The sequence below is a fragment of the Rhinatrema bivittatum genome, chromosome 6 (assembly GCF_901001135.1).
Source record: "Rhinatrema bivittatum chromosome 6, aRhiBiv1.1, whole genome shotgun sequence".
In the NCBI taxonomy this organism is placed as follows: domain Eukaryota; kingdom Metazoa; phylum Chordata; class Amphibia; order Gymnophiona; family Rhinatrematidae; genus Rhinatrema; species Rhinatrema bivittatum.
The window spans coordinates 274709943-274998300 of NC_042620.1; the positions used below are offsets into that span (position 1 = coordinate 274709943).

Consider the following 288358-nt stretch of genomic DNA (forward strand, 5'->3'; position numbering starts at 1 on the left):
CTATTTGCAAATTGAGGGAGTGGTAATGCTTTCCAATCTGTTATGCTATCTCTCTTCCATGGGGAGGGGTGAGAGCCACCTGGATACAGTTGATAGCTCCCATCACATTAGGCATACCGCCTTTGTCAAAAAACACTCTATTCATTTGTTGCCATTCTCCAAGCTACTGTGGGTATTTGATGTACTGCTTGCCCCTCTTCAACATGACCCTCAGTACCTGCATGAAGTGATGGGAGAATGTGGATTGCTCCATAGCAGCCAGCACAGCCACTGTGTTATAGAAAGATCCGCTGCTCAGAAAATGAAGGGCTCTGGCAGCTTCATCACGTCTGGGCTGGCATGTCCATGATCGATCAGGGGCTTAGTGTCTTCTCTGAGCTCGTCATACAGGCCCATGATAGCCAAGAGCTCAGTCTGTAAGTCCTCACTACATTTGACTCCGGCATCCCCAGCAGCAGGGTCCTGAGGTGAAATATCAGCTCCCTTCCCATCCTCTCTCTCCTGCCATGACCTCTGTCACTTGCCAAACCTTTTGCTGCTGTCATCCTTTGGTGAATCTGCAGGAATAGCTGGCCACAATCCGAAATCTCCATCTCATAAATCACACCAGAGCCTCACGGACACACAACCTCACCACACCAAAGCAAGCAATAGAAAAAAATGTCCTCTGAGTCGGTGCTGTCACTTAACTTGTGTTCTGACTGTGCTATTAAAAAACACGTACTGGCACTAGCGTGACTCCCTACATAACCCATGATTAGGTAATAGCCTCCTTCACATGCCATTAGCATGCAGTCGGGCAGAAAAAACTGCGGATCTGTAAACACGTTCATATGTGCTTTTTTCTTGTGCGCAAAGCCCTATATTACAGCTCCCTATAGGGCTTTGCATGGGAAACCACACGCACAAACGCGTGGCAGCCTCAGCGCACCTTATTACATCAGCCCCAACACGGGTGCCTATTTTACCTTGCCTCATGTTGCATCTGCCTGATACAGTGGGAGTTATATAGTGCCTCCTCTGACCGTTCACCTTCCCTCCCCCGTGCCGGCTCTCACACCTCCTTGGGCATTTCGAACACGGCGCTCTCGCGTACATTGACCACTTACAGCGCCGGCCCCGATCGGTGCATGGGCCGTCTGCTCTCTCTCTCTCTCTCCCCCCCCCGCCAGCGTCGAGGAAGAGCAGTGCGACGCTTCCTTTGCAGCTGACTGTGCTTGAGTGCCGCTGTTCTGGATGCTGGGGCTTTTGCACCCGGGATGAGCCACCTCGATGCGTGTGGAGTGCTCCTGTCGGGGTTTAACACTGGCTGCCCAGGAATGGGGGAATGGGACCGGATCTCTCTCCGAGGCGGGCTGGGGGTTCCCTCAGTCGCAGAATCCCATTTACTTAACCAGAAACGACCGCGTTCCTGACGTCACGGAGCTTCTGAAACTGACGCCGGTGTGACGTAACTCCATGTGGAGCGTGTAGAAGTTTGGCCCCGCCCCTCTATAAAATATGCGCGCTCTGGGCGGCTCGAGGCAGAGCGGGAAGAAGCTGATCGTGAGAGAGGAGCTAACGGCGGAGACAGGGTGAGCGCATGGAGGGGAAGAGAGAGTGGGTAGCGAGGAGAGGAGAATGGTCAAAAAAGAAAAAAGCTCGGCGGGGAGGGGTCAAGGAAGGAGGGAGACTGTAGAGCGAGGAGATGGGAGAGAAAAATGTAGGTGGAGGGTGAGTTAAAGGGGGAGCAGAAGGGAAGAGAGATTCTGGGGAGTTGAGGAGAGGGGCAGAAAGGGATTGGTGGGGAGGAGGAAGTAGGTGGGGAAGAGGGGATGTGGGGAATTAGTTGAGCTAGTAGAGCGATGATGGGAAGAAGCTGAGGAATGGAGAGGGGATGGTTGGGAAGGGTGAGAGAAAGGGGAGGAGAGAGTTTAGATGCTTGGTTCCATGCTCTGTAATGAAATCAGGTGAGAAGGGGTAGTGGGGACCCGACTGCTTCCTTTCACCTCTGTACATTCACATAGGATACTAAAGTAATCCAAGGGAAGGAAACCTGTAGCCACATGCTGGTCCCTATCCCTGCACCTTGTGGGCTGTCACATCCTTCTAAGAAGAGGTTTATCACATGGGTCTGAGCAGATCCAGCTCCTGGAGGATTTTAAAAAAATGATTGAGCTATCTTAGTTACAGCAACCAGTCATCTGTTTGCTGTTAGCAGTGCTTTATTAAATCAGATCGGATCTTCTGCTCAGGAAAAACGTGTCTTAATTAATGTAACAGATAATGATAAAAAAAAAAAAACCAAACAAAATGATTTGCAGTGATATGGGTAGTTTTTTCTCTTCTCTGGATTTTGATTATGAATTCACATGCTTCTTAGAACACAGCAAATATGCAGAGGTTTCAGGCTCAATGTGCCAAAAAAATCTTATAAGAGCAGGTGGCTGAAGCTTTAATTGGTGCTGTTGGTATAATTAGTCAAGAAACATTTAACTTCACTTTACTGAGTTTTGGTCCCCAGTTGCTGACTAACTTTGATTGGCCATTTCATTCGAGTTTGCTAACAGCAGCCCCTAAAATAGTGACCTTTTTTGTACCTTTTCTTTGGTTCCTTACTGTTAGCACTAGAGCCACTTTTTCTCATTTCCTTTTTGTTAATGCTGACTGAGCTTAGAAGCAGCCACTTTGCCAATGGAACAATACATCCAAAAGATACAAGAAATGTGTAGAACTTTGGCAAGTCTTTGCTTCCTTGAGAATTACTACTACTAGTTTCTGTAGTGCCAGACCAGATGTGTACTGGATGGGGCTGTATGATCTTTATTTGCTCTCATGTTCTGATTCTGTGCACAGTGCTGTGCATATACCCCATACGAGACAGACCTTATCCTGTGCAGCTTGCAATCAGCTCAAGAGAGACAAATAAGAGGCTTCAGGATATGTTAAAACATGGTTAAAAATAACAAGGCTGTAATCAGGGAGAGTCCGAGTTTGTTTTAAAAGCAGCTTCAAAACAGGGCACAATTTGAATACTGCCGAAGAGGTAGAATGATGCTTCAATTTAGGAAGTCTATTCCAGGCATATGGCATTGCAAAGTAGATAGTGTGGTGTAATTTTAAATAAGTGATCTGTTATAGAAGGAACATTTTTTTTCTGCTGTATGAAAATCTCAATTTGCCTTAAGCATTCAAGGAAAGAAGAATATTTTCCAGTCATTAAAGCAGAGCTGTGGGTAAAACTGTATGTGCTTGTGATTGACAACTGTTCTGTCTGCTTTAATGATTGGTGGCCTGATGTTACCTGCAGACAGGAGCAAAATGGTTTGTATCCTTCAGAGCAATAACTTATTGCATTAAGGGGCATTTCATACACAACAGCAGAGAGAGAGACAGAGAGACCGACCGACCGACCTGCTATAATGTCTACTCCCTAGACAGGTATTTGTATCCCTATGGGAGGCCCACCTAGTAACTCGAGGTGGGGATTAGGTATTAGTGTAGGGGGTTGGGGCCACTTTCACATTCAACATGAGACATACGAACAGAACAGTGGTCTCTTGTGAAGATTTGATGGCCTTCGGAGGAAGGAAACTCACTCCAAGATGAGATTTGGCCAATGTTCTCTCAACCTAGCTTGTTGTTGCCCAGGTAGAGTGTCCATCAAGCTAGGTTGAGAGAACATTGGCCAAATCTCATCTTGGAGTGAGTTTCCTTACTCCGAAGGCCATCAAATCTTCACAAGAGACCACTGTTTTGTTCGTATGCCTCATGTTGAATGTGAAAGTGGCCCCAACCCCCTACACTAATACCTAATCCCCACCTCGAGTTACTAGGTGGGCCTCCCATAGGGATACAAATACCTGTCTAGGGAGTAGACATTATAGCAAGTCTCTCTCTCTCTCTCTCTCCTTCCTTGTAAATAGCTATGTAATTGGTAGCAGACTTCCTCTGTCTATCCTTCCATCTAAATTAACAGCCTTTTCCATGCTGTCCATTACATCAGAGCCAGTGTATCTTGGAGAATCCAAAAACATTTTGGCTAATTCCGGAGTCTTTTTTTTTTTCCCCCCTATCCTCCACAAAACATCTCATAGAAAAGTAATCTGAGACATAGTAGATGTAGTAGCTAAGGGCCATTTGGCCTGCCAAAAGAATATTGCCTAGCTGTTAGAGAAAGGGTCCCTACCTAGGGGGAGAGATCAGTTGTTGCCTGCTGGGAGAAAAGAAGTGGAGAGGTTGGGGAGAGGAATGGGCAGAGAGTATGAGGAGGTGGAGAAGGGAAAATAAAAGCAGTTAATAAATAAGCAAATAAAAATATGAGAACATAAAAAAGATGAGCAAACTAAGAAAAAATACAAAAATAGAAAGATAGGAAAAAATTAGTGAAAAGAAAAGTTGGGCCGGATGGGATGGAGATTTTTTCAGCTTCTAATAAATGTGGCTGGCACCCAGGGCCAGTGGAAGAACTTGGTGGACTAGGCGGCCACCTAGGGTGCCATCGGTCTGGGGGCGGTGATAGCATGACTTCGCCTTCTTCCTGTCCATGTGGCCCGGAAGAGGAAGTGAGTGCAGGCGGGAAGAAGAGGCCATGCAGATGGGAAAAGAGCGCATTCCCTGGGCCTTTGCAGGAAGAGGCAGCATTGGCCCCAAGTTTGCGTGGCGTCCGAGAAGCAACAGCCACAGTGCTTCTGCCTCCACCTCCATGCAGGTCCATCCCCTGGGCCATCGCAGGAAGAGGCGTCAAGAGTAAGAGGAAAAGCAACAGCGCCCCCCTCAGGCACCTGGATATCAAACGTTCCCAGGTATGCAGAGCAAAAAATATTTTGTATCCTTTTTTCATTCCTGGGTCTTTTTGTCTATTTTGAAATATTTTATTGGTATCTAGAAATTTTGATAGGAGTTTTTAATTATTGGATATTCCATTCATCCGCTGTTTTGAAATAATCTGTTCTTTTTGTTAGTATGGTTTTACTGCTACTGATTTAATATTTCTTGATTTGTTTTATAAGGACTGGTGATGTTTCTCTTTTTCCTGTGTTACACTGCATACAGAGACTGTAGCTTGTTGCGGTTTTCAGTTCAGTTTTTGTCTGCATGCTTCTAGTTATGCGTTTTGGTCTCTTTATTCTTTGTTAGGTGAGGGTCAGCACATGTGATTCAGGTGAGGTTTTCTGCTGTAGGGCTCTACAGCAGCCTGACTTGGTCTGTTTCCTAATAGGAGATGTATTGGTGTCTTAAGGCCTGGTGTAATATTTTCAGTGTTGCCTTTTCTTAGGTAAGGTGGTTACTGTTTAAGTGCTGGAAATTGGTGGTGTTTTGTTGTGGGATTTTTACTATTTATGCAATTTCTGTTCAGACAGAATAAGTATCTTTTCCTTGTGTCATTCTTAACAATAAAAATAATACTGGACCTTTATTTTTTATTTCTGCCGTGAATTGTAATTAGCAGTGTGTCACATGTAAGTGTGGTCTGTCAGGTGTGTCATGATGGGCAAAAGGTTGAGAACCACTGTTCTGGGGTATATACATACTTAAGCACATACACGCAGGTATGTGGAGACATAAGAAATATGTGCATAGTTCAGTGGGGTGTGTGTATGCAGTCACCACCAAAGAAAAAGATCTAGGCATAGTCGTGAATAATAGGTTGAAATTGTCTACTGCTCAGTGTGCAGAGGCAGCCAAGAAAGCAAATACAATGCTAGGAATTATTAGGAAAGGAATGGATAATAAAATAAAATATTGTAATGCTCTGTATCACTCCTTGGTGCAACTTCAGTTCCAGTCACCATATCTCAAAAAAGATATAGCAGAATTAGAAAAGGTACAGAGAAGGATGACAAAAATGATAAAGGGGATGGAACAATTCTTCTATGAGGAAAGGCTAAAGAGGTTAGGACTCTTCAGCTTGGAGAAGAGATGTTTGAAGGGAGAGATGTTATAGGTGTGGAATAGGTAAATGCAAATCAGTTGCTTACTCTTTTTTAAAAAGTACGAAGAGTAGGGGACACACAATCAAGTTACTAGGTGATTATATTTAAGACAAATATGAGAAAATGTTTTACTCAACTCATAATTAAACTTTGGAATTCATTGCCGGAGAATGTGGTAAAAGCTGTGAGCATACCTGGGTTTAAAAAAGATTTGGGCACGTTCCTGGAGGAAGAGTCCATAAACCATTATTAACTTGGACTTCGGCATATTTACTGCTTATTCCTAGGATAAGCAGCTTGGAATCTATCTACCCCTTTGGATCCTGCCAGGGATTTTTGACCTGGATTGGCCACTGTTGGAAACAGGATACTGGGCTTGATGGACCCTTCGGTCTTTCCCAGTATGGAAAATCTTATGTTAGGGACAGGTGGCAGGCACAATGATTCCTGGGGTGTGGAACTGGAGAGAGGCAGAGGAACTCCCAAAAATGCATGGGTAGGAAGAGCAAAACTCAACGAACAGTTGGGCAGGATTGGGGGGAGAGACGAGAGTCCTCCATCCTGTCTCTGTCCCTTTTGAGATATGGTCTCCAGAACTGAACACAATACTCCAGCTGAGGTCTCACCAAGGACCTGTACAAGGGAACTATCACTTCCTTTTTCTTACTGGTAATTCCTCTCTCTATGCAGCCCAGCATTCTTCTGGATTTAGCTATCGCCTTGTCACACTGCTTTACCATCTTCAGATCGCTAGACACTATCATCCCAAGATCCCTCTCTTGCTCCGTGCACAACAACCCTTCACCCCCCCCAAGACATACAGCTCTTTTGGATTACCATACCTCAGATGCATGACTCTGCACTTCTTGGCATTGAATCCCAGCTGCCATATCTTCAACCACCGTTCAAACTTTCTTAAATCACATCTCACTCTCTCTACTCCTTCGGTGGGTCCACTCTATTGCAGATCTTAGTATCATCCTCAAAAAGACAAACTTTACCTTCTATCCCTTCCGCAATGTCGCTCACAAAGATATTGAACAGGACCGGTCCCAACACCGATCCTTGCGGCACTCCACTTAACACCGTTTTCTCTACAGAGCAGGTTCCATTTACCATCACACGCTGGCTTCTATCAGTCAACCAGTTTGTAAACCAGGCCAATACCTTGGTGCTCATTCCCAAGCCTCCTATGTGGGGCCATATCAAAAGCTTTGCTGAAATCCAAGTAGATGACATTGAGCACTCTTCCTCGATCCAGTTCCTTTCACCCAATCAAAAAAGTCAATCAGATTTGTCTGAGAGGACCTTCCTCTGGAGAATCCATGCTGCATCTGGCCAGCAATTCTTCTGACTGTAGAGAATTCCCCAGTCTTTCCTTCAGCAGCATCTCTATTACTTTTCCCATCATCGAGGTGAGGTTAACCGGCCTGTAGTTTCCAGCCTCCTCTCTGCTCCCACTCTTGTGAAGTGGGACCACCACCGCCGCTCTTCTCCAATCCCGCAGCACCACTCCTGTTTCCAGGGATCTGTTGAACAGGTCACGCAGCAGACCCGCCAGCACATCTCTGAGCTCCCTCAGTATCCTGGGATGAACCTCATCAGGCCAATGGCCTTGCCCACTTTGTTTTCCTAGCTCTTCCCATACATTCTCTTCTGTAAACAGAGTTTTGTCTACTACCCCCCCTCCATTTTCTTGCTAACTAGCAATGGTCGTCCTCCAGGGTTGTCTTTAGTGAACACTGAACTGAAGTATTTGTTTAATATTTCTGCCATTTCTTCGTCTCTCTCCACACATTGATCCTTTTCACCTTTCAGTTTCATTATACGACTTTGGACCTTTGTATTTGAAAAATGTTTTGTCACCTCACTTTACCTCTTTGGCAATCCTTTCTTCCACTTGACTTTTTGCTTTCTTGATTACTTTCTTCATCTCCCACAGTTTCACCAGATATGCTTCCTTGTGATGCTCCCTTTGGGATCCTTTATATTTCTTGAGCGCTGTTCTTTTTGCTTTTATTTTATCAGCCACTTCCTTTGAGAACCAGATAGGTTTCTTATTTCTCTTGATTTTGTTTACTTTTCTAATATAGATTAATTACCTTTGTAATTATTCCTTTTATCTGGTCCACTGTTGTTCGACCTCTCTCATTTTTTTCCAGTCTTTTAGTTCTCCCTCTAGGTATGTCCCCATTTGAACAAAGTCTGTATTTTTGAAATGCAAAACTGGGTTTTCGTGACTTCTGCCTATCCTATTTGCGGTATCATACCATACTGTTTGATGATCGCTGGTGCTGAGGTGGGACATTAGAGACATTATCTCCGTTAGTGAGCATTAAATCGAGTATAGCTCCCTCCCTCGTGAGTTCCATTACCATTTGTTTGAACAGAGCCTCTTGCGGGCATCCACTAATCTCTTTACTTCTGTTAGATTCTGCGGAAGGGATTCTCCAGTCCATGTCTGTTCTTATTCTTATTAGATCAAGAACATGTCTGTTCTTATTCTTATTAGATCAAGTTCTGATTTGTTCCATGTAAACTGCCACACGGCAGTAGTTATTACCGTTTAACTGTGAACCGGAGCGATATGTATTGTATACAGGAACTCCCGGTATATAAAAATCCATAAATAAATAAATAAATGTCTGGCAGATTAAAATCTCCAACAATCACCACTTCTCTCTTCTTTCCCACCTTTTGGATGTCTTCAACCAGATCTCTGTCTAGTTCTTCCGTTTGATTAGGAGGCCTGTAAACCACTCCAGTAAAAATGGATGCATCATCTTTTTTTTTTTTTTTAGGATGGCCCATAATGCTGCTGCTTTACCCCATCTTCCTTGCAGCTCAGTTGCTTGGATATTGTTTTTGACACAAAGAGCTACTCCTTCCCCCTTTCCTGTCCTCTGTCCTTCACTAACAAGTTATAGCTCAGTATGTTTGTATCCCAGTCATGAGATTCCATGAACCACATCTCTGTGACAGCAATAATGTCCAAGTCCACCTCCACCATTAGGGCTTGCAGATCTGGGATTCTATTGCCCAGACTAAGAGCATTTGTGCTCATACTTTTCCAGCTTTTCTCATTTAGGTTACTGCTTTTCTTGGTAAAGGTAAGTAGTAATTTTCTTGGAAAAGTTAAGTAGTAATTTTTCCTTGTCTCGCTCTAGTTCTTCATTTTTTCTTTTCCTAACTCATCTTGCTGTGCTTTTAGTTCGTGAAAGGGAATTTATCCTGGGGAATTTTTAAAATTACCTCTTCCTTGCCCTCTTCAGGGTCCATGTCCTCTCTTCCCTCTGTTTCTGCCATGTGGTACTGGGATGGACTTTCATCCTGCCATTTCCTAGCCTCAGATACTGCTATTTTCTGTGATGGCTGACGCTTCCAAACAGACCCTATCCAAAGCATTAAAATATCAAAGGGCCTTTCTTTTGGGTCCTCTGAAAACAGTAATAGATATTTACCGTACTTACGTCTGGGCAGAGTAATTCTAAAAAAAGTCCCTTATGTTGTCTCTGACCATAAGTTTCTATTGTGGGCCAGTGTTCTTCCTCATGTAAAACTGCTTCCAGAATCCAGACTCTGTAAGCAAACTCTTCTACAGAATCATTTGGCAGGGTTGTAATGCTTCTAAGCACTTGGACAGGGTTCCAGTGAAACAATTTTTCAAGCCCCCTTTTTAACCAATTGGTGTAGGTTCTTAAGGGAACCAAATTTTATAGCAGTGTGGTCTTAGAACCAGGTGCATGAGTTTATCTAAATCTGAATTTTTCTGTTTATACTTTCCTAGAGCCCAGTTGGTCAGTATATCTGTAGCCCATTTACATCATTCATTTGCGTTAAAAAGCATAGGCCAGCCTTCTCTGCTAACCTTTCAATATCACCTTCCTTCAGTGAATCATGTAACAGCACTTTTACAGGTGCAGAATCTGAGGAATTTAAATTTTGACTTACTACTCGGTGGGTTTTTTTATTTTTTAACCTAGGCTTTCAGATATTGCCGCTATCTGATCAGCTTCTCCTGTAGTTTTCCACTTCTTAGCTGTGCCAAGCATACTTTCTGTTTTACCCTTTGTTTCAAAACGCTGTGTAGTTGGCATGCAGTGGGGGTCTTGGTATGTGGGAAGGGCAGAAGGAGAGATAGAGAGAGAGAGAAACTGTTGGCCAGGATATTGACTTGTTAACTTGTCCCTAGGTCAATTGACTTTTTAAATGCTGAACTTGATTCTTAAGTTCTAATTTTTCACTGACAGCTAAAAAAGAATTTCTGGCTTGTATTACTTAGGTTATTTGCATGTTATTGCTGATTTGAGCCTCCTTTAACTCTTTGGAAAGCTGCATACATTGGCTGGAAAGTCTTATCATTCTAGTTTTGTTTTTTAAAGCACAGATAGACCTCTGCAGATTCCTTTTATAAATAGACATTTCTTCTTTTTCTTGATTTCCTGATTATATCTTATTTACTGTTGTATTCCATTCCATGACAAATGTGACTTAAAAATGGACCACCTTTTCTCTTAAAATAGGAGAATACTACCTCATAACTCTTTGAAATCAAATTGTTCTGTGTTTAAGACTGCTTAGTAAGATCTATATAAGGCACATGTCTTTTTATTTATTTTTTATGTGGATGTGCAGCCTTAGCCTTGGATGTACTCTTTTATGAAGAAGAGATTTGAGGGATAGCTGGAAGTAAGAAAAACTTTTTGTTTTGTGGAGAGAAGTAAAGTGATTATAAACAGGAGGAAAGAATTACTAGATGTTAGTTCTAGTATAGGCAAGCTACACATTCACTAAGACAGGCTAGCATGAAAAGAAGTCATAAAGAAAAGGTAGAACGTAAATCACAGGGATAGATATGTAGTGTATGAGGGACTGTTAACTGTGTACCAATTCTGAAACAAGTCAGAATATCTGCAAGCCTCCCTAAGCAGTTTGTACAGTGGAAAAGATTATGGCAGTTTAAACAAAGCAGAACAAATGTATCAGTGTAATATACTAATTTAAACAAAATAAATATCTTGTTATGTAATATCACCAGGTTTGGTTACAGGGACTATTGATCATAAACCTTTACCCTGTCTAGACCCACAATTTTGAAAAGTTTCAAATGTACTACAGAGACTTGGATATGTCTCACCCTGCCTATAAACCAGATTCCTGGAATATACAATTACAAATAACTATTCTACATATCTAACTGGGGAGACCTCCAGGCTATATAGTCTCAGTTCCACCTCAGGATAGCGATATGTATTCAATTTATTTCATGGTCCGAAAGAAGGATGGTTTCTTCCGTCCTGTTTTGGACTTGAAAGGGGTCAACAGATGACTCTGTATAACCCACTTCCCCAAACCTTCCACTTAGTTATGGCAGCAGTAAGAAAAGGAGAGTATCTGGCTTCTCTGGATCTGGCAGACGCATATGTTCATATTCCCATTCAAATTTCTAATTAGAGCCTGCTACAGCTTTGTGTAATTGGTCAAAATTTTCTATTCCAGGCACCACCTTTTGGGTTGCCGACAGCCCCCAGAACCGTTAAGAAGGTCATGGTGGGTAATATCAGTGGCCCTTTGCACTTAAGGTATAATGGTACATCTCTATCTGGCTGATTGGCTGATAAGGGCCAAATCTACCCAGGAAAACAATCATTCTCTGAGTCTGTGGGCCTTCACTTTCAGCAGTTGGGCTGGATAAAAAACTATGTAAAGAGCAGTCTGGTATCTTCCCAGACCCTAGAGTTTTTGGGTTCCCTGTTTAACACAAGAGAAGGTAAGGTCATCCTGTCTCCAAGCAACCTCTCCAAACTGATTGATCAGGTTCTAAGTTGCTACCTTCAACTGCTGGGACTTATGTCAGCATCACTGGACCTGGTCCTATGGTCTAGGGCATACATACTCCCTCTGTAGCAAACCCTGCTGTTTCGCTGGTCCCCTGCATCTGCAACTAATCTTCCTGCCCACTGTAAGAAGCCTGGATTGGTGGCTAAAAGCTTCCAGTCTACAGAAGGGAGTAAGCCTAGAGTCTCCCAGCTAGATTGTGATAAACTTGGAGATCATTACCAGGACCTGATAATACAGGGGCACTGGACAATGGAAGAAGCTTCATGGTCAATGAATAAGAGAGAAGGACCATCAGGCTGACACTGTGACATTTCATCTCCCTGATAAAGGGGAAGGCAGTCATGTTAGATAATACCACAGGAGTGACACTCATGAACAGTCCCACGCTGTCTCTCAAAGTGGCCCAGCTGTGCAAATGTTGCATCTGTTGGTCGAAGATGGCTGCAACTGCTCTGCCTTAACTCTCTTCTACCCTTTTCCTCCTCCCTTGGAAAGATGGCTGTCTCCGCTGCTGTTTGCTGAAACCCTTGGCGTCTCCGAGCCAGCATGGGCGTCCCCGTCCACCATGCTTCTCCCTGAGGCCTCCTAGGGCACGTGCGTGCACGCTGCCTATGTTTTACGTGATGTCAGGAACCTTGGGGGCGGCCCCACCGCATAACATCAGTACCTCCGGGTATTTAAACCTCAGCTCCGCTCCAATTCAACGAGTTAGCAATGACTTCGGTTTTGCTACTCTGACTGCTTCTAAGCTGCTCGCTTGGATTCCTCACTACCCTCCGGGGTATCTCGCTCCTATGGAAGCTCTGGGTACCTGCTCCTCGGGGGGTCTGTTGCTTCTACTCGCCCTCTGGGGTTAATCTGCCTAACCTTAAGGGCACCCGCTCTTCGGGGGTTCTGTCTGCTTTCCTTCAGGAACCCTTGGCGCTCCTAGGTACTCGCTCCTTGAGGGCCTATTCTATCCAGGGGTATTCTTCACCTTGGACCACGGGTCCCTCTCTTCATTCAACTACCGAAAGAAGTTATCAGCACTGCTACTCTGTGAGTATCACTACGCTCCAGCTCTCCTCATTCCACCCTTCAGGTTCACGGCCTATCCTGTGCTGCGGAACACTACTGGACCTTACTACATCTGGGTGAGACCATCACTACCGAGACTGTCTGAGCTACTGTGTTATCACTGGATTACAGTACTGTCCATTCCTTGGGCAAGATTCAACGTATCAACAGCAGTATAATAAAGCTTTCTTTCCTCAGTGACTGCTTACTAGAGTCTAGCCTATCGTTGTGGTTCCCCACGGGGCCCCTCCCTGTAGGAGGAGTCATCGCCACTTTGACTAAGAGTCCACAGTATGCCACAAACCCAATAGCAAATGGGCAGAAAACTTACTCCTATCAGCAGCTTACATAGCAGAGAAGGAGAATCTCCAGGCTGATTTCTTCAGCAGAAACAAACTAAATCTCGGAGAATGGGAGTTAAACCCAGAGGCATTCAAAATGATAGGGTCACCTGAAACTAAATCTCGGAGAATGGGAGTTAAACCCAGAGGCATTCAAAATGATAGGGTCACCTGGGAATAGATCTGATGGTGAATGTCAAAGCTTTCACATTCCTGCTCTGTCTTTCCACTCTGGCTCCTTGTAGGCAGAGTGATAGAGGACCATCCATCATTGGTCATTCTGATTGCCCAGATTGGCTCAGGAGGCCTTGGTATGCAGACTAGTAAGGATATTGAGCAGGCGATCCTCAATATTGCCCAAGGAACGCAGCCTGCTGCGGCAAGGGTCAGCTCCAATGGAGGACCCATCTCCATTATCTCTACCTCTTCAGCATACATCAGAATCTGGCGCATCTTCGAAGGATTCTTTCATGACAGTCGAGTATCTTTATGAAGATCAGATATCTAAACTTTTTGCAGATTGGCCTGGACAGATGCTTAGCACTTAATTCCCTTGAAGTGAAGGTAGCATCTATATCTTGCTATAGGAGCCGGATCAAGGGCATCCACATGGCAGCTCATCCAAATGCAGTATGGTTGCTGAAAGGCAACCGCCACCATCTTCTAGGAGTGATGGTATGCAAATAAAAAATGTAATCTTTTGATGTTTGGTGTTGCTCCCAAATCTTTAAATTGGTGACCCGCTACTCTTTACAACTGTACATATAAATGGCTTGGGTCTGTCCGTGGCCACCAGGTGGCGCCCTGAGCAGTGGAAAGTGCACTGTGCAAAGACAATATGCTCTGTCTGCAAAGTCCTGTCACACCCACATGCACATGCAGACACACAGGCTGTTATAGACCAGTCAACCTGAGCAGCATCTGGCAATTTTCTCTTGTCTTTCTAGAAGACTTGATTTGAAGAACTTTTCTTATTCCAGGAGCAGCCTAACTGAAGAAGTCCAAGAATATGGCTTCTGGTGGCTCTTAGGAATGGGTGGAGGTGAGCTTTGATGCAGCTGTTGATATTGCAAGGGGGGGAAATGAGAGCATCTCTCAGGTCTAATTCAAGGCTTGATTCCATTTAACCAACTGCATTTAATTAAACTTTCAGTTATTTTAGAGGAAAAAGGGCTGTAAATTGCTATGCTCTTTAGCAAATCTACCTCATACAACCTCAGAATTGCAGTTAATTCCTTTTACCACACGAACAGTCACTGTCCTGACAAGAAGCTGCTAAAAGCCTGCCTTTACAGACTTCTCTCGCCTGCCTCTCTCGCATCCCTCTTTCCTTTTGGGTAGGCTGCTGTTTTTGCTTTAAATATAAATCACCTCCCTCTTTTCACACAGCTTTTTCATGAGAAAGTTGATGTTTAGGATAGCTCACTACCATGCGACACCAACCACTGCTTAGCTCCTGCTGACTCTCTATGTGACTCCAGCTTACCACCATAAAACCACAAATCCTTCTCTGTTAATTCCCCTGCACTTTTCCAGGAATCTCTACGGATCTAACCAGTAACTGGCTTTTGCAGTATAGTATCTTTCATTATCTAAAAATATCAGAGTGGGAGGTGAGGACCATAGGAAGTAAGTGGCTATGTTGTTCCCTGGCTCACTAATGTCCCACCACAGTCATCATTAGAGTATTGTAGTAATGAAGTCCTCTGCTCAGTGTGTGGTGGTGTCCAGGAAAGCAAATAGAATGTTGGGAATTGTTTGGATAATAAAACAGAATATCATAATGCCTCTGTATCAGTCCAAGCTGCAACCACACTTTTAATATTGTGTGCAGTTCTGGTCACCACATCTCAAAAAGACAGCAAAATTAGAAAAGGAACAGAGAAGGGCGACTAAAATGATAAAGGGGATGGAACAATTCTCCTATGAGGAAAGGCTAAAGAGGTTAGGCCTCTTCAGTTTGGAAAAGAGACGGCTGAAGGGAGATATGATAGATGTCTATAAAATGAGTGGACTGGAACAGGTAAATGTGAATCAGTTGTTTACTCTTTCAGAAAGTACAGACTAGGGGACATTCAATAAAGTTACAAGGCAATACTTTTCCGACAAATCTGGAATACATTGCCAGAGGATATGGTGAAAGCTATTAGTTTTGGACAAGTTCCTGGAGGAAAAGTCCATTAATCATTAAGGTGGTATTCAGAAATCCACTTCTTATCCCTGGAATTTGTCTACCCCTTGGGATCCTGCAGGTACTTGTGACTTGGATTGGCCACTCTTGGAAACAGGATACTGGGCTTGATGGACCCTTGGTCTGACTCAGTATGGCAAATCTTATGTTTTATGACTGCATCTGCAGAATAATGTATTCCTGTATTGAGGATTTTTTTTTACATGTTACTAGCGTTTTTAATGTATTGTGTTGGTGGTTTTTACCACTTGTCTTTACTTTGTATGCATTCTTTGTATTGTATTTTGTGTCTTATATTTTGTAACATGCTATGAACACTGATAATGGATTAACAGGAATTACATTCACAAAAAAAAAAAGTTTTGCATTTTCAAAACTGTGTAAATTTGGCTGGAAAAAATAACCCCAGAAAAGGATGTGCACGTTGCTATAGGTATTTTTTTTTTCCTGGGGCAATTTTCATGTTAAAATTCCATGGTTAGTTTTCCTTTGCAAATTGGTGCAAAGTCCATGGGTCAAAAGTAGCTGCGGACTTTGCAGCAAATCAGGCACTTTGAAAATGCCTCATAATTAGGATTATTTTTCCCTGTGTGTATCACTTTGTACTTCTTTACACCCAAATTTCATCAGCCATTTAGATTCCTAGTTTCCTGGTCTAGCAAGGTCCTTCTGCAGTTCCTTGTAGTCTGCTCCTGTTTTAAATAATTGGAATAGTGTCATCTGTCTATTTGATTACCACACTCATTGCTTCCTTTTCCAGATCATTAGGTTAATCTCTGTTCCAGTACAGATCCTTGGTGCAGCTGGAAACAACTCCATCCTCTCTCTCTCTCTCTCTCTCTCTGCCCCCCCCCCCCCCCCCTCTTTCTCCATAGGAAATAGCAACTAGTGGAGCAGGGCTGTAGGGAGCACTCCCCTCTCCCTACAGGAAATAGCACACAGTGAAGCAAGTTTGTAGGGAACACCCTCCTTCCCCTCTATCCCTAGAGGGAGAGGACCTGCAAGAAGTGGCTTGGGGCTGTAGACACAGCAGGGAAGGGAGGCAGAATTGAGGAGTTGTGGGTGGGAGCGGTGGGGGTTACACCTGAGGGAAATGAAGACTGCATCTGAGCTGGGAGAGGTTGTGGGGAAAGGACGGCATGAGATTGGGATGGGGGCAATTTTGCACTGTTGAGAGAAAAAAAAATACTTGCTATGTAATCTGGGCTTCCCCCCCCAAAAAAAGCAAATGATTGGGGGGAGGGAGCATGGGAACACATGGCAAATGCATTCTGTAAGCCTTCATTTTCAGTTACTGCTGTTCCCTCACTCTCATTTATTACAGCAACAGTGCAGAAACCTCCTTGGAACCTAATGGGTCAATTTTCAAAGGTCCGGGCGGGTGTCCGTGTGCATGCGGTTCCCGGCGCGCACACGTGGATGCCCTGATTTTATATAATGTGTGCACGTTATAAGATATGGTTCCCACGCGCATATGCACGCTGGATTTTAATATCCACGTGTGTATTTGTGGGCGACTCGTGTGCGGGGGGGGGGAGATTTTAGAAAACATGCAGTGACGCGAGTAGGCCTACTCCCAGTTCCCTCTCCCTAACCTTCTTCCTTTTTCCCCTTTCTGACCCCAAACCCCTACCTAGTTAGCCCAATTTTTTAATTTGTTTTCATATTTACTGCTCCTTCACGGCGGAAGTAACTTTGGCGTCCTGGCCGGCTACCGAACCTAGCTTCCCTGAGACAGGGCTAATGCTGCTGTCCCGGTTGGCCCTGCTCCCCGGCCTGCCTCTTTTCACTGGCCCAGCACCTCTGCGCGTACCGGGCCGTCTCTAATATGTGCTTGGCACTTGCACAGCCTGGTCACGCGCATATCCCGTGGATTTTATGCACCGGGCATCGAAAGTTTGGGCTTAAATCTGGCCAAAAGGTATCTCCATTGAGCAGTGCCTGAGAATTCCTTCTCTTAGGGACTGTGAACACTGGATGTATGTTGCAGGTTTTAAGTGGCTCAAATTTCTTGTATTAAATAGAAAGCTAAAGATTGGTTTTGAAAAAAGAAACTCTTGAAGCAGTAGGTGTGTGTGGGGGGGGTGAGTTGGTTTTTGCCTACAGGAAATAAAAGAAACTAAGAGGCTATATTTGCACGTTTTACTGTTCCTACATGTTTTCCTTGCTATGTTGCTTTTTCTGTTTAATTTATGATCTTACCCTTCCTTCCTCTCACCCACCCCAGATGCAGGTTCTCAGTTACTTCCAGTCAAGAGGTGGGACGTCTGCTAATATTTTCTCAAAGGGAGAAATGATTTGTAGCTTTTGAACTACTGTATTTCTTAGGAGCTCTCAAGGGTCACAACAAAGAAAATGTTTGAAAAGCCTAAAATTTAACACATTCTACTGATATAATTGTTTTGAATATCATGGGCGTTATACAGCGTAATAACTGGGGCTTTAATCTTTAGATAGACCTTCTGGAGGCTTCACTATTGTCCTTTCTGTGTCCAGCTCTTTGGACTGAGAAGGGAGTTGGCTCAACTTAAGGAAGAACTGGCTAGAATTACCGTATTTTTTGCTCCATAAGACGCACTTGACCATAAGACCACCTAGGATTCAGAGGGGGAAAATTTAAAAAAATAAAAATAAAAAATTGTGTGCTAAACAGCTCTGTCCCCGGGCATCTGTGCATTTTATGGAGCAAATTAGGGGAGTGCATAACATTTTTTTTTTTGTCCCCATTTTGTTTTCGGGTCTGGGGAGGGCCATTTTGGTCCACTCCCCAGATCAGAAAACTTATTTCTCTTTCTGTGGGCCCCCCCCCCCCCAGACCTGCCAAAAGTCCCTGGTGGTCCAGCGGGGGTCCGGGAGCGATCTCCTGCACTTGGGCCGTCGGCTGCCAGTAATCAAAATGGCACCGACGGCCCTTTGCCCTTACTGTGTCACAGGGGCTACCGGTGCCATTGGTCGGCCCCAGTGACACAGTAAGGGCAAAGGGCCGTCGGTGCCATTTTGATTACTGGCAGCCGACGGCCCAAGTGCAGGAGATTGCTCCCGGACCGCTCCTGCACCCCCACTGGACCACCAGGAACTTTTGGCAGGTCTTGGGGGTGGGGGGGTCAGAAGTGTCGGGGGTTGTAGTCAGATTTTTAGTTGTTGGGTTTTTTTTTTTTTTATATTCGCTCCATAAGACGCACAGACATTTTCCCCCCACTTTGGGGGGGGGGGGGGAAGTGCGTCTTATGGAGCGAAAAATACAGTAATGTCTATTCCCATATCCAGACTGCAGCAAATCTGCTCCTACTCTGGCAGAAGATCTATAGGACTAGTAATAGATGGGTTTGAGTGGTGTCTGGTAAGACCAAACCTGTGAGTTAGAAAAATGTCCCTCATTTGATACCGCTACCGCATGCCTTTGGGACCTTAGCAGTAGAAGATCTCACAAGATATGACTTGTAAAAGTCTTCACACCCTTGTACTTCTTTCACATCCTTCTGTCTAAAATATACAAATAAAAATGAATTTTAAAGTAGCAGTTTCTTTCACTGATCTATGCAACACTGATCTATGCAACACAGCCAGTTGGGTTTTCAGGATATCCATGATCAATATATATGAGATAAATTTGCATATGTGGAGGCTCAATGGTATGCACATTTATCTATGCATATTCATTGTGGATATCCTGACAACCTGACTGGCTATGAGGTCCCCAGGCAAGGTTTGAGAATCCCTATTCACTACATTTTCATCATGAAAAAACAATTATAGAAATACTAGCGAAAAGTGCTCGTCATTGCTCTGGATACCTACTTTGTAATAGCCTGTGGGTATGGGGGTGTGTGGGCCTGGGCCTGGTTGTGCGAGACAGAGCATATTGTCTTTGCACAGTGCACCTTTCACTGTTCAGGGTACCGCCTGGTGGTCACAGTCACGACAGTGAGACGAATCAGCAGATACAAGCCTTTTATATAAAGATTCCAAACATCATCATACAAAAACCTTCTTATCTGCATAGATCTTTACTTCCCTGGACTCAGTATTTGGTGGAAGCCCCTTTGCAGCAATGACAGCCATGAGCCATTTAGGATAAGCATCTACCAACTTTGCACAGCCGGATGGTGCAGTCTTTACTCATTCTTCCTGGCAGAATATCTTAGGCTCATTGGTTGGGGATTGTCTGTGGATTATAGTCTTGCCACAGATTTTCTCTTGGATTCAGGTCTGCGTATTCACTAGCCCATTTAACATAAACTTTATTCTTGCTGAGCCACTCCGTTGCTGCTGTTGCTTTCACTTTGTGCTTAAGATCATTGTCCTGCTGAAAGGTGAATATTTTCTCCAGTCCCAGGTTTTCTTCCAGATTCTGTCTGTACTTTTGCACCATCCATTTCTATCTTCACAAGCCTCCCTGTTCCTGCTGCTGTGCTACCATCATCTGTTATTGTAAGGATGGCATTTTTATATCACACACATCGCTGTAGCTTATATACTAACACCGACTTGAGTAACTTTACTCCCAAGTCTGATCAGGAATTACATTTCTAGTGTCAAGCCAAGCTTTCAGCCTAGGTGCCTGTCTGCATTGGAGAGTAATGGTTAATGCCCTCATTGACAAATGGGACACTACTACGTGCACATAATTTAACACAGGTTTTTGTGTATGTTTTTTTGCGTACATGACTTGCTGCATCTGGAAAAGTCTGCACCAAAAAGTATATTTATTTAAGAAATTGAATCCCACTCCTTCCAAAATGAATGCACTTTCATGGTAAAACTGGCCACAGCCCACTGCATCTTATTACATTAGGCCCTAAGTAGGAAGTGCACTCCAAACTTTTAAAGAGTAATATCTCCTTAAGAGTACACAACAAAATGCAATTTTGGTTACATGGCAGAAAGGAATTAAAGTGAACTCTATAATATCATATACGTATAGTGTGAAGGGATTTGTTAGATTTTGGAGGTGTATTACTCAAATGTAAATTCAGAGTTAGAAAGTCCAAGAGTAGTGAACATTATAAAAATAAATAGAATCTTTATGGGAGGAATTGTTTACTGTGATGGCAGGGGCTTAGGTATATGGAAATGTTCTACGTAACTTCTCATGCATTGATAAATAGTTTCTTGACTGATTGTTTTTATACGTTCTCAAATGTCAAGCTCTGAGTACAAAAGCACCCCTGCTTTGTTCTTGTCAATTTTTCTCAGACATGCTGGGGGTGGGAGAAGTGGTCATTGCTCTGGTCTGTCAAAATTTGACACTGTCAGTCATCCGGAAGTCTTATCTGACAACGTGTGACCCAGGGCAGATGGCGGTGGCAGCACTTTGTTTCCTGTCTTACGGTTTTTCAACTTTGTTTATTGAAACCAGCAGATTAAACACAAATCATAAGAATACAAAAGCAATGGTTATGTACAGGCAAAAGTACATAACAGGAGTGTCCTAAAGGATACAGAGTCCAATTAAGAGCAAATCAGTATCAAAATTCCAGTCTTATGTTGTGCACCCCTCCCTCCAATCCTTTGTTTGAAAATTTTTCTTTGTATATCTATGCTGTTTGTTTAGATCAGAGCAGAAGTCATCTATTACACAGGATTCAACTGGAGAACTGCACTTCACATATGTCCCTGGTACATCCAGAGACAGATCATTAAGCGGTGTCTGCTGCTCCACTAACTTCTGCAGCATCAGCTAAGTGGAATTCCAGCAGGCTCCAACATCTTGAATCAGCCACTTATGATGCATCCACAATTTTTCCTGCTTATCATGGAGAAGCTACCCATTCTTCATGCTATAATGAAAATGCCTTGCTATTTTCCTGCATATCTCTATTGGGTCCTTCAAGGCTGGAATCCTGTTTTCCTTGGGCCTCCACCTTAGGGTATCTCTCACTGTCAGATGAAACAGATCCCCTGAGAGCCGCATCTTCGGCTGCCCTTATTGTATTTGCACTTCTGTCTTTCACAAAACAATACCTGCATGAACACTCCTGCCTCTGGGATAGCTGCCAGCCTTCCAGCATCTTTCTTATGGCTGAAAGGACATTACATGAGGTATGGATTGGTATCTATGTGCTGCACAGCCAGCCTACATACAGATGCCTTGGTCCCCTCTAGAGCTGCTGCCAGTCTTTGCTTGGCTAGCTCCCATCAGTGTGCCATTAGGGAGAGATAGGCATGCATAGCATTTGCACTGGTTCAAATGTTGCTGGTGAAATCCATGCTGCTTCCCCTTTGGCTTGGCCAGCTGCACTTGCATTCACTATAGCAATGATTGCAGAGGGTAGGGATAACCTGCCTGCTGAATGTACTGTAGTCTTGGGAGGCACTTTGTATTTGGATGCTAAGAGGTGCAGCAGATGCTTAGACGAAGTTCTCAACTATCTGCATGGGCTGGTCATCCAGGGCAATCATATTCCCAATAATAGGACTAGGGGGCATTCCATGAAGTTAGCAAGTAGCACATTTAAGACTAATCGGAGAAAATTCTTTTTCACTCAACGCACAATAGAGCTCTGGAATTTGTTGCCAGAGGATGTGGTTAGTGCAGTTAGTGTAGCTGGGTTCAAAAAAGGTTTGGACAAGTTCTTGGAGGAGAAGTCCATTAACTGCTATTAATCAAGTTTACTTAGGGAATAGCCACTGCTATTAATTGCATCAGTAGCATGGGATCTTCTTGGTGTTTGGGTAATTGCCAGGTTCTTGTGGCCTGGTTTGGCTTCTGTTGGAAACAGGATGCTGGGCTTGATGGACCCTTGGTCTGACCCAGCATGGCAATTTCTTATGTTCTTAATGCACCTCAACGCTATAAATTTTATTTATTTATTTAACTTATTTAGATTCCACCTTTTGGCACTTCAAAGTGGATTACATTCAGCTACTGTAGGTATTTCCCTATCACTAGAGGCTTACAATCTAACCCCTAGATTCATCAAATTGCTATAAATAAAGCAGAAATATGGTGCAATAGCATGTGTGATAAAAACAAATGGGCATAGTTAGGGAAATTTCAGATAGACTGCATTACGTAGGTAAGTTGTGTACTCATGATAGTGCGTCATGTGACATGATAAATTATCACGCATTATTTTCTATGTTTATGCATACCACCTTCCTGCAGCTGCCTTTTTCAGGGTGTGTCAGGGCATGGGAGAGAGTGGAGAGGAGGTGAGTTCTTGGAATTTAGTGATTGTAGTAGGAGTTGTTTAGCAATTTCTGAGTCAGTTGTCCCATTTAGTGTTTTCATTTGTTAACCTTTACTATTGTCTCTTGTCTTCATCCATGTGTGGAAGTTTTTGTGTTTGTCAAATGTGTCTGTTTGCCTTTGTTTGATGGAGTGGAGGTGGAGGAGAGGATGGGGTGTGGAAGGCATGGAGGGAGGAGAGGAGGAGGGCAGGAGTGGAAGGAGAGGAATAGGAGATGGGATAGGGAGGAGGCGCGGGAGGGAGAAGGGGATAGGCAGGTGAGTGTGGCAAGAGGAAAATGGCAGGGTAAGGCTGGGCAGAGGGGCAAGTAGTTGCCGGGGCAGGTGCAGGAGTTGGGGGAGGAAGGAAGTGGAAACGAAAGTGAGGAAAGTGACACCTCTTCGGAAGCGGAAGTGGCACCCCATTCATCTGGCAGCAAGGCAGAAGGGCGGACTCGTTTTTGTGTGTACAAGTTCACCATCGTGGAAGACAAGATGCCCATCGCTGGGGCTCTTGAAAACTACAGCATGCTGTTTGGAAACTGTGCTGAGAAGACATTCAGGACAGCCAAGGGTTAGATCTGGCACACTATCACCCAGGCCATATCCCAGTGCAGTAGGATGATGAAGATCGGGAAGCAGGTGGCCCATCACCACCTTGACATCAAGGTCCAGTTGAAGACTAGGGTGGCTAGCCGTAATAAGTATATGCGCCAGTCGAGGGGAGGAGCCTCTTGCCCCATGCTGCTGTGCTTGATTGAATGCTGGGACCAGACATTTTTGAGGAGATTGAGCATCTGAATACCACACGAGCCAGGGCCAGTAAGTTCATCTCACTTGTATATGTCTTGTCTGCTATAGATTTCCACATACTTTGGCATAAGATGCTCAACTGGATTGATGCAAAATGTGCATCGTATGCCAAACAATACATGTGTATTTCTTAGCATTCATACTTATTCTTTGTTTCCACAGCTCTCGCCCAGGAAACCTCCCGTCCCAGTAGCACAGCCTCACCTTTTACAGCAACTTTACAACTTGATGCACAGACCTTGTGAAGCAAGGAAGAAGAGGAGGAGCAATATTAGCTGCCAGCAGAACAGCACCAAATACTGGCCCTCCTTATATCACACCTACCTCTCAACATGAGCTTTACACTCTTATGCTTCATGGAGGGGCCATCTCTGCACTGGGAGCAAGCTGGCCAGTCCCACCTGCCTCCAGCACACCACATCGCCAGCAGCATGCAGCAGACATCGACACATCCTACCTGCCCAGGCAGTTTTTGCTATGATAGATAGCACCTCAAGCACCAGGAACCACACTAACAGCAGAGCCAGAGCAGGCAATTCAAGACATGCTTGACTGTGTTGAAAGGAGGCAGAGCCTGTGTGGTTGAGGAGGGTACTGATCCTCCATACCTAAGCTCTGCAGGCACAGACAGCAGCCCTGACTTCCATAAAGTCTGACAACTGCAGTGACACAAATGCTTGAAAGATGGCCAGAGCCTTCACCTGTGCCATCCCCATCCTCCCAAGAGGAGGAAGATTCAGAACCAATGTCAGGAAGTATTTCTTCACAGAATGCCCTTCCGGAGGAAGTGGTGAAGACCCAAAACTGTGAAGGATTTCAAAGGGGCGTGGGATAAACATTGTAGATCCATAAAGTCTAGAGGATGTGAATGAAGAGAAGAGGCTTGGGGGTGGCTTGCGGGAATGACGGCTACTACCTGGAGATTAATATCCTTATTCAATAAACATTCACACGGTTAATGCGACTCCAACAATGCTCTATGCTACAACGGCAAGAGGAAATGTGGAAAAAAGGATTTGCATCCACAAAAAAGCAGGGGAGTAGCTTGCTTGTTACGGCGGTTACTACCCCAAATCAAGCCTGATACTTCACTTCGAATACATATCCAGCGCAGCTCACTGCTTCAACGGCAGGGAGAATGAAGTAAAGAGGATTTATATTCAAACAACCAACAAGGACTGAATTGCACAGGCTGGGTAAATAAGCATGGGAGTAGTTTGCTTATTATGGCGGTTACTACCCCATACCAATTAGCTAGATACTTCACTTAGATGTAGCTCCAGCACTGCTATCTATATCGATGGCGGGGGTGGAAGGGAAATAGAACCAAAAAGTTACTTATAAGAGACAAGAGTAACAGGTAAGTATGAAAAAAATAAGTGTGAAAGCTTACTGGGCAGACTGGATGGACCATTTGGTCTTCTGCCGTCATTTCTATGTTTCTATGTTAGTCCCTGGATAGCAGGACAGGCCAGGGGTAGGCCCCCCAAAGAGATGTCACCCCCAACCAACAAGCCCACAGAGGAAAAGGCCCATGAGGCCCCAGTTGTAAAAGGAAAAAAATGCTATCAAAGATGACTTGTCCAAACAAGCCTGGCCAGTTCTCTGTACAAAGTTTCTCTTCTGGCTAGATGGAAGAACACTGCTGGGCCCATCCTCATTACAGAGTTCCTGTGCTAGCTTTCTGATGGGGATGGTCTATACTCTGCTTGTGTTGTCCTGCTGCTTGCTTGTTAAGCCCTCCTCTATGCTCTGCCCATAGTCCTGCCTCCTAGATGCGGTTTCCAGTCATGATCCTGCTGCTGTCTCTTATCCACTCATCTCCTGGTCCTCCTGCTGGTGTCTTCTCTTCTCATCCTGCTGCTGCTTCCATGCTGTGCTCTTCGATCTTGGTCCTGGTCCTGCTACCTCCATGCTGTGCTCTCCGGTCCTAGTCCTGCTGCATGCTACTTGAACATTAATGCCGTGGCCCTTAAACTTTTCCCCTTTGAGTGCACTCCTTCAACATGGACTCTGGGCCTTCTCTTGCATCACATAGTTGTGCTGGGATCAGCTCTAACTTTAGAGCTGTAATGTAGCTATTGGGTTGCCACTTCCACTTTCTAGGTTATTTGCAGTAATCATGATTTTGCTAAAGAATAAGATACTTTAGAAAGGCCAACAGCTAGCCTGTCCCCAGCATGCTCTGGCCACTGAGTCTGTGCGGCTCTCCCGGCTGCTAGCTCTAGCCTCCATCTTTACTCCAAGCTTGAACAGTCCTAACCTCTTTACTTTCCTCATAGGGGAGCTGTTCCATCCCCTTTATCATTTTGGTCGCCCTTCTCTGTACCGTCTCCATCGCAACAATATCTTTTTGGAGATGCGGTGACCAGAATTGTACACAGTACTCAAGATGTGGTCTCACCATGGAGCGATACAGAGCATTGATCTTTCCTGTTTTGTTCACCATTCCCTTGCTAATAATTCCCAGCATTCTGTTTGCTTTTCTGACTGCTGCAGCACACTGAGCTGACAATTTCAATGTATTAAACACTGACGCCTAGATATTTTTTCTGGATGGTAGCTCCTAATGTGCAACTTAACATTGTGTAACTATAGCATGGATTATTTTTCCCTATATACATCACCTTGCACTCATCAACATTAAATTTCATCTACCATTTGGATGCCCAATCATCCAGTCTTGCAAGGTCCTCCTACAATTTATCACAATCAGCTTGTGATTTAACTACTCTGAATAATTTTGTATCATCTGAAATTCGATTACCTCACTCGTCTTGCCCCTTTTCAGATAATTTATAAATATATTGAAACGCACCGGTCCAAGTACAGATCCCTGAGGCACTCCACTGTTTACCTTTTTCCATGGAGAAAATTGATCATTTAATCCTACTCGCTGTTTCCTGTCTTTCAACCAGTTTGTAATCCACGAAAGGACACTGCCTCCTATCCCATGACTTTTTAGTTTCCTTAGAAGCCTCTCATGAGGGACTTTGTCAAACATCTTCTGAAAATCCAAATACACTACATCTACTGGCTCACCTATATCCATATGTTTATTAACCCCTTCAAAAAAATGAAGCAGATTTGTGAGACAAGACTTGCCTTGGGTAAATCCAAGCTGACTGTGTTCCATTGAACCATGTCTTTCTATATGTTCCATGATTTTGAACTTCTGAATAGTTTCCACTATTTTTCCCGGCACTGAAGTCAGGCTCATTGGTCTGTAGTTTTCTGGGTCGTCCCGGAGCCCTTTCTAAATATTGGAGTTACATTGGCCACCCTCCAGTCTTCAGGTACAATGGATGATTTTAATGATAGTTTACAAATTTTAACTAATAGATCTGAAATTTCATTTTTGAGTTCCTTCAGAACCCTGGGGTGCATACCATCCGGTCCAGGTGATTTGCTACTCTTTAGCTTGTCAATCTGGCCTACTATATCTTCCAGGTTCACAGTGATCTGGTTCAGTTCATCTGAATCATCACCGTTGAAAACCATCTTTGGAACCTGTATCTCTCCAACATCTTCGTTAGTAAACACAGAAGCAAAGAATTCATTTAGTCTTTGTGCAATGGCCTTATCTGCCCTAAGAGCCCCTTTAACCTCTTGGTCATCTAACTGTCCAACCGACTCCCTTACAGGTTTCTTGCTTCGGATATATTTTAAAAAGTTTTTATTATGAGTTTTTGCCTCTCCGGCCAACTTCATTTCAAATTCTGGCTTAGCCTGCCTTATCAATGTTTTATACTGTTGAGCAGCCTGAAGTAGCCACTAACCCACTACTAGTACACTTCCTCCTAACATTGTAGCTTTAGGTAGACAGGGCAGTTAACAAAAGCTGTTTTTATTGGGCCAATAGGGCTGTATAGCTCTGTCTGAGAGAAGGTCTTTTTTATTGTACACGATAATTGCTGCGATCCATGATAACAACCGTTATGGTGTGATAAAAATGTTTTTCCTCTTCTATTAATTTGAAATGCTATTAAGCTTTTTAATCATATAATACATATGATACAAAAAATTAGAAAATCAGAAAATAATTATATCAAACACAAACAAAATTCCTTTTTCTTAATTAAGCCCCCATTATTTGTAGCTGCTAGTTACAAAACAATATCTTAGTAGACAAAATAAAATTAAAAAAAAAACCCCCAAATTCTTATCATCCCTCAAAATACACAATAATCCCATTAACCAAGGAAGAGATGTTTTATCTGTAATGAAGATTTTCAGGTGCATTGCATTAAGATGAACTTGTTACGTTGATAGGTAACTATACATTTGCACAGAAACTTCAAAAAGAACTTGACACCCAGGGCCAGTAGCCTAAGTTTCAATTGGAAAAACAATTTTCTCTTCATTTGTGTTTCCTTCGATACCTCAGGAACACCAAAATCTTATGATCACAAAAACAAAGCATCCTTAAATTTAAAATATTGTTTAAGAAAGAACTCTTTATCACTATCCAACAAAAAGGTAACTATCAAGTAGATCGAGTAATCACATCATTAGAAGTTTGAAGAAAAAAGAGTAAGGTCTGTACTAGAGAGGAGCCAACTCTTCATTAGCTCCCTCCTCAGAAGCCAGAACCCTCAATTTATCAGGCATATAAAAACAATTTGACAGCAAGAAAACTTTTATGAGGAAGAAATTGGAAGACTTCAGCTGCATATTTCTTAAACTCATTTCCAGATAACAAATGAGTATATGGGAAATTTAACAAGCTAAAATTTTTAGCTCTTAATCTGTTTTCTAACATTTCATATTTAAAATGAAGAGAGAGATTGTGTTTAATTCCTGCTTATATTGTTGAATGCGAATTGATAGTTACTCCTTGTTTACCAATTTGGGTTTCCACCAAATTCAGCCTCATTCAAATCAGAAACTTTTTTAGAGGCATGTACTGTATAATTACTTAACTGGGTGACTGCAGAGGATGATTTATCTATACTGGTAACTATCCCTCTATATGTTTCTAAGGGAAATGTCTCCAGAATCATCTACACCATCAGTGCCACTTCCTTAAACAAGCTGGAGTGGTGGCACTGGAAGGGGAATCATTGCTGAAGAACTGCCATCATGCATTGGTAAATTAAGATTTAAAAGTTCCTCTGATAAAGGATCTTGCAGGAACACAATAGATGGTTTCAGGAGCTTTTACCTTCTGAAGTGCTTGTGTGTTTGGAGAAGAGAGACTTGCCCGGTACTTCAAGAAATGTCCATTTTGTTACTCATATTAGTCTGCAGTGATGAACTTGGATGATTAGCATGAAGATCCTTAGGCCCTCCTGTGGAGGGAGAACAACTCTCCTGTTTCTTTTCCTGCCCATTCTCATGCAGGCAAAAAATGGCATAAGGGGCGTGCCTCTGTGGCGTGTGATTTAATTGCGTCGGCAGGATGCTGCTCTTTAAGGCACTTGGCGTTTGATGACATTGGTGTTGGGTAGTCGCGATGGTCCTGGTGTGTTCTCCAGTCACCATGGTCTCAGATTGGGTGGTCAGGTAGGAAGCAGCTCGCATCCTGCTACAGGATGCCTCTCTTTAAGGTCCTCTGCACTTGATGACATCAGCACCAGATAACTGTGATGGTTCTGGCATGTTCTCTTTGTAAGGACTCAGATTTGGTGGTCAGATAGAAAGCAGCAACTTTTTTTCCTCCTCTACCACAAAAAAAGGTATTTCCCACATTAAATCCTGTGTTATTTTACCACAGAATGCAGTAGGAGTCCCTCATTTGCGTAATTTTCCTAGTTTTGCGTATTCATTAACATATTTGTATGCTTACACGCGATGTGATAAAGATTGTGCATTTATCATGCGATATACCCTTTATCATGCAGTAGGGCCCTAACGCTATTTGATGATTGACACTGCAAGTTTGTACTTTGTATGCTGACTCCCTCTTTCTTCCAGGACAGTGATGCACAACATCATTCCATTTCCTCTATTCTGGTTTGCCTCTGCAGATGCATGGTAGGGTGCTGCTGGCCTGCCAACGAACTGGTGGAAGGGGCCATGAGATCAATATTGGGAAAAGTCTTCCCTTTTTCAAACCTTTTGCTACAGCTTCTGGTTTGAGTGGCAGAGCAGTTCTCCAGGTTAGTACTGTCACCCTCCCCTGATGCCAGTGCTAGCAGGTGGTGGTTTTGTAGGTGAGCATTCGTTAAAATACCTCATCACTTTCTCTTGATTGATAGTCTTACTATAGTGAATATGCTAAGCAAAACATGGGTCATCCCCCTATTTTAAAGTACCTCCATACAATGGATACCTTTTGCAGTCTCTTCTCTGCACCCTTGGGGCTGCTGCTGACACTGGAGTTAGTTGAGGGTGGACCAAGGCCAGGGGCATTGTTCACACAACTAACTGCAATGCCTGCTTTTCATTGGGGGAGGGTTAATCATCTGCCTCCCCTACCTCCTCATTGGAGGCTAAGACACTACTAGCTAGAGCTCCCATATTCGCTTTGTCTACCAGTTCTTCAATATCTTCTGATTCCAGGAATCCAAGTCACAATTTTTTCTTGGAATCAGTTTTTGAAAAGACCTCCATTATCTCAGAAGCAGTAATCATGGAGGAGCACACTGGTAGTTTTGGGTTTTGTACTTCTGCTGTCCCTGACCTTGTTCCTGTCCTACTAACACCAGCTTCAGATGGTTCTCTCACCTTTTGCCACTGTTTCAAAGCAAGTGAGAGAGAGGAACAGGCAGCAGAGGCACATGCTCTCTGAATTTTAATTTCTTATTGCTTGAGCAGGAGTGCACACAAAAATCTGTCAGAAGAAATTGAGAAGCCTAGCAAGGCTGCGCTTCTCTTCATTGCAGTCTGTCAATGTGCAGTGAGGTACACTATGCAGACTCAAGAGACAAAAAAAATCAGTGTTCACTGCCTCTGTATTTCCAGTCCAGTACCCAGCCTCAGTGAACAGATGCGCACATTTCAACGCAACTTCCTGAAATGCCCATGCCCCGCATGTTCTCTTCCCAGACCATGCCCTGTCCCTTTTTAAACTTTTTGATTTGTGCGCATACTTGCGTGCTTCTTAAAAATCCATGTGGCGTGTGCCGGCCGAAGATACTCTATCTCCCGGCTTTGACGTGCATAGGGCTTTTAAAATTCCCCTTTTAGAGAACTAATCTGTTCAAGGTGTAGTAATATTGTATTTTTTAGTTTGTTCCTCCTAGTTTCGTATTCTATAAAGTAGAAACATTCTTGTCCTCTATTTTAGGTGCTTGGGTATTTTGGTAATTTGTTGCTGTTGCATTTCACAAGAAGTTTCACATTTAAAGCATGGTCACTGGTCCAGCTCAATGGTTCAGTGCTGGTGTTGCATGCTGCCATGTAATTCCCTGGTTCAGTTCCCTGATATCTCCTTCTCATTTTGCCTGGGGATGCTGTAGAGACCTGGTTTGATGGGCCAGTGGCAGCACTGTATACTACCATGTAGGGGAGACACTTGTGTCAGACACAACATGCTTATTGGCACATTGGGATCTCAGGTATAGAATAGAATGAGGCAGGGCAATAAAGACAGAATTATAATTCCATGTGGCATGGGGATTGATAAAATTGCAAATTTCCTAGCGTGTAGCAGATGGACTCAAAACAAATGGGTATTGTGTACTCGTGCTAGCAGTTGGAGACGGATCTGACGTCAGCACAGGTACATATACCCCCACAGGAAGTGTAGCTATTCAGTAACTTCCGTCTCCAAAGCAGTTTGGAGCTACCCCACGCTCGCTGAGCGTGTTTCAAAATTCTAACGACTATATTCATAGAAGAAACCTACTGAAGACGAGCCCCGCACTCCTGTTGTGATACCAGGCGGTCACTCACCCAGTTGAGTTTCCCGAGCTGACTTCCATGGTCCCTCGGAGGTAAGAGCCTCGGTCCGGTGGCCGGTTCGCGGCAGGGACCCAGCCCCCGAGTGAGAAGGGCTCGGGCGCGGCTTGGCCCCCGAGCGAGACGAGTTCGGGCACGGCCTAGAGGCAGCCTCTGTCCCGGCGTGGACTTGGCCCCCGAGCGAGACGAGTTCGGGCGCAGCCTAGAGGCAGCGGGTGCGCTTCCTTAAGAGCGGCGGTGAAGGTACTCACCCTCTCCCCCCGCAGCCGGAGACCGCCCGGGTCGCAGCCGGGAAGCGCCAAAGACAAGGTAAGGCGTACATCTTTACTTGGTCTCTGAGGAAGTGTGGACTAACTGGGCCTGCCTACGAGGCCGCCCGCCTGGGAGGTTGCCATTTTGCCTGCCTACTCATCTTTTCCAATTAAGCGCACTTTGCTTACTAAGCGCTCGCGATAGGCGCACGTTGTTCGCGCACGCGATAGGCGCACATTGTTCGTGCACGCGATAGGTGCACGTTGTTAGCGCACGCTACTAGGATACGCGCACTTTCTAAGACGCCCGTTTATAGGCGCACATTTATAAGACGCACGTTTATAGGCGCACGTTCTAAGACGCCCGTTCTAGGCGCATGCTGTTAAGCGCACGTATTAGGCGCACATCGTTGGGAGACACCGCATTTCAGGCGAACCCCTCGGGTCGGACGTCCCGACCCGAGGGGTTCGCAGGCCTGCGCAATCGGCGCAAGGGACCCACCGGGGTAAGGCCTGACTTTAATCCTTTTACCCCAGCGGGTCCACTCGGCCGACCACGAGGCTCCCTCCGTTTTTCTTCGGGCCTCTTCCGTCCGGCTGCAGCACTTACATCACCGACGATCCGGCCAATCAGGGACCTTCTTCCTCGCTGCAGACAGCCAATCAGGCTGTCCCTTCGGCGCTTCAAAATCCAGCTCCTGACGGCGCCGCGCGCCGAAGGAGCGCGACAAAGGGGCTGGCCCCTTTGTGCGCCCCTTAGTGCGGACCCTAAGAGCGGAACCTAAGAACGGAACCTAAGAACGGAGCGGAACTTCACAGCGGTAATCAAAATCAAACTAGTTCATCCTCAAACACCCACCAGCGTCCTTCCTTTCGACTTCTATGTGGCACACACAGTGCAGCCTCACCAAACATTAACCATACAAACCACCAGTCATCCTATCCTTCTTCAGACGTCTGCAGACAAACAGACAATACAAACAGATAATCAGACAATACAGCACAGACAACTAGACATTCAAACTAACGAAACGAGACTTCCAGACGCCACAACTTAAACAACTACTACTCAGACAACTCACCTTCTACTCACAAACACCAACATTACTCCTAACAATGCAAACAATGTGCCACGGTCTCCCAATTCCGATTCTCCATCATAGAACGCTACTCACAGGAAAATCAACCATACTCTACAATCAACGCACCTACAAATCCCTTATCCCTATCATGATTGCTCCAATCACCCAACTTCTAGGATTTACTCTTTTTTCACTGATACTATTTAATGCACAATCTCTTTCCAAGAAATCACTGATCTTAAATGACCTTCTCCTAGACGCGAACCCAGACCTCTGTGCTATAACAGAAACGTGGCTAAAATCTACAGATACAGCTTTAATTAATCAGCTACCAACTCAGACCTATGACTTCTTCTCCATCCCTCGACAGAAGAAAAGGGGTGGGGGTATTCTCCTAGCAGCTAAAAAATATCTCAGATTCTCACACCACCCAATTAAAACAAACTCAAAACTAGAAACAGGCTTGTTCAAATCTGACACTCTCCAAATCCTTCTAGTATACGCCCCACCTGGCCTCCTAGAAGCAGATGCATCACCTATCCTAGAAATCATAGCATCTTTTCTTAAACCAGACTCTCCAACGATAATCCTAGGAGATTTTAATTTACACGTCGACAACCCCACACTCTCAACCAGCTGCGAAACATTCCTTACCGCTAGGTCCGCAATGGGATTCAAACAAATAATCAATGAACCTACGCACAAGGCAGGTCACACACTGGACCTTATCTTTATGAACTCAGGTATAAGACATTCTACACACCCTACATGCAAACCAGTTCCCTGGTCAGACCATTCACTAATCTCCACCACCTTTTCGACGACCCAAATGAGCAACAACCACCCCCCTCAACACTCATTTCTCTATAGAAAAGTATGCTCATCTGACGATCTCAGCAATCATCTAATCACGGATCTCTCACTCATAGATGTCACGACACCTAATACAGCCATAAACTCCTGGTCAACAATAACAGAAAATGTGGCAAACAAACTATGTCCACTGATAACAAAAAAAGTCAAACAAGGTGCGTCAAAAAGGCAGCCTTGGTTTACTAACGAACTTAAAAACCTCAAACTCAATTTACGTCAGAAAGAAAGTAAATGGCGTAAAACCCCTTCCCCTACTACACTTTCTTCTTACAAACTCGCCCTCCACTCATACAAGAGTTCCACCTTAAAAACAAAAAGAGACTACTACGCACATAAGATTCATGACATTATCTTTGACCCCAAAGCGCTTTTCACTTTTGTCTCCAATTTAACTCAGGCCAATACACCGGACATACCATCCAACCAAGCTCAATCAAAAGCTGATGAGCTGGCACTCTTCTTCAGTAATAAAATTACAAACCTCCTAACACAACTTAAGCCCAATACAGGCACTCCAGACAGCACTTACGTATTCCACAACAAGGAAATATACCTACAATCTTTTGAACTCACCACCTCCGCAGAGATCCAAACACTTCTGAAGAAAATGAAACCTTCTTCTCACCCCTTCGACCACAACCCCATCTAAATTACTACTTCTAATCCCAGACACCATAAACAAATCTCTAGCGGACATCATAAACTGCTCATTCACCCAGGGTTACTATCCAGATGACCTTAAACTAGCATCCATCAAACCGCTTCTCAAGAAACCTAATTTGGACCCCAAAGATCCTAACAGCTACCGTCCAATTTCCAATCTTCCTTTCATTGCCAAGGTGATGGAGAAACTAGTAAACACGCAATTATCGGATTACATAGAAGAACACAAAATTCTATTCCCTACTCAATTCGGTTTCAGAAAAGCCTCAAGTACCGAATCACTACTCATTTCACTTACGGACTACCTGACTTTAGGCCTCGACAAAGGACAGGCCTTCCTATTGATCCTATTAGATCTATCGGCGGCTTTCGACACTGTAAACCACGCCATATTACTAAACCAGCTGGCGAACATCGGTATTGCAGGATCAGCGCTGTCTTGGTTCAAGACTTTCTTAGAGAACAGAGGTTTCAAAGTTAAAATCCACAACAAAGAATCCCATAGATACCCATCTTCACAAGGAGTTCCTCAGGGTTCCTCCCTCTCACCTACACTCTTCAACTTATATCTTCTTCCGCTTGGCCAACTTCTAAACAAATTGAACCTAATACACTTTATTTATGCCGACGACGTCCAGATTGTGATCCCCCCCTTAAAGAATCCATCAACAAAACTCTAGAAATGTGGGAAAACTGTTTTCAAGAAATTAATGACCTTCTATCCAGCTTAAACCTAATTCTTAACCAATCAAAAAGTGAATTCCTGCTAATCTCTCTAGATAACTGCAAAATCACCACGAACCCGCCAGCCAACTTACAAATCTCAAAAGTAAGAGATCTAGGAGTTTCGATAGACAACCGGCTAAACCTAAAATCATTTATTAATCAAACTAAAGACTGCTTCCACAAACTTCATACATTAAAAAGAATAAAACCCCTATTTCATTTCCATGATTACAGAACAGTGCTCCAAGCAATAATCTTTGCGAAAATAGATTACTGCAACGCTATTCTACTAGGCCTCCCATCATCCCATACTAAACCTCTCCAAATGATTCAGAACACGGCAGCAAGAATCCTTACGAACAAGAGGAGAAGAGATCACATTACGCCAGTACTCAAAGACCTTCACTGGCTGCCAATCCACTTCAGAATAATCCATAAATCCCTCACCACAATCTTCAAAAATATTCATGGACTAGCTCCTCTCAATCTACAAATAGCTCTCAAAAAACACTCCTCCAACAGACCCATAAGAGAAGCTTACAGAGAATATCTACAGGTACCACACGCCAATACCACCCAACATATAACACTGAGAGACAGGGCCTTCTCCACAGCAGGTCCCCCACTATGGAACTCAATACCCTTAGAATTACGACAGGAACCATGTCTTCCAACCTTCAGAAAGAGACTTAAGACATGGCTGTTCAAGAAAGCCTTTCCGGACCCTGACTGATGCTCGACCGCCAAATACAGCAAGACTGATTATCACCCAATAAACTGATACAGACTTACCAACCACTGCACGTTCTACTTCTTGTTAAACTTCTTGTTAAACTTCTATCATCCTCTTCTTCTACTCCCAGTTAGAACCATCCCTGTTTTATTGTAACTGCTTTTTCTGCGCACTTGTTATAATTTGTTATATTTTGTAAATGTATACTCATGTTATAGTTATGTACGTTCATAATTTATTGATCACCCCTTGTTTTATGTAAACCGACATGATACGAACTCCGTGAATGCCGGTATAGAAAAAACTCAAATAAATAAAATAAATAAATAAGAGAGCCCATGCGTCCGCAGAGCCGGCACCTCCAGAATCAGGCATGAACGCTCTAAGCCTCTGCTCAGCATGCAGCCTCGGAGCCACACAGAGCGAGGAAGCAGACTCCCTATGTGCCCAATGTGAGGAAGCTATGGGAGTTCCAGGACAAGACCGGTCCCAGCCCAGCGGTTCCTCAGGGACCACACCGGACTTCGCAGGCTGCGGCGAGCAGCCAGGGAACCCGAGAGACCTGGTGCCCCTGCGGCCAGATCTGGCTTCGCTTTCCTGGGTGGAATTATTTAAGGGGATTCACGCCTTTGTCCAGATGCAGTCTGCTCCTCGAATGGGTCCTCCCATTCCGGCTGATCCGGTCCCTGGACCCTCGAGATCTAGGCGCAGCCACTCACCACCCAACAGCCCCGCTTATGGGGATTTGGATTATTCCCAGGTAAGTGAGGAGCCCCCCGAGGAGGGTGAACTTCCCTCTGAGATAGAACCATATCGGACCATGAGACGCTTCTTTCGGAAAGATCTGCCAGGCCTGGTCTCACAATGCTTATCGGAGCTGGCCATTCTGGGCCAGGACCCCCCAGGGGACCCTATAAAGAACCCCCTGCTAGAGGGCCTGCGCCAAACGGCTCACCATTTTTTCCTACTACTAGCAGCACAGCAGCTAATCGAGCTGGAATGGAAGGCACCGGAGGCCTCATTCAAAGGGGGTCGGGCCTTGTCGGGCATGTACCCTCTGGATCCGGCGTCCAAGGAGCTGCTGGCGTGCCCCAGGGTAGACGCCATAGTTAGCGCAATTGTGAAGCGCACCACCATTCCGGTGGAGGGGGGAGCGGCCCTCAAGGATACGCATGACCGACTCATGGACGCCATTCTGAAACAAGCTTTTGAGGTAGCAGCCATGTCCCTTCGAATCGCGACTTGCTGCACCGTGGTGACGCGATCCTGTTTATCACAGGCAAGAAACAACACCCCAGGAGAAGACATGGAATCAGCTCTCGCATTTCTCACTGACGCAGCCTCCGACCTCATCCGTACGGCAGCCAAGGGAGTGTCCTCCTCAGTGGCAGCCAGGAGACAGCTTTGGCTACGCAATTGGGCGGCCGACGCATCCTCCAAAACACGACTCACAAGAATGCCCTTTAAGGGTTCCCTACTGTTCGGCAGCGACCTCGAGAACTGGGCTACTAAATGGGGTGCCTCTCCATTACCCCGTCTACCAGAAGGCAGGTCGAGGAGGAGCCAGCGTTCTGTTTCTAGACCAGCCAGAGGTAGAACCTCGCAGCGCTTCCACCCCTACAGGTTTCGCTATCAAGCACCTCGTTCTCAGGCCAGGAACCAGCCCTTTTGGGCTAAGCACACCAAGAAGAGAACCGGCCCCGGTTCTGGCCCCGGCCGTAACCCACAATGACAATCAGCCGACCCATCTGAGGGTAGCAGCCATAGGGGGCAGGCTAACCCTCTTCTACCGCAGGTGGGTCGAGATCACTTCGGACCAGTGGGTCCTCGCCATCATCCGGGAAGGTTATTACCTGGATTTCTTTCGGCTTCCGCCAAACAAGTTTGTGGAATCTCCTTGTTCGCCGCTCAAGGCAGTGGCACTAGAAGTGACCTTACAGAGGCTCCTGGCCCTAAAAGCCATAATCCCAGTACCTGCGGAAGAGGTAACTTCTGGGCATTATTCCATTTCTTTCATAGTACCCAAGAAGGAGGGCACCTTCAGGCCCGTCCTGGACCTCAAGTGAGTCAATCGACACCTACGGGTCCCCAGCTGTCGCATGGAAACTCTACGGTCTGTCAAGAATTCAGTACAGCCAGGGGAGTTTCTCACCTCCCTAGATCTGTCAGAAGCCTACCTGCATATCCCAATCCATCGGGATCACCAGCGCTATTTACGCTTCAAAGTCCAGAATCAGCACTTCCAGTTCCGGGCTTTACCCTTCGGGTTAGCCAGTGCGCCGCGGATCTTTACCAAGGTAATAGTAGTAGTGGCGGCGGCACTCAGGAAGGAAGGAATCCTCGTCCATCCCTACCTGGACGATTGGCTGATCAGGGCAAAGTCACCGGAGGAGAGTCACCGGGCAACCAACAGAGCTGTAGCTCTTCTGGAAAGCCTAGGATGGGTAGTCAACATAAAGAAGAGTTCCCTACAGCCGTCCCAGTTGCTGGAATACCTAGGGGTCCAATTCGACACCCAAGACGACAAGGTCAGTCTGACCTCCAAGAGACAGTCAAAACTCCGGAATCATCTGCAGGTCCTGCTAAGCGCCAGCCGGCCCACAGCTCGGGATTTCCTACAAGTCCTCGGCCTCATGGCATCCACTCTGGAAGTGGTGCCTTGGGCGCGGGCTCATATGAGACCATTGCAACGCGCTCTTCTATCTCGATGGAGTCCACGATCGCGGAACTACACCATACGCCTACCTCTGCCGGCCAGAGTGCGGAATCAGCTACGGTGGTGGCTACGATCCGGCCACATAAGCCGGGGGTCAAGAATGTCCTCCCCAACCTGGATTCTGCTCACCACAGATGCCAGCCTGAACGGATGGGGAGCACACTGCGAGGAACTCACCGCCCAAGGGCGGTGGACCAGAGAAGAGTCAAGGTGGAACATCAACCGACTAGAGGCACGGGCAGTCAGGCTAGCGTGCCTGCGATTTGCCCACAGACTTCGCGACAGAGCGGTCAGAGTGATGTCAGACAATGCCACCACGGTGGCATACATCAATCGTCAGGGCGGAACCAGAAGCCAACAAATGTCCCTAGAAATTGCTCCCCTGATGATTTGGGCGGAAGCAAATCTCCAGGACATCTCCGCCGTCCACATTGCCGGGAAGGACAACACGACGGCAGACTTCCTCAGCAGAGAAAGCCTAAACCCGGGGGAGTGGCAGCTGTCACCCACAGTTTTTCAGATAATTGTGGATCGATGGGGGACGCCAGCCATGGACCTATTAGCTGACAGGTCCAACGCTCAAGTTCCCAGATATTTCAGCCGCAGGCGGGATCCTCGGGCTCAGGGGATCGATGCCCTGGTACAACCGTGGCCTCAGGGGATCCTGCTATACACCTTTCCTCCATGGCCCCTGCTGGGCGCCATTGTTCACAGGATTCAGAGACACAGAGGCCTAGTTCTTCTAGTGGCCCCGGACTGGCCAAGAAGACCCTGGTACGCAGACATGAGAAGACTACTGGCAGGGAACCCTCTATCCCTGCCTCCACACAGGGACCTGCTGCGGCAAGGTCCCATCCTCCACGAGGATCCGACTCAATTCTCTCTTACGGTCTGGCCATTGAGAGGGCTCGACTGAAGAAACGGGGCTACTCGGAGCCGGTTATAGATACACTCCTCCGAGCACGCAAATTCTCCACATTACTAACATATATCAGGATCTGGAGAGTTTTTGAAGCTTGGTGCGACTCTCATGGCACCAATTCACATACCGCGAAGATTCCTATCATTTTGGACTTCCTACAAGATGGACTTCAGAAGGGTCTGTCCCTCAGCTCCATCAAGGTTCAGGTAGCAGGGCTGTCTTGCTACGGTCCCAAGAGTGACGGCAACTCCATTGCCAAACACCCAGACGTTTCACGCTTCCTGAAAGGAGTTAAACACATTCGCCCGCCACTGAAGTGGCCAGTGCCCTTGTGGAACCTTAACCTAGTATTGGAATTTCTAGCGGGATCCGCCTTCAGGCCCCTTCGAAGCCTGTCCCTCCGTTTGCTAACCTTGAAGATGGTGTTCTTGCTGGCTGTGTGTTCAGCACGCCGCATCTCAGAGCTACAAGCACTATCCTGTCGTGATCCATTTCTCAGAATCACTCCAGAGGCCATCCATCTTCGTACAGTTCCCTCCTTTTTACCCAAAGTGGTCTCACACTTTCACCTCAACCAAACCATATCCTTGCCTACCACGGAAGGTTTGAAGAAGTCGGAGGAAGGTCGAATGCTACGCCATCTCGATATCGGCAGACTGCTGTCCAGATACCTGGAAATGTCTGAAGCAGTACGAAAGATGGGACCACCTGTTCGTCCTGCACAGCGGGAAGAAGCAAGGGGAAGCAGCCTCACAGCCAACCATCGCCCGCTGGATTAAAGAAGTTATCAAGGCAGCCTACGTAGAGGCAGGAAAACCACCACCTCTACAGGTCGAGGCTCATTCTACCAGAGCACAATCAGCCTCTTGGGCAGAAGCTAAGCTGCTGTCGCCTGCAGAGATATGCAAAGTGGCGACGTGGTCCTCCCTCCATACCTTCTCCAGATTCTACCATCTGGACGTCCAGGCCAGGGAGGACACAGCATTTGCGAGGGCGATCCTACACGGTCCTCGGGCAGCCTCCCGCCCAGACCGGGAGTAGCTTTTGTACATCCCATTTGTTTTGAGTCCATCTGCTACACGCTAGGAAATGTTGAGATTACTTACCTGATAATCTCCTTTTCCTTAGTGTATGCAGATGGACTCAGCATCCCGCCCGGCTGCTGGTATACATGGGGATTCGCCGACTCACGGTAAGCCATGTTTTGCTTATAATAGGGCTTCCACCCTTCCGGGTGTCGACGCCTTCCGGTTGAGAACACTGGCGGTCTCCAGCTACCATCAATTGGTCAGGGTAATCCTGTTGATTAATCGATCGGTCAGTCACACATATATCCATAAAGCTTTTGCTAGGAAGATTACTGAATAGCTACACTTCCTGTGGGGGTATATGTACCCGTGCTGACGTCAGATCAGTCTCCAACTGCTAGCACGAGCACACAATACCCATTTGTTTTGAGTCCATCTGCATTCACTAAGGAAAAGGAGATTATCAGGTAAGTAATCCCAACATTCCTTAAGCATCTTGATCTCATCCAAGTGAGTTCTTTGTCACCAATGCTCAGGAACACAGTATCTCACCCTAAAATGGGAACAAGATCTTAGGAGGTAATGAAGTAAATAAAACAGCAAAATTGGAGACACTTTAGTTTAGATGCTACACTTTATTAAATTATTAGCCCTTTAAAAGAGAGCCTCATCATTTGTGTATTTGCTGCAATGTTATTTTTAATTCCATACCCCTGATCTGCTGCTCAGGGTAGTGTTGGATTACCATACACATGGTTGGAAAAATATTTGAAAAAGATAAGTGCCAGCCAAAATCTTTAGGAGCCAAGAAAATTATAAAGGAGAGAAAAATCCTTTTTTCCATCCTCAAGCAGGCCTGAATTAACCATGACATATAGATGATGTCAGGTATTAAGCAGACCCTTCTCTCTAAGCTCATAGAGTTTTTGCTTTACTGAGCATGTGCAGGATTTCTCATCCAGGCATTGCCTCATGAGCCCCTCAGTCTTTTTTTCATTCAAGCATCAGCATGGACTTGTACCCTATCTCTTTTTTTTCCTTGATAAATATTTTAGTATCTTCATTTGTTTAACATTTTCCGGTTATTACATTGCCTCGCTGACTCAGCAGCCCCCCCAAACAGCACTTTTCAATGCTATTTTACAAAAAATGTTTTTCTTCACAGAAATAAATGTCTGGCACCAAGAAGCCAACAATTAGTGGTTTCAAGGACCTAAGAATGCAGCAAAAGCAGAAAATATTTAAGAGATGTGAAAACCTGGCTATTTTGCAAAGCCTATGATGAGAGGAACCAGATGACATAGCAAGCATAATTTTAATTGTAATATTTTGATGTATTTTAGACTACTGAATAAGGTATTAGCCTTTCCCTGTACATATCAGGATCATTCTAGACGGTGGGTTATGTTCCATGTCCAGCAGATGGAGTCAGAACACAAAATTCCCAGGGGAGGAACCATATAACCACGCCTCCCCTGAAACAGCTCTCAGTAACGTTCTGACTCGAGCAGGGAACTTGTGGTCCCCAGCTTGTTAGCTTAGGGCTACCTCCTCAGGGGGATCAAGTTTTAAAAAAAAGGAAGTTTTAAATTTACAGTTTAGGTCACTTTGCTAAGGCTCCCCTTACATCAGGGGGAGAGCTCTCCGCTGGTGCTGGCTCATCGCTCTCTAGCCTGGTGACTTGCTGACAGGCTGTTGCCTGTTTTTCTTTCTTTCTTTCTTTTCTCATTTTCCTCACTGTGGACTCTGTTGGGGTAAGTGTATTTTTGTTTCATCTTCTTTTTCAGCAGAAGACTGCAATTTTTTGGACTCCGTTCGGCTCTCTGAGGTGAAAGTCGGTAGCACCGGCCTCTCCCTCCTGACCCAGGTTTTCCCCCCTCCCTTTTGGGGAGCGACCGACGTCCCGACCTGCGGCCCCGCGAAGCACCATTCTCTGGGGCCGCCTGCTGTCGGGAGGTTAATTCCCCGTCAGTTCTTCTTCAGGTCGGTAGGGGACCACGGCAAGCGTCCGTTGCCGGGTTGGCGCTCATTTTAGGTGCGAGCCACCTGTAGAGCTTCCCCCCCCCCCCTCTCTCTCCCTGCGGCGATGCAGTCCGCAGCGCCTTGTGAGAGCTCCGACAGGGCCGGATTATTTTCTGAAGAGGGTCTGTGCTCAGGCGGTTTCCCTGAGGGGGAATGTGCGCCAGCTACTAACAAGGACGTTCGAGCTGCAGACCGCATGGGAAGGAAGCGCCAGGCCCCGTTCCCTCTCAACGCGGGAACGGCGGACATTTTGTTGCAAGATTCTGATGCCGCGCTTTGAGGAGGACACGGATAATCCGTTCCCCACTTCTAGGCCCATTTTAGACCCTTACTCCGAGTCTAATCCTGGTAGGCAGAGGGGGGATCCCCCGGAGGGTGACCCCTCAGGATGCCAGGTCTTTTCCCCTGAATTCATAGTCCTGATGCACAGGGCTTTTCTTCAGAGCAGAGACACGACCTTCGGGACCTGGGGACCCTCTCCCCCCAAGATACCATATCCTACCCCCCTCCTGGGTGGGACCCTCCCTCAGGCTCACCCCCCTTTAGTAGGCGGGGGAGCAGGGACTTCTCATGGCCCTACCGGGACACCATCGATAATACAGACTTCGCCGGGGGAAGGACAATCCCAGGACCCTGACGTGGACGACCTCACCTTGGCGGCCCAGGTGGAGGGCGACGACCCTAGGGACCTCCGCATCTTCCAAGCGGCAGAGTTAGATGACCTCATTCCCTACATCCTCCAGGAAATGGATATTGATCCCCCTCCGGAACCGGTGGGGCCTGACCCAGCTCTCAAGAACGGGGACCCACTCCTAGCAGGACTGCGGCCTCTAGCCAAGTCTTTTCCCACTCATCACAGGATCTTGCAGTTGATCACTCGGGAATGGGATTTCCCGGAGGCCAACCTTAGGGTCGGTAGAGCCATGGAATAATTGTATCCTCTGCCGGCCGATTTTTTGGAAATTCTCAAAGTTCCCGCCGTAGATTCTGCAGTATCAGCGGTCACAAAACATACCACTATTCCTGTCACTGGAGGGACGGAGTTGAAGGATATGCAGGATTGGAAGCTGGAGGTTTACCTCAAGCGTATCTTTGAGGTCTCGGCGTTAGGGATGCAGGCGGCTATCTGCAGTTCCCTCGCACAGCGAGCGGGTCTTCGGTGGGTGCAGCAGCTTCTCACCGCCCAGTCCTTACCAGACGCTGAGGCTCACCAGGAGGACAGACTGGAAGCCGTTGTTGCCTATGGAGCGGATGCCTTATATGATCTTTTAAGGGTCCTAGCCCGAACCATGGTGGCGGTGGTCTCAGTGCGTCGGCTCCTTTGGCTTCGCAATTGGTCGGCTGATGCCTCTTCCAAGACACGTTTGGGGTCCCTTCCTTTTAAGGGTAGGTATCTTTTTGGTGAAGATTTGGATCAGATCATCAAGTCCCTTAATGAGAACGCGGTGCACAAGTTGCCCGAAGATCGACCCCGTTCGTCAAGATCATATAATTACTCCAGAAACAGTTATCGTAACCAGCGGAGAGCGCATCCTCAGAGGCAACAGCCACCTCGGGCTCCCTCTTCTCGTTCGCACTCCTGGAACCGGCCCTTTCATGGGCGCCGCCAGGGTAAGGAAGCGCAGGGTGCTGGTGCATCTGCTAAATCTACCCAATGATGCCAGACGGACCCGCGAGGTGGTCCCTCGACTGGGGGGTCGCCTTGCTCTCTTCTACGAAGAGTGGGTCCAAATCACGTCGGATCAATGGGTTCTGGATATTCTAAGACACGGTTACGCTTTGGATTTTGTTTTCCCCTTGCGGGTCCTTAATCAAACAGGGAGCCGTGCGGCAGACCCTCGATCGTCTCCTTCAATTGGGGGCCATAGTGCCGGTGCCAGCCGCCGATCTGGGCCGGGGGCATTATTCAATCTACTTTGTGGTTCCCAAGAAGGAAGGTACTTTTCGTCCTATCCTGGACCTCAAGCAGGTCAACCGGTCCCTCAGAGTTCCTCATTTCCGCATGGAGACACTCCGTTCAGTGTTAGCGGCAGTTCATCCGGGAGAATTCTTGGCTTCGTTGGATCTCACGGAGGCGTATCTCCACATACCAATTTGTCAAGCTCATCAGCATTACCTACGCTTCAAAATTTTGGGTCAACACTTCCAATTTTGCGCTTTTCCCTTTGGCCTGGCCACAGCTCCACGGGTAGGACCAGCGCGTCCACACCAAGGGCATGGACGCGCTGGTCCTACCCTGGCCGCGCCACTGTCTCCTATATGTTTTCCCACTGTGGACCCTCGTGGGCAAGGTCATCCGCAGGATAGAGGCACACCAAGGGCCAGTGATCCTTGTGGCGCTAGAGTGGCCCCGATGACCGTGGTTCGCGGATCTGCGCAATTTGACGGTGGAGGGTCCCCTTCGTCTCGGTCAGCTGCCACGTCTTCTACACCAGGGACCAATATTTTTCAAGGAGGCAGATCGCTTCTGTCTTGCGGCCTGGCTTTTGAGAGGCGTCAGTTGAGAAGGCGCGGTTATCCGGAGCCGGTTATTTCAACGCTACTGAAAGCACGTAAGATGTCCACCTGTGTTACCTATGTTCGAGTCTGGAAGGTCTTTGAGGATTGGTGTGGAGCGAATGACATTCTTCCCATGCAGGCCTCAGTGCCACAAGTCCTTTCCTTCTTGCAGGCAGGTTTGGATTTGGGTCTTGCTTACAATTCTCTTCGGGTTCAGGTGGCGGCCTTGGGGGCTTTTCTTCGCAGTGGAAATAAGGAGTTTCTGTCCTCGCATCTGGATGTCTCCCGTTTCCTTAAAGGAGTTAAACACTTGAAGCCTCCGATTCGCCCACCTTGTCCGTCGTGGAATCTGAATCTGGTTCTCCGAGTCCTCTGTGGTTCGCCGTTCGAACCTCTAAGCTCGGCTACCATCAAGGACGTCACTCTCAAGACCATTTTTCTCGTGGCAATCAGTTCAGCAAGACGTATTTCTGAGCTGCAGGCCCTATCCTGTCGTGAACCATACCTTCGTTTCACGCCTGAAGGGGTTTCGCTGAGGACGGTTCCTTCTTTTCTCCCTAAAGTGGTTTCGGCATTCCACCTCAACCAATCGGTTGAGTCTGGAGACCTGCGTAGACTGGATGTACGGCAGTCTCTGATACGCTATCTGGAGGTGACTAATGATTTTTGGCTCTCCGATCATCTCTTTATTCTCTGGTCCGGACCCCGGAAGGGTTGCATGGCCTCCAAACAATCTATAGCGCAGTGGTTGAAGGGAGCGATCATAGTGGCATACCTTGGCGTAGGTAAGTCCCATCCGCTGGTTGTCAAGTCTGATTCTCTTCGAACCCAGTCGACATCTTGGGCGGAGAGCTCCTCCGTCTCCACTCAGGAGATCTGTAGGGCGGCCACCTGGAAGTCGATCCATACTTTTGCGAGACATTATCGCCTGGACGTCGGTGCTCCGTCGGGCGGTCAGCTTGGAGACAAGGTAATACGAGCAGGGCTGTCTGCTGCCCACCCGTGATGGGAAAGCTTTGGTACATCCCACCGTCTGGAATGATCCTGGTATGTACGTACAGGGAAAAGAAAATTATTCCTTACCTGCTAATTTTCGTTCCTGTAATACCATGGATCATTCCAGACACCCTCCCTTGGTTTGGGGGTTTTGCTGGTGGGACATCCCTGCCTACCTGTCTTAACAATCTTTTACTCTGTATTTCGAATACTGCGCGTCTTTTTTTGTTCACGCACTGCTGTTTGCAAGTTCACTGTTCAGAATTTAGTTGCTGTTTATTTGGACAGCGGTTATTTCAATTCCTTCTTTGATTACTTGATCCTTCTGTTTTTTAGTCTCTCTCTTTTGGGCTTTGTTAGTCTAGTTACTGAGAGCTGTTACAGGGGAGGCGTGGTTATATGGTTCCTCCCCTGGGAATTTTGTGTTCTGACTCCATCTGCTGGACATGGAACATAACCCACAGTCTGGAATGATCCATGGTATTACAGGAACGAAAATTAGCAGGTAAGGAATAATTTTCTTATTGTTTTTATGGATTTTATTTGTATTACTGATTTTATGTGTATTATCTTGGATTTATGTAAACCATTGTGATGGAACCTTCTAAACGACTGTATATAAAATAAAAATTCAGAGAGCATGTGCCTCTGCTGCCTTATAAATAAATGTGGTAGGAAGATGTCCATTATAGATGGTCATGACCTCATCTACTGGTGCCTATGACAAAAACATAACCAGGCCGGATGTCTCTGCTAGAGGTTCAGGGCCTGGAAGATGAAGGAATTGTGTAAGTCTCTGAAGAGCCACAGTTAGTCCTCCTCCTGGAGCAGAGCCTTGTCGAACTCACTGGGAGCTGAGTTGGGAAGGCCTTGGGTCCTTCCATTTCCTTGGACCTGAGCAAACAAAGTGCAAACAAAGTGAGACATCAACAAGCCCTTTTCGATCTGCGCAACGGTTGAGGCCTAGTAAATATAAGTAGCACCACTCTTTAGAGCCAGCAACGCAACTGGCATGGAGGATGCAGCTGATGCTTTAAGCATCGAACCCCAGTGCCATTGATTAATTGAGCCTCAACACATATTGTTGCCTCCACCTTTGATGCCTTGATCGTTGGAGCAAGCTTCTGTATCATTGACATACCAAGCTGCGGTGCTACCAATGTAACTCTACAAAATCACCTTCTGTGCAATTATGGAAGTTATCAGGTGCAGGAGGATTGTTCGTGAAATTGGCTTTGCTTACCTGTGCCAATTTCAAGAACAGTGTCTCCATCAAGGTTGCTTGAGCAAGCCTTATATCTGGACACACAGATTGCATTTGAACTGTGGTACCTTTTAGTTTCTAACAGGCTATCAGGATAGATTTTACAGAATCCAGAGGATATGCAGAAAGATTCTATACTAGTCTCTGTAGAGGATGTTTCACTTCCTATGCTCAGTCAAGGGACACGTCGGCCCTTGGACCAAGTGGCAGAGCTGGTGAAGACTTTCTTTACTTCCCTAGTGACTAAAGAAAAAGAGGTCACTGTTCAATCTCTTCTTTCCAGGATATCATTGTATCACTGTTCATTGTAAGACATTTACTTGTAAATGTGATTGTTCTGTTATAATGTAAACCGAGTTGATCAGTAATTCTGTTATTGGAAAGTCGGTATATAAAAATGCTAAATAAATAAAATAAATATCAAAGTTACACCTACCTCTGACTCCAGGCGTAATTCATCAAAACTCCTGAGAATTGGTTCTAGTCCTTGCCACTCTCTTGCAGTGGAGTCCAGCCAGTCAGGGGATATACCTTTCTGAGGTAACCAAGGATCACTATCCCCAGTGATCTGCTTTATCATTGGGGTTCTAGGTCAATGTTCCTTCTCCCCTAGGATCAGAGGGGAGATTGTGATGTCCATGACAAGTTAGCAGATGTTTCGTGCCTTGGAGATAATCTATTCAAGGGCAAGCTCAGAGAAACAATTGTTCAGATCAAGCAGCATGTAGCAGTTCAGGCACTCTTGATTGGCTCAGAACAAAAGTCTACTTCAAGGCGTCCCTACTATGCTTTTAAATGGTTGTACTTTCAGAGACACCTCTTCTGGAAATTCCAGAGATACCAAGCCTTACCTCTGCTTACGCAGCAGAAACAACTTCTAGCAAGAGGCTACTAGCACAAAAGACGCCAACCTAAAGTGACACTACAGGTCCAGCCTAAACTTGAACCAAGTGTATGACCAATCTCCAGACCCAACAGTCATACTTTTCTTTTTTTTTTTTTATTCTTTATTACCAATTCCTCCAATTAAATGCCTCTAGCTGTCACAGTCCAGAAGCTTTTTTTTCTCCTCCCCTAGTTTCCCCATACCAACATCACTGACCAGGCTGGGGTGTGCATCATTTATTTGTATTCACGCTTTTCCACCAATAGGTGTTACAGAGAACAAGATCTGAAATTATATAGAACATTGCTGATTTACAAAGAGCTGGGATTGCAAAGCTTAACAGTAGGTTATAATATATAGTTCAGTAACAGACTTCTGGGTGCAGTCAATTTAGAATTTGAGATCTTCTGATGAAGCAGATTGGGAGATCTAATGGCTTTCGAGAATTAAAAAGACTGGGGGAGGGGACAGAGGTCTGTGCCCAGGCTTGATGGAGAGGATGCAGGCCGTAGGCTTTTACAAACATCCATGTCTTCAGGGATTTCCTGAATATGAGCAGGTTAGGGGCAAATCTGTCACCTTGGTGAATTCCAGAGAGTGAGGGCTGCTTCTATGAATGTTCTTTTTCTGGTAGTTAAGTGTTTTAGTACTCTGGGGCCTGGTACAACAAAGCATGCTTGGGAAAGTGAGCATAGAGAAGGGTGAGTGAGTGTGTAGGGGGAGATGTGGTTTAGATAGGCAGGTGCTAGGCCTATGAGGGCTTTGAATGTAAGAACCAAAGTTTTGAACGCTGCCTGGTAGTGTGCAGGGAACCAATTAAGGAATCTGAGGAGAGATGTGATGTGGCAATATCTCCAGGCCTTAAGTTTAGCTTGAGCTGCTGCATTTGAGTGCGTTGTAGGCGGTGGTCCATTTTCTTGGGGAGACCGATGTATAGTGCATTGCAATAGTCCAGGCAGGAGCTAACACAGACTTGGATTACTGTTGCAAATGCATGGTCGTTGAGGAGAGGAACCTGTATAGTTGCACAAAGCACCAAGAATTGGGGGTGCCAGCACCCCCTCCTGATGCTGCTGGGCCAAAGAAGAGCCTCTAGATAGGACCCATGGGATAGAAGAAGGGTTGCTGCTGAGTACTGACATTTCCCCTGTGACCTTCAAGGCCAGAATGTTGCTGCTGCAAACTTCACCCACAGGAGAGCAATGCTAGGGTCCCAGCACTTCTGTCTTCCTTGTGTGGTACATTGTTGGAACTGCACAAGAAAGAGACAGACTCTGGCAACAGGAAGCAGTATTTAGATATGCCAAGCCTCTGTGCTGCAGTTGTGTCTGTGGGACCATGTTAGGGCAGGAATGGAAACTAAGAGCAAGGAGGAGAGTATGGAAAGTAAGAGTGAGGCTGCAGGGCATGGCATGAGCAAAACTGGTATTTTTCACTGGAGGTGGGAGGTGTAGATGCTAATTTTTTTGTCCTGGGTGCTGGTTAGCCTAGAGCTGTCCCTGCTCACTGTTGCCTCCCCAGGACCATGCTGGCATCTTTAAGCCCCACCAATATCGCTCACTCTGGGGCCCTACTAACCTATCTATCCTCTCGCCTGTCTGGAACCTCTCACTATCACTGTCGTCCTCTCCAGACTCCGACATTGCACTCTTCTCTCTTCTACAGGCTCAATCAGAACTTGCTGACATCTTCTTCCAGGAGTATGGCTGGAACTGCAGCAATATTTCCTCCTCTGGCAGCCCCTGCAGGCAGTAGTAATGACATTTTAGTCTCCTGGGCAATCAGGCACTCAGAATTTTTCCGCCCCTGATAATATATGGTATGATCTTTAATTGATTCCTGTGCTCTGCATGTGATTTCATAGGTAATGTAAAATAATTTGACTCTTACTAATGTGACTGCTACTGAGGTGTAGAAATTGTTGAAATGGACATGACATTAACATTTTTAAATGATACAGGGTGAATATGGCTATTTTCTGTGAAATATTACATGGCGCTCAGAAGGTACAGTTTTGTTGTAATTGTATTTTGGATGAATATTTCATCTTGTCATGGAATGAAATGATTGTCTTGCTTCTGTGCTAAGAAATCAATGTACATCCTGTATTTTGATCTTATTGTTCAGGCACTTTCAGAGTGAGTGGTGGCAGCACCTGGAATAGTGCCCTTCACACCCTGGAATGTACCTTTTTTTAAGCATATCCTTCTGATGATTAATTCTTTTAAAAATATATTAGACTGGAATGGTAAATTCCCAGGTGCTTAAAACTGTCTGTTGCCAGCTCAGTAACAATCACTGCATTGGGTCCAGGCCTGTTTCCTTCCTGCACGGAAAAGACATGGACAATGGGGGAGACCTTTTTAAAATAAAGATTTTCAAGCAAACAAAATTCTCCCCATTATTCTCCCCCCCCTACCATAAAAAAAAATCTAAACATTTTCTTGCCCTGACTCCTAGAATATTTTGCTGGCATCCAAGTTTTCTAAAGCAGAAAGCCTGAGAGAACTGGCTGAGAATTTCACAGGTTTCAGACTAGTAGTCATTACATTTATAAAAGGAAGTAAATGGTGACATGACAGTGCTTGTAGTGGATACAAAATTATTTCTGATAATCAAAACCAAAGCTGATATTAAAGAGCTAAGAAGAGATCATGTGATGCCGTAGTAGGAACAGGATGTATACTAGCTCTGCTTCTGGGGTCTACCCACCATCCGCCCTGATCCATTACCATTCGGCTTCGGCTTACATTGATTTTCACCTTGCTATTTTGGTAGATGATCCTCTGAGTTCAGCAATTTGGGTGCCAGAATGACCACCAAAACTACTTGTAAAGATAAAGACAAGGTGAGGCTGTTGACTCAAAGATGGCAGAGCGAGATGATGAACAAATGGCAGGAGACCCTATACACAATGCTGACCTGATTGAGGCGGTGACTGCTGTGGTGGAAAAAACCTTATATATTAAATTTGAACAAGCTTTTGCAAAATTTGATGAAATTGCAGATTCCATGCATGTTGTAACGTGACGGGTGAGTGCGGCGAACAGCATATGTCTGACGTGGAAGATGGTGTGCATAAGAAGGAGGCAGTTGTAAAAGATCTGAAAGCTAAGGTGGCGTGACTGGATGATAGAGTCGAGGATCTTGAGATCAAATCCCGCCGAAATACCGGTAATTTGAGGCTGGTTGGTGTCCCAGAATCGATTGCAGAAGCAGAGCTGAGGGGCTTTCTTGAAACCTGGCTGGTGAAAGAGCTGCATCTGGACCCTTCTCTAGGGCCAGTATTGAGAGGGTGCATCATTTGGGACTGCAGCTGGAAAACCAAGGAAGGCCCCATTCTTGCCTGATTTTTAAACTTAATACATACATAAAATGGCTATTTTTCAAGCTGTACATTGGGACTCACAGCTAACAATAGGAGATTGCAAGGTCTTAATTTTTCAAGACTATTCGGTGAAACAGATGTGCCTGCACAGAGCCTTTTCCCATATGTGTACCTCACTGTATGAGCATAAAGTGTGATTTGCCTTGCAATATCCGGCCAAGCTCCGAGTGACCTATGAAGGAGCCACACCTTTTATGCCACACTGGGTGAAGCTCATATGGTTTTGAATTCTCTGAATGGGAGTGAGAGAAATGGCTCTGCTGAATCTGACAATTGTGGCTGATATCATTAATGTTAGAGTGACTTTTTATTTTTTATTTCTCCCTTCAGATAATTGTTGAGCCAGTTTTGCGGCAATGTTTCATCATTATGCTTTCGTTATCGCTGAGAGACACGCTCCTGTTTGAGTTCAATGTTTAGATACTGTTGTGATGAAATGGGCATGTAGGGAAGGAGCTCTGTATCTTTCCTGTCTCTGTGTAGTACCAGTACTGCAATGTGTTCTGACTATGTAATGGAAACTGGTATTCTTGCTTTTGAACTGTCTATTTTATTTGGATGTGGATTGTTTACAGATACTTTTTTTTTTCCCCCTTTGGATATGATGCCAGTGATCAAGGGTGCTGGGTCTCTCTTGGAGCAGACATTGGACAGACTTTTTAACACATACACTTTTTCTGTTTTTGTTTTATGAGTGTTTTCCTGTTGTTTTAGTATAAATCTGTTTATTCAGAAAGAACATGAAACAGCAAAGCATCCAGTTTTATTGTAGCTTTATATTTGAGGTGGGTGGACCCTATGGCATTTATCCCTCCCCACCCCCTAGATGGGGTGGGGAGGGAGGTTGGGGAGTGGAGAGGAGGAGGTGGGAATTAATTAAGGCAAAGTGATGAAATAGGTCCTCCTTAAAGGTGTTGGGTTTCTGGGAGTAGCTCTGTCCTTTTTAATATTGGTTGCAAATGGGGGTTGTTCTTGGCTGGGGGGGAGGGACCCATATTAATGAAGATTTACCTGCTATGCTGGAATTGTTTTCCTGCAGATGAATGCCTCAGGAAGGTTTTAGAGTGATATCTTGGAATATAGTGGGTATGAGTTCCCCGGTTAAGAGTCACAACGTTTTGAAATCTTTGATAAAACACCAGGCAGATATTGTTATGATTCAAGAAATGCACTTGAGCGATAAAGAGCATGGTAAATTGGTCTGATGGTGGGTGGGGGATGCCTGTTGGGCTTCCCCTGGCTCAAAGGAGGCTAGGGTGGCTATCCTGATCCACAAGGCACTGACGTTTCAAGTCCAGAATAAAATTAAAGACCCGGGAGGCAGGTATTTGATTTTTCAGGATTCTTTGAATGGGGAATCTCTCACATTATGCAATATATATGTGCCAAATGATCATGCTTTTTTTTTTAAGGATATCCTTCAAATGTTTTAGGCTTTGGGTGGAGGTCCTGTACTATTGGGGGAAGATTTGAATACAGTTTTTGATCCACTCTCGAAAAATCTCATTGCCCTACAAGTGAGAAGATGGCAAAACATAAAGGGGTTCCATGGATCTTTCGAATGCATGGAGAATTTTACATCCCACAGAACGAGATTACATGCATGTTTCTCAGGTGCATGCCACGCAATCCTGGATTGATTACTTGCTGGCCTCTGTCAATGTTTTCTTGGATCACTCAGGTGGTTATTGGGCCACTTGATATTTCTGACCATGCTATCATCTGGGTTGATATCCATTGGGACGAACAGATGACAAATAAGAGGAAGTGGCAGTTTTCTGCCCACTTATATAAAATTTCAGACTTTTTTGCAACAAAAGTGGAAAGATTTTCTTGATAATATTAAAGAGCATGTTAATTACCCTGCTCTCTATTGGGAGACAGCAAATGCTGTTCTCTGGGTTGATATCACTTTTATGAGCTGGAGGTGGAAAATGATAGACAAAAGAATTCTTGTATTAGAGAAGCAGATGAAGTGTGATAGGTTACTATTTGTCAATTCTCCCGGGACAAGCAGGATGGTAGTCCTCACATATGGGTGACATCATCAGCATCGAGGCCTATCACGGAATATTTTTGTCAAAGTTTCTAGAATTTTGACTGGCACACTGAGCATGCCACTAACCCTGTTTCCAGCAGGGGTCCCTCTTCAGTCTCTTTTTTTTTTTTTTTTTCCACGTAGCAGTTGCCTCGCAGTTCTCAGGAGCTCTGTGAGAATTCCTCAACTTTTTTTCCTCATGGAACTTTTCAAAACTTTTTTCTCCGTCCCGGGGTCCTCCGTCGACTTCGCTAGTGCTGGTAAGTTTTTTACCTCATTCTTTGCGGTCGGTTCGCGACGGTGCTTTCATCGGTGCCCCATGACCGCGCGCTACGTTTATTTTGCAAAAAATGACCGGTTTTCGGAAGTGCCCAGAGTGTCCGATGACTATGTCCATTATGGACCCGCATGATGTCTGTGTTTTATGCTTGGGACCTTCCCACGACGTCCAACTGTGTACCAGTTGCGCCCAAATGACACCGAAAGGCCCCTGGGCCCGCTTAGAAAAAATGGAACGCCTTTTCAAATCTAAGCGTTTGTCTACGCCGGCCAAGAGTGCACCGAGTTGAAAACAGTCTTAATCATCGACTCCTTCCCCATTGATGTCTCAGCATTGGAACGTTGGGGAATGGCCTTCACCGGCATCATCATGTTCGAAGGCCTTGGCGCCGGAGAAGGACCTCGAGCACCGAGAAAAGCACTGGCATCGACACCAATGAGAACCTTTCTCTGGTGCCGGCACCAACAAGACATCAACACCGTTGGAACCACCGTCCAAAAAGTCTCGAAGAGGAGCCCCATCCTCCTCTGGACCCGGGAAACCGAGGCGTTCCCTAGCTGCAACGGTGCCAGGAGCCGAGACTCCACAAATTCCAGTGGACCCTCCAGCAATGCCCATGGAGCCTCCAACCCCAGTAGCTGTGTTACCAACACCATACTTCCAGGAGGAATTGGACCGGATGGTCCAAGAGGCAGTCCTCCAAGCACTTCGAGGATTTCAGTCGCCACTGGCACAGACTCCCGTGCTGAGGTCTGACCCGGTGCCTACGATGTTGGCTCCACTATTCGAAAGGCTAGACACCTTTATCGGTGCACTTCCATTGGTGCTATCGCCTTCCGGTCTGTCGATGCCTCTGAGACCATCTATTCTACCACCGGCATCAACCCCGATTCCTCTGTCATCGGACGATGAAGTGTGATCAGTCGATGCCAGACTCTGTTCCGATGACTCCTCTCAAATTTAAAGCATACCATTCAGGAACACGATTTTAGACTGTTTTTTCACAGCTAGTCATGGACCAGTCAGCACGGCGCTGAATAAGAGTCCCTAATGAGACACACGATAATAGGTAGCAAGTGTAGTATCATCAAAACATGTCGCTGCCAACTTCCATCACATCAAAATATACATAAATATTTTTCATTTAGTTTATTAAAGTTTTTAATATGCTTACTCTCTTGATATTAGGTACCATTATGTGAACGGAATCTACAAGATTTTGTGTGTAATCATATACAACTTAAGGTTGGTTGAATATTATTTTTCCTACAAATTGAAGAAGTACATGCTTTTCTAAACTAATGTTAGCAAGAATTCACTTCTGTTTACAAATCTCAAGTTTACACCAGTCACACACATTCATAATTTTTTATTTTTAATTTATTCCATTTTTTGTCATTTTTACTTTAATTTGATTAAGATAATCATAGATATTTTCATATAATTAAGGTTCAGTTTTTAATGCATTTAAATATCTTCACAGATATGTTCTGAGTGTAGATGTCTTTTAGATAATATTGCATCATTTAGCTTGGATTTTTTTGAATGGCTTTTAGTCCAAACAAGTATTTGAGGTAATAACCTTTTATTTTTGACAATTATACAGAGAAGGGCAACCAAAATGATAAAGGAGATGGAACAGCTCCCCTATGAGGAAAGACTAAAGAGGTTAGGGCTGTTCTGCTCGGAGAAGAGATGGCTGAGGGGGGATATGATAGTTGTTTAAAATCATGAGAGGTTTAGAACGGGTAATTGTGAATCGATTATTTACTCTTTCGAATAATAGAAGGACTAGAGAGCACTCCATGAAGTTAGCATGTAGCACATTTAAAACTAATTGGAGAAAATTCTTTTTCACTCAATGCACAGTTTAACTCTGGAATTTGTTGCTAGGGGATGTGATTAGTGCAGTTAATGTAGCTGGGTTTAAAAACGGTTTGGATAAGTTCTTGGAGAAGTCTATTAACTGCTATTAATCAAGTTGTCATAGGGATTAGCCACTGCTATTACTGGCATCAGTAGCATGGGATCTACTTAGTGTTTGGGTACTTGCCAGGTACTTGTAGCCTGAATTGGCCACTGTTGGAATCAGGATACTGGGCTTAATGGACCCTTGGCCTGACCCAGTATGGCAATTTCTTATGTTCATATGGAAGCTGTTATTTCTGCTTAAGGAAGTGTAATAAGGTATTGACTGAAAGGGTGCACAGACTTTTTTGCATGTGCTACTTATTCTTATTTTAAATCTGGAAAAAAAATAAAAAAAAACTACAAGTAATTATGCATTAAAGTTTACATAAATTTTAATTTGTACCATGTAAAGGTTGTCAGCTTCCGGCCATTTAGAGCAGTGGTTCTCAACCTTTTTTTGTCTGGGACCAATGTTCCCTCTAAGCTGTGCCGTCTGCGCGCGCACACAGCCCGTGAAGGCCGTGCACATGGTACAAAGTTTAGTGCACAGAGTTTTTAATAATAGTTTTTCCAAAAACTAGGCAAATTATTAGGTATCAAATCATAATTGCACAGCAATGATGGGAGACACCTAACATGCGCTATATAATGTCTGTTACTTAGAACTGACTGCTAGCCTGCTAGGTCATTAATGGGATGAGGTCAGGGAGAGTTCATACTCCCAACCTCCAAGGCCATGGCATAGCTGCAGCGGTTCAGGGTACAGCGACACAGTGTGGATGGGATGCTAGCATTGCTAGGCTACACAATACACACGCATACCCTGTCCGGTCCCACTCCGTAGCCCGACCTGTCCAGCGTAAGCACGTAAACCCGGCGCCGATCCGTTCTCTCGGGCGTACGCACGCATGAATCCCCACCCCCGGCTCATCCCTTTCCATCCCCCAGATATTCTCCTCTGCCCACAATGATCCCCTGCAGCCCCTGCCGATCTCTACCCGCTCTGCGAACAGGACGCAATAAATGGCCGTAGCGGGTCAGACTGTGAGAGTCCATCGAGCCTGGTGGCATCCGATACAGGCCGTAAGCGCCCGGCGAGCACCCAAAAACTAAGTCTGTCTTGTGCCGCCGACGCTAGTGACACGTACAAGAATCTATGCTCTGCGTCAGCAGCTAGATGACTGAGTGTATATGACATATAGTATAAAACAACACTATCAAACACTGATAGAACACTGAAAAATGTTCCAAATCAATTTTTTGGTTATATTTTTTGGAGTGTACATGATGCCATGTGGTAATATAAATCATTTATAAAGAACATTAGAAAAAGATAGTGTCAACTGGTTAAGTTTAAATAAGTTGATGATATTTAAGTAATTACAATTAAGATAATAAGATTTGAACGCATAAAAACCGAAATGAGTAAAGGTGTTAAACGCAAGAGAACAGCTACATCATTTAAATCCGAATGGCTAGATGAGACTGTTGAAACTAATACTGCGAAGTCGCACGGCCTAACTCGTGTAGCCCTTCGCAAAATGTTTTCGTATGATGAAGATAAAGGAATCATTTGTCTGATCTGCGCTGAAGCGAAAGCTGTAGGAGTTTTCTACGGGTAAAAGTTGGAACAAGGTCTGGAAACTGGATTTCCTCAAAAGACATCTAGTAAGTAAATCTCACACTGACAGTGTAACAAAACTGAAAAGTATAAATCCACTATTTTGCGGTGGGTTGAAGAACCTGTTACTAGAGACTCCAGAAGAAAAGCAAAGGAGGCAAACCCAAGTTTGACTTCCTTGTTTAATGTAATGCCTTGTTTGCGCAGGTTTTATGGTTTAATGTAAACCGAATTGATTTGTAACTTGTTACAAGAATATCGGTATATAAGATCCCCTAAATAAATAAATTGTTGTAGAACGGAAGCGTTCAAATCCAGGTGAGATAAAGGTCCTGATTGACAGCGTCTTGTTAGCCATCAAATTGAACTCCTCTATGCTGGCTGTTACAGATATAAATGAACACATGGCCAAATTTGTAAAGCTGCCAGATAGTTGAAGTAAAAATTACGCATTTGAATTTCTTGAAGTCATCAACAGCATTGTTCAAAATGATATAATGCAAGAAATTTTTTCTGCATTGTTCCACATTTTAACCGTTGATGAAAGCACTGACATATCTTTGACCAAATGCTTAATACTTTACTTTAAGTATTTGGATATGATCATGCGAGTGAAGAACTATAAACTAGATGGCGGAAATATAGATCTTGACAGAATCTATAACGAATGGACAAAAGTCAAAGACCGCAGGGAAAAAATGTAAATATTATGGACTGTGAAGTTGTGAACTGAGTTACAAGGCACAGTCGCCCAGTATATATGGTATAAAACAAATAAACTGCTACTTGCTATACCTTAGCCCAGGGGTCGGGAACCTTTTTGGCTGAGAGAGCCATGAACGCCACATATTTTAAAATGTAATTCCGTGAGAGCCATACTAACTACAACCCCCCACCCTCCTGACTCCCCCAAGACCTACCAAATTAATTTACTACAACCCCCTACTCTCCTGACGCCCCCAAGACCTGCCAAATTAATTTACTACAACCCCCCATCCTCCTAACCCCCCCCAAGACCTGCCAAAAGTCCCTGGTGATCCAGCGGGGGTCCAGGGCTCACAGACAAATCTTTAATAAAAAAGTAAAAATCTAACAAAACCCCCCACCCTCCTGACGCCCCCCAAGACCTCCAAAATTAATTTACTACAACCCCCCACCCTCCTGACGCCCCCCAAGATCTCCAAAATTAACTTACTACAACCCCCACCCTCCTGACCCCCCAAGATCTGCCAAAAGTCCCTGGTGGTCCAGCGGGGGTCCGGGAGCGATCTCCTGGACTTGGGCTGTCGGCTGCCAGTAGTCAAAATGGTGCCAACAACCCTTTGCCCTCACTATGTCACTGGGGTCGACCAATGGCGGCGGTAGCCCCTGTGACATAGTAAGGGCAAAGGGCCGTCGGCTGCCAGTAATCAAAATGGCGTCGACAGCCCTTTGCCCTTACTATGTCACAGGGGCTACCGCTGCCATTGGTCGACCCCAGTGACATAGTGAGGGCAAAGGGCTGTTGGCACCATTTTGACTACTGGCAGCCGACAGCCCAAGTCCAGGAGATCGCTCCTGGACCCCCGCTGGACCACCAGGGACTTTTGGCAGGTCTTGGGGGGGGGGGGGGGTCAGGAGGGTGGGAGTTGTAGTAAATTAATTTTGGAGGTCTTGGGAGGCGTCAGGAGGGTGGGGGATTTTGTTAGATTTTTACTTTTTTTATTAAAGATTTGTCTGCGAGCCAGATGCAGCCATCAAAAGAGCCATATCTGGATCCCGAGCCATAGGTTCCTGACCCCTGCCTTAGCCTCTTTAGTTAAGTATATAAACATGTTAACATTTCACTTGATCTTCACTTCTTTTTTAACTCCAGTAGGCTGAGTTGTAAGCTTGGATGCACAACATTAAGTTAAGTTTCAGAAAAGTTGCACCCAACAAAATTTTTGCGCACATGGCATGTCAGAAATTAGAGGGAACATTGGCCAGGACACACTGAACATGTGACCATCTCGGGGCTAAATGTAAATATGCACTTTGCATCCACAGGAATCCCCTCAACCCCCAGCAGTGAGTGCAGAGCAGATCTAGGGCATTACCCTGTACATCTCGCCATACAAAAAAGATATTCTGGTTCTGATGACAATCAGTAAAAGTAAAACAAATTATCCCAGGACAGCAGGATGTAGCCCTCACGTATGGGTGACGTCATCGAACGGAGCCCAGGCGGGAAAGCTTTCTGTCAAAGTTTCTAGAAACTTTTGACTGGCCCTGTGAGGCCACTGAGCATGCCCAGCATGCCATGATATTCTCTGCCACAGGTGTCTCTCTTCAGTCTTCACTTTTCCGCGCTGCTGTTCGCACCGCGGACCGATAGCCTAGCGTTTGGGAATCTCTCTCTCTCTTTGACTAAAAGTCAGTTATTGATATTCTCTGTCATAGGAAATCTCTACCTATATAGAGTTGATATGCAGAGATTTTTGTGCTCAGCATGGAACTCTGGTAAATCTTCTTACCCATTGTGTCCAGGAACCTGTGCTCTCTGCCTGGTGGGATGGAGGAATGTGGGCGCACACGTTTAGATTTTTTCTGTGCTGATTCCACAACGACAGACTGGTGTGGCAATTGTTGTTTGTGGTACCCTGGAGCTGGTTGAACCAGGTAGGTAGTTTCTACTCTTTTGTTTACTGCAGGAGTAGAAGCTGGGTGTTCCCAAATTCTTTTCTGAAGGTCCAGTAAAACTTCATGTACAGGTACTGCTAATACCTGTTTGGGTGGATCCACAAACTGTAATACTTCAAGAGTTTGTGCTCTTGTGTCTTCCTCTGCTGTCAATTTAAATGGAATGGAGTCAGACATAGTTTGTATAAAGGATGAGAAGGAAAGATCTTCTGGGGGTGACTTCTTTCTTCTGTTAGGAGAAGAAGGATTTGACATGAATTCCTCTGAGGAAAATTGAGAGGGTTCATCATCCCAGGAGTCTTCTGAATCTTCTCTGTAAGGTGTTTGAGTTGCTGGTGCTGATGGGACATGAAGTCTTGAAGGGCCCAGGCTGTGGGTCATCGATGAAAATATCAGTAGATGTTGATATTGCTGTAACAGGTGACAAGTTGTTGATGACATTCTGGTACCTTTGTAAGAGGCGCCGGTAAAAAGCCTCATCCTGTACTTCTTGTGGTTGATCAGGTGGTGGTAGGGTTGCTGTCGTTGGGATCATCGATGTAATATGGGATAACATCGATGTAGATTGTGTTTGTAGTCTCGGTGTGGTTGTTATGAAACCAGTCGAGGGTTTTGGAAGCAAAGATGGTGTTGTCATCGGTGTTATCACCGGCATCGATGTTGGAGGAAAAAACATCGGCATCGATACTGATGGCATCAATATTGACGGTGGAGGCATCGGCATCGATGCTGGAGGCATCGGCATCCACCCGGAGGTCGACATCGACAAGCTTGTCGGAACTTGCTGCTCCTGTAGAGCTTGTAAAACAGCTTGTCCAATAAGTGTAGACAATTCTGGCTGTGGTATAGGTGAAGACACCGATGGTGTATTCGGTGGCGGTGCTGCGATGTCTATCGATGACGTCGTAGGTATTGGTAACGGCAAAGGCCCAGCCATCGGTGTTTCGTGATTTTTAGGCCGCTTCGGCATCGATTCGTCCTGGGACACCGATGCGGACGATGAGGGACATCTATGGCGATGTTTAGTTTTTAAACGCTCTGCCGACTTCGTGGAGATCAGACGATGGCGAGGACGGACGATCACTGGACCCATCCGAATGCGGTTTTTTGAGTAAGACCCTTTTTGTTGCTCCAGCCGGAGACGACCTCGGTGCTTTCGAGGGAGAAGGGATTAGCTGAAGAGAAAATAGGTGTTCCATCTTCTCTTGCCTGGCCTTTCGACCTTTTACCGTCATTTCTGCACATTTGGCGCATGTACTGACATCGTGTTTTTCCCCGAGGCACGGTACACACTCCAAATGGGGATCGGTAATAGACATATTTCGGTTGCAGACTGGGCATTTTTTGAAGCCTGTCGCCATTTTTGAATCGACGGCCGTCAATGAACGAGTGTGTGTGTGTGAGAGAAAATTTTCATCCGAAAATTTTATAAAGTACGGTACTCACCATCTCCTTCCAGAGAAATCTCTGGAAGGAGATGGAACAATTCATCACTTCCTTACCCACTCAATTCCAAGAGCCTGCTCAAGCAATTATATCAAAAGGTCTGGAAGCAGGAAAACACGAAGTGAGAGCAGTTTGACAACTTCGAAACTGCCTCCAGAACAGCAGCAGCAGGAATCACTGCTTGCAGGTGGGCCTGGCTCAAGGCATCTGACCTCAGGATTGAGGTACAAGATAAACTGGTTGACCTTCCCTGTCTTGGTGACAATCTCTTCGGGGATAAAATTCAAGAGGCTGTACAACAACTGAAAGATCACACTGAGACACTAAAACAACTGTCTCAAACCCCTCAAGAACCTGCTAATCAACCTTCTCGACGTCCTCCACGTAGGGATGTACGACGGTCTTACTACAGGCCACGCAGATACTACCAACCAACAACTAGGGGTAGATCTAGCAGGCCAACACAGCGGTCTCAAGCCAGACAATCCAGACCTGCTCGTCCACAACCTCCTGCACAGACAGGGCCTGCAACAGGTTTTTGAGGACTACACCAGAGGACAGATTCAACCTTGCAATCCCAAGCCAAATCTTCCAGTGGGAGGAAGAATATCCCATTTTCACACCAATTGGCAAAACATAACATCAGATCAATGGGTTCTTTCCATAGTCGCTCGAGGTTACAAACTAAATTTCACTTCAATTCCTCCAGAATTTCCACCAACATACTGCCAACAACAAAACTCTCAACTTCATCAATTACAAACAGAATTATCCACCCTTCTGAGATCCAAGGCCATTCAACCAGTGCCCTGGACACAGAAGGGCAGAGGATTCTACTCCCGATAATTCCTCATTCCAAAGAAAACCAGAGGCCTAAATCCCATCCTAGACCTCAGAAATCTCAACAAATTTCTAAAGAAAGAAAAGTTCAGAATGGTTTCTCTAGGCACCATGCTTCCACTTCTTCAAGCAAAGGATTGGCTTTGTTCTCTGGATCTTCAAGATGCTTATGCTCATATTCCAATATACCCTCCTCATCGCAAATACCTGCGCTTCACGGTAGGCCATCAACATTTCCAATACAGAGTTCTACCATTTGGACTGGCGTCTGCTCCCAGAGTCTTCACCAAATGTCTAGCAGTAATAGCAGGACACTTGCACAAGGAAGGTGTCCATGTTTTTCCGTATCTAGACGACTGGCTCTTAAAGAGTCCATCTCAAACAGGAGCAATAACTTCTCTTAACCGGACAATTGCTCTACTTCACTCCATAGGGTTTCTCATCAATTATCAAAAATCCCATCTCACTCCAACTCATCTACTTCAATTCATAGGAGCAGAGTTGAACACAAATCTAGCAAAGGCCATTCTACCTATAGAACGAGCAGAGGCCCTCATTCTACTAGCAAAGTCCATTTCCTTACGGACACAAAACACAGCTCATCAGTTTCTGATACTGCTAGGCCACATGGCCTCCACAGTTCATGTTACTCCTATGGCAAGGCTAGCCATGCGAGTTACCCAATGGACTTTAAGGTCACAATGGATCCAAGCCATTCAACCACTCCACTATCCAATTCAAGTGACCCACCAACTAAGATCATCTCTACTTTGGTGGACCAACAAGGACAACCTGTGCAAAGGCCTACCTTTCCAACAACCAGTCCCAGAGGTTACTTTAACTACAGATGCATCCACCTTAGGATAGGGAGCTCATGTGGACAATCTCCACACACAAGGGACTTGGACAAAACTCGAAGCAACATATCAAATAAATTTTCTGGAGCTTCGAGCGATACGTTATGCACTGCATGCGTTCCAAGACTGTCTTTCACACAAGACTGTTCTCATCCAAACAGACAACACAGTTGCCATGTGGTACATCAACAAACAGGGAGGTACGGGCTCGTATCTCCTTTGCCAAGAAGCTGCACAGATTTGGGGCTGGGCCTTGAACCACTCAATGTCCCTACGAGCCACTTATCTGGCAGGCATACACAATGTAGTAGCGGATCGACTCAGTCGTCAATTCCAACCACACGAATGGTCCCTGGATCCTGCAGTAGCAACCAGGATATTTCAACGTTGCGGTCAACCAACAATAGACCTCTTTGCGTCATATCTGAATCACAAAGTGGACAAGTTCTGTTCTCTGCACAAACAGAACAATTAGCCAGACAAGGACGCCTTTGCTCGCCCTTGGAACTCAGGCCTACTATACGCGTATCCTCCAATACCGCTCATAACCAAAACTCTAGTGAAGCTACAACAGGACAAGGGCTCCATGATTCTCATAGCCCCGTATTGGCCTCGACAAGTATGGTTCCCCACACTATTAGATCTCTCAGTCAGGGACCCCATTCACCTGGGAGTAGCTCCCACTCTCATAACTCAGGATCAGGGCCGGTTACGACATCCCAACCTTCAGCCCCTATCTCTGCCAGCATGGATGTTGAAAGCTTGATATTACAACCACTCAATCTTTCATCTCATATATCTCAAGTGCTTATAGCTTCACGTAAACCTTCCACACGAAAAAACTATTCTTCTAAATGGAAGAGATTCACTTTGTGGTGTTCAGCAAAGGATATAAATCCTTTCACTTGCCCCACAACTTCTCTACTGGACTACTTATACCATCTTTCGGAATCTGGTCTCCAGACTTCATCTGTAAGAGTCCATTTAAGTGCAATCTCTGCTTACCATAACAAGATAGGAGATGCACCTATATCCACACAACCTCTCGTAAGCAGATTTATGAGAGGTTTAACTCACCTTAAACCACCAATTCGAAAACCCGTCCCAAGCTGGGACCTGAATTTGGTACTAACAAGACTCATGAGCTCTCCTTTCGAACCCATCGACTCTTGTAATCGTAAATTTCTCACATGGAAGACTATCTTCCTCATAGCCATTACTTCAGCTAGAAGGGTTAGTGAGTTACAAGCACTTGTCACATACGAACCTTATACAAAGTTCTTACATGACAAGGTGGTTCTCCGTACACATCCAAAATTCCTTCCCAAGATAGTTACGGAATTCCACTTGAACCAATCCATCAATTTACCCACATTTTTTCCAAGGCCTCATTCCCATCCAGGAGAAACAGCCTTACACACCCTGGACTGTAAGCGTACACTTGCTTTCTATTTGAACCGTACTGCAGTCCATAGGAAATCCACTCAGCTTTTTGTTTCTTATGATCCAAACAAACCGGGTAAACCAGTGGGTAAACATACCCCATCCAATTTGATAGCAGATTGTATAGAGTTCTGCTATGAACAAGCGGGCCTTCCTCTTCAAGGGCGAGTAAAGGCACATTTAGTCAGAGCAATGTCAACTTCAGTAGCACATTTTCGCTCAGTGCCAATCCTCGACATATGCAAAGCAGCAACATAGAGTTCTCTTCACACTTTTGCAGCCCACTACTGCTTAGACAAGGAAGGAAGGCAAGATTCAGCCTATGGACAATCTGTCTTAAAGAACTTGTTTCCAGTTTAATCCCAACTCCTTCTGCAACCAACCTGCTGTGATCTTCGGCTGACTCATTTCAACAGTAATACTCCACTGTTGTCTCAATACAAAATGACTCAGCCTCTAGCTTGCTATTCACCCATATGTGAGGACTAGCATCCTGCTTGTCCTGGGATAAAGCAAAATTACTTACCTTGTAATAGGTGTTATCCCAGGACAGCAGGATGTAGTCCTCACGGAACCCACCCGCCACCCCGCGGAGTTGGGCCTCAGACCTTTATTAATTTATTTTTTTGCTAACACTTTATGCTATATACCAGACTGAAGAGAGACACCTGTGGCAGAGAATATCATGGCATGCTGGGCATGCTCAGTGGCCTCACAGGGCCAGTCAAAAGTTTCTAGAAACTTTGACAGAAAGCTTTCCCGCCCGGGCTCCGTTCGGTGATGTCACCCATATGTGAGGACTACATCCTGCTGTCCTGGGATAACACCTATTATAAGGTAAGCAATTTTGCTTTCCCTTTACTACCAGGCACAATAGCTTTCCTTATGAAAAGACAGTAATTTACCACTAATGCATATCCTATTGAGAAAACACAATAAATAAGATTGATACAAATGCCTACATGCTAGTAAAATACCTCACCTCAGTCACACACCCAGAACTGACCTTCACCAAGTACAGAAAACCCATAAATTATAAATATGGAGACAAACTGGAATGGAAAAACCAAAAAAGCCACTCTGCAGAGCGAAACTGGAGAAATGGAAAGAGAAATATAGCACCTAACAGACTCTCAGGATTTGCAATAATGCACACAAACTAACCCACACAAAGTTACACCTGTATTATGGAACACACTCAAACAGTAACAACCCTGTCTAAGAAATACAACTATTAAACCAGGCCCTAAACACTAATACATTTCCTATTGGGAAAACAGAATAAGCCAAGCTGCTATAGAGCCCCACACAGAAATAATTGTAAAGCTATACTAAAAATGTTACAAAACAGCTGATGAACAGAATAATATCCAACAATTAAAAACTCATAAAAATTATTAAAACATGTCCAAATATCAATAAAATATTTCAAAACAGCAGACATCGCATAATACCCAATAATTAAAATGGCAGTCAAGAAAAATAAATTTAAAAGCCACCTTTACTTACCCTATCCAGCAATTCTCCTACTCCTTACCCTTCCAGGCCAATAGCACTCACCAGAAGCAGCAAGGGCTGCTGAAGCTCTGTCCTCACAGTCCACTTCCTTGGCGCCCACAACCAGTCACTCACACACACACACCCCACGACCAGTCTCTTGTCTCTCTCACACCAATCATCTTCCTAACCAGTTTCTCTCCTTCTCTCTCACACACATGCTCTTATATACAAGCTCTCAATCACACACAAATGCTCACACCCACAAGCTCTCACCCATGTGTCCATTCACACCCACAGACACAAGCTCACACCCACACACACAAACTCTTACCAAAAACTTCTTCTTCCTTCACTGCAGGTATGAGCTCCACTTCCGCCGCAGCTTTACTCCGGCAGGCCTTCTTTATTAGCCGCCACGGGGACGGCTCCCTTGGTGGCCTCGGTCGGAGTCAGGTTTCCTCTTCAGCGCCACGGGGATGGGCTCCCTTGCCATTCCTCCCACCCCTGGGCTATGCGCTGCCTGCCTCACTGGCCAATCAAAGGCTTCCTCCTTTCTTCCTACTCCCTCTGGCATGTAGAAGGGAGGAGGTTTCCGATTGGCCTGCGCGGGGGCAGCAGAATGAAGGAGGCTTCCCATTGGGCAGTGGGGGGTAGGAAGCAAGGAGGCTTCCAATTGGCTCACGGGGGCTGGAAAAAGGGAGAAGGAAAGTACAATGGGGCAGTGGGACACCGGGAGACGCGACAGACCTGCAGGTGTTTGGCGACACACTGGTTGAGAAGTGCTGATTTAGAGATTCATTGAAGCATAGAATTTGAGCAAAGTGCCTACATTTTTGAATGCACCTGTATAACGGTTACTCTGGCTTTTACACTGCAGGCTTCAGTTACATCACTTTGGGGTAAGGCTATTAATCAATTTGTAAATCCGGTCCTCACGGCTTTTACTGGGTCCACAGTTATCTGGCATTTGAGTCCTTGAATTGCTGGGAACACTGGAATGTAGCAGAGTTCCTTCGACTAATCTGGTTTTGCAGGGGCAGGAGCACTATGCAAAGGCTGCTCGAACCACTCTGGCTTTTCATGTAGAAGAGCAGCCTCTGATAAAGTGGACCCTGGTTCAGTGCCGGTCAAGAGTACTTTTTGCCCTAACAGGTGTGTTCATTCTGTTGTAGATCATAGTGTTATCTGCAAAAAGACAAATTTTTATGACTAATATACCCCTTGGTGATATCGCTCTACTTTAATTTTGGTGTAAATAATCCTTCCTGGGAAGGTAGTTTTGCTCATGGAAGTAGCTAATAGTGGGTTAAATGTTTGTGAGAGAAGTTTTTGCATTTCCGCATGAAGTATAACACAAAGTGAAAGGAAACAACCATACAGCTCATGCAGTTTAACCACATCTAATCTTAAAGTACTAGCAATTTGTAAATATGATTGAGTAAAAGCAGACATTCTGAATTGAATGCTGGAGTAAGCATTTGAGCAACAGAAGGGCTCGGGTGTAGAAATAGTATCGCTGAGGTTTAGAAGCAGAGATCTTGGGATAAACTCCTTGCTTTTGTGGAAGCACTGTGAGATGTTCAATCTTTTAGTTGAATGTTCTCCAGACTGCCAAGTGTTCGTTCCCTGTTTTGTTTTTCAGCTGTGCCATTTCCATGTGCTTAGCAGCCGACTTGTATCAGGATGATTGATATTTTTGGATTGAAATGATTTGCTTCCTGTCAGCAGATTGTCATCACTGTGCTATGATGCATGTCTGCCCGGTTGCAGGAGCTGAGGCTTCATGTAAAAGGAATGCTTGGGAGATGATTCATTTTAAATCTGTCAATTCAGTAAATGTAGCATTGACTGTCTCCTCACTATAAAGATTATGGGTTATGATCTCTAGAGAACTGAGCAAAAGAATTAGGAAGAACTTTTCCTTTTCGGAAAATAAGACTGAGCTACAGTGACCTGCAGTGCTCCTTGCAGGTGTGAGGCATGAGGACTGCTCCCACTTATATTTACAGATTTGTTTTTTTTCCCTGGACTTTAAGCATCATCCAGCATGAGGGACTGAAATACTTCCCTGCCCCCTGCACCATTGATGCTGCAGATAATTGCTTTGCTCCGTCACCATCCAAAGCTAGGTTTAGCTGAGCTGATTTTGCACCTGCACCTGTTGAGATATTGCATTGCAGAGTCTGATAATGTGCAGGAGCTCAGGCCTTATGCTGTGAACGATACAAATGGAAGAGGATGTGGCTGTTGACACTTCATTTATCCTTTTCTTCACTACATCAATATATTGATCCCAGGTGGTGGGCTCTGCTTATGGCTCTGCTTTGAGACATTTTCCCTTCCTTTTATTTTCTAAAGTTTTTAATTAGCAGAAAGGGTTTGAAATGTTTCATGATGGAATAAGCAGTGAAGTTGCTGCTCAGAATATGGAACCGTGAGAGAAAATGAACATTGAAGTTAATGGGCCATTAACTGCTGCTCTGCTTGTGTTCTGAGTAGGACTGATTATTTATTTAAATTCTTTTAATATACCAATGCTCAAGATAAGTCTTATCGTACCGGTTTACAGGAGAACTAGGGGAAACCATTTAACTAAATGAGAGAAAGTTACAATGAACAGGGAGTACAATTCGGGATATTTAAGCGAGAGAGAAAAAATTTAACAAAACGTAACTAATAGTAATGCAGGATAGTACAAAATCAATTGATTAGCATGGAGAGCTAAATTAACATTTAATATAAATAAATAGTTCGAACATAACAGGTTCTTTTAGGTACTTGGCTGTAGAGGCATCATACCGGGGTGATGACCTGGGCCAGGAATGGGGGAGTGGAGGGGAAGAGGTTATAGGAGAGGAGGAAAGGTAATGGGACTGGAGTAGGCTACATTGCTAGTTGAGAAGTGTCTCATCTGGGGAATGCTTGTGAGAACAGCCAAGTTTTCAGTTTCTTTCTAAAGGAGAGATGGCTTTGTTCCTGGCATATATCTGGGGGTAATGAGTTCCATTGATGAGGTCCCGCGGAGGACAGTGCTCGTTTTTGAATGGAGTTGTGAATGATGGCTTTGTTTGGGGGAGCCTGGAGAGATCCTTTTTATGTGGATCTGATCGGTCTGGTGGAGGTATGGAGTTCGAGAGGGATTGTGAGTTGGAGTGAGGAATGATGATAGATGGTTTTGTGGATGATGGTCAATGTCTTGAACAGTATTCTATAGTGGATGGGAAGCCAGTGTAGGTGCTTAAGTATCGGTGTGATGTGGTCATTGCGTCGAGAATTCGTGAGGATCCTGGCTGTGGCATTTTGCAGTATCTGTAGAGGTTTAGTTGTGGAGGAGGGGAGGCCGAGCAGCAGCGCGTTGCAGTAGTAAATCTTTGAAAACAGTATGGCTTGGAGGACTGAACTGTAATCATGAAAGTGCAGGAGAGGTCTTAGCTGTTTTAAAACGTGTAACTTATAAAAGCATTCCTTTGTAGTGTTGTAATTAACTTTTTGAAGTTCATTCTGTTGTCCAGAATAGCACCGAGGTCTCTCACCTGGCTTACTGAAGGAAAGATTGGGTTGCAGGCGAGGGGGTTATTATTATTGGGAGTGATGACGAGGAGTTCAGTTTTGGACGTATTGAGAACCAGATTGAGACTGGAAAGTATGCGGTTGATGGAAAGAAGGCAGCTGTTCCAGAGGTTTAGGCTGTTGGAGAGGGGATCCGTGATGGGGGTTAAGATCTGCACGTTGTCAGCATAAATGAAGTGGGTAAGGTTGAGACTTTCTAGAAGCTGGCAAAGGGGTCGCAGGTAGATATTAAACAGGGTAGGGGATAATGAGGAACCCTGGGGTACTCCTTGATTGGAAGGGACGGGGTGGGATTCTTTATAATTTATTCTAACTTTGTAGTGCCTGTTGTTGCGGAATGATTTGAACCAGGTGAGCGCGGTGCCAGTGATGCTGATTTCTGCCAGACGGTTTATGAGGATTGAATGATTTACTGTGTCGAACGCTGCTGAGATGTCGAGGAGAGCTAGAAGGTAGGATTGGCCTTTGTCGAGACCCATCAGGATGTTGTCCGTTAACCGAGAGTAAGAGTGATTCAGTGCTTAGACGTTTCCGGAAACCGAATTGAGATGGGTAAAGAAAGTTGTGAGAGTCAAGGTAATCTATGAGTCGGTTGTTAACCAGCTTTTCCATTAGCTTGGCGATGAAAGGTAAGTTGGCGATGGGGCGGAAGTTTCCCGGATTGGCTGGGTCCAGGTTAGGTTTTTTTAGTAGGGGTTTTAGAGAAGCTGTTTTTAATGAATCCGGGACAAATCCTTGAGTGAGGGAGCAATTTATAATGTCTGCCAGAGGTTTGGCTATGGTGTTAGGGTTGGTGAGTAAGAGTTTGGTAGGTATTTGGTCTATTGGATGTGACGAAGGCTTCATTTTCTTGATTAAAGATTCGATCTCCAGGGAAGAAGTGAGTTCCAGTGATTCTAGTATCAGTTTATGGATGGCTGGGGAGGTGTTTAGGTCAGGAGGAGGCTGGGAGTTTGAAGTGGTCAGAGGTGTGAGTAAATTTTTTATTTTGTTATCGAAGAATATGGCCAATTCCGTGGATTTGTTTTGGGCTTCTTCAGGGATGATTGGAGGGACAGGAGTCGTGAGGGCTGCAACATAAGAAAATAAAGTCTTTGGGTCATACAGAAAGCTATGAATTTTTTTTTGGCGTAAAAATCTCTCTTGGTGCGTAGAATGGTGATCCTGTAGAGGTTCATAGCGGTTTTATAAGTGGCCTGGGAGGTAGGAGAGGGGTCCTTGTACCAGCGTTGTTCTTTAAGTTGCAGGTCTTGTTTGAGCTTCTTCAACTCTGTTGAAAACCAGGGTTTTTTGTTAGGATGGGCAGGATTCATTTCTTTGGAAGCCATGGGGCAGATTTTATTTGCTACAGCTTGTGTGATGTTAAGCCATGAGGTGGTAGCAGTGTCGGCGTTGGAGAGGTCCAGTTTAGTTAGGTCCTTGGCCAGGCTGGAGCTGAGGTCGTCCAAGGAACATGGTTTTCTGAATTGGATGGTAGATTTAGGGATGCTGGGAGACGGTTTTTTTCTTATTGCTAATTCCGTGGAAATCAGTGAGTGATCGGACCAGGGGATGGGTGTACATGTGGGGGGGGGAGGTGGGCGAGAAGGATTCATTTATGAATATAAGGCCCAGAATGTGGCCTGCTTTGTGAGTGGGTTTGTTAATGATTTGATTGAATCCCATGGCCTGGAAAGAAGATAGGAGGGCTTCACAGTTCGAGGAACGAGAAGGGGAGTCCACATGTATGTTGAAGTCACCTAAAATGATAGCAGGGGAGTCCATATTGATGTGTTTGGCTATGATTTCGATGAGAGGAGATGGGTCAGATTCTAGCAGCCCAGGGGGGGGGGGGGCGTATATTAAACATATTTGTAGCTGATTGGATTTGAATAATCCAATTTCAAGTTTAGTCGTCGATTTAAAGGCTTGGTGGGATAGTCTCAGTTCTTTTTTTGCAGCTAGCAATATTCCTCCCCCTCTTTTTTAAGTCTGGGTAGAGAGAATATGTCGTAGAGTTGTAAAGGTAATTGGTTGATTAGGGCTGTATCTGTGTTTGGCAACCAAGTTTCGGTTATAGCGCAGATGTCAGGTTGGGTGTCCGAGAGGTGGTCATTGAGCAGGTGTGATTTTTTTTTTAGAGGGATTAGGAGTTTAGAAGTTAGGGTGATTAATGAGAGACCCAGGAATTGGGTTAGAGGAGAGATGATGGGGATCAGTGATCTCTTTGTGCGTTGAAAATTGCGCGTGAGTATTTTGTTTCTGTAGAGGAATGGGAGTGAGATAAAGGGGGATGGGGTGTGTTTGTATCATGGTGCCTTTAGGAGTAAATTGGATGCTTTCTGGAATCGAGGAGAGTTTCACCGTGCTGGATGATTGAGTGCTGGATGATTGCTGGAAGTGATGGGAGCTGGATGATTACTAGATGAGAAGAGTGCTGGATATTTGTTGGAAGAGATGAGTGATGGATGATTGCTGGAAGAGATGGTTACTGGATGATTGCTGGAATAGATGAGATGATTGCTGGACTAGATGTGAGCAGGAAATTGCTGGAAGAGATGAGTTCTGGGGGGTTGCTTGAGGAGATGGAGTGCTCAGTGATTGCTTGTGGAGAAGACTTAGCGTCCAGTCAGATGAAGCCAGAGCAAGTGGGTTTATGCTTCCCTACCAGCAGATGGAGATGGAGTAAACTGAGGTCACAGTATATAACCCCAGCCAGCCAACCAGTATTCTCCGCCTCCAGCAGATGGTGGACGTGCTTTTCCCCACTGAGGATTGTTTTGATTTGAGAAAAGTAATTCACCCACTCTCCTGCGGTGATTCCATAAGGTCCCCTCAGTTGAGAATTCCTGAGGTGATTTCTGTGGTCCCTAAGAGGTGTGCCTTGGTCTAGTAGCTGGTTTTTCAACCGGCGTGGACTTAGCTGCTTAAGCAGCTGAAAGGCAGCAGTTGCAGGAAGCCGAGCGCAGCGGTGACAGCAAATACCCTCTCTCGCCCTGCAGCCGGAGACCGTTTCTGTGCTCAGCCAGGTAAGGCTGAGCTCTGGTAAGTGTTTTTAATATTTAAAAAAACAAAATTATTGCAGACAGTGCAGGAGAGTTCTGCTAGGGCTTCCTTCCTCCTGGTCTCCATGCTTGGCACGCTGTTCCAATGTTTGTCCCGCTCCGTGGGAGGCTGAAGGATGTGGACAGCCTGGTGGGTTGAGCAGTCTTCATTGGCTAGACCCACTCTGAGGTTTCTTGGTTGCATGCTACGAGGTAGACCTCAACAGCTTTTTGCATGCTTCTTAGGCTGCCCTTTACAGGATTGTCGGTTCAGCTTGTGTGTCTAGCTGTGTGTCCAGGTGTGTCCAGTTTTTTTGGATGTCTAGTCGGGCTTTATTGTGCATCTAGGCTCACGCTTCTTGTGCGTCCAAGTTAAGCATTTTTGTGTGCCTGTCCTTTGAGCAGCACTTAGGGATAGGCGCCTAGCTTTGTGACGCCCAAGTGTCGGATGCCCAAGTGTAGGGTGTCCATGTGTCTGATGCCCAAGTGTTGAGTGCCTAGAAATTTTGGACATTTAAAAAAAACAAAAAATTCCCAGCTAGATGCACATCTCCAGCTGCCGCTCAGCTCGCTGTCAGCCATAATGGCACCTATTCCTAAGCAGCCTAAGCCTTTTTCCTGTTGCGCTGCCTGTCATATTATGCTACGGTTCTTTCATAAGCATGAACTGCCAGCACTGATCTCCCAATTCTTGGACATGCTTATGGTCCCTGGGACCATAAGCATGTCCAAGAATTGGGAGATCAGAGCCGAAGAGAAATCCCATTTTGGTGACCTTGCATAAAGCCTGTACCCTCTGGATCTAGTGATAAGAGGGCGCTTATGTTTCCGAAGGTAGATGCACTTGTGTGTTCAGTCTCCAAGTGGACCACTATTCCTGTGGAAGGAAGAGCGGCCTTGAAGGATGCTCATGATAGAAAGATTGAGACCGTCCTTAGGCATTTGAAGCAGTGGCAATGTCCTTGCAGTTTGCTTCTTGTTCCCTCATGGCTCGCTCTTGTTTGCTTCTCTTTCAGGAGGTTGATGATTTTGGGGTGAATTTCAGGGCAGTTATAGAACCAGCCGCGGCCTTGAATGATTTGGTCTGCACCTCCGCCAGAGGGATAGCTTCGATAGTAGTGGCCAGGCACCAGTTATGGTTGAAAAATTGGTTGGCCGATGCAACCTCCAAGGCTAATCTCACCAAGTTGCCCTCTAATGGCTCGCTTGTATTTTGGAGTGAGTAGGAGAAATAGGCCAGTAAGTGGGGCGGATCTCTGGTTCGCTTGCCGGAAGATAAGTAGACGCAGTACCCCTTTAACATGAGGGGTCGTGCTAGAGAATCCAGGCATTTTCGACTTTGAGGAATGACCTTTCAGAGGATTCAGCAGGTGTCAGCCCTTTCGTCCCAGACAACCCAGAAGAGGTGCAGGTTCTGCTAGTGGTACCTCTCAAGCCTCCCAATGAAGGTTTGCCGACCCACCCCCGGGAACAGGAGATAGGAGGATGCCTCTCTCTCTTTTTTTTATCAGAGGTGGGTTGAAATCACATCGTATCAGTGGGACCTGGAAGTGATGTGAGACGGATGTGATGGAATTTTGCAGTGTACCTCGGGAGTTATTCATGGAGCCGCTGTGCCATTCCCTGCAGAAGAGGCAGGCGGTGGAGAGTACATTGTCAAGGTTCCTCAGTCTGAGGGCTGTGGTCCCAGTGTCCACATCCCACGAAGATACGGGATGAGAGCTCCTTTCATCCCATACTGGATCTCAAATGTGTGAGCAGTCATCTGCATGTGAACCATTTCCGCATGGAAACATTGCGCTCAGTGCTATTGGCTGTGCAGTCGAGGAGTATTTGACTTCCCTGGATCTGTCAGAAGCGTACCTTAACATTCCCATCTGACTGGAACATCATTGCTTTCTCCGGTTTGCAGTGCTGGAGCATCATTTTCAGTTTCGGTGCTGCCCTTTGGTTTGGCCACCACTCCCAGAATCTTCTCCAATGTAATGGTAGTATTTGCAGCAGAAATACTCCTGTATTTGGACGACTGGCTGTTCTGAGCCAAGTCGCCAGAAGAGAGCCACCTGGTGACTCACAAGGTGATTTCCCTGCTGCCGGAACTCGGCTGGGTGGTGAACATAAGAAAATGCCATACTGGGTCAGACCAAGGGTCCATCAAGCCCAGCATCCTGTTTCCAACAGTGGCCAATCCAGGCCATAAGAACCTGGCAAGTACCCAAAAACTAAGTCTATTCCATGTTACCATTGCTAATGGCAGTGGCTATTCTCTAAGTTTTCAGCCTTCTCAGTTGCTGGAATACTTCGGGGTTCGTTTCGACTCTAAGCAGGGCAAGGTGTTCCTGCTGACAGTTCAATTTCAGAATTTGGTAGTCCAGTTCTCTGTTGATGACCACTCTATGCCCAACTGTATGGTCTTGTCTGCAGGTACTTGGCTTGATGGCAGTAACCCTAGAAGTGGTACCGAGGGCGAGGGCATATATGCATCCTCTTCAGTGCTCCCTGCTGCTCGGTGGAATCTGCAGTCTCAAAACTATTTGATTTAGCTTTTCCTGCCGATGGAGGAGTCCTCCCAACTGCAGTGGTGACTACAGACAGAACATCTGAGGAAGGGAGTTCCTCTAATCCCTCTGGACTGGCCGGTGCTGATGATGGATGCGAGTCTCCCTGGTTGGGGAACTCAGTCAGGAGCTGACAGCGCAAGGCCGCTGGAATGCAGAGAAGTCTCTCTGGAACATCAATCGCCTGGAAGCCAGAGCAGTCCGGTTGGTGTGTTTACAGTTCAGTGACAGGCTGTAGGGTTGATTTGGTCCGAATAATGTCTGACAATGCTACGACGGTGGCTTACATCAATTGGCAGGGTGGAACCAAGAGCCAACAGGTGTCACAGTATATAGATCAACTTATGGAATGGGCAGAAGTATATCTCCAGATGATCTCGGCCTTGTACATCGCAGGGAAAGACAACGTAAGAGCAGACTTTCTCTGCAGGGAGAGCCTGGACCCAGGGAGTGGGCTTTGTCAGACGAGACATTTCAACCATAAACTGCTATTATGGTAATTAATAAGCAGTAGTAGATTGTGATCTATCTAATGTTTGGGTACTTGTCAGGTACTTGTGACTTGGATTGGCCACTGTTGGAAACAGGATACTGGGCTTGATGGACCCTTGGTCTGACCAAGTATGGCATTTCTTATGTTTTGACTGATTCGGGTTCTCTGGGGTCTTCCATTCTTAGACCTGTTGCAATGCGAAGGTTCTGCGCTTCCATTCTTAGACCTGTGCAATGCGAATGTTCTGCACTTTAGTTGCAGAAGAAATCCGAAGTCCTTGAGGATCGATGCCCTAGTGCAGGAGTGGCTGCATGCCTTTCCTCCATGGCCCATGTTGTGCAGATTGATTTGAAGGTTCCCGTGCTACGGAAGGATGGTGTTCTTGGTCGCTGTGGTTTGGCCCAGGAGACAGTGGTATGCAGATCTACAGAGGCTTTTCGTGGACTCACCTCTTTGACTTCTAGCGCACAGGAACGTTCTTCACAAAGATCCAAATCGATTTTGTCTTACGGTTTGGCCCTTGAAAGGACTTGCTTGCTGAAACTTGGCTATTCTGCTGCAGTGATTTCCACCTTACTAGCAACAAGAAGGTTCTTTACTTCTTTGGTTTATGTACGGGTTTGGAGAGTGTTTGAGGCCTGGTGTGAGGATTGTGGTACTCTTCCTACCTTGGTCAAGATTCTGCTCATTTTGTAATTTTTGCAGGAGGCTCTCAATTCCTTAAAGGTACAGGCACCTGCTTTAGGGGTCAGGTGAATGGTGGATCCTTGTTGGCTCATCCTGATGTGGTCCATTTTCTGAGAGGCATAAAACATCTTCGTACTTTCTTTGGTTTCCAGTGGCCTTGTGGAGTCTTAATTTGGTATTGGACTTCTTGGCAAGCCCTACATTTAGATCGTTACGTACTCTCTTCTTGCGGTTAGTTATCCTTGAAGTAATTATTCTGGCAATTCTGAACCACAGGTCCTGTCTAGCCGGGAACCGAAAATCCAGGAGCAGTACAGCTGCATACTGTTTCTTCCTTTTTAATGAAGGTGGTCACAGAGTTTCTCTTGAATCAGTCTCTCTCCCTGCCATCCTTAGAGAGTGAGATGTAGAGGATTATCGTTTGTTTCGACCCTTGGATGTCACGTGACATTGTCAGATATCTCAAGATTACAGAACCCTTGCGGAAGTTGGCCCATCTATTGTCCTTCACGGTGGTACTAGAAGGAAGAGCCAGCCTTGCGGGCTACATTAGCTCACTGGATTAAGGAGGTAATCACGGCTGCTGGGGAGCAGTTACCTAGTCGGGTTAGGGCTCATTCCACTAGGGCTCAGGCAGTGTCATGGGCAGAAGTTAGATTGTTGTCCCCATCGACATTTGCTGTGCTGAGACATGGTCCTACTTATGTACCTTTTCCAGGTATTATCGTCTGGATGTGCAGGCCCAGGAGGATGCAGCCTTTGCATGGGCGGTTTTGTCTGGACCACTGGCAGCCTCTCGCCCTATGAGGGAGTAGTTTGGGTATGTCCCACTTCTTCTGGATTCATCTGAATGGATGCTAAGAAATGAGAACTTACTACTTACCTGATAATTTCCTTTTCTTTAGGACAGTCAGATGAATCCAGCTTCCCTTCCTTGGCTGCCAAATGATTGTACTAAAATCGTCCTGTGTGGCTACATGTTTATTTATTTATTTAGAAGTTTTTATATACCGATGAACGTTGGGAACATCTCATCGGTTCACAATAAACAGAATGCAGCTAAAAGAGCTTTACAGTGAAACAGAGAACAATATGCATAAAATTACATAAAATTAAAATAAAGCACATAATGACAATATAATGGTACGATTGATACTACTAACAGTATAAGTATTTACAAGAATAAAGTCAGAAAGTCATATGAGTTAGAATGAGGTGTTAGGTGTATGCCTGCTTGAAGAGGTGAGTTTTCAAGTTTTGTTTAAATTTTTTGGAGCAAGATTCTTGCCGTAGGGAGGATGGTAGGTTGTTCCATAGCGTGGGCCCCGCTAATGATAGGGCCCGAGCTTTGGTGGAGCATAGTTTAAATTGTTTAGGTGATGGAGTGAGTAGTGTTGCTTTATGTTGTTGTCTTGTGGGTCTACTTGTGTTGTGAAAGCTCAGGTGTTCTGTGAACCATTGCATATTTTGGTTGTTTAGAGCTTTGTGGATTAGCGTAAGAGTTTTGTATGTTATTCTCGCAGTGACTGGTAACCAATGTAGGTGTCTCAGTACTGGAGTTATTGTGGTCGTTCCTTTGAGCGTTTGTAAGGATCCATGCAGCTGCATTTTGTAGCAATTGCAGCGGTTGCAGTGTGCTTTTGGGTAAGCCTATGAGTAAGGCGTTACAGTAGTCTATTTTCGATAGAATGAAAGCTTGAAGAATGGTGCGAAAGTCGCTGAGGTGAAGAAGGGGTTTAAGTTTCTTAAGGCAGTGTAGTTTGAAGTAACAATCTTTGAGAGTATTGTTAATAAATTTTTTGAATGTAAGGTGATTGTCAATAGTAATGCCAAGGCTGCGCACCGGTTGGTTGGAGGCAGTGAGGGTGTGAGAAGTGCTGCCTAGCTGCAGGGGTGAAGGGATGTTTTGCGGTGTGATATGGAGCAACTCAGTTTTGGCAGTGTTCAGTGCGAGGTAGTTGCTTTTCAGTAATGCATTAATGAGGGCTAAGGTGGAATGCAAAGTCTCGGTGGCTTTGAGAAATGTGTCATTTACAGGTATAAGGATTTGCACGTCGGCATAGATGAAGTGCGGGAGGCCTAGAGAGGATAGAAGGTTGCATAGGGGGAGGAGGTAGATGTTGAATAATGTGGAAGATAGTGAGGAGCCTTGGGGAACACCATGAGTGAGGGGGATGGGTTTGGAAGTACAATTGCCTATTTGGACACTGTATTGCCTGTCCTGAAGGTATGATTGGAACCACTGGAGGGCTGTTCCTGTAATGCCAATATCATTGTTACAGGGATTACTGGTAAGTGTTAGTCCAGTCCTTAGACTAGCATTATTACATTCTTGTCTGAGCTCAGTGTTGCCTGTTGGCTGAGTATTGAAATGTTTATCTGTTTCTAATCAAGTTTTTTGCTAGTCTGTCCACAGTTGCTTTTGAAGAGAATACTGGCTGGCTGATGTCACTAGAGGGGTTATATACTGTGACATCAGTTAACTCCTCTATCTGCTGGTAAGGGAGCATAAACCTACTTGTTCTGGATTCATCTGACTGTCCTAAAGAAAAGGAAATTATCAGGTAAGAAGTAATTTTTCATTCTTAGCTGGGCTTACATCAATATTGGCACTACTAGAGAGAGATTAACTGTACATTTTAAGTCTTTAGCTATGTGTTGAAATACATGGAAAGAGAGGGAACAATGAATTGGTTGTTCTTGATGATTTTTGGAACACCTGCATGGATTATAAATCATAAGTACTGGGTAGATGCAGCCTAGCAATTTCTTGTTTAAAAATTATTAATGACATCTGTCTGTAGGTGTTGGGGATTTTTTTTATACTCTTTTTATTGTTAAAGTAAATAAGCATAATGATCTGACATATCAGAGCTCGGAGTTCCTATCTCATGCTGGTTCTGGCTTAAGTGAAGTCTCAGTGATTTAGCACTAGGTTGGTAATATTGCCTTGATACCTCTGTTTTTAAGAAATTAAAATCCTTGCTTTTTTTCTTCATTCAGCAGACTAAAAATAACTTGAACACTATCAGAAAATGGACATGATTGCCCGGTTTGGGAAGAAGCTGATTCGCACAAGAGTTGTGGACCTCAACACAGAGCGCAATCTGTTTGCTCGCTGCCTCACTACATTGGACCTCATTGCTCTGGGGGTTGGTAGCACCCTAGGAGCTGGAGTCTATGTCTTAGCAGGGGAAGTGGCCAAGGATAAGGCAGGACCATCCATTGTTCTTTGTTTTTTCATTGCTGCTCTCTCCTCTGTGCTGGCTGGACTCTGCTATGCAGAGTTTGGTGCCAGAGTCCCCAAGACTGGCTCTGCTTACTTGTACTGCTATGTCACTGTGGGAGAAATCTGGGCCTTCACCACAGGCTGGAACCTTATACTCTCTTATGTTTTAGGTAAGTGATCTTTTGGCTTGGGGGTTCTACAGTACTTAATGATGGCAGGAATGTGCTGCAGTTCTGACAAAGCATTCAGTTGTTGATTTGGCTACAATATCAACACAGTGCTTAGGGATGCGCATTGGTTTCTAGTTGACACAGGAGTGAAATTTTAAAGCTGGTACACTAGCTCTAAGATATTGCAGGGGTATGTGCCTGTGTATGCTTTGCAGCCAGAAGTTGAAGGGCTTTTATGTGCTCTTACTGTTAAAATAGCCAGGTTGTCCAAGGCTAGGTATCAGTCATTTTCAGTAGTGGCTCCTTGTCTTTGGAATTCTCTATCTTGGAACCTGTATATTTGTTCTGGATTGATGAATTTTAAAAGATTATTGCAGAAACTTTTATTCTTGTTTAAGAAGTTTTAGTTCAGGTTCCTTGTTGGTATTAGTATAACATAACTGACTGTTAGGACCAATTATATCTATATATCTATATATATATATATATTTTTTTTTTTTTTACAAAACTTTTTCTTTGCAATTAAAAAAAACAAGATTCATCCAGATAAGTACTCATAAACGTCCAGGATATCTACTGTGGCGTTGTCATGTTCAGCTCAGACTTTCTCAGTTTGCTCAAAGCTATATTACCTGCCTTAAGCCAATGCCGTCCCCTTTTGTAAATACTGTGTAAAAGAATTTTAAGTTCCTGTACATACTCAGATCATTCCAGACCAGTGGGTTGGGTGTTCCTACCAGCAAATGGAGTCGGAGAACAAATACTTTGGACTCTGCTACATGCCACCTGCAGTCCCCCAGTATCTCTGTGACTCCAGCAGATGGTAGAGATGCAAACCTGCAGTCTAGGGTTTAGTTATATAAAAAAAAAAAAAGTGTAGTTTAGATTAGCTGAGCTGAAATTTTTCTCCTTGAGGTGTTAAGTACCGTTGCGGGCCATCCCTCCAGTGGAGCCGGGTGTCCGGGGGGGGGGGGGGGGTGTTTAGATACCCCTGATTGTGTTTTGCCAGCACCCTGCCGGAGGACCTGATAACCAGAGGCTTCTGGTTCCCTCGGCCTCCAAAGCTGTTCCCGGTTTCCTCTGGTCCTGCTGAGATTGTCTAAAGTTTTTATTAAAGAAAAAAGAAAAGTGATTTCATCAGAACCTAAGAAGTTCCTCAGGAAGGCCTTTGGTCTTAGTCAGGGCCCGGCTGGGTCAGTGGGTACTGCAGCCCGAGGAGGAGACTGTCAGTGTCTGGGGCATGAGGGTCGGCAGCTAGAGGCTCCGGACGGATGTGACATCAGATGCGATTGCTTGCTGAAGGGAGGGGGCTCTAACTCTTTCGGGGAGCGTGCTGGTTCTTTCTCACGTCCTGTGATGTGAGTGATGCTTTTGGGTTAGGCAGCTGCGGGCCCTGGTGTCTTGGTCCCCAGGTGCTTTTGTCCACCAGCGGGTGGCCGAGTACGGTTCCTTTTCGGCGGGTGCCGTTTTTATTGGAGCGCTCCTGTGATTTGCCGCATGGCGCCGAAATCCAAGATGGCCGCCTGCAGCGTGTGTGACACGGCAGGGGGGCAGGTTGGATTCACACTCTCTCTGCGAGAGCTGTGAGTCGGGAGAGGAGGGCCCCTCGGGGGGGGGGCGGGGGCCACTCAGTTAGGCTAGGCCTCCGTTCAACCAGGCCTTCTGCCTTTGCCTCGGAAATAGAGGATTCTGACCTTGTGGTGCCGGGGAGGGGGGATTCTCCTCCACCCTTTCCCCTATGGAGTTGGTTTGTGCGCCTCTGGATGACTCTGTACAGCCTGAGCCCCCACAGGGGGTGGAGGAGCAGCCTGTGGATTTCTCTCCTGAATTTGTGCTGCTTCATCAGGCCTTTCTGGCCAATCAAAGATCTGGAATTAAAAGGACAGCGGAGTGGTCGGCAGACCCGTTAAGCGGGGGATCAAAACGTTCTCAGGATCCCCTGCGGCCCCTGGGTCTCCATCAAGCGCGAGGTTATCGGGCCTCTAGTGGGGACGCTTTGGGGGCACTGCAAAGTGACCCTGCCGGACACTCAGGGGACAGTTCAGGATCTGATCCCTCCCCAGACCTGAGAGATCCTGACACAGATGACCCAGCCTTGGATGGATCCCCAATCCTGGAGGGGGATGACCCTCGAGTTGTCCGGCTATTCAAATTGGAGGAACTACCCTCATTGATTCCCCAAGTTTTAGAAGAGTTGGGGGTTAAGGTCTCCCAGGAAGAGTCGGATAGTGAGGTGGTCAATCTGGTGTTCGATGGTCTGCGAGGACCGACAACCGCATTTCCTCTGCCCAAGAAGATCAGGAAGTTGGTGACAAGGAAGTGGGACTCTTCTGATTCCGGCTTGAAAGTGGGCTGAGCGATGGCAAAAATTTACCCCCTCTCTTTGGAGACCTTTTACCTTCTGAAAGTGTCGCCGGTTGATGCGGCTATTTCGGCAATCACCAAGAAGACAATCCCGGTGGCTGGGGTGGCTGCTGTGAAAGACATGCAGGACCACAAACTGGAAATTCAGCTGAAGCATTTGTTTGAGGTCTCCGCGTTCGGCCTGCACGTGGCAGTGTGTGTCAGCATGATGCAGTGTGCCTGTCTGTGTTGTGTCCGGAAGGTTGCGGAGGTGGTAGCAGCGGGCGACTTTTAGCCCTTGCAAGCGGCCTGCCTTGAGGCGGGAGTGGCTTATGTGGCTGATGCTCTCTATGATTTGGTTCGCACCTCTGCGCGTAGTATGGTTTCCTCTGTGGCGGCTCGCAGGCTTTTATGGTTACGGAACTGGTCTGCGGACTTGTCCTCTAAGGCGCAGTTCTGTAATCTCCCCTTCAAGGGAAAACTCCTGTTTGGGGAGGATTTGGACCAGTTGGTGAAGCTATTGGGGGAGACTAAGGGCAATAGGTTGCCGGAAGATAGGAAGCAGAGTAAGAAGGCTTTTCCTTCACGAGCTCGTTTTAGGGATTCTCAGCATTTTTGTTCTGGTAAACCTGTTCCTTTCCCTAGGTCCAGGCAAGGCTCTGCTTGTCTGCAGTCCTTTACTGGAGGTTGTTGGACTCCCAAAGATGGTACAGGTCAGGGCTCAGGAGGTGGTAAGCCTCCCCAGTGAGGCCAGGGGCCTCCACTCCCACGTAGAAGCTGTAGGAGGCAGATTATCCAGCTTCTACGAGGAGTGGGAGAAGATTACCTCAGACAGGTAGGTCTTGGAGGTAGTCTGGCACAGTTACACTCTAGATTTCCTGTTTCCAGTTCAGGACGCTTTTGTAGTCTCGTGTGATTTCTCATGGCAGGCGAGAGGCCATGTGGGTGACTCTCCAGAGGTTACTCGATCTCAATGCCATTTGCCCAGTCCTTTCTGCAGAGCAGGGCCAGGGTCAGTGTACTTCATGGTTCCCAAGAAGGAAGGGTCCCTTTGTCCTATCCTCGGCTTGCAGAAGGTGAACCAGTGCCTATGAGTTCCCAAGTTCCGCATGGAAACGTTCCGAACAGTGCTTGCGGTGGTGCGCAAAGGGGAGTTCCTTACATCCTTAGATCTAACGGAGGCTTATCTGCACATTCTGCGAACCAGGGCCATCAAAGATTCCTGAGGTTCAAGGTGCTGGATCAGCATTTTCAGTTTCAGGCTCTTCCCTTTGGGCTGGCCATGGCTCCTCGCACGTTTACCGAGGTGATGGTAGTAGAAGCAGCAGCTCTGCGCAAAGAAGGGATCTTGCTGCATCCATATTTGGACGATTGGCTCATCCGGGCGAAGTCTCAGGAGGACTGCAAGAGATCTCTCCAGAGAGTGATGACCACCCTATGATCTCTTGGTTGGGTCATCAACCTGCGGAAGAGCCAGCTGGTGCCCACTCAATGCCTGGTGTACCTAGGTGCGCGGTTCGACACGCAAAAGGGCAAGGTCTTCCTGGAGACAAAGTGCAGAAGTTATAAACTCAAGTGAAAGGCCTTCTTCGCTTGACGGTGCCAACAGCCTGGGATTATCTCCACATCCTGAGCTCCATGGTGTCCACATTAGAGCTGGTGCCTTGGGCTTTTGCGCACTTGAGACCTTTACAGCCTGCGCTGTTGTCCAGGTGGAGCCCTATGTCAGAGCAGTTCCATATTCCATTGCCTCTTCAGGAACCCAGATGCAGTCTCTCTTGGTAGCTGTTGTCGCAACCTGGAGAAAGGGGTGGGGTTGGACCCTCTGGCTTGGATGGTCGTCTCTATGGATGCCAGCCTCTCCGGATGGGTAGTGGTGTGTGAAGACAAGACCGCTTAAGGCCTTTGGCGAATGTTGGAGAAATCTTGGTCCATCAGCAGACTCGAAACCTGGGCGGTTCACCGGGCCCTTTAGGTGTTCCTTCCCTTAGTCAGGGGTCGGATGGTGCACATCTTGTCTGACAACGTGACCACAATGGCATATATCAGCAGGCAGGGGGGAACTAGGAGCCCTGCGATGGCGTTAGAAGTGCAACATTTGTTCACCTGGGCAGAGATTCATCTCGGGAGCATCACCGCATCGCATGTCACGGGAGTGGACTTCCTCAGCCGACAGCGCTTGGACTCCAGAGAGTGGAAGTTGTCCTCCAAGGCGTGAAATCACATTTGCGCCAGATGGGGCGCTCCGCAGTTGGACCTGATGGCGACTTGAGCCAACTCGAAACGGTTCAGTTTTTCAGTCGAAGGAGGGAACACGGATCAGTGGGACTCGATGCTCTGATGTGTCCATGGCCCACAGGATTTCTTTTCTGTCTTCCCACCGTGGCCTCTCAGCTGTGTTCTCATGTGGATAGAGTCGCATTGCGGATCTGCTGTGCTCATGGCTCTGGAGTGGCCCAGGCATCCCTGGTTCGCGGATCTGGTAAGACTGGCGGAGGACGGTCCTCTTCGTCTAGCTCATCTTCTGCGTCAGGAGCCTATATTCTCTGATCGAGTCTATCACTTCTGTCTCGCGGCTTGGCTTTTGAGAGGCAGAGGTCACGTCTGAAAGGGTATTCTGAGTCTGTAATTTCCACTCTTCTTCAGGTTAGGAGATCTGTTACATCGATGGCATATGCCAGGGTTTGGCAGGAGTTTGAAGGTTGGTGCTTGCAGAGGAATCTGAGTTCTGTGGCTGTGGGGGTGTCCCAGATTTTGGATTTCCTGCAGCAGGGGTTAGCTAAGGGCTTAGCCTTTAACTCTCTTCGAGTTCAGGTAGCTGCTTTGGGAGCCCTCCGAGATTTTGCTCAGGGTCAGAAGCTGCTGATGCATCTGGATATCATCAGGTTTCTTAGAGGAGCGAAGCATTTGCGCCTGCCAGTGCGCAAAGTATGCCTAGAGTGGAGCTTAAATTTTGTACTCCGCGCTCTATGCGAAGCACCATTTGAACTGTTGAAGAGGGCGTCATTGAAGGATTTGACTCTGAGACAGTGTTCCTGGTGACTGTCTGTTCGGCACGGAGGATTTCGGAGCTGCAAGCCTTATCCTGTACAGACCCTTTCCTGAGAATTTTTTTTTCTCATTTAAAGTTTTTATTGAAACTTTCACAATATCAGAAGCACAAGGCAACTAGCATAATAACAGGGATATAACACAGCAGTGAAAAACAGCGTATACAGCTCTATAAAAAGGAAAGGTATATCCAAGCGCAACACATAACAAAGCATGCCCTGTGATACAGAACATAAATCCTCCATTTTTTTTTTCTCCCTCCCTTACCCCCCTCCCCCCATCTCCACACATACTGCCAAAATGAGGTCAAATAAATGAAATTAAGAACAACCACCCTAGCCTCCCCAAAGAACAGGGAATCACTCTATACATGAGGTGGTGTATTGGAACAGGACTGATCAGTAGCCTGGGTGAGTTTCCAACTGATATATGGTTGCCATATCTTGTCAAATTTAAATGTGCATTTGTGCTTGAAGGCTGTTATCTTAGACAATAAATAAATCTTGTCCACTTTCTGTTGTATGAGTGCTTTTGTGGGTACCCTGGGGTCCTTCCAAGTCCGTGCAATCTCCAGACGGGTGGCTAACAGAACATGGTGAGCCATCTTATTAAAATCCTCTGGCAAGCCCACAAACTTTCGCCCAAGCAACGCCTGCGCCGGTACCTTTCCTGAGAATTTACCGGGACAGGGTATCCTTGCAAACAGTTCCTTCCTTCGTGCCCAAAGTGGTCTCATCTTTCCATGTCAGACGGTGGAACTTCCAGCTTTTCCGGACTGGTCCCGTGATTCCTCCCGGGAGAGGGAGCTGCATTTGTTGGACATGCGGCATATCCTTCTCCGCTATCTGGAGGTTTCTAATGCTTTTCGACAGTCAGACAATCTCTTTATCTTATTTGCTGGGGCCAAGAAGGGAGACAAAGCATTGAAAGCTACCATTTCTAGATGGATTCGGGAAGTTATCACTTCCACTTACATTTCTAAAGGAAAGCAGGCTCCTGTGGGGTTGAGAGCCCACGCCACAAGGGCACAAGTGGCCTCCTGGGCAGAGTGTCAATTTCTTTCTCCACAGCAGATTTGTAGGGCGGCTGTCTGGTCTTCCCTTTACACTTTCAACAAGTTTTATTGTTTGGATGTCAGGGCGCAGGAGGAGACGTCCTTCGGTGAGAGTGTTCTGCGAGCGGGTCTTTCAGAGGCCTGCCTAGTATAAGGTGGCTTGGGTACATCCAACTGGTCTGGAATGATCTGAATATGTACAAGAAAGGAAAATTGGTTCTTAGCTGCTAATTTTCGTTCCTGTAATACAGCAGATCATTCCAGAGGCACACGCCGTTCTGACTCCGAAAGACAGTCTGTGGAGCTTTTAGTATTCTGAAGGAATTATTAGATTTCTATTAAACAGCAGGGCCGGTGGCTTACCAGTGTATGTTTCGTTGGTTTCGGATGACCTAGATCTCTGGTTAGTTAGGAGGGATCGGTCGCCCTTGGTTGAAGTTTAGTTTCAAGGGCTTGGGTATAGGCAGAGACTGAGGGACTGCAAGTGGCACTCTCTCTTATGTAGCAGTGTCCAAAGTTTTTGTTCTCTAACTCATCTGCTGGTAGCGATACACCACCCACTGGTCTGGAATGATATGCTGTATTGCAGGTAAGAACCAATTTTCCTATATCTGCTGCCTTCTGATTCTTCTCTTTGGAAATCGCATTTTCTCACTTATATGTATTGTCTAATATTTTTACCTATCTTTGTATATTTTCTGTATACCTATCTTTGTATATTGAAAAAGAAAAGCATACACCATATCCAATGATCCCTTTATGACTGCACTTCGTCTCCCAATTACATCCCAATATCTAGTAGCATTATAGAAAAGATTAGTATCTTTAGGATGAATCTGGATTTAGCATGCCAGGGGATTTCAGAATGCAAGCATGCGTTAGACACAAAAGGATCTCAGTAGCAGAGAGGAGGCATGCACCAAAGATTGCATAAGACTTGTGATAGCATAGTAAGCAGGTACATATGGGAAGAATAGGGGAGGCCAAGATGTCCTTATCTTCTTTATTTCAGGTGGTGGAAGTGATCTGATCTTTGACACTCTGTAGGCTACTAGTTGCATTCACTATTTTCTGTTTCTCTTGCACTTTAGGTACAGCCAGTGTAGCACGAGCCTGGAGTTCTACATTTGACAACCTAATTGAAAACAGAATTTCTAACTATTTTGGAGATCATGTTTCCATCAGCATGGAGAATGTTTTTGCTAAATATCCAGATTTCTTTGCTGTACTGATTATTGTTCTGCTTACAGGTGAGAGAGCGAGAGCTCTGAGAGTACTTGAGGCCAGGATGGGCAAGAAGGCCAGAGGCCAGCAAGAGGGACTACATAGAAATGTGATGGCAGAAAAAAATGCACAGCCTATCTTGTGTGCCCTGATCCAGCTCTGGTCAGCCATTCAAAGAAATTGATCAGATAAATCTAATAAAACCTATCCCTAGTAAATGCTTCGTTGGCTCTTGTAATGCATTAGGTTCCATAAACTCTACTACTCTCTTTTAGAAATTTTGACAAGGGCATCTCTCAAGTTACATGGAAAAAGCATAGTGATAGCAATATTTTTTAATGAAAGTGTTGTAGGAAATATTCCGCACTATGCAGCCTGATAGCATGATGATACCATCTTTTATCTTTTCATTTTGTCAGCACTGCTAACCTTTGGTGTGAGCGAGTCTGCATTGATAAACAAAATATTCACTGCTGTGAACCTGCTGGTCTTATGTTTTGTCATCCTGACTGGTTTTGTAAAAGGAGACATCAAGAACTGGCGCCAAACAAAGGAGGATTATGCAAATGCCATTGCTACTGCAAATGTCTCAAGCAGGTATGACTGCCATCAGTCTGTGTTTAGGGTTTGGGCAATATGGCATCTTTGACTGTAAAGATGGAGTTGGGCTTGGCACGTCATTGTGTTTCTGACTCTTCTTGAAAATAGGCAATTGCTGACTGTGATGGGCAGCAGAGCACATAGCATAATCTTTCTGCAAATCTAATTTTACTAGGCAGGGCAGGGGACACAGGATGGCATCTGTGTGGGGTTTGATCTTTGGGAGGTGGGACAGAGGCCACAAAATGTTGTCTTGGTCATGATGCTTCTTGCTGTCCCTGCATATAATGCAATGCTATCATGGATAGAGATGGGTCGTGTTAGCTTAATTCTAACATTTTGTGACCTGATCAGTCTTAAATTATTCATTTGAAGGAGCAATTAAGATACCTACCCTCCTTGCACTTGTAATGAGAGGTTGATTGTGAAGCACAAACTACATGCTGCTGCTCTCCTCCCATCCCATTCACTTCCAAAGTGGTGGAGGTCATGGAGGAAAACATACTGGAAACTAAGCATGTCCGTTCTCATGACTACAGGACAGAAGGATTAAGATTTGAAAATGAGGCACACCAACTTCCTGCTCTAAAGACTCCAAACTGACTAGAACCTTTTGCGCACACATTGAGGTCATTAGATCTAATCTTGTATATGCTTTTGGTGCAGACTCCACACCACTTTGGTTGCCTTTTTCTGGACAGCCTGTAACTTACTGTATTTCATCAGAGATATGTTTCCAGGACTAAGCACTGTAATGCAAGTTTTCCTGGGGAGAAGGTAGCAGGTTTCTTGAGGAGGAGGTAGCAGGTACCCAAGGACCAATGGCACCAACCCAAGGTGTGGCTCCTACCAAGCAGATCCCAGATTCAGGAATACTCCAGTAAAGGGAGTCCAATAGATCCCTTTCAATAGATAACTCTTGGTGATCAAGACAAGGCAGGAAATTTATTTATTTGAACATTGTATGGATGCTGAGAAATATAGATTGGAATAATAGTTGCTAAACCATTCAGCCATTTACTTTTTTTTTTTTTAATTCTTTATTCAATTTTTCTTTTACAAATTAGAAACATTAATTGACAATATTGGAAATTTAAGCAATTATACTGTAGAAACTTTAACATAAATCATTCAAAATGAAACCATTTCCATCAAATATAATTATTCAATTTGTATTTAAACAAGAGCCATTTTTATAAAGAAACTTGGAAACCTGGAGGCAAGTGAAATTCTTTAAGGAGATTTTACCAAGAAACAAAATTTTGCTATCAAAAGGGCTCTAACATAGATTTATCTCCAGCTTTCTTAATTTTTAAACCCTCTCCCCATTAGGAGTAATTGGGGAAGAAGTAGTGGGCTGACGGGACTCCACAAATTTATGAAATTGCTCAAACTGAAAAAATATAAATACCTCTGCGCCTCTTTTCAAAATACATTTACACAGGTAACATAATACAAAAGAAAAACCTAAAGCAATTACATTCTGCTGCAAAGTAAGAAATTCTTTTCTCCTGATTTGGGTAGCCTGTACCAGATCAGGAAATAACTTTACAGGCTGGCCATAGAACATTAAGGGAAATTTCCTAAAGTAGAATTTCATAACATTATTCACATCCTGTTTATTAATAAATGATACCAAGAGAGTATTCCTCTCTAAAACATCTGTATTGGAATTCTCCAGAAAGCTGGTTAAATTCGCTGGTATATTTACTAAATTTGTTCCTTTCGACGAGGCTCTCTTATTCAGAAAGTAACAACAATTAACTGAGGGAATATCAGAAGGAAAAGAGAGCTTCTATAAGAAATCTTTTCAATGTGATGTAGTAAATTTCTCCAGCAATTTTAGGAAAATTTAAAATCCTTATATTGAGATGTTTAGTGCTGTTTCCAATAGCTTCCAAACGTCTTAAACAGGAAATCTGATCTCTAAGAATAGTTCCATTTAAATCCTGTATAGCTTTTATCTTATTCTCTGCCATGCCAACTTTATTTGAAATTTCTTGTACTTGTTCTTGAATTTCATCTGTTTTCTGTTGAAAGGGCAACAGAGTCCATTTTTTTCTCCAGCCTATTTAGTGAGGCCCTGAGCCCTGCCACCAACTCCCAAATAGTCTCCAGGGTGATAGCCTTCGGTCTGGGTTGTACTAACGTTAACTCACCCCCAGGGCTCGATGTCATCTGGCCACGATATTCCTCTGGAGACACCCCATCTCTCACACTCCTCACGGGGTTCTCCAGCAGACCAGCCGCCTCTCCTCTATTGCCATGGTCAATTTCTTCCACGGCATCCGGGGTATTCTCGGCGTTCAGCACTGCAGTCGAGACTGCCCCCTTCTGGTCCATTGCCTTCACCGCATCATCGGTAGGTGCCTGGGATGCGTCTCTACCGGGGTCACGTTGAGCCGGAGGCTGACGCTGATCAGGGCTCAGGGATGCTTCCTTCAAGGGAACTCCCTGCTCTCCTTCGTGGGGATTCCCAGCGGGTTCATCAGTTCCCTCTTCATCCAGAGTGGACAACAAACGCTCAATATCGAGCTGTGTTAACGGCGGTAAGGATTCGGTAGGGTAAATCCTTACTTTGCCTTTTCTCTTTGTTGGCATGGTGCAATATTTCAGGAAAAAGGAGAACTTCAGCTCGTGCGTTCCGTGCACCTTCTATGCCGCCATCTTGCCTCCAGGTTCTCACAGCCATTTACTTAAACATTGCAAGGGTGCTTTCTGATCTGATGTCTGTATATGCCATTACAGGCTCAATAATGGGATGAGGGGTATGGGGGAAAGTTGATTGTGGTGACAGATAAAACTTTACAGTTCCAGAGAGCCAGTATCTGATCAAATGTGAAAATCAATGTCCTTATTAAGTCAGTTTGCATTTGTTTCAACCACAGTTTGCTTATAGAAACATAGAAATGATGGCAGAAGAAGACCATACGGCCCATCGAGTCTGCCCAGCAAGCTTTCACACTTTTTTTTTTTCTCAACTTATGTTTCTCTTGGCTCTTAGTAACCTTTTTAATTCTATTTCCCTTTCACCTCCACCATTAATGTAGAGAGCAGTGTTGGAACTGCATCTAAGTGAAATAGCTTAATTAGTTAGGGGTATTAACCACCGCAATAAGCAAGCTACACCCATGCTTATCTGTTCATCCAGACTATGTAATTCAGTCATTGTTGATTGTTGCCTGAATATAGATCCACCTTTATTCATTCCCCCCTGCCATTGAAGCAGAGAGCCATGCTGGCTATTTTATTTATTTATTTGTTTACTGTCATTCGGTAGAGCCATCATAACGGTTTACAAAAGTATACATTTTTCTTAGCAGTTGTGTAACAGAAAAAACAATGTGAAAGTTATACATTTTCTTAGCGGTTAGCTATGCATTGAAAATGAACTATCAGTCTTGCTCCCCTGCCGTTGAAGCAGAGAGCTATGCTGGATATGCATTGAAAGTGAAGTATCAGCTTATTTGGTTTGGGGTAGCAACCGCCGTAACAAGCAAGCTACTCCCTGCTTTTTTGTGAATGCAAATCCTTTTTTCCACATTTCCTCATTGCTGCTGAAGCTTAGAGCAATGTTGGAGTCGCATTAACCGTGTGTATGTTTATTGAATAAGGGTATTATCACCAGGTAGTAGCCATCGTTCCCGTGAGTCACCTACTCTTCATTCACATCCTTTAGACTTTATGGATCCTCAGAGTTTATACCACGCCCCTTTGAAGTCCTTTACAGTTTTAGTCTTCACCACTTCCTCCGGAAGGTCATTCCAGGCATCCACTACCCTCTTCGTGAAGAAATACTTTCTGACATTGGTTCTGAGTCTTCCTCCCTGGAGTTTTAAATCGTGACCCTGGTTCTGCTGATTTTTTTTCCAACGGAAAAGGTTTGTCGTTAACTTTGGATCATTAAAACCTTTCAAGTATCTGAAAGTCTATATCATATCACCTCTGCTCCTCCTTTCCTCAAGGGTGTACATATTTAGATTCTTCAATCTCTCTTCATAAGTCATTCGATGAAGACCCTCCACCTTTTTGGTCGCCCTTCTCTGGACCGCCTCCATCCTGTCTGTCTCTTCGGAGATACGGTCTCCAGAACTGAGCGCAATACTCCAGGTGAGGCCTCATCAAGGACCTGTACAAGGGGGTCATCACTTCCCTTTTCTTACTCGATATTCCTTTCTATGCAGCCCATCATTCTTCTGGCTTTAGCTATCGCCTTGTCACATTGTTTCGCCGACTTCAGATCATTAGACACTATCACCCCAAGTGATAGTGCTTAAGATGGATATTTTGTGAATTTTTACAGGCTTGTCACCATTCATTTAATTATTGTTTTATCCTGTTACGATTTTAATGTATTTTATGTTCATTTTAATTTTATTTTGATAATTTGTTTTATGTTGTCACTGATTCTTAATGTTTACTGTTATCAGCATTGAATAATTTTATTAGATTATGCTGGATACAAGAACAAATAAATCATGTTAGGGTAATGGAATCTCATTCTTCTTACAGGTTGGGCCAGTTTGGATCAGGTGGCTTTGCACCTTTTGGATTTGAGGGCATTGTTACTGGAGCAGCTACCTGCTTTTATGCCTTTGTAGGATTTGATTGTATTGCTACAACAGGTAAGTATGAGGATGCATATGTAGCTCAACTTTTTTTTTCCCCCTTATGTAGAAATTAGGGCAGACAGACCTCAAAGCACATCCATTTACCTACTGTAGAACCCCTATGTGATCTCTGCTTTTATTCTTTGGCTCCCCACCACTTCATTGTTTCTTGTATCCACCATCCTATTTGTGAAGAAATACTTCCTTACATTATCCTGGATGGTCCTATTCTAGCCTCATATCATGGCCATTTGTTCTAGAGTTTCCTTTCCTCTGCAAAATGTTTCTTGTATGTACTAATAGCTTCTGAGCCTTCTTAATGTGCTGTTGTATTCACCTTCTCTCTCCTGTTCTCCAAGGCATATAGGTATAAGCATACATAGGATTTAAGCATGAAGGCACTGAACAGTCATTTCCTAAATATTGTACTCTTCTTGCTCTGCCTCTTCTGTGTTGTCACTCAGCTGGTATTCTGATTCTATATGCACAAGCATAACTAAACTAGTCGCATATGTTGGTGATCCATCTGTTGGCCCTAAGAATGGAATATAACTAGCTTAAATTAGAAAAGCCTAGAAAGATTTTCTTTTTTTTTAAATTTATTTATATTTTATTGCATTTTCACAATTTTTAACAGCATTAACATGCTAGAGAAAACAGAACAAATGGTATCTTGATTTATAAAAAAAAGACAGGAAACTATCCATTATCCTTAAATAGAGGAAAATCTGGAGATTCAAGATTCAACAGAGTGCAAGATATACATAACACATTCAAAAAAGAAAAAGGGGAATTTAGATACTCATACCTTATATAAACTGCTTAAGTCTGACTAATACCCTCAGGAGATTGAAGGGAATCGAAAAAGGTAATTGAGAAAGTTCAAAGAAAACATGTTATGCATTATTAACATTTATAACACACTTACATGGAAATCAGACTATAATTTGTGTAGCCATCTGTCTCGCACGAGAACATTGGGCCAAAAATGTTTTTCGTCTTAATTGTGTCACCCTTGAAATATCTAGATAAACCCAAATTTTCTGGCCTAAATATAGAATATCTCGACTATGTAGAAATAATCTAAGAATTGTATCTTGATCTGATGCAAACACAAAATTTACTAACAAAGTTCCACGGCACTCTACTTGGTTATTCTCCTGAAGACTAATATTTCAGTCAGATTCATTGTTGAAACTTAAGGTTGAAGCAAAACTTTTCCATTTTTCTCGGGATTCACATAATAAATCCTTGAAATAGATGGGAGTGCTTCTGATGGTAGATGTAATACTTCTTGCATATAATCTTTAAATTGATCTCTAGGAGAGATCAGTTTTAACTCTTGGAAAGTTTATAACTCTCAGGTTCAAATATCTTACGGAGTTTTCCAGATTTTCCACTCCTTTAGATGTGGAGAATTCACCTTGAATTAAACCATTTTGTATTAATTGCATTTGTGTTACTTTTGAGTCAAGATGTTCAATCTTCGAAGATTGTGTTGTAATGACAGGCTCCAAAGAATAGACATGACCCTGAGTCCCTTTCAAGACACCAGTAAGTGCAGTGTTATAGAGTGCTCCAAAGAAGTTAATGCACATCAAACTGTATCCAAAGTTATCACCAGAGGTTTAACCGGCAATATCTGAACCAAAGAGCCTTCCCCAGAAGGAACATTTTTACTCACTGTGCGGGTTCCACAACAAATCTCCCGATAGGAGTAGAAGTTAACACAGAGTGATTCAATTTCCCTTCCTCCAACCCCAATGCTTCTGAAGGATTTCCCATCGGATTAACTCACTTTTTTCACCCCACTCAATGTTCGCTGCCGTGTCCACCTCGTGGGCAGCTGTTCCTGTGAACGCCATCCGTTCAGGCAGCATGTCTGACTGCGTCGGAACATCCTGGGGGGGAGGGGGTAGTAGGAGCTTCAGAGCTTAAGGTTATCTCGTCCCGTAATGCCGGTTTGCACTCCATGCCGGCATTCCCAGCGGACCGCTCATCTGGAGAAACTGTATCCAATGTAGTACAAAAGCCCTCGATGCATGTCTGGATCAGGGTAAGTTGGGGAGAAGCCAAGGCTGCCTCTTTCCCTTTTCTCTTCGTATGCGGCATCTTCTCGAGGAAATAAATAGCAGCGACAGCAAACAGGAGTTCTCAACACTGTGTCCACCCCTCAGGATGCCATCTTCAATCTCAGAAGGATTTTCTACTCCTGCATAGCTATCCCCAAAGAGCTGTGTACTGTAAGGTCCCTGCAGTGCCTTTCTGTGGAATAAGTCTGGTGATCCTGCACTGGAAAGCTTTTTTTTTTTTTTTTTTTGTCAATTTGATTGCAAGTCTCCCTCAGCATTTGCATCTTTTGCCTCAGATTTCTCTCTTCAGGTACTCCAGCCTCAGGATCTTTTCTTCGTATTTTGGAAATGATTTTTCTCCCAGGACAAGCAGGATGGTAGTCCTCACATATGGGTGACATCACAGGATGGAGCCCTGTACGGAAAACTTTTCTGTCAAAGTTTCTATAAAGCTTTGACTGACACTGGCACACTGAGTGCACTGAGCATGCTCAGCCTGCATAAGAACATGCCATACTGGGTCAGACCAAGGGTCCATCAAGCCCAGCATCCTGTTTCCAACAGTGGCCAATCCAGGCCATAAGAACCTGGCAAGTACCCAAACACTGTCTATTCCATGTTACTGTTCCTAGTAATAGCAATGGCTATTTTCTAAGTCAACTTAATAGCAGGTAATGGACTTCTCCTCCAAGAACGTATCCAATCCTTTTTTAAACACAGCTATACTAACTGCACTAACCACATCCTCTGGCAACAAATTCCAGAGTTTAATTGTGCGTTGAGTAAAAAAACTTTCTCCGATTACTTTTAAATGTGCCACATGCTAACTTCATGGAGTGCCCCCTAGTCTTTCTATTATCCGAAAGAGTAAATAACCAATTCACATTGACCCGTTCTATACCTCTCATGATTTTAAACACCTCTATCATATCCCCCCTCAGCCATCTCTTCTCCAAGCTGAAAAGTCCTAACCTCTTTAGTCTTTCCTCATAGAGGAGCTGTTCCATTCCCCTTATCATTTTGGTAGCCCTTCTCTGTACCTTCTCCATCACAATTATATCTTTTTTGAGATGCGGCGACCAGAATTGTACACAGTATTCAAGGTGCGGTCTCACCATGGAGCGATACAGAGGTGTTATGACATTTTCCATTTTATTCACCATTCCCTTTCTAATAATTCCCAACATTCTGTTTGCTTTTTTGACTGCCGCAGCACACTGTACCGACGATTTCAATGTGTTATCCACTATGACACCTAGATCTCTTTCTTGGGTTGTAGCACCTAATATGGAGCCCAACATTGTGTAATTATAGCATGGGTTATTTTTCCCTATATGCATCACCTTGCACTTATCCACATTAAATTTCATCTGCCATTTTTAAGCCCAATTTTCCAGTCTCACAAGGTCTTCTTGCAATTTATCACAATCTGCTTGTGATTTAACTACTCTGAACAATTTTGTATCATCTGCAAATTTGATTATCTCACTCGTCGTATTTCTTTCCAGATCATTTATAAATATATTGAAAAGTAAGGGTCCCAACTCAGATCCCTGAGGCACTCCACTGCCCACTCCCTTCCACTGAGAAAATTGTCCATTTAATCCTACTCTGTTTCCTGTCTTTTAGCCAGTTTGCAATCCACGAAAGGACATCGCCACCTATCCCATGACTTTTTACTTTTACTAGAATCCTCTCATGAGGAACTTTGTCAAACGCCTTCTGAAAATCCAAGTATACTACATCTACCGGTTCACCTTTATCCACATGTTTATTAACTCCTTCAAAAAAGTGAAGCAGATTTGTGAGGCAAGACTTGCCTTGGGTAAAGCCATGCTGACTTTGTTCCATTAAACCATGTCTTTCTATATGTTCTGTGATTTTGATGTTTAGAACACTTTCCACTATTCTTCCCGGCACTGAAGTCAGGCTAACTGGTCTGTAGTTTCCCGGATCGCCCCTGCAGCCCTTTTTAAATATTGGGGATACATTTGCTATCCTCCAGTCTTCAGGTACAATGGATGATTTTAATGATAGGTTACAATTTTTACTAATAGGTCTGAAATTTCATTTTTTTAGTTCCTTCAGAACTCTGGGGTGTATACCATCCGGTCCAGGTTATGTACTACTCTTCAGTTTGTCAGTCAGGTCTACCACATCTTCTAGGTTCACCGTGATTTGATTCAGTCCATCTGAATCATTACCCATGAAAACCTTCTCCAGTACGGGTACCTCCCCAACATCCTCTTCAGTAAACACCGAAGCAAAGAAATTGTTTAATCTTTCCGCGATGGCCTTATCTTCTCTAAGTGCTCCTTTAACCCCTTGATCATCTGACGGTCAAACTGACTCCCTCACAGGCTTTCTGCTTCAGATATATTAAAAAAAAGTTTTTACTGTGAGTTTTTGCCTCTGCGGCCAACTTCTTTTCAAATTCTCTCTTAGCCTGTCTTATCAATGTTTTACATTTAACTTGCCAATGTTTATGCATTATCCTATTTTCTTCTGTTGGATCCTTCTTCCAATTTTTGAATGAAGATCTTTTGGCTAAAATAGCTTCTTTCACCTCCCCTTTTAACTATGCCAGTAATCGTTTTGCCTTCTTTCCACCTTTCTTAATGTGTGGAATACATCTGGACTTTGCTTCTAGAATGGTATTTTTTAACAATGACCACGCCTCTTGCACATTTTTTACTTTTGTAGCTGCTCCTTTCAGTTTTTTTCTAACAATTTTTCTCATTTTATCAAAGTTTCCGTTTTGGAAGTTTAGCATGAGAGCCGTGGATTTGCATACTTTTCCTCTTCCAGTCATTAATTCAAATGTGTTCATATTATGATCACTATTGCCAAGTGGCCCCACCACAGTTACCTCTCTCACCAAGTCCTGTGCTCCACTGAGAATTAGATCTAAAATTGCTCCCTCTCTTGTCTGTTCCTGAACCAATTGCTCCATAAAGCTATCATTTATTCCATCCAGGAACGTTATCTCTCTAGCGGGTCCCGATGATACATTTACCCAGTCAATATTGGGGTAATTGAAGTCTCCCATTATTACCGCACTACCAATTTGGTTCGCTTCCCTAATTTCTCTTAGCATTTCACTGTCCATCTCACCATCTTGACCAGGTGGACGGTAGTATACTCCTATCACTATAATCTTCCTCGACACACAAGAGATTTCTACCCATAAAGATTCAATTTTGCATTTAGCCTCATGCAAGATGTTTATCCTGTTAGACTCTATGCCATCCCGGACATAAAGCGCCACACCGCCTCCCGGGTGCTCCTCTCTGTCATTGCGATATTATTTGTACCCCGGTATAGCACTGTCCCATTGGTTATCCTCCTTCCACCATGTCTCTGAGATGCCAATTAAGTCTGTCATCATTCACTGCTATACATTCTAATTCTCCCATCTTACTTTTTAGACTTCTGGCATTAGCATACAAACATTTCAAAGTTTGTTTTTGTTTGTATTTTCATTCTGCTTTTTAATTGATAGGGATAAGTTAGAATTTTTTTAGCTTAGGTGAGTTTTTAAGTACAGGCACTTGGACTACTTTTCTTATTATTGGAACCTCACTGTCGGGATGCCCTAATTCTAATGCATCATTAGCATCCTTTGAAGATATCTCTCTCCGAACCATGCACTGCTGAGCGACTGTCGGCTTTCCCCTTTGTTCTAGTTTAAAAGCTGCTCTATCTCCTTTTTAAAGGTTAGTGCCAGCAGTCTGGTTCCACCCTGGTTAAGGTGGAGTCCATCCCTTCAGAAGAGACTCTCCCTTCCCCAAAAGGTTCCCCAGTTCCAAACAAAACTGAATCCCTCTTCCTTGCACCATCATCTCATCCATGCATTGAGACTCCGGAGCTCTGCCTGCCTCTGGTGACCGGCGCGTGGAACAGGGAGCATTTCAGAGAATGCTACCCTGGAGGTTCTGGATTTAAACTTTCTACCTAAGAGGCTAAATTTGGCTTCCAGAACCTCCCTCCCACATTTTCCTATGTTGTTGGTGCCCACATGTACCACGACAGCCGGCTCCTCCCCAGCACTGTCTAAAATCCTATCTAGGTGACGTGTGAGGTCCGCCACCTTCGCACCAGGTAGGCATGTTACCAGGCGATCCTCACGCCCACCAGCCACCCAGCTATCTACATTCCTAATAATCGAATCACCAACTATGACAGCTGAACTAACCCTTCCCTCCTGGGCAGTAGGCCTTGGGGAGATATCTTCAGTGCTAAAGGACAATGCATCACCTGGAGAGCAGGTCCTTGCTACAGGATCCTTTCCTGCTGCACCCGGTTGATGCTTTCCAATCATGAGACCTTCTTCCTCCAAGGCAGCACCAGGGCTGCCAGTCTGAAGTTGGGACTTGGCTACTATGTCCCTGAAGGTCTCATCTATATACCTCTCTGTCTGCCTCAGCTCCTCCAGGTCTGCCACTCTAGCTTCTAGAGATCGGACTTGTTCTCTGAGAGCCAGGAGCTTTTTGCATCGCATGCACATGTACGACTTCTCACCGGTGGGTAAAAAATCATACAAAATCGATGCAAAAGACTGGGAAGCCCCCCTCTTGCTGCTGGACTGCTGCCTTCATCTCAGTTTTGATCAGTTCCTAGTTAAGGTTTAGGTTGCTATGGGAGTAGGAATGTGTCTAACGTCCTTTAAATGTGTTAGTGACTTCACTAATGTCTGGTAGTGGCCTACCGGGGTCTGATCAAATTCTCAAAGTTTTTGTTGTTGGTTTTTTTTGTGAAAGTGTCACCTGCCTATAAATTATAGGATGATCTAGGGGTGGGAGGGTTGGGAAATACAAACAGTCTAACTTCAGAGTGACTCACTGCTCTCTTGATTAACAAATGTTGGTACCTATTCAAACCAAATCACACTACCTCAACACCTTTCCAAGGTGAGTAACTGAGCTGAACTTTTCAGCCTTTTTACTTAGGTATACACTGCTCCTAGCTTATTTCTAGCTTCTGGCTACTTTTTGTGTTTTGTTTTTTTTTAAATACAAACACTCAGTTCTTAAAAGTCTGCAGAGCACTCAGTTCTGCAGACTTTTAAAAATAAACACAGTACCTACTGCTTACTAGCTGCCTTATTGACTGACTATTTAAAAATACAAATAGTCTAACTTGTTTATTCAGTGCCTTACTGACTATTAAAAGCACAAACACACTAAATAATATTCCCAAATAGTTAACTTTGTCTTTTTTAAAAGTATTGGGGCAATGTCCCAAGCAAAAACTTACCAATTCCTTTCAGTCACCAGCAAGGTGATCCTCTCCCCTCAGTGCTCCCACTGTGAGCCAGAGGTGTCTCCCTCAGTCTTCTTTTTTACACTCTGTAGTAAGCATAACGGTTAGGAGCTCTGTGAGAAATTCTAACACTTTTTCATTACGGAAACACTTAAATCTTTACTTCACAAACACTTTTCCCTGCATGGGTCTCCCTTCACGTACATTTATTCGATGCTTGGTGAGTACTATGCCCTGTTTTTTTCGGACTGTTCCTGTCAACTCCCTGGTCTGCCTTCCCTCTCCCTATGTTTTCAGTTAGCCACACATAGCCTGCGAGTGTCCCTCTGTGACACTCTGCCTGGTTATTATCGCTAGTGCGACAGGGACTTCCACGGTTTCCGTTGCCGCCAGGGCCCCTGTTGATTCAGATCCTTCGATTCCTCGGTACATTCGTGTAGTCGATGCCCCATCGCTACAGTCGGTACCCCCTTCAGACTGTCCTGGATTCTTAGATGCCATCGGTACCCCTCCCCTCACGGTACACTGATGCCATCGGTCCCTGCATAGTTTCTATCAGTGCCATCCATGTTTTTCATCCATGGCACTGATTTTTCCTTGGGTTTCATCAGTGCCATAAGAACATAAGAAATTGCCATGCTGGGTCAGACCAAGGGTCCATCAAGCCCAGCATCCTGTTTCCAACAGAGGCCAAACCAGGCCACAAGAACCTGCCAATTATCCAAACTCTAAGAAGATCCCATGCTACTGATGCAATTAATAGCAGTGGCTATTCCCTAAGTAAACTTGATTAATAGCTGTTAATGGACTTCTCCTCCAAGAACTTATCCAAACCTTTTTTGAACCCAGCTACACTAACTGCACTAACCACATCCTCTGGCAACAAATTCCAGAGCTTTATTGTGTGTTGAGTGAAAAAGAATTTTCTCCGATTAGTCTTAAATGTGCTACTTGCTAACTTCATGGAATGCCCCCTAGTCCTTCTATTATTCGAAAGTGTAAATAACCGAGTCACATCTACTCGTTCAAGACCTATCATGATCTTAAAGACCTCTATCATATCCCCCCTCAGCCGTCTCTTCTCCAAGCTGAACAGCCCTAACCTCTTCAGCCTTTCCTCATAGGGGAGCTGTTCCATCCCCTTTATCATTTTGGTTGCCCTTCTCTGTACCTTCTCCATCTCAACTATATCTTTTTTGAGATGCGGCGACCAGAATTGTACACAGTATTCAAGGTGTGGTCTCACCATGGAGCGATTATAGAGGCATTATGACATTTTCCGTATTAACCATACCCTTCCTATTAATTCCTAACATTCTGTTTGCTTTTTTGACTGCTGCAGCACACTGAGCCGACGATTTGAAAGTATTATGCATTATGATACCTAGATCTTTTTCCTGGGTGGTAGCTCCTAATATGGAACCTAACATCGTGTAACTACAGCAAGGGTTATTTTTCCCTATATGCATCACCTTGCACTTGTCCACATTAAATTTCATCTGCTCAATCTTCCAGTCTTGCAAGGTCCTCTTGTAATGTATCACAGTCTGCTTGTGATTTAACTACTCTGAAAAATTTTGTATCATCCGCAAATTTGATAACGTCACTCGTCGTTTTCCTTTCCAGATCATTTATATATATATATTGAAAAGCACCGGTCCAAGTACAGATCCCTGAGGCACTCCACTGTTTACCCTTTTCCACTGAGAAAATTGACCATTTAGTCCTACTCTCTGTTTCCTGCCTTTTAACCAGTTAGTAATCCACGAAAGGACATCACCTCCTATCCCATGACTTTTTAGTTTTCGTAGAAGCCTCTCATGAGGGACTTTGTCAAATGCCTTCTGAAAATCCAAAATACACTACATCTACCGGTTCACCTTTATCCACATGTTTATTAACCCCTTCAAAAAAATGAAGCCATCATTGCCCGGATGGATGCCATCGACGTACACCTTGTCTCATCGATGCCACCATCGCCCGGGGCACTTCAATCGATGCCATCCTTTATTTTCTTGATGCCATCGATGTCCAGGACATTTCCATCGATGCCGGTATCATTTTTCTGATGCCAACGATGTTTTTTCGATTATTCATGCCACATCGTTCCCATAGATACCTACGCCAGTGCCATCAGTGCTTCCGTCACTGACATCATTGCTCTGGCCGAGTCATCGACGTTTTTTCATATATATTTTTGACAGTACCCTCAAGGCCGCTTCGGCCGCCATCGACACCGTCAATACCGACATAGCACCGCCACGTAATGCCCTCGCCTAAACACAGTGCTCCATGCTTTGGGTTCTTATTAAAACCCCGTATTAGCCTACGACACTACATAGTGCCAGGAGCAGTGCAGGCATGCTGACAGTCCATCATCAGTCGCCATCCAAGACAGCGAGGGCATCCATCCCGGCACTGGGGAAAGACCGGGCCGAGCACCGTGGCATGCATGGTCACCGACATGGTGACCGTCCGCCACAGATGCCATCCAGCACATTGGTGCTATCCTTCTCTATGCTGGACAATGCTCGGTCCGAGCAACAGCACCACTGCCATCGACACTGTTCCGCACTGTATTGGCAGTCCTTGGTGCTCCAGAAACACCGGAACGAGTTCCGAAGAATTCTGCACTGGTGTCCCGAGACATCGAGCCGCTGCGACGAGGGCCGGGTTCACGAGCTGTTAATTGGCTCCCCTGTTCCCGAGGCGTACCCCACTGACATCGGTGGGGGATTGTGGCCCTCCACAAAATACTACCGTGGTAGCGCTAGCCACGCTCAGCCTGTCTCCTCTGTACCTGCGCCACCATACCAGGCATCAGAGTTGAGACAGGCGTCTACTCCCTTGATGACTCCTGAAATCCACGGAGCCAGCAATCTTCACCGGCTCGTCCTTCGGCGATCCACGTCGGATGGTAAGTACCCGCTTCTGCAGCATTCCCATTGAGATGTGTTCTCTAATTCGAGCCACATGGTTTGAAAAGTTCTAGGTCATATACCTGCCAAGAACCGTATTAGTGTCACATATCGCTATGCCAGCTATGTCAGCCACAATACCAGGAGAACCTCTCTATCATTTCTTAGGGATTGCATCAGGGCTTCCTCCCTTTTTCAGCAATGAGGCTCTTTACTGATTAATGCTCTGGCTTCTGGTTTCTGCTTCAGAACTAAAGTTCCAGGTGCATTCGCTGATCTGCTAAACACGAGATCCAGCAAATACTGCCTCAAGTGCAAGTCCACCTCGAAGCCTGACAACAGGTCTCGATGTCTCCTTGTACAGCACACAGAAATGCGGGTAAGACTTTACTGCTCACGCTCCCGTGGGAGGTTACATGATATTCAGATTACAGTTGGACACCACCTGGTCTCCCAACTGGCCGGATATCAGAGCGGCCACCCCACCTTGTACCAATGTTCCCGGTACACTCCTCCAGACACTACAAAGCGCAGAGGGGGAGGGGGGTTGGGGAGTTTTAATTCACTATTCTTTCTTTCAACAGAAAGTAGTTACTCTCCGCCCATCCTGGACCTCAGAAATACCAACTTTCTTCAGAAGGCACAGGTAAAATGGTATCTCTCGTTACCATGCTTCCATATCGCAGTAATTACATTACCTCTATTCTTTCTATGTGCTTCATGGTGAGTCGTCAATATTACAATCCCAAGCTCTGCTGGTTGCACCAGCTTCGGCAACTGGGGTATTCATTGAATCGCTATCAGTGATTGCTGTTTCTCTGCGGAGTGCAACATCATTCACGCTTTTCCTTGCATGGACAGCTGCATAACCACAGTCAGTCCACGCAAGGAGTTCTAACTTCTTCATGACTCACTATACATTTACTAACTGGGATTACTGTCACTGCCATAAATCCCTTATACAACACTTCTGGACACCACAGTCATAATGACCTTCCTGTCCAGCATACGCGCAGACATTCTAATAAATTCTTACATGTTCCTGCGTGCATTTTCCATAACCTCAGCCCCTCAATTCTTCATTGTTGGGCCATGGGGATTTTTCACTATGCACTTTCCTCATAGAAAACTGCTTTGAGTTAGATTCAGTGAAATTCTATTATCAGTGGGTCTAAGCTGTTCAACCGCTTTCGTCCCTCATCCATATTGCAGATCTAGAACCAAAACCTAGTCTGATTCTGCTCATGCTCGCATTTACTCAGGGTTGTAAAGTTTAACCTAAAAGCTTCTCAACCCAATATGCGTCTACTCCCCTCCAGGCACAGTTTCACATGAACTTCCTGGAGCTTGTAGCCATGCGTTATACCCTTATGCCTTCCAATACTGCCTCTGCAACAAATCTTTGTGCATAGGGACAATGTGCTTTCCAGCACACAAGCACGCATAACCTCTTAGCTGCTCTGCAAGGAAGCTGCGCAGCTCTATCCTTGGCCCTTGCTCACTCCATGTATCCTCGGACCACTTATCTAAGAGATTTACTGAACGCACTAGCAGACCTTCTCCATGTAGGTTTCCATCCTCTCAAATGGTCTCGGACTACATGTGTAGTGGGAAAGATCTTCTAATGCTGAGGTCAACCGAACTTGCCCTCTGCATCCGAATCGAACCATACGGTGCACAGATTCTACTCCCTACACATGTTTCCAATGCGTTCCCATAGACGCCTTTCTTCCATCAACGGCCTCTTAAATGTGTCTCTTCTGCTACCTCTCATAGCCAGCACTCTTCTAATGTTGAACTGGGATGGGGTTCACTGTTCCTCAGACCCACATCCTGGCCGAGACCAGTATGCTTCCCATACTTCTCAGTCTCACACCAGTAACCAATTTGCCTTCTCACAAGTCCGTCTCAAATCGTAGACTCACTGATGTTCTCAGGTACTGGTAGCGTCAAAACCTTCCACATGTAAATCCTACCATTCAAAATGGCATAATTTACCACATGACGCATTCAAAAGGGTATTACCCTTTTTCTTCTTTCTACACCACTCTTTTCTCTTGCTCCCTCAGATTCTGCTCCCCAGACATCTTCCACATAGGTACACCTCTGTTCCAATTGGTGTATCGTTTGAGAGTGGAGATACCCGATTAATGGTAAACCCCTTCTGAGTCAGCTTACCATGGATTATCCACTGAGCAAGCCACCTCTATTTTCACTAGTCTACTTTTCCATCCGCCCTGCCAATCTCTCCTAGCCATTCACCTCTCTTGTACATTCCTCTGCAAAGATACAACCAATTATATATTAATCTGTAATCCTCTCTAGCCTCAACTTCATGTTTTTACTCTATTACCCATGTATTACCCTCAATCAGCATTCTCCTTGTTAATTTGTCAATACTTATGTATGCTTGATCCCCCTATAGATTGTTATACTCTTTTGTATATTCGCCAAGTTCCGCCTCTCCCATTGTTTATTGTATTTCTCTACTGTTATAAGTTAAATGTAAACCGATATGATGTCTCGACGAATACCGGTATATAAAAACCTTAAAATAAATAAATAAATAGTCACGGAATGGAACCTATATCTTATCCTTATAAGTCTCATACGTTCTCTGTTCGAGCCTTTCCATTCCTCTCATTTCACAGTTTGACATGGGAGCTTCTTTCTCTCATAAATGTCATTTCTGCCAATAGAGTCATTGAGTTACACACTTTGTTACATACTCAACCGACCCTGCGTTCCTCTGTGACAGAGTAGTTTAAGTATTCAACTTCATATCTTTAAGGTAGACTTTGCATCTCACCTTACTCAGAATATACTCTGTCCATTTTTCCCAACACCTCTCTCTCACCAAAGCGAGAGGGTTTTTTCCACTTCTTGGACCATAATAGTGCACTTGCATTCTATCTAGATCGCACTACATTCCATAGGAATTCCACCTAACTCTTCCCTTCTGTTGCAAGAGTCAAGCTGCGAGTTCCAGTGGGCAAACAGACCTATTCCTCCTAATTGACGGTCTGTATCTTTTTCCTACCAACAAGCAGACATAACACTACAACACTGTGTGTAACTACACTCTGTTGCGTCCATCCCAGCCTTAATAGCTTCCCCTCGGTCACTGCTGCTTGTACATACTTATCAGGCTGCAACCTGGAGTTCTCTCCATACCTTCACAGCCCATTATTGCTTAGATACGACTAACCGGCATGCTCCATGTTTGGCCAATCTGCTCTTATTCTTTTCGAATTAACTTCCCAACATCCTTCCACCAACCCGTTAAGGGTTTCAGGATGCCCTCCGTTCCAAATTCCACCCCCATCATTGTGCCTTTCGCACGTCTTGGGTGCATTTGGTGCACTCTCGGGCATCCTCAGTTCGGTACTCACCCATATGTGAGGACTACCATCCTGCTTGTCCTGTGAGAAAGCAAGTGTTGCTTACCTGTAACAGGTGTTCTCACAGGACAGCAGGATGTTAGTCCTCACGAAACCCACCCCACGGAGTAGGGTCTGTATACGTTTTTACTTTTATTTTAGTTTCGCTTGCGCTTTTAGCTATAAGACGAGACTGAGGGAGACACCTGTGGCTCACAGGGATAATTGCAGGCTGAGCATGCTCAGTGCACTCAGTGTGCCAGTGTCAGTCAAAGCTTTGTAGAAACTTTGACAGAAATGTTTTCCGTACAGGGCTCCATCCTGTGATGTCACCCATATGTGAGGACTAACATCCTGCTGTCCTGTCAGAACACCTGTTACAGGTAAGCAACACTTGCTTTCTAGATCTTTGACTAGCACACTGAGCATGCCCAGCATGCCACTAACCCTGCATCCAGCAGGGGTCCCCCTTCAGTCTCTCTCTTTTTTTTTTTTTTTTTCCGCACAGCAGTTGCCTCGCAGTTCTCAGGAGCTCTGAGAATTTCTCACAACTTTTTTTCTTTACGGAACTTTTCTTAATTTCAAAATTTTTTCCCCATCCCTGTGTCCCCCATTGACCGTCGACGTCCGCTAGCCGGTAAGTTTTTACCTCATTCTTTGCAGTCGGTTCCTGACTGTGCTCTCATCAGTGCCCGATGACCCCCAACTGCGCTTATTTTTTCAAAATGTGGCGACTGTTTTTCGGAAGTGCTCAGAGTGTCCGAGGACTATGCTTGGGGCCTTCCCACGATGTCCAACTGTGCACCAGTTGCACCCAAATGACTCCAAAAGGCTGCTGAGCCCACTTAGAAAAAATGGAACACCTATTCAAATTTAAGTGTTCATTCCAGTCTACTCCGGTCAAGAATGCACAGAGTCTGAAGCCGTCCTCATCATCAACTCTATCTCCATCGTCTCAGCATCGGGACGCCAGGGAATGGCAGTCACCGGCATAGTCATGCTCAAAGCCTCAACATCATCATCGGCGCCGGAGAAGGACTGGGGTGTGCACCGAGAAAAGCACAGTCATCGAAACCATCGACATCGTTGGAAACACCGACCAAGAAGTCCCGGGGAGAGGAGCCCCCATCCTCCTCTGGACCCGGGACACCGAGGCATTCCCCCACCTGCAACGGTGCTGGGAGCCAAGACTCCACAAATTCCTGTGGACCCTCCGGCAACACCTATTGAGCCTCCAACCCCAGCAGCTGTGTTACTAACACTAGCTTTTTGGGAAGAATTGGACCAGATGCTCCAAGAGGCAGTCCTACAAGCGCTTCGAGGGTTTCAATAGCCACTGGCACAGATTACCATGCCGAGGCCTAACCGGGTGTCTACAATGTTGGCTCCACTCCTTGAAAGGCTAGACCCCCGTATCTGCGCACTTCCATCGGTGCCCAATCCTTCTGGACCAGCGATGCCTCAGAGACCATTGATTCCTCCACCGGCATTGACCCCCTATTTCTCTGTCGTCGGACGATGAAGAGCAAGAGTCATCGATGCTGGACCCGATTCCGGGGCCATTGGGTATATTTCCACCCCAATGACCATTGAAAACACCGGTACCTCCACCGGCTTCAGTGCCTCCACCGATTCCATTGTGCCACCTCCTGATCTGGCTGGATTAGGTATTCTGTCTCCATCGGAAGAATCGCAGGGTGGAAGAGACCAACCATATGATCCCTGGGGTAATGGTTCCTCTGATTCTGAGGACATCCTATCAAAGCTTTCACCTCCAGAAGAAAGACGTCACTCTCCTCCAGAGGACCTCTCGTTTGCCAGCTTTATAAAGGAAATGTCTGAAACCATCCCTTTTAAGCATCAAACTGAAGAAAATGCCAGGCACACAATGCTGGAAGTTCTGCAATTCGTGGATACCCCCAAAGAAGTGATGGCAATTCCAGGCCACGAAGTTCTGCTTGACCTGTTACACCGTTTCTGGGAATACCCAGGTACAGTTCCACCGGTGAACAGGTTCGATCAGCTTAGGATTCCAGAAGAGCCAGCTCCCTCACCACTCTGTAGTTGTCAAATCCGCTCAGAAGAAGGCTAATAGGCCCGACCTCATTCTTCTGCCCCTCCTGGAAAAGAGCAGAAATCCTTGGACGCCTTCGGCTGCAGGGTGTTCCAGGTTTCTATGTTGATGGCATGTATAGCAGCCTACTAGCTATACATGATACAATACTCTAGAAACCTCTAGCAACAAGTTCAGGATTTCTCCGAATCCCTGCTGGAGGAGTTTCAAGAGGGATTGAATTCCATTCTCCAGAAGGGACTTGATGCCGAACAACAAAGATCAGAGCTGCCTATGATATCTTCGAAACTGCCTCCAGAGTGTCAGCAGCAGGTATAAGTGCCAGACGCTGGGCATGGCTGAAATCTTCAGACTTACGTCAAGAAGTCCAGGACAGGTTAGCAGACCTTCCAAGCACAGGGGATAATTTGTTTGGAGAGAAAATTCAGGAAGCAGTTGCGCAACTCAAAGACCATCATGAGACATTGTACCAACTATCTACTATTCCCTCTGACTTCTCGTCTACTACCAAAAGGCCATTCAGACGGGAACACAGGAGGCCAACCTACAAAACCTGTAGGTATTACCCTCTTCCATTCAGGACTCGACCAACCAGATTCTCTCAAAGAGGTGAACCTCGTCAGCACAGACTTCCAAAAGCCCAACAGGCTCCTCAAACTGATCCTGCATCGGGGTTTTGACTCCCTTCTAGAGAGCAGCAGTCTATCCCTGCCTCCAACAAAATTTCCTGTGGGAGGCCGTTTGACCACTTTGCCAACATATGGCACTCAATCACAACGGACCAATGGGTCCTTTCTGTGGTTGCCCACGGTTACCATCTAAACTTCCTTACACTATCACCAGACTCTCCACCACGTCCGGCAAGGAATCTAGCCGACCACACTCCACTTCTCGAGGTGGAACTCTCAATCCTCCTGCAGTCCATTGCCGTGGAACCAGTTTCCCGACTGCAGAGAGGAAAAGGGTTCTACTCTCGATATTTTCTAATTCCAAAAAAGTCAGGCGGCATTTGTCCTATACTGGACCTTTGTGCTCTAAACAAACATCTCCACAAGGAAAAGTTCAGAATAGTAACCTTGGGCACCATGTTCCCTCTCCTACAACAGGGAGATTGGCTCTGCTCTCTAGATATTCAGGAGACGTATGCCCATATAGCCATATCCCCTTCTCATCGAAAATACCTCAGATTCATAGTAGGTTACAGTCATTTCCAATACAGAGTGCTAGCATTCGGCCTAGCGTCAGCACCCCGTGTGTTTACGAAATGCCTGTCAGTAGTAGCAGCTTACCTACAACAGCACAGTATCCATGTCTATCCACATCTAGAAGATTGGCTACTTAGAGGTCCGTCCAAGAAGGTAGTTCTTCAATCCCTCCATCTTACTATACAACTGCTTCAGTCCTTGGGTTTTCTCATAAACTATCCCAAGGGAAATCTGACTCCATCGCGCAATCTCTCGTTAATCGGAGCAGATCTCAACACCATTCAAGCCAAAGCGTACCTCCCGAAGGACCGAGCACACATACTGTCATCCTTGGCCAAAGCAGTACAGACTCGCCGAACCATCACAGCTAGTCACCTACTAATCTTGCTAGGTCACATGGCGTCCACGGTTTGTTACCCGAATGGCTCGACTAACCATGAGAGAACACAATGGACTTTAAAGTCCCAGTGATCCCAATCACATCAACATATGTCCCGCATTGTCCACGTCACCAGTCAGCTTCGACTCTCACTAGCTTGGTGGATACAGGAGTCCAATCTTCAGATAGGACTACCTTTTCAACCTCCAGAGCCTCAGATTACATTAACAGATGCCTCCAACCTGGGTTGGGGACCCCATATCAACAACCTACAAACCCAGGGAACCTGGACCTCAGCAGAATCAAACCACCAGATCAATTTTATGGAGCTCAGGACGATATGATATGCCCTATTCGCATTTCAGGATTGCCAATCCAACAAGGTAATCCTAATCCAAACAGACAACCAGGTAGCGATGTGGTACCTCAACAAACAAGGGGTCACAGGCTCTTACCTGCTTTGGCAGGAGGTGGCGCAGATCTGGGCCTGGGCGCTCTCCCATTTCATGCTACCGAAAGCAACCTACCTGGCAGGCATGAACAATGTGATGGTGGACAATCTCAGCTGGACCTTTCACCCCCATGAATGGTCCCTAGATCCCACTGTAGCGAACACGATTTTCCACCAGTGGGGCCGCCTGCACATAAACCTGGTGATGCACATAGGGAAAAATAACCCTTGCTGTAGTTACACGATGTTAGGTTCCATGTTAGGAGCTACCACCCAGGAAAAAGATCTAGGCATCATAGTGGATAATACTTTAAAATCGTCGGCTCAGTGTGCTGCAGCAGTCAAGAAAGCAAATAGAATGTTAGGAATTATTAGGAAGGGAATGGTTAATAGAACGGAAAATGTCATAATGCCTCTGTATAGCTCCATGGTGAGACCGCACCTTGAATACTGTGTACAATTCTGGTCGCCGCATCTCAAAAAAGATATAGTTGCGATGGAGAAGGTACAGAGAAGGGCAACCAAAATGATAAAGGGGATGGAACAGCTCCCCTATGAGGAAAGGCTGAAGAGGTTAGGGCTGTTCAGCTTGGAGAAGAGACGGCTGAGGGGGGATATGATAGAGGTCTTTAAGATCATGAGAGGTCTTGAACGAGTAGATGTGACTCGGTTATTTACACTTTCGAATAATAGAAGGACTAGGGGGCATTCCATGAAGTTAGCAAGTAACACATTTAAGACTAATCGGAGAAAATTCTTTTTCACTCAACGCACAATAAAGCTCTGGAATTTGTTGCCAGAGAAGGTAGTTAGTGCAGTTAGTGTAGCTGGGTTCAAAAAAGGTTTGGATAAGTTCTTGGAGGAGAAGTCAATTAATGGCTATTAATCAATTATACTTAGGGAATAGCCACTGCTATTAATTGCATCAGTAGCATGGGTTCTTCTTAGTGTTTGGGTAATTGCCAGGTTCTTGTGGCCTGATTTTTGGCCTCTGTTGGAAACAGGATGCTGGGCTTGATGGACCCTTGGTCTGACCCAGCGTGGCAATTTATTATCCTTTCTCGGAGGCCTTTAACACTTGTGTGTCTCACGGAAGCTTGAGAGAACACTTGTATATTCTAGGCCAGCTTACTCTGCCCTTTTCATGGTTTCTGCCCTAACTTTTATTTTCATAGCTGCTTGTGTAGGCTTCCAATGCATATCATTCCCTGCTTTACTTCTTTAGTGATGTGATATACTTGCTGTCCCTGGGAATGATGAAAAAGCAAACATTTGTTGAATTTGCGCCTCCACATTTGGTAAATGTCTGGAAGACTGAGTGAGGGTGTGACTATAAAGGGCTGACTGTCTCATGTTGTCTGAAGCCCACCCAGTGACTGCAATTCTTTGTCTAAAGGAATTTAAAATCCTCTGCATGTGACTTGCTTTTTGTTCATGCAGCAGCACAGTGTTTTGCTGGTGCATTCTGACTACTTTTAGCAATCGTCCCATGCTGCTCTCATTAGAGCATTAGATCTAAGAAAGACCATTCTTAAATAAAGGGATAGCATGTCCCTCTAGAATGGTGTTATAGGATGTATCATGCTGGGTACATGGACATGCAATGCAATATTTTGCACAATGTCATATAATTGTCAAAAAAAAGTAGAAATACAGTAAACAAAAATAAATGTTTTCTCCATATTATTGTATAGTCTTTTCTTAGCTGTGAGACTGACAGCCTTTTATAAGAACAGCTAACATGTAGGTGTAGGTTTCCATTCTCTTCTGTGGTGTAAGAGGGCACTAGGCATATTGATTCCCAAGCTTTGTCTTGTGTGTTTTGTTTCCTTGTTCCAGGGTGCTTTGCCCTTCCCCCCCCCCCCCCCCCCCCCCCCCCCCCAAAAAAAAAAAATTTACAGTAGTGGTGTGAACAGGATAAAATTAATGGCACAAAGAAACAACCAGAAGACATGAATTGGAGAAAGACAGGACAGAAGCAAAGGAGATTATGGGAAAACAGTTTTAAGGTACAATTTGTGTGCAAATGTCAAGGTTCCCTGTTCAAATTGTATGTTCCAATAAATCTCTTAAGTGACCAGAAGCTGGCAAAACCTCTACATCGTACAAAATTAAGCACAAAAGCTGAATCAGAGATAGTAAAAAATTGAGAGAAATCTATTGGCAGAATATTCTACCAACTAAAATGAAAAGGGATATTGGGAAAAAAAAACGCAGCGATGACGTCACCGGCAAGGAAATTCCGGGTCTGAGCTCCACGGCCCCCCTCCGAGTTTTCCCCCGCTAAATACCTAAAAAATCGGTGATTTTGCGGCAATTCTGCCCAGAGGGCCTCTGACAGGTTCGTGCCCCCCCCCCCCCCCCCCCCCAGAGATTTTTCAGCGTGCCACGGGTGACAGGAGTCTGCGGCCGGTGAGGAGCAGAGTAGAGCACACCACAGCATGGCCAAGATGGCGGCCTCCCTTCTGAGTTTCTCTGCTAACTAAACAAAAAATCGGCGATTTTAAGGAGTTTCTGGTTAGGGAGGAGTCTAAAAGGTTTGTGCCCCCACCGAAGATTTTTAGCACGCTGTGGGTGGTATGAGACAGTGACCTACAAGGAGTGGCGTGGAACGGCAGCAAAGCATGGCTAAGATGGTGGCTGCAACAGAGGCCCCATAGATGTTGGCAGCAGTTTCGGAAGAGGTACTCCAGCAGATTTCTCAAAGCGTCTCCATGGTGCTGGATGCGCTGCTAATTAAGATCCAGGCTTCTATGGACAACTTAAAGGGGACACTGGAAGGGCAGGTGATGCTACAGGATCAGGTGGAACAAGTGCTTTACGACTATGGGGTCCGGCTGGCAGACTCAGAGAGGCATGTGGTGACGCTCCAGGCTCAGCACAAAGACCTTCTGGATAAGCTGGAGGACCAAGAGCATAGAGGTAGAAGAAATAATCTTAAAATAATTGGGCTGCCAGAATCGGTGCAAGAAGGTGAGCTGATAAAATTTGTGGAAACGTGGCTCCCTGGGGAGCTAGGCCTGGTGTTTCCGGATGACAAACTGCGGTGTGAACGAGCTCACCGGGTGGGACCACCCCGCGAGGCACAGGCAAGACCCCAACCAATTATGTCACGCATTCTCAATTGGACACCTAAAATTCAGCTGCTTAGCACTTTTTGCTAAAAGTCTTCGGTGGATTATCAAGGCCACAAAATATTGCTCTTCAATGACTTCTCCGCAGCCATGGCAGCGCAGAGGAAACAAATGTCACCGCTTGCTCGGATCTTTATAAAAGGGAAATTAATTTTGTCCTCCTATACCCGGCGAAATTGCGGGTGCATCATGACAATATGGTGCTTTACCTTAACTCAAAGGAGGAAGCTTCAACCTTCCTAGCAATGCTAGATAACCTTAGAGTGGCTTAAATAAGGATATCTGGACATATGTGACATGCTATAGCACGTGCAAGTGATATGAGTGACGATGAGAGCTGGCAGTTCGTTTTAACCTGTGGATAGAGCTCTTAGAGCACTGGGTTCTTAGCTATTGCACAAGCAGAATATGTCCTTGATGGTTCGCACGTTTTTTTTTGTTTTTTCTTTCTCCTTTTGAGATTGTCACAGAGCCAGGCCCTGTGATCTTTTCATACAGTGGAACTCGTGACCTGGGCCTGGAGGGTGATGTAAATCTATCTGATGGGAGAAGCTATCAGATAGGAGTTAGCAACCTGATGTATTCTCTGTGAGGAGTTAGCAATCTGTTCTGGATCTGCTAGGGAGTTAGCAATCTAATAATTCTGGTGTTAGTTATGGGTGGATCCCTGGGCCGATGGCAGATGACCACGCCCCCAGGAGGATATCCCGAAAGGGACCACCGGCTAGGCTTGAGTATGGAGACAGACACACATATTATTTAATAAAAGAACATTAGTTCTTTTATTAAACAGGTTTTTGAAACCACCAGAGGTGGCAGTAGTGAGTTAATATGCCCGGCAGGGCTGTAGCCCCTCAGGTACTGGAACAGCGATCCAAGCTGGCTGAGCTGTTGAGAAACTGTAGAAAGTGAGTAGGTAGAGTAGGCAGAGTTCATGAACAGAACTAGATGACAACAACTCACATAAGGTCTCAAGGAAGCTCAGGAACTGGAAAGGTTTAGGCCTTCGAGGAGCCCCCGAGGAGCGGGTACCTCTGGTAAGTCCGAGGAAGCAGAGTAGCTTGGAGGATGTAGCCGAAGCAATCCCCTTGCTAACTCAGTTTGTTAGCAGAGATATCAGCTAGGTTCCTGGATTATTTCAAAACGCTGTATGCTAAAGACTCCTGACCCAGCCATCATAGAGCAATTTTTTCAGGGGCTGCATTGGTCGCGGCTGACTGCAGACCAGCTAGTGGCACTGAACACGCCCATTAGTGATGGTGAGGTATACGCTGCAATACAGGGGTTGAAGGTGGGGAAGGCGGCGGGTCAAGACGGACTAGGGTCTGAATATTATAAAATTTTGAAATTTCAACTCCTGGCCCCTCTGTCACAACACTATAATGAGCTTCTCGTTTGTAAAGGGCTCCCTGATGAGGCCAACCGTTTGGTCATTGTGGTCTTGCCCAAAAAGGAAAAAGACCCTTTGGAGGTAGGCTCGTATAGGCCTATCTCCCTGATTAATGTGGATATAAAGATTTTAACTACAATCCTCGCCAAGCGTTTAAAAGGGTGTTTGCCTGCTATAATTGATACAGGTCAGACTGGATTTATTAAGGAGCGACAGAGTGTCTGAAATGTAAGGCGCCTCATAGCAGCCCTCAGCTATCACCCGACAAAAGAGGCTTTGATATGGAGTCTTGATGCCGAGAAAGCCTTTGACTCCATATCCTGGGAATATCTGTTTTGGGCTTTGTGACAATATGGCCTCTCGGGCTCGTTCCTGACTTGGCTCAAGGCATTATACAGTAACCCTAGTGCATGTATTCTGCTGAATGGTGCCCTTATGGACCCTTTCACATCACAATGTGGAGTAAGGCAGGGATGCCCGCTACCCCCCACTCTTATTTGTGCTGGGGGTGGAACCTCTAGCTACCTGACTGCGGGGAGAAAAGGAATTTTGGGGACTTAGTATTGGCAGCCATCCCCTAAAAATAGCACTTTTCGCCGATGATATATTGTTTGTAGGGCAACCACACAATAGCATTCCAGTGATTACTAATATAGAAACATAGAAATGAAGAAGACCAAATGGCCCATCCAGTCTGCCCAGCAAGCTTTCACACTTTTTTTTTTCTCATACTTATCTGTTACTCTTGGGCCCCATCAGCAACCCCCTGGTCTCAGTTTCCCTCCATCCGCACCATCGATGTTGAGAGCAGCGCTGGAGCTGCATCCAAGTGAAATATCCAGCTCAATTGGTCAGGGGTAGCAACCTCTGCAATAAGCAAGTTACTCCCACGCTTATTTGTTTACCCAACCTGTGCCATTCAGTCCTTGTTAGTTGTTGTCTGAATATAATTCCTCTCTTCTTTATTCCCCCTGCCGTTGAAGCAGTGTGTTGCGCTGGATATGTATTCCCAGTGAAGTATCAGGCTTAATTGATTCAGGGTAATAACCGCCATAATAAGCAAGCTACTCCCATAATTGTTTGCCCAGACTATGTAATTCATTCCTTGTTGGTTGTTGCCTGAATATAAATCCTCTTTTCCTCTTTCCCCCCTGCTGTTGAAGCTTTTTGACCAATTTCAAAGTATTGCAGGGCTAAAGATTAATTTTTCCAAATCTGAGGCCCTGGCACTAGACCTGGAGCTACTACAATCTTGGGGTGAACCCTTCCCATTTATGTGGGCTCCCGGTAAGCTGCGATACTTGGGGGTTCGGATCTCAAGGGATTTGGGACAAATGTATGAACTAAATCTCTCTGCAATTATCTCTGCAATCTCTCCCACTATCTCTGTTTGGCAGATGCACACTGACGATGGTAATCCTTCCGAAAATCCTCTATGTGCTTCACATGCTCCCCTGTTGGCTTACTGTACGGAATTTAAAGCGATTGCGCTCTTGTATCTCAATTTTTGTGGAGGGGTAAGGCTGTCCATATTAAATATACTACTCCTGAAAACCCCAGGCAGGTGGGAGGGTATGGGATGTCTGATTTTCGGCTTTGTCACCTGCCAGATGAGATTTGTGGGATAGTGGCTGACAGATAATTATTATTACTGTGATCAAGGGCTAGTGAGTAGAATGACAGCACCTTGGTTGCTGCTCTGTATGTTACAGCTTCAACCTTCTCAACTCCGCACCCTGGACTTTCCTAAATGGCTCCTGAACCCTCTTATTCGTGCCTGGAGGTGGTTGCAGTTGCTTTATGGTCTGACGGCCTCCACTTCCTTGCTGATGCCACCGGTGGGTAACCTGGACTTTTTACCGGACCAAGAATCCAGAGGTGTCTTTCAGCAGTGGGCTACTCGGGGGGGGGGGGGGGGGGTTACTTTGCTTTTTACCTATATGACTCAGAGTCTCACAGGCTCTTAGGCTTCCAAACGCTGAGTAAAGATTACCACTTATCACCACGCCACTTCTTTGCCTACCTACAGGTCCGCCATTATTTGCAGTCTCTCACGTGGACATTGAAGGTGGTGGCTACGGAAACTTTTTGCAAATGCAGTGTTTGATGCAGTGTGCCTCCATAACACTATAGCTGGATGGAAGTCCGTAGGTCGGGCCTGCAGCCGCTGGCGGGTCGGTGGTCCTGCATCCTGAACTGTGATATTACAGTGGACTATTTGTTGAATTGCTTCAAATCTCTTTATGCTGAAAACCCGGACGTGGGGCTTCGCGAGCTACAGTTTCGAATTCTACACTTGACATATTATGATGATGTTCGGTTCCGGATGGGCCTCATAGACTCCCCGCTGTGTATTAAATGCGGCCTGGAGGAGGCACTTTGCTATATCATCTTATGCACTGTCAGAAGCTTACACAGTTCTGGGTGGCGGTGCTGGACACTATTACTCGCTGCACAAGTATGGCAACTCAAGCCTCTGGCACTGCCCTGCTGACTCACCCTTTTTTGGCAATATTACCGGGTACTTACTCTAAGGTAAAATTTGGGAGAGTGGCCACCCTGTTGCCATGCTGCATGATCCTATCGGTGTGGGTAGAACCTGTAACCTCTCCCACCTTAGCGGCCTGGCATAACAGGATGGCTATGTTCATGCAATTGGAAAGGATGGACTATACTGCTGGTAACTGTAAGAGGGACAAGCACTATGAGGAACGTTGGCAGGCGCTCTTTGCAATCTTACCCAAGGAAACACAAACTGGTCTGTTGGAAATAAGCTATACTGTTCATGGCAGTGAACTCCCAGGTCTCGAGGGGGAGGGGGGATTTACTGTTGCTGCGAATGTGGCAGATGGATGTATGTCTGGAGAAACTGGGATGAATGAGATGTGGGGACGTCTGAGGTTGGTGGAATGCATGGAAGCCTATTGACTGAGTTGCTGAGGGGGGAACATGGGGGATAAAAGAAAATAAGGGCAGCAGGAATCGCACTGTGCTGGTTTAGCTGACTGTTTACAAGTTTTGGGTGTTGTGTGTACACACTGTTACTACCATACCATGTGATGTTGGCACTGGCTGTGTAATACTGTTATTTGGCATATGGATGCATATTCTTGCTACCAATAAAAATTATTTTGAAAAATAAAAGGGATATTGGAAAGCCAGAAAACATTTTTTTCTTCTTAAAAGATTACAACAGATCTAGTCTGACACAGCCTGGACTACTCGATCCCTTGTCTCGGTAGCATTTAAAATATGTCAACACCAACTCATGTCTTCCAAATATAGCAATATAGCCTTTTTTGCCCTTTTACTTTTTTTCAATAAATTTTTTATTGCAAATCAAACATTGGCCTTTGCTTCCCAATGAAATATCGGCCATTAGCACAAGTCCAAACCCTTGCACCCCAATTTCTGCTTTTGTTCTATTATTGACATAGCAGAATTGTTCCTTTAGAGATTTTTACAAACTTATTCTGCAGTGTTTAATGCAAAATTGCTATTTATTTGTGGATTTTAACAGATTGAAAATATTTAAACAGTGAATTATAGCATGTGCAGAAGTTTGGGCACCCTTCCAATTGATTTCATTACTACTTAAAGAAAAAAGTTAAGGCCCAAAACATTGACTCATTAGGTCTTCAGTTGTGATTCCATGGTTTTAACATATAGTCTGACTGATTATTCAGTCTACTTTCAACAACTAGAGGCTCCTTTAAACAGTTGTCTGTGCATTTAAAAAAGATAATTCACTCTTACAAAGCAGGGGAAGCTTATAAAAAAGCTTTCTGAATGCTTCCAACTAGCAATTTCAACTATCAGAAACAGTAAGAAATGAAAGTTACATGGAATTGTTGAGCTCAGGGCAAGATCTGGAAGACCAAGAAAAGTTTCTTGGTTGTCGTCATCTTCTTGCCCGAGAACTGGTCAGATCTGGAAAACAGAATCCACAAATCACTGCAACCAACCTGCTGAAAATGTTTGCTGTTTGTTCACAGTCAGCGTTGCTTACAGAACAATGATATTTATGGGAGAGTTGTCAGAAGGAAATCTTTGCTATGACCTCACAACAGAAGTCATTGTATAAAATATGAAAAACATCTTGATAAGCCTGAATGATTTTTGAACAAAGTGCTTGAATTGATGAAACTAAAACTGAACTGTTTGATCACAACCACACAAGATGCATTTGGAGAAACAAGGGTGAAGTATTTGAAGAAAAGACCACCTTGCCAACTGTTAAGCAAAGGAGTGGCTCTGTTATGCTTTGGGGTTGTGTGGAGAGGAGGTGCAGGGGAGATATGATACAGACCTTTAGATACCTGAAAGATAATGATGCACAATCAATGACAAACCTTTTCCACTGGAAATAAATCAGTAGCATTAGGGGTCATGAAATGAAACTCTAGGGAGAATGACTCAGAACCAATGTCAGGAAATATTTCTTCACAGAAAGGGTGTTGGATGCTTGGAATGCCTTTCCGGAGGAGGTGGTGAAGACAAAACAGTAAAAGATTTCAAAGTGGCATGGGATAAACTCTGTGGATCCCTTAAAGCTAGAGGATGGGAATGAAGTAAAGTGTGCATGGGGTAACTTGCTGGTGTGGCAGTTACTACCCTTAACCAATAAGCCTTTATGCTGTTGATGCAATGCCATCATTGCTCTCTGCTTCAATGGCAAGAGGTAATGGGGAGTTGGACTCAAACAGAAATCAACAAGGGCCCTGACTTGGGGAAACTGATAATTATAAAAGTGGCTTGTATGGCCAGTAGTACTACTATAAGCTTGCTGGGCAGACTGGATGGACCATTTGGTCCTTTTCTGCCATCATTTCTAGGTTTCTATGTATGGTTTTCAAAAGAGATAACTGAAAGATTAGCATTATCAAGGTATAAGAGACTTCCAGAAAAAAAAGCACAAGAAAGAATATATAGAAAGTTGAAAGAAGCAGGGAAAGTAGTCATGATGGTGAATGTGAAGGAAGAAGAAAAGATAGCTAAGATACTAAAGCAAGGTGACAAACATTTTTTTCAGGTATGCCAGTGAAATGAGCAGAGGTGGGATTATAGGTCTGGTTGGGGAAAAGCAGGAATGTATGGAGGGTGATAAGAGAGGCAGAAAAGCTAAATAAATACTTTCCTTCATTTTTATTGAAGGAATTGAAGGTTGCAGATTGTTGACAGGGGCACATTTGTAAGTGAAGCAAATGCCACACTAGTTAGCGAAGAAGGAGTTTATGCAGAAATAGCAAAACTGCAAGCAGTTAAAGCTATGGGACTGGATGAGGTACATTCTAAGCTGTTAAGGGAGCTGTGAAAGGTTTTGCAGAAGGGATTTGTTCAATCTTTGAAGACTAGCATTCTGCAGAATTGGAAAAGGATGGGTGTCAATCTTCATAAAGCTTTTCTCAGTTCGTGATAAATGCTTTTATCTCATTCCACAGAAAGATTGACTGAGTAGGCTTAGCAGCATGCAGCTGTGTGGTGCCAGTTGCATATGAGCAGAAAGCACTTCTAGCTCTTTTCAGCTTGAGCTAATAAAAATAGTCTTCAGCATGATTTAATGGTTCCACCCACATGTGCAACTGATTTTATCCTGCTTGTCCATGGAGAAGATCTGCAACAGAGTGGGCAGCCTTGAGGGAGCAGACAGAATAAGACCTGATCTCAGAAAGCTTGAGGAGTGGTTACTGGATTGCCAGTTGAGATTCCATGCAAACACCCCCCCCCCCCCCCAAAATCATGCAGTTGATGTGCAAAGATTCAAGGGAACGGTACCTGATAGGGTGGTGAGATACCAGCCTCAGGGTAATTGTTTGTTGAGTTCCAGGTAGCAAAACAGTGTAGTAAAGAGGTGATCAGAGACACGAATGGTAGGGTACATAGAGTCATAAAAAGGATGGGATAATGCCTCTGTAAGTCATTTGAGATTTCAAATAGAATATTGTCCATTCTGGAAGCCATATCTCCAAAAGTATAGAGTCAGTGTAGGGAGATGCTACCAAAATGGTGCAGGGTGTACACCAAAAGCCATAGGACATGAGATTTATAAATATTTATACTTGAGAAGAGTAATGGAGGAAATATGATCGATAATTATACTTTTGAGGTATTTAAATGCACAAGAAGCAAAACTTTAGAATAAGTGACTATATGAGGCTTCAAGAAGGTAAATGGAGACATTACAGAAAATAATTCTTCACAGAAAAGGGGTTGAATGCTTGGAATAGTCTTTCAGGGAAGGAGTAGACATAAACAGTAAAGGAATTCAAGAGGTTTTGGGATAATGTAGTTGAAAGGAAGTGAGGAGAAAGTCTGAGATCAGTTTGGGTCTGTTATTATAGTAGGATGTAAACTGGTCAGTCTTAGGTGGCCCTTATCTGCAGACATATTCTAGGTTTCTATGAGCACGAATTTTGAAGCTCTGGGAGGAGTTTCTCCCAAAGATAGAGAGGGGTAGGGAAAAGAGTATATGAAATTGCAATGAAGCTTTTTTATTTATTTTTTTTTTCCATTAGCATTTTATTGGAAGTGAAAATATAACAAGCAACAGGAATCATTTACACAGCCATCAGTAACCGATTATATAGGAACACTATCATATAATACATAATTGACATTGACAACACATATCAGAACCCTTTTAATACACTATGATCCACTACTTCTCGTTGAACAAACACTCCCTTAGTTTTAATTTTATCCTAAAACTCCCCTCTTTCCCTCTCCTCGCTCTTGCTCCGCCTGTCTAAAATAAAAAGGTATAAAGAACGAAGACTACTGTGAATACCAGATCTATGACAACTGAGTAACTTCGCCACTTGTCCACATCTTATCAGATATATGAGACTGTCGCTTGCCAGGCCTCATATGCGGCCCAAGCTTTGGAAAACTTTAGAAGATAGTTGTGTTTGCAAGCAGTTATTTTGCCCAATGTATAAATGTCAGACACCTTACGTTGCACCTCAGACAGCTGTGGGATTTTGGATGATTTCCAGTGTCTTGCAAGAACACATTGTGCAGCGACGAAGATATAATACTCCAGTCTGTGGACCTGTAAGGCCTCCCTTCCAGTAGAGATATTTAAGAGAACTTGACCTGCTGTATACTCTCCGGTATTGTGATTAATGGCATGCAGCCAGTCGAAGACTTGTTGCCAATACTGTTTGAGCATACGGGCACGACCACCATAGATGAAAATAGTCACCATCTTGTTGACAACCTCTCCAGCACATCCCAGATAGGTTGGGATACATTTTGTGCAAGGTGAGAGGGCTACGATGCCAGCGATATACCAGTTTATAACAATTTTCTATTAAGTTCGCAGCAATTAGCCCTTTCCCAATCTGTTTATATACTTCAGTCCAGGCATCTTGGTCCAGGATTACACCTAGATCTACCTCCCATGCCTTGATAAAATGTGGTTTGTCTTTAGTGGTTGAGTTCAAAAAGCCATATATTTTAGAAATAGTTTTTGTAATCTTTTTTGCCCCTCTGCATATGCTTTCGAAAAAAGTTACTCCTGCTTTCAAGCTGTTGAGCAACGATGTAGAATTTAGAAAATGGCTGAGCTGAATGTAACGAAATCTTTCAGAGGAAGGCAGATCGTATTGGCCACACAAGTCCTCAAAAGCCACTGTTCCTTGTACAGTCCAGACTTGATCAATAAGTACAATACCACACTGTTTCCACTTAGAGTATGTTAAAGGTGATAAACCTGGGGTAAATGCCGTATTATGAAAAAGATGAGTTTGGGAAGAATAGATTCTATTTCCCATGATAGTATGTCGCCATTGTTCCCAAACCCTTAGGGTAGTAGTCAAGGGGGTAGTCACCAACTGCATTTTAGGCCATGTTGTATTTGGTTGCCAAACCAAAGCTTGCAATGGCACCATGCCTATCAGAGGTTGTTCCAACTGAATCCACCGCTTAATAACCGGTGTCTTGTGCCAATCAAGAATAGCCCGCAAATGAGCCGCAGCATGATACCATTGCAAATGTGGTACCCCCAGCCCTCCTCGTTCTTTTGGGAGGTATAGAATTTTCCTGGCCGCCCGGGGGAATCTCCTCCCCCCCCCCCCCCCCCCCCAAACAAACAAACTTCAAAAGACGACATTGCCATTTCTCCAAGACTGCCTTGGGGATATAAATTGGCAAGGTTTGAAATAGATAGAGGAGACGGGGAAGCACATTCATCTTGAGCACAGCTATTTTTCCCACCCATGAGATGTGATATCTGTCCCACTCCTCTAGTTCTTTATATATCTTGGTCAACAGAGGGGTATAATTCAAATGGAACATATCATCAAGTCTATCTAAATAAACCCCTAGATATTTGATTTTCCCTTTCGTCCATTTAAAATGATGAGCTGCTTTAAGTATCCCCACCTGGGCTTGTGGGATCGAAATATTAAAAATCTCTGATTTATCCCAGTTGATTTTAAAACTGGAAGCAGAACTGAAACGGGATATCTCCCTCTCAATCCCTGTCAAGGATTCTGCAGGTTCAGATATTGAGAATAAAATATTGTCTGCAAAAAGGGCAAGCTTGCTTGTGAAGTCCCAAACCGTGATACCCTTAATATGAGGATTATTCCGGATGTGAATTGCTAAAGGCTCCAGAAAGAGGGCAAATAGTAACGGTGAAAGTGGGCACCCCTGCCTGGTACCTCTCTGGACCTGAAAAGTATCTGAGTAGCCACCGTTAATTTTTAAGCATGCCTGTGGAGAGTCATAGAGTTTTGCTATCCAATTAATATAAAAGGGACCAAACTGCATCCTTTCTAACAATTTAAATAGGTATGGCCAGTACACAAGGTCAAAAGCCTTTTCGGCGTCAATAGTGAGTAGCAAAGCCGGTGTCTTAGTATATTGCGTCCACCATATAAAGTCTACCGCTTTCCTAACGTTATCCAAGGCCATATGGCCTGGAATGAAACCAGATTGGTCTGAGAATACAATGTCGCCAACCACTCCTTTCAGCCTGTCAGCTAATATTTTAGCCATTATCTTGAGATCGATATTAATCAGCGATATCGGCCTATAGGAACCGCAGACTGTAGGGTCCCTTCCCGGTTTAGCTAATATTGTTATTCCTGCTTTGTTTGCCATCGACATAATCTTGTCCCCAATACGTAGGGAGTTAAACATTGATGTAAGTGAGCCACTAACAACCTTCGAAAACGTTTGGTAAAATTTAGCAGTATAACCGTCTAGTCCTGGGAATGTCCCTGGTTTTAAATGGCATATCGCGGTTTGGACTTCTAATTGGGATATTTCTCTATCAAGACATGTATGGCCTGCATTATGTAGTATAGGTATATCCTCATTCGATAGATACTCTTCTATATCCGCATCAGCAATATGAGCATCAGCACTGTAAAGTTCCTCATAGAATTGAAGGAATCGTTTCCTGATATCTATAGTGCTGGTCAAAATATCTCTTTTGGTATCTTTAATTTTAATAATGTTTTGTGTCCGGAGGGCTTTCAATTTCTGAGCAAGTAATTTCCCTGCCTTGTTCCCTCCCTCGAAATATTGCTGCTTTACCAGGGATAGTTGATAAGCAATGGTGTCAGCATCTATATTTGCCAGTTTTTCTCTCAAAATTTGTAGAGAACGACAGTGTTTGTGAGCAAGTGTGGCCTTATGTAGTTTTTCCGTATCTTTTATCTGTGCAAGCAGCCCATTTCTAGCTTTATCTTTTTGTTTTTTTAACATGGGAGGCACGAGCAATTAAATGTCCTCTTACTACTGCTTTCAATCCCTCCCAAACGGTCCCCTGGGATACTTCTCCAGTATTATTGAGGAGCATATATTCCTCTATGGTAGATTCCAGCTTGGAGACAAAATCTGTATCATCTAAGAGAGAGTCATTTAGCTTCCAGTATTGTTGCCCACGATGTAAAAAATGAAGGGACAGCTGGACCCATACTGGAGCGTGATCAGACCATGTGATATAATCTACTTCCGTCCGCATAATGCTATTTATAAATCCCTTGTCCACTAAGAAAAGATCTATTCTTGAGTAGGTGTCATGAGGATGCGAATTAAAACTGTAGTTTCTAGATTTAGGGAAGTGCATCCTCCAGACATCTAGTAAATTTAAAGAGATCATCATCCTCTTCAAACTCACGTGGTCGTTATGAGATACAGTGGATGTACCCTTGGAATTGTCCAGATTAGGATTAAGCGTAAAATTAAAGTATCCTCCCATCACAATTTGCCCCTCTGCTGTGTGTTGCACTATTTGGGAGAGCGAGTGGAAGAACTGGCCCTGATGTTGATTAGGCGCATATACTGTCACCAAACTAAATACATGCTCACCTAGGGAGATGACCACTATCAAATATCTCCCCTCTGGATCTCGTATACATTTAATTTCATTAAATACAAAATCATTCCTGAAAAGAATACCCACTCCTGAGTATTTAGATTGCTTATGTGCTGCAGCCCAGTACTGACGCAGATACCTAGATGATCACATTAAATGATGAAGATATGTTTGTAAGGTGGGATTCTTGAACCATTACAACAGCAGCTTGTAATCTTTGTAATTCCATAAAAAGCTTTTTGCGTTTGTATTGATTTTGTAGACCCTTAACATTTAAGGAAACCACATTGAAATCAGCCATAATATCTTGTTCCCAGATACAGCAATATCTTTACTTGTTATAATCAAGATATTCATGAGATGTTACCCAACAACGTAAATTATCTGATGGAGGACCCAGGAAAGCAAAACTTGTTAGAACAGTACATTGATATTCACAGTATACAACAGAAATTTGGTCATATGCTAAAAATATATACCAGATAAACCAGAGCAAGAGTGAAAAAGACCCTCCCCTCCCCCCACCCCTTCCCTTCCCCTGTTCCAATAATTTCCCTTGGCAGCCGTCTCCGAAGAGAGGGCTGAAAATGGACATGAGAGAAAAGTCAGCAGGATATCATATGTCTCCCACTAAGCAAACAGCAACCCCAACATATTGTAAAACCCAAAGCTTAGACCTGATCCATCAGTCTAAGAATTTTGAACAAGTAACAGCATATTAATAGCTCTCAGCGAGCTCCGTTGTGCAGCTATACATCTTCAAGTGAAAGCAGAAGGAGTTTGCGGGCTGGGAGAATTACTCTTTAATCTCCGTCCTCCCTTTTCTACTCTCTGCCAGTGCGGGACTTCTGGTTTTCTCACTGGAGGAGCTGGTGTAGTTGCCTTCACATCCTGCTCTGAGTAACCTGCTGCCCGTAGTACATGTGCTGCATCCGATCCATTTTTAAATCTGTGAGTGATACCTTGCTTGGTGAACTGTAATCCACAGGGATATAGCCATCTGTATTTCAGATTTTCCCTCCGGAGCAGTGCTGTCACCGCTCTTAGCTCTTGCCGTCGGCGCAGTGTTGCTGCTGCAATATCCGCATATATAGAGACAGTATGGCCATTCCACTGTATAATGTTTTGCTGGCATGCCAATTGTAGGATCTTCTCCTTTTGTTAATACTGGTGAAAACAAACAACAATATCTCTGGGCTGATTTTGCAGCCATGGCCCCAGTGCTCTGTGAGCTCGATCTAGTTTGAAAGTACCACGGGCCCTGGACTCCAAGCCCTCCTCTGGGCCTATCAAGCCAGAACAGATCTGATGGATTATTTCAAAGTAGTTCTGTGGTTCCATTGTTTCTGGTATGCCCCTAAAACGGAGATTATTTCGTCGAGCTCTATTTTCAATGTCTTCGAGTTTCAATGATAATGCCTCACAGGTTTGCTGCAACCCAGAGAGGTCGGCATCCAGCGTTTTAATCTCCTCACCCTGTGCGTCCACCTGCGTTTGGGTTTCGTCTTGCCGGCGTCCCAGATCCGCCATTTCTTCTTTGATTTCACCAATAGCAGTCATAATGTCACTTTTGTGGTTTTTGATATTTATTATTTTATTTAACATTTTTATATACCGAAATTCATGTAGCAATGTTACATATCATTTCGGTTTACATTATAACATTAACAAGCATGTAAGAATGCGATTACATCGGACAGGGAGATAAACTTGGATCAAGGAACTGGGGAATAAAGTACAATGAATATGATAAAGTAATGAGATTCTAGACTAAAACCTGGCTAAGTATCTAGGAGTCATGGTACATGGTGCACATTGAGGGGAGATTGTTGGTATGGATTAAAAGCTTGTTCGAATAGCCAAGTTTTGAGTCTCTTTTTAAAGGTGATTGGGCAAGGTTCCTTCCGGAGTTCTGGAGGTAGAGAGTTCCATTGCGCAGGGCCCGCTGTGGATAGAGTTCGTTTATTTAATGAAGTTTTGATGGGTGGGGCGAGGAGAGTATCTCTATAAGCTGCTCTCACCGGTCTGGAGGGAATATGTGGTTGAAAAGGGATATTGAGTTCCAGTGGAATGAGCTTGTGTATAGATTTGTGTATGATTGTTAGTACTTTGTAAGAGATTCTAAACTTAATTGGAAGCCAGTGTAGGTTTCTTAAGATGGGGGTAATATGATTTCTTTTGTTAGACTTGGTCAGAATCCTGGCTGAAGCGTTTTGAAGCATTTGTAATGGTTTTATGGTGTTAGCTGGGAGGCCGAGTAGGAGGGAATTACAATAGTCAATTTTAGAAAAAATGATTGCTTGTAGAGCTGACCGGTAGTCTTGGAAGTGGAGGAGCGGTCTGAGCCGTTTCAGGACTTGCAATTTATAGAAGCCATCCTTAGTGGTATTATTAATAAATCTCTTTAGGTTTAATTGATTGTCCATGATGACTCCGAGGTTTCTGACTTGAGAGGAGAAGGAAGGTTGACTAGTAGGGAGTATGTTAGACATTGCATAGTTACTGTCCTGTGAAACGAGGAATAATTCAGTTTTATTGGAATTAAGGATTAAGTTAAGGCTCATGAGCAGGTTGTTGATGGCTTGGAGGCAGTTGTTCCAGAATTCTAGTGTTTTTTGTAAAGATTCTGTAACCGGGATGAATATTTGCACATCATCTGCGTAGATGTAATGGGTTAATTTTAGTTTGGAGAGGAGCTGGCAAAGCGGTAATAGATAAATGTTGAAGAGGGTGGGGGATAAGGATGAGCCTTGAGGGACTTCCAGAGAAGAGCGGACTGGGTGTGATTCGTTATTGTTGACTCTGACCTTGTAAAATCTGTTATGTAGAAAAGATTTGAACCAGCTGAGAGCAGTGCCTTTTATGCCGATGTCAGATAGCCAATCCAGAAGTGTTGAGTGGTTTACTGTGTCAAAAGCGGCCGATAGGTCGAGGAGAATGAGTAGACCGGGTTGTTTTTTTATCTAGATTCAACAGTATTGTGTCTGTTAGAGAGATTAAAAGAGCTTCTGTATTTCGGGCTTTTCGGAAGCCGAACTGAGAGGGGGCTAGTATTTTGTTATCGTCTAAGTACTCCGAGAGTTGCTTATTAACTATTTTTTCTAAGATTTTGGAAATGAAGGGGAGTTTAGCAATCGGGCGATAGTTGGCGGGGTCGTCTGGAGACAGGTTGGGTTTTTTCAAGAGTGGTTTTAGAATTGCGAGTTTCAAAGGGTCAGGAACTGAACCTTGCATTAGTGAGCAGTTAATGATGTCGGCAATTAGTTTGGCGACTGTTTTTGAGATGGCGATGAGTAGGTTGACAGGGATCGCATCTGTGGGGTGCGAGGCAGGTTTGAGCTTCTTTAGGACTGTTTCAATCTCGGAGGAAGTCGGCTCGAAGGTTTCCAGACTAGTGATCTGTTGAGTATTTGAATAGTAGGCTGGTGGAGGAAGAAGAGCGTTATTGGCATTTAAAGGTCTGATCAGATCGGTGATTATTTTCTTGAAATATGTGGCTAATTCTGAGGCTTTGCTGGCCGCTTGATCGTCCGGGATAGTCGTGGGGGAAGATTTGGTGAGAGACGAGACGAGGGAGAATAAAGCTTTAGGGTCGAAGATGAAGTGGTGTATTTTCTGTGAGAAAAAATCCCTCTTTGTTTGGAGGATGGATATCCGGTAACGGTGCATGATAGATTTGTAAGCTTCCAGGTTTGATGGGGAAGGATTTTTTCGCCATGCATGTTCGAATCTTCTAAGTTCTTGTTTCAGAGTTTTAAGTTGAGGGGTGTACCAGGGTTTCCTGTTGTTCGAATTAGAGTGGAGAGCTTTAGAAGTTAAAGGGCATGTTAGGTCTGCTATGTTCTTAGTTATCCAGCCTTAGCTCACAAAACCACTCTCTGAATTCTGCCCGTGTCGGAACACTATTATCATCCGTTGCGGAGAGGTCTGACTCTAAGGCCGAAGCTGCATGAATTCCGCTCCTGGAGAGTGTGTCCGCCATCTTAGCCATCGCGTCCTCTTTACGCCTGTCAGATTTCTGGTAAGAGTATTGCTTAAAATCTAGCGTCTTCCATTTGGATGTCATCCGCTTTGTCTCTGCTGTCGGAATATATATTTTATGTACTGTCTGGAGCGAAAAACACGATGTTCTGGGATGCTCGTTGTCTCGTGGGAGAGACAATGATTCAAGCTGCCATCCACCCCGCTGACGTCACTTCCTCCGCAATGAAGCTTTTTTAATGTGATAAGAAGGGTCTAGAACAGAGACTGTAAGTGAACTACAAATCTATGGGGCTTTATGCATGTAGCAGGTGTACAGGTGATGAATATGAGGGTCAGGCCCCCAGAGAATCGTGCTCAGCTTGTATATAGGTGGTGAGTGTGGGGGACAGGCATGTGGAGGGGACAGTGTGACACCAGTATTATAGGATAAGGGGGAGAGTCAGTATGATATGCTTTGTGAATATTCTGATTCTGATTTTTTCCTTCTCTTCTCCAGGAGAGGAAGCTAAAAACCCACAGCGTTCCATTCCCATTAGCATCATCATATCCCTTTTGATTTGTTTTGTGGCATACTTTGGGGTATCAGCTGCACTCACCCTGATGATGCCGTATTACCTACTGAACAAGGAGAGCCCACTTCCTGAGGGCTTCAACTATGTGGGCTGGGAGCCAGCCCGTTATGTGGTAGCGGTTGGATCTCTCTGTGCCCTCTCCACCAGGTGAGACATGACCATCCCAGGCTGGTACTTTGGTCAGAGTTCTTTTGTGTTGCTTCCATGGACACACATAAGAAAAAGGTTGGATTTGATGCACCTCTGGTTGGCTTTCAATCTAATTATGTAACTGTAATATACTTATCTCACTAGCAGCTAGCTCTTCCCCTATATAGGCTCTGGCCTGCCATCTAGTTTTATAATCCAAAACTGTTTACTAGATCAATATACACAATCAAATATCAAACATCACACTCACGCATAGAACCCTAAACAAACAAAAACAAGAAATTAAATATTTTTGTCAGCCTCCATCTAGACACAGAAAATTCAAGACATATTTGAGAATACTGCACAAACTATCCCATCCTGTTGCAGGGTCATCCCAAACTACCAAAACAAATTAAGGGATAATTAAAGATTGGTAGGAAAGGCCCAAGATTTTACCTTTTTACTAAAGGTTAAATTCATTTTTTGCCCAGTTTCTGTAGACAAACTGTTCCACAAGACCGGAGCTGCTATAGAAAGCATTCTTGATTTCAAATATGTTCTGCACCCTGTGCACAGTTGGAATACACAACTGGCAATCCTTACTAGATCTAATCTCCTTACCTGGATAATACCACTCTAAACTACCCCTCAAATGAGGGGTACAGTAGTCACTAAAGCTACAAAACGCCAATGTAAGGAGCTTAAACTTAATTGTTGCCCTAGCTAGCAATCAGTGTAACTTGTGATGTAAAGTTGAAGAATTTACTCGCCTACTCTCCTAGTATACATCAAAACAATTCTAGCTGTAATGTTTTGTATGACTTGAAGCAGGTAAGTCTAAATACTAAACATTGCAATAGTCTAGTTGGACGATAACAAGTAAGTACTCCACTGTCTTGAATGTGTTAATTAAAAAATGAATGCAACTGTCTCACCATTCTGAGTTTCAATTAAGCAGTATTATTTATTTATTTAAAAGTTTTTATATACCGCAAATTGGACAGGAATCTGAGTATTAGTGTGATACTAGATTTAAAGCTGAATCAAACCTAACTCAGCGTTCTTGGCTTGGGTACCGAACAAACAGATAAATTCTGAAGGCTAGGAAGTATATGCCATTCTGACAGATCAACTGGCTCTATTCTGTCTTCCAGAACTTTCCAACAGCCAGGGTGCAATAGCTTTGAAACAGTTGTTCAATAGACTGACAGCAATTGGGTCCCTTCCCAAGGGCACAACCAGTTGGATGTCATTGGTGTATATATCAAAAGAACAAGGGCTTGACCAAAAATATCATGGGAAATAGTATCAGAATCTATTGTGCTCTCTCAAATGTAATCTACAGGCTCTTGCCCACAGTGGGCTACAACCAGTATCATACAAATGAGCACCTTATTTAACCTCATATATTTTTTCCCATTATTTTAAATCCCATTTCTTTAATTCCATTATTTTATACCTAAAACTCCTATATGGATTTCTTTATTATTTCTATTAATACCACCTAAATTTTATTTACTAAACTGTTTAAAAATCATTTCACTGATGTTTTTCAGATCATTAAAATTCATTATAAGTCAACTTATCTGCAAGTTGACATATTCCTCCGATCATGATCCAATGCCTCACTTCCTTCCCCTCCCCCTTCTCCCCCTTCCCTCCTTCCTTCAGCCAGATTTTCATTGCTACCCCATGCCTTAAAGCCCCACCACGCCCTATCTATGATGCAGTCTCAAAATGATACTCCATTAAACGTATTATTGTATGTTACGCCCCACAGCCGCCCCAATTGTTGTTGCTCTATGCATTGTTATTCACTGTCGAATTATTCTACTGTTGTCTGTTATTGTTGACCTGTTTCTATGTTCATTGCTCAAATGTTCTATGTAACGCCATAGCCGCGACTGTTCTGTTAAATGGAAACCGATATGATTTGATATTTTGTTCAAGAATGTCGGTATAGAAAAATTCTAAATAAATAAATAAGTATTCCGCTCATATATCCCACAATATTATTCATGTGCTCAAAGTCTGTCCTGCTGTCCCGACATTGACAATGTTTCGGCAACCTCGTGCCTTCTTCAGGGGAAATACAAAAATCTAAAGAGCACAAAGCAAATGGCAAATTAAATGTGGACAAGTGTAAAGTGATGGCTACACAGTGCAAAGTTCCACATTGGGAGTCACCACTCAGGAAAAGGATCTAGGTACCATTGTTGAAAATACGTTGACATTTTCTGCTCAGTGTGCGCAGCAGCCAAGAAAGCAAATAGAATGCAAAGGATTATTAGGAAAGGAATGGAGAATAAAACAGAGAATATCATAATGTCTCGTTGGACTTCATGACCACCTACCATCCACAGGCGAATGGATAAGCGGAAAGGACGAACTGCACGTTGAAATAATTTCTCCGCACCTATGTCAACACACGTCAAAACAACTGGGTAGCACTACTCCCCTGGGCGGAGTTTGCTCTACATTCTCACCCTTCCTCCACCACCGGATCCTCACCCTTCCAGATTGTCTACAGAAGACAGATGCTTCCTCCCATGCCTCTACCACTGACTGTCCCTTCGCCCGCAACTCAGTTGATGGCACATGAGTTACACCTCCTTTGGAACCATACGCAGCAGTTGCTGCGCAAAGCAGGAATTTAAGCTAAGAGGGCTGCTGACACTCACCATAGACCGGCCCCATGATTCAAACCCGGCGAGAAGGTCTGGCTCAGCACGTGCTACATTTGCCTCAAGCTCCCGTCCATGCGATTGGCGCCACAAAACATCGGCCCTTTCCTGGTGCTCTGTCAACTGGGTCCCGTAACCCAGTGTTTCCCAACCCTCTCCTGGAGGCACACCTAACCAGTCAGGTTTTCAGAATATCCATAATGAATATGCATGAGAGAGATTTGCATACATTGGAGACCCAGGGTATGAAAATCAATCTCATGCATATTTATTGCGGCAATCCTGAAAACCTGACCTGCTAGGTGTGCCTCCAGGAGAGGGTTGGGAAACACTGCCGTAACCTATGCGATTGGCACCACGAAACATCGGCCCTTTCCTGGTGCTCCATCAACTGGGTCCCGTAACCTATCAGCTCCACCTGCCTCCATCCTTAAGGATTCACAACTCCTTCCACACCTCACTCCTAAAGCCTCTGGTACTGTGCTAGCCTTCAAGGAGGTTATCTAAACTGCAGCCACTCACCTCTGAGACTAACACCACCTATCAGGCGCGCGATGTACTGGACATAAGGAAAAGAGGCCAAAAGTAGGAGTACCTGCTCTCCTGGGAAGGTTTTGGCCTAGAAGAAAATTCCTGGGAATCCGCCTCCAACATAATAGATAAAGACCTGATTAAGCAGTTTCACGCCTCCCACCCTAGGAAGCCAAAACCTCCTGGAGAAGGGGGAGTACTGTTATGTTCTCTGACCGCAGGGATCCATGGCCAGTCCCACTCACCTCCCACCGCTCTAAAGTGCCGGCAGCAGTCCCTGGCTCTCTGGCAGCGGTGGGGAGTTGCTGCCAATGCAAGCTGCTCCTTCTCAGGGCTGCAGGAATCTCCCCTCAAGTCTTCGGTGGCTGGGATGCTGCCGACTATCGCTCCTACATGGGCCCCTCTTCCCAAGCCTTAAAGGGCCAGTGCTGGAAAATTGCTGCCGGCTCCTCTTGATGATGACATGGCTGCAGCCTATTTAAGGCTGCATCGGGCTCCCAGCAGACAGCTTGGCAATAGGTCTACTCGCTGTCTTCTCCAGCGTGCTCGTTTGGTGTTCCTGATCCTGCCTTCCAGTTGCTGTTCCAGACTCCTCTTCCCTTGGACGGACCTTGGCTCTTGACCCGGCTTGCTTCTTGACCTCGTCTCCTGCCACCTGCTTCTGACCTCTGGACCGGACCTGACCACATCTTCTGCTACTTGCCTCTGAACCCCAAACCAGACCTGACCGTGCCTTCTGCCTGCCTCGAATCTTTGGTCCCTCGTGACCATCCGCCTCGTCTGGCCGTGCCTACGGGATCGTCCGTGCAGAGGCCCAAGTAAGACCAGCCGGCTCCAATACCCAAGGGCTCAACCTGCGGGGAATGAGGGCTGGTAGTGGCGAAGCTCCTGCTGGCATCTGCTTCCTGTCCGGCCTCGTCTCCCGACGGTGGGACCTGCGGGGGTCTCCCTCACAGGTAGTGCCAACACCACCTCTGGCCAAGGGTCCACATTCGCAACAATAAAGAATATTTCCTTAGTTTACTCCTGAGTCTATCCCCTTTTACCCTCCCCCAAGGTCCCTCATTCTAGAATCTCTTTTCCATTGAAAGAGGCCTAACTCCAGTACTCATATTTTAGTGTTTTATATACGTTTATTCCACGTGAGAATCACTAGATCACAACGGTGTAGAGGTTTAACACAGACAAAGGATGAGTTACAAAGGCAGGCATACATACAGGTAAAAATTCAAGGTAAACATTCCAAATCTAAGGGTGTACTTCAAAGACAGACATATAAGATGCATTTGTAATCGTTATGGGGGGGGGGGGATGAGAATATGAGGTAATGTGCAGAACATAGCTGGTTATCAAAGAGAGGGGGAATTGGTTATACCAGTCAGAGATTAAGCATTATTGAATACCCAAGTTTTCAGTTCTTTCTTAAATTTCTTAATGTCTGTTATTATTCGAAGATTCTCTGACATTGAGTTCCTGTTAAATACTGCTCCCCCAAGGGGAGGAGCTAGCAATTTGTAATACTTTGTAGGCGGCATTAATGATCTGTTGTGGGTTGGCTCCCACAGAGTGGCAGTCTGTATGATACCGCTCTAGTAGTGTAAGGAATAAACACTTAATGGAAACTGGTAAATCCTTGGGCCGATGACAGCGCCCCCAGGAGAATAATCCTGAGAGGGAACACCGGCTAGGCTGGAGTATGGAGACAAACAGTTCTTTATTAGACAGGAAGTAGAACCACCAGAGGTGGTAGTAGTGAGCTGGTGTGCCTGGCAGGGCTGAAGTCCCTCCGATTCTGGAACTTCGATCTCTGGTTTGCTGAGCTGTAGAGAGAGACTATAGGTAGTGAGTAGACAGGGTATGCTGGATACATAACCAGTTGTAGATGATAAACTCACAATTGTAAATATCTGTAATGGCTTCTATGCAACAGAGAGTCTTCAGTATATTCAGGAATAGGAGCCGTAGGCGAGTACTGGTTCCTATATTTTTCCATTGGAAAAAAATCAGCAGAACCAGGGGTCACGATTTGAAGCTCCAGGGAGGAAGACTCAGAACCAATGTCAGGAAGTATTTCTTCACGGAGAGGGTGGTAGATGCCTGGAATGCCCTTCCGGAGGAAGTGGTGAAGACCAGAACTGTGAAGGACTTCAAAGGGGCGTGGGATAAACACTGTGGATCCATAAAGTCTAGAGGACATGAATGAAGAGTGGGTGGCTCGCGGGAATGACAGCTACTACCTGGAGATAATACCCTTATTCAATAAACATACACACGGTTAATGTGACTCCAACATTGCTCTAAGCTTTAACGGCAAGAGGAAATGTGGGAAAAAGGATTTGCATTCACAAAAAAGCGGGGAGTAGCTTGCTTGTTACAGCGGCTACTACCCCAAACCAAATAAGCCTGATACTTCACTTTCAATGCATATCCAGCATAGCTCTCTGCTTCAACGGCAGGGGAGAAAGACTGATACTTCACGTATATCCAGCATAGCTCTCTGCTTCAATGGCAGGGGGAATGAAGAAAGGTGGATCTATATACAGACAACAACCAACAAGGACTGAATTATTTAGTCTGGGTGGGCGTGGGTATGGCTTGCTTATTGCGGCGGTTGCTACCCTAACTAATTGGGCTAGATATTTCACTTAGATGCATTTCCAACACTGCTCTCTCATTAATGGTGGGGGTGGAAGGGAAATAGAACCAAAAGGTTACTAAGAGCCAAGAGTAACATAAGTATGAGGAAAAAAAAAAAGTGCAAAACTTGCTGGGCAGACTGGATGGACCCTTTGGTCTTCTTCTGCCGTCATTTCTATGTTTCTGTATGCAGTCTGGAATAAGAACTCACAATATCTGTGTATGAAATGGCTTCTGGAATAGAAGAAAGTCTTTGGAGGGTTTTAGGAACATAGGCCCTCGTGGAGCAAGTACCAGTTCCTATCTGCAATCTGCAATAATAACACACAATCTCCGTACCTGCGATTAACGTCTTAGACAGAAGAGAGTCTTCAGAGATTAGGAACATGGGCCCTCTTGGAGTGAGTACCGGTTCCTATCTGTAATAGAACTCAGTGTTCACGTCTGCAATCGCTTCCAGGCAGTAAGGAGTCTTCTGAGCATTCAGGGATGTAGGCCCTCGAGGAGTGAGTACCGGATCCCGTCTTAGCAATCTGAAATCAAGAAGAGAGCGGGGCCCTCGAGGAGCGGGTACCCCTTGGTAAGTTTGTGGAGGCAGAGCAACGGAGAAAGAATTCCCCTTGCTAACTCGATTCGTAGTTGCAAGCAAAGACCTTTTAAGTTTGAAGCGGATGACGTCACTACGGGGGGACGCCCCTGAGGTTCGCGCCCTTGCCGGTACAAACTCTGGAGCGCGCGCCCTTACGTCATCAGGAACATGGCGGATCCGCAGTGTCAGGCCAGCCCAGGGATTCCGGGGAGAAGCGGCGAGGAGAAGCCGCGGCAGCATCTGTCCGTCAGACCTGAAGGTAGAGAGAGTGGAGTGAGGGCGAGAACAGGCACGAATGCAACAGTTCCATAGCATTGGGCTTGCAACTGATATCACTCTGTCTCTAGTTTGTGTTAGATGATAATTTTTTATGGTTGGGATTTCTAGCAAGTCTTTGTTCTGCGATCTAAGCACTCGTGTGGGAATATGTGGTTTGAATGTTGTTCCCATCAAACCATTGTTTGGATTCATGTTGTATATTATTCTTAGTACTTTGTATATTATTCTCGACTGTACAGGTAGCCAATATAATGCTATCAGGGTTAGGGTGATGTAGTCAAACTTTTTTTTTTGGTCAGTAGTCTGGCTGCAGCATTTTGCAGTAGTTGGAGTGGTTTAGGATGACGAGCCGGAAGTCCTAGAAATAGAGAATTGCAGTAATCTAAGTCTGAGAATATTAGAGATTGCAAAACGGTTTTGAGGTTTGTCGGCTCAGGATTTGATCAGTTTGCTAATGTGGGTCTTCATAGTTAAGTTTGTGTCAACTTGGACACCAAGATCGCTTACCTGAGTTGCTGGAATTAGGCAGTTTCCAAGATCAAGATCTTCATTATGGTGGGCTACAATTTAGCTTTAAAATATGTCCCTGCATTTTATACTAGATGACTTTATTAGATTAACATGGCAACTGTGTTTGCTACTTCGGATCATCCCATTAGGATCTGAACTGTGCTGCCTGAGCCTGGATATCCAAGAAGATCCAGTGGTTGTACACTCAAAAACATTTTTAGTTCTCCTCAACCCTCAGAGTCAGCGAAAAATAAACCATCACCAGTTGAGGGCTTGTCAATTATATCAAAAGGTAAAGTCCTCTCTTGCTATACACCATGACTCAGAAGTCTTGGCACAAGTGCTATTCCCTCTACTAAAGAGGGAGAGAAAATAGATGCTTTTCAGTGCCAAAGCATTCTGAAGACTAAACAGGCCCTGGGGTCACCAACAACATATTGACATTTAGAAAAGTGCCTTCAGTGACATCATAATTTTGTAGGTAATGACAACAAGCCAAGGTACCATATCTTTATTGATTCCATCAACTTCTTACTGCTGAGATAAAAAATATCTACGTCCACCAACCAAAAAAGTCTGTTTATTCCAAATCCACTTCTACTAAACAATCTATGCCCATTTTAGTGCCAGAATCAGTTTATCTATTGGGTTTATATATATATATATATGTATGTATGTATTTATTTATTTATTTATTTAACAGTTTTATATACCGACCTTCATAGTAAATAACCATATCGGATCGGTTTACAATTAACAAGAATAAAAAACTGGGGTAACTATTCAAGTAAACGAAAGATAAACAGTAAGTAGGAATGAGTCAAAGTTACAATCAACAGGGAAGAGAACTTGGAAGCTTGCAACAAGCTGGAAAGAAGATAAGGCAGGAAATAAATATGAAGTGATGCCATAGGGCGTACGGGTTAAAGCTTAATGGTAATTATAATTACCATTAAGCTTTATAAATATAAAGCTTTGTAAATATAAGTATATATAATTTTTAGTTTTTTTATACCGTTCTTTGGCAATCCTAAGCTTTGTAAATATAAGTATATATAATTTTTAGTTTTTTTATACCGTTCTTTGGCAATCCCATCATAACGGTTGACAAAATAGTGCATCCTCTTTCCAAACAGGACATCATCCCTTTTATCAGGAAAATGTAGCTTGATTGCATCAAAAAATGTTTTACCCAATATAACAGATTCTCCAACTCCTCCATCACAATTAGCTAGTGTTTCCTATTTTGAAGTATATGATTCTAAAATCAGAAACTTTATAAGAGTTGCCAAACTGCGTCAGACCAAGGGTCCATCAAGCCCAGCATCCTATTTCCAAAAGTGGCCAATCTAGGTTACATGTAACTGGCAAGTACACAAAAAGTAAATAGATCCCAATGCCTGTAATAAGTAGTGGCTATTTTTTAGGGACAGTAACTATCAAACTGGTGTGTGGGTACACATGAGCACATGTTTGTTAGCTTGCATCCAGGGATGTGGCTATTTTATAACATACTCGTGTATATGCGCACATAAAATAGCCTGGTCGTGCACACAAGTGCATCCAATTTTAAGTGGATGCGTGCCTGAGCACACAAAACCCACTTCTACCACATAAGTGATGGAATTTTAAAAGGGACACATGCCAACTCTTTTGTCAGTTTTATCAGTTCATTCCCAATTCACCAGTTAGCTGATAAGTCCTGCAACCCCTCCGAAATGGCTTGGTTTTTTTTTGGACTTACCATCTATAGCAGAAGTAAAGTTATGTGATGGGAGCCTCAGCGCGCACCGGATCATGTAAGTATTTATGCTCAAATTTCTGGTTAAAGTTCCAAAATGTATGTGTACCTGTCATGCCCGCCAAGACCCCACCCAGCGCCCCACCTCTTTTTGAGAAGTTCCGATAAATGCATGCAGCAGCATTTATGTGTGTATCCAGGTGGCTTTTAAAATCTGTTTGACATGTGCGAGCCTAACATAGTCACATGTCCCCTGATTGATGCACATGTCGGGCTTTTAAAATTCACCTTTTAGTGAACTTGGTTAATAGTTTATGAACTTTTCCTTCAATAACTTTTCAAAACCTTTCTGCCTACTGTGTCTTCACATCCTCCATCAATGAATTCCAGAGTTTAATTCAGCGTTGTGTGAAAAAATATTTTCTCCAATTTGTTTTAACTTCGTGGAGTGTCCCCCAGTCATCTTATTTTTTGAAAGATTCACATTTTGAAACTGATTCACATTTTCCCATTCCGCTCCACTCATGATTTTATAGACCTCTCTTATATCTCCCTTCAGCCGTTTTTTCTACAATTGGAAAAGCCCTAACCTCTTTAACCTTTCTTCATAGAGGAGCCTCTGTTCCTCCATGCAAAGTCAGGCAAGAAATCCTCAGTGCAAGACACAGGTTAAGTCTCAAAGTTCACCTTCATCCAAAGTTAAGACAACCCCAAAAGAACAACTTATAATACTGTTTGACTCTCAAGAACAATCACAGTCGTATAGTTGTCATATCATATTCCGAAGATAGTCCACAGATCTTCCAATGGATCTCTATTCTCCACCTCCAGAAGTATATCTCCATCAGAGGAAGTCATATCCTGCTTTTGTCCAAAAAAATGACAAAAACAATTCCTTTTACAAGAGGAGACAGAAGATATTTGGTGTACTAAAATATATTCAAGTCCCAAAACAAGTAGTAGTTCATAGAGTACTACAAGATCTCCAGACCGGAATGTGGCAAATATCCTTGTTGTAACAGTAATCCCCCTCCACAGCCCCCTCCCCAGTTTTCTGGGCTTGGGCTTCCCGGGGAAGCATCTGTGAAAATTCTGTACCAACTGGGGAGCTTGGAGGTTTGAGGCTAGTTTCCAAGAGTTTTCCTTGGGTCCATTGTTTTTTCCAGGAGATAAGATACTGCAACCTGTTTCGCACCCTTCGGGAATTCAAAATCAAATTTGAGTGTCTTCTTCCATAGCAACTTTGGTGGTCTGAAGGGGCGGCCTGTCTGGTCAAGAGAAAATTTCAGGTTTCAAGAGTGAGACGTGGAAACATGGATCCATAAAGATGCTGGTACTTTAAGCTGTTAAGCTACAGGATCCAATTGTTGCTCAATGGGAAATGGACCCATAAATTGTGGTGCAAACTTTGACGGTATCGTCAAACACAGGTTTTTAGTGCTCAGTCAAAACAAGCTTCCTGGGTGAAATTGAGGTGCTAGGCAATGTTTCTTGTCTGCATGTTTTTTAAGGCACTCAGCCACTGGCTCTAGGAGATGGTGTGTCTTCTGCCACAGTTACTGTCTCATCAGGTTAGCTGCCTGGCAAGAGAACAGGTCTTGGTAAAAGGGGATGGCATCTGAACACTGTGTAGAAGGGTGATGACCCTGTGGAACTGTTACATTGTTAGTATGGGAGAATTCGGCCAATGGGAGGAGGGAGGCCTAGTTATCCTGCCGTTGGTTTATGTAGATTTGAAGAAAGGCCTTGAGACTCTGGTTTACTTGCTTGGTTTGTTCATTGCTCGGGGGGGGGGGGGGGGGGGGGGGTAAACTGAAGTGAAATCCAACATAATTCAAAACTTCCTACACAAGTCTTTCCAGTAGCAGGCAGTGAACTTAACTCCCCTGTCTGAGAGGATATGGAGGGAGAGCTCATGTAGATGGAAGATGTGTTGGACAAAGACTTTAGGCAATTCAGGTGCAGATGGGAGGCCCGGGAGAAGTATGAAATAAGCCATCATAGAAAATCTATCCACTATCACCATATGATGATGATGCTGCTAGAGAGGAGAAGGTCAGTGATGAAATCAGTGGCCAAATGGGTCCAGGGATTCTTGGGGGCTGGCAGTGGCTGTAATAACCTCTAAGGTTGTGCTCATACACATTTATTAATGGCACACGTGGAGTAGGATTCTATGTAACGCTTCACATCTATCTTCATCTGAGCCACCAATGTCAGACAGTTCTAAGTTCCAGGTGATACGTGGGTTGCCTGCCAAGCGGGAGTCATGGGCCCACAGAAGAACCTTTTTTTTGTAGGCACTGGGGGACCACAGTCTTCCCAGGAGGAACAGTGAATGTGACAACAACCACAATCTACAGAGAGACCTCAGTATCAAAGGAGCATGAGAGAGCATAGGCATGTCGGTTCTTCTCTGTGGGTAGTACTGCAACTAAAAGTCAAACAGATTTAAAAAAATAAATAAAAACAGCCAGCGAGCTTGCTGAGGGTTCAGTCTCTGTTTTTGTGATCCACATGGATAGTTATTAGGTGCCTGTCTCCTTGCAATAGGTGTTGCCATTCTTCTAGGGCTAGCTTGACCACTAGTAACTCACAATCACCAGTGGCATACTTCTCTGCCAAGAACGTTTTTGAAAAGTAGGAGCAGGTCATGAGTGTACCTTTTTGGTTATGCTGTAGGAAGACAGCACCTACCCCAAGGGTAGACGTATCTACTTCCAGGATGAATGGCTTGGATGGATCTTGGTGGTATAGGCATGGATCAAGAGTGAACTCTTCTTTGAGATGCTCAGAAGCTTGTATAATATCCATGGTCCATTTCTTCGTGTCTGAGCCTTTTTTAGTTAGGGCTGTGAGCAGGTCTGCCAAGGAGGAGTAATTATGAATAAATTGTGAACCCCAGGAAGTGCTGCAGCGCCATAAGGCCAACGGCCAGAGCCACTCCAGTATAGCTTTTACTTTATCTGTGTCCATATGTAGGCCTCGTTGAGAGAGAAAATATCCCAAGAAGGAAAATTCCTCCTGTTCAAAGGTATGCTTCTCCTAACTTGGCATAGAAGTAGTGCTCTCAGAGTCTCCGGAGAACCTGTTTCACATGATATTGGTGTGCTAACAAAGACTTTGAGAAAACTAGGATATCCAAGTAAACTACTACATGGAAGTAGAGAAGGTCCCAGACGATCTCATTTATCATAAATTGGAAGACTGCGGGTGCATTGCACAACCCAAAAGGCATCACTAGGTATTTGTAGTGTCCATCACAGGTGTTAAAGGTGGTCTTCCATTTGTCGCCCTCTCAGATTCTGATCAATTTTAATGCCTCCCAAAGGTCCAGCTTGGTAAATATTTGTACACTCCAAGGGTGTCAGAGTTCGGAGATTAAGGGAAGAGGATAGCGATTCTTCTTGGTAATAGAGTTAAGGTCACGATAATCAATACAGGGATGTGATGACCTGTTCTTTCCTACAAAAAATAATCCAATCCCTGTAGGTTAGGAAGAGGGGTGAATAAAACCTCTGTCCAAACTCTTTGATATATTTTGTCATAGCCTCTGTTCCAGTGCTGAAAGCAGGTATACTCTGCCTGTGAGTGGAACCTTGCTAGGGACCAAGTCTATGGCACAAATGTAAGAAATGAGGCAGCAGGACCTCCGCCTGCTATTTACTGAAAACATCTGTAAACTCAGTATTTTGTAGTGGTAGACCTGGGTGCTCTTAGGTAACTGAGTGACAGGCAACACTTTGGCGAGGCATTGCTCATAACAGCAAAGGCTCCATCTGGCAATTTACAAAGTGGTCCAATTAATGTGGAGCTGATGTTGCATGAACTATGGCAGGCCCAAGGTAACTGCATTGACTGCTTTGGGCAACACTTAGAGGCTTATTTTCTCTCTATGCAGGATCCCTGTTTGCATGATTAGTGGTACTGTGGCTCTTGTAACATGTCCAGACAAAGGTTCTCCATAAATGGAGATTGCGAGTAGGGTGTCCAAGGGAACTATCTGTATGCAGTAGTGTTGGATCAGAGCCTCATGGATAAAGCTGCTACCAGCACTGGTATCCAGAAAGGCAAGAGCATAAACAGGAATGTCCCCAAGAGAGAAGTACTGGTATACTAGCAGTTGTGGAGAGGTGCAGGGATGACCTACGGTGGTTTCTCTCACCAGGCCTAGGTCCTTGAGTTTCCCGGATTATTTTGGCAGTGACTTATGAAGTGCCCAGATGCAGCACAGTATAAGCATAGGTTATTGTTATGGCACCTCTGCTTCTTTGCTGACAGCTTGAGGCGATCCACCTGCATTGCTTCTACTGGTGCTGCTACCAGCTCTGAGGGAGAATAGGAGGTTATTGGACAATGAAAATTTGGGGCGAGGTGGATGTGGTGATGAGCCAAGCTTTTCTCTGGCCCATTCTTGAAACCTCAGATCTAGCCGTATGGCTAATTAAGCTTTCCAACATATCCAGGAGAACCTGGGCAGCCAGATAGTCTTTTTAATGTGCTCTGAGAGTCCTTAGCCTGGATTGTGATTCTCAGCCATCGCTGCCCTACTGAAGGTCAGAGGCCAAAGTGTGGAAGTGCACTGCACACTCTCCCACAAACCGAGAGCCTTGCCTAATCTGCAGGAGTTCAGACACCTTGGAAGCTGTGCAACTGGGCTCATCGAAAATTTGCTAGATTTCTTGCAGGAAGTACTTCAGGTCCCCAAAGAATGGATCATCCCTTTCCCAAAGGGATGAGGCCCAAACCAGAGCAGAGCCACCCAACAAGGAGAGAATTTCACTTTGTCTTGGTCTGTCAGAAACAAGGGTGCCTGCAATATGATTTGCATCCGACATTGGTTGAGGAAGCCTATATGTTTCAGTGGATCTCCATCATTTCTCAGGGACAGAAGATGGTAAAGCATAGGATTAGCAGGCCCTACTACAAGTGCCGGGGAGGAAGATGGAGCAGGCTAGGCCTCGATGTCCTGAAGATATCCAACCATAATGTTCAGCTATTCTGCTGCTGTTGGAGCTGGTGTGCTAAGCCGATAATAGCGGACGCTGGAGGCAAATCTGCCGAGCTCGGTCTCAGCAAACTGTGAAGGATAGCGAGGGTGTGAGCTCTTTGTGTTGCAGCATAGTTGACACAGCCTCATGGGCAAGCCCATGAGGTCTACACTGGCAGCTGGCGAACGTGCCCTGTAGTGGGACAATCTGGAGCTTCACCTATATCAGCCACTTCCCCCATAGGTTGAGCCCTTGGGTTCTGGTGGTTGGCAGGATTTAGGCAGGTCCATAGGGCAGTAATGAAAACTACAATCCAAAGGCACACCGGGGTCAGGGCAGGCAGCAGACTAATGGAGTCAAAGAAGGCCAAGGTCGGGGCAGGCAGCAGACAGTCGTGGTCAGGTCCAAGCAAGAGGTCAGGTCCAGGCAGCAGGCAGTCATAGTCGGGTCCAAACTTCTACTAGGCAGGAGACCTGTTGCTGAGGCACTTCTACTAGGCAGGAGACCCATTGCTGAGGCAAGGAAGTGCTGCAGGACCCTGGCTTAAACAGCCCAGCAGGGCTGATATCATCGGAGGGTGCCTGGAGCGAATTCCTCCTGCTGGACCTTCAAAGGAAGGATGCATGTGCACACGCCTAATGAAGCAGATGGCGTGCAGCAATGGTGGCATTCTGGGCCAGGGTCAGCAGTGGCACTTGTCTGGCGACATTCGGCCACATGGAGAGGGGATGGTGGCCACCAGGCTGTGTCAGGAAGCTGAGCGTCAGGCAGATCAGCAATGCTGGTCATGGCTGGGACCCATGATTGGTGGGTGTAACATTGTGAAGATGTTGACAAAAAAAACTTGCTGATGCTCCATGTATGGGGATAATTTTTTTTTGAGACAAAGGGAAAGAAATGATAAATCTTATTCAAGATCACTGCTCCACTCTCTTTATCTGCCGCAACAAAAGAGTGGAGTCCCTCTTGGAGCTCCTCTGCATGCCAATCAAACCCCAAACACTTGCTGCAGGCATTTCGGTATCCAGCAGGCTTAAGCACTATCATTTTTAGCACCCGAGGAGCCCCTTCAATCATGGATCCAAGTCTCTTCCTAAATCAGCAAAACCTTCAACCCACGAGGTAGAATGCATTTTCCCAGCTAGCAGACTACCTCATTTTAGCCACAAATGTAAACCAAATAAGAATAAAAAGACCATAAAGTATAAATAGAAAGATGCAGACAAAAACTAAACTGGAAGCCAGACTCATATGCAGTGCAATAATATAAAAACAGAAATATCACCATTCCTCATAAAACAAAAATCATGAAATATAAAATCATTGATAGTAAAAGTAAACCATACTGTGGTAACTCGAGCGTAGTGGCTTGGGGTAGCCAGAAGAAAACAGGAGGCAGACTCTAGCTGTTCCTTACGAGTGTTTATTTATAGTAAAACCTAACAAAATGCAGTGTACAACAAAACAACTTAGGCAGCTCACCTTGGCTTTTGGTATCTCACAAAGCAAAACAGTCAGTTTAGGTAGTTCACCTTGATGCCAGGCAACGCACAGTCTTTAAACATAAGTCGTAACCTTCATCAAACATAGTAGGTCTTTAAACTTATATACTTCTCTAATCTTAAATGTAGCAGGTCTTTGTGTAGCCTGTGACTCTTTTGGCTCCCTGGGGCTTGTCTAAACCTTCTAAGCCCTGAGGTCTTATACTCTGTTGAAGGGCTCCTCCCTTTTATCCAGTATTCCCTGTGGGTCTCAACCTTAAGGAGGACCAGGAAAGACAGCTATGTCCAGTAATTTGAGGGTTTTTTCATCCAAGTAGGTGGCTGCGTATACTTGATGTCAGCGGAGTAGGCAGTCAACCAATCATTGAAACATTGTGAGTGTGTGTGTTTGTGTGTGTATGTGGGGGGGCAGGGTGCTGTGAAGGCCAAAAGGTAGTACATGAACTGGAAAGGTTCACTGGGTGTCAGGATTGCCATCTTCTCCTTCACCGAGAGCGTGAGAGGCACCTGCCAATAACCTTTGGTAAGATCACATTCCTTCCCCTTCAGCTCAGCCTTACCGTGATGAGCATCTGCCTGATCAAAAATACCTCTCTTGACAGGAAATCTGCATTGGCATTCTCCCTTCCTGCCCTATGTTGGATCTTATAGTTAAAGGGCTGTAGGGCCAGGAACCATCTCATCACTTCTTGCATTGGACTCCTTGTTCCTTTTTATCCATAGGAGCGGTTGGTGGTCTGTTATGAGTGTGAGCTGCCATCCCAGCAGATAATAGTGCAAGGCTTCTAAGGCCCACTTGACTGTCAAGGCCTCCTTCTCAACTGTTGAGTAATCCCTTTCACATGGCATCAGCTTCCGACTAATGTATGCCACAGGATGTTTTTGACTAGCCTTCACCTGAACTAAGACAGCTCCCAAGCTGACTTCTGAGGCATTGGTCTGAAGGGTTCAGTGACGTCCGAGCTACTCAGGACCGTTTCAGAGCATATCGCCTCCTTCAGGGCCTTGAAGACTTCCTCTGCTTTCTCTGACCACTGGACCTTCTCTGGTGCTTTCTCTACCAATCACCTTGAGAGGCTCTGCCTTTTCTGAGTAGTTGGGAATAAACCTTCTATAATTTCCCGTAAGGCCTAGGAACGCTGTCATTTTTGCTTTTATCTGTGGGACTGGCACCCTGGTGATCACCAAGATCTGTGGATGGACCTTGCTTCCTTAGAGGAAAGGAAATTATCAGGTAAGTAGTAAGTTCTCCTTTAAGATTTGTATTACTTTATAGTATTTAAATAAAGAAACTTATCTCTACAGCTGTTGGCTCTAAGCATCTATTTTCAGAGAACCACAACATCCTAACACTAACTCCATAGCCACCCACTTATCAGGGCCCTAAATTTATGAGCTTAATGAAATTAGGAGCCTAAATTTAGGGACATAGTACCAGTACATTTTCTAAAGGGCACCTAAAACCTTTAAAAGATAACCTTAGTTTTTAAACTTAATGTACTGTATTTTTCGCTCCATAAGACGCATTTTTCCCCCCCAAAAGTGTGTGTGTGTGGGGGGGGGGGGGGGGGGGGAGAATGTCTGTATGTCTTATGGAGCAAATATTAAAAAAACCCCAAAAAAAACAAACTACAACCCCCCACCCTCCTGCCCCCCCCCCCCAAGACTTGCCAAAAGTCCCTGGTGGTCCAGCAGGGATCTGGGAGCGATCTCCTGCACTTGGGCCGTCGGCTGCCAGTATTCAAAATGGTGCCGATAGCCTTTGCCCTTACTATGTCACAGGGGCTACCGGTGCCATTGGTCAGCCCCTGTCACATGGTAGGCATTGCTCCTACCATGTGACAGGGGCTACCGGTGCCGTTGGTTACTCAGGACCTAATTTATGGAATGCTCTGCCAATAGAAGTGAGATCCAAGAGAGACATTAAACTGTTTAGGAAGGTCAAGACACACTATTTTAAGATGGCATTTGAACGAGATTAATTAAAATAGTTTTATTTGTATTTTATATTTAATTTTAAGATATGTTTTATTGTATTTTTGTGATTATTTAATGAATGTATCTTTTATAATCTGTGCTGGACATATCTATGGAAGATGTGGAATATAAAACTTAAAAAAAAATACATCTTTTCTCTCTCTTCTTAGTTTGCTCGGCTCCATGTTCCCTATGCCTCGGGTGATTTATGCTATGGCTGAGGATGGACTTCTTTTCAGATTTCTTTCCAGAGTGAACCTAAAGACAAAGACACCCCTGGTTGCCACTGTTGTTTCTGGTATTATAGCTGGTAAGAGCAAGATAGCAGTTTTCTTTTTTTGTCTACCTTGGACTGCTTCTGGCATCTGTCACTCTTCCTCCTGCTATGTGTGAATGAAACACCCTGGCAAATAGAGGCTATGTGGCCTTTAAATATATTTTTTCCCAAAAAACTTCAGGGGGTTGCCTTTTACCTCCTGTCTTCAAAAGGAAACGTTGACCAAATAGAGGCGAGGCATGTTTAAACACATTGGGAAGACACTGGTGCATACTGTCTTCAGCCTTGCTCCTCATTGACTTTCCTTCACAGATGCATATGCAAACCAGACCTCTGACCTCACTCCTCATTGAATTTCCATCCTTCTCCCAATAGATGTGTGCACATACCCCACACACACAGCCTGTATGTATGAGGATATGGGTGTGCTTATTAATCTTTGCTTTGTTTTAGCTCTGATGGCATTCTTGTTTGACCTGAAACACCTGGTAGAGCTTATGTCTATTGGAACTCTGTTGGCATATTCTCTGGTGGCTGTGTGCGTACTCATTCTCAGGTAAGTGCTGGTCCTTTCCCACTCTGCCTTCACTTTGGGGAAAGAAGGGAGATAGGCATCCTTTTTTTTTTTTTTTTCTCCAAAAGACAAAAAGAGCATATAATCAAAAACAAAGGACACATTTTGTGATGTGCAAAATAAAAAGGTCCTATGGTATGAGCTTCAAGAGAAAAAAATGTAATTTTAAAAGTCTACTTTAATGAACTTAACACACACTAAACAAGTGAAAAAGGTATGTTCATAGAGCACTTCTGTCCCATGGTGGCAGCAGGATATCCGTGCAAAATGTCTAATTATAGGAAACCAGAAAAGCACTTGTTATACCAGTTTTATGTAACAATTACTCAAAGTACAATACTGCTGAAAAAGCTATAAATAGTATTCAGTTGTAAAACAAATCCTCGACTTGCAATGAAGAAGAATCCAGCAATTGTTTGGGAATGCTCACATGTCTCACGATTTTGAAACTATTGATATGTTTATCTTATGGTTCCTCACCTCAACTTTGATTGCTGGCATACTCATTTCCCCTTTTCTGCAGGTACCAACCAGGCCAGCTGAGTTCTCCCTCTAAGTACACTGACATGATGGATATGAATGGAGCTGAGCAGAAGGTGGCCATGAAGCCTGCTATCTCTCTAGCAGAGCCAGACTCCAGCAGCAGCGAGACATTCTCTCTAAAACACTGCTTTCACCCCCACAGCAACCACCCCAGCCCATTATCGGGGCGCATCGTCTATATTTGTGTCACCATCATTAGTAAGTGTGTACTCAGAACCTCATGTATTGCACGATACCACCTACTGCTCTATAGTGGGTAAAGTATGTCATGGTCCCGTGGGCTTATGCTGAAAAGCTCTGCTTATATAGTATATGTTTAGTAGCGCTTTAGAAATAGTGCTAGTAGCTGTAAACTTGTGCAGACTTCAGCTAGACCAAAAGAGATGAGAAGCCCTCAGCTATACGTTTTCTGGTAACACAACTTGGACATCTCCAGGCCTAAAAGGAGGTTTCTACAAGCTCAATGTTATAAAAAAGCTCAAGCTCCTTCTCCACACACATGATCTCAAAACTGTCATCCAAGCCACCCTATCTTCTAAGCTGGATTACCGCAACTCCCTGTAAGTAGGCCTCCCCTACTCCACCATCAAACCATTACAGATACTACAAAATGCAACATCAAGGATAATCAGCAATGCACGCAAAACTGACCACATAACCCCTATCCTCAAGGAACTACACTGGCTCCCTATCTCATCCCGCATCCTTTTCAAAACACTCACTATCATACACAAATCTATCCACAAAAATAATTCCTCCTGGCTCAGCGAACCATTCCAACTCATACAATCTGCCCGCCCCACCAGAGCAAACCTCAAATGCACACTACAAGTCCCACCCCTCAAAAAGGCCCGTCTCACAGCAACAAGGAATCGTGCTCTCTCAATTGCCGGCCCGACTCACTGGAATGCTCTACCTTCCAACCTCCGCCTGGAGCCATGCCCATTTAAATTCAGGAAAATGCTAAAGACCTGGCTCTTCCACCAGGCATTTCCAGTTTAATTTCAATAATCTCTGTTCCCTCCACGCCCTCCCTTCCTTTCCTCACATAACGCCTAGCAACACGTCCCTGTTCTTTGTAATTTCCACCTTCTGTTAAGATGTAAACCGATATGATGTGTATTCTAATGTTGGTATAAAAAAGCTGTTAAATAAAATAAATAAATCAGTCCAGACCAGTGGGTTATGCATTCCCACCAGCAGATGGAGTCAAAGAGCAAAGCTTCGAGGCACTGGTATCGGAAGTGTGCCACCTGTAGCTCATCGGTATTTCTCTGCTCCAGCTGATGGTGGTTGTGTATACCTGCAGCTCTGTGTGAGACGGATTTTTCTTGCTCCCTGAGGTGCTAGGTTGAGTGTCTGGGTCATCCCTCAGGTAGAGCCGAGGGGGGGGGGGGGTGGTTACCCCTGGCGGTGCTAGCCCGTATGGTTCTGGGTCCCCTGATAGCCAGGGAGCTGGCTCCCTCGGTGACCCGAAGGCTTCTCCTCAGTGTCTGCAGTACAGGGAAGTAGCCCCTTCGGGGATTTTTTTTTTATTATTCTTAGCTTAGGCTTTATTTTTTTCTGTTACTAGAAGTTAGTTTTTGTGTAAAAAAACACAAAAAACCCTCCAAGTTCCCTGTTCACTGCTGCTCCCGGGGTAAATATGTCTGCCCGATGGTGCAGAGCCAGGCAGACACCTGAAGAATAGGGGAGAGTGTTTCAGCCCTGGTAAGAACCTCAGAGAACGTTTTTAGGCTCCCTGCCTCATTTTACCGCCGACTCTGGAGCTATTTTTACCACAGTGGCCATTTTGTTTTTTCTTTTTCGACCTCCCACGCAGTTCCCCAGCATTCCTGTAGCCGAATTTCACAGCGTTTTTGATGGGAGTCACCAGGGTTGGGTGGTAGCACCTGTTTTCTTCTGGAGGGGGGGGGAGGGGAGTTATATGCCCCTTTTTTGCAGGAGGAACATGGCAGAATCTCCTCTGGTGGAACACTGTAGGGCTTGCGAGGTATGGTCAGCTTATTTAGACCTCGTCACTGTGCACTGGGTGGGGAAGGGGCCTCAGACAAGAGGACCAAACCTAAAAAGTCTGCACGCAGGTCAGGCTTGGCGGATTACTCTAACGCAGTGGTTCTTAACCCTGTCCTGAGGACCCCCCAGCCAGTCGGGTTTTCATGATATCCACAATGAATATGCATGAGAGAAAATTTGCATACACTGCCTCCATAACATGCACATTTTCTCTCATGCATATTCATTGTGGATATCATGAAAACCCGACTGGCTGGGGGGTCCCCAGGACAGGGTTGAGAACCACTGCTCTAACGGAAGGAGCCCAACCCCCACTGTGCACCCTGTGGAAAAGGTCTCCCAGGATGTCCCTCCCCCTCTGTCCCCCACTGCGTGGACTCCTAGACCGGAGGAATTGAGAGAAACAGACACTGATTCTAGTAGTAATGAGACGGGACAGAGGGGATTTTCACAGGAATATGTGCTGCTTATGCATGAAGCATTTCTGGCTCGGAAGCTCGCGAAACGCAGAGCCCAGGATGGGAGCGTGGAAGTTCCCAAGCGTCCCCATCTGCGAACTGACAGTCGTCCGTCCCGGGCAACTTTGGCTCAGGACGATCTAGCAGATACAGTCGACCAGCAGGGGAACGACTCCACTCTGCCCCCGAGGGACACCACTGCAGATCAGGGTGAGGTCCCTCCAGATGTAGATAGGGGTGACAACTATCAGGATCCGGTAGAACCTGGTGCAGAGGGGGATGACCCCCGCGTAGTCCGGCTGTTTAAGAGGGAGGAAGTGCACCCTCTTATTCCCCAGGTGCTTGAGGAATTGGGGGTGAAACCCTCGCTGGAAGATTCTGACAGGGAGTGAAGCCATCTGATTTGGAAAGAGTAAATTTAATATCAAATGTAGTCCCCTGCATGCAAAATATGGTCATTCCTCTTGTTGATGTCATTAAAATATTGGGATGTATGGTCAGTGTCAAAGCAAGTATCTCTGCTCTCTAGATCTGTTTTCTATAATCTCTATATGATTCTGAAGATAACTGCTTTATTAAGTAGGGATGATTTGAGAATGCTATTTATTGCTTTAACCAGAATTTACTATTGTAACCCCCTCTATTTTGTTATGACAGAGATACATTTAAGATATGTAACTACTTAAGAACACTGCAGCTAAAATTATATTTGGCCTCTCCAAATATGACACTTTTGTATGATTTACATTGGCTCCTAGTTCCGCTGTAGGATCAATAAAAAAAATTATTTGCCTTACATACAAGGCTTTATCTAGAGGCAAACCTTTTGCTTCCATATAGACCTTCAAGAATTTTGAGACACACTCAAAAAAAACTCTTGCAGATCCCCTCACCTCGAGAAATCAGGTTTGAGGAGAGTAGAGAACTGACCTTTCGGTATCAAACACTGCTAAACGTTAGGACTAATCAAGGCCTTGATATTCTCGTAGGTCTTTGAATACTCAATTTTTCCCTGATTGAATACTGGTTTTATTATTGTTTTATGTTGTGTAGTTGCTTTATTATGCAGTTACTATTTTTTTTTAACAGTGATTGTTTTATTATGTTCTAATTGTTTTATTATTTTAACATAATGTAATTTTCTATTAATTTTTTTATTGTTAATTGTTTTGAAATTTATTGAAAATTGGTATAGTAAAATAAAGATTATCATTACTATTTAAGATTTTTTAATTCTTCTGATAGGTAGTGGTATGAGAACCATGTCCCATATATGATGTTTGTACTCTAAATGTGTCCCCTTTTGAAATTAAGTACAGTGAGCCTGGAACTGTTCAGCCCTGTTTTTAAAGGGGTGTCTGGTAGGATGGCAACAACATGTAGCTAGCAGGGGACAGAGTTCTTGGATGTCACAAGTAAACAGAAGGAGGGAGCCCTGAAATAATCAGGGCTGGCTCAGTCCTTCCCCCACCTTCAGTTAAAACGCACCATGTAGCAAACCCCTAAACACATTGACAGAGCAGACATGGGTGTAGTTACTAGCAAGGAAATTCACAAAGAATACAAAATTCCTGTTTCGACTTATTTGCAGTTCTGAATTGTAGGTTTTATATCCTTGTTATACAAAATGTGGGTATACAGGGAATATATCACTTCAGTGAGGTTGTTATATGTCATAGTGCCCCAAAGCTCTTGATTTGTGTCCTAAGTTGTAGCTGGGGATCCTGAACTTTCTGTGTGGAGGAATTACTTGATGGAAAGTATACAACATTCAGAGCATCGCCTTTGAAGTGCTAGGCCTGAGTTCTGGCACCCATATTTGTGTCTGTATGAATAATTTGCATACCCCTGTATGAGTAGTGCCTGGATCTGCATACAGCTTGGGGAGCATGGCAGAGCTTGACAAATCCTGTGCTTTCATCTCACTTTTCAGCTGTCACCTTCACTATACTGTGTGTGATCTTGGCGAAGTACTTTTCACTTCTGGAGACAAGTGTGGGCTGGATGATCATCTGCATATTCCTATTGATAGTTTCAGCAGTTGCCACCTTGATCATCTGGAGACAGCCTGAAAGTGACAGCCATCTCTCATTTAAAGTAAGTTCTGGCTGCTGGGTCTATGACTCAGTTTTTTCTTTGCTTTCTGTAATCTCAGCATTGTCAGAGATGGGTGTGTGAGAATTGGAGAGGTTCTGGCATTGCTCAGTAATGGCCATTTTGGATTGATGGGCGAGAGGAAGCTTGGATCTTTGGCTGCCTGTTTCCTGTGGTGCTTGATGCAGATGTGGAGATCATCTAGAAGTTAAAGTACTGCAACATTTAAAGCAGCAAGAACTTTGGTTGCAGAGCCAGTTCCTCCTCCATCCTGGTCAGTTTTTTCAGCAAAATTTTTTAAATGCCTTAATCGGGCATTTTAAATGGGGTAGAATTCAGTCTCTGGAACCTCCTCTTCTGGGCATTTACCTCAGGCAGATTGTACTGTTCTCATAAACTATAAGCCTTTGCTTGAATTGTTAAACAGTCAGTTAAACCTTCTTTTTCACAACTTTCAAATATCAGAGAACTTGTTCTTGAATGCCAAACAATATTTATTTGATTGAAGAGACAGTTCAACACTCACTGTGACTTGTAAGGTGACAGAAATAGCCATACAGGCAGCAACCTGAATCATCTGTTATAAGTCTCTGGAAGCTCAGTAATCAGATAAATCAACTGCAGCTGAAGTAGAATTGTGGCTAGTATGGAATAATAGCAGATAGAAATAGATAGTGATGAAAGAGCAATGCTTCGTAGGAGCTTGTGGAGGATTCAGGAGAGCTATTGGTTTGCCAAAAGCCTTTTTCCAACTGAAAATCCCACAGGAAATTAGTCACTCAGGCTGCTTTTTGTTAAAGGACTAATAGAAAGAGGAGAGAGAACATAAATAGAGAAAGCAAACAGGAATAAATCCAATAGGGAGCTCAGAAACATCAATAACCAATCAGGAAAAAGAGCTCTATACTCTGCAGAATCTCTACACTAAGCAATATCATAAGATGACACAGGGTGGTAGTGTTACAAAAAAACAAACATGCATACACTGCAGAGGAAGAACACAGGCTTATCTCAAGTTTCTGGTCATAAGAAACCAAGAAAGCAGGCACAGGAGGATCTGTTGGAGGAGAGCTCCTCCGGTTCAGATACTTACTTATTGGATCTCAAGGGAAAAAAAGCTTATGGAAGTGATGAGGATCTGGAGGAGGGGAAGTATTCCCTCCAGGGAGGACAGTGATTTTCCAATAGTTTGCCTACTTCCTAAGGATGATTTCTCTTACGTAATTACTCAGTCCTTTAAGATTTTGAACATTGCAGAGGTTTTGCATTTGCCACTCATGGAGCCCCACGGGCACTTTCACTCACCCGCTGCTGTGGCCAAGCCAGTGCTGAGCTTCCTCTTAGCAGCTGGGAGCTGCTGCCGCTGCCCTTTATCTTCACTGCCCTGAGTGCCGATGCCACTGCTGAACCACTGCTGCTCTCATGCAGCTCTGAGGCTGCCGACGCCTCCAACTCTTCATGGCCCGGGTGCCGCCGACACCGCCACTGTCTTTCTTTGTGGCTGGGGAACGCTATCGACATCCTGCTCCTGCACCTGACATCCTACGCGCCCGCGCCTCTCTTTAGAATTTAAAAGGCCTGTGGCGGGAAAAGCCCCGTGGTCCTTGCTGATGACATCATCACCCTAGAACTATTTAAGGCTGGTCCCTCCCTTCAGCCCTTGCATTGGCAATAGGTCAAATCTCTCTCCATTGTAGTGGATTGCCAGTTCCTGAGTTCCTGGCCTTCTCCTTCCTTCCCTTTTGGACTGATCTTGGCTTGACCCCAGACTGGATTTCGAACCTACGCTTCTCGCCGCCTGCCTCAACTTTTTCCTGGATTGGACCTCGAACTTCACTGCCTGCCCCTGACTTCGGCCTGTTTCATCACCACTCTCTTCTCCGAACCCCTGGCTGTTTCTCATCTGACCCTTCGGTGTGCTGCCTGAAACGTTCCAACTTCCTGGACTTCCACCTCTGCAGATGCTCCACCTAAGACCAGCCAGCCCCAGTATCCGAGGGCTCAACCTAAGGGGAATGTAGGCTGGTATTGGTGAAGTTCCAGCAGGGCCTTGCCTTCCGACGGTGGGGACTTGTAGGGCTCCTCCATTACAGGTAGCGTCAAGTCCCCCTCAGTCCAAGAGTCTACCAGCACAACAGATTGTCAAGGCCGTGGACCCGGTGGAGGCCTCCACCCTGCAGGCCATTCTGGACTTGGCCCAGAAAATTCCAGAACAGCAGCGGTTTCTTTAAGCTCTAGTGGCCTCTGTGGAGCGTCTGAACGCCTGCCTAGACTTTTCTATTCCAGTGGGCATACCGACCCCCATCTATGCTGGCTCCTACCTCCCCTGCAATTCCTCTGCATTCCATCATATCGCTTCCAGCTCCTCCCCACTATTCCAGGGAGCCTCAACTATGTCGGGGGCTCCTTAACCAGTGTAACATGCATTTTTGCTTCCAATCAGCGTTGTTTCTGCATGTCACCAAGACTACTTATATTCTCTCCCTTTTGGATGGCAAGGCCCTTGCCTGGGCCTCCCCTTTGTGGGAGCATTCCAACCCCATCCTTCAGGACCTCCAGCAGGTTTTGGAAATCTTCAATACTGTGTTCAATGATCTTAGGCCATCAGGCAGCTTCTGGTTCTGATCTCCTCCACATCCGTCAGGGCAGTCACTCCCTCTCAGACTTCACCATTGAATTCTGGACTTTGGCTATAGAACTCCATTGGAGAGAGAATTGTCTCTGCTCCATCTTCTTGGATGGACTATCCTCCCAAATTAAGGGTGAACTGGTGGCTCGCAAACTTCCTGACTCCCTTGACTCTCTGAGTTGACTGGGAGGATTGACCATCGACTCCAGGAGTGGAATCGAGAGTTACAACCCTCTCGAGACGTATGGCTGCTGCCAACTGCCTTCTGCATCCATCTTCTCTTTCGGAAGCCCTCTCTTCCTCTGGAGCTCTGACAGAGGAACCAATGTAACTGGGCCGTGGCCGGCTGTCCCTGGAAGAACGCCTCCGACGCTGCCAGGCTGATCTCTGCCTTTACTGTGGCGAGAGAGGACACGTAATAGCTCGCTGCCCTATAGGGCTGATAAACTCCCAGACCTAGGATTCAGTGAGGGACTGATCCTAGGCCTTACCTCTCCAGGGCCCCCATTAATACTTCTAGTTGCGCTTTCGGTGGACAACCAGGACTTCACCAAACTAGCGCTAGTAGATTCCAGGGCAGGTGGAAATTTCCTCATGAAGGCCCTTGTGGAACACCTCCAGATTCCCATGCTTCTCTGCCTGGTTCCTTTGGACCTCTTCTCCATCTACGAGTATGCTCTCCAGGGGAAAGTTACCCGCATTTTGGCTCCATTAAAGCTTCACACTGGCTCCCTTCACATGGAACACCTGGCATTCCATGTTCTCGATAAAGCTATACATCCCATGGTCCTGGAATTACCTTGGCTCCAGCAACATTCTCCTCAGTTTGATTAGGCCTCATTTCAGCTGTCCCGTGGGGTCCTGACTGCCATTCGACCTGCTTGGAGAAGGTAGCAAGCCAGCAATGTCTTTAGACTCCCATTGTACCAACTGCCTGACTAACTGAAGTGTTAAGGTTGTGTGATTGATTTGATTAGGTACCATCATTTGTTAATCAGAACAGCAGTGAGTCACTCAGGACAACTAACTGTAGTGTAAATCTCCAAAGGGATTGTTTTGCACTAATTTACCTTAGAAGCACAATATATATTGCAAGGGAAGAGCTCAGTAACCCACAATCCAGTGGGAGCACTGAGAGGAGAGGATCACCTTGCTGGTGGCTGAAAGGAATGAGTACGTTTTTGCTTGGGAAATTTTCTTTTTTAAAAGTATTGGGGCGAAGTTAACTATTGGGGAATATTTAGTGTGTTTGTGCTTTTAATAGTCAGTAAGGCAGTGAATAAACAGGTTAGACTGTATTTTTAAATAGTCAATCAGTAAGGCAGCTAATAAGCAGAAGTTAGTGTTTGTATATTACAAAAGAAAAAAAAAAGGTAGCCAGAAGCTAGAAATAAGCTAGGAGCAGTGTATACCTAAGTAAAAAGGTTGAAAAGTTCAGTTCAGTTACTCACCTTGGAAAGGTGTTAAGGTAGTGTGATTTGGTTTGATTAGGTACCAACATTTGTTAATCAAGAGAGCAGTGAGTCACTCTGGCTGACTAACAGAAGTTAGACTGTCCTGGAATCCCTCATAGTGGCTAGGAGTCACTGTCGCTACCCTTTATCTTTGCGGCCCTGAGTGCTGCCACTACCACAGAGCCGCTGCTGCTCCCTTGCACCTCTGAGGCTTCTGACACCTCCAGCTCTTCATGCCCCAGGTGCTGGCGACACTGCCACTGTCTTTCTTTGCAGCTGGGGAATGCTGCCGACATCCTCCTCCTGCACCCAACATCCTAGGCACGCACATACGCCTCTCTTCAGAATTTAAAAGGCCCATGGCAGGAAAAGCCTGGGGCCCCGTGCTGATGACATCATCGCACTCGACCTATTTAATGCTGGTCCCTGCCCTCAGCCCTTACCTTGGCAGTAGATGAACTCTCTCCGGAGTAGTGGATTGCCAGTTCTTGAGTTCCTCGCCTTCTCCTTCCTTCCCTTTGGACTGATCTGGACTTTAACCCTACACTTCTCGTCACCTGCCTTGACCTTTGCCTGGACTGGACCTCGAGCTTCACTGCCTGCCCCTGACATTGGCCTATTTCACCACTTCGCTCTCTTCTTCAAACCCCTGGCTGTTCCTCATCCGACCCTTCAGCGTGCTGCCTGCAACGTTCCAACTTCCTGGACATCCACCTCCTCAGACTCTCCACCTAAGACCGGCCAGCCCCAGCACCTGAGGGCTCAACCTAAGGGGAATGTGGGTTGGTATTGGTGAAGCTCCAGCAGGGACTCTGCTTCCATCAGCCTCGCCTACTGATAGTGGGGACCTGTGAGGTTCCTCCCTACAGGTAGAGGCAACTCCCCCTCAGTCCAAGGATTTTCCAGGACAACTAGAGGAGAAGGGGAAGAAAGACTCCAACTTCATGGAGGTTTGCAAAAGCTTTCCAAAGCCCTGCACAGGTCCATAAAAAATTTGATTTCTGGGCAGTGGGAATCTCTAGAAGCTAGTTTCAAAGAGGGAATGGCCATGAATAAACTTTATCCTCTGAATGCACAGAAGGGGGAGAAACTGAAAGATCCAAAGTGGGTTACACTAATTTGTGTGGTTACTAGGAAGACCACAATTCCTGTAGAGGGCAGGGATGGATCTCCATTTTTGGCACTTATAGGCACCGGGGGATGAAGGGTGTCTCTTTCCATCCCCTCTCCTGAGTTGTGGAGGTAGGGAGGTCTACTCCTAGCTGCTTACCTAAAGTGGCGCTCTCCCGATCTCATGGAAGCAGTGGCAATGGCAACCTAGAAGAAATTCAGCATGGGGCTTGCAGCCTGTGGCCTCACGCTCATGGCCTTGCCTCTTCCTCCCACACGGGCTTCCTGTTACTATGGAATCCTGTGCAAGAAACAGGGCTTTCAATGTGCAACCACAAGCTGCAGGCCTTGTGCTGAATTTCTTCTAGGTTATTATTGCTGCTACTGCTGCAGATTCAGAACAGCACCACTTTAGGTAAGCAGCTGGGAGGCAGGCAGGCCCCGAATGAAGCACAACAGCAGCAATGCTCCAGTGTATATCAAAATGAGGCAACTGCCTCCAGCACCAATGTTGCCTATTCCTAAATTCAGGTCTGGAAGAGGGTGGTGCGCCTCTCAAAGATGCTCAGAATAGATGGATTGAATCTGATTTTGAGCATGCATTTGAAGGTTCGGATCTGACTCTACAAATGGTTGTATAGTGACATTGTGGTTAGGGCTGGATTACATCAGTCTTGGTGTTTACAGGAAACTTCCTGAGAAGGTTCTGTCTTTGAGGCAAGCTCATATGGCAGATGCCTCATATGATCTGTTTTGAGTCCTGGCTAGTAGCATTGAAGCATTTGTTGAGGTTGCATAACTGGTCAGCGGCTTCTATATTCAAGGCTCAGGTGGTCAAGTTTCCTTTTAAGGAGAATCTTCTGTTTTGTGAGGTCTTATAAAAGTTTGTGAAGGCCATAGAGTCTAAGGCATCCAAGTTGCTGGAAGTTAAGCCCAAAAGGGCTTTAAGATGCATTACCTCCAGGAGTTTTTATTGGCATCCAAAGCATGGAATGTCAGGGAGATAGTCAGGTAGCCAGTGATCTATACCTTACAGTAGGTTTCAATCCTTTTGGAACAATAAAATAGGAGGTAAAGACATTGCTTGGGCAGTGCCGTGGGTACTTTGAATTCACAATGAACGTTTGGGGACCCAGACAGTTTCAGGAAATAGGTAGGTAGTTGTCAGCCTTTTACTGGAGATGGTTCCAGATTATGTCAGATTAGTGGGTTCTAGGGGTGGTCAATAATGGCTATGCCCTGGAGCTGTCCTATCCTATTTCAGACGCGTTTATGGTGTCCCTTTTTCATCCTACTTGAAAAGTGGAGGTAGTGTAGGTAACTCTTGATCATCTCCTGCTGTTAGGGGTGGTGGCTCCAGTGCCACTGTTTCAATGAGGCCAGAGAAAGAACTCGATGTACTTTGTAGCTCTAAAGAAGGGGAAGGTACCTTTCATCTCATATCGGATCTGAAGAAGATCAACAAAAATTGGAACATCTCGTTTCAAAATGGAAACCTTAGGGTCTGTTACGGTGGTGGTGAGACAAAGGGAATTCCTAATGTCATTAGATCTGAAGAGTACTATATATATATATATATATATATATATATATATATATATAAAAAAAAACCCTCTTAAAGGGAGAAAAAAAATCAAAATCAAAATATATACTTATTTCTCAGTGAAAACTATGGACTTATGTAGTACTTTTGCTGTGTTAGTTCAGCAACCATCATAATGCACTAGGTTCCTGGATTATGTGCCAGGTGACCCATAAGAGCAAAAATGCTTCTATGTGCAAAGGTTTTAATCATCAGTTGCTTTGAAATATTATTGTCTTGTTGTCAAGCTACACATTTTCTTAGCTTGAACGTTAGCATGGTACTTAACTTGTGGGTGAAGTCAGAGTAAAATACTCTGTTGCGATAGTTGCCAAGTGCCGCGTTGAACTGTAGTCAAAAGGTCCCTTTCAGGTACGCGCTCGTATTCCCCGGCCGGGGCTATTAAATGGTCGTCCTGAAAACGGGTTCCTTTCAGGTATTCTTTGCCGCTTGCTGTCGAAATGCCCGACACTGCAGGGTTTCGGAATTTCTTCCTTCTTCAGGGGTGCAGCAAGCTTATGAATGCGGTAGATTCTGTAAATATACAAATAGGTGTCTGAAATCAGCGCTGAATTTGAAAAATCTTCTTGTCACTTCTGTCTCTGACGCTATCGTAATCCCTGCAGAGAGAGAATTAGTCCTTGCCTGGGAATCTAAATTTGGTTTTGAGATTTCTAATCTGTCAACCTTTTGAGCCAATCTTACTCTTAATGTGGTGTTTTTAGTGGCAATCTGTTCAGCCAGATGTGTTTCGGTGCTTCAAGCTGTCTTGTAGAGAGCCTTTTCTGAGTTTTTCAGAGGTGGTGGTATATGAACACATAGTGCCATTGTTAACTTCCCAAGATATTGTCATTCTTATTTATTTCTGCTTTTTATATACCATTGTTCGAATAGAAGATCACAACGGTTTACATAAATTGCATTTGATTACATTGTAAAATATTGTATTAACAGGTTCTTATTTAGAGTAATGATATCTATTGTAATACTATTTATTAATGTTGCAACTGTCGGTCTGCGACGGCTTTGCTCCGCCTACCTCACTCTTCTTGTGGCTTCTCCCGCTCACTTCGGACTACTGGCTGCTGCGGTGTCTGTTTGCGGACCTCTCAGGCGTCCCCGGACCGGCTTTGGTGCTGCTTCCCGCCATGCTCCTCCAAGGTACCATAGGGTGCGCACGCCGCCCTCATCTTTATTTTCTTGTTGGCGCGAACCTCAGGGGCGTCCCCCTGAGATGATGTCACGCTGCCCGGATATTTAAGCCTACAACCTTTGCTAGCTAATCGAGTTAGCAACCCCCGGAACACTACGGATGGGATTCGCTCTCTGTACCGAAGCTACTCTGCCACTCCAGCATTATCTGGAACTCTTATTGCTAACGGGGTACCTGTTCATCGGGGGCCTCTTATGCTTCTTTCAGGTGCTATCAGGAAACAGGTACTCGCTCCTCGAGGGCCCATGTTCCCTGAGTCGCTGCCTGCTTCTACAACACTTTCTACTTGGAAGACTTCACTAATAGTTTCCATCTGTGAGTACAAATACCATCTATTCCACAGTACTGCTTCCCTGGAACCAGGTACTCGCTCCTCGAGGGCCTTCCCTCTGTTCCAGTGCCAGATCTCTCGTCTAGTGGAATCGCTGTGTGAGTACAATACAACTGAGTCTCTCTGCTCTAAGGGATCAGGTACTCGCTCCTCGAGGGCCTGCTATCCCTGTCTCTGAGCTTCTCCTATTCTACCTGGGACTCTGTATGTTTCTCACTGTGTACTCATAACTCTGTCTCTTTCCACTACAGCTCAGCCAAGCAGAGGATTCGCTGTTCCAGCATCCTGTGGGATATTCGCCCAGCTGGGCTCAACATCTACTACTCATTACTGCCACCTCTGGTGATTTCCAAAACTGTTTAAATAAAGATTCAAATCTGTGTTTGTGTGTCCAGAGTCTAGCCCGACACTGTGGTCCCTCACAGGACTGCCCCCCCCCCGTGAGCGTGGTCAGTTGCCACAGTGTCCAAGGATCCACCCAAACATCAATAACCATAACAATTAATCAAAACATTCAAAGTTAACAATCTAATATTGATTATTTCTGTTTAGTTTGGAATAGATTTTATTCAAATATTTGATGTGCTGAGAGGTAATATTTCTGGAGTAATGTTCATTGAGTGGCTTACAAGATATCTCTTTACATTAGTTCATAGGCTTTTATGAAGAGCCAGGTTTTAAGTTCTTGTTTGAATTTCTTTTTTCCCATTAACAGTCTTATTGATCCGGATAGATCGTTCCATAGTTTGGGTCCTGCTATTGTGAACATTCATTCTTTTATTTGGGTTAGATGAGTGTTCAGATTTGAAAGAATTGTAAGAAGATTTTTGTTTTGAGATCTGAGATCTCTTTGCGGGCTGTAGCTTTTTATTGTTATACCTGAAGGAGGTAGATCATAGTTGTTTATGATATTAAAGATGAGGGATAATACTTTGTAATGGATTCTGAACTTTTATTGGAAGCCAGTGAAGGTCGATTAAAGAAGGGATAATGTTGTCAAATTTTCTAGTTCCTATAAGGAGTCTTGCTGAAGCATTTTAGAGAAGTTGTAGTGGTTTAATTGTGCTTGCGGGAAAGCCCAACATAAGTGAGTTACAATAGTCCATGTTTGAAAATATTGTTTGTAGGATTGTGCGGAAATCTTGGAAGGTAAGTAAAGGTTTTAGATAGTATAAGATTCTGAGTTTAGAATACCCAGATTTCATTATTTTGCTTTTATTTTTTCTTGTTGAAATTTTCATCTATCTGTATTCCAAGGTCACGGACTTCATTTGAAGTTGTAATGTTGACTGTTCCAAGGTTGAGAGTGGGTTGTTTGAGATTTTTGTTGTCTCTTCTTAACCATATTATTTTAAGTGTTTTTTTACAAGAGAAAGTTATTGTTGAAGAGAGCTCATATATGTTGTTAAGGTTGCTGTAGTTCTTTCAAAGTTTTTATCAAATGGAATGTAAAATTGAATATCATCAGCATATATGAAAAAGTTCATGTTCAGATTTTCTAAGAGAGTGCATATTGGAAGGAGGTAGATGTTGAATAGGGTTGCCGAGAGTGCTGAGCCTTGTGGAACTCCCGTGTCTATTTCAAATATGTCTATTCGGTGGTTTAATTTTATTTGAAAAGTTCTATTCTTAAGGAAGGTGGAAAACCATTTGTGAACTTTTCCGGCAATTCCAATTTCTTTTAGTTGTTGGCAGATTAGATGATGCTCCACGCTGTCAAATACTGCTTTTAAGTATAGTAGAACCAGTAAATATGATTCATTATGATCGAATCCTTTTAGTATGTTTGTTAGGGATATAAGCAGAGTTTCTGTTGAACGTTTTTTTCTAAATCCAGATTGGTTTGGGAATAGAATATTGTCATCCAGGTGATTTTCTAATTTAGAATGAACTGCTTTTTCTAATATTTTTGAGATGAAAGGTAAGTTTGGTCTGTAGTTGTCCCAGTCATCTAATTTTCCAGTTTTATTTTTTAATATTGGTTTCATAATAGCTTATTTTGCCATCTTAGGAACTATTCCTTGTGATAGTGATTGGTTTAATATTGTTGTGATTACAGTGTTTTGTGGGAATTATGAGCTTTGCTCCTGATGGCCAGCAGGCCATGTCAGGGGTTAAACTCTAACTTCCCTTCTCTCTGACTTTTGCACTGAATGCAGCAAGACTAGCACATCTTAAATCTCTAGCTTATAATTAACCCTCAGCTGCAGGCAAAAGACAGACACATATATGGTATAGGCTTCAGCAGCCAATGAAATGATCTGTACGCACCCCCTGAGCCAATGGTCTAATGACACGTCTGTATGCTATGGCTAGGATGTATAGCACATCTGTATGCTAGGATGATGGTACATCTGTATGCTATGGATGTATGTACAATAAAAAGGGACCCACGGGAGTGTTCAGCCCTTTTTGCCCTTTTTGCCATGAATCCTGCCTGATGCGTCTTCATTGCCGCAATAGTGTTTACTTTTTTAAGGGTATTAGCTGGGATGGGAACTAGTGGGTGGGATGCAAGCTTCATTTTATTGATCGATTCACTTCAAGTTTTGATACTGTGTTGAAAGAAGTCCATTTTGGTTTGGTAGGGTGAGATTCTGAGTTATCTATTTGGTCATTGGAGAATTGTGACTTGAGGTATTTATTTTATGTAGGAGATAGGTTGCACAATCAATACAAGAGATTTTTGTGAAGTCATAATTGTTTGAAGCGGAGGATATTGGATCTTTGATAAGGTTTCATAGAGTAGTTTAGAGTTGTAGATTACTCCTTGAATTTGATTAGCATAGTATTGTTTTTTTGCTTTATTTATTAGTTCTCTGTATTTAGATAGTTGTAATTTGTATTTTGCAAGGTTTTCTGTTGATCGTTTTTTTCTCCATTGCTTCTCATATTTTCTTAGGATTTGTTTGGTATGTCATAAGTCCTCGTTGTACCATGGTTCTTTTGTTTTGAATAATTTTCTTTTTAGTAGAGACTTTTTTCATGTTCGGAACATAGATCAAATATTTCATTGATGGGTTTTTGCCAGAGATCAAAAGGTGATGGAGTATTGTTTATATCTGAGTCCAAAAATCTTTGATATGTTGTTCTAAAATTTCAGGTTCTACTTTTTTTCTGTATTTGATAGTTTGGTTATATTTGGTTTTTATTTTTTGTGAGGTTTAGAGTGTAATATTAACTTCAATTAGTTGATGGTCTGACCATGGAACAACTTTTTGGGATAGATTGATTTTTCAGTTATTTTGATTGGCAAAAATAAGGTCAAGGATATGGTCTATGGCCTGCTTTGTGTGTTGGTTTAGTTACAAATTAGGTCCTTCCCATTGCTTTCATTGTGTCTATGAATATTTTACGTGAGTTGGATTTAGGTGTGTTATCTATATGTAAGTTAAAGTCTCCTGCAATTAAGGTGGTTTCAGGGTTAGGGAATGATTTTGTGAAGATTTCAATTAAAGGTGAACAATCTTTTAGCAGTGATCCTGGGGGGCTGAATATTAGACCAATATTTATTTTTTGTGATTTAAGTATTGCCACTTCATGTGGTGGCTTTATCTCAGTTTTGTATGGTTTGAGTTTGAGTTCTTTTTTGTAAATCATTAAGAGGCCTCCTCCTTTTCTTTTAGGTCTTGGAAAATGGAACATTTCATGGTTCGGACATTCAATTTGGTTTAGAAGAACATTGTCAAAGTCTTTTAGCCAAGTTTCAGTTATGTAGAACAGTGCTTCTCAACCGGTGTGTTGAGACACACCAGTGTGTCGCCAAACACCGGCAGGTGTGTCGCGTCTCCCGGTGTCTCACTGCCCCATTGTACTTTTCTTTCTCCCTTTTTCCAACCCTCACGGGCGAATTGGAAGCCTCCTTTCTTCCTACCCCCACTGCCCAATGGGAAGCTTCCTTCATTCTGCCTGCCCCCGTGCAGGCCAATTGGAAGCCTCCTTCCTTTTACCTGCCAGTGGAAGTAGGAAGAAGGGAGGAAGCTTTTGATTGGCTAGTGAGGCAGGCATCGCATAGCCCGGGGATGGGGTGGGAGGAATGGCAGTGTTGAACCCTGACTAAGGCCGCCATGGGAGCTCATCCCTGTGGCGGCGAAGAGGAAAATCCGACCAAGAAAGGCGGCCATGGGAGCCCATCTCCGTGGCAGCGAAGAGGAAACCCGATCCTGACTGAGGCCACCACAGGACCCCATCTCCATTGCGGTGAAGGAAGAAGTTTTTGGTGAGAGTTTGTGTGTGAGAGTGTGAATGAGTGCCTGGGTGAGAGCTGGTGTGTTGTGGGTGTGAATGGATGCCTGGATGACAGCTGGTGTGTCGTGGGTGTGAATGGATGCCTGGGTGACAGCTGGTGTGCATGGGTGCGAGAGCATTTTTGTGTGATTTTGAGAGAGACTGGTCAGGAAAGTGACTGGTGTGAAAGAGACCAAGACTGGTCGTGGAGTCTAATTGGGGGGGGGGGGGGGGGGGGGGGTGGTGTGTGTGTGAGTGACTGGTTGTGGGCGCTAAGGAAGAGGACTGTGAGGACAGAGCTTCAGCAGCCCTTGCTGCTTCTGGTGAGTGCTATTGGCCTGAAAGGGAAAGGAGTAGGAGAGTTGCTGGAGAGGGTAAGTAAAGGTGGCTTTTAAAATGTATTTTTCTTGATTGACTGCCATTTTAATTATTGGGTATTATGCAATGTCCGCTGTTTTGAAATATTTTATTGATATTTGGACATGTTTTAATAATTTTTATGAGTTTTTAATTGTTGGATATTATTCTGTTCATCAGCTGTCTTGTAACATTTTTAGTATAGCTTTACAGTTATTTCTGTGTGGGGCTCTATAGCAGCTTCGCTTATTCTGTTTTCCCAATAGGAAATGTATAAGTGTTTAGGGCCTGGTTTAATAGTTGTATTTCTTAGATAGGGTTGTTACTGTTTGAGTGTGTTCCATAATACAGGTGTAACTTTGTGTGGGTTAGTTTGTGTGCATTATTGCAAATCCTGAGAGTCTGTTAGGTGCTAAATTTCTCTTTCCATTTCTCTACGTTCGCACTGCATGCAGAGTGGCTTTTTTGGTTTTCCATTCCAGTTTGTTTCCATATTTATAATTTGTGGTTTTTCTGTACCTGGTGAAGGTCAGTTCTGGGTGTGACCGAGGTGAGGTATTTTACTAGTATGAAGGCATTTGTATTGATCTTATTTGTTATGTTTTCTCAATAGAACGTGCATTAGAGTTAAATTACTGTCTTTTCATAAGGAAGGCTATTGTGCCTGGTAGTAAAGGGAATTGTTTTTACTTTTACTGAGATGTCAACAGAACCAGAATATCTTTTTTGTATGGCGAAATGTACAGGGTAATGCCCTCGATCTGCTTTGCATTCATTGCTGGGGGTTGAGGGGATTTCTGTGGATGCAGAGTGCATGTTTACATTTAGCCCATGTTCAGTGTGTCAGGCATGTGAGAACCATCTGTCAGGTGTGTCCCGGCCAAAAAAAGGTTGAGAAACACTGATGTAGAATATGGATTTATAAGTGGTATTTCTTTTATTTATTTATTTATTTGTTTATTTATTTATTTACTTATTATTTTTATATACCGACATTCTTACATTAAAATGCAAATCATACTTTTGGTAGGGATTGTACATTTAGTAGTAGGAATGTTAGTATAAGGATTGGAAAGTTTTCAGTGAGATTGTTACACTTTGGATTAATAAAATTATTGTAATGCTGCTGATGTTTTTTTGTTTTTTCTTCAGGTATCTAATTTCTTTTGTGGTTTGTTTGTTTTTTTTCAATGGATGAAGATGTCTCCATTTTTGAGGTTTTTTATTTTATTGAGTTTAAGGTAGTTGAATTTATTTCGATTTTTTTGAGGATTTGTTCAGACTTCAGGCTGCACTTCAGGGTTGCACCAGCTGGCGCAAGCTCCTCCGGTGCTTCGCTGCTGTTTAAATTGGTGGTGCTGCTGGTGGGTGGGCTTCGGGAGGTGGGCGGGTTGAGGGAGGGAAGGATCTTTCCCATAATGCCGGCCCTCTCATTCTTCTCCTCTTGGATGTTTAATGCGGGGCCGGGGGGGGGGGGGAGGGGTGCTTCCTCACCCAAGACACAGATCTCTGAGCTGTTGATTGTGGCAGCTGTGCAGGCCTCCCTACCTGCTTTTCCAGCACTTTGCTACTGTTTAAATTGTTTGGTGCTGCTGTTGGGTGGGCTTCGGGAATTGGGCGGGTTGAGGGAGGGAGGAATCTTCCCCTTAGTGCTGGCCCTCTCGTTCTTCTCCTTCCAGAGGTTTCATCTAATCAGGTGGTGTCTGCCTTTCTTCAGGAGGGACTCATGCAGGGAAGAGATATGTACCTACACCATCTGGATGTGAGAAGGATTTTACTGCTTTACTTGAAGGTGACTTGATTATCTTTGTTCTCTTCAGTAGTCTCAGAAAGGGTGAGGTAGCATTGAAAGCATCAATAGCTTTGTGGATTAAAGAAGTCATAGGTGCAGCCTACATGGACTGTGGCCTTCCTTTTTCCAAGAGGTTGAGGGCCCACTGTACCAGGGCATAGTTACTGTCTTAAGCAATGCTGGTTTTGGTTGCCACTGTAAGGCAGTAACTTGGTTTTCGTTGCATTCCTTTTCAAAACATTATCTCCTTGATATCCAAGCTGTGGAAGGGAGAGAGTTTAGCTTAGGGATTTTGAAAGTGGGGTTGGTAGTATCCCACCAAGTTGAGGGATAGCTGGGAACATCCATGCATCTGAACTCGTCTGGCTGGATGAAGAGAGGAGAAATTAATTCTTACCTGATAGTCTCCTTTCCTAGAGTCCAAAACCCTCCCTTTCTGCTAAGGATGTTTTCTGCTGTTTTGCTATTTGTGGCTTTTGATAAAATAAGATGGGTGTTCTCAACAAAATTAGCTGGGCCACTCGAGTTAGAAAACATTGGTTTTTCTTTTGAATGTTCTGAGGGTTCTGATCTTGTCTGTTTGTTCAAATTTGTTTCCTGGAAGCCCTTTGGTTGTATGGCTAGAGATTTTGTATCTTACTGTAACTTGTTAAAATACAGAGAATACTGGCAGGTTGAGTGCAGCATGGAATCCTATAAAGGGTGATGCAGCAAACCTGTTCTCTGCCTCCATCTGCCATTTTGGAGTATAATCCAGGCATCTGGACTGGAGTGGCCCAACTAATTTTGTTGAGAACACCCAGCTTATTTTATCAGAAGCCACAAATAGCAAAACAGCAGAAAACATCCTTTTCAGAAAGGGAGGGTTTTGGACTCAAGGAAAGGAAATTATCAGTTAAGAATTAATTTCTCCATAAAACAAATGAAAAGTAGCATAAAATCTATCTAAACACAATCATGGAAACATATGGAAACATAGAAATGACGGCAGAAGAAGACCAAACAGCTCATCCAGTCTGCCCAGCAAGCTTTCACAGTTATTTTTCTCATGCTTATCTGTTACTTTGACCGCTGAGGTCAGGACCCTTATTGGTAACATTTTTGGTTAATTTCCTTCCACCCCTGCCATTGATGTAGAGAGCAGTGCTGGAGCTGCATAAAAGTGAAGTATCAAGCATAATTGGTATGGGGTAGTAACCGCCGCAACAAGCAAGCTACTCCCACGCTTATTTACCCAGACTATGCAATTCAGTCCTTGTTGGTAGTTGTCTGAATGTACATACTCTTATCTTCATTCCCCCTGCTGCTGAAGCAGTGAGCTAGGCTATATATGTATTCAAAGTGAAGTATGAGGCTTAATTGGTTTGGGGTAGAAACCGCTGCAACAAGCAAGCTACTCCCACATTTATTTGTGAATACAAATCCTTTGTCCCACATTTCCACTTGCCATTGAAGCATAGAGCAATGTTGGAGTCGCATTAACCGTGTGTGTTTATTTGATAAGGTTATTAATCACAGGTAGTAGCAGTCATTCCCACAAGCCACCCTCATGCCTCTTCTCTTCATTCACATCCTCAAGACTTTATGGATCCACAGTGTTTATCCCACGCCCCTTTGAAATCTTTCACAGCTTTAGTCTTCACCACTTCCTCTGGAAGGGCGTTCCAGGCATCCACCACCCTCTCCGTGAAGAAATACTTGACATTGGTTCTGAGTCTTCCTCCCTGGAGTTTTAAATCGTGACCCCTGGTTCTGCTGATTTTTTTGCAATGGAAAAGGTTTGTCATTGACTTTGGATTATTAAAACCTTTCAAGTATCTGAAGGTCTGTATCATATCACCCTTGCTCCTCCTTTCCTCCAGATTCTTCAATTTCTCCTCATAAGGCATTCGATGAAGACCATACACCTTTTTGGTCACCCAATCAAAGTATTAAGTCAATACGTATGATAATCAAAGATGATATAAATCATTTATGTTCTCAAGACCAAGCAGCAACCATTACCTGAATATAATCTGTTTTGAAGTGCCTGAAAGGTGAAATATAAATAAATAAAACAAAAATAAACTAAAAGGTAGATTTTAAAAGGGCTGCGTGGAGATCATGTGAGGGAGGAGGATGTAAGTCTTTCTCTCGGTGCCAGGCCTACTGCATCGGACCCCATCTACACCATTAATGGCGATAAAGTAAGGCTAAATTAGTACTAAGTCATGGCTAAATCGTCTGGGATTCGATTGGGCTGGGAATGTCTGCTCGTTTAGTGAAAAAGGATAAGGAAAGGGGAAAGGAGCATCACAAACCCGCGGAAGCCCCAGTCATGGCTGCCACGAGCCCGCCGAACAGCCCCCAAGTTGCAGCAATCGCAGATATAAAGTACACGGTCCTGGAGGCCTTGGGTCCAGATCTTAAAAACATTTCTACTAAAATTAATGAAATATCAGCGAATTTGGGCAAGTTTGAAGCACGGTTTGAGGAGATCAAAAGTCGCGTGTCAGACGCACAAGATGGCCTCCGGGTTGTGCAAACCGATATCGGGGTTTTACAAGTGGCAGTGGAAAAACAAGCTGCCAGGATCGAGGACCTAGAAAACCGATCCCGCAGGTCTAACCTGCGGTTCGTGGGATTACCAGAAGCCTTAGACAACAGAAAATTATCCGCGATATTGGAAGCCTGGCTGGAGAAAAGTTGGACCTGTCTCGAGCGCATGGCAAGCTGTGCATAGAACGAGCGCACCGATTGGGACCCCAAGTGCAAAATGCAGCTAAGCTGCGAGTTGTAGTAGCAAAAGTTTTTAACTATGCCCATAAGCAGGAAATACTGCAAGCCGTGCAACTCAAAAAGGAGCTCTCATATGAAAATGCACGAGTCCTTGTTTTTCAGGACTTCTCGGCCCCTGTGGCGGCACAGCAGAGAGCAATGGCCCTGGTCTGTACCCAGTTAATAGCCCAAGGTGTGTGGGCTACGTTGCTATATCCGGCCCGACTGAGGTTGCTACAACTAATGGCGTGTCATGGTATAATACCATTGAGGAAGCGCGGATGCTACTGAAAAAAGCAAACAACTCAATTGCCGGACATGTGGAGGCTTGACACCTAGTGCTTGCAATGGAAATGGGTTTTTTTTTCCTCTTGTTGAGCAGTTGATCTCAGGATAAGTGGCAGAGATTAAATCATCTTGGGCAGTCGATGTACTTTTTGTTCCCTACTATCAAGGGCTGCCATCGCCTTTGGGGTGTTATAATTGTTTATATTGTCCCATTTGGATCATTTTGAACTTTACAAAATGGCTCCACAGCCAGATTTCCATTTTCTGTTTTTTATTGTCTGCTTGCAAATCTGTTTACAGTATTAATCTGGAACTTGAACTTTTAGTTTGTCGGCTTTATCCTCACATTTCTATAACTGGAGCACTGCCATATGTGTCATGTTTGACCCTTGGGTACTTAGGATACTCGTGACCTGGGTTAAACGCTGTTTTCTCTTCCTTTTTTTCTTTTTTCACGTTCCGGTTCATGTAACTATGATGCACATGTCCACTGCACTGACCAACTCAGTTGCTGGTTAAAATTTGTTTTACCTGATTACCTGCGAGTCGGGGTGTTTCTCTTGCTTGGCTCCCATGTCTTTGGGGCTTTCATTAAAGGGAACATCTGCACCCCATGCTTGAGCCACAAAAAGCTGCCTGAACCAGTGAAGCATGGTTCTCTGACCCTTACACTCTGGGGCACCTGGAGTTTATTGAGCCAGAGACCCACCAGTTGAAGATTATTTTTCTGCTTTGCCGGCAGGACCGGTTGCTGACTTGTGCATTCAGTCTGACTACCTGAGGTTTAAAGGGGACAGTTTTTCTGGGGAGACTCTAGACCCTGGAAGGACTGGGGCACCAGTATCTGGTAACCATGATCTGGGTTGCATTTTTTTTTCTTCCTGTTTTGAATAATTAGTCCAGCCAATCTAGCATTTAGCATTAAGGTGCAAATATATATTTGACTCACCTGGACCATGGTTGCCTTCTGTGGATTTTGATTGCCTATATGGGGGTTACTGGTCTTATAATTGTTTATATAGCCCATGTTGGGTGTTTTTTTGTTAAACTTTTTCCAAACCTTTAAGTACTTATTACTCTGCTTGCTTTGGCAAGGGCACCTATGTATCTTCTCATCACAACATTTCTGTACATTAGATTCCATTGAATGGCCGTGGTAAGGTGCAGATGGGGTCCCAATGGGGGGGGGGGAGGGTTAGCCAGCATGGTAGTGATCTTGATTTCTGTTATGGGAAGTGGAAAAGAGAGAAGGGGGGGAGGGAGGGGAAATAGGATTCTTGGGGTTTAGGTCTTACAATTGTCCATAATCTGTGGTATTGTATCTTCTTTCTCACTCTGGTGTGTCAACATTTAGGAATCGACTGTCAGGCAGTAGGTGGTCTCTGCTGGGAGGACCCTCGCTGTGGTTCACAAATGACATGGCTTTTAGCGAAAGACTTCACTACATGTTGCCTCTAGTAAAGTCACTAGTTTAATTACTTGGAATGTATGTGGGATTAACTCGCCCATTAAAAGATCTAAGATTGTGTCCCTACTGAAAAGGAGGAAAGCCAATCTAGCATTTTTGCAAGAAACTTACCTTAGTAATGCGGAGCACGAGAAATTGCGCCGGGGGGGGGGTTCATTATGCTTCTGCCACCACCAAGTCGGCAGTTGTGGCTATTCTGGTTAATAAAAAGTTACCCCTCCAAATACATAACGAAATTAAGGACCCCTTAATTGATAGCAGATCTATATCAAACTCTGGTGATTTTATGTAATCTTTACGCCCCCAATAATCAGTCCCAGCTTTTTTTGGCAGATATATCAGTTCTTGTTGCCACACTTAGATGACCTTATCATTGTGGGGGTGATTTTAATACCTTTCGGGATCCCCATTTAGATAAATCTCCTCCTGCCAGGCAGCCTTCTGGATATGGCAAAGGACCCGCCTTTCTGGAACGCTCCCTGCAATTGATGGATGTGTGGCTTGTGTTGCACCATGGTGAAAAAGATTTCACCCATATATCTAGAGCACATGGTACCCTTTCAAAGTTAGACTATTTCCTGATTAGCGTGAGTGGCCTATCCAAGGTTCGCACAGCAGCTATTGATGGAATTATTATATCTGACCATGCTCCGGTCCGCTTAGACTTAGTATGAGATTCCTCTAGCCCCACTTCCCCTCATGGGTGGTTTCCATTCTATTTAGCCAATGATGTTAAATTTCAGAAGTATTTACAGGCTAAATGGGCGGACTATTCGGAACTTAATGCACAGCATATAAATTCCCTGGTACTATTTTGGTATGCAGCAAAGGCAGTGCTGCGGAGGAACATAATTTCATACATGGCCCATAGAAAAAAGGCAATGGATCATAGAATTTTTATTCTGACAGCCCAATTAAATAGGGCACGGACTCGCTTGAATAGAAATAATATGAGTGAGGCTCGTGCAGTTTTTGACAATCCAGGGGGAACTGAATACGTTGTTGCATCAGAGGGCCCAAAAAAGTGCTTTATATTATCAGTACAAACTTTATCAGCATATAAATAAATCTGGTAGAATGCTGGCCAACTTGGTGCGCTCTGCCCGGGGTTCTCGTCACATACCTCATCACATATCTCGTCACATGTGTTTCTAATACTCCTCTACTAGTGCTTTGATTCTTAGCCTCTGAACTCTGTGTAATAAGAAAGTCTCTCAATTTCCCCTCTTTCAAGCGCTCTGACTCTTAATTTCTGTGGTGCTCTTTCTGGGGTGAAAAAAACAAAAAAAAAATCCCAAAAAAACAAACCTGCTGGATTTCTTTCACTATTCCTTCTAATCATTGCTCTGTGCTCCATTAATATCTGGGCTCTCTGTGCAGTAGAACTGCTCTGTTTATACCTTTCTCTAGGTCTGTTATTATATAATATTTGTAATTGGTTTCTTGCAAACTGTTTGTTTTTAAGATCCAGTATACCTGCATTTCTATTATTGTATAGCTGTTCTTTAATAATCTGGTTAATATTGGTACAGAAGTGCTGAGGGATCATTTAATAGCTAAAGGACTATTAAAGTTCCAGAAAGTGTCCTGCTCTACCCAGCTTGTCCCAGGTTAGATTTCTAATATAGACTGACTAAATTAGCATTAGCAACAAGATAAATTAGTAAATTGTTAACGGCTAAGGAAATACCAATCCAAAAATTTACCAATATGAGAACTATCCAATGCAACTGTTGTGGAGCCTTTATTCTGAGGGAAAGCATCTGGAGACTTGGAGCTTGCCCAATCTGTGCACAGCTCTCTTTTTTGAAAAAGGAGCTGACTGAGGTTACAGCTCAATTAGCTTCAATTACAAGAATTACACCCACATTGCATTACTCAGAAAATAATTCCCCAATACCATTGAATAACCAGGAGTCAAGAAAAAGAAATACAGTAGACTCAGGTAGGATAACACATGTGTCCCACAGTCACCCATTCTTGACAGATGGGAAGCCAACAAGTATACCCCCCCCACTCAAACAGGTCATTTAGTAAATCATTAAAAACCAGGATTACGGTGGGCTCTGGTAGAATTAGACCTGTAACAAGGAGACACACACAGTATCAAATGCAACAAGAACAAAAAGCCTTCCCTATATTTATAACTGAAGAAGTTCTAGAGAAAAACATTGAAGTGTTACCAGAAAAGAGAAAAAACCAATGCATGCAGAATTTCAAGATCCATAACCAAAAGAAAAAGCTAATTGAGATGGATAACTCTGGCATCAGTGGCACAACTGCAAAAGGAAAGAGTGAAGTGAATAACAAATCTCAACTAAAATCTCATAAGGAGTATAGGAAAAGCAATAACCTTAAAGAGAGTACCTGGAAAGCTATGACTACAAATGCTCATAGTTTGGGAAATAAAATCCCAGATCTGCAGGCCATAATGACGGAGGCAGAATTGGACATTGTTGCTATCACAGAGACATGGTTCACAGAATCTCATGATTGGGATACAGCAATACCAGGCTATAACTTGTTAAGGAAGGACAGAGTGGATAGAAAAGGGGGAGGTGTGGCTCTTTATTTATTTTTATTTTATTTATTTGACAGTTTTATATACCGACGTTCTGGTAACATAGTTACTAATCACTTCGGTTTACATTGCAACAAATAACTTGACAATATATAGAATAATGTCTTACAGTGAACAAGGTAGGATGAACTTGGATAAATAAATAATAAATAATAATAATAAATTAAAGTGAACATGGGAATTATAATTTAAATACAATTTAAATACAATATATTTTAAAGAAAATGAGAATAAATGCTGGTATAATTGCTGGTACTGACTATGTCGAGGCTGATGTCGATAGTGATGAGGTTAAGAGCTTGGTGGTTGGGGTTAAGGAAATGCTTGGTTAAACAGAACAATATACGACCTGTTATATGGATGTCTAATTGAAATGTGAAATCTGAGTGTACCTTCATACGATGCTGCTTGGCAGTTCAGCTAATCGTGTCTGTGAGCCTGAAGTAAGGCTTCAAAAATCATTAGGTACCTCAGTGGTGAAACTCTTTGAAATGTCCACGTCCAGATTATTGCAATGATGGCAGCACAAATAATGCCATTAATGTCACTTATCTTTTGTTCTGTAGTCAGTCTATCACAGCTGTGATAACTAAACTAGATAACAAACAACCTCGATACCGGTGTACAACCCCCCAACTGGGAACAGAACCCGAGGTACTGAACATCATCTCATTCTGACTGATAAAGAGACTAACACACAGACAACACCGCCTCTCCTGGCATCAGCCCCACAACTGGGTGGGACTCTGGACTGATCCGTGGTACTACAGGAATGAAAATTAACAAAGGTAAGAACCTAATTTTCTTTTCCCTGTACGTACCCGGATCAGTCCAGACTCCTGGGATGTACCAGAGCTTACCTTACTTGGGTTGGGAGCCGGAGAGGCCTGCTCTGAGCACACCTTCTCCAAACCCCGTCGGCCCTGGAGCCTTGACATCCAAACGATAGTGCCAGGCAAACGTATGTAAAGATTTCCAGGTGGCCGCCCTACAGATCTCCTCTGTAGGAATATGGTGGCATTCCGCTCAGGAAATGGCCTGGGCGCGAGTAGAATGGGCTCGCAGCCCAGCGGGTAGCAACCGACCCTGCAAAAGAGATGCTGACCGGATGGTTTCCTTTAACCAACGAGCAATGGTAGTCTTGGAAGCCGCATTACCCCGCCGAGGTCCACTGTAGAGCATGAATAGATGGTCGGACACCCTAAAGGCATTGGTGACCTCCAGATATTGCAACAGCACTCGTCGCACATCAAACTTATGAAGATCCTTAGCCATGGGATCCGAACCATCCACCTGCAAAAACGATGGTAGCTTGACCGTCTGGTTCACGTGGAACATTGAAACCACCTTGGGTAAAAAGGACAGAACCGTATGCAACGAGATCCCCGACTCCAAAATCCTCAAGAAGGGCTCTCGACACGACAGAGCCTGAAGCTCAGAGATCCGCCACACCGATACAATGGCCACCAAGAACACCACCTTCAGAGTCAAATCCTTAAGGGTGACTTTTCGAATGGGTTCGAAAGGTGCCGCGCACAATGCCTTAAGGACCACTTTCAAATTCCAGGACTGACAAGGCTGCCGAAACGGAGGACGCAAATGCCTCGCCCCCCCCCGCCCCCCGAAGTAACCGCACTACATCCGGATGCGCTGCCAACGACGCTCCATGAATCCGTCCTCGCAAAGAACCTAGAGCCGCTACTTGCACCCTCAAGGAACTACAGGAAAGACCCTTAGACAAACCTTCATGTAGGAAAAGAAGGATATCCGAGACAGCCGCCCACGTAGGCACCATGTCGTGCGCAAGACACCAGGATTCAAACACCTTCCAGACTCGCACATAAGACAACGACGTAGACGTCTTACACGAATGCAGAAGAGTAGATACCACCGTCTCCGCATACCCCTTGGATCTCAACCTTTGCTTCTCAAAAAACATGCCGCTAGACAAAAGCGATCTACCTGGTTGAAACAAACGGGCCCCTGGTGCAGGAGATCCGGAAGACATGGAAAACGAAGTGGTTCCTCGACCGCCAGGTTCAGCAGATCCGCGAACCACGGACGCCTCGGCAATTCGGGAGTGACTACTACCACGTCCGCTGGGTGCACCTCGATTCGTCGTAACACCCTGCCTATGAGAAGCCACGGAGGAAACACATAGAGCAACACATCGGTCGGCCACGGCAATACCAGAGCGTCCACTCCTTCTGCCACTGTCTCCCGACGTCGAGCAAAGAAACGAGGAGCTTTCGCATTCTTGAAAGTTGCCATCAGATCAATTGCGGGTGTGCCCCATCGGGAACAGATAAGCTGGAATGCTTCCTTCACGAGCTCCCACTCTCCGGGATCCAGCCAGTGGCGACTGAGGAAATCCGCCTGGATGTTTTCTACCCCGGCTATGTGAGAGGCCGCTATACTGCTCAGATGTTTCTCTGCCCCTATCATCAATGACCGAGCTTCGGTTGCCACAGCCTGACTCTTGGTCCCCCCTTGCCGATTGATGTAAGCCACTGTGGTCACATTGTCCGAAAGGATCCTGACGGAACGACCGCAGATGAGAGGCAGGAACTGCAACAGAGCCAGCCGTACTGCTCGAGTCTCCAATCGATTGATGGACTGCGACGCCTCCTGAGGCGACCATTGACCCTGTACTGACTGCCTTAGACAGACTGCTCCCCAACCATACAGACTGGCGTCTGTGGTAATCACTGTCCACGACGGAATCTCTAGAGAAACCCCTCAACTCAAGTTGTTCGGACACAGCCACCAAGCCATGCTGGCCCTGGCCTCCTGGGTCAATGGTAAGGGGAGGCGAAAGTCATCCGATATTGGGCGCCAGCGGGATAGCAACGCTGACTGCAAAGGACGCATATGAGCGAATGCCCAGGGAACCAATTCCAGGGTAGAATTCATGGACCCCAATACCTGTAAGTAGTCCCAGACGATCGGCACCGGCTTGGATAACAACTGTTGAATTTGCGTCTGCAATTTGGCCAATCGTCCCTGCGTGAGCGACACAGTTCCTTGGCGTGTGTCGAACAAAGCTCCCAAATACTCCAGGGACTGTGACGGCACCAGGTGGCTCTTGGACACATTGACCACCCAACCAAGAGAACGCAACACTTGGAGCACCTGCTGAACAGCCACTTGGCAAAGCGACTCAGACTTGGCCCGGATCAGCCAATCGTCTAAATACGGATGTACCAACAGACCTTCTCTGCGCAGTCGCGCTGCCACCACCACCATGATCTTGGTGAATGTTCGAGGAGCCGTCGCCAGGCCAAACGGAAGCGCCTGAAACTGGAAGTGCTGCCCCAGCACTGCAAAGCGGAGAAACTGCTGGTGGTCCGGTCGAATGCCAATGTGGAGGTATGCCTCCGTGAGATCCAGGGAGCCCAGAAACTCCCCCTTCCTCACGGATGCGATCACTGAACGCAGTGTTTCCATCCGAAACCGAGGAATTCGAAGACATCTGTTGACACTCTTCAGATCGAGGATGGGACGAAACGTTCCTTCTTTCTTGGGTACTACGAAGTAAACGGAATATTGGCCCGTGCGGAGCTCGGCAGGGGGAACCGGAACAATTGCCCCGAGATCGCGAAGCCAAGCCAGCGTCGTCCGTACTGCCCGGCGTTTTCTGAAAAACCGCAAGGCGACACCAGGAAACACCGGGACGGCCGGTGTAAAAAATCTAACGCGTAACCGTGTCTTATCACCTCTAGTACCCACTGATCCGACGTGATTCTGGTCCACTCCTCGTAAAATCGGCTCAACCTGCCGCCAGTTTTGGGTACGAAGGAATGGACCGGCCGCACATCATTGTGCAGGCTTACCTCCCTGCACATTCTGACCGGTTCCCGGACGACCGAAACAATGCCCGCGAAAGGACTGCGAATAAGACTGTTGTCGGTTAGCACTGTGACGAAAAAAAGAACTCGAACCCCGAGACGTCCGTGACCGACCGCCGTGAAAACGAGGACGAGAGGCTGGAACCCCATGGTACCTTGGCCTATCCTCCGGCAGCCGATGCACCTTATTCTCACCTAAGGATTCAATAAGATCCTCTAATTCCTTGCCAAATAACAGCTTCCCCTTAAAGGGTAAGGAGCCCAACCGGGCCTTGGAGGTTACATCCGCTAACCAATGACGGAGCCATAGCAGCCGCCGCGCAGCTACCGCGGAAACCATTGTTCTGGCAGAGGTGCGCAAAAGATCATAAAAAGCATCCGCACTGTAGGCAATAACCGCTTCTAAGCGACTTGCCTGGTGCGCCTCCTCCGAGGACAGGGATTCATTGGCCAACAGCTGCTGCGCCCAGAGAAGACCTGCTCTCAAGGAAAAATTACTGCAAATCGCCGCACGAATTCCCAACGCCGAGACCTCTAAGATCCGCTTAAGCTGAACTTCCAATTTTCTATCCTGCAAATCCTTAAGCGCGGTACCCCCGGTTACCGGGATGGTGGTCGTCTTTGTCACCGCCGCTACCGCCGAATCTATCTTCGGCAAGCGCAACAGGTCCAGAGCGTCCTACGGCAGGGGATACGGTTTATCCATCGCCTTTGCCACCTTCAGCCCCAAGCCTGGAGTATCCCACTCCTTAAAGAGCAAATCTGAGGCCGAGAAATGCAAAGGAAAAGCCGAGGGAGGACCCCGAAGTCCCAAAAGACCGGATCCATCACGCCGAGACATGATTCCACCTGAGGGAGCTGGATCCCCAGTTCCCCCAGGATTTCCGGAATGAGGGGCCCCAGCTCATCCTTCCGGAACAATCTAATCACTTTCGGGTCATCTCCCTCTGCCCCATGAGCGACTCTGGAACCCGTGGCCCCCGGCTCCCCGTCCCCCTCAACCCCCCTCAGGGGCTGGGGCGGAAGGTCCTGATCCTCTGCAGGCTCTTCTGAATCCGTAGAGGAACCCTGCACACCTCTGGGAACCCGGGACCGAAGGGGGCCGTACCTTGGCCGGGCCCTCAGACACTGGGACGGGCATAGATCTCTTCCCCGCTCTAGAACCTGAATCCGGAGGCGGGTTCTCCTGGGATCTCTTCCTGGCCATGCGGCGGGCCTTAAAGGTCTTGTGCATAAGGAGCACAAACTGCGAATTGAATGAGGAATCAGAGGACCCCCTATCCTCATCCCCTTCCGAGAGAGAATCCTCCCTGGCAGTAATGGGCCTCGCCGATCTGTCCCCCCCAGGCGCCCTGTGTTGGGGGGATAAACGCGGTGGAGGGATGTCCTCCCCCCTATCCATTTGCCCCGCATTTGCCTCGGCTCCCTGAGGCGAAAAAATGGCCGCCGTTCCCACCGAAATCAAACCCAAAATGGCGGACGTCCCCGGGAGCCCCGAAGACGACCCGGCCGAAATCGCCGCTACACCTGCGGAGGACCCGGCGCGAGGCTGCCTACCCCCCGGGTCCCCAACGTCGGCGCCAACGCTCCCTCTCCCCCGAAAATGCAGGAAGAACAGAGGCTGTCCCTAGACAGCCGCTCCGCTGCGGACCTGCAGGCCCGACAAGCAGCCTGCCTCGGCATGCTCTGCCGCAGCGCAGGAGAGAAGAGCCCGCGAAGAAAACAAACCAGGCCCTCCCCCTCCCGATGAATGAGCCAGCGATCAGAGCGGTCCCCGGAGGCAGAGAGAGAGCGAGAGAGAGAATAGGCAGGAACACAAAAACAAAACTTTTTTTTTTTTTTTTAAACCTAATCCTCTGTTCCGGAGCCAGCTGGGGGGAGTGAACTGGATCCCCGGTGTCACCCCCAGCCTCGAAGGAATGCCGGAATATGGGGCTCCCCCACTCTTCGGCAGCCTCAACCAGAGGGAACGGTCCCCTCAGGACCTCACCCTCCCCTGGGAGGCGGGGACCGGGACCAGCAGGCAAGCCTCTGCGGTCCTTCCCCTATCTGATTCTAACTCCTGCTACGTATTTATTTATTTTTTTTTTCAACTAACTACTACCTAAAAAACTTAGGCCAAGCACAGACTGTAGGTTTTGTACCCTCTCCACCTGCTAGGAGACAGAAGAATACTGCCAGACTGTAGGTGGCACCAGCCTAGATATAGGCGGAGTTTTGGTTTGTAAACTTCTGTCTCCATCTGCTAGAGGGGGGGCAAAACCCAGGAGTCTGGACTGATCCTGGTACGTACAGGGAACACGCATATCTTGCCGCGCACAAAAATATGCGCTATTTTATAACCTATTCAGGTGGGCTATAAAATTCTCTTCAAGTGCACATGTCTGCAGCTGTACACATTTTATGCATACCACTTTGCTACAGCTCTCCATTAGACACAGGAGTTCAGTGAACATTGAGATGGGGGGGAGGGAGGGAGAGAGAGAGACCTCTTTATAGGGCTCAGTTTGATACTCTATATATGGACCATTGTATGGGGTCACTTTGAATCAGGGCGAGTTTTTGAGAGATGGGTTGGAGTTAGGAGGGGGGTGTTGCAGATAAATTCAGAGGTATCCATTGTAAAATTGACATTAAAAAAAATGTTTGCCCTTATGTGAGCAAAGGCTTACTAATGTTGCTATTTCAGTGGTTCAGACTGGGATAGAACTCTATGCCTTTTCCCTTTTTATTTAGGTTTTTATTTTACTGTTTGTAAAGAGTTAATGAGAGAAACTGCAAGTTGGCTAGAAACTGTTAGAAACTGGCTTAGCCTCATGCAAGCAACTTACAAGAGAAACCCAGCAACTCCCCCCCCCCCCCCCCCCCCCATGCTTCTTCCTTGGCAACAATAACAATATGGCATCAGAACCAAGTAGACAGCACAATCTGCTTAAGGTACCACATATAGTACAGTCAGGGGAGGGAGTGTGTGAATAAGGGATTGTCAGAGAGAGGAATGTTGCTCCTTTAGCAGTTGGAAGGAGGCAAGCAGAGATAAGCCTTCCCACATCCCTCTCTACACCTGGCTTTAGCAAGGTAAGTGATGAAAATTCTAAAAAGAGGAGTTGATTTGTATCCTGCAGTCTCTGCTACCTGCATTGAACCTCAATGTACGTGCGCCCGTCCTGGCTATGTAAAATTCGCATAGCTCCTGTACAGCCCCACTTTTGCGTGTAAAATGGCTGTTTTTGTGCACACAAGGCTCTTAAAATCTATATTTTGATTAGGTATATATAATAAGGGTATTTTGCCTTTTTTGTGTGTGGGGGTTGGGTATTTAAAAGATGCAGTGAAGCCCCCAAGTTCTTTTTCTCATGAGATAGTAGAGGATGAACCCTAGGCTACCACCTCCCACTTCTGGGTATGGGGGAGAAGAGGTATTTCCCATGTTCCTCGCCTTCCTTGATCTGGAGGGATCTTGTAGTACATCCTGCTGTGAAATTCTGATATCTCATTTCAGTATACTCAAATCTATACTCTTGGCAGCAGCCGAGCATACTTTTTTAAAGCTTTGAACACTACAGGTGGATTTTCAAATGGATCTAACTGGCTAATTAAGGAGTTAAAACAATCTATTGATCCCAATAATGGCCCACTAACAGTAACAATGAATTCTGAGATACCTCAAGATTATAAATGTAAAAAGAAAAAACAAGTCTTGATAATACAATTTAAAGAACTACCAAACATAAAATATTTGACCAATATATATGTGTAGGACCGCTACTTAATCAGCTAATAGTAGAAATATATGCCGAAGTTTAGCCCACTTTTCTGGTATTTTTAAGAGGTTTTTTTGTTTGTTTTAAATGCACGTAAAATGAGCCATACGGATGTTATCACTTAATGCTTAAGGACCCAAATCATAATTATCTAAACCTACTATAGTGAGCAAAAAACAATATCAAAGTTCAAGTAGTACTTAGCTTGTAATTCTCAACGTTAACTGATGCCCCAACATGGAACAGTGTTTCATAACAGTCTGCTTCACTCGTGGACAGTCTATCCATGTTCTAAACTTTAGAAATCTCTGAAAAAACATGAAGAAAGAAAACTGGGTTTAAAGGAAAACTGGAAGTGACGTAAAAACCACGTGTGAGTGTCAGGCAAATATACGAGTTCTTATTAAATCACAGAATACCAGTCAATGAGATCATTCAAACCCCCAGGGGAAAAGAGAAAGTCCAGAATTGTTCCCGCCTGTTTAATAATTTCTGAATATCACCTCTGCGGCATTGAAGGCTAGGCTGTTCCAGTACAGTCTATCTCAGATCCTGAAAGGAATGTGAGTATTTTAAATAATGCAATACCAAGGGAGCTGACAGCTTCAAAGTGTTCAAACAGGTCTTATGCTCAGTCATTCTTACTCTGATGCTTCTTTTTATATGTCTAATGTAAATCAGTCCGCAAGGGCACTGAATAAGATATACCACCCCTTGTGAGGAGCAATCTGTGCTGGATTTCAATTTAATCACACGTCCTGATCATGGATGAACCTGTTCCATCCTTGTTAAGCTATAAGCACACACATTGTTGATATCCTTGGACTGAGGATAATAAATTTACACTGTTGTCAGGATCAAGGTTATAGTGTACCACTCTGTCCCGGATGTTGCAACCTCGTGAAAATGCTATTCCTGGGAAATCTTCAGAAATGTGATGCAGAGTCAACACATGCAAAAGAGATTTCAAAATGTTCACTATCTCCCTAGTACAATCAGTGTAGTATAGCACACATGTAAAATCCCATCTTTAGATTTTTAAGGCAATAGCAAAGACCTGTTAGTATACAAAGCCCTCTTATAGACATTTCTAACAACTGGTCAAGGATAGCCCTGCTGCATAAAATGCTGAGACATGACACGAGTTTGAGTTTTATAATCCTCCTAAATGGAGGAATTGGCTGATAGGGAGACTATCTTTTAATTTTTATATATAGAAGTACTGATCTTCCTGCCCTCTTTAAAAATCATAATATTCAAGAACGCAATATAAGTACGATATGACTGAATAGAAAACCTCAAATGTTGATCTAACTAGTTTAACCAACCAAAAAAAATCATTCAAAAGATGTAAATCAGTCTTCCAAAAAAAAAAAGCCATCAATGCAGTGATGTCACAGTTTGTGTTGAATCAACCGGATTGATACAAACATTTCTCTTCAAAATTTGATACATACAAATTGGCTATATCTGGGGCTAATGTGGCACCATGGCTACTCCTTGGATTTGTTTATAACAGCTGGAATTGAAAATAAAATAATTTTGAGTTAAAACTATCTGTTATTTGTCCTAAAAAAGATGTAGGAACACAATGTGGTCTAGGCTGTAAGGACAAAATATCTTTGATCAGAACTAATGGTGCTGCCTGGGCTAGTGGACAAAGGTTTTCAGATGAGCTTTTAGACTTCTAAGGAAGCTCACTTTCTGAAAGTATAACACCCCACTATTCCCGTGTTATACACAGTGCCTAAAATTCATGAGAACTTAGTCCCCTCCTAGTTGCCCAGTTGTGTCTGGTAGAAGATCTGTTCAGGAGCCTCTCTGTTTTTTTAGATCATTTTTTGAAACTGTTCATGACAGAGGCAAGATCTTATTTGTAGGATACCTCACACATGATATTAGAAGAGATGCAAGATTGCTTGGAAAAGAAGGCTTTTTGGTTACCTAGGACATGGAGGCATTGACCTCCAGCTAGACCACATTGTATTCCTAAATCTTTTTTTAGGACAAATAGTTGATATAATTAAAATAATTTTGAGTTTAAAATTTGATTCCAACTGTTATAAACAAATCCAAGTAGCCCCAGACATAGCCAATTTGAATGTAGCAAATTTTGAAGAGAAATGTTTGTATCAATTCTTGTGCTTTCAACACATCAAATTGTGGAGTCTGTGCATTAATGATGTCTTTTTTTTATTTGAAAGTGTTACGCTGCGGACCCTTGGACCATGGGTGAAGTTGGCGCTACCTGTGGGGAGGAGCCCCACAGGTCCCCACTATCAGGCAAGGCTGAAGACAGGCAAAGACCCCCTGGAGCTTCACCACTACCAGCCCACGTTCCCCTCAGGTTGACCCTCGGGTACCAGGGCTGGCTGGAATTACATGGGGTCTCTGTGATGATAGAGGCAGGCAATGTCCCTTGTGGTCGGATTCCAGGCAGGGGTCGAGGCAGGAGGTGTTACTCGTGGTCAGTGTCTGGTCTGAAGGTCAAAGCCGAGGAGGTCCAAGAAAGCAAGGAAGGGGACGAGGAACTCGGGAACTCACCGTAGCTTGGAGAAGCAAGGAGACCTGTTGCCAAGGCACCTGCTAGTGGCAGGGTACGGCCTTAAATAAGTCTGAAGAGCTGATGTCATCAGAAAGGGCCAGCAGCAATTTCCGCCGCGGGCCCTTTAAATGTCAGAAGGAGGCACACACTCCTAGGAGGAAGTCCCATGCAGGAGGAGGTCAGCAGTATCTTTGCCGCGGAAGAGGAAGGATCGGCAGCGTCGGCCCGATGACTGCTTGGGGCAGAAGATGAAACGCTGTATTGACAGTGGCTCCCCACTGCTGCCAAGGACCCGGGACCTGCCTCTGCAGTGGTGCGGTGGCGGGTGAGAGAGGCCAACCGTGTGTGGCCAGCGAGTGTAACAGTACCCCCTCCTCTAAGCCCCCCTCCTGAGGGTCTTGGCTTTCTGGGGTGAGAAGCATGGAATTGCTTGATTAGATCTTTATCCAAAATATTGGAAGCCGGCTCCCACATGTTTTCCTCTGGGCCTTATCCTTCCCAGGCAAGGAGGTACTCCCACCTACAGCTATGTCTTCTTACATCCAGTGCTTCATGCACCTGGTACGTCGTATCGCTCTCCGTGGAAACTTCCTGAGGTTCTGGCATCTTGTGCGAGGGCCAGGAGAGTACCAGGGGTTTCAGGAGAGATACGTGGAAGGAATTGTGGATCCTTAGGGAAGCGGGCAAGCAGAGCTTATAGGTCTCTGGGCCTAGTTGACAAAGGACCTTGAAGGGACTGATACCTTCTCCCCTGGCTTGAACTGGGGTGAAGGTCTTCAGTGGAGATCAGCAGATATTTTAGCTCTGTTGCATGTGGATCCACAGTTCTTTCAGTTCCTCTGCCATCAACTGAACTCCTGGAGAAGGAACATTCAACGGAAGTGGAAGAGGAAGTAGTGGCTGCTTGCCATATATGATTTGGAATGAAGATATCCCTGTGGCGGTACAGGGATGGGAGTTGTGAGAAAACTCTGCCCAAGGAAGCAGAGTGGCCCAGTCGTCCTGCCTGGCATTGATGTATGACCGAAGAAAGTGTTTGAGTCCGGTTAGTCTGTTTGCACTGCCCATTCGCTTCTGGATGATATGTGGTGGTGAAGTCTAACTCAATATTGAATTCTTTACAGAGAGCTTTCCAGAATTTCACTGTAAATTGGGAACCACGATCTGAAATAATGTTTGGGAAGGCCATGAAGAGGGAACATGTGCAGAGAGAAGAGACTGGCAAGCTCGGGAGCTGTAGGGAGGCCCGGTAATGGGACAAAATGGGCTATTTTAGAGAAGTAGTCAATCACGACCCAAATGACGAAGTTGCCATTAGAGAGAGTGAGGTCCACCACAAAATCAGTGGACAAGTGGGTCCAGGGTTCCCTGTCGGGCATTCAGATGTTGGTCATCTCCGGTGCAGAGGACGTCAGCGGAAGTTGCGAGGGAGCCATAACTCTTTTGAGGTAGGACTGGTGACAATGAGGGCCCCACTTCAAAAGTTCAATAGAAACCCAGTCGAATTGAGGAAAGTGGAGTTGTAGCCAAGGCAGTCCTAAGTTCACAGGATGATTGGACTTGTCGATCACTTGGAATTCGATCTTCTCTACATATAATGCTCCAGTATTCACAGTGACTGGGACCGTGGTTAAGGTAACCCTCCTGAGCAACAGATCACCTTGGATGGAGGTTATGACGAGAGGCAACTCCTTAGGCACAGTTGGGATATGCAGGTGGTCCATGAGGGGCTTCATGAGAAAATTCTCACCTGTCCCCAAGTTCGGGAAGCTTTGTGGTCCAGAGAGATGTTCGCGGAGAGGGTTAGCAGGGGGGCTGGAGTAGAGAAGTCTAGGGACATGCCCCAATGGTTCCCTAGGCTGAGAAGTTTCCCAGACGGATGGGGCACTCTGAAAGTCGATGACCTGCCATGCCGCAGTACAGGCAAGGACCATCCCGTCATCTCCATAAGCACTCTTCAGGGGTGAGGCAGCTGTGGCCCAATTGTATGGGTTCCTCGGTGGGGGGAGACCTCAAGGCAGTGGCTGGGATGGGAGTAGGAGAGCAAGACCTGGAAGGAGTGGATCTGTCAGGAACTCGGAACTCCCGGGCACATTCCTGAAGGCAACGATCGATCCTCCCGGCCAAGTCAATGAGATCTTTCTAATGACCCCTGGAGATTGCAAGCTGCAATTTCATCCTTGATACGAACCGAAAGCCCTTCCAGGAAAATTGGGCATAAACAGTCCTCCTGCCAGTCAAGTTCCATAGCTAGGGTGCAGAATTCTATGGTGTAGTCTGTCAGAGAACGGTTCCCCTGACGGAGATGCAGGAGATCTGCAGAGGAAGATGCCAGTTATCCAGGGTCATTGAAGACGTTTTTGAAGGAGGAGATGAAACGGGATAAGTCCCGCAGGAGTGTGTCAGAGCGTTCCCAAAGTGGTGAAGCCCAAGCCCCAGGGCCTTACCATCAAGGCGAGAGAGGATGAAAGTAACCTTGGTGGAGTTGTCCGGAAAAAGAGCTGGCTGGAGAGAAAAGTGCATAAAGCACTGGCTTATGATCTTTGACACTGTTTAGGATCACCACCATACTGCGGGGGCGCCAGTAAAGGTACCAACGGACTCTGAGGTGTCACCAGGAGCGGTGAAGTCGCCACTGGAAGCGAAGGCACAGCTTGGTTAGCCGTAGCATCCAGTCGGGCTTTGAGGCGTTCAACGGAGGTCGCCAGAGCCTCAAGAAAGCACTGCTGCTCCTGAATTTTATGAACGAGTCCAGGAATGGTCTGAAGTGCTGAAGCCTCCACAGAGTCCATGGTTTTGGAAACCTGTTGCACTGGTGGACCCTTGGACCGAGAGGGATTTGGCATTACCTGTAGGGTGGAGTCTCACAGATCCCCACCATCAGTAGGCAAGGCTGAAGACAGGCAGAGACCCCTCTGGAGCTTCACCACTACCAGCCCACGTTCCCCTCAGGTTGAGCCCTCGGGTGACGGGGCAGGCTGGACTTGGTGGGGTCTCTGTGATGATGGAGGCAGGCAACGTCACTTGTGGTCGGATTCCAGGTAGGGGTTGATGCAGGAGGCATTACTCGTGGTCCGTGTCCGGTCTGAAGATCAAATCCGAGGAGGTCCAAGAAAGCAAGGAAGGGGACGAGGAACTCAGGAACTCACCGTAGCTCGGAAGAAGCATGGAGACCTGTTGCCAAGGCACCTGCTACGGCAGGGTGCAGCCTTATTTAAGGCTGAAGAGCTGATGTCATCAGAAAGGGCTGGCAGCATTTTCCCACCGTGGGCCTTTTAAATTTCAGAAGGAGGTGGTGCACGCGTGAGCCTAGGAGGAAGTCCCGCGCAGGAGGAGGCTGATGGCGTCCCTTCCGTGAAAGAGGAAATATTGACAGCATCGGCCCGATGATGGCTTGGGGCAGAAAATGAAACTCATCTCAGCGGCTCCCCGCTGCTGCCAAGGACCCGGAAGCTGCCTCTGTAGTAGCGCGGCATCGCGTGAGATAGGCCGGCCGCATGCAGCCAGTGAGCGTAATAGGAAGTCTGATTTACATGTTTTGAATGACTTTTTTGGTTGGTTAAACCAGTTGGATCAACATTTGAGGTTTTCCATTCAGTCATATCATACTTATGTTGCTTTCTTGGATATTATGACTTTTAAAGAGGGCAGGAAGATCAGTACTTCTATATATCGAAAAGACACAGATCATAATATATTGTTTTATTCCAGTTATTATCCTAAAAAATTAAGTCTCCCTATCAGCCAGTTTCTCCATTTGAAAAGGATTTGTTCCACTATGGAGGATTATAAAACACAAGCTTGTGACCTGTTACAGGGTTACCCTTGGCCAGTTGTAAGAAAAGCATATATATTGTCCTACAAATCTAGAGACAATGATCGGGTTCTTAACGTGTGTGCTTTGCTACACTGCTCTTGCTAGGGAGGTGGTGAACATTTTGAAATCTCATTGGCATGTGTTGAGTCTGCATCACACTTTTGAAGATTTCCCACAGATAGCATTTTCACTAGGTTGCAACATCTGGGACAGGGTTGTACACTATAACCTTGGTCCTGTCAACAGTGTAAATTTATTATCCTCAGTCCAGGGACATCAGCCATGTGGTCATTGCAATATTGTGCTTTCACTTTACTAGAGATGGTCAGGACGTGTGATTAAATTGAAATCCAGCACAGATTGCTCCACACAAATTGTGGTAAATCTAATTCAATGCCATTGTGGATTTATTTACATATGAAAGGAAGCATCAGAGTAAGAGTGAGTGAGCATAAGAGCTGTTTGAACACTTTAAAGTTGACAGCTCCCTTTGTATCGCATTGTTTAAAATGCATTTCTCACAGGACAAGCAGGATGGTAGTCCTCACATATAGGTGTCATCACAGGATGGAGCCCAATCACGGAACACTTTTGTCAAAGTTTCTAGAACTTTGACTGGCACCTACTGGGCATGCCCAGCATGACACTAAACCTGCAGCCAGCAGGGGTCCCTCTTCAGTCTTCTTTTTTCCGCACAGCAGTAGCCACACGGGTTAAGGAGCTCCACAGAGATTCCTGACTGGAAGTTTCCTCATGGAATTACTAAAAACCTTCATACCCCACAGGGTCCCTCCTTCAAATTTTTGACTCCGCGGTACTCCGGTAAGTTTTTTTTTTACCCTGTTTCGATCGATTCCAATCGAGTTTGGCCCTTGCGGCCTACTGGCCGTTGACTGTACCACGGCTACATTTTTCAAAGGCCATGGTGTCAGGGTTCCTTTGGTGCCCGGACTGTACTCGCACCATGTCCATTACAGACCCGCATAAAGTCTGTGTAATGTGTCTTGGGTGCGAGCATGATGTCCTGACTTGCACCAAATGTGCCATAATGACACCAAAAGGTCGCAAGGCCCGAATGGAGAAAATGGAACTTCTCTTCCGTCCTCAAACTCCGACATCGTCTATTGCATCGACGTAGTCTGAACCGGCACCGTCCACTTTGCGCCAGTATCGGCCACCGGCCGATGACTGCCCGGCGTCGCCCGGCATCAACAACTTCTCGGCCTTCGACACCCTCTACTCCCCTTCAGGACCGAGGGGATCGTAGAGAGAAACATCGGCATTGACACCGCAAGTCTTGGACCATTGAGGAAGGAAAATCTTCGACCTCACCATCGTCCGAGCAGCCATCGAAGAAACCCTGTCCAGAAAAGGCACCGACCCTTTCTGCGACCAGGTCACCAAGGCAACCCTCACCCGGACGGGTATTGGGAGCCACGACTCCGCCTTTAATGGTGGTCCCTCCAGCTTTGATTCTGCCTCCTTCTTCCCTTCCAGAGCCGGGGCTGCTTGCTCCAGGTCTCCATGAAGAACTGGACCGGATGGTTCAGGAGGCCATCGATAAGGCACTGCACAGACTCCAAGTTCCTCCGACACCGAAACCAGTGCCGATTGTGGAACAGACCACCGATCCGATTCCGGCAGCACTGGCACCGCTACTCTCAAAGATGGAAGCACTTATAGCTGCTTTTCCACCGATGGATCCTGGGTCACCGATAGCTCCGGTGCCCTCCCCGCTTACTCTGTCATCGGGAGGGGAAACACCATTCCGCATTCCTCCATCGGGAGTTCTTCCGATGCCGATGCGCCCATCAGCGCCACCGATCCATCTATCTGTGCCCTCGATGCCTTCATCGGTGCCTCCAGCACATCCCTCGATGCCTTCGGAACCTAGACCGGGACTTTCAGGAATACCATCGTCCCATCCTTCTCAGGCTCCTAGAGGGGCAGGTCTTGATCCCTATGACACCTGGACCGACAATTCATCTCAAGACAGCGATGACTTGCCATCGCCACCTTCTCCTACTGAAAGCAGGAAGTGTTCTCCAGAAGACCTATCCTTCATAAATTTTGTGAAGGAAATGTCTGAATTGGTTCCCTTCCAATTGCAGACTGAACAAGATGACAGACATCAAATGATGGAGCTGTTACAATTCCTGGATGCTCCCAAGGAAATAACCTCCATCCCTATTCACCAGGTTCTTTTGGATCTCCTCAAAAAGAACTGGGAACACCCTGGTTCTGTTGCTCCAGTCAACAGAAAAGCTGATACCACTTATTTGGTCCGGTCAGCCCCAGGATTCCAGAAACTCAGCTGGATCACCAATCTGTGGTTGTAGAATCTGCCCAAAAGAGGGCAAAAAGATCAAAACCTCATTCTTCCTTTCCCCCAGGTAAGGAACAGAAATTCCTGGATGCCATTGGCCGGCGTGTCTTCCAGGGATCGATGCTTATCTCTCGGATCGCCTCCTACCAACTGTATATGACCCAGTACAGCAGGGTCTTATTCAAGCAGATACAGGACTTTGCAGAGTCCCTGCCTCAGCAATTCCAGGAACAACTTCTAACCCTAGTACACAAGGGTTTTGAGGCAGGGAAGCATGAAATAAGATCTTCTTCTGATACCCTGGAAGCGGTGTCAAAGATATCTGCAACTGCTATTTCGGCAAGAAGATGGGCCTGGCTTAAGTCTTCGGACTTGCGCCCTGAAGTACAAGACAGATTATCTGATCTGCCCTGCATAGGAGACAATCTGTTTGGGGAACAGATTCAGCGGACGGTGGCGGAACTCAAGGCCCATCATGAGACCCTTCGCCAGCTCTCTCTGATGCCCTCTGAGTATTCCTCCAAACAGCCTTTCAGGAAGGATACTAAAAAGTCATTCTTCCGTCCAAAGAAGTCCTATCCACCACAGTCTAGGACTTGTTCCACGAGACCTTTCCAAAAGGCCCAGTCTTGTCAACCTCGTAAACAAAAGCCGCAAGCAGCTCCTCGGCTGGGTCCTGCTTCCGGTTTTTGACTCCTGAAAAGAGAGCAGCAGCCAGTTTCCGCTGCCTCAGATACCAGTGGGAGTTCAATTATGCCATTTCAACAACAGGTGGCGCACAATCACCTCAGACCAGTGGGTCCTCACCATAATCTCTCAAGGTTATCGCCTGAACTTTCTCTCCATTCCACTGGACTCCCCACTTCTACAGGTGTGGAGAATATCCGACCACTCACTACTCCTGGAGCAGGAGGTTTCCCTCCTCCAGTCCAGAGCAATAGAACCAGTACCTTACTCTCAACAAGACCTAGGATTCTATTCCTGGTACTTTCTAATCCCCAAAAAATCGGGAGGCATTCATCCAATTCTGGACCTATGTGCCCTCAACAAGTACCTCCACCGCGAAAAGTTCAAGATGGTAACCTTAGGTTCCCTCCTTCCTCTTCTGCAAAGAGGAGACTGGCTCAGTTCTCTCGATCTCCAAGATGCGTACACGCATATTGCGATAAATCCATCTCATCGCAGGTTCCTGAGATTTCTAGTAGGCCCCAAGCACTATCAATGCAGAGTGCTCCCATTCGGCCTGGCATTTGCACCACGAGTCTTCACCAAGTGCCTCGTAGTATTAGCAGCCTTCCTCAGGACTCAAGGTGTTCACGTCTACCCCTATCTAGACGATTGGTTGATCAGGGCTCCCACTCAGCAAGCTGCTCTGTCGTCCCTAAGTCTTACTTTGCACACTCTGATTTCACTAGGATTTCTTGTCAACTACGCAAAATCCTGCTTAGTCCCATTTATCATTCATAGGGGCAGACTTGGACATCTTGCAGGCAAAAGCATTTCTGCCTCAACAACGAGCTCTCACTCTCATCTCCCTCACACACCAGCTACAGTCTCAGCACCGCATGCCACTTCCTCATCCTACTGGGATACATGGCATCCTCAGTACAGGTTACCCCAATGGCCCGCTTGGCCATGAGAGTCATGCAGTGGACTCTAAGGTCACAATGGACTCAGTCCGTCCAACCTCTTTCAACCACTGTCCACATCACCAACTCACTTCGTCAGTCTCTAGCCTGGTGGAAAATCAGATCAATCTCCTCCAAGGCCTGCCCTTCCAGGCTCCAGACCCTCAGATAATTCTCACCACCGATGCTTCCAACCTCGGCTGGGGAGCCCATGTGGCCGATTTGCAAACACAAGGAACTTGGTCTCCAGAGGAAGCCAAATACCAAATAACTTTCCTGGAGCTTCGAGCAATCAGATATGCTCTCAGGGTATTTCAGGATCGCCTTTCCAATCAGGTCATCCTGATTCAGACGGACAACCAAGTGGCCAATGTGGTTCATCAACAAACAGGGAGGAACAGGCTCCTACCTACTGTGTCAGGAAGCTGCGCAGATATGGGCGGAGGCCCTCTCTTACCTAATGTATCTCAGGGCCACCTATTTGCTGGGAGTGGACAATGTGTTGGCGGACAACCTAAGTCGCGCTTTCCATCCGCATGAATGGTCCTTCAACCCCACAGTAGCGGACGCAATATTTCAATGTTGGGGTCATCCTCGCATAGACCTCTTTGCGTCACCTCAAAACCGCAAGGTAGAGAACTTTTGCTCTCTCACTCACAGCCAACACTCACAGCCAAGAGATGCATTCTCCCTCTCATGGGCAACCAGTCTCTTATATGCATTCCCTCCACTTCCACGTCTCTCGAAGACTCTCGTGAAGTTACGTCAGGACAAAGGATGCATGATCCACTGGCCTCGCCAAGTGTGGTATCCAATACTTCAGGATCTCTCCATTCGCAGGCACGTTCCCTTGGGAACTGACCCGCTTCTGATCACTCAGAACGGTGGGTGCCTACGCCAACCCAATCTTCAAGCTTTGTCCCTGACGGCCTGGATGTTGAAAGGTTAATTCTTCAGCACTTACCTTTTGGAGCCAGTTTCCCGTGTCCTGATTGCTTCACAGAAGCCTTCCACGAGAAAGTCTTACCTATACAAATGGAACACGTTTAAGTCATGGTGTTCTTCGTAATCCCTTTACCTGTTCCACCATGAAGTTTCTAGACTATCTCTGGCACTTGTCAGAATCAGGTCTAAAAACATTCTCCAACAGAATGCATGTCAGTGCAGTGGCTGCCTTCCATAAAGGTGTCGGGGATTTTCCTATTTCAGTACAACCCCTCGTAACACGTTTTCTGAAAGGCTTGCTTCACCTCAAGCCTCCACTACGCCCTCTAGCCCCTTCTTGGACCTCAATCTGGTTTTGGGTCGGCTCATGAAACCACCATTCGAGCCTCTCCAATCCTGTGATCTTCGCTATCTCACATGGAAAGTGAATTTTCTTTTGGCAATCACATCTGCTCGCAGAGTTAGTGAGTTACAGGCCCTAGTTACTTATCCGCCTTACACTAAACTTCTGCAGGACCGGGCAGTATTCCGCACTCACCCTAAGTTCTTAGCTAAGGTAGTATCGGAGTTTCACATTAATCAATCCATTATACTACCTACCTTCTTTCCCAGGCCACACTCCAATCCAGGAGAACAGGCTCTGCATACCCTTGACTGCAAACGGGCTCTAGCTTTCTATCTAGACCGTACAGGTGCCCACAGGAAAAGAACTCAATTTTTTATCTCTTTCCATTCCATCAAATTGGGGCAGCCTGTGGGTAAGCAGACTCTCTCCTCCTGGTTAGCGAACTGCATATCCTTTTGCTATCAGGAAGCAGGCATTCCATTTCAAGACCGTGTTAAAGCACACTCTGTGAGGGCCATGGCGACTTCAGTAGCACACCTACGCTCTGTGCCGCTTCCTGACATTTGCAGGGATGCTACCTGGAGTTCTCTCCATACCTTTACAGCCCATTATTGCTTAGACAAGGCCGGAAGACAAGATTCCATCTTCGGCCAGTCTGTCTTGCGCAACCTTTTCACAACTTGATGTACCAACACCCTTCCGCCTGCCCTTTAGGGTTCAGGATGCCCTCTACCTAATTCCACCCTAGTCCTTGTGCCTATTGCACATCTTGGGTACATTTGGTGCATTTCTCGGACATCCTCAGCTCGGTACTCACCCATATGTGAGGACTACCATCCTGCTTGTCCTGTGAGAAAGCAAATGTTGCTCACCTGTAACAGGTGTTCTCACAGGACAGCAGGATGTTAGTCCTCACGAAACCCTCCCACAGCCCCGCGATATTGGGTTCATTACATTTTCTTATTTTTTTTTTCGGCACTTCCTGTAGCTTTAAACAAGATTGAAGAGGGACCCCTGCTGGCTGCAGGTTTAGTGCCATGCTGGGCATGCTCAGTAGGTGCCAGTCAAAGTTCTAGAAACTTTGACTAAAGTGTTCCGTGATTGGGCTCCATCCTGTGATGTCATCCATTTGTGAGAACTAACATCCTGCTGTCCTGTGAGAACACCTGTTACAGGTGAGCAACATTTGCTTTCTTTCAGGACCTGAGATTGAAGGCTAGGCTGTTCCAATACAGTCAATGTTGCGAGGGGATGATATACAGAAATTATTAAACAGACGGGAACAATTCTGGATTTTCTCTTTGCACACAATGGCCCCTGGGCATTTGAATGATCTCATTGACTGGTATTCTGTGATTTAATCAATCTCGTATACTTGCGTGCACTCACATGTGGTTATTGCATCACTTTCGGTTTTCCTTTAAACCCAGCTTTATTTCTCCATGTTTTTTCAGAGATTTCTAAAGTTTAGAACACGGATGGACTGTCCACGAGTGAACTTTTAACAGAGGAAAAATCCCCCTGAAGCAGACTATTATGAAACATGGTTCCATGTCGGGGCATCAGTTAACATGGAGAATTACAATCTAAGTACTACTTGTGCTTTGATATTGTTCTTTGCTTACTACAATATGTTTGCACAGTAATGATTTCAGTCCTTGAGGATTAAGTGATAAAATCTGTATGGATTATTTTATGTAATCAACAATAAAGAAGCAAAAACCCTCTCCAATTAATATTCAATAAGGAAAAGAAGAGGAAAAAGGATGTAAATCCAATATGTATCATATAAACAAAAAATAATGTAAAACAACTTATATAACAGCAGATGACAATATCATCAATGATTGCCTCAAGATATCTCTCTGCAGCCTCTCGCCACTCAATGGGCCGCAAGCCGTAATCGGTCAATGAAGCAATAAGTTATTTGTAATCATTTACTGTCATCATGCTGTAAAGTTATACCAAATTTTTGTAGAGAGAATTTATTTCAATGATATTTTAATTAATAATATCAAAAATTGTGATAATACACCACTAGAAAATCTCAAAACCCAAGTTCAAAAAATGTTAGATTTCCCACATTTAAACTACCCCAAATCTAAAATACCTAATATCTAATACCCAAACGTCGAAGAAACATATACTTAGCACTTAATTTGATACGGCCCGAAGGGCTCATGCAGTGTAAAACACAGTCATCTCATTTAAAGCTGTCCCGTTTAAAGCTGTCCCGACATGTTTCGATTGCAAAGCAATCTTCAGGAGATCAAAATAAGATCTAAATGTCAAGCAAATGTTCTTCAACTCTTAAAAACAAAATTAAAATTAAAAATATAAATGGTTACATACTCACAAGCAACAAGGAAAAACTTACATCCATATTCAACCAGCCGCACTAATGAAAAATGCAAAACACTTACCCGAGTAGAAAAACTACCTCTCCCTTCACATTCAAAAAATGGCGCCTCAGCGTTTGTATCCAAAAAAGTGAGTCTATGCGCCATTTAAATCAAACGGAACCAGAAACAAAACTGAAACTGACTACAACTCCCATCATACAAAGAACTAAAAGACGGACCAGTCAATCTCACGGTTAAGGCCCCTAGGGGCCACCGTATCAAAATAATGTATCCATTTTTGTTCCTTCCGTAATAAAAAATTATCAAAGTCACCACCCCTATTACTTGGGTTTAGTTTTTCAATTGCCGCAAATTGCAACACTTCAAAAGAATGATTCAACTGTAAACAATGTTGCACTACAGGCGCCTCAACGCGCTGACGTGCAATAGCGCTCCTGTGCTCAATCATCCCTACTTTCAAACTGCGGCTAGTTTTCCCAATATAAAGAAGGGGGCATGGGCACCATAGTCCATTAATTACACCTTTAGACTGACAATTCGTATAAGATCTCAATCTAAACTTTCCATCATTGAAGAATGGTAAATACTCGCCCGAAAACGACTGACTACAGACACTACAATGTTCACAAGGATAATGTCCTATAATTTGATCCTCATCTGCATCACCATGTGATGTTTCATCTACAAAATCAGAATGTACAATGAGATCTCTAAGGTTTTTGCCCTGTTTGAAGGCAAACCTGGGGATTTCATGTAGTTCTGAATGCAAACTCACAACGTGCCAATATTTCTTAATGATATTTTGAACCTTGTAAATTTGAGAAGAAAATGGAAGTACACAAGTAATACGATTCGAAACTTGCTGATTATTTGCAGGAAGAAAGAGTAAATCTCGGTTAACCCACCTCGCACGTTTGTAAGCTTTTTTAAGCAAATGCAAAGGGTAACCTCACTGTTGAAAGTTAGATGTCAAAATTTTTGCTTTCAATTTATAATCACACAAGTTAGAGCATAAACGCCGCAGTCTCAAAAATTGCCCATAGGGCAAATTAGACTTCAAATGATGCGGATGACTACTGTCGTAACGAAGCAAAGTGTTTTTGTCTGTAGGTTTACGATAGATTGAAAAAGAAAAACCCATGGGTTGTAATGAAATTGAAATATCTAAATACGGGACACATGATGTCGAAAAAGTATGAGTGAACTTTAAATGTATGTCACAACCATTAAGCCACGACATAAACATTACAAAATCGTTTTCAGCACCCTCCCAAACAAGTTGTTTTACATTATTTTTGGTTTATATGATACATATTGGATTTACATCCTTTTTCCTCTTCTTTATTGGATTATTTTATGTGCATTTAAAACAAAGATCTCTTAAAAATACCAAAAAAGTGGACCATCTAACTTCAGTATACATTTCTAGTACAAACTGATTAAGTGGTGGTACTATATATATATATAGATATATAGATATATAGATAGATAGATATATAGATAGATCGATCCTGGGAATGCCACACTGAGTGGTTAAAATATAACTTCCTAATAATGCTAGGCTATATTTAGCAGCTTTGTGGGGCAGAATTTTCACCCTGAAAGGTCTAGCTGGCTAACAGATTATATATATTATATAAATATATAAATAAGGAAGTTATGTTTTAACCACTCAGTGTGGCATTCCCAGGATCAGATAAGCAACTTAGCCAGAAAGTGTTAATTTTCAGCACTAGCTAGCTATGCATATTTGTAGGCTGCAGATAATGTGAATGTGACTTCTGTTAAAGCCAGCAGGGATCATTTGTGCTAGAAGTGATGTTTCAGGCCAAATAGGGAGGGAAAACAGTGGTAACACCTTCCAGCTGTAGGAACAGCAATAATTCTCAGACGACTTCTCTCTATCCGATCAAGATCATGTATGTCACATTGGCGTGCTGTCTGGAGTGAAGGGTGTTTAAAGAGAGAAACTTGGGGGAGTGGGGAAACAGTTCCTAACATAAAAAGGTCTAACTGCTGGATGGATCATTTGAAGAATAAGAAGAATTAGAATTCTTTCCTTGCCTCCTACATGAATGTTTGCAGGGGTGGCATTGTTTGTATGTTTCCAGAAAGAAATATTTCCTGACATTGTTCCTAAATCTACTCCTTGGAGCTTCATATCATATTGACCACTGGTTCTGAAAAGGAAGCTGATCTCATACCTTTGAACTCATTTGGTATCTTTCTTTCTTTGATTGATTTATATTCCACTTTTCAGCACTTCAAAGTGAATTACATTCAGATATTGTAGGTATTTCCTTATCCCCAGAGGGCTTACAATTTTAGTGGGTAATTAAAACTGGGTTTTACACGTGTAAGTGGAGTTTGAATATTGCTACACTATATGCCATTGGATTGTCGATAGGTGTTAATGCACTTTAAGCATGTAAATGGACTTTCACACGTAACTCCTTTGAAAATTACCTCCTAAGATTTTACCTCAGGCAATGGAGGCTAAAGTTTTTCGCCCAAGGTCAAAAGGAACTTCAGTTGAACCCTGGGTTGTAGCCTGCTGCTCTAACCACTAGGCTACTCCTCCACTGAGTGGTAATGAGCTTGTGTGTGTAAGTCATGGTAAATTTTAATTCTTTTGCAGGTTCCCGTGCTGCCTGTCCTGCCCCTCTGCAATGTGTTTATTAACATTTACCTCATGATGCAGCTGGAAACTGGAACTTGGGCTCGATTTGGAGTCTGGATGTTTATAGGTAAGTTTTCTTTCTTTTGTCTGCATAAGGTCATTTTGGAACCTGAATTCTGTGGGATGGAAGAGTTGGGTGCATGTTAATGTTGAAGTGAAGTGGTTGCACCTAACTTAGTGAACAACAGAATTTTTTACCAGTTCATGGATGATTGACTCTTTAGCTTCTTGTCACTAAACGGTTTGTGTTGTAACAAGTTCATCTGCCACCCAGCCTGGGATTTAGAAAAATAAGCAAAAATCCCACCATGTTCCCAGTCTTCCTGCTCACTCCCAAGCACTGTACAGTCAGTTATCTTCTATTTTCTGGATGGTATGGTACAGCATTAATAGTACTCTTTTTCTATGGACAAGCAGATCTGAATTCAGCCACACAAGTGGGTGATGTCAGCACGCTCTGATAACATGAAGCATGCTTTGTCACAGCTCAGAAAGACCTAGAAATCTTTCTGAGCATGTGCAGGTATTCATGTGCTGCCACTGCAGCACTAGTCTCCTCCAGTCATTTTTTTCTTCCACTGAAGCAGAAGGATGTTTGTTTTCCCCTGCTGTTTGCTGATTTGCTTTGCTATTTTTATTTTATTTTCTCTCTAATCTTTCTATTTTAGTTTTTTGTGTATCTCCTCAAAAAATAATAGATTACTTTCTTCCCTCATGCCTTTTCCCTCCCCTTTTTTTGTACTAATGTCTGGGAAGAAGCACTTTTAGCTTTGCTCAAACTTCAAGCATAAAATATCCAGCCAGGATTTCCATATTTATCTCCATCGTTTGGACCCCAATTGTAACATGTCAGTATACAGCCTGTGCTTAAATGTCTCCTTGAGTGCTCTCATACAGGGATCTTAAATGAAAATTCCACTGATCCTCCCCATTTAAAGGAAAAGGAAAGGAGATGGTCAGAGAGACCAATGCCTAAAAGGAGAAAGTCATTCTCCTTCATGCCAAAACCATAAATCTTAGTCTTCAGGTTCTGGGTACAAGAAGGAAAAGAAGTCATCCCTGTTGATGCTGAGGATTTTGAAGTTCCTCCACAGGAGTCGCTGTGCCAAGAAGTTGGTGTGCAAGAAATTGGTGCCATTGTCTTATAACACCAATGTCTTGGAGCAGTCAGCATCTAATGTCCTGGCACCAAAGCTTATTGGAATTAAAGCTGTAACTCCTCTCCATGAAAATGCTATATCTAAATCTAAAAGCACTTCTCCCATATTGGTGCCAGAATCGGACTCTTCAATGGTGCTTCCTCCTCCACTGTCTGAGTTCCATCCATTCATCCAAAAGCTATAGTTGGAGTTTGTCCCTATCTAAATGAAAAATATTCCATCCACTACTTCACCTACTTCCCTAATAGAAAGCCCATTTTGAAGAAGTTGTCTGCCCAGTTAGACTCACAATCATACATTCCTCTTTATCAGAAGGTTTAGCTTGAGTACCTCAAAAAATCTCATAGCTCAATCTCCTTAAGGGTTAAACATTCCTCCATGGATCTTCTAATTCACTTTGAAGAGGATTCTCCTTTGTCTTAAGATTCCTATGGTTCTTCCATTCATTTGAGGAATCAATAGGATTGCCATCAGATCTCTCACCAGAATCAGCCATTGCTATAGGAGCCAGAAAACTAACTTGACTGACAGTTTCAGGACTATGGGAAGATGTACATAATAAATTGGCAGATGCTTTGTGTTCGGGGAACAAAGTAAAGGAAACAGTTGACCTTTATAAAATATCACTGGGAGGGAGGCCAAGATAGCAGCATGCTAAAGGTGAAGGCTCACTGCTCTGCCCTTCCTGGTTTTTCTTGTGCTGTTTTTCAGCCTTTACCTGTTTTGATGCCTTCTAAGAGGGAAGGGTAGGTGTGAGAGTTTACCCTCTGGAATCCATCTTCTCTGAGCCAGCAGCATATCACCTCTTTTGCATCCAATCGATTTTGTGCGAAGGAGTCGAGGAGTCTGATGCCGTCCGCAGTGAGGGAGCACTATGGGTATCTACAGCAGAGGCGTCCTTAAGCCCACTTGACCAACGGCGTCCACCGGCACAGGGGCTTTTCTCTCCTACCGGTGCAGCAACACCTAATCTAATGATGACCTCTTTGGTATGACTGCTTTAGAGGGGGCCGATGGGATTTTGGAACTGGCCTCAGAGTACAGTCCTGCAGCCTGCAATGAGTTGGGGTGATTTTCCAGAGTCAATTTGATCTTCTCTGAATGTTCTAGTCTCTGCCGAGGTGGACACAGTTGTGCCGATGTTCTCCACAGATTTGACTCGGACAAACCCTTCTTCAGCAGGCTGTTCTGGAATGGTTAGTTGCCCTGCCATTGTGACCCTGGATTCTCTTTGGGACCTCATGGTGAGTTTGTAAGCTTCCTTACATTTATTTTTTTATTTACAGGTTTTTATATACCATCATTTGGGATTCCATCACAACGGTTTACAATAATAGAGTACAAAAATTAGCCAATTAAATATGTTTAACATAAAATCCTATAAAATAATAAAGATTAACCTATACTAACTGTCAGATTTAAAATAGATCATAAAAGAATATAAAATGCCTGCACCTTAAAGATGGACTCTTTTTCATCCCGACTGGATCAGATTTTGATCTCTTACAATAATCAGTTTGCTATTCTCTCAGAAAATTTCGCAGATGGAATAGACTATTCAAGATATCAAAGGACTTCATTCTTCCTTTGTTAAAGATCGTTATGTTTTACCTAGAAGGATTATCAATTAGAAAATCAATCTAGGCATTTGAACCTGCATTTCCTGAATTTCCTAAGGTTATTGGGGACATACTGGACGTTATCTTTAAAAAAAAATATATATATCTTTCTGAGGTTTTGACATTTCCAACTGATAGACCTCCGTCAATAAGTAAAATGTTTTTTCTTCCTTCCATTTCTTCTCAAAATAATCAAGTAGCTTCTAATTTGACTGTTTTCCTTGAGATCTCCTCTGATATTCTTGACTATGCCATGTTGTTGCTTACTTTATTAACTTCACAGGATTTGAGTTTAGGTATGCGCAATTACTTTTGTAATTTTTCATCCTTATTTTATGGTCAGTCTGTTCGGGTATTTCCAGGTATAGCATGTGTAACTCAGGAGAGGAGAAGAGCATTTTTGTCTTTTAGGCAAGAAGCTATTTCTCTTGGTTGTTTCTTTTTCCTTGAATATCCCTGTAAATGTCATATCAAGTATAATAATGATTTCTATATATATAAATATATATATTTTTCCTAGCGTGTAGAAGATGGACTCAAAACAAATGGTTATAGTGTGCTCGTGCTAGCAGTTGGAGACGGATCTGACGTCAGCACGGGTACATATACCCCCACAGGAAGTAAAGCAATTCAGTAATTTCTGTCTCCAAAGCAGTTTGGAGCTACCTCACGCTCGCTGAGCGTGTTTCCAAATTCTAACGACTAACTTCATAGAAGAAACCTACTGAAGACGAGCCCCGCACTCCTGTGGTGATACCAGGCGGTCACTCACCCAGTTGAGTTTCCCGAGCTGACTTCCGTGGTCCCTCGGAGGTAGGAGCCTCGGTCCGGTGGCCGGTTCGCGGCAGGGACCCAGCCCCCGAGTGGGAAGGGCTGGGTCCCTTGGGTGGCCCCCAAGCGGTTCGGGCGCGGCCTAGAGGCAGCCTCGGTCCCGGCGTGGACTTGGCCCCCGAGCGGTTCGGGCGCGGCCTAGAGGCAGCGGGTGCACTTCTTTAAGCGCGGCGGTGAAGGTATTCCCCTATCCCCCCGCAGCCGGAGACCGCCCGGGTCGCAGCCGGGAAGCACCGAAGACAAGGTAAGGCGTACATCTTTACTTGGTCTCCGAGGAAGTGTGGACTAACTGGGCCTGCCTACGAGGCCGCCATTTTTCCTTGCCTACTTCTCTTTTCTAATTAAGCACTTTTGCTTGCTAAACGCACGTTGTTCGCGCATGTTGTTAGCGCACGCGATAGGCGCATGTTGTTAGCGCACACTACTAGGATACGCACAAATATGCTAAGACGCCCGTTATAGGCGCACATTTATGAGACGCCCGTTATAGGCGCACATTTATGAGATGCCCGTTATAGGCGCACATTTGTGAGACGCCCGTTTATAGGCGCACATTTATAAGACGCACGTTTATAAGACGCCCGTTCTAGGCGCATGCTGTTAAGCACACAGCGTTGGGCGACGCCGCATTTCAAGCGAATGGAGCATAAGAATGCCCAGGCATCCGCAGAGCCGGCACCTCCAGAATCAGGCATGAACGCTCTAAGCCTCTGCTCAGCATGCAACCTCAGAGCCACACAGAACGAGGAAGCAGACTCCCTATGTGCCCAATGTGGGGAAACCATGGGAGTCCCAGGACAAGACCGGTCCCAGCCCAGCGGTTCTTCAGGGACCACACCGGACTTCGCAGGCTGCGGCGAGCAGCCAGGGAACCCGAGAGACCTGGTGTCCCGGCGGCCAGATCCGGCTTCGCTTTCCTGGGTGGATTTATTTAAGGGGATTCACGCCTTTCTCCAGATGCAGTCTGCTCCTCGAATGGGTCCTCCCGTTCCGGCTGATCCGGTCCTTGGACCCTCAAGACCTAGGCGCAGCCACTCACCACCCGACAGCCCCGCTTATGGGGATTCGGATTATTCCCAGGTAAGCGAGGAGTCATCCGAGGAGGGTGTCCTTCCCTCAGAGATAGAATCATATCGGACCATGAGACACTTCTTTCTGAAATAAGAGCTGCCAGGCCTGGTCTCACAATGCTTATCGGAGCTGGCCATTCCGGGCCAGGACCCCCCAGGGGTCCCTATACAGAACCCTCTGCTAGAGGGCCTGCGCCAAAGGGCTCACCACTTTCCCCTCCTACAAGCAGCACAGCAGCTAATCGAGCTGGAATGGAAGGCACCGGAGGCCTCATTCAAAGGGGGTCGGGCCTTGTCTGGCATGTACCCTCTAGATCCGACATCCAAGGAACTGCTGGTGTGCCCCAGGGTAGACGCCATAATTAACGCAATTGTGAAACGCACCACCATTCCGGTGGAGGGGGGAGCGGCCCTCAAGGATACGCATGACAGACACATGGACACCATTCTGAAACAAGCCTTTGAGGTAGCAGCCATGTCCCTTCGAATCGCGACTTGCTGCACCGTGGTGACGCGCTCCTGTTTATCACAGGCCAGAAACAACACCCCGGGAGAAGACATGGAATCAGCTCTCGCATTTCTCACTGACACAGCCTCCGACCTCGTCCGTACGGCAGCCAAGGGAGTGTCCTCCTCAGTGGCAGCCAGGAGACAGCTTTGGCTACGCAATTGGGCGACCGACTCGTCCTCCAAGACACGACTCACAAGAATGCCCTTTAAGGGTTCCCTATTGTTCGGCAGCGACCTCAAGAACTGGGCTACTAAATGGGGTGCCTCTCCATTACCCCGTCTACCAGAAGACAGGTCAAGGAGGAGCCAGCGTTCTGTTTCTAGACCATCCAGAGGTAGAAACTCGCAGCGCTTCAACCCCTACAGGACTCGCTATCAAGCACCTCGTTCTCAGGCCAGAAACAAGCCCTTTCGGGCTAAGTACACCAAGAAGAGAACGGCCCGGGTTCTGGCCCCGGCCGTAACCCACAATGACAATCAGCCAACCCATCAGAGGGTAGCAGCCATAGGGGGCAAGCTAACCCTCTTCTACCGCAGGTGGGTCGAGATCACTTCGGACCAGTGGGTCCTCGCCATCATCCGGGAAGGATATTACCTGGATTTTCTTCGGCTTCCACCGGACAAGTTTGTGGAATCTCCTTGCTCACCGATGAAGAAGGCGGCATTAGAAGTGACCTTACAGAGGCTCCTGGCCCTAAGAGCCATAATCCCAGTATCTGCAGAAGAGATAAATTCTGGGCATTATTCCATTTATTTCATAGTACCCAAGAAGAAGGGCACTTTTAGGCCTGTCCTGGACCTCAAGTCAGTCAATCGACACCTACAGGTCCCCAGCTTTCGCATGGAAACTCTGCGGTCTGTCAAGACTTCAGTACAGCCAGGGGAATTTCTCACCTCCCTAGATCTGTCGGAAGCCTACTTGCATATCCCAATCCATTGGGATCCCCAAGTCTATTTACGCTTCAAAGTCCTGAATCAGCACTTCCAGTTCCGAGCTTTACCCTTCGGGTTAGCCAAGGCGCCGCAGATCTTTACCAAGGTCATAGTAGTAGTGGCAGCGGCACTCAGGAAGGAAGGAATCCTCGTCCATCCCTACCTGGATGATTGGCTGATCAGGGCAAAGTCGCTGGAGGAGAGCCACCGGGCAACCAACAGAGTTATAGCTCTTCTGGAAAGCCTAGGATGGGTAGTCAACATAAACAAGAGCTCCTTACAGCCGTCCCAGTCACTGGAATACCTTGGAGTCCAATTCAACACCCAAGAAGACAAGGTCAGCCTGACCTCCAAGAGAAAGTCAAAACTCCGGAGTCATCTGCAGGTCCTGCTGAACGCCAGCCGGCCCACAGCTCGGGATTATCTACAAGTCCTCGGCCTCATGGCATCCACTCTGGAGGTGGTGCCATGGGCGCGGGCTCATATGAGACCATTGCAACGCGCCCTTCTATCTCGATGGAGTCCACGATCACAGGACTACACCATACACCTGCCTCTACCAGCCAGAGTGTGGAATCAACTACGCTGGTGGTTACAGCCCGGCCACATGAGCCGGGGGTTACGAATGTCCTCCCCAACCTGGATTCTGCTCACCACAGATGCCAGCCTGAACGGATGGGGGGCACACTGCGAGGAGCTCACCACCCAAGGGCGGTGGACCAGAGGAGAGTCAAGGTGGAATATCAACAGACTAGAGGCTCGGGCAGTCAGGCTAGCGTGCATGCGATTTGCCCACAGAGCAAATTCGCAACAGAGCGGTCAGAGTGATGTCAGACAACGCCACCACGGTGGCATACATCAATCGACAGGGCGGAACCAGAAGCCAACAAGTGTCCCTAGAAATAACTCCCCTGATGATTTGGGCAGAAGCAAATCTTCAGGACATCTCCGCCGTCCACATTGCCGAGAAGGACAACACTGCGGCAGACTTCCTCAGCAGAGAAAGCCTAAACCCGGGGGAGTGGCAGCTGTCACCCACAGTTTTTCAGATAATTGTGGATCGATGGGGGACGCCAGCCATGGACCTATTGAGCATTGGACCTGTCTGCTAAGTTCCCAGATATTTCAGCCGCAGGCGGGATCCTCGAGCTCAGGGGATCGATGCCCTGGTACAACCATGGCCTCAGGGGATCCTGCTATATGCCTTTTCTCCGTGGCCCCTGCTGGGCGCCATTGTACACAGGATTCAGCGACACAGAGGCCTAGTTCTTCTAGTGGCCCCGGACTGGCCAAGAAGGCCCTGGTACGCAGACATGAGAAGACTACTGGCAGGGAATCCTCTACGCCTGCCTCCACACAGGGACCTGCTGCAGCAAGGTCCCATCCTCCACGAGGATCCAGCTCAATTCTCTCTTACGGTCTGGCCATTGAGAGGGCTAGATTGAAGAAAAGAGGATACTCGGAGCCGGTAATAGATACACTCCTCCGAGCACGCAAATTCTCCACATCACTAACATATATCAGGGTTTGGAGAGTTTTTGAAGCCTGGTGCGACTCTCACGGCACCAATTCACATGCCGCTCAGATTCCTCTCATCTTGGACTTCCTACAAGATGGACTTCAGAAGGGTCTGTCCCTCAGCTCCATCAAGGTACAGGTAGCAGCGCTGTCTTGCTACGGTCCCAGGCGTGATGGCAACTTCATTGCCAAACACCCAGGCGTTTCATGTTTCCTGAAAGGAGTCAAACACATTCGCCCGCCACTGAAGTGGCCAGTGCCCTTGTGGAACCTCAACCTAGTATTGGAATTTCTAGCGGGATCAGCCTTCAGGCCCCTTCGAGGCCTGTCTCTCAGTTTGTTAACCTTGAAGATGGTGTTCTTGCTGGCCGTATGTTCAGCACGCCGCATCTCAGAGCTACAAGCACTGTCCTGCCGTGATCCATTTCTCAGAATCACTCCAGAGGCTATCCATCTTCGCACGGTTCCTTTCTTTTTACCCAAAGTGGTTTCACACTTTCACCTCAACCAAACCATATTCTTACCTACCACGGAAGGTTTGAAGAAATCGGAAGAAGGTCGAATACTACGTCATCTCGACATCGGCAGACTGCTATCCAGATACCTGGAACTGTCAGAAGCAGTACGAAAGACGGACCACCTGTTCGTCCTGCACAGCGGGAAGAAGCAAGGGGAAGCGGCCTCACGGCCGACCATCGCCCGCTGGATTGAAGAAGTTATCAAGGCAGCCTACTTAGAGGCGGGTAAACCACCGCCTCTACAGGTCACGGCTCATTCTACCAGAGCACAATCAGCCTCTTGGGCAGAAGCTAAGCTGCTGTCGCCTGCAGAGATATGTAAAGCGGCGACGTGGTCCTCCCTCCATACCTTCTCCAGATTCTACCGTCTGGATGTCCAGGCCAGGGAGGACACAGCATTTGCGAGGGCAATCCTACACGGTCCTCGGGCAGCCTCCCGCCCAGTCCGGGAGTAGCTTTTGTACATCCCATTTGTTTTGAGTCCATCTGCTACACGCTAGGAAATGTTGAGATTACTTACCTGATAATCTCCTTTTCCTTAGTGTATGCAGAGATTACTTACCTGATAATCTCCTTTTCCTTAGTGTATCCCCGGTATACATGGGGATTCGCCGACTCACGGTAAGACATGTTTTCCTATATAGGGCATCCACCCTGCCGGGTGTCGACGCCTTCCGGCTGAGTACACTGGCAGTCTCCAGCTACCATCAATTGGTCAGGGTAATCCTGTTGATGAATCGATCGGTCAGTTACACATATATCCATAAAAGTTTTTGCAAGGAAGATTACTGATTTGCTACACTTCCTGTGGGTGTATATGTACCCGTGCTGACGTCAGATCAGTCTCCAACTGCTAGCACGAGCACACAATACCCATTTGTTTTGAGTCCATCTGCATACACTAAGGAAAAGGAGATTATCAGGTAAGTAATCTCAACATTAATTCTAGTGTCTGTCCCTCACTCCCACCCACCGCTAGCTCATCCTTTGATTTATAGGCAAGAGACACTTTCACATTAAAAATCAATTAAGCTGTTCACAAGATTTCCCCAACCCTTAAAAGTTTAGTTATCCCCTTGCATGTCACTACCAGATTAATAGTGTATATACTAATAAAGTTAAAGGACTCTAATCTACGTATTCCTACCCCCTTAGCAATCAAAATTTAACAAGAACTCAAAATTAAGATGAAGACGAAAATCTAGCAATTAGAGGGGGGGGGGGGGGGGGCTTTTCAGCCTTTTGTATCAAGTGTTACATATATGATTTTTTTACCCACTGGTGAGAGGTTGAATATATATACCCAGTGCAAAAAGCTCCTGGCTTTCAGAGAAAGAGTCTGATCTCTGGAGGCTACAGTGGTAGCCCTGGAGGAGCAGAGGCAGACAGGTATATAGAGGAGACCTTCAGGGATATAGTAGCCAAGTCCCAAATTTAGTCTGGCAGCCTTGTTGCTGCAGTGCAGGAGGAAGGTCTTCTGGTGGGAGAGCATCACTCTGGTGTAGCAGGAAGTAATACTATAGCAAGGACCTGCTGTCCAGGTGATGTATTGTCCTCTCGCATCAAGAACGAGTCCCCCAGAACTACTATCCAGGAAGGAAGGGTAGATCGGCTGTCATAGCTAATTGTTCGATTATTAGGAATGTAGATAGCTGGATGCCTGGTGGACATGAGAATTGCCTCATAATTTGCCTGCCTGGTGCAATGGTGGCGGATCTCACGCATCACCTTGATAACATTTTAGACAGTACTGGGGAGGAACCAGCTGTCGTGGTACATGTGGGCACCAACAACATAAGAAAAGGCGGGAGGTAGGTTCTGGAACCCAAATTTAGGCTCTTAGGTAGATAGCCGACATCCGGAATCTCCAGGGTAGCATTCTCTGAAATTCTCCCTGTTCCAGCCACAGGTCCCCAGAGGCTGACTGAGCTCCAATGTGCAGAAGAAATGATAGTGCGGGGAAGAGGGATTCAGTTTTGTAAGGAACTGGGTAACCTTTTGGGTAGGGGGAGTCTCTTCTGAAAGGACGGGCTCCACCTTAACCAAGGTGGAACCAGGCTTTTGGCACTAACCTTTTCAAAGGACAGAGAGCAGCTTTTAAACTAGAACAAGGGGAAAAGCCGACAGTTGGTTCGGAGGAAGGTATCCCCAAAGGATACTAATGAAACAGGAGATTTAGGGCATCCTAATAGAGAGGTTCCAATAAAAGTAAAAATAGTCCATGTGCCTATAAGTAAAGAATTTAAACTTAAACTCAAATCATACAAAGCTGAGATAAACCTGCCCAATGAGGTTGCAATACTAAAATCTCCACTTCTAAATATTGGTTTGATCTATAGCCTACCAGGAACACTCCAAAAAGACTGCTCACCTCTAATCAAAATCTTCACTAAAATGTTTCCAGCTCCAGAATCAACTGTAATCGTAGAAGCTTTAACCTACATGTAGACTGCATACCTAAATCTACAGTATGTGAAATCTTTCTAGATACTATGGAAGTCATGGGTTGGTCACAACTTGTTTCCAATCCCACCCATAAAGCAGGACATATCCTTGACCTAATTTTCGCCAATCACAATAACTGCGTAATCAGTTCTCATAAAACATTGCCCTGGTCTGATCACCAGTTAATAAAGATAGAAATAACTCTCCCTACCACACAACAAACAAACTCATAACAATCAATCCTTTACTTACAAGAAAAAAAGATATAACCTGAAACAATCAAAGAAACTATTAAAAATAAAATAACTGAGTTTGATCATGATAATGCCACCTCATCTTTTGACTCCTGGGATAAAATCATCAATGAAATAGCAGAAATCTTGGTACAGCAAAGAACTAAGACACACTAAACAGACCCTGAAAAAAATCTGAAAAGCAATGGAGGAAATGCCAATCTGCAGAATCCCTAGAAAAATACAAATCCCTATTAACGAAATACAATGAACAAATCAATAAAGCAAAAAAAAAAAAATAATACTATACAAAACAGATTCATGGTGTAATATTTAATTTAAAACTACTCTTTGAAACAATGAAAAACCTAATCAAAGACCCATCCTCCTCAATCTCAAATAACTACGAGTTTACAAAGAACTCATGCAATGAAAAAGCTAATTCATTGTTGAACAAAATCAATACTCAAATCACAATTCTCCCACTGCTTACTAACAAAAGAACATGAAGAAAAATTTGGTCAAGTAAAATAGAACTCATTCGACCCAGTATCTAAACTTGAAGTAAACCAAATCATGACGAAAATGAAGCCCGCTACCCACCCACTAGACCCTGCCCTTGCAAGTACAGTGAAAAAATGTAAATAGCGTAATAATCCCGGTATTTACAATCATAATTTTAAAGGAACTGCACTGGCTACCTATCGCCTTCCGATCTCAATACAAAACCTTGACCATTCTTCACTGCTCACTACACAAATTCAACCACACCTGGCTCGAAGAAATGCCTCGCTTCCGCATATCGAACCGCCCCACAAGAAGTGCCCATGCTGGCACCCTACACGCCCCTTCCCTCAAGTCCGCGCACCTGTCCCTCACCAGAGAAAGGGCTATCTCCATAGCTGGTACCTCCCTCTGGAACTCCCTCCCCGCCCCCCTCCGAATAGAGCCGTCTCTCTCCAAATTCAAAAAAGGAGTCAAAACTTGGCTGTTCAAGCAAGCCTACCCCGATACAAACATAATGTAGACCTTTAGCCTAAACAGTTCTCGTTATTGACCTTCCACAGCCAGCCCCCCCCCCCTTCGCACCTTCCACCTCCAGTGCCTCCCTACCTCATCTTTTTCCCTTATTCTCTGGTACGCTACCTTCCCCTTCCCTGAATCCTGTTTGGTACTCCCTCGACCCACGAATTCTTAGTTAAGATAACATTGTATTGACTGTATATAGTTCTTTCCCCCTACATCTCTGCCCCCTTTTGCTCACCTAGCCCTCAAATATCTGTTTTATAATGCCTCCTTTGTATTTAGTTCCCTTTTTGTTTTACCTCTTTGTTTTGTTTTGACTACGATTTGGTTTTTTGTTCTTTGTATTTCCGCTTATCAGTTCAATGTAAGCCGGCATGATGTGCCTTACGAATGTCGGCAAAGAAAAGCCTTTAAAAATAAATAAATAAATAATAAACCACTTGCTAGCAGAAGGATTGGTCCCTGATAGGGCAAAACAAACTGTGATTAAGCCTAAAAAATAAAACTGGCAGCATCGATGATTGGGACAATTACCTACCAAATCCAACCTGCCTTTCATGTGAAAGTCCTAGAAAAAGCAGTTTTATCACAATTAGAGGGCCACCTAGAAGAAAACATAAGAACATACCATACTGGGTCGGACCAAGGGTCCATCAAGCCCAGTATCCTGTCTCCAACAGTGGCCAATCCAGGCCATAAGAACCTGGCAAGTACCCAAAAACTAAGTCTTTCCTGTGTTACTGTTGCTAGTAATAGCAGTGGCTATTTTCTAAGTCAACTTAATTAATAGCAGGTAATGGACTTCTCCTCCAAGAACTTATCCAATCTTTTTTTTAAACCCAGCTACACTAACTGCACTAAACACATCCCCTGGCAACAAATTCCATAGTTTGTTGAGTGAAAAAGAACTTTATCCGATTAGTTTTAAATGTGCCACATGCTAACTTCATGGATTGCCCCCTAGTCCTTCTATTATCTGAAAGAGTAAATAACCGATTCACATTTACCTATTCTAGACCTCTCATGATTTTAAACACCTCTATCATATCCCCCCTCAGTCATCTCTTCTCCAAGTTGAACAGTCCTAACCTCTTTAGTCTTTCCTCATAGGGGAGCTGTTCCATCTCCTTTATCATTTTGGTCGCCCTTCTCTGTACCTTCTCCATCGCAACTATATCTTTTTTGAGATTCGGCAACCAGAATTGTACATAGTATTCAAGGTGTGGTCTCACCATGGAGCGATAAAGAGGCATTGACATTTTCCGTTTTATTCACCATTCCCTTTCTAATCATTCCCAACATTCTGTTTGCTTTTTTGACTACCGCAGCACACTGAACCGATTATTTCAATGTGTTATCCACCTAGACGCCTAGATCTTTCTTGGGAGGTAGCTCCTAATATGGAACCTAACATTGTGTAACTATAGTGTGAGTTATTTTTCCCTATATGCATCACCTTGCACTTATCCAAATTAAATTTCATCTGCCATTTGGATGCCCAATTTTCCAGTCTCACAAGGTCTTCCTGCAATTTATTACAATCTGCTTGTGTTTTAACTACTCTGAATAATTTTGTATCATCTGCAAATTTGATTACCTCACTCGTCGTATTCATTTCCAGATCATTTATAAATATATTAAAAAGCACGGGTCCCAATACAGATGCCTGAGGCACTCCACTGCCCACTCCCCTCCACTGAGAAAATTGTCCATTTAATCCTACTCTCTGTTTCCCTTCTTTTAGCCAGTTTGTAATCCACGAAAGGACATCGTCAAACAATATACTATATCCAAACCAATTCGGATTCAGAAAAAAAATTGCTCAACAGAAACCCTACTCGTTTCCTTAGCCGACCCTGTACTACAAGGCTTTGACAGCAACGAATCATATATCCTGGTACTAATAGATTTATCAGCAGCATTCGACACAGTTGACCATACCCTGCTATGCCACCAGCTGAGAGAAACTGAAATAGATGGAAATGTTAACAAATGGTTCTCTTCCTTCCTGAAAGATAAGACATTCCAAGTTAAACTGGGTAATCAAATATCAGACACCTTCCCAATCGATCCAGGCATCCCCCAAGGTTCAGCACTCTTGGCCACACTATTCAACATTTATCTGCTGCCTATATGCGCATTGCTAGCAAATCTAGGAATCAACTTCTTCTTATATACAGACGATATACAATTCTATATCCCATTTGATAAAACATTTGAAAAAACTGCATCGTCTCTGTCAACATACATAAAGACTATACAACAAAAACTCTCAACTGAAACTAAGTCTAAACCCCCCAAAAATGGAAATTGTGTGGTTAAGGGGAGAGAACACGATAATCAAACCACCAGCCCTAGACCTAGGAATCACTAATATTACTCCCTCAGATCAAGTATGAGACCTTGGAATTCAGATCAAGAACTTCACTATGAAAAAGCATATAAGAAAATCAACAGGGTACTGCAAGCTGTGAATATTACATAGACTGAAACCTTTAACAATACAGGACTTCCACACTGTCTTACAAACCCTTATATTTTCAAACTTAGACTACTGCAATTCCCTTTTACTAGGTCTACCCTCAAGTCTATTAAAACCACTACAGTTACTTCAAAATGCCTCTGCAAGACTCTTACTAGGGACAAGGAAATTCAAACTCATCACCCCCTTGCTAATTGCTCTGCACTGGCTTCCTGTATTATCTCTAATTTTCAATATCATCAACAATCATCACTTCTAATAAACCCATGTTTTTTAGGAGTGATAATTCATCACCACATACCACAGAGAGACCTAAGATCACAAAACAAAGAACTTCTTGGAACATACATCTAATGCAAGTAAGAGACCGAATGTTTTCCATAGCAGGCCCCAAGTTGTGGAATTCACTTCCAGTGACAATACATCAGATAATAGAGAGTTTCAAGCGTGAACTGAAAACATGGCTCTTTAGCAATGCATATGATTTAACATAAAATACCAATATGCTGATAACTGCTACATCAGTGCCAGAGATAATGTTGGTGGAGCAAGCAATAAGTAATGAATGATGTGAAGTGTATTGTTAGTAAAATTGGAACTTGTATTTACTGTTTGGTCGACCAAGAAAATGTATGAATATGAACTAGATTATATAGTAGTTAGTGTGATATCCTAGGATATTTATGATTATGAACTAGAATATGTATACACTATGGTGTTGAACTAGAAGGTGAATGATGACACACAGTATGTGATCATTGACCATGAAAATGAATGCAGATATTGTAAACTGTTGTGATCTTCTTTTGGAACGACAGTATATAAAACGCCTAAATAAATAAATAAATAAAATTGCCTAGGGCCTCTGGGCAAGGTCGCATATAAATAAATAAATCATCTGAGCTAAAAGATTCCAAATTATCCCTAAACTGAAAAGCAGGTTGTTAATACAAACAAAATACACATTTTGAAATGTCTATATGCCAATGCCAGAAGTCCAAGAAGTAAGATGGGAGAGTTGGAGTGTATAACAGTGAATGATGAGCTAGACATAATTGGCATCTCGGAGACCTGGTGGAAGGAGGGTAACCAATGGAACAGTGCTATACCAGGGTATAAATTATGAGGTAGATTTTTAAAAGCCCGGCGCACACATCAATTAGTGGGAGCGCGTGCCACCTGATTTTTAAGTCGCCTAGATGCACGCGTATCTCCCATTGTTCACACATCTTTAAAAGTTTTCAAACAACGGCAAGGCATGGGTATGGTCTGGGTGGCACGTGGGCGTTTGGTGTGTGGCCAAGAAATGTGTGCCTAAATACTTAAGCTCCTGGGTACACACCCAGATCCCCTGCCCTATAAGTTTGCTTCTGCTAGGGACAAGGTGTAAGTTTAAATATAAAAATAAAGAGACTTTTCTTAGCGTTCGGACCGGTTAATCCACACCAGTGGGTTATACACCTCTAACAGCAGATGGAGACGGAGCAAAGCTGACGTCACGTTATATATACCACTGCACCGACATGAGCCCGCCAGTATTCTACATCTCTAGCAGATGGTGGACATGTATCTCCCCACTGGGGATTACTTTAAAAATAAAGAAGGAAATTGATTCACCCCACTCTCCTATGGTGATACCTTACAGTCCCTCCTTCAGTTGAGTTTTCCTGAGGAAGATATCTGCAGATCCCTCCCTCAGATGAGTGCCTCGGGTCTGGAAGCTGGATTTCCTGCGTGTACTTAGCTTGTAAAAAAAAAAAAAAAACAGTTGAGAGGCTATTGCAGGAAGCCGAGTGCGGTAGTAAAGGCGTTTGCCCTCTCCTCCCGCAGCTGGAGAGCAATTCTATATTTGGCCGGGTCAGGCTGAAATAAGGTAAGAAAAAGGGTTTCCATCCCCTTCTGGTTTCCGAGCTGATCTGATGTCCATTCTGCCTCGGAGGAAGCTGGGGGAGTCATGGTAGCTTGGTGGGTTAAGCAGCCTTTTTGGCTAGGCCCCACTCTCAGGCTTTGCTTAGGGCACCGCGTGGTAGACTACGGTGGTGTTCGCGTGCTTTTCTGTGCATAAGTTTGCCATGAAACACTGTCTGATGTCTGCTCGCACTTGCATGCCCAGGTGTCGCCTAGGTGTGGATGCTCAAGTGGGCGCTCGGGGAAACAGCTTGGCTCTTTGAGCAATTGTTTGGCTAGGCCCTGCTCACAGGTTTTTGGCTCAGTCACCAACGTGGTAGGCCTAAGAGTTCAGGATTGCAGTCAGCAAATCCCTGCACACCTGGTGCATCGGAGTGTGTCTACTCCTACTGCGGGTCCCATTGATAGGGACCTTGGTGGCATGGATGGTGAAAGCGGCTCTTACTCTCTGCAGGATGGGAAACTTCTCCAGGGTTGGAACGATATAGTACAATGTTGTATTTCTTCATAGAAATGGGTTCCTGGTTTGGATTGCCCAGTCATTGAAGACACTGGGGATGCCAGGTGCTGAAGCCAAATGAGAATTCCATTTAGATTCTTTACGTGAAACATTATGGATGATATGCAAGAATTGATTGATCTTGAATGGGGGTGCCTCAGATGCTATTTTTACAGGGGGACGAGCCTTGGTAGCATGGTTCCCCCAGGATGCAGCAGAGAAAGGGAGCAGTTGCGCCTTCTGAAAGTGGATGCGCTGGTGTGTGCCATCGCCAGGCAGGCAACTATCCCAATGGAAGGGATAGTTGCCTACAATTCTGGTCGCCACATCTCAAAAAAGATATAGTTGCGATGGAGAAGGTACAGAGAAAGGCAACCAAAATGATAAAGGGGATGGAACAGCTCCCCTATGAGGAAAGGCTGAAGAGCTTAGGGCTGTTCAGCTTGGAGAAGAGACGGCTGAGGGGGGGATATGATAGAGGTCTTTAAGATCATGAGAGATCTTGAAAGAGTAGATGTAACTCGGTTATTTACACTTTCGAATAATAGAAGGACTAGGGGGCATTCCATGAAGTTAGCAAGTAGCACATTTAAGACTAATTGGAGAAAATTCTTTTTCAGTCAACGCACAATTAAGCTCTGGAATTTGTTGCCAGAGGATGTGGTTAGTGCAGTTAGTGTAGCTGGGTTCAAAAAAGGTTTGGATAAGTTCTTGGATGAGAAGTCCATTAACGGCTATTAATCAAGTTTACTTAGGGAAAAGCCACTGCTATTAATTGCATCAGTAGCATGGGATCTTCTTAGTGTTTGGATAATTGCCAGGTTCTTGTGGCCTGGTTTGGCCTCTGTTGGAAACAGGATGCTGGGCTTGATGGACCCTTGGTCTGACCCAGCATGGCAATTTCGTATGTTCTTAAGGGGGAGCAGCTTGAAGGAGGCGCAGGATTGCAGTGGATATTACATTGAAATTATTGGCTTGGTGTGCTGTGGCGGTCAGAAAAGCAAAAAAAATGTTAAGAATTATTAGGAAGGGAATGATGAATAAAATGGAGAATGTCATAATGCCTCTAATGTCACCATGGAGTGCGATGTCACTCCATGGTGACATCGCACTGTGTGCAATTCTGGTCACTGCACTGGAGAAAGTACAGAGAAGGGCAACCAAAATAATAAATGGAATGGAAAGGCTAAAGAGGTTAGGGCTGTTCAGCTTGGAAAAAGATGGCGGGTGGGGGTGGGGATATGATAGAAGTCTATAAAATCATGAAAGGAGTTGAATTGATAAATGTGAATAGGTTATTTGCTCTTTCAGATAATACAAGGACTAGGGGGCACTCCATGAAGTTAGCAAGTAGCACATTTAAAGCAAATTGGAGAAAATTATTTAACTCAGGGCACAATTAAGCTCTGGATTTCATTGCCAGATGATGTGGTTAAGGCAGTTAGTGTGGCTGGGTTTAAAAAAGATTTGAATAAATTCCTGGAGAAGTCCATAAATTGCTATTAATCAAGTTGACTTAGTAACTTTCAAAGCAGCGCGCGGGCACACATTTCTGCATGTGCGTTGACCCATACTCAGGGACTTAGCTGTTTTATAATTTCCACACATAGATGTTATAAAATAGCCTGGCCGTGCATACATGTGCGCCTAATTTTAAGTGGGTGCACAAATCCCGCTTCTACCGCATAAATTGGGGCATTTTAAAGGGCCACACACCCATACCATTCCCAGTTTACCAGTTCACCCGGTTAACAGCTGGATCCTCCAACCCCTCCTGGTCTTTTTCATCTTCATCCTCCTATTAAAGACTCTCCATCTCAGTGGGAATTAAAATCTGGTCTTGTCAAGACTGTTGTATCCTCCATTTGGGCTGATGGCATCCAATGACATCAAATTCCTGAGCTGGAAAATCTTTTTTCTTATAGCTCTCATTTCTGCTCGGAGAATAAGCAAATAAGCACTAGTAGCAGACCCTCTATTCACTTAAATATTAAAAAACAGAGTCATGTTGAGCACTCACCCTGAGTTCTTGACCAGCCCTCAGCTTGGGAATCCCTATTTGTATAGCTGTATGTGCTCCTGCTTGTCCATGGAGAAAAGAATTGTTTACTGGTTCAGATGTTTTCCGTAGACAGTATGACAAATCAGCTAAACAATCCAATCCTCCTCTCCTTAGAGGTAAAGTTCGGCTATTGAAAAGACTGAGGAAACTTTTTTCTGAACTCCGAGAGAGCACATACATTCTGGCGCCTTTGGATCTTGTCATCCACTTGTGTGGCTGATTTGTTCTGCTGTCCATGAGGAACACTTGTTACAGGTAAGCAACGTTGTTTTCCTTGGGAGAGCGTGAGATAAGGATAATGACTAGGCCTAGGAGTTTAGTTTTATTGGTTTTTTTATGATGTGTTAAGTTTGTATTTTTATAATTCTGTATAATTTATTTTTTATATTTTTTAAATATGGAATTGATTGAGATGGTGTTTCTTGGTTTTGTAACTTGTAAATAGCACACTGAGTATAGTCTACAGACTGTAGAAATGTCTGATCCAACTAAGAAAAGAACAGAACAGAATTTATAACTCGCCTTCAGCTCTGATTTGAAAAGGCAAGTTATTAAATTCAAATCCTGGTTTATATTGCTTTATAAATCATTGTTACATGACTGTACAGTGCTGTGTGCATGAATAGTGCCTTATTGGTAATGTTCTTCTTCAGGCTATGCCATCTATTTTGGTTACGGAATACGGAAAAGTGTGGAAGGTCTGAGAAGCAAGGAGGAATGCAGCAGGCCCCTGAAAACCACCTCGCTTGTCTGCTCTGGTACTGAGCTATCTGTGGTCTGAAGATTGCTACAGCACCCCAAGACATGACAGGACAACTTCCTATCTATGCTAGTGTTGAGCCCTCTGTGCCTAGAACATCTATGGTCTGAAGGAAGCAGAGGTTGGTGCAGCATTACAGGTCATTAGGGTGCTACCATTAAGTGGGAGATGTGGAAACATCATGTTCAAAAGGCTCCATTTACCCACAATACGTTTGTCTTTCAGCAGACCAGAATGCTCTCAAGGCCAGATGTGGCCAGGTTTCTACTATTGCGGTACCACTTTAAAATAAAAAATATAGGGCCGGCCTGCTCAGTGGCAGTGCTGTACAATACTATCCTGGATACTATGGGTCAGCCAGGGCTGGGACTACTGCAGAGACAGTGTTAACAGCCATCACACAACAGCAACTCTTAGGGTTTTGGGATATCGTTGGGTGCCTTTTCTAGTATTAAATTAATATTTTATCTGGCTTGTCTTAGCCTTCCTAGTGACAGTGGGTTTGGATTAAGTTTTCAGTTTGATGTATTTATATATTTTTGTTGTATTAACTATTTTATATTTTTACTGATGTATTAATGTATATTTGTACTACTTTTTTTTTCTTTGCAAACCACTTTGGGTTATACTTTGGTACAAGAAAGGCAATCTTGAACTATAAATTAACCCAACTTATCATAAACTTGTATTTTCATAAATATCAACTGTTGTAGCAATTACATATTTGACTGAAAAGTTTAATTTGTCCAGCATCTTGATAGGTCTTAGGAGCAAAAAGCAGTGTATAAATAATTTTTAAAGAAAGATTTGTGCTTCACAGGAGACATGACCACCATGGACCCTAAATTAACATCTCTGATTTTATCCGCATCCCTCCCTGCCTGCCTGCTATGAATGTTCTATCCAAATGTGGAAACACCTTTCAGCAGCTGCAAGACTCATTGAACCACTGGCAGGAATCATTCTGTTGCAGACAGCTTCCACTCTTTGTGAACAAGCAGGTTGAATTCAGTCACACATATGGGACTTATTTGCTAGAGCTTGAAAGAACTAGAAATTCTTTCTGCTTATGTGCAGTCACCACGAGACCTCTCAGTCTTTTCCTGTGGAACAAGACAGATGCATTTTTCACACTGTGGGAAAACTTCATTTCAGACACAAGGCTCTTTCAATCCTCTTTTTCTGGACAACCTTCTCCATTTATCTGACTCAAGCCTGATGACCTATTCAGTAAGGGTTCATCTTTATGTATAATAGATGCTTACCTTAATCAGAAGGAAAGAAAACTCAATCTTTTTATCCTCTTCTAACTCATTTCCTGAGACCTCCCTTTAAGTCTATAAATGCTTGTCACCTTAAATATCTAGTTTGGACAGTGTGTTTTCTTGTAGCACTCAGTTTTACTAGAAGTTGGTGAACTTCAAGCAGTTCTGACTTTCTCCACCTTACACAACATTCTACGATAACAGAGCAGCCTTGCATAAACATCCATAGTTTATTCCAGGGGGATTTCCTATCAATCAATCCATTATATTACCTACATTTATTTCCTAGGCTACATGATCATAAAGTTGACTCAGCCCTACATACTTTGGATTGAAAAAGAGCTCACTCTTTGAGTTGATAAAACAGAAGACAAGAGGAAATCTACCCAGCTCTTTGTTTCTTTTGATACTAACAGGCATGGAATGGCAGTCACAAGACATACAGTTACAAATTGAATTTTGGTCTGTATCTCCATTTGCTGTGCCACAGCAGACCTTTGTCTTGAAATCCATGTAAAAGTACATCTGTAATGGATATGCACGAGAGAGATTTTCATGAACTGCCTCCATTGTATGCAAATATCTCATGCATATTCAATGTGGATATCCTGAAAACCTGGCCTGTTTGTGCACTTGAGGACTGGAGTTCGCTGTCATTGCTCTAGACCCTAGGGATCCTCTGTGTTTATCCCATGCCTTTCGAAGCCCATTACCATTCTTGTTTTCACCACCTCTTCCAGGTAGGCACGTCAAGCATTCACCACCCCTTCTATGAAGAAAGACATCCTGATACTGTTCCTCAGTCTACCCCTTGGAGTTTCATATTATAATCCCTAGTTTTACAGCTTCTTATCCATTGAAAGTGGTTTGATTCTTGTGCGTTATTATCTCCACTAGAAATATAGAAGCATTATTGTTATATACACAAAACATCTAATAGCCTACTCATAAATATAACGATTCATATATTATATAATTCTCAAAGGAATTTTAATACCACCCAATCAAAATGAGAATGAAAAAACATACAACATAATATTCAATAAATACAACCAAACCCCATCAATAACTTATTTGTGTAATTCTGGCAAAACAGAGCATTAATGAATCTTATTAATATCCTGATAAATATGAAAAGATCTAGTGAAATTATTCTGAAATTTTGTTTGTCCTAATTAGTGTAAAATTCTGATGAGACATATGGTCTTAATGATCTTCATTCACTTAATAAATTCACTGCAACATAAACAAAGCAAATTCTTAATGAATCTTCATCAGCCTTTGCAGAAAATGTCTGTCGAGTTAAATCAGCTTGGAAACTACACAGACCCAAGGAAAAAATATTAATCAACCAAATAAATTTGACTGCCCAACAAGTTTCATCACTAATGGCTTCTTCGTGGGCTTAATTTAATATTGAAAACCTCTGCTGTCATCCTCACATCTGCAGAATGCCAACAGTCAAATTTACTGGCCAATGACAGTTTTCACAGGGGCATTAACGATGCATATTCCCAACAATATCCTCATTGAAATAAATGATGGGACAGACTAATCATATTAAAAAAAAAACAGCTGTATGAGTTTTTTTTTCAGGAGACTATTGTTAGCTTGGGAGTTTGCACATGAGGTCCTTGTTTCATCCTGTTACCTGTAACTGGACTCTGTTCTGTATGTTCTGTGGTTAAGAGCCCACATCAGTCACATATGCGCCCACCTTCCCTTGGAGTTCCAAAAATGTTTTCCTAAATGGCTCATGTTACTGGAGGGGGAGGGGGTTTATGAAGCATGGCTGCGTGGTGCTGGCTATACATGAGCAAAACACTTTTGGTTCTTTCTAGCTTGAGCTAATAAACATTTGTCCTTGGCGCTGTTGGATGACATCACCAACTTGTAACTGATTTTATCCTGCTATCCAATGCAAACACCATTTACTGGCAAACAGCTTTACTTTGTGTACTCCCTTTTGTTTCGGGGGGGGGGGGGAGGGGCATTTTTTTATCTTTTATAACTTTCTCTGATTTCCCAATAATTTCTTTCCCTCTTACTCCATCTGAATTGAGTATTTTAATCATTGGATGCTCCCTCTTTCTTGCTCTGCGGGTGCTTTAAAAAGAGGACATGCTTTTTTTTTATTCACCCATCCTTTCTAGTAACATACGGTGACTTTTAAAACTTTTTTTTAGTCATGTTTTACAATATGAACATTTTAATCAATCAAGCCTCACCCAAGGCCTGAAAAATCGCCTCAGTAACACTGTCCCTGTCTCATACTCTCTTTTCTATTCACTTACCTTATTCCACCTATTTTAACACTCCTTTAGTTATTAAAGCTATAACCATAGTAACTTATGTTTTTCTTTTATCCCCAAACTGCACATCATGGTAAGATGGTTCATGACTGCAGGGCTAGTGCAAGGTAGGCACCCTAGGCAAACTTTCTGCCTTGCGCCTGCACCCCCTTCCTCCCCCCCCCATTCCAGGCTCCATCCCTGACCCCAACCTCATTCACTCAGACAAGCCCCCTCTCTTATACACAATTAGGTTTTTTCTCTCATTCACACATGCATCCTTACATAGGCTCCCTCCCTCGCTCTCACTAATACCATTGCATTCTCATACATACACAATCCCTCTCATTCATACACACAAAGGGCCTGATTTTAGTAGCTACACGCGGGCATAGATTTGTACGCGCAAACCGGCATGCACAAATCTACGCCCGATTTTATAACATGAGCGCGCATGTTATAAAATCCGGGGTTGGCACGTGCAAGGGGGTGCACACTTGTGCACCTTGAGCGTGCTGAGCCCTGGGGGGAGCCCTGATGGCTTTCCCCGTTGCCTCCGAGGCCGCTCCGAAATCGGAGCGGCCTCGGAGGGAACTTTCCTTCCGCTCCTCCCCCCCACCTTCCCCTATCTAACCCCTCCCCACACCTTTATTTTGCTATTTACACCTGCCTGGCTGCCGGCGCATGATCCCCCAGCACGGCCGATGTGCCGGAGGCCTCTGTCCTGCCCCCACCCCTTTTTCAAAGCCCCGGGACCTACGTGCGTCCCGGGGCTTGGGCGTGTCGCCGGGCCTATGCAAAATAGGCTCGGCGTGCATATAACCCCAGTCGGATTTACGCGCGCAGGGCTTTTAAATTCTGCCCCAAACTGAGGCGCTGTTCGTGGCTCACTGAGACTGCTTTTCTCAGCCACAAGCAGGATGGGTGCTGCTCGTGACCCGCTGAGTCTCTGCCTTTTGCGACTCGCCGAGTCTCTACTCTCGGCAGTGAGCGGGATAGGCTCTGCTCATAGCCTGCTGAGTCTCTACTCCTTGCAGCCATGAGTGGGATGGGCAACTCTTGCTGCCCCACATGGCTGCTCTTTGCCACCTCCTAATGGCTGGCGCTCTAGGCGACTGCCTAGTTCACATATTGGGAGGTGCCAGCCTTGCATGACTGCAGAAAGAGATGAGCTGGCCCAACCAGTCTGCCCAGTAATTCCTGTCCATACTGTGGGCTCTATCTCAGCTGATGAGCCAGAAAGCATAACTGCTTGTAGGATCTCTTTATGCAGGGACACTTCTTGTTGTCTTCATTATTTGTACTTACTATTGTATGTAAATGAGCATGCAAGATTCATTCACTCCCAGCAATCTTCCCATGTCCACTCATTAAGCTATATAATAATCCTAATAACTGCCAGTATCAATGTGGCTGTTGCCAAACATCCAGATAAACGATGTTTGCCAAATCCAGCAAATACTTTTTGATTGTAAATTACTGTCTCAAATTTGGATGAATGGAGCCCATTGTTTGTCTCCAGTGCTTGTCACATGTTGAAATGTCTACTTAAATGTATTTGTTGTTATATTCCACAACATCTAATGTAGTGATGGATGAATGGAGGTCCTAAAAAAACAGGACTGCTTTGCCGCTCCCTCTAGGTTTATGCTACCATTTACTTTTGTCATGCTCTAAAATACTGCAGCGTCTTAAAAGTTTTATATTTTGTTTTACTATTTTCCTTTTGTTTTTTACATTTCTATGTAAAGTGTGTGTGTATATCAGTAATAAGACTTTTGGTTTTTTATTCAAATAAACTACAAAAAAATGTTTTTAAGGTGTATTTATCCTATTTATTTAATATAAGGGTAAATCTCCATGCCAGAGGCTTCTAAAAGATCTGCCTCTATAATAGTGTTACTCTAAAATAAACCTTTCTGATGCAAGTTAGACCAATAAAATGTTCCTATCTTCTGCTTCTTTTCAAAAGCAGCAAAAACTTGTTTTACTTTTTATTTATAGACTTTGCCTCTCTGATTCTTGGATTTTTAACCTAGTTAAAGGTGTTTTCAGTAGCTAGTGAGTTTTGGGGTATATCCCTTCAAGGAGCTGAACTTTTCCCTCTTTAAAACAAAAAACAAGATAGGGAATATGAAAGGATTTCTTTAATGTGTTTGTGAGCTAGTATAAGTTAGTATTTTTTGTAAGTATTAGTTTACAATGGTCACTTACTTGATCTGAAAAAGTGAGAAATTTGGTTCCTTAGGGAATTAGTCAATAGTTTTAGGAGGACATTAAGGAAATCTATTGTGATAACATTTAATTTTTCAAAAGGAAAATGAGAAAAATGGTATCTGAAGATTGGAGGGTGGCCAATGTAATGCCAGATTAAAAAAAAAAAAAAAAAAAAAAAAAAAAAGGTCCTAAAGGTGATACAGGAAACTACAAACCGGTAAGCCTAATGTTAGTACTGGGAAAATGATTGAAACTATTATAAAGAACGAAATTGCTGAAGATATAGTCATAGTTTAATAGAACAAGCTCAACATGGGTTTAGCCAAGGGAAGTCTTGCCTCACTAATTTGCTACACTTGGATAAAGGTAAGCTAGTTGATGTAGTGTCTCTGGATTTCCAGAAAGCATTTGACAGAATACCTCATGAGAGAAACTTGAGCAAATTAAAAAGTCATGGGATATTAGGCAATGTTCTATTGTGGATTGAGAATTGGTTATAAGATAGAAAACAGAGAGCAAGGTTAAATGGTTAATTTTCTCTGTGGAGAAAAGTGACTAGTGGAGTGCCCCAGGCTTCTTTGCTGGGACCATGCTGCTATATAACATATTTGTAGAGTCCTTCATTTTCATTTTAAACCAGTTTTCACCCATAAATTCCCAGATATTTCCAGAGAGAACATTTGGTTTAAACAGATATTCACCCTAACTTTAGACTGATTAAGAAGCTGCTCATCCAGTGTATCAGGACTCCGACACAGCTGGAAGCCAGTGTGAGCCAAAGGGCAAGCTGTGTTTCAAGTCTCACTCACCACCAGTGAAAGAGCTCACCCTCCAGTACCACCCATGCTGTGTTTCAAATCTCGCCTCCTCACTCCCCAAGCCACCAAAGTGCTGGCTGTCTGGTGCTGTGTATGCATTTCAAGCAGACCCTGTCCATCAGAAGCACATTCCATTGAGCTTCTGGCCCTGCATAAAAGCATGCTGCTGAAGGAGAGAGAAGAAGCCTGGAGCCACCATAGGTAAGAATGAATATTGTTGCAGTGTGTGTTTGTGTGTGTGGAGGGGGAAGGAAATAGTTGGGAGGGAGGAAGATTCTTGGTGGGTTGGGAGGGAGAGCAAGAGGGGCATGTTAGGGGATGGGGATGCTGTTGGGTGGGTGGGAGAATCTGATAATGTTTTATTATCCTGGTTTCTATCCAACAAAATAATCTCCAATATTTACCCAGAAAAGATTCCTTTTTTCAACTGATTTTCTCCTGTTTTAGTTCTTAGCATGGTAAACCCTGATAAATTCCCAGAAAAATAACAAAAAACAAAAATGAAGATTCCTATATATTTGTAAATGACTTAGTGAGATGGTCAAATATGCTGCTGATACAAAATTATTCAAAGTTGTTTAATCACAAGAGAACTATGAGAAATTGCAAGACTACTGATTTTATAGTAATGTTTTAGTTGATTTTTGCCTATAATAATTTTATCTATTGTACTTTGTCCTGCACAATTTTGTTATAGGCAGATGATAAATAATTAAGAGGAGACTGGGCATCTAAATGGCAGATGGCATTTATTGTGTGCAAGTGCAAAGTGATGCTCATAGAGAAGAGGAACCCGAATTTTAGCTACACAATGCAAGGTTCCACACTGGCAATCACCACCCAGGAAAAAGATCTAGGTGTCATCATGGATAATATTTTGAAATCTGCCCAGTCTGTGGCAGTGGCCAAGAAAGTCAATAGAAGGCTAGGAATTATTAGGAAAGGAATGGAGAATAAAACAGAGAATATCAAATTGCCTCCGTATTGCTCCATAGTGCGACTTCATCTTGAATATTGTGTGCAGTTCTGGTCACATCTCAAAAAAGATATAGCAGAATTAGAAGAATGTAGAGAAGGGTGACCAAATTCGTTAAAGGGGATGGAACAGTTCTTCTAAGAGGAAAGGCTAAAGAGGTTTGGGCTGTGCAGCGTGGAGAAGAGATGGCTAAAGGGAGATATGATAGAGGTAATGAGTGAGTTGGAACAGATAAACAAGAATAAGTTATTAACTCTTTTAAAGAGTACAAAGACATACGATGAAGACATACGATGAAGTTACTAGACAAATAGGAGAAAATACATTTTTACTCAATGTATAATTAAACTTTGGAATTTGTTGCTGGAAGATGGAACAAAAGCTGTTAGTGTAGCTGGTTTTAAAAAAGATTTGGACAAGTTCTTGGAAGAAAAGTCCAAAAACCATTATTAAGGTGGACTTGGGGAAATCCACTGCTTGATCCTGGGATAAGCAACATAGAATCTATTGAACTTAGGAATCATACTAGGTAGTTGTGACCTGGATTGGCTGCTGTTGGAAAAAGGATGCCTGACTTGATGTTGCTTTGGTCTGAAACAAAGGCAAAATTTATGTCTTATGCCTCTATAGCCAGGATGGATGAGGTTGTAAGCAACTTTAGGCAACAAGATGGAGCTCAGCTCCTTTAGGGATGTGAGGTAGACAGTAGATGTGTCTACTTGTGATAAAGGACAGGTTTTGCAGAAGAATTTCAGTGTGATGGGAAAGGGTTAATTAAGCACCTTATGAGAGAGAAATAGTTATGTTGATGCAGCTTTGTGCTTGAGTTCACTCTGAAATTTATTGTGCAAGGCAGCCCTCCCTTTTTCTAGTCTGATAAAAAAAAAAAAAAAAGTAGCCTGCAAAACTTCAAGGACACAGATAGATATAAATACAAGATAGAGGCATTAACTAGTCAGAAATAAGAACATTTCTTAGATGTGAAATAAAACAAGCAGGCAGTTAAGGAGTTAATATCTTCTCCCAGGACAAGCAGGATGGTAGTCCTCACATATAGGTGACATCAGATGGAGCCCTGTCACAGAATACTTTTGTCGAAGTTTCTAGAACTGTGACTGGCACACTGAGCATGCCCAGCATGCCACCAAACCTGTGGCCACACGGGGTCCCCCTTCAGTCTCTTTTTTTTTTTTCCGCCCAGCAAGTTGCCTCGTGGTTAGAAGCTATGTGAGAAATTCTCACACTTTTCCTCATGGAAAAATTCGAAGTTTATCTTCCTAATTTCACCCTCACCAGGGTCCCCCATCACGCTCCGTTCCCTCAGACGCTTGGTAAGTGCTTTTCTCGTGATTTGCGGTCGGTTCCCGGTGGCATACCTCTTAGTGCCTGATGATCACCGACCGCGCGCCAATTTTATTCGGCATGGCGACCAGGTTTAGAAAATGCCCCGAGTGTATGAGGGCCATGTCCATAACGGATTCACACAATGTTTTGTGTTTTGTGCTTGGGGCCATCGCTGGCCCAGTTGTGCACAAATGACCCCCAAAGGCCAGTGCGCTCAACTGGAGAAGGTAGAGCATTTGTTTGCTTCAAAACACTCTGCTCCATTGATTCCAGTACAAGTTGCGCTGACCGGAGAGGGTCCATCCACTTCGGAGTCGCCCCGCCAGGAACATCGTGGAGCGGGTGACCGTCTGTCACCGACCCCTTCGAAGGCATCTGTGTCGTCATCCTCTGTGCCGAAGAAGGACCGGACTGAGCACTGTGAGAAACACCGGCACTGACGTGCGTCCCCACCCAGTACTGGCACAGATACTACAGCGGCTTAGACTTCCACTGAGCTGCCTGCGAAGAGGGCCCAGGGAGAGGAGCCCCCATCCTCTTCTGGACCCAGGACCCTGAGGTGTTCCCCACCAATATCTGTGCCGAGCACTGAGCCTCCACAGACCCCTGTGGAGGCTCCAGTAATGCCTAGCCTGCCTCCTACTCCAGACGCAGTGTTGTCCACACCAGCCTTCAGGGAGGAGTTGGACAGACTGGTCCAACAGGCAGTGCTGAATGCCCTTCGGAGCTTCCAGTTGACACCGGCGCTGGCCCCCACACCGGAATCGGCACCCTCTATGTTCGCAACTCTCCTCGAGCACCTAGACACGCTTATTGGTGCCCTGCCGACTTAACCCGTGCCATCAGACATGCTGGCACCAGGTCGACCATAGAGGCCTCCACAGATCCCGATTCCCATACCGGGTTCCTCGGAGGAGGAAGAGGCGAATTCCGGCCCGATCCCTGTATGGGAACCACCAATGCAGGAACCCGTTCCAGGACCGTCTGGGCCTAAACGCACCTCATCTACTTCAGTTCCTTCGATGCCAGTGCCTTCTCCATCGATGCCTTCTCACCCTCTTGGGTTTGGCATCCTTTCTCCCTCAGGAAGCCCACGGGAGAAGAAGAAACTCCCTATGATCCATGGGAGGATGCATCCTCGGACCATTCCTCACAAGCTTCGGAAGAATTGCTCTCAGAGCCTTCACCCCTGGAAGAAAGGCATTGTTCTCCTCTGGAAGACCTCTCCTTTGCCAGCTTTGTCAATGAGATGTCTGAAACTATCCCATTTTCATTGGTAACTGAGGAAGACACTCGCCACAAGATGTTGGAGGTCTTACAGTTTGTAGATGCTCCAAAAGAGGTAATGGCAATACCAGTGCACGAAGTTCTTCTTGACCTCTTGTACTGCCTGTGGGACCATCCGGGTACTGTACCTCCAGTCAACAGAAAGACAGATGCTACGTACCTGGTCCAACAAGCCCCAGGCTTTCAAAAAAGACAGTTGCTCCACCATTATGTCGTGGTGGAATCAGCCCAAAAGAAGGCTAAAAGATCCCGTCCACACTCCTCTGCTCCTCCTGCTAAGGAACAGAAGGCATTGGATGCATTGGGACCCAGAGTCTTTCAAGGGTCCATGTTAATAGCGCGAATATCAGCGTACCAATTATACTATACAATTATAATAGGAATCTCTGGAAACAGATCCAGGAATTCGCAGAGATCCTACCACAGCAACAACAAGAAACCTTGACCTCCATCCTACAAAAAGGATTGGAAGCAGGTAAACACGAGGTTAGGGCTGCTTCCGACTCTTTTGCAACAGCATCCAGAGTGTCAGCAGCGGGCATCAGTGCTAGACACTGGGCCTGGCGCAAAGCCTCAGATCTATGCCCGGACAAACGTGCAGATCTCCCCTGTACAGGTGAAAACCTTTAAGGCGACAAGATTCAAGACTCGGTGGCCCAGTTAAAGGACCATCATGAGACTCTGCATCAGCTTTCAACTGTCACCTCAGAGACACCCTCTGTAGCCCGCAGGGGCACACGTAGGGACACAAGGAAGCAATTCTACAGACCACGCAGATATTATCTTCCTGTGTTCGACCAGCTCAGGCCCCTCAGAGAGGACATGCACGCCAAGCGAGAACTCTTAGAGTGCAACCAGCTCCACAAGCTGGTCCTGCGACTGGATTTTGACTTCTTTCCAGAGAGCAGCAGGCAACCCAATTCACCAGTAGGAGGCTGCCTCTTCCACTTCGCAACCAAGTGGGTACTATCCATCATAACCCACAGTTACCGTCTAAATTTTTCAACTGTACCCCCGGACTCCCTGCCCATTCCAGCCTGGAGCTGGGATGATCACACAGGACTTCTAGAGTCAGAGCTCTCGATCCTTTTGTCAGCCAGGGCCGTAGAAACGGTTCCCTTGACTCAGCAGAGGAGAGGGTTCTACTCCCGGTATTTCCTAATCCCAAAAAAGACCGGCAGCCTCCGGCCTATTCTGGATCTCCATTCCTTAAACACATTTTTTCACAAGGAACGATTCAGAATGATGTCCCTGGGCACCATGTTCCCTCTCCTACAACAAAGGGATTGGCTTTGCTCTCTGGACCTTCAAGACGCTTACGCCCATATTGTAATCTTCCGTCCTCATTGCAAGTACCTGCGATTTATAGTAGGTCACGAGCACTATCAATACAAAGTACTGCCGTTTGACCTGGCCTTGGTGCCCCGAGTGTTCACAAAGTGCTTGGCAGTCGTGGCTGCACAGTTACGCCACAAGGGTGCCCATGTTGTCCCATATCTAGATGACTGGCTAATAAAAAGTCAGTCCAGACAAGGAACCCTCGACTCCCTCAGTCTCATTATACGGCTTCTGCACTCACTGGGGTTTCTGATCAACTACCCGAAATCCCACAACACCATCTCACCATCTCTCCTTTATAGGTGCAGACCTGGACCCCAGAGTGGCCAAGGGGTTCTTACCCAACGACCGCGCAACCACTCTGTCCAACCTCACCAGCTCTATCCGCCATCATCAAACAGCCTCGGCTCGCCAATTCCTTACATTCAGTCATATGGCATCAACAGTCCACATCACCCCAATGGCTCTTCTCGCCATGAAGCTGACACAAAAAAAAAAAGGATTGGATAAGTTCTTGGAGGAGAAGTCCATTACCTGCTATTAAGTTCACTTAGAGAATAGCCACTGCCATTACAATGGTTACATGGAATAGACTTAGTTTTTGGGTACTTGCCAGGTTCTTATGGCCTGGATTGGCCATTGTTGGAAACAGGATGCTGGGCTTGATGGACCCTTGGTCTGACCCAGTATGGCATTTTCTTATGTTCTTATGTTCTTACAATGGACTCTAAAATCTCAGGGGCACCAGGCCACGCAGCCGCTTTCGTCCCTTGTCTACATAACGAGCCAGCTTCATCTGTCCCTTGCCTAGTGGACGCACAAGGCCAACTTACAAACAGATCTTCCCTTCCAGCAACCAGCTCCTCAGGTGACCTTAACCACGGACACCTCCAACCTAGGTTGGGTAGCCCATGTCGAAGGCCTTCAAACCCTAGGGATTTGGACAAAAGCTGAAGCAACCTATCAGATCAACTTTCTAGAGCTTTGAGTGATGCAGTGCGCCCTTCATGCATTCATGGACTGTCTATCCAACAAGGTTGTCTTGATTCAAACAGACAACCAGCTAGCAATGTGGTACCTAAACAGGGGGGCACGGGCTTTTATCTGCTCTGCCAATAAGCGGTGCAGATTTGGGCCTGGGCCCTGTCGCATTCCATACTCCTGCAAGCCACTTATCTGGCAGGCACACAGAATACAGTGGCGGACCGCCTCAGCTGGAATTTCCAGACCCACGAGTGGTCTCTGGATTCCTCTGTTGTGAGCAGAATCTTCCACAGGTGGGGTCAGCCGAACATCGACCTCTTGGCATCCAGTCAGAACCGCAAAATGGAACGCTTCTGCTCTCTGCACACGGACTGAAGAGCACCAACCATAGATGCCTTTGCCCGCCCCTGCAACACAGGCCTGCTATATGCGTACCCTCCGATTCCACTAATAAGCAAGACTCTCGTGAAGCTACAACAGGACCCAGGCTCAATGATACTCATAGCCCCGTATTGGCCATTCCAAGTCTGATTTCCCATACGTCTCGACCTACCTATCCAGGAACCCATTCACCTGGGCATGGCGCCCAACTTCATAATACAGAATCACGGCAAGTTGCGCCACCCGAACCTCCAGACCCTGTCCCTGACTGCCTGGATGTTGAAAGGTTGATACTACAGCCACTCAATTTTTCTAGTAGCATCTCTCAAGTCCTCATAGCTTCACAAAAGCCTTCCATGCGGAAGTCCTACCACTCTTAAGTGTAACAGGTTTACCTTGTGGTACATACAGAAAGGCTTTCATCCCTTTTCTTGCCCCACACTGAAACTCTTAGACTATCTCTGGCACCTCTTGAAATCTGCTCTCCAGATTTCCTCCATACGAGTACATCTCAGTGCCATCTGCTTACCATCAAGGAGTAGGGGATGCCCCATTAACAGCTCAATTCCTTTTGGGTCGCTTCATGAGAGGCGTACTACAGCTTAAGCTTCCTCTATGACCACCGGTCATGGCATGGGACCTCAATGTAGTACTTGCACGGCTCATGCGTCCTCCTTTTGAGCCCCTGCACTCCTGCAAACTCAGATATCTTACATGGAAAGTAATTTTCCTGGTAGCTATCACATCTGCTCGCAGAGTCAGTGAGTTGCAAGCCCTTGTAACATACTCGACCTACACAAGGTTCCTCCATGACCGGGTGGTTCTCCACACTCACTCTAAATTCCTTCCTAAGGTGGTAACAGATTTCCACTTAAACCAATCTGTTGTCTTGCCCACTTTCTTTCCAAGGCCTCACACTCACCTGGGTGAGCGAGCTCTGCACACCTTGGACTGTAAACGTGCGCGTGCATTTTACTTAGACCGCACCGCAATCCACAGAAAGTCCACCCAACTCTGTTTCTTTTGACAGAAACAAGCTTGGAGTTGTGGTGGGCAAGCAGACTCTCTCAAACTGGTTGGCAGACTACTTAAAACAGAATCCATTCTATGAGACTTTGGGAAGAGTTGAAGATTTTATGAAGTAGATTATCAACACTATCACTTGTCGTAGTAGGAAAAGATAAATCTTTGATATCCATCGAGGACTATCTCCCTCTCCACTGCAGGATTTACTTCTGATATAGTGGAATTAGCTTGGAATATGGTGCTGGTCACCGGAACGACCCTGGGATAGCCATTTCTATTTGCTCTTGAGGAATATACAACATCAGAGAAAGTAATGATATCGCCTAAAATGATCATTTAATTTTTGCCAACCATTACCCACTGGGCCACTAGGTTCTTCAAGAGATAGTCCATATAGACCATGATAGTATACTTTATTGAAGTCTCTAGACACACTTGCTAAACTACAGAATTTGGTTATATAAGTTATACATTCCTTGTGACCTTAGGCAAGTCACTTTACCCTCCATTGCCTCAGGTATAAACTTAAATTGTAAGCCTTTCCCCAACACCTTTGATGAATATTGAATTGTGATGGATCATGACCTGAATTTGACTATGAACTTGTTCTTATGACATTATAGTTCACTTGTTAATTGTTCCTATGCTTCTCTGCTCTCCTATTGGTTTTTTGTACCCCCTACCCTTCCCCTGTTACTTGTAATTTCCGTTGCTTTTGTTCCATGTAAACCGAGGTGATGTTTCGACTAACATCGGTATAGAAGACTCTTTAAATAAATAAATAAATAAATAGGGAAATACCTACAGTACCTGAATGTAAACCGATGTGATATCTCAGATTGAATGTCGGTATATAAAAAAAAATAAAATTGGACCATTGTTAGAAACATAATCTTGTTTGATCTTCATATCAGCAACTTGTTTAATTGCAAGTACAGTCTTGGGTGGATATAAAGTCAACATAGCAGAAGAAGTAACAGAATGATCCTTACTTTGTTCTTCAAGAATCAAAATAGCAAATGGACCTGAAATTGGAGTGATTTTGCACATAGCTCCTTGTGGCTTCGATCTGAATGAAGTGGCTTCGATCTGAATGAAGAGTCCAATAATTAAAAGTATAGGTTTTTAAAATATAGGAGAATACCTGTGATACCTTTCAATGAACTAGATAATAAATTACTTGCACCTTTTGCCAGTGAGGAAATACCTTGCGCTGTCAATGAAAACACTTCTTGAAGAGCTTCTCCAAGCTGCGGTAACCACTCATGTAAATTTCGTTTGTGAAGAGCTATTCTCAGAAGCTCAGTTCCTATATCCATGAAAATGTCCTGAAGAGAATCCCAGGTCGAAATAGAGTCCAATCCTGGTCTTTTTATATCATGTGAGTATACCTAATAAATGTGGTAATTGCAAATATAGTGCTGGCACATGAATGATAAAACTTTGAGTTGATAAATTTACAATTGTTTTCCTTAAATGTCCAGTCAAAGCAGGTGGCCATCTCATTAAAAGTGACATACACCAGAACAAAGGATGGAATGCCACAATTAAAATCAGTCTGATCAGCAAGGATAGCATAGCTCCCACTATGGAGAAGACATACCTCCAGAAAGGGCGATTTAACAAGTTCAGATGCAATGGGGAAGTTAGTACACTCAATTCAATTACCACATGCTGCAGGACTACCTCAATCTACAAGTCGGCCTCTGCAAATATTGCAAAATTCCACTGCCAGAGTTTTGACAGGCAAAAAAAAAGTGACCACATTACAGGAACACTTGCTGAACTCCACTGGCTTCCAATTGAACAAAGAATACAATATAAGGCACTTTGTATAATCCATAAACTAATCCACGATGAAAAAGCCGACTGGCTTAACATGGCATTGCGCATGCACGTACCACAAAGAAACCTGAGATCTGCAAATAAAGCTCTACTAACTGTCCCCTCTGTCAAATCAGCAATTCTCACGCAAGTAAGGGAAAGAGCACTGTCACTGGCTGGTCCCATACTATGGAACAACATGCTACTCGAAATAAGACTACAGAGAAATCTGAAATTATTCAAAACTAATCTGAAAGCCTGGCTTTTTAAACAAGCATTTTATAAAGATAAAGAGAAGGAGAAAAATAGTTGATAGATAAGGATGCACCAAGCTAGAAGTTATTAGTAACCTACTAAAGCATATTAATGTTAAAATCAAACTGCCTAATTTGTTCCTAACAATCAGGATTAACTTACACACTTAGTTTATTATTTTAAATTGTTACCATACTATGATGGCACATGATTAATTTGTAATCTATACCACCCATATTTCTCTTTATCGTGCCCTTCTGTAAACCGTTGTGATGGTTATTTAACTTAACGACAGTATAGAAAAGTTTTTAAATAAAATAAATAAATAAACCTCTGCCATGGAATCACAGATTAGATATTCCTGCAAAACATAAATTTCCCACACCCAAACATCTCATTGACTCATAGTCCTGATCAATGACCTGAAAAGGATTTTCCATGTCCATCTTCAATAAAGCTGTGCCAGACCGATGCAAACATCCCACACCATGAACTTCCCAATTATAACAATAAATACGGTCTGGAATCAAATATTCAAGTAGGATGCTAATCTCCCATATGCTTCTGTTACCTGGATAAAGTGTTTCTCTGATCCTATGCAGGTTCACATGTGTCAATCTTCTCATCAATCTAATTTGTGCATCTGTGAGCTTTAAAGCTGTCTGTATTATGGACCTATCAAAAAACATCTAATCCATCTTTTCTTTGAAAATCTGTTTATTAAAGGCAGAAAAACACATACATCTGACAAATCCAACCAAGGGGGAGATCATCCCCACCTCAAAAAAGAAAACATACAACAGTGTCAAAATAACAAGGTCATACAGCAATATAGCAAGGATGTGTTTTCCATACTAATAAACACACCCACATCCCTTACCCCCACCCCACACTAAACCTAAGATCAGTTAATGATTATTGTACCTTCAGTGTATTAACAATAGAACTGCAGATTCGGCATGATACAGAGTCCAAATATGGCTTCCAGGCTTGCAAAAATAATTTGTCTACTGCAATTTCTTAAGAACAGACAGTTTTTCCATAAGCACTAAATTATGCATCTGAATACGCCATTCTGATAATGAGGGACTATCAGGAGATATCCAATGTATTAAAATACATTTTTTAATCATACAGCAAGTTTTACGAATAAACAGTAACAAAGCTTTCTCTTCTATTTCATATTCATCATAAATGTTTAGAAGTCCCAGGGATGCATCTAGGGGCACCACCCTACCCACCCACGACGATATATGCTGAAATACATCTTTCCAAAATTTCTGGATGTTCGTACAAGACCAGAGACAGTGGAAAAAGGGTGCCGCCTTCTGTCTCGCATTTTAAACAAATTGGGCTTTGTATAATACCTGATTTATATGCCCAAACTGGAGAAAAATAAAGTCGGTGAATCACCTTGAATTGCATATCTTACAAATTGGCACATTCAATTAGTTTTCCCCAACCTCGTCAAGGCGAATCTAATATCTTCTATTTCCAGAGCCAAATCTCTGGCCCATTTTTGAAGTGACGGGCGTGAGGGGATCAACCGTCCATTGTTCCATCATTCTGCTATACAAAGTAGAAATTAGCCTGTCAAATTGGAGTTTTAAAAATCATCCCTTCAAATTTCCCCACTGATAGAATCATGAGATTGCCTCCCAACAGGGAGTCGATATGACATGCCTATAAAAAGGCATAGTAATCTTTGTTTAACGCATATTTGTCTTTAAGCTCCTGAAAAGTGATCACCCCGTGACGGGAGTCCATTAGTAGTTGACCAATAGTTTTAAGACCAGCTGCCTCCCATTTATAAAAAAAAAAAACAAAAACCCTGGGACATCCCAAGGGAGAAGTTGCCATTTCCTCGGAGCGGTAAGAAGATCAAAACTTTGGGGGATATCCCATATTTCATTCGAGCCCATGTCCAAGCCTGCAATACTGAAAGAAACAACAGATCCAACCGAATTCTGGGATGCACCACTCGCTTCCCACCATGTAAAAGAAAATTAACCCCGGAAAGATGAATTAAACTACCATCTAATAGCACATCTGTCACTGTGCTTGCCCTGCCGAGCCAGTCATAAACTACCTGAAGGGGACATGCCACGTTATAAACCCGTAAATTGGGAACCCTAAGACCTCCATCCCATGTCCCCAGTTGCAGTTGAGTTAATTTTATACACGCTCGTTTGTTGTTCCAAATAAATTGCAAAATTAAAGTATTCCAAAGTAGCACATCTCTTTTTGCGAGCCAAATGGGTAATGTTTGTAAACTATATAGCCATTTTGATAGAATAACCATCTTAACCAATTGGACCCTTCCAAACAATGACAATGGAAGAAGCCTCCAGCACTCTAGCAGCTGCTTAGTATGGTTCAATAAGGAGGGGGGGGGGTGGGCAATGTTAAGCTTGTATAGTTTAGAGGTCCCTAGGGACCTGCAGACCTAGATAAATATCTTCTCTTCAACCCAATCTAAAGGAAATTCCCCTTGCCACATATGTTGTAATTCCCCTAAACAAATCCAACACTACAGATTTATCACTATTTAGCTTCAACCTCAAGATATTGGCAAAGTCCCTTAATAAAGATAGCAAAGGCCTTAAAGAGTGTAGGGGATCACCCAAAGCCACTAGCAAGTCATCAGCAATTGGGGCCAATTTAATCTCACAGCCCTCACATTGTATGCCTTTAAGAAAAGGGTCTTGATGTATCTGAAATTCTAAGGGCTCCATACATAAAATAAATCAAAACTGAGATGTGTACCACACTCTAAAGAAAAATAATCAGACAACCCATTGACCATAATCGCAGCTCTCAGAATTTGATACAAATTACGCAGCATGTTCAGAAAAGCTTCCAGAAAACCATAATGCGCCAAGACGTCAAAAAGAAATGACCAAGACAGTTGGTCAAATGTCTTATCAATATTGAAGCTAATGAGAACAGACTTGGTCTGCATTCCCTAGCTTTAAACAATGTTAGCCAACATACGCCGAACATTCCGAGCAGTTGTGCACCCCCAAACAAATCCCACTTGATCTGCAGAGACAATTTGAGGGAGTAAAACAGACAGCTGATTTGCCAAAATCCTAGCATAAATTTTTACATCGGTATTAAGAAGGGAAATCGGCCAGTAGGCAGCTGGTCTGGTAAGGTCACGACCTTTTTCTGGGAGAACCACTATAACGGCATCACACATAGAAGGAGGAATAGTACTAGATTGTACCATGTTATATAAATCCATCTGGGGTTGGGTCACATGAAATTGTAAAATTTAAAAAAAAATTCAGAAGTGAATCCATCTGGCCAGCAGCCTTATGGCATTTTAATTCTCTAATGACTTGGCGGACTTCTTCCCTCTTAATAGGCTGAGATAGCTGTAACTTAGACTCTTCACTGACCTGAGGAAGATGGACCTCAGCACAAAAATCCTCCTAAGTAAGTGAAGTGGGGGTTCCCTTAGCATATAATTTAGCATAGAATTGTCGAAGAGTCTCACAAGCTGGCCATTATCATTCTTCAAACATGGTATGAAGCAAGAACCATCTGCGGTTTTAATAAGCCTGGCCAGACTTCTCCCTATCTTATTCCTAAAACGAAAGAAATGGTGTTTCTGATACATCAAAGATTGCATTGTCTTTTGATGAATCAGAGCCGCCACCTGATTTTGGAGAGCCAAAAAGGCTGACCTATTAGCCTCAGTCAGCTCCTTTGCCAGTTTCTTCCTTGCCCCATCTAATCGTTTAGTTAAGCAAGGCAGGTCTTTATGCAATTGACGTTTCTTAAAGATGTCGTAAAATTATCTCCCTTCTCATCACTGCTTTGTCAGTTTCCCAAAAATGATGAGGGGTATCTATAAGCTGAGAGTTATTGCGATTGTAGGCTTCCCATTTATCTTGCACATAACCTTTCCCTGTACGTACCTGGATCAGTCCAGACCCTGGGTTATGTCACCAATCCAGCAGAGGGAGGCAGAGAAAACATTCTAATGACTCTGACATATACCCTGGAGCACCACCTGCAGCCAATCAGTATTTCTCTGTCTCCCAGCAGAGGTGGACGTTCCTAACTCCTGCAGTCTGTGGTAGTTTATTTTTTAGTCAGGTAGTTTAGGAGTTAATTTTTTGCAGACTTTCTTTTTCTTTTGAAGAGAGCCTGTTCTTTTCATTTGTTATTAAAAAAAAAAAAAAAAAGGTTTTATTTTTCTTCACAGCCATTTTACTGCCTCCCGGGAGGTTGCCAAGTCCTGGGAGGACTATCCCTCCTGGTTTTTGAGGCTGCCGGAGTTGGGGAGGTTTTGAACCCAGCAACCACTCCTGGCAGGGGTGATACCAGGGGGCCCGGCTCACTCACCCTACTTGGAGCAGCTCCTGGAGGCCGTGGCGTTTCGGTCAGGTAAAAAATAAAAATAAAAATAATTCTTCACAGCTAAATCATTGTTTACTTACCTTTTAGTGTTCGGTGGGCCCGTACCTTTGTTTTTCGCCGCAGTTTCATTTAGTTTTTTAGTATTTCATACTTTTTATTTCGCGCCATTTTTTCTTTATAATGCTGCGAGGCGCGGCCTGCCGCGCTTGTGGAGATGCGCACGCGCGTCTCTCCAGAGAGAGTCTCTGTTCATCGTGTCTCCCCAGGGGGAAAGGCTCATCAAGTTTGCCAATAACAAAAGGGACTCGGCCACTTCGCGTGGCCCCAAAACCTCGGCCCAGCTGCTCTCCTGCCCCGGACTCATTTCGCTGCAGTGCTGGAACTGAGGCATTCCTGTCTACTTTGAGAGTGACGACACAACAAGCTATTCAGGGTGCTTCTGACCCGCCTCCGCTGTCTCCGCAGCCGGCGGTCCCTGGGGGAGACAAGCCGCGCGAAACAGGGCCATATTTATCGGCTGAAAGCCTGGAGGAGATGTCAGATTCTTCTTCCTCTTCTCCTGCCTTTTTAGGGGATTTTCTTCGCAAAGCTTACAAATCTAAGAAATTTCATAAGAGACATAAGAGTCTCTCATCTGAACAGAGGTTAAAGCCACGTTCCTCTAAAAGGGCTAGTTCCACGGATTTGGGAGTGGGGTCACCTCCGAAGCGTCCCCTTTGTCCAGGTCCTGATCAGACAATTTTTTCTTCTTCAGATGATTCTGAGCATGGCTCTTTACCTATCCCGGACAAGTCCTTGCTGGAGGGGGATTTAAATGAAGACCCTGCTTTGAGTATTAGTTCAGACCCTCATGTTGCGGATGGGGATGACCCCAAAGCCTGTTTAGAAGAGAGGAACTTAGTCCCTTAATTCCAGCAATTTTACTGGAATTGGGTCTTGAGGCTCCAGTGAAGGATTCTCGGATGGGTGGCGTTGACCCAGTGTTGCTCTGCCTTAAAGGTCCCACGACATCATTTCCTTTTCATCTTTCTCTCACTGACCTTATATACCAGGAGTGGGATACTCCTGAGTTGGGGCTTAAGGTAGCACGAGCCATGGAAAAATTGTATCCATTACCTGAGGAAGCTTTGGAAATTTGAAATTTTCCTAAGGTGGATGCCGCTGTTTCAGCCGTCACTAAGAAAACAACTATTCCAGTAACTGGGGCTACGGCTCTTAAAGATCTCCAAGATCGTAAACTGGAGGTTCAGCTTAAGTGAATTTTTGAGGTTTCTGCTCTTGGTGTGCGGGCGGCCATGTGTAGTAGCTTGGCTTTGCGAGCTGGACTAAGATGGGTCCAGGCTTTACCAAACAATTCTTCCCTCTCTGAAGAGAAAGTTGCTCAGGCTGGTAGACTGGAAGCTACAGTTGCCTATAGTGCAGATGCTTTATATGATCTCATTAGGACCTTGGCTCGCTCTATCGTTTTTTCTGTATCGGCTCGCAGACTTCTCTGGTTGAGGAATTGGTCCGCAGACGCATCCTCCAAAGCTCAATTAGGGGCTTTACCCTTTAAGGGAAAATTATTATTTGGTAAGGTATTGGAAGATTTAATTTTGTCCCTAGGGGAAAATAAGATTCACAAATTGCCAGAGGACCGTCCTAGACCTAGAAGCTCTTTTTCATCTCGCTCTCGTTTTCGTTCTAACAGAAGATTTCGTTCTTCTCATCCGTTGGCTCCTCCAGCTAAACAGTCTTCAGGTAGACAACAGAATTGGTCTCAGTCCTTTCGTGGCTGCCGCTTTGGTAGACCTGGAACTTCCCAAGTCTCAGGAGGCACAAAGTCTGTCCAATGAGATAAGGCCAGTCTTTTCTCTGGTTCCCGTCATAGAGGGCAGGCTGTCTCTGTTTTACGGAGAATGGGCCAGATGTACGTCAGATTAATGGGTTCTATCCAAGACTCGCTACAGCATTTAAGCGACCTAGGAGCTATAGTTCCAGTTCCAACATCGGAAAGGTTGTTGTTCAATTTTCTTTGTCGTTCCCAAAAAGGAAGGAACCTTTCGTCCCATTCTCGATCTCAAAAGGGTCAACCATTGTCTAAGGATTCCATAGTTCCGGATGGAGACTCTTCAGTCTGTCATAGCTTCGGTTCACAGAGGAGAATTTCTAGCATCTCTCGACCTCACCGAAGCTTATCTTCATATCGGCATTCTATCCGATCATCAGACGTTTCTCAGGTTTTGCATTCTAGGGCAATTATCAATTCAGGGTTCTCCCGTTCGGATTAGCCACAGCTCCCAGAACATTTACCAAGATAATGGTTGTGGTGGCCGCTCAACTCAGGAAGGAGGGCCTGTTGGTACATCCGTACCTGGACGACTGGTTGATTCGAGCGAAGTCGGAATCTCTTTGTTATTATACAATCAACAGGGTAATCAGCTTTTTGCAGTCTCTAGGCTGGGTGATCAACGAAGACAAGAGTTACCTATTACCTTCCCAATCTCTGGAGTTTTTGGGTGCACGGTTCGACACTCTCTTCAAGGGATAGTGTTCCTTCCGGAGCATCGCCTTCTCAAGTTCAATCACAAATTTGAGACTTACAGTCTATTCCTATTCCTTGGGTGCGGGATTACTTGATAGTTTTAGGTTCAATGACCTCTACTCTGGAGTTGGTTCCCTGGGCCTTTGCGCACATGAGACCACTTCAGCCTGCATTGCTTTCACGCTGGAATCCGGTTTCGGAACTATACCACCTTCCCCTTCCCCCTTCCTCTTACAGAGATGGCTCGTTCCAGCCTAGATTGGTGGTTACAGACAGCGAATCTGCAACAACGTGTACCGCTAGAGATTCCGGAATGGACTGTGGTCACTACCGACGCCAGTCTTTCAGACTGGGGAGCGGTATGTCAGAATACATCTGTTCAGGGTCAGTGGTCCGAAGAGGAAGCGCAGTAGTCGATCAATCTTTTAGAGACCAGAACTGTTCGTTTAGTCTTAATCGCTCTTCAACCTCTCCTTTGCGGGAAGTCGGTACGGGTTCTTTCCGACAATGCGACCACAGTAGCGTACATCAACCGTCAGTGAGGAACCCGAAGCTTCCTGGTAGCTCAGGAAGCACAACAGCTGATCACCTGGGTGGAGCAACATCTACTCAGCATCGCAGCCTCACACATTGCTGGGGTGGACAACATTCAAGCCGACTTTCTCAGTCGGCATCATCTCGACCCAGGCGAGTGGGAACTGTGTGAGAAAGCCTATTAAATGATATAAAAACAGATGGTCCACTCCGGCAATGGATCTCATGGCCACATTTCAGAATGCCAAAGCCCCTCGGTTCTTCAGCCGCAGGAGGGAAAGAGGAGCGGAAGGAGTAGATGCTCTGGTACTTCCTTGGCCAAGGGATGTTCTTCTCTACGTGTTCCATCCCTGGCCTCTGATCGGCAAGGTTCTGCGTCGGATAGAAGTTCAACAAGTCGACGTTGTCTTAGTGGCTCCGGAGTGGCCACACCGTCCATGGTTCACGGACCTGGTCAGACTAGCACTGGATGGTCCCCTTCGATTTCGAGATCTTCCGTGCCTTCTGTCTCAAGGTCCGGTTGGTTTGGAAGAGGTCGAACACTTCTCTCTAGCGGCATGGCTTTTGAGAGGCATTGGTTAAAGAATAAAGGTTATTCAGATGCTGTAGTGACTACTTTATTGCGTTCTAGAAAACCTTCTACATCTTTGGCTTATGCAAGGGTGTGGAAGGTTTTTGAATCTTGGTGTAATGAGCATCAAATAGATCCAGTTCACTCTTCTGTATCCAATATTTTATCTTTTTTACAAGATGGATTAGCCAAGGGTTTGTCCTGTAGTTCCTTACGGGTACAAGTGGCAGCGCTTGGATGTTTTCGTGGTAAGGTTCAGGGATTATCCTTGGCTGCGCATCCGGATGTAGCGCGTTTTCTCAAAGGTGCGCAACATCTACGTCCTCCATTTCGGAATCCTTGTCCTGCTTGGAGTTTGAATTTGGTTCTTAGGGCTCTGTGTTCGGCTCCCTTTGAACCCCTTAATCATGCGACTTTGAAGGATCTCACATTGAAGGTGGTGTTTCTTGTGGCCATTTCTTCAGCTCGTAGAATTTCAGAGTTGCAGGCCTTGTCTTGCAGAGAGCCTTTTCTTAGAATTTCTGATACAGGAATTTCATTACGGACTGTACCATCTTTTTTACCTAAGGTAGTATCTTCTTTCCATTTAAATCAGTCCATAGAGCTTCTGGCTTTTCCGTGTTTAGATTGTTTGGATCCTTCCTCTAGGGATCTTAAAATAATTGGATGTACGACGAGCTCTGTTGCGTTATCTTGAAGTTACAATTTTCGATTGTCTGATCATTTGTTTGTTTTGTGGAGTGGCTCTCGCAAAGGTCATAAGGTTTCGAAGGCTACGATTGCTCGTTGGTTAAAAAAGACAATTCGTTCAGCTTATCTTCTAGCTCGTCGTGACCTTATTTATTTATTTATTTATTTATTTACGTCTTTTCTATACCGTCATTAAGTAACTTCCGTCACAACGGTTTACAGTAGGCACATAAATAAAGATATGCTGAGACATTAATTTACACAAGTGCCATATCGTTTCGGTACATAGTTTTTTAAAATAACATAATTGAAATGTGATATAATATTGTTTGGAGTGTTTGTTTTTATTTTTTTGGAATTAAAGTAATACTAACTTATAAGTGTCACTTTATCTTATAGAACTGGGTGATAAAATAAAGTAATATAGAATAAAATACAGCTACACACGTATTGATTGTGGTGGTGTGTGTTTGATTTTTCATTTGTTGCTACCTCGCACTTCCCTGGTTTCACTACTCCCCACTCTTTTTTGATACGCTTGCTTAAATAGCCAGGTTTTTAAGTGTTTTCGAAAGGATTTATTGTCACTTTGTAACCTTAACTCTAAAGGCATGGTGTTCCATAGTATGGGTCCTGCCAGAGACAAAGCTCTCTCTCTTACTTGGGTGAGTCTTGCTGTTTTTATTGATGGAACTGTAAGGAGTGCTTTGTTAGCTGATCTTAGATTTCTGTTTGGTACGTGAACGCGGAGGGCAGTGTTAAGCCAATCTGCATTTACGTTGTGTATTAATTTATGTATGATGCAGAGGGTTTTGTATTGAATTATTTGTTCGACTGGTAGCCAGTGTAACTGAACTAGGGTTTCTGTGATGTGGTCTTTTTTACTTTTTCCGGTCAGAATTCTTGCTGCAGTGTTATGTAGAATTTGTAGTGGTCTGAGTGATGTGTATGGTAGACCTAGTAGTAAGGCATTACAGTAGTCGGTGCTCGCAAAGATCAGTGTTGTAGTACTGTACGAAAGTTTTTAGTTGTTAGTAGTGGTTTGAGTCTTCTGAGAACCATGAGTTTGGCATATCCTTCTCTCACTTTTAAGGATATATGTTGTTTTAGGCTTAATTCTGAGTCTATTAACGCCTAGGTTCCGTACTTTTTCTGCTAGTTCTATTTTTTGGTTGTTTTTGAGTGTGATTGTATTTTGAATGATTTCATTCTTTTTGCGTTCTAAGTGTAGGAACTCTGTTTTTTCAATGTTGATTACTAGCTCCATTTGGTTTAGTAGTTGTTTTATGATATCAAGGTACATATTGGCTAAGTTTAGTGTTTTTTCCAGAGTTTCATCTATAGGTAGTATTAGCTGAATATCGTCAGCGTATATATAGTGTGTTATGCCTGGACCAGCTAGTAGGTGGCACAATGGTAATAGGTAAATGTTAAAAAGGGTAGCAGACAGAGCTGACCCCTGTGGGACCCCTGTTTGTAGGTGTATTTTCTCTGACATTACGTCTTTGATTTGAACTTGGAAATATCTGTTGGTTAGATAAGATCTAAACCATTTGATAGTTGTGTTACTTAACCCTATTTCTTTTAGTCTATTTAAAAGGATTTCGTGATTTACAGTATCAAATGCTGCTGAGAGGTCCAGCATCACTAAGATATAATGTTTGCCATTGTCGAATCCTCTCATGATGTTGTCTGTTAGTGCTAGCAGGAGTGTTTCTGTGCTATAGTGTTTTCTAAAGCCATGCTGTGATGGATACAAGATGTTATTATTCTCTAAGTGTTCCGCTAGTTGCTTTTGTATAGTTTTTTCAATTAGTTTTGCGATTAGGGGTAGGTTTGATACTGGTCTGTAACTGCTTAGGTTAAGTGTGTCGCTGTTTTTCTTCTTTAGAATTGGCTTTACAATTGCCCCTTTTAGACTTTCTGGCATGATTCCTTCCTCTAATGATAGGTTCACTATCTTTGTTAATGTTGGTGAAACTGTGTTGGCTATTTTCTTTATTTCAGTGGTTGGTATTGTGTCAAATGCGTGCGGGGCTGGGTTTAGTTTTTTTAACATCGATTCGATTTCAATTTCAGAAACCGTCTCGAATGTTGTCCATTGTTCTACATCTTTTTATTCATTTTGATTTCTTGTTTTGTTGTAGTAGGAATTTTTGTTTTTAAGTTTTTATTTTGTCATTGAAAAAGGTGGCTATCTCATTGCATCTATTTACTGGTAGGTTTTGTGGAGGGTTAGATTTGTCATTAGTGAGATCTCTTGTAGAGTATGGAGGCAAGGAACACCCTTGAGGCAGCTTTCATCGCAGGCAGGAAGAGAAGGAGGCAAGGGGTGAGCCCTCACGAGGCTCTTCCTTTTATTGTACATTCATACAAAGGCAGATGATGTGTCATTACATGATTGGCTACTTTCCCATAGCAACAGACGAGTCCTTACACTATTGGCTTTGGCTCAGGGGGTGTGCACGGATCATTTCATTGGCTGCTGAAATCTATACCTCCTGACTTTGTCCTGCCTCTGACTAGGGAACACCCAGCCCTACTTTCAGGCTATCAGGATTAATTATAAACCAGAGAAATACATGACAGTCAGGTATCCTTTCCTAGGCAGAGACTTAAGCACAAGTGATGCTTTTATTCAGGCAAATGTCAGGGAGAAGGGAAGTTAGTGTTTAACCCTGATGAAATGGCTTGCTGGCAAGCGCATATTTCCCACATCTCACCCTTTCTGTTTTTGTTTAGGCAGCTCAATAAAGCTTTAGACCCTTTTTGAAATCTGTTATGTCTTGGTATGGGCTGGAAATAGGGGAAGGGGGATTATGGAGAGAAGAAAGCTAATTCAACGTGGTGTGCCAGCTGCCGATGAGCTCCTGAATCTCCATATCACCCAGAGCTGGTGCAGGTGGTGTGCCAACTCTGCAGGGCTCATGATTCCCTATTAGGCACCTTACAAGACATCTTTGTATCCGGGCTGAGAGCAAGGTTTCAATATGGATATGAGGTTGGGTATGCACTGAATACAGCATCACAGGCAAACAATTAAGACAATTATGGTCATTATAATAGAAATCACCCCTTTTGAGACCAGAAATATCAGGGAGCCAGGACCATAGCCAGTCCCATGGAGAAGTTGGTATTCTGTCTGAAAGTGGTGCATCAGCAACCATGGTTTCTATCTGCTCTATGGTATGTGTGAGGTTTGCTTTATAGTCTGATATGTACACACAGCAATGAGATCCAATTAATGCACAAACACCACCCTTTAAGGCTAAAATTGTGTCTAAGGTATAGCTGTTCTGTAATGCTACTTCTCTAATCTGAGAGACTTCTGTTGTAAGTAGTTTTAATGCATGGACTGTCTGATTAAATATGGCAGTCGTCCAGTTAGCTAGGATGTGTAAGTCTCTGTAATTCATATCATTTGGGTTATATAACTACAAAAGGTAAATCCTTCATCCCCTCTATACTTTCTGTACTTGCTTGGGTCTCCCACTGCACATCCTGAAATCTGCCAATTGCATACATATATGTGATATAATTATGCAAGTGTTCAGTGATTAATACAAAAGTTCAGTTACAATATGGATATTTCCCACCTGAATCCCCTTTCCATCCCCTGTATCATAGTCCCAACAAAGAGCGGCAGTCTCTTGAATACAGCTACCAATGTGTAGTATGGAATTATTAACTGGAGAGTTAATGAAAACCTCTCTCTGTAAAGGATAATTAGTCCATACTGTAAGGTTAAATGGTACAGCATGTATCAGTAGTTCTCCGCAGGCTTGGGTTGGCATGTGTGTGCAGATCCAACAGTCTGTTCGATTTAACAGGTGTGAAAAGTTCTGTGCATGTTGTTCTGTCAGAGTCCTTGTTCTGAAATCGCCATAGCTGGAGAAATAAGGCAAAGGAGGAGGATGCAGAACACAATTGTTAATGAGTTGGCATTCAGGCGAGAAAAAGCGGCTAATAAGTTCTCTGGAGTTTTCTCAAGGCCTTGCTGTTCTAAGAGTTGTGCAGATTGGTTGGATAGGGCCTTGATCTGTCCCCAGGTCATGTGGTGCTGCTTTTTGCAAGGAGTCCGGTCTCTGTCCTTCTGAGGGCTGTGGAGGCTCAGGGAGAAGTTGGGGATCGGGTCCTGTAGACCTGGACACCTTTCCATCTTTCCACGGCTTGATTGGACCTGTGGAAGCAAGCAGAGAAACATATCCTCGTTCCTATGATAAGGGGACGGGACCGTACCAGACATTAAATATTCTATACAAAACTGATGGCTGTGGGTGACTAACCCTAGTCCCATAATGAATACTCATGGCTGTGGTCTTAAATTTGATATGTTTAGATGATCAATACTTTGTTCAGCCAGTCCTGTTTAGGGGAAAATCCAGGAGCAATCCCCCCTTTTTCTTTTTGTTTGGTCCAGAGCTCTTAAGGGTATGATTTGCTCTCTCCACAATGGCTTGCCCTGTGGTGTTGTAGGGGATGCCAAATAAGTATTTAATATTCAATTATTGACAAAATTCATGCAAAGAAATGGCTGCAGTAAGCAGAGCCATTATTCAGAAGAGAGGGTAACCCCATTATCAAGAAAGTTTTTATGCAGTGATCAATTTTCATTCAGTAAAATAGCAATAAATGTAAATTAATCGTTTAAAGGAAAAGTCATTTGCAGTAAGCAGAATCAAATGACAAGTATATTAGACATTACATTAAACATATGTTACACAAAACTGACATATATTCATATTCATTCTGCAAATATTCATTCATAGTCTTCTTGACATCAAGACAGGCAACAGATAACACATAATTTGAGCTAAAAATCTTATCAAAAAGTGATCAAAAACAAAATTAGATCAAGGATCAAAAGTCAAAAGGCATTAGAAAAATGTTAAAATAAACTGCAAAGTGTTCACCTTCACATCTCCTCATGGCAGGAAGGCTGTAAATCTGGAAAATATTAAAAACTGGCATACAGCAAAAATTTATTAAGGTAAGGATTAAAGTGAGCTTTTTACTTTTTTAACCTTGAAGAAATCAATTCTATTATTCAATTTAATAAAATCAATTTGGATTTGCAAGAAAAGGCTTGGGAGGGATTGCTTTAGATGTAGCAACCTCTGTCAGTAAAAATTTTAAGGTTCAGAATTCTGTAAAAATTTGTGAAAAAGAAAATAAAACTGAAGTGTCCTTAATACAGAAGGTCTGTAGGCCTGAAAAATAAAAACTATTATACAACAGAATTATTAAAACAATAATATAATATAACTTGTAGAATAACATAGCGCCTCCTAGTGGAGACCCCATCATTACTTTATAGATTGCAACTATTGTTCCAGGTTGCAATCAATAATACTCTGAGCTTACTTTCAATGTGGAATATCAGAATAGAATTTCTTCTTATAATTATTAGAATAGAAAATTAAACACGCTGTTTGCTCAGCTCTGTCTGCTGCACGCTAAAGTGACTGTAACTACTATTAAATGTCCTTGTCAGTAACCTCAGTTCAGTATTAAAGAAGTTTGAAAGTATGTTTGAAAGTATTAAAAAGATTGACAGATTGAGAGGAAGGGCTAGTACAGGAATGCTGATTTATAACATATATATACTAGAGAGAGAAACTGCAGTACTAAGTCCAGTTTTTTTTTCTTTTCAAAAGTTCTCCCTCCCTCCCCCATGAGTGGCAAGCAAGAGTTACAGTAAAGGGGGGAGGAGCAGTGCTTCTCAAAAGAAAAGAACTGCACCCAAGGAGTTAATCCTTCAGTCAATAGGAACTTAAAGATAGCATTGTTTAACAATTGATAACATCGACCACAGACAATGGCTTGGCAAGGACTTGCTGATTCCTTGCAGACAGATTCTATTTTAATTTACTTTTGTCCTGAAAGGGAGAATTACAATAAAAATATAAGTTCTGTACGCTAGCAATTCAAACTATAAACTTAAATCTCAGAGAAATGGAGTCATTTTAAATGTGAGCCAAATAAACTTTGCAAAAGGAAACTTTCACATGTAATTTACACAGTAATTGTTCAAATCTCAGTACAGTTTTAACATAAGGTTCAGCATTCACTTTGTGGGGGAAAATACTCTCAAAGTATGCAGATTTTCTGTAACTGAATTCAAAGAGAAACTACTCCTTTCAAAGACTAAGAGAAACCATTTTTTTCCCAATTCTGTACTGTCTGTTAAGAGAAACCATTTTTTTTCCAAATCTGTACTGTTTGTTAAGAGAAACCATTTTTTTTTTCATAGTGATATTTTCTTTGCTTGTAACGCAGGAGTGTAGCTGCTTGGCCCAAGGTCTTATACGCTGATTTCTTTGAAGACCTGTGGGCATAGCCACTGCTCATGGCATTTGCTGCCACACCTAGTTCTTTGTTTCTTTCTGTAATGGGAAAGGCTTGAATCCCTTTCAATAATTCCTCTCTTGTGAGATTTCCATGTTCTAGGTGAAATCCCATGCTGACCGCGGCACATAAATTGTTACCGGGAGCAGTGGTTTGAGATGGTAATTTACCTGGACAAATTGATGATGCAGAGTCAATGACTGTCTCAGGCAATGGCAAATGAGGGTACAGGGAGTGGTTGGTGGGGGAAGGGGGTTGCAGGCAAGATGGAGGAAGGCTAGTTTTTCTGACCTCAGTGTTTTCTATTTCCTGGGGCCTTTTCTCTGAGGTGGACGCAGAGGAAGCCTCAGGAGCCATGTGATTGTGTGTCCCCAGATGTTCTATTTCATTTTCTGTCCCCCTTTGTTCATGGTTCTTTTCTGTGATGGGGAAGGCTTGAAGTCCTTCCAACAATTCTTTTTCTGTAAGGTTTTCTTTCTGCTGAAGTTCAATGCTAATCACCCCACCAAGGCCAGGTTGTGGCTCGATTGTTCTCAAGGGTTGCTTTTCTAAAGAAATGGGGAAGGTGTGAATGGGCTTGGGTGTGGGTATGGAGAGCTGATACAAAGAATTTGCTGTCTCTGAGGAAGACTGAGCATAAGATGGGGGAAGGGTATTCTGATTGAGTCTGCCTGCTTCTAAAAGCACATGGTTTGAAACTGCTGTCTTTAAACTTTTTTTTTCTATGTGTTCGATGGCCTCTGTACATTTTTGCCAGATTAATCTTTGCTTTATGGGAGCTCTGGGAGCCGTATGAAGACAATTGCCGATTAAAATCCAATCTTGGATATTCAGAGTTCCCGCCTGTGAATACCAAGGGCAACGGCAAGCTATTTCACTTATTAATTTTTCTAAGTCCCCCAGGCTGACTTGCGCTATTTTTCTTCTGGTGATGAAATAATGATTATTGATGATTTGCTGCAGCTCCCTGGCATGTAGCCTCTGCTGTACAGTCAAATCACTGCCCATGCTTACGAGTGTGGGGAACAAACTTGCTGAGAAATACTTTAAAGATACTAAAAAATACCTTACAAATACTTACGATTGCAAATCTGTTGAACGGTACGTACTTAGGCTATGTCCAGCCGAAATAAGCATGGAGTTTATCATCTCGTCGCGGGTCACCAGATGTAGAGTATGGAGGCAAGGAACACCCTTGAGGCAGCTTTCATCGCAGGCAGGAAGAGAAGGAGGCAAGGGGTGAGCCCTCACGAGGCTCTTCCTTTTATTGTACATTCATACAAAGGCAGATGATGTGTCATTACATGATTGGCTACTTTCCCATAGCAACAGACGAGTCCTTACACTATTGGCTTTGGCTCAGGGGGTGTGCACGGATCATTTCATTGGCTGCTGAAATCTATACCTCCTGACTTTGTCCTGCCTCTGACTAGGGAACACCCAGCCCTACTTTCAGGCTATCAGGATTAATTATAAACCAGAGAAATACATGACAGTCAGGTATCCTTTCCTAGGCAGAGACTTAAGCACAAGTGATGCTTTTATTCAGGCAAATGTCAGGGAGAAGGGAAGTTAGTGTTTAACCCTGATGAAATGGCTTGCTGGCAAGCGCATATTTCCCACATCTCTTACTATTGAAAATAGTGTCCTTGGGTTGTTAGTGTATTTTTCTATTTTCACGTCATAGAACTGTTTCTTTGCATTGAGAATTGTTTGTTTATAGTATGCTAGGTATTTTCTGTACTTAGTTAGGTTATCTGTTTTATTTTTTCTCCATTCTTTTTCTTTTTTTCTTAATTTCCTTTTGAGTTCTTTTATCTCTTCATTGTGCCAGGAGTTTGTTTGTTTAGGTTCTTTTACGTTGATGTATTTTATTGGGTTTATCTCATCTGCTAGGTTACTGGTAGTTTGCATCCATGAACTAGTTGCGGAGCAGCAGTTGGAGTAGTCTAATTTGGTTAATTTTTCTTCTAAATTGTCTTTCAATATTTCTAAATTATAGGGTGGTCGAAGGGTTGAGAGCTCATTCTACTAGGTCACAGGCTACCTCTTGGGCAGAATGTCAGTTAGTTTCTCCTCAGGAGATTTGTAAAGCAGCGACTTGGAAGTCGTTGCATACTTTTGCTCGTCATTACCGCTTGGATGTTCACGCTCCAAGTTCGGCAGCCTTCGGAGAGAGTGTTCTCTGAGCAGGACTCTCTGGGTCCCACCCTAATTGAATCAGCTCTGGTACATCCCAGGGTCTGGACTGATCCAGGTATGTACAGGGAAAGGAAAATTGGTTCTTACCTGCTAATTTTCGTTCCTGTAGTACCATGGATCAGTCCAGACGCCCACTCTTTATGTCTGTGTATTATATTTATCTTTTTGGAGAGTCCGCTCGTTCACTGTTTGGGTGATTAAACCGCCTTTTCATGCTGTCTATTTTTCTTAATATTTTCTTGTTTATTCCCAAGATTTTTTTGGGGGGATTCTGCTTCCATTTAGGATTTGTGAGTTGGAAATTCATTCTCCTGTTTAGATAGCTAGTTAATATGTTAGTAGTTAAATTTCTGCTTTGATACTGGTCAATACTGATTGGCTGCAGGTGGTGCTCCAGGGTATACGTCAGAGTCATTAGAATATTTTCTCTGCCTCCCACTGCTGGATTGGTGACATAAACCAGGGTCTGGACTGATCCATGGTACTACAGGAACGAAAATTAGCAGGTAAGAACCAATTTTCCTTTAACCTCCTCAGAGTCCACAAGATGAGAAGGCATACACCATCTGTAAGTGTTAGAAAACCTGGCTGCGATTCCCACGGCCGGGCCTTCTCACCTGGCGGCCGGGCCTTCCCACTCGCTCTGACAGGTCTGGACGCTCCGTTCTCCATCGGGGGTCCACAGTGGCAGTCTCTGGGGTTGTGACTCGATCACGTTGCTCGGGTCTTTTGTCGGCAGCGTCTGTGCAGGCCCCTGAGGACGCGCGTGTCAGTGAAGTCATCAGACATCTTAAAGTGGCAGTAGCTGTGTTACAGGGCTCTAGGCAAAGAACTTTCATTGGAAGCCTTGGAACTGTTTTAAAACAGCAACAGTCTTGGATTTCTTTGTCCTGGCAACAGTCGTGGGTGAGTGAGGTCTGCCAGGCTGCTCCAGCTTCATTCTTGAGGCCTTTCGTCCTGATCCAGCTTTAGCTTATTCTAGCTTCGTCCTGATCCAGCTTCAGCTTGTTCCAGCTTTGTCCTGATCCAGTACTTTTCACGATTTAACTACCTTTCATAGACGATCACAACTTCCAAAGACCGAATTCCAGAGGAACGTGGACTGGTAGGAACTAATATTTTGTTGGGTTTTCTTGCTTGCACCGCCTTCCGTTGACAATTTCCCAGGGGCTCCACCTTTGAGACTATCTTCATAATGTCACGGAGAAAGGGTCCACAATCTCAACAGTAAGTCGAATCCTTCCTAGCAAATACTGTAGAATAACAGGTGTGTGGTCTGAGATAGTAAAATTCCCAATATCTGCTGAATTTTGGAAAAAGCTTTTTCAGAGGTTAGCATATAATCTATTCTACTTTGACAGAGATGGGCTCTGGAGATGTGCATATAAGTGCACTCTCCAGTATGAAGAACTTGCCAGATATCTAATAGTTCCAACATAGTGGTCAAAAAGGGAATACCCATGATGGCCCAGAGAGGTGCCTGAAGCTGTGCTGTCCGTATCTAATATTGGGTAAGCTATGCAATTGAAGCGCCCCCCCCCCCCCCCCTACAATCAGTGGAATGTCACCCAATTCCAACAGAGGATTTACCAATTTAGAAAAATATTTGTGGTTATAGATATTAGGTGCACATACCGAGCATTACCCATTAGTTCTCCCAAAATTTGGCCCACCCAAACAACATATCTACCATCCTCATCTACCAAAACCTTTTGTGTCCTAAAAGCCAAAAAGAATTGTGAAGAAAGATGGCCACTCCTGCTTTCCTAGTATTGGAGGCAGAAGCTGCAAAACAAGCCCGACCCAATCCCTCTTTAGCTTGTTATGCTCTGCAGGAGACATGAGTTTCTTGAGGCAGTGCTATGGAGGCATGCAGTTGTCACAGTGATGTTAAAACTTAATTTCATTTAATAGGAGAGCCAATACCTGCCATATTCCAAGATGATATTGCATCAACCATAAAAAAAAGAGATGCAGCCACTGACACCAGATAACAGAGAAGAAACAAAGTCTTCCCTAGCTTAAACTCTTCCTTTCTTTTAAGTAGAATCTGCATATCCCAGTCAGCCGATCTTCCCATAGCAGCCCTTCCCCCACCAGACTATCCTAACGCCCTTCCCCCCCTTCCCCATCCTCCCAACCATTTACTTCCGTGAACAGTTTGCCAAAGCCTTCTGGAAAAGGTTGTCAACCTCCCACCTTTCACACATCTCACACTCTCGCATTCACCCCACTCACCCGATGCATTTGGGTGCCACCCCCCCAAAACACCACCCATCAGACACTCACAACATACAAATGAAATAGTAACAAACATTAAATTAAATTTGACCGACATAAACACAAAACGTGTAGACATATGCAAAACGGTAGGCTTTCTACGTATTAAGAGCATACGAGCAAGCATCAGCCATAAAAGAAGTGCATAACCCCGGAAAGTTCTAGTAGGGGCCATAGCCCCACAATTGACAAAAATGGAACAAATATGCATAGGCACAATCAGCAAAGTTATGAAAAAGCCCTTGGTCATATAATCAACATATTGCAAAAGCGTTGAACCAAGGCTTGTAAAACAAAAGGGCCTCCAATATGACCCTCGGCTTGAAACAAAATGTTGGCTGAAGAAATATAGTCAGTAACCTCCAGATATGTTAGGATAGTCTTCTGTTGTCTTTCTAGCTGTATAATGATGCAAGAACTCTAAAACCAAAGATTAAGTCATCTGTTATTTAGGCTCATCTATTATTTAGGCTCAGTACAAGATCCTCCTGGAAAAAGCCCAAAGAAACTGCTGCAGCTTAACCATCCAACCATGATGGATCCTTGAGGTCCAAGAAGTGCTTAGCAGCTTCCGCTGTCTCAAACTTTTGAGATTGTCCATCCCAAGAGAAGCGTAGAATAGCGGGGAAAGACAAAGAGGAACCGCACCTTCTTTTTGATAAGATAGCCACAAAATGGCACCATTTCGTGCCTTTTCGCCTCCACCCTGGCAGAGTAATTGCTGAAAATCAGAATTCGTTTGCCATCATGCTATAGATCCTTATTTTCGCAGTAAGAGGATAAAATCTTTTGTTTATCCAGATAGTCAAGCACTTTGATCATTAGAGGCCAAGGCTTAGTGTCCGCATTGCCCCAAATACCGATCCTGTGGGCTTGTTCAAAGCGGATCGGCGGAGATCAATCAGTCAAATGAAGCTCAGACAGGAGCCAGTTAATACATAAGGTCTACAGGCTCCCTCAAAAAAGAGGGCATCGTCGTGGGATCCTCAATCCTCCAAATTTGGAGGTAAGGACTTGGCGATCCAGCAAGGGCCATTGGTTTTTAAAAAATCCATAGACCCAAAATCGCCGGCGCAAGAGACACTGGCGCCAAACATCCAAGCGCCTAAAACTTCTGCACCTAAAATGCCTTATGCACATAACGTGAAGAAGGCGCATAACACTTCTGCGCCTGAAGAGGGATTGGTGCACAAGACAACTGTGCGCACAGTGCTGAAGACACTTGTGCGCAGGGCGCCGAAAGACCCTAAGCGCACGACGCAGAAAACGTCTGCGTGCACGGTGCCGAAGATTTCTGCACGCAAGGTGCTGAAGACGCCTGTGCGCACGGCGGCAGAAACACCTGTGCACACAGTGCCGACATCTATGCGCACGGAGCAGGACATGTCTGTAAGCATGGCGCTGGAGACATCGGTGCCGACAACTCCTGTGCGCATGGAACAAAAAAGATATGCGCACGAGTCTAGTTCTGCGCACAAACCCAAATCGGCGCACAAATCACCAGATCATGGCTTAAAGCGACGACGTGGACATTCCAGAAGATCTTATTCCACCTCTCCATCGCTAACCCCACCTCGTTCAGGTACTTCCCTCTCTTCGAGAGCTACTTTGACAGAGTATACAATAAAACGAAGAAAGCGATCACTGTCTTCACGTACAAATCATACAGACTCGTCGTCACATTATTATTATAAGCACTCATGGCACTCCCACCACAGAAAGTCTGAAAAAAGGAGTGCAACATGGGAAGTAAGCCCTTTGACTTCTAAATCATCTCATGTACCAACTTCAAACACCTTCTCCCACAGAGAGGTAATACAAGTTGATTCCTCTAATGCTTCTACAGCTTTGGAGGATTCAATGCACACAATCTGTGGAAAGAAACAGAAAGTCCATAAAGTGTCTAGTAAACTACCTCAAACCACTCCAATGCAACCGAAAGCATGTGAGTCACAAGAACCAGATGGGTGGACAATAATGCCCCCTCATACAAAAGAGGCATTTTATCAACTGTCACAGTCTTTGGCAGGATTTTATGAAACACTTCAGTCATCTTTCAAAATGACTAATCTTGCCTCTGGCAGTTCTCTGGAACATAAGACACAGACTGACAGAGAACTGTCGGTGGAACCTCCTGTATCTCCTATAGTCAACCAACCAACTTCACCGATTTATAAACAGGATACATCTTTTGATTCTCCTTCACCTCAAACATCCCCATCATCATCTATGGGATTCCCATTGGATCCACAAGAACAACCTCAAGAGCCGTATTCCCCTCCGGAAGACCTTATATACCCAAACTTTCTGGAAAAATTGGGTACAATGCTGCATCTAGAGGTCCAAAAAGAGACAGACCCTAGATCAGAAACCCTTGGTCTCCTAAAGATTTTTGATACTCCAGGGGAACCAACATCTCTTCCACCACAAGAGATCCTGCACTCCGTCTTACAAAAATTCTGGGAAACACCTTACGCAATCTCAGCGGTATCCAGGAAGACGGACACAAAATTCCGTATGAGGAAAACATCACTGTACTCTATACCACAATTACCCCATGCTTCAATTGTGGTAGAATCGGCGATGCAAAGATTTAAGAAAACGAAGTCTCATTCCTCACACCCACCAGGGAAAGACAACAAATATTTGGATGAGTTTCGCAGGAAAATATACCATAACTCCATATTGAGTGCCTGAATTATGCACCATCATTTCTACATGGTACAATACCTATATGAGTGCATACAAGCTTTAAAAGGGATGTTATCTTCAACTGCGGATCAGATACCGCCGCCTCTTCATGACATGGAAGAATGTTCGCGACACCTTTTGAGGTCAATCTATGAAGCATATGAAATATCTTCCAGAGCGTCTGCAACAGCTATTGCAGCCCGAAGACTAGCATGGTTACGCTCAAGTTCAATACATGAAGATTTACCCGAGAAACTAACAAATCTCCCATGTACAGGAGATAACCTGTTCGGGGAACGATTTCAGGACACAGTAGGTAAACTGAAGGAGGAAGCTCTAGCAGTACAGTCATTAACATCACAACTTCACTATTCAACCACGTGTCGTTATATGGGATCTACTCATAGGCAATCATATGCCAGGAGACCTTACAGGTCTTACCAGTCCTTTCGTACACAGACATACCCTTTTTACCAGCGTACTGCTCCACAACAAAATACCTCTAACCAACGCAGGGGTAAAACACGTAACCAGAGACAGCAGGCTCAACAGTCGGCTACTACAGTAAAATCGACTCCATCTTTTTAATTACTTAGCCACCATCACAGCATCAAGCACCTCCAGGCAGGATTCATTCTTGCCTGGCAGCCTGGGAAAGGATAACATCTGATCAGTGGGTTTTGGAGATAGTACGACACGGTTACCAACTCCAGTTTGTCACAAAACCCACATTACCTCATCTTTCCACTCTCAAGACTCACGATTTCCAACCACAATTGGGGGAGGAAATTACTTTGCTTGGCAAACAACAAGCAATTCAACAAATTTTCCCGGGAAACCAATCAGTAGGATTTTATTCCCCATATTTCCTCATACCCAAGAAATTGGGTGGCCTTCGTCCCATACTAGACCTAAGGGAATTGAACAAATTTCTCACCAAAGAGAAGTTCAAAATGGTATCATTGAAATCAATCCTTCCTCTGATTCAAACCGATTGGATGTGTTCCATCGATCTGAAGGATGCCTACACACACATTCCAATCCATCCATCCCCGTGGCGTTACCTATGCTTTCGCTACAAGCATCAACAATACCAGTACAAAGTTCTTCCCTTTGGACTATCGGCTGCACCCAGGGTTTTCACCAAATGCATGGTTGTGGTGGTGGCTTATCTCAGACAACAAGGTATAACCATCTTCCCATATCTGGACGATTGGCTCATAATCGCCCCAGCTCCAAACATCTTACTCTATCACCTCTATCGGGTGATACAATGCTTGCAGGAATTAGGATTGGTGATCAATTTTCAGAAATCACACCTACAACCCACACAACAACTACAATTCATAGGAGCATGCCTGGACACCACTTGCAACCGGGCATACCTACCAAACGACAGAATATCACACTTCTGTCACCTTCTACACGAATTGAACCTTACTCAGAAACCTTCAGCGAGACAAGTTCTAGTAGTCCTAGGCCAAATGGCGGCAGCTATTTTCACAGTTCCCAACACCAGGCTACACATGAGACGCCTACAATGGGGTTTGAAACATCAATGGAAACAACACTCACAACCATTGACACAGAAGGTATCATTGACCTCTGAGATGAGAAAGCCACTCTTCAGATCGCGACTAATCCCAGCCGCCGCTCACCTGCCCTGGCCGCGTCCATGGGTGCCGGTCTCCGGGGCTGCCCCAGTCCTCTCTCCCCTCCTCCCGAAGCAAGGCGCAGGGCGAAAAGCGACTCGACATGCTATTAAAGTATTGGGAATAAAGTGTAACAAAAGTTAACTTACTTTTTCTTACAGTCCTCTCTGCCCTCCTCCGGAGGCGCGCACCACGGCTCCCCTGCCTCCCGGGGGCAGCTGGCAGTGAAAGCGGCCCCCGCCGGCAAAGTTGGATGAACGCACGCCCGTAGTGCAAATTGGGCGCTCAAGCCAGCGGCGTGCGTGACGTCACGGCGTTCGTCCATACACTTTCGGTGTCTTGAGTGCCCATCCCAAATTGACGGGCGCTCAAGCCAGCAAAGGCGCATGAACGGGCGTGCGTGACGTCACGGCGTTCGTTCATACGCTTTCGGTGCCTTGAGCGCCCGTTGACGGGCGCTCAAGGCACCAAAAGCGTATGGACGAATGCCATGACATCACGCACGCCCGTTCATGCGCCTTTGCTGGCTTGAGCGGTTTCCTCGCCATAATCTTGTACTGTTTCTGCCCCCTGTTTAAAATATCCGTTATTATAAATATCTCATCAGTCCATGTTTGTTCATAAGCTTTTTCAAATTCCCCTTTAGTTTTTGACAGTCTAACATGATCCTCCTTTTTAAAAGAGAGCTTAGCAGTTTCATGTTTGTTGTTATTGCCTTAGATTACTTTCCAGAACCGCAGAGAGTTTGAGGCTGTTACAATGATGGGGACTCTGTATTGTTCTGTGAAAGCTGTGGTTATAACTATTCACAAAAGCCTGCAGCACATCTTCATATCAAAAAGTATTGTGTGATATAAAGTATCGCCACAATTTGGATTTTAAGGTCCTGTTAAATCTCTCCACAACCAATGGCTTAACATCATTGTTGGTCACAAAATGATGAATGCCGCTGTGTTTTAACAAATTCTTCACAGAGCTGTTTAAAACTCTTTACTCTTGTCTGTCTGTATTTTATTGGGAAAACAGCCATCATTAAATATATTTTCAAATGCCTTGGCCACTTCACGGCCTGTCTTTGTTTTTAGGCTCACAACTCATGCTATTTTGACAAGATGTCTATCACCGTCAAGATGTATTTGTAGTCGCTGTTATAACCTGACATAGCGGTCAGGTCTACCAGATCAGTCTGCCATTGTGCATCCATGTCTGACACAATGGAGTAGATTTAAAAAGAAGCACGTGCGGCCTACATGTGCGCGCGCTACCTGGCGTGCACACATTTACGCCCGATTTTATAACATGTGCACGCAGGCGCACGCATGTTATAAAATCTGGGGTCAGCACACGCAAGGGGGTGCACCTTGCGCACGCCACACTGGCTTCCCCAGTTCCCTCCCAGGCCGCTCTGAAACAAAAGCATTGGCACGGATTTTCAAAAGGTTACGCGCGTAAATGGCCTTACGCGCGCCGGGCCTATTTTCAAAAGGCCCGGCAACGCATGTAAGTCACGGGGCTTTACAAAAAGGGTGGTGAGGGGGCAGGGCGGTCCGGGGGCATGGCCAGAGGCCTCTGCTGGGCCCGGGGATCACACACCGGGCCTTTTGAAAATAGGCCCGGCGCATGTAACCTTTTGAAAATCTGGCCCAATGGTTTTGTTTCGGAGCAGCCTGGGAGGGAACTGGGGAAGCCAGCGCAGAGCTCCCCCTGGTAGCCACATGGAGCTCCCCCTGGTGGCCGTCCGTGGTATATTTTTTCAGTTTTCTTTTTATAGTAAGGCAGAGAACATCCACACAAGTACTCACACTCACTGGTTTTCTCTCACTCACATACATACATAGGCTGTTTCACACTCACTAGCTCTCTCCCCCATTCCCACACAGGCTCTCACACATACAAGCTCTCCCCCCCACACACACTCACTGGATCTCCCTCACATATACACATATCTACAGACACTCACATACTCAGACTCTCTCCCTCATACACATAGCTCTCTCACACTCACTGTCTCTCTCCTTCACATATACATAAACAAAGGCTACTCTCCCCTCACCCCGCTCAACAGACTCTCTCAAACTCTAGGGCTCCTCTAATGTGGGTGGGAAGGAAAATGCTCGTACATTTGCCTGACAGGACTTGGATATCCTGCTGGTTCTCTACTTACAAGATGTATCGTCTTTGCTGGCAGAGCTTGAGCTTCCTGCTGGTCTGCTGCTCCCGGGGTGCATCTTCTTCTAACAGCTGGGCTCCTGCCGGCCTGCTGCTCCCAAGGCATTTCTTCCTTTCTGTTTGGGCTGTGAATACCGTCCTTAATGTGAAGGTTGGCACAGCGCAGGTCAAACATCAGCTGTTTGAACTGTGTGGGCTACGGAGGCCCCTCCAGTTCAAACAGCTGACATTTGACTTGCGCCACCATGTTGATTGGGCTGAGTTGGGAGGAGGGGGACGACACCAAGAGAGAGAGACGCTACATTTGCTCCATAAGACTCTGACATTTTCTTGCCACTTTTGGGGGAAAAAAGTGCATCTTATGGAGTGAAAAATATGGTATTTTAGCAGCCTGAAAAAGAGGATTTACGTCACCAAAATTTCCTATAGTGCTTGGGTAATAATAAGTTTTATTTATTAGTTGCTCGTGCATGGTTGCAGTGGTCTATATTTAAAAAAACCAAACAAACCTCAAGTCTCGTTTTATTCACTTTTACATGTCTGAGTTTTCTAGCCCCCACACCCTGCTATTTATCATCCTTTTTGTTTACTACAAAAGGATCTGCTCAAACTTCACTCTGCATGCTATCCAGGCAGGCTATTTCGGCATGCAAATTTTCATGGAGGGAAGGGGGAAAGAGAGAGAGAGAGCTTCCTGCTACCTCACAGTTAGTAACTTTAAAATCTGGGGTCAGAAAGTCCTGTTTCTGACTCTGTCACCACACCTGGTAGCAATTATTTGGACTTCCAGTGAGGTCATCAAAAAGCGGATAGGGTCCATTAATTCTGTCGTCATTAAAAGCAATAAGGCCAATAATGATGATGTTCTAGGGGGTATCTTTTTGGGGGAAAAGTAGGTTGGACTTCTGGAAGTGTCATAAAAAGGTGGTCATTTCCGGTGACATAGGGGATGTGATTTGGGGCTGGGGGCATGGTTTGGGGTGGGAGGGGTGTGTGGCTGGCTTGGGGCAGAGCATGAGAGGGCTACTCCATTTCTATGGGGTGGGAGGAGCATTGGCAGAGTTATGAGTGTAGTTTGGGCTGGGCAGGGTGAGTGGTTCGAGGCTGGGGGCATGGTTTGGGGTGGGGCACATTCATGTCTATGGGTGTGGGTGGGGTTAGAGATGGGAGTGGATGGGACTTAGATGGAAGTGAACACTGATTGGCTGTTGTCAATTTAGATTGACAGTGTACCCAATATACCACTACCCTTAATCTGACCCTGAATGGACCCTGGGTGACTGCCCCATCTTCCCTCAGCCTTAATCCATCCGTAAGGCTTCTAATCATCCCTATTTTGTTTTTGTAGAAAGAAAGCACAAAAACAACCTTGTTGCAAGGGCAGAAATAAAGTGCCAGTCACATTCCTAACCCATGTTCACCCTCACCTGTTCCACCAGAGGGCAAACACATCTCTGGACAGTAAAATGAACAGTTTATTCCTGTATAGAAGTGGTTTCCAGTGAGTCTCTGATGTCTGCAAGTTCATTAGAAATTAAACTTCTCCTCAACAATCTAAACCTTGTACTCAATGCTTCGAAAACAGAATTCCTGCTCATATCACCGGAAAACAATAACACACTTCCTAAACCACCCACACTCCTTCAAACAACCCACGTAAGAGACTTAGGAGCCATCCTAGACAATTGTCTCAACCTCAAAACATTCATTAACCAAACCACCAAAGATTGCTTCTACAAATTACATATCCTGAAAAGAATAAAACCGCTGTTTCACACTCAGGACTTCAGAACAATCTTGCAAGCAATAATCTTTTCCAAACTAGATTATTGCAACTCATTACTATTAGGCCTCCCAGCTTCTTACACCAAACCTTTACAAATGGTTCAGAACTCTGCAGCCAGAGTCCTTACAAATTCCAGGAAAATTGACCACATTTCACCTATTCTCAAAAACCTTCATTGGCTTCCGATCCACTATAGAATCATGTACAAAACCATTAACATCATTTACAAAACTATCAACCAACACACGCAACTCGACCTACAAATACCACTTAAAAAATTCACCTCCGCCAGGCCTATCAGGGAACACTACAAAGAGTCACTCCAAATTCCAAAGGCCAAAACCTACCAACATAAATCCTTGAGTCTCAGAGCCTTCTCATCAGCAGGTCCAGCCCTCTGGAACTCGATCCCACCTGATTTGAGACAAGAGCCATGCTCTTTAACATTTAGGAAAAGACTAAAAACTTGGCTTTTCAAAAAAGCATTTCCAAGCCTTGAATAAAACCTCCTCTCACTAGCACTAACTCGTATGCAATAATGGAATGTAAACACGAATCAACCAACCTCAAACCCTCTCTCACTAATTCCTGCTGAATATTTATCATACTATTACCATTCACAACTGTCATATTTATTCATTTGATTACCTATGTACCGTTTTATAGTCTTATTTTTTCACTTGCTAGTTGATTTCACTATGTACCGTTTTATAGTCTTATTTTTTCACTTGCTATTCTAATGTATCAATAGGCTGAAATGTAAATATTGTGCTGTTCAATTTCTCCCCTTCCATCCCAAGTTTATTTTCCTTGTTTTTTGTAACTTTCCCTCTCCCTTTTTCTGATTCACTGTATTTAAAGTTCAAGGTTCTTATTGAAAATATTGTTTTTTACGTTACGTTATGCTTTACACTCCTTGTTATTTGTAAACCGGGTTGATGTGATGCCTATCATGAAACTCGGTATAACAAAAACAATAAATAAATAAATAAATAAACAGCTTGTAAACTCATGTCAGACTAGCAAAGGCAAACACTGGCTCTTGAAATCACTTGCTACTTTTGAGAAGTGAGAACTTAAGCCTGAGGACTCTGTTTCTCATCTGTTCTCAATTGCCATCCTTTTTACCACATTATGTATTAATTTGGCAATACATGTACAGATTGCCAGTCCAAAAAAGATTTTATTAAAGCTGATTCACCTTAAATTGTTGACCATTTCAGACTGAACTCTTTTATCAGCCTTACATAATCAGCCTTATGCTGAGGTAGGTGGAGAAACCTTATTATATTCCTTGTATTGGTGTACCAGGAAGGATGGAAGGCAAGGCCCTTCAGGTTTTTCTCAGGCCAGGTGTTCTGGGTTGGGAGGGGGTGGGGTCAGGTTCTCCACTCTCTTCCCAGTATGTGCATGGGGGATGTAGTGAACTTCTCTAGGCTTCTCACTGTATAATGTGGGTAGGAGGTAATCACATCTTCAGGGTCCTTCTAGTATAGGTATGCCAAGGTGGGGACAGGGGGTGGTCAGGTCCTCCAGGCTTCTTCAGTACTGATGTGCCATGGGAGGGGGGATAGGTCCTCCCTGTATAAGTGGGAAGGGGTGGTCAGACATTGCAGGTTCTTCCCAATACAAAGGTAACATTACAAAATGAGATATTCTAGTCTACAAATAAGCACTTGGTTCACCACAGATGTGCTGCATGTTAGTGAGTGGACCATTTCCAAAACTTGTCCCTGATTGTACTTTGCACAACCTGTAGCTTTACTGTTCAGTATTTTTTTTCCTTTTCTTTTGGTCATTCTGACAACACTTGTAAAATTATTAGGAACAGAATGGAGAATAAAACCAAGAATATTATAATGCCGCTATATTGCTCCACAGTGCGACCTCCTTTTGAGTATTGTGTGTAGTTCTAGTCACCCCATCTCAAAAAAAAAAAGAGCAGAATTAGAAAAAGTACAGAGAAGGGCAACCAAAATGATAAAGGGGATGGAACAATTCCCCTATGATGAAAGGCTAATGAGGTTAGGAGTCTTTAGCTTGGAGACGAGATGGATGAAGATGACCTGGAGATTTCCTGAGATGTTAGTGCTAGTTCTTTTCTTTTTTGCCATTATCTATGGGAACCACTGATGGCTTTCAAGGACACAGGCCTTGTTCAAAGGTAAGGAGACATTCTCAAGTCCTGGGATATCCCAGCCCACATTACAGCAATTAATTACATCCCTAACCCATCCTCATTAAAGTAAGTTTTAAACTAATGCAAGCTCTAAATCTATGCATTATACAGTGAAAATGGGAAAAATATGATTTAAGGTCAGATGTTTAACTTTTCAGCTTTAGAAGCCATATGGCAATATGCAATTAATATAAAAGGAAACAGAAATATTGCTACGGTTATACTAGTTGTGGAGTAGCTTAATGGTTTAGAGCAGCATGCTGCAAATCTGGGAAACTTTGAAGTGTCTGAAAGGCAGAATATAAATTAAAATAAATAGTCTGGCTCATATACTGGAGGTAGCTTTTAATTGGCTTAGAGCCATTAAAGGTCAGCTATAAATTTTATTTTAACTATACAAGTCTTTAGTGATTTTGCAGAAAATAAACCAGCATAGTGTGTTTGATTAAAAAAAAAAAAAAAAGACAGTTTTGTTACACCTTTGGAAAATGAAACAACCATTTCTTTCAGGTCTTATTTAAATTTTAGTTGAAAAATACCATCCATTGAACCTACCAGCATTTCAGCCCTGGGTTGTGTGCTGAGATCAGAAGTTAAGAACAGGACCTCAGAAAGTATGTGCAAACATCACAACTTGATTGTGAGTAGCTTCAGGAAGAATATTTTCCCTGTATACTTTTAGTTTATATTCAGTTAATTTAGAAAAAAAAAAGGCAGGGATTACATGAAAGTGCTCATAGCATTCTAACACGATCAAATAATCTACAAGCCTTTAGTACATTCAGACCTGCTTGTCTAAATGACAATCAAGCTTTTCAGAAGCTTAATGAATGTTTCTTTAAAGAGATCTAGATGGGCAAGTCTTGTGAGGAACTCAGAAGTGCTTGCTGTAGGGAGGTCCAGATATAGCTGCAGTTCTTGCAGAACAGCCAATGCTTTATCAGTATAAGGGTTCCTATTTTCAAAAGCTAGATTTAAACAGAATTTGGGTTTTGTTGTTTTTTTTTGCTAGAAAAGAGTTGTGTACTCTTAATAGTGAAAACTTAGTTGGGTCATTCATTTTCAATTCCATTTTATGTGCAGAATTTGGCAAAGATGGCCCTGGCATGCCACGAGTGAAGGCCGCCCCTCTCGTGGTGAAAAAGGAGCAGGTCCTGGCCTGTCATAAGCAGTGGTCAACCTTTTCGTGGTGAAGATGGAGCAGGCCCCGGTGAGAGTGAGTCTTATGTAGAGATGTAAGAATGCGAACCTGGGGGGTGAGAGAGAGAGCATACGTGAAGGTGCGTGGGAGTGGATGCCAGAGAGAGGGAGCCTATATGAGGAGATTGTGAAGAAGTGTGTATATATGAGAGCGATTGGGAGCTGGTGTGTGTGAAAAATGGACTGTGTGTATGTGAGGGTGCTTGCTGGTGAGAGAGAGCCTGTGTGAAGGGATGTGTGTGTGTGTGTGAGAGGGAGCCTAGATGTTAGAAAGGTATGAGAGAGGGAACCAACGTACAAGAGTGTGTGAGGGTGTATGCATGAGAGGGAGCCGGTATGAGGGGATGTGTGTGTACGTGCGAGAGGGAGCCTGTGTGTGTATATGTGTGTGCACTAGAGAGAGAGTGTGTGTATGTATGTGTGCACTAGTTAGGAGCCTGTGTGTGTGCGCACTAGAGAGAGGGAGCCCTGTGGGTGTATGTGCACTAGAAAGAGGGAGATTGTGTGTGTGTGTGTGTATATGTGTGCACTAGAGAAAGGGAGCCCATGTGTGTGCACTAGAGAAAGGGAGCCCATGTGTGTGCACTAGAGAAAGGGAGCCCATGTGTGTGCACTAGAGAAAGGGAGCCCATGTGTGTGTATATGTGCACTAGAGAGAGGAAGCCTGTGCGTGAGAGAGGACAGAGGGTGCCTGTGTGAGGGGCAGTACTGAGGGAGAGGTCAAACTCTTGGAGTGAAGATAGAGTGGAAGGAGTTGAGCCTAGAGGGGTAGGGGAGAGAGAGTGGCAGGTGGAGGAGTTGGGGCCTGAGATGGCAACATGAAAGGAGACTGGCCAGGGGAATAAGGAGAGAGAGGGTAGAAAAGACATTCTTACAGTGAACTTCTAGGGAAATTCTGCTCAAAATATTTAAAACTCTGCATCTTTAAGTAATTTTTTTCTGTATTACATTTTAAATTACTTAAAGACTGTCATGTATATTGTGTTATTTTGACCAATATGAAGTATGCAGAATTGTTAAAAATGTTGTTTTATATGCAGAATTTTTTATTTTTTGCATAGAATTCATCAACAAGTAATAATGTGAACAGAAAGTAGGGAGCTGCTGTTAAACTTTTCATTGAAGAACTTTGTAGCAGTGTTTCCCAACCAGTGTGCCATTGAAGTTATCACTGCCTGCTGCTTAGATCCAGACCAGCACCTGGGCTCTACTCTGAAGACCTTGCAGCAACAAGAAATACCAGCAGTGGCTCTTAAACATGCAGCAGCTCCTTTCTGAGATCATGTATGCCTCTTCTTCCTAGCTACAGCATGAGCCTCAGAGAGTGGTAATTAATAGGCAGTATGAAACACATGGATAGCCAAGCCCTGCTTTGTGCAGCACACACAGTGCACACAGTACCTAGTCATCTTCCTCCTCCTCCTACAAATGGTCCACTGTGAGGGATTCATGAGACTAGTTCTTGTCTCCCTTTGTTTTAAATTTGGAAGAGAGATTGATGGAGCTTTCAGTGCTTTCTTAGCTCTTTTGGCCCTATGAGTCCTCTCCATGTCCATGCTGTCTGGTCCACAAAGATGGGTGAGCTACACAACATATTTGCTAGTGTAGGTGTGTCTTGGACTTAAAGGTTGGGAAATATTGTTTTGTAGAACTGAAGTATTTTAGAGCAGGGGGAGACCATCTCCAGTCCTCGAGAGCTACAAACTGGCCAGGTTTTCAGGATATGCATGAGAAAGATTTGCATGCACTGCCTCCATTGTATGCAAATCTAATGCATATTCATTGTGGATATCCTGAAAACATGGCCCGTTTGTGGCTGTTGAAGGCTGGAGTTGGTCACCCATGTTTTAGAGTGATCCTGAACAGCAGGAAACCACGTGTTTCAATATGTTCCAACTAGGCTAGGAGGCATGGATGCTTTTGCTGTTTGGAGTTTTCTCTTGTTTTATTGTTTATGAAAATGAGGCACTTTGCTTTCCTACTACTAGAGTTATAAAACACATTTGTAAAATGCTTCAAATGTATCAACCAACTGAAATGGCTTTCTGAATGAGTCACCAATTAAACTAATGTTAGCAAACAAGTAATATGTATACAATTTGGAAACTAGAAAATAACAGACTTAAATGTTTTTTTCCCATGTAACTAGCATTATCAATATCAATTACTAAAATGTCATAATTAATCTGGTATTTATTTACCTTTTTGAGTACAGCTTGCAAAACATTTGCATTATTTACAGCATCTAAAAACACTGAATCTACCAAAACAGGTAGAAAAAAAATCCTCCAAAGAATCAGTCAATCCACTTGCCCATTAGACCCAATACCTCCCAAATATATCTGTGACAGGATAAAACCTAGCCCCTTGGCTAATCACCATAATAAATGCCGCACTAACTCAAGACCCTTTCTCTCCCACTAAAAATGGCCTTCCTTGAACCTATCTCGAAAAAAACAGGCTCTGATTGAAAAATCGTTGATCACTATTATCCGGTCTCCAGCCTACCTAGCTTATCTAAAATTGTGGAAAAAGTGATCTTTCAACTTCTAGACTTCTTAGAAGAGGGCAACATCCTTGTAATGTCTTCCCCTCCTACCAATCTAGGTTCAGGAAAGTTCATAACCAACAGTATTCACTTGAATGTTAACCAATATGGCAAGTCCCTCCTAGTTCTACTAGATCTCGCCGCTGCATATAACACTGTCGACCATCAGCTCCTGATGCAATACTTAAGAGACATCGGTATTGAAGGTGCAGCCCTCAAATAAATCCTTGAATCCTTCCTAGATAACATGACACATTTAAGCTCATGGGCCAAAACTTCATTCTTACCCAAAGACCTCATCTGTGGAGTACCTTAGGGGTCTGTGTTTTTCCTGATCCTTCTGGAACTCAATAACATACTTTTTCAATCACAATTTGGTTTTAGGAAAACCACAGCACAGAATCCCTACTTCTTGCATTATCCAACACAGTTTTAAGAGGTTTTGACTATGATGATTCCTATATTCTTGTATTAGATTTAACAGCGACATTTGATACAGTAGATTTTGAGATTTTATCCGAAAGATTACTTGAAATTGGAATCAGTGGAAAGGTTTTAGAATGGTTTAACTCTTTTCTCTGTGAACGTACATATCAAGTTCAGATAAATAAGAGTTTCTCTAGTAAGATAAATATTGAATCAGGGGTACCACAGAGATCAGCGTTATCAGGCACTCTATTTAATATTTACCTTCTCCCGCTATGCAGGCTGCTATCTGGACTGGGTATAATTTACTATATATATGCAGATGATATCCAGCTTCTAATCAAAATAAATATACTGAGGACTAGACGTAGACACAAAAAAACTTACAAGAAGGCATGACCCAGACTGAACTGAAGGCATGGATGTAGTAACATCTTAAGGTATTAGTCCAGTTCTTGGTTCTTGTTTAGTCGAGACGGAAGTGAGAAACACATTGGCATTGTCTTCCTGCTATTAGCAGTGGCAAAGGTGGTTAGATTAAGGCATCATTGCTAGATTCTTAGAGATGAAAGTGGTATATCAGGAGAATGCGAAGGCAAACTTGTAGATTACCACTTGCTCTTAGGTAGGTATTGGTACAAGAAACACCAGGTGGAACTAGGAAGCCCAACAAACATTACTCAGAAGGTGGAAAACTGATCTTGGAAACACATTTTTATACCTCTTGATGATAGATGGTATACAGAGTTGAGGTTGACAGGCAGAGTGAAACTCAGGGTTACCAACCCCAGACTTTGCAAAGCCAGTGATAGGTGAGAATAGTCCCTTTTTTGTAAGGTTAAGGAGGGAATTGCACTTTAGGTATAATCCATGTGTTAACACGGGCTCCCATACAGCAGTGAATTGTTCCTTGAAGGAGCATGGTAGTCAATAGATGTAATTGCTCAGGTTTACACAGGATAATGTCTCCTTGAAAGGGATCTCCCAGAATGGCTTGGTAGGTGTAAAATCCCTCAGGCTCAAATCAGATGAGCCGCTTCAAGGTTAGTGGTAAGGCTCAAGGAGGCAAAGCTTGGAGACAGTGGAGGATTCCAACTGATGTCATTGATCCTCTTCCACTTCCACAGACGGATTGTAAGTGCAGCTGAAATCAGAGATCCTTGCGGGGATAGCTTTTATAAATAGTAAAAAAAACAACTTGAAAGACTGGCAAGTTTTTGGCTTTTCTTGAAGAGCAGTCCTCCTCTCCAGAAATGGATCTCCGAGGTTTAAGATTGGTGGTCAGCTCCCAGACATGCAGAGGATACGGAACTCAAGGAGAAGATGGTGGCAACAGTTCTCAAAGGATCCATAGTTAGCGGTGAATAATCCCAAATGTAGTTTCAAAGGGAAGGCCTAGGGTCTTCAGATGGACAATAACGGGCCCTTCTAGGAGGATTTACAGCAGAAGAGCTATGTAGGCTTATCAGGAGAGACAGAAGGTGGCAATTACAGTCCTTTGCCTGGCAGCAGAAACAGCGCTGGGGAACAAATGAAATGGACAAATCAGGATCTCTCAATCCTGATTCTACTAGCTCAGAAAAGCTGCGAGGAGGTCACTGGAGGATAATGGCTGCGAGCTATGGATTCAGGACAACTCACCAAGTCAGTATTATGGGTAAGAGTTAAAATGACATCTCAGGAAACCTGGAATGGGATCAGAGGCTGGAATTCCCACTTGTGCAGAGCAGAATCAGGATCGTAGCTGTAAATAGTTCCAAGGTAAGAACCAGAGTTGTGTAAAGCAGGGGCTGGATTGAAACTGGTGAGACAGAGCCAGGCCTGGGGTGCAGGTGCCTCCTGCAGGTCATTCAAACCCAAGGACCTGGAGTTGCTGTGGAATGCATAGCTTACGAAGGTATACACCCCCTGAAGGTAGAGGGTGCTCAGCGGAGGAACAAAGAAACTGAAATGACTGCAAGTGTTGAAACCTGGGTGCAGGCACCTCTGTAGGTCGATTGGAACCAGGAAGAAATGCAGGCATCTCTGTGGATTGAACAGAGATGATCCCTGGAACAATTGCAGGCTCCTCCTGCAGATCGAGAGGAATTCCAGGACCGGATTGAACTTGAAGGGGATCTGGTTGCAGGCACCTCCTGCAGGTCAAAAAAATCCAGACATACCAAAAAGGAGAGGAAAAAAACAATTCTTGGTTAGGCACAGGAATCAAAAGTCCAGGAAACCCGAGCTAGTCGCAGGCACATGCTCACCAAACTCATGGCCTTCACATCTTGTTGCGAGCGCGGAGGTGCGGTCGCTTGCTCTAGAGGGATTGTGAGCCCTTGGGTCACGATACAGCTCAGGGAGGAGCCCCAAGACTCACACCGTGGGAGATGAGTGTGTTCAGGCACGGGCTGGAACAGGAACAAGGCTGGAACAGGGTCAAGACATGGAATATCAGGAGCTGGAACAAGGCAGGCTCAGACCTCCACTGGACCTACACGCACAGGTGAGACCCAGCAACGGAATGCTGGTCTCAAGAGTAGCTCTCCGGCCACTTGGTAGCCCTTCCAGACCCGCAGCTTGGGAATGACGAATGCGTGAGGCCAGACGAAGGCTGAAGGTCGTGGACCATGCTGAAGTGGAGCAGGTTCTGGCTTGAGTCTAGGGCATGGATGGAAGCAGGAACAAAATACTCCGAAAATTGGGAACAGGATTCAAGACTCAGGATTCAAGGCTTTGGAACTTGGATTCAGGAACTGACCTCAGCATTAAAAGCAAGGGCTTTCCGGAAACTTGCACTGCAGACGTGAAGACAGGCCTTGTGCCATGAAGCGCCCTACACAGCCCCCCATGGGCTAGTCACGGACCACGACGGTGACATGCCAGGAAAGGTGGACAAGCAGGAAACCTGGAAGCAGGTCAAAGAGCCAGAGACAGGAACTTCAGGAAATGGAACAGGAGACGAAGGAGCTCCAACAAGGAACAAGACCAGGAACATCAGACAAAGGAGACAAGGAACATCAGACGAAGATCCTTCTAGACACAAGAAAACTACGGAGGACCTTGACTGGAAGGAGACCACAGACCACTGTGAAGTCTGGTTCAAAGGCCCCGAGGAATGAAAGCTGAGCCCTTTGATAGGGCTGGACATGGCACAGGCTGAAGACGTCATCCGTTGGGGCCGCAGGCTTTTCCCGCCACTGGCCATTTAAATGTTGCACTGAGGCCCGGAGACAGGCAGGATCAGCCAGCAGCGTTATCGGCATCCCTGCTGCGTGGAGAGGCAACTACGGTGGCACCAGAGCCGCATGAAGAGGTATACTGGCGGCAGCTTCCATGCTGTGAAGATGCAAGGTCAGCGGCGTCTTCTATGTCACAAGAAGTGGAAGTCGGCAGTGGCACTAGGGCTGCAAAGAGGTGTCTCGGCAATGGCTCCTGCCACAAAGAAGCAACGGTGGCTTCTGATGCCGCACACAGTGGCATCAGGCCGCAAGGAGCGGGATGGGCTTGGATCAGCGAGCAGCATTGTAACAGCCCCTCATGAGAGGCTTCTAAGAAAACTAAAAAGTCATGGAATAGGAGGCGATGTCCTTTTCTGGAATGCAAATTGGTTAAAAGACAGGAAACAGAGAATAGGATTAAATGGTCAAGTTTTCTCAGTGAAAAAAGCTAAACTGCGGTGTTCCTCAGGGATATGTATGTGGTCCGGTGCTTTTCAATATATTTATAAATGTTCTGGAAAGGGATACAACAAGCGAGGTGATCAAATCTGCAGATCATACACAGATATTCAGAGTATCGTAGTTAAATCAAATGCAGATTGTGATAAATTGCAAGAGGACCTTGCGAGACTGGAAGATTGGGTGTCCGTATAGCAGATGAAATTTAATGTGGACAAGTGCAAGATGAAGCATATAGGGAAAAATAACCCATGCTGTAGTTAAATGATGTTAAGTTCCATATTAGGAGTTACCACAGAGGAAAAAGATCTAGGCGGCATAGTGGATAATAGATTGAAATCATCAGCTCAGTGTACTGTGGTGGTCAAAGAAGCAAATAGAACATTGAGTTATTATGAAGAGAATGGTGAATAAAACAGAGAATGTCATAATGCCTCTGTTTTGCTCCATGGTGAGACCACACCTAGAGTACTGTGTGCAATTCTGGTTGCTGAATCTCAAAAAAGATATAGTTGCACTGGAGGACGGTACAGAGAAGGGCGATCAAAATGATAAAGGGGATGGAATGGCTCCCCTATGAGGAAAGGCTAAAGAGGGTAGGGCTGAGGGGGGATACAATAGAAGTCTATAAAGTCATGAGAGGACTAGAACGGGTAAATGTGAATCAGTTATTTACTCTTTCAGATAATGACTAGGGGGCACTCCATGAAATTAGCAAGTAGCACATTTAAAACAAATCAGAGACTCTTTTTCATTCAATGCACAATTAAGCTCTGAAATTTGTTGCCAGAGGTTGTAGTTAGAGCAGTTAGTGTAGCTCTGGTTAAAAAAAGGTTTGATTAAGTTCCTAGAGGAGAAGTCCATAAACTGTTGTTTCCAGACTTCCCCTGATCTGTAGAACAAACTTGGGCACTGGCTACCTCTTCTCCCGCATCTCCCTTGAAATTGGCTCTCTCAATTACATCATCAGATTGAGACGCTAAGGTATTGGGAGTGGAGTTATGCATGGTCGACAGCAGGTGGACATCAAGGGGACTGAGTGATACTTCAGCCACAGCCGATTCCAACACCTCTCTGTTGAAGGTGACAGCATGGAAAATTGCCCCCAAAGTTGATGCTGGAGCAACAAACTCATCAATAGCACACTGACCCAAGGAAGGTAAGGACTCCAAGGGAAAAGTTCTAATCTTCCCCTTCATTTTAGCAGGCATACTGAATTTATAAGAAACGAAATTCTGAGGCAAAAAACACAGCATTACAGAGCATGGCTATTTCTTGTCACTATCTTGCCTCCACCTTGAATATCCCAATGTGTTGATGTAACATACATAGTGAAATGGTATTGTAATTGTATATTTTTTCGGTACCTCTTGGAAGGGCCAGTGCAAGAGTGTTTGGCATCCTAGGAGAACCTTCGGTCATACAGACCCTACTCCCCTCATACCTATGGTGGCAGTTCCATCACAGCACTCCCTTATTTGACAATATTGGCTTTCCCCCTCTGGGTCTCTGTTGGTGGCATTTTGCTGCCCCCAAAATTTTGATGCTCTAGGTGAATGCCTAGTTTGTCTAATGGAAGCACCAGCCTTGGGGAGCAAGTGCAGCTTATTTAGGATTGGCTTATGTGGTCAGTTGCTGTGGCCCCTACCAAAATTCTGTTGTAGAAGATGGATGCATTTGAGATTGTACTGTGAGATGCCATGGAACAGAGAATTGCAGTAGTTGATGAGCTGGTAATTAAAGCATACATTACGGTAGTAAGGTTGCGTTTATCAAAATAATTGCACAGTTGGTTAATTTTTCACAGATATATAAAAGAGGTCCTTACCACTTTTGGGCTTCCATTGTAAAGTTGTGGTCAAGCTGAGCCCCAGACTCCACATTGAGTTCCCTAGGTTGTAGAGGTGTTCCCAAGAGGGAAGAGAGAGATGAGGAGTGCTCTTGTTGGCTAAGGTTGTAGAGGAGTTCCCAAGAGGAAAGACAGAGATAAGGGGTGCCCTCCTTGTTGGCTTAGCCAGAGGAATTCTGATTTGGAGGGGGTTGAGCTTGAGTTTCTAGTTGCTGAGTCATTGGGCCACTGCTGTAAGATGATAGTATTGATGATGGATGAGGTTTTATCAGATCCTATTTTGACGCAGAATTGGATGCCATTAGCAAAAAAAATGATATTCACTGTTGAAGATTGGACAGCCATAAATGTTAATTATTTATTTGTTTATTTTTATATACTGTCTATCTGACAAACAATCAAGACTGTGTACATTGTGGTTGTATAGTATTAATCAAAAAATCAATCTAATAACCATTTTAAAATTTAATGTTTCTATAACTATAATAAAATACATCGCTAAATTAAAACAACCGTAAATAAGATAACAATTAGGCATATAAAACAATGTTATAGTATAATTAAATATTAACTTTAAAATTACAAATTTAATATAATGAACAACATAACATAAACATAACATAAATTTAACAGACGTACATTTAATCTGCCTTTACTGCAACCCTGTTTTTATTTATTAGTCTGAGAGTAAAATATGTTATTGTAACATGGGTATCAAATTATATGGTTGATGGTTGAGTGTTGTTTAAATCATAGGCCTTTTGAACAGTATTGTTTTGAGATTTTTCTTGAACATTTTTATGTCTTTCTGTATTCTAAGTTCGGTAGGCAAGGTATTCCATAACTTCGCCCCCGCTATGGAAAGATGGGCAGATTTAATAGATGGGCAGATTTAATAGATGGAAGATTTCTTTGTGGTGTATGTAAACGTAATGAAGCATTTAGCTATTCAGTATGTTCGCAATTCATGGATTTAAATAATATACATGATATTTTATATTCAATCCTTGTTTAATTGGAAGCCAATGGAGGTCTATCAATGTCGGAGTAATGTGTTCATATTTTTTTCCTCCACAAAGCACTCTTGCAGCGGACTTCTGAAGCAGATTCAGTGGCCTAATATGGGAATTTGGTAAACCTAGCATAAGGGCATTACAGTAGTCTACTGTGGAAAAGAGTAAAGATTGTAATACGGTTCTAAAATCATTAAAATCTAACACAGGTTTCAGACGTCTTAAAATATGTAATTTAAAATATCCATCTCTAGTCTTCTGCTTTATATCATTGGTTAATTTAAATTCAGGGTCAATTAAAATCCCTAAATCGCGAACAGTATCAGATGAATTTATCTGCATAAAATCAGTGTTAAAAGAAAATGTTTACTATATGTTGACTTCCTACTTAGTAAATGAAATTCAGCTTTTTTGAGTATTTAAAATCAATTTCATATGTGCTAAGAGTGTTTTAATAGAGTTTAAATAGATCTCAATTTCCTTTATTGTATCTTCAATTGTATTTTTTAACTCTGACCCACCTGCATGGGTTCTTCAAGAGTACCGACAGGAGCTGGAGGTGAAAGTGGCCACTGAAACTAGTGTGCCAGCGCAACAGCTCTTTGAGGTGGTCAAAGCTGTTGCCCTTTGCTGGAATTGGCGGTCAATCTTGCCTGTCAATTTGATAAGCCCTTCCAGGGAAGGAGGAGGTCCCAAGCTACCATCTTATCTTTGATCCTGGGGGACACCCTTCAAGGAAAATAAGGAGACAGTCCTCCCGCCATTTAAGCTCCATTGCCAGGGTCCAGAATTCAATGGCATATTTCACTAAAGTTCTGGTGCCTTGGTGGAGTAGAGTAGATAAGAGCCCTTGGTGGCGCACCCCTTGGTAAAAATTTTTCTTTTTAGCTTTATTTGAAGTTGTATGGGTAGAAAAAGGAAAACTAAAGTTTTGACATCTTTTCCAGCAGTTCAGCAGGCTAAGGGTCCAATGGATTTTCATTTGACAAGGCAGGTAAGTCAATCAGCCCACAATTCAATACCAGATATTTCTTTCTCATCTGGAGCATCAGCAAGTCCCAGCCAGCAGCTTGGATCTCAACCATTAGTAGGAACTTTAACTCCATCACAACCAATTGTAAAACAAGTAAATGTGGTAGCAATTAATTAATAGCAGCAACCCCCAACTTACAGGAGGAGCTGGGGAAGATAAATTGGGGACTATAGGGGGCTCCGAGCTACAAGAGATAGCTTTGGACCCTATAGACCCCCAAAATATAACATTAGTTGATGTATGGAGGGCTACAAATGAAATGCAGAAAGTTATGAAAGGCTTTATGGTTCAAAGTAATAATTCATCTATTGAAATTAAAAATGTTTTAGATTTGCATGATAATAGGCTGAAACAAGTAGAGGAAGCAAGTAAAATGGCTACCTTACAGATAACATTACTGTCAGCCAATAATGCCTTTATTATAGATAGTATAAGTATTCATCGGCAGATAGAAAGTCTTGAGAATGAGACCAGAGTGAGAAACATAAGGTTTTTTAATTTTCCAATGACGAGACTTATATCTCCTGGTGAATTATTAAAGAAATATTTGGTGGAAAATTTAGCGATTACATCAATAGATGATAAATCTTTTTCAAATACTTATTATCTTGCAAATAGCAAACTTAGAAAACAGGAGGGAGAGGAAGAGATGGACATTGTCCAACAGCAGTCTCCTAATTTGACGGCTTTTTTAGAATCTTCATTGGATGATATACCTTTAAGATCAACACTGATAGTCACTTTCTGTAAAGAAACTGACAAGATATTAATTATGCAGAAGTATTTTAAGAACAAGGAGTTTCTGTTCTGTGGACAAAGAGTCCAACTCTTCCCAGATGTTTCACGCACTACAAAGATCAGGAGGAAGCATTTCTTAAATTTAAAACCTAGAGTTTTGGCTGTAGGAGCAAAATATTTCCTAAAATTTCCCTGTAAGTGTATTGTGGTGTATATTATTTTTCAAGACCCCTCCCATTTAGAAACATTTCTTTTGGATAAGGAAAGTGGCTGAGATGATTTAGCTGTAAAAAAATAGAAATTTACTATTTCCTTTGTTAATTATGAAGATTATATCCTCCCTTGATGTGGACTAGGAAATTTTGATCTGTTTTATTATTTCTTTAATTGTAATATGTATTTTCTTGATGACAAAATTTGTTCTTTGAATTGCCACATTGTAATAATGTGAAAAATCTTAAACTATAAATTAAAAAAAAAAAAAAAGCTGTCTTGCCCTTTGCTGGAGTTGGCGGTCAATCCTGCCAATTTGATAAGCCCTTCCAGGGAAGGAGGAGGTCCCAAGCCACAAGCTTATCTTTGATCTTGGGGGGACACCCTTCAAGGAAAATAAGGAGACAGTCCTCCCGCCATTTAAGCTCCATTGCCAGGGTCCAGAATTCAATGGCATATTCCACTAAAGTTCTGGTGCCTTGGTGGAGTAGAGTAGATAAGAGCCCTTGGTGGCCAACTGGCCTGGTTCTTCAAATACCATCTTGAATACGCCAGTGAATTGTTGAAGGTTGTGCAGCAAAGAATCTGCAGGCTCCCAGAAGGGGGAAGTCTATGCCAGTACCTTGCCGTCCAGAAGGGAGAGAATGAGTGTGGTTTTGGTCAAGTCATTCGGGAACAATAGAACATGCAATGTAAAGTGAACAATAGAACATGCAATGTAAAGTGAATGTGGCATTGGTTCAGAAACCTACGGCATTGCTTGGGGTCCCCAGCATACTGGAGCAGCATTGGCAGCTGCAACATAGGACTGTGTCCCATGGGTTGTGATGGTACAGAAGCAGGAGGCGACCATAAGAACATGCCATACTGGGTCAGACCAAGGGTCCATCAAGCCCAGCATCCTGTTTCCAACAGTGGCTAATCCAGGCCATAAGAACCTGGCAAGTATCCAAAAAACTAAGTCTATTCCATACTACTGTTGCTAGTAATAGCAGTGGCTATTTTCCAAGTCAACTTAATAGCATGTAATGGACTTCTCCTCCAAGAACTTATCCAATCCTTTTTTAAACACAGCTACACTAACCACATCCTCTGGCAACAAATTCCAGCTTTAATTGTGCGTTGAGTGAAAAAGAACTTTCTCTGATTAGTTTTAAATGTGCCACATGCTAACTTCTTGGAGTGCCCCCTAGTCTTTCTATTATCCGAAAGAGTAAATAACTAATTCACATTAACCCGTGCTAGACCTCTCATGATTTTAAACACCTCTATCATATCCCCCTTCAGCGTCTCTTCTCAAAGCTGAAAAGCCCTAACCTCTTTAGTCTTTCCTCATAGGGGATCTGTTCCATTCCCTTTATCATTTTGGTTGCCCTTCTCTGTACCTTCTCCATTGCAACTAAATCTTTTTTGAGATGCAGTGACCAGAATTGTACACAGTATTCAAGGTGCGGTCTCACCATGGAGCGATACAGAGGCATTATGACATTTTCCATTTTATTCACCATTCCCTTTCTAATAATTCCCAACATTCCATTTGCTTTTTTGACTGTTGCAGCACACTGAACCGATGATTTCAATGTGTTATCCACTATGACGCCTAGATCTCTTTCTTGGGTGGTAGCTCCTAATATGGAACCTAACATTGTGTAACTATAGCATGGGTTATTTTTCCCTATATGCATCACCTTGCACTTATCCACATTAAATTTCATCTGCCATTTCGATGCCCAGTTTTCCAGTCTCAGAAGGTCTTCCTGCAATTTATCACAACCTACTTGTGATTTAACTACTCTGAACAATTTTGTATCATCTGCAAATTTGATTACCTCACTTGTCGTATTTCTTTCCACACCATTTATAAATATATTGAAAAGTACGGGTCCCAATACAGATCCCTGAGGTACTCCACTGCCCACTCCCTTCCACTACGAAAATTGTCCATTTAATCCTACTCTCTGTTTCCTTTCATTTAGCCAGTTTGTAACCCATGAAAGGACATCGCCACCTATCCCATGACTTTTTACTTTTTCTAGAAGCCTCTCATGAAGAACTTTGTCAAATGTCTTCTGAAAATCCAAATATACTACATCTACCGGTTCACCTTTATCTACATGTTTATTAACTTCTTCAAAAAAGTGAAGCAGATTTGTGAGGCAAGACTTGCCTTGGGTAAAGCCATGCTGGCTTTGTTCCATTAAACCATGTCTTTCTATATGTTCTGTGATTTTGATGTTTAGAACACTTTCCACTATTTTTCCTGGCACTGAAGTCATGCTAACTGGTCTGTAGTTTTCCGGATCGCCCCTGGAGCGCTTTTTAAATATTGGGGTTACATTAGCCACCCTCCAGTCTTCAGGTACAATAGATGATTAATAATGATAGGTTACAAATTTTTACTAATAGGTCTGAAATTTCATTTCTGAGTTCCTTCAGAACCCTTGGGTGTGTACCATCCGGTCCAGGTGATTTACCACTCTTCAGTTTGTCAGTCAGGCCTAACGCATCTTTTAGGTTCACCGTTATTTGGTTCAGTCCATCTGAATCGTCACCCATGAAAACCTTCTCTGATACGGGTATCTTCCCACCATCCTCTTCAGTAAACACTGAAGCAAAAAAATCATTTAATCTTTCTGCGATGGCCTTATCTTCTCTAATTGCCTCTTTAACCCTTCGATCATCTAACGGTCCAACTGACTCCCTCACAGGCTTTCTGCTTTGTATATATTTTAAAAAGTTTTTACTGTGAGTTTTTGCCTCTACAGCCAACTTCTTTTCAAATTCTCTCTTAGCCTGTCTTGTCAATGTCTTATATTTAACTTGCCAACGTTTATTTATTTATTTATTTTTAATGTTTATATACCGACATTCTTGTATAATATACAAATCATACCGGTTTACATTAAAACAGGAGATGCAGGAAAAAAAGTTACCTTTGTCAAATACATTTAACATTAATAACAATGAAAATTGTTAACAAGGGATAACAACTATGAAAAAAGAGAAAGGTAAACAAAAGTGGAAGAAACATAGAAGTTAAAAAGAAAAAAAAAACGAAAAAATGTAGCACGAAGGGGTTTACATGCTGGTGACAGTTTTGCCTTCTTTCCACCTTTCTTAATGTGTGGAATACATCTGGACTGTGCTTCTAGGATGGTATTTTTTAACAATGACCACGCCTCTTGCACTTTTTACCTTTGTAGTTGCTCCTTTCAGTTTTTTTTCTATTTTTCTCATTTTATCAAAATTTCCCTTTTGAAAGAGAGCCGGGATTTGCTTACTGTCCTCCTTCCAGTCATTAATTCAAATTTGATCATATTGTGATCACTATTGCCAAGCGTCCCCACCACCATTACTTCTCTCACCAAATCCTGTGCTCCACTGAGAATTAGATCTAAAATTGCTCCTTCTCTTGTCGGTTCCTAAACCAATTGCTCCATAAAGCCGTCAGGTTATTGGGGGTCACCAGCAGCTTCCAGCCACATCGAGAGTCTTTGCATGGAAGCCGCTAGGATCTCCAGAAATTACTTTTATTCTTGTAACTTGTATGTGAGACCCAGAATACCCTGCAAGGCTATGACATCCACCAAGTCCATGACCTTGGCAATCTGATGTGATCATGAGCCCTTGTTCTGAGCTGGAGTTGGCACATCTGCAGGGTGGAGCCTGTTGGCAGGTGGAGTTGGAAGAGGCAGAGGCTCAACTGGAGCTTCACCTATAGCAGCCCACTTTCCCCTTTGGTTGAGCCTTTGGGTGCTGGGACTGGCAGGTCTTGGGGGGGGGGTGCTTCTGCTGATGTCAGACTATCGGTTGAGGAGGCTGGGTTGTACAAGCAAATACTAAGGCAGGCTCAGGTCACTGGCAGGCAGTGGTAAGAGGCAGGAGGCGTTCGAGGATGTCCAGGAAACAGGCAGTTTTCGGTGGAAGGCAGCATTCAAGGATGTCCAGAAGGCAGGCAGTGGACAGTAGCAGGTATCCAAGGATAGGCGGGACAGATAGGGTAGGGAGATGAGGATCAGGAACTGCTGAGCAACTCAAACTACAAGGACTGCAGGGAGACCTGTTGCCAAGGCGAAGAGGAGATGCATCAGTGGCCTTTTATAGGCCTTTCCCTACAAGTCATCACAGGGTGCCACTACCCTTTTCCTGCTTTGGGGCCCTTTAAATGGGGCCCATGGCAGGAAATGATCCCGAACCATTGGGCACAATACGAGCGCCTGTGGAGAACTTTGGCAGTGTCCCTCCACTAAGACAGTCTGTAGTGTCTTGCCAGGCTGAGGAGTGGCATTCTACTGTGCAGGAAGGGAGAGCAACCAGGCGTCAGAGTACGACTGCAGGGGCCCAGCCCAATGGGCGAGTGTGGTGGTTTGCGGGAGGAGCCAGTGGACCACCAAATACAACAGAATATTATATCAGGACATTCTAGAGAGGTAAAGTTCCTAGATGAAATAAATGTCTGCTTCATGGAGCAGCTGGAACAAGAACCAATAAGAGGGAAAACTATTTAAGACCTAATTCTTAGTGGAGCACAAGATTTATTTTTGTTTATAAAACATTTAGTACCTGCCTAGATCAGGACCACTGTGCAAGGCAATTTACAATATTTGGATCATTCCATTTCAAAATACATTCATATTACAGTTTAAATGCTTGACAACAACACCTTAAAAATATACAATCATTATAGTAAAATACAGGATCATCATACTAAAAAAAGCTTCTTGAAAAAGAGAAGCTTTGAATTGTTTTCTAAAAATACAAAAATTGTTTATAGTACACAGAGAGACAGGCAATTGGTTCCACAAAATGGGACCTATAACCAAAAAAGCCCATGATCTAGTGGTTTGTAGATGATGGATGGGACGAGAAAAAATGTTTGTACTGAGAACAAAGTGGCCTAACTGGCAATTATTTTGTAGCAATTTAGTCAAATAATTCAGGCCATTCATATTAAGTGATTTAAAAACTAAAGATAAAAATCTTAAATTTAATTTGCTGCTTCATTGGAAGTAAATGAAGTTGATAAAGAAGCAGCATGACATGTTTTCAAGGGGTATTACACATTAACCGAGCGGTGGAATTTTGTAAGATATGTAATGCTTGAACATGGGTATTAAGAAGACCCATGTATATTGCATTACAGTAGTCCATTGTGGTTGATACTAATGACTGCCCAATTGTCCTGAAATAGTTGCGTTCTGATATGTAACAAAAATGCCAAAGCATTCCCAACCTAAAATATCCTATTTTTAGGACTGATTGTATCTGTGGTCTGTAAGAAAGAATGTCAAAAAGAAAGCCAAGATTCTGACAACTTTTTTTTAAACTAAATGATGTTACCATTAACTACTACAGGAAAACTCTTAACAGCTGGTAGAATAACTCATGGCCAGTGGTACCATAATGCATAATTTCTTAAAATTCAATAATAATTTATTAGTAACCATTCATTAATTGATGGTAGCAAGACAAGTCGAAATATGATCTAGTTTGATAGATATCCAAATGTTTTTTCCTATCAGATGTTTATCGTCCGCATAAACTTGGAACCCTATCTCAAACTATTCAATCAGAACACAATGGCTGAAAATAGACATTAAACATGGTTTGAGAGCCAATGCTATCGAACCTTGAGATATCCCTTGCTTCTGTTTAAACCACCTGGGGGGAATCTTCCCCAAAAGCCAATTTTTGTTCTCTTTCATGCAAATAGGAAGAGAACAATTGGTGTACCATGCCTCCAATACGTAAACGATGCATTAAAATAGCATGATTAACAGTATCATATGCCACAGAAATGTCTAAAAAGACAGTGATGACAAAGGTTTTATCTAACTTTTTCAACTATTAAAGTTTCCGTGCTGTTTTTTGCAAAAAACACATAGATAGGGATGTAAAATGTTGCCGGTCAAAAAAATCATTAAATTGGGTTTATACAACTTTCTCCAGTAACTTTACCAATGTGATAAGATGTGAAATGGATCTAAAACTACTTGGGCCTTCCATGATCTTCTGATCTTTTTTTTTTTTAATATAGGATGTATCAGTCCCTGTTTTTGAGATGAGGAAATTAACCCTTCTAGTAATGATCTATTGATCATTGAAGACAATATTTCTTTGAAATCATCTCTTACTAAATAAATTATAGAAGAAGGGGGACAAGGATCCAGAGAGTTGAATGAATTTCTTAGCTCTGCTAAGAATCTTTCGAATTTGGACCAATTTGTGGCTTCAAAATGATCCCAGCAACATACTTTCTCGTCTTGAGCCACTAGAGGGGCTCAAGATTGGATAACAAATAGATAAGTTAAATTCTATAGTATTTGGGTTGAATTCGCTTTTTCTGATGAGCCATCAATTTGATCAAAAATCCAGGCCAAAATAATCTGTCAGTTGGGGAGAGGACAAGATGGCGGCATAGAGGGAGCACTGAGCGTTGTTGCTGCTGAAAGCTTTTCCCTTTTGCAAAAATTTCGCCATGCCAGCTAAAAGAAAGGGGAAGATAATGATTTACCCTTCTGAATCCTTACCTCCCCTAATGCAGCTTGACATCCAACGTTTCTTGACCCAGCCGGAATTGCAGGGAGCCGGTGAAACCACTGTGAGTCCCCGTGAGGGAGAGTGGGGATCTCCGATGGAAGAGGCGTCCCTCAGTCCTGACCTGACCTGCGCCCGCCTCCGGCACAGCGTGACCCCGGCAGAGACGCAGCTCAGTCTACCTCCGATGACGCGGTGGGAGTGACCGGGCAGGAGGGAGCAGTTCCCTGCACTGCGTTGGAAGTGGAGAACCCTTTTACCACTGTAGAGGAATCGAACTCCGGCAATGGAGGTGTTTTGGCCGGCTTCTCGGAGGAGTCTCAGAGGAGGGAAAGAGCCAAGGCCCCTCTGAATAGAAGCCAAGGACAATCACCACCCAGCGCACAGGGTGAGTTTCTGCAATTACCTTCTAGACCTGAGGCGGTGACCCTAGAGGCAATATGGGACTTGGTGGCAGGATTCGGGACTTCTATGAACAGACTAGAAAATAAGATGGACTCTTTGGCTTATAATTTTCAGCAAAAAATTCTGGGCGTCCAAGAATAGACAAATGTAATCACTAATAGGGTTGTGGAGGCTGAAAATAAAATTCAGTTGGCCCAAGCCTTTAATGTGGCTATTATTAAAGATCAAATGGCTTGTGCTAGACGGCTGGAAATACTAGAGCAGAGCTTTCCAAACTTTTCATGTTGGTGACACACTTTTTAGACAAACATAATTTCGGGACACAGTAATTCAGTCTACTAGTAAACCAGAGGTTAAAGGTTAAACGAACGAAACATATTTCGACAATTTATGTATGTTTCCTTAAATATATACATAAATAAAATGTTTCACGACACAACCTATCTCATGAAAACCTTAAATTTATATTAAAAATATATATTCCAAGATTCATGTTATTGTTATAATTTATGAGAAACAATAATAAAACAAATTGTCTGTCCCCCACACACTCATCTCTCTCCTCCCCCCAGCACATGTCTGGCCCCCACACACTCATATCTCTCCCCCTCAAGCACATGTCTGACCCCCACACACTCATTTCTCTCCCCCCCAGCACATGTCTGTACCCCACACACTCATATCTCTCCCCCTCAAGCACATGTCTGTCCCCCCAGCACATTTGCCCCCCACTCACTCATCTCTCTCCCCCCAGCACATGTCTGGCCCCCACACTCATGTACCTCGTCTTTTTGATTGTTGCCAGTTAAGTGCTTCACTCCCTTCCATGATCACCAGACACTGCTGCTTGCAGTCAGTACTCCTCATGGCCAGGCCTCATCGGCAGCAGCAGCAGCCAATGCAAGGATGGCTGGGCTTGTTCCACCCACCAAGCCCCCCAAAAAAACGCGATTGACAGCAAAAATCACCCAATAATAAGCAACCCATAAACTGAAAAAAAAAGTGAATCTCTAGAAAAAAAAAAGCCCAAACTTGCGTCAGAGTTGACCGGCTTGTGCGACACACCTGCACACTGCAGGCGACACACTAACGTGTCCCGACACACAGTTTGGAAAGCTCTGTACTAGAGAATAATATCAGACATCTAAATGTGAGGATTTTGAACTTTCCAAAATTGGCGGGAGAAATTTCATATACTACTTTGAAGAGATTCCTGACAGAAGCACTCTGTTTTCATCAATAAATTCATGTTATTTCCTAAATAAGAGGGCTGCTTCTACAGGGACTACTGCTGCTGTTTCTATTCCCGCAAATCTGACTAGTTTCTTAGAAAATTCAAACATGGATATATTGGATAGAAATACCTTGTTGGTATCTTTTATTGCTGTCCAAGATGTGAATAATGTTATGAAAAATTTCTTTACGAAATTCTCTGTAATGTTTTATGGTCAGCCAATACGAATCTATCCTGATTTGGCCCAACAGACACAGATATCAGGAGGAAATAATTTCTATCCTTTAGACAAAATGTAATGTCATTAGGCTTTTCCTTTATTCTACGTTACCCTTGCAAATGTATCTTAAAAAGGGGGGAAGAGTCCTTTATATTTTTTCAACCAGATCAAATACGTCAGTTTGAAGCTCGTAAACCGACCACCTCTTCACCAATACCTCAAAATGGGGAGAGGTCTTAAACTACAATGTGTACTGGTATAAATCTATTATTGCCCTAACAATATGCTGAATTTCTTGTTTTCTCCTTTGATTTTTCTCCTTTTGTCCTCTCACTTAGTCTTTATTTCTTTTCATTGTTTTGAAAGTACAAATTTGATAAATTTCAAATGTCTATCTATATTAATAGAAAATGGATATTGTAAAGATTGATATGATTTATCTAATTGTGATAATGGATTGTTTTTCTGATTTGTAAAGCAAAAATGATCCTAAATACTTCCTGTGGGCTGTTCAGGGACTTATTCATCAAGCATTGGAAAATTGTTTCTGGGTGGATTCAAAAGCGAGTTTATAATTTTGACGCAGCATATACATTTATTTTGAATCACTAAGGTTGGATTTTTTGCGCCACATTTGCTCTGAGCATCTTAATACAAGTTTTTTCTTAAATAACTTACTAAACCAGGGGACCTTGATACGATGTATCTCTGTTTTTTTGTAAAGGTGTGACTTTCAACACTATTGTCTTCAATGAGGAACATAATGAATTAGAAAAAGCTTCAACTGTCATGATTAATATATTTTTAGACTAATTTCGATTCAGCCTTAAAAAGAGATGGCCATTTGCTGCGGTGCCGGGGGAATCGCTTGCTGGCAGGCTGCTGGCACAAAAGGTAACACAAAGGTCAGGGGAGGTTTAGGATAGGGCTAGGGGGCAGGAAGGGATAGGAAGAACATAAGAACATGCCATTCTGGGTCAGACCAAGGGTCCATTAAACCCAGCAGTCTGTTTCCAACAGTGGCCAATCCAGGCCATAAGAACCTGGCAAGTGCCCAAAAACTAAGTCTATTCCATGTTACCGTTGCTAGTAATAGCAGTGGCTATTTTCTAAGTCAATTCAATTAATAGCAGGTAATGGACTTCTCCTCCAAGAACTTATCCAATTCTTTTTTAAACACAGCTATACTAAGTGCACTAACCACATCCTCTGGCAATAAATTCCAGAGTTTAATTGTGCATTGAGTGAAAAAGAACTTTCTCCGATTAGTTTTAAATGTGCCACATACTAACTTCTTTTAAGGGGGGATCTTCTCCGGAGCTATTTCCAATAGTTCAACTAGATAACGATTTAAGGTAATTTTAGGGATTTCTCCAATCACCCTTGGAAAGTTTATTATCCTTAGATTTAAATGTCTCAGAGAATTTTCGATGTTCTCAATTCTTCTGTTTACTGCCCCATGATCTTGAATTATATTCCCTTGGACTTCCTTTATTTTCTTCACATCATTTTCTAGAGTTATTATTTTCTCTGATGTCTCCAGTCTGTGTCCCTCAAAGTCCTTATTTAATACTTCCATCTGTTGGGATACAGAATTTATCTTCATAGAGCAATCAGAAACTGACTTTGCTAAAGCTGAAGTTAAACTCCATAACGAGTCTAAAGTTAATACCGCTGGCTTTGGAGTGGCAACACTTAAATTAAGTGATTCTGAGCTTACCCCTTCCTTCTCTCCTTGTCTCAGACCATCTCCAGTTGTCGACTCTCCGTTATTTTCAGGAGGCACAGGGGTTCCCATCGTTGCAGCCCCCTCAGTTCGGTTTTCTCACAGCTCCCCACCGGGGCCCAGATCCGAACGTGGTGTCGATGTTTCCCGCTCTGCCGGCGGCAGCCGGATGGTGAGCGGGTTGAGGGATAACTCTTCCGAGGTCGGGTTACATTCTCCTCCCTGTGACCCGACAGCCGGACCTCTCAGTTCCTTCTTCACTGCTCCTTCAATACACTGTGTGATGGTTTTCTGTCCTGTGGACTGCGAAGGAGTAGAGGGGTAAGTCCTTAGCTTTCCTTTTCGTTTCGGAGGCATTATTTTACCGAGGAAAAGAAATTAAGGATCAAACTCACGGGAACAGCTTCACAGCGTTACCTCTCCGGATGCCATCTTGGCTCCACTCCCTCAATGTATAATTAAGCTCTGGAATTCATTGCCAGATGATGTGGTGAAAGCTAGTAGTGTAGCTGTATTCAAAAAAGGTTTGGAGATGTTCCTGGAGGAAAAGTCCATTAAATATTATTAAGGTAGAATTGCAGAAATCCACTGCTTATTCTTGGGATAAGCAGCTTGGCATCTATCTGCCTGTTGGGACTGGCTTGACGACTGTTAGAAACAGGATACTGGGCTTTGGTCTGACCCAGTCGGCAAGTCTTATGTTCTTATGTTTGAGTTGGAGGCCTGTATACCAATTCATTGTAAATAGAAGTGCCATCTTCTTTTTTCAGGACAGCCCATAATGCTTCTTCCCTACCCCATCTACCTTG

The 288358-nt window shown here is 44.3% G+C and overlaps 1 protein-coding gene across 6 annotated transcripts; it reads left to right on the plus strand.

Annotated features, from left to right (window-relative positions):
• Window positions 1–1491: 1491 nt before the first annotated feature.
• On the plus strand, window positions 1492–222721 carry SLC7A3 (solute carrier family 7 member 3). 6 transcript variants are annotated; one of them, XM_029607241.1, is made up of 14 exons: window positions 1529–1574; window positions 49500–49653; window positions 79154–79549; window positions 87089–87247; window positions 87641–87818; window positions 92334–92446; window positions 129507–129729; window positions 147326–147465; window positions 147886–147988; window positions 148530–148747; window positions 152957–153120; window positions 167738–167812; window positions 199127–199235; window positions 218636–222721. In XM_029607241.1, the coding sequence occupies exons 3-14, from the start codon at window positions 79186–79188 to the stop codon at window positions 218761–218763; spliced, it is 1974 nt and encodes a 657-aa protein (XP_029463101.1). In that variant the 5' UTR covers window positions 1529–1574; window positions 49500–49653; window positions 79154–79185; the 3' UTR covers window positions 218764–222721. The 6 variants fall into 6 exon arrangements, with proteins under 6 accessions (XP_029463099.1, XP_029463103.1, XP_029463104.1 ...); XM_029607239.1 differs by lacking the exon at window positions 49500–49653 and having other exon boundaries at window positions 1492–1574; XM_029607240.1 differs by lacking the exon at window positions 49500–49653 and having other exon boundaries at window positions 1532–1574; window positions 79157–79549.
• Window positions 222722–288358: the final 65637 nt, after the last annotated feature.

Excerpts from the sequence above, each read along its gene's own strand:
- SLC7A3 (XM_029607239.1), top strand. The coding sequence starts at position 79,186 with ATGGACATGATTGCCCGGTTTGGGAAGAAGCTGATTCGCACAAGAGTT. Across the intron at positions 92,447-129,506 it reads TGATTGTATTGCTACAACAG|GAGAGGAAGCTAAAAACCCA; the intron begins GTAAGTATGAGG and ends TCTCTTCTCCAG. Across the intron at positions 153,121-167,737 it reads ACAGCCATCTCTCATTTAAA|GAGGGACTCATGCAGGGAAG; the intron begins GTAAGTTCTGGC and ends GCCTTTCTTCAG.